At 42.9% G+C, this 288358-nt stretch overlaps 6 protein-coding genes across 10 annotated transcripts; 4 read left to right on the forward strand and 2 right to left on the reverse strand.

The window, feature by feature from the left end:
- The first annotated feature begins 43426 nt into the window (after positions 1-43426).
- RIC3 (RIC3 acetylcholine receptor chaperone) lies at positions 43427-126816 on the forward strand. Of its 3 annotated transcripts, XR_008374223.1 has the most exons (7): positions 43427-43612; positions 65347-65573; positions 72575-72650; positions 73425-73518; positions 78579-78724; positions 109677-113906; positions 126718-126816. XR_008374223.1 is itself a non-coding variant. In XM_053561526.1 (6 exons), the coding sequence occupies exons 1-6, from the start codon at positions 43489-43491 to the stop codon at positions 110114-110116; spliced, it is 1107 nt and encodes a 368-aa protein (XP_053417501.1). In that variant the 5' UTR covers positions 43427-43488; the 3' UTR covers positions 110117-114648. The 3 variants fall into 3 exon arrangements, 2 of the variants coding, with proteins under 2 accessions (XP_053417501.1, XP_053417502.1); XM_053561526.1 differs by lacking the exon at positions 126718-126816 and having other exon boundaries at positions 109677-114648; XM_053561527.1 differs by lacking the exons at positions 43427-43612; positions 126718-126816 and having other exon boundaries at positions 65466-65573; positions 72513-72650; positions 109677-114648.
- TUB (TUB bipartite transcription factor) lies at positions 114818-205338 on the reverse strand. Of its 3 annotated transcripts, none has more exons than XM_053561522.1 (12): positions 205101-205337; positions 131017-131068; positions 130425-130587; positions 126688-126831; positions 125315-125482; positions 124159-124280; positions 123539-123736; positions 123133-123245; positions 122193-122310; positions 120464-120562; positions 120098-120269; positions 114818-119606 (listed from the first exon to the last, which is right to left on the reverse strand). In XM_053561522.1, exons 1-12 carry the CDS (start codon positions 205154-205156, stop codon positions 119473-119475), a joined length of 1539 nt encoding a protein of 512 aa, XP_053417497.1. In that variant the 5' UTR covers positions 205157-205337; the 3' UTR covers positions 114818-119472. The 3 variants fall into 3 exon arrangements, with proteins under 3 accessions (XP_053417497.1, XP_053417499.1, XP_053417500.1); XM_053561524.1 differs by lacking the exon at positions 205101-205337 and adding an exon at positions 139356-139647; XM_053561525.1 differs by lacking the exon at positions 125315-125482 and having other exon boundaries at positions 205101-205338.
- Positions 205339-224334: 18996 nt separating this feature from the next.
- EIF3F (eukaryotic translation initiation factor 3 subunit F) lies at positions 224335-233375 on the reverse strand. The gene is made up of 8 exons (XM_053561157.1): positions 232992-233375; positions 228813-228883; positions 228495-228574; positions 227947-228084; positions 226209-226300; positions 225379-225515; positions 225139-225252; positions 224335-224561 (listed from the first exon to the last, which is right to left on the reverse strand). Exons 1-8 carry the CDS (start codon positions 233359-233361, stop codon positions 224484-224486), a joined length of 1080 nt encoding a protein of 359 aa, XP_053417132.1. The 5' UTR covers positions 233362-233375; the 3' UTR covers positions 224335-224483.
- A 9810-nt stretch (positions 233376-243185) lies between these two features.
- Positions 243186-246386, forward strand: NLRP10 (NLR family pyrin domain containing 10). The gene is made up of 2 exons (XM_053559884.1): positions 243186-243468; positions 244654-246386. The coding sequence occupies exons 1-2, from the start codon at positions 243186-243188 to the stop codon at positions 246384-246386; spliced, it is 2016 nt and encodes a 671-aa protein (XP_053415859.1).
- A 26696-nt stretch (positions 246387-273082) lies between these two features.
- LOC128565746 (olfactory receptor 10A3) lies at positions 273083-274122 on the forward strand. The gene has a single exon (XM_053562456.1). It carries the CDS (start codon positions 273150-273152, stop codon positions 274092-274094), a length of 945 nt encoding a protein of 314 aa, XP_053418431.1. The 5' UTR covers positions 273083-273149; the 3' UTR covers positions 274095-274122.
- A 5292-nt stretch (positions 274123-279414) lies between these two features.
- LOC128565905 (olfactory receptor 10A3-like) lies at positions 279415-280359 on the forward strand. The gene has a single exon (XM_053562696.1). It carries the CDS (start codon positions 279415-279417, stop codon positions 280357-280359), a length of 945 nt encoding a protein of 314 aa, XP_053418671.1.
- The last annotated feature ends 7999 nt before the right edge of the window (positions 280360-288358 follow it).

Genomic DNA, 288358 nt, shown 5'->3' on the forward strand with positions numbered 1-288358 from the left:
CACCTTTCAAGGTAGACATTTAGCTGAACCCAGATCTCCATTCCAAAGATAATAAGTCTAAAACAAAGAAATAATAAAAAAAAAAAGGTGCTCCTGGAACCTATTATTATTGGTCCTGCATGAGTAGGTATTCAAATTGTTCTGATCAAAGGACTAATATCCTATGGTCGGACAAGAGTTTTTCTGTCATTATGTATATGAATAAGGAAATAGGTAATTCTTTTTGCCACTGCCAGCCATCATATGACAATAAAGGACATGGTCTTAGGATGAAAATGACACCAAGGAAGGCAGAGTGGACGAATGGAAAAGCCCATGTCCTTGATGGGCTGAAGTTCCTGAAGTTGATGGTAGTATACACTTGGGCCCACCTGCCTCCAGATACTTTGGTTGTGTAAGTCCCTTTGAGACAGGAGTTTCCATTACTTGCAATTCAAAGAATTTTTCCTAGGCCAGGTGTGGCGGGTCACACCTATAATCCTAACACTCTGGGAGGCCAAGGTGGGTAGATTGCCTAAACTCAGGAGTTCAAGACCATCTTGAGCAAGAGTAAGACCCTATCTCTACTAAAACAAACAAACAAAAACTAGCCAAGCATTGTAGTGGGTGTGTAATCCCAGCTATTCAGAAGGCTAAGGCAGGAGAATCACTTGAACCCAGGAGTTTGCGGTTGCTGTGAGCTATGACACCACAGCACTCTACCTAGGGCAGGGGTCCTCAAACTGCAGCCCGTGGGCCACATGAGGCAGTGTGATTGTATTTGTTCCCGTTTTGTTTTTTTACTTCAAAATAAGATATCTTCAGTGTGCATAGGAATTTGTTCATAGTTGTTTGTTTTTTTTTTAAACTATAGTCCAGCCCTCCAATGGTCTGAGGGACAGTGAACTGGCCCCCTGTTTAAAAAGTTTGAGGACGCCTGACCTAGGGCAACAGAGGCTCTGTCTCAAAGAAAAGAAAACAAAAAAGAATTTGTATTAATATACTCTACAAGGGGTTTTGAGATATAGTCTTATATCCCTCCTTGTAGTATAAGGGAAATATTTGGCTGCACAAATTCTTATGCCCTGATCTTTTCATCTCATGTTGATTTGTAGACGCTTAGTTGAAGCTCTCAATAGAAAAACTGCTTATGCTCCATTCTCTGGAGCTGCACATCTGTGAGACCTGGGGAAGTTAAGTACGGTGGCACTCGGGAAAGGAGCAGGATCTTTCCTTTCATCTTCCAATGGAGCCCTGGCTCTACCTTTGGATATCACTGCCCCGGAAGGATTTCAGATTATCAGTCCAAGGGACAATTTTCTGATTTTCCTGTTAAGAGGGTATTAGCAGATGATGCACTTGCCTCACGTCAGGGCAAGAAAAGAGAGCCCTGCACTGCAGGGAACGAGGGGCTGTGTGTCCTCCCTGTGTAGCCCTGTATTCATTCCCATCCGTCCCTGCACTCTCACCCCTCCTCACCCTATGGCTTGAAGAGAGGAGCCACACACATGAAGGTGGTACCTGGGACCAAAGCCCAAATGAGACCCCAAGGGACCAAGTGGCAGGCAGGCAAAAACTAGAAGCCCCTTTCTCTGGGCATCAGCCAGGAGAGGCTCTCAGAAGCAGCCCTGAGGTAATGTGTGCCCTGCCTCTAAGGAGTAGCCTGGCTGGGACGGCTGAAACCATAAATCTGTCTCCTTCCCTGCCTTGGGCACATTGAAAGGGACTCTGGTGACCTATACTGGTTGTTTTGACATCTGGCCTTGCCCACTGAAAGGAAATCCTCCCTGGAAATCCTCCCTGTCTCTCCTCTGTGACCCTGACTCTTCCCCTCTGTGCCCTCCATCTCTCTCCCTCCCTCCCTTTTACCCTCTCCCCTGTCTCCTTCCATCTCTCCCGGCTTCTCAGGCTCTGTGTAGCTGAGATACATTTCCTCAAGTCAAACTGAGTTATCATGCGTAAGATGGTTGGGCTTAGTGAAGAGGCTACCTCAGGGCCTTTGCTGGCCCAAGCTTAAAGGTACTTACTCCACACGCTTCTTTCTTAGAAAGAATGTGAGTCTTCTGGTACTTGGACACTTGCAGGTTCTGTGATCTGGAGGGGGTGTCCCCAAGGCTCCAGAATAACTCCCAATCCATTTGCCTGAAGCCCAAATTCTGCCATTATTAGTCAAGCCTTTGAGAGTCCACTGCCCCCACGCACCAGCTGCTTCATATAGAAGTCTCTCAATTATCCTCCGAAGGACCATAATTATCAAAGATACCAGGGAACCTTAGAAGAGTGTGGCCTACCCTATACACAAGATTTTTTTTGGTAGGGCACAGAGTCTCACTATCTCACCCTCGGTAGAGTGCCATGGCATCACAGCTTGCAGCAACTTCAAACTCTTGGGCTCAAATGATCCTCTTGCTTCAGCCTCCCAAGTAGCTGAGACTATAGGCATCCGCCACAACTTGGCTATTTTTAGAGACAGGGTCTCACTCTGGCTCAGGCTGGTCTCAAACTTGTGAGGTCAGGCAATCTACCCTTCTCGGCCTCCCAGAGTGCTAGGATTACAGGTGTGAGCCTCACAAGATTTTTTTTTTTAATTTCATGTTTTATCTTAAAAGTTCACATACATCTTTGCATTCCAGTTTATATCTTTTTAAAAGTATGTTTTTTATTGAAGTGTAACATAAAAGTGCTCCAGTCGTAAATGTTCGACTCCGTGAATTTTCACAATATGCATACCTATGTCACCAGCACCAGGCAAGGAAAGGGCGCATTGTCAGCACTCCAGAATTCCTCAGTGCACCCTTCTAGGCACCACTTTTAGCCTGCCAGTCCATAATACATGCTTATCAAAATACATGTTTTAAATTCCTTTCTATTTAGTTGAACTATTGTTCAAAGAAACCCAAGTTTATCCTGTGGCACTGATTCACTCCAGTGTAGCACTGAGCACCCTGGTTGAGGAAACACAGTCCATCTTCTTGCTTAATCTTCCCAACAAACTTATGGGATAAGGACTATTATTATTATTGCCACTTTGTAGTTAAAAAACTGAGGTTCATAGAGATGGGACTTGCCCAAGGCTACTGAGCCTGTGAGTGGTGACTCATGGATTCGAGCCCCAGGCCTGGTCCTCTGAAGCCCTGCTAGTGGTTGCATTCCCAGGGGTGGAGATTTGCTTGCTACAGCCTGAGTTGTCTTTGTCTGATGAAAGGACTCCTGCTGACAGACTTGAAAACATCCGGTTAAGGGTGTAGGGGGCAGAAGGATGGGACTTAAGTAACACTGACTCATAGAACTTGGCCATGGAAATAAGGGCAAGACTCTAGGCAGCCTGACTGGGGTGGTCAGTGGGCTAGGGGGTGAGAAGGATGACCATAGTCCTCTGAGCCAAGTATGAATATTGGCTTCCCAGATCCATGACCAAAAACTCATCTGGCTCTTCCCTGGGAGCAGAGGAGAACAACAAGGCATGGCCTGGCCACCTTGGTGTGGCTGGCTGACCTTGGGCAGGTCTCTTCCCCACTGTTCTTTGCAAAATAATAATCAGTGTGATTTAAGCATTCCACATCGTATATCAAATCATTACATTGTACCCTATAAATGTATATATATAAAAGTGTGAGGAATGAACCCAGAGAACCCAAGGCATGGGTTGTAGAGTCCAGGATAGCCATCAGGAGGCACTCTGTCTGCACTGGAGGGCCCTGAGTGGGTTGTGTTACTAGAAGGGTAGAGCCAGGTCTGTGCAGCCTCACTGGCCTCTTGGCTTTAGGCCTCCCTCCCTTACTAATTCCCAGAGGAGGTCTCTCATTGTCATCTCACTGGGATCAGGGAAGGGAGTTCCTGCACAGATTCTGGGGATGTTGGAAAACCTGTTTGAGGAGAATCAGGCTAAATTCTTCTAACATCCTGAGGATTGGAGAAGATGACCTTTTGGCTCCTTTTCAAAACAGTGAGTCTGAACTTGGGAGGGTAAGGAGTCTTGTGGAGGGGCGTGACTCCTCACTAAGAACCATAACCCCAACCCAGGTTGCATTGGCAGAGCTTAATGTCTAAAACACAGAAGGTTCAGGCTCCTCTGCTCTCTCCAGGCCAGACCACCTCTGGGCTTTGGACTTTAGGAGGAAGGTCCAGGATGACAAAGAAGAAGGAGACCTTGTCAGATGAAGACCAACTCCAGCTGCTTATTTTCCCTGCAGAAGAGCAACCTTGGGGCCAAGGTCTCCCAGAGTGTGGAGCAGAGTGGTCAGAAGCAGGGCCGCGGGTATTTGGCAAAGTTGGGTTTGGTGTCCAGTGCTGTTACTTTCGTCAGTGACCTTGTGTAAGTTACTTCATGTGTCTGTGCCTCAGAATCCCACCTACTCACTGGGATATTAGGAAAATCAAGTGAGCTGGTGCACGAAAGGATCTAGTACAGTGCATGGAGCATAGTAGTTCCTTAGTTAATATTTAATACTGTTATGGATATTACTGTTTTTAGCTGAATGGCTGCCACAGGGAGAGGGAGACTCTGGGGGGATGGGAGGAGCATGCAGACTCTGTGTAAGGAGAGTCTCAAAATTAAAGTCACTTTGGTGCTCATGAGCTTCCCAGCCCTAGAGGTGTTCAAACAGAGCTTGAATGACCCTTTCCCAATACTAAGTTCCAACTCTCATTCTTAGCTAGACTTAGGGTTCTTACACAACTTTTTTTTTTAAATCAACAATGAAATTGTATGTATTTACCATGGGCAACATGATGGTTTGAAGTATACGTACATTGTAAAATGACTAAATCTGGCTAATTAATATTTTTATTACCTCACATAGTTCCTTCCACAACTTCTGCAGCTGGAGGAGATGCCCATGGCAGTCTGTCTATCTGCTGGACTTTATTCCAGGCCAGAGGAAAGGAAACAGGTGGTCCCAGCCAGTGTCTGCAGAAACAGACTCAAAAACTCCTTTAAAACTCATCTCCCTGTTCAGAAAAGCCCTCAGAATTCTTTCAGAACACAAGCAGCAGAATAGGGACAGAGATGAGGGCAGGAAGAGGTGGCTTAATAAAAAATCCTAATAATGCTTTGCAGCCCCTGGTGGCCAGGGCCAGGTCCTAGGCAGCAGCCTTCCTTAGACCCACCCATTGGTGGGTCCTGGCTAATATTCCAGGAGCCTCTGCCTGCCCCTACCTTCATTAATGATGCCGAAGGGGCTGAGAGGTCTAACAGGGCTCCCCAGTGTTGCCTGACGATATTGCTGAGCTGCCCACGCCAACCCTACCCCAACACCTCCCACCCCCATTCCAGACCCTCTGCAGAGGAATGGGTCTCATTCAATCAGCCATTTGCCTGCAGGACCGTCTGGTTCAAGTTATTATGGGAAGATACCAGTTCCAGGGAGTTGGGCAATCCTGAGGTGGCATTTGAAACAAAGACTTATTAAAGAGCAGTGGAGAGGTGCTAGGATGGGGGTTCTGTTCCCCCAGAACAGCCAGACCCAGGGTAGGCTGTAGCCAGGGAAGGCCAGGGTGGGGTAAAAGGGGATGGGAACTTGGACAGAGCCCTGAGAGAGCCTCCCAGCTGCCAGAGCTCCTTCCAGTGGGTGCACTGGGCCCAACAAGCTCAGGCCTGTTCCCTCTATCTGTTCTCTAACATAAAGGACAATGCTTTCAGGATTTGGGCTGAGAAAAGCTGTGTCTGGGCAGTTTGAAGACGGCTAGACAAAGGGCTGGTGGGGACCACATGGAGGCCTCGGCCTGCAGCTGCCCACAGAAGGAAGGAAAAAGGAGTGTGCACGTTGCAGTTCAGCTTAAAAAACAAACCCATGAAACAGAGACAGCACCCCCCCCCCATTCCCCCTCGCTCCAGCATTAGCAGGAGGGGCTGGAAACATTTGTTCAGAGCGAGGGTGGGGGTAAAAAACCCTAAGTGCTTCTGCTTCCTTTTTTTTGCCAAATCATGCAGAAGATGCTGGCAGCTGCAAAGATTCAATTATGCACAATGCGAAAAAATCATTTACAAAAATAATGGCACTCAAAAAAAAATGGCCTCTCCAGAAATGGCGTGGAACAATAAATCTGTTAATTAGCTAATTAATATTCAATTGGGGTCAGTGGGCTTAATAGAACCTTTCTTGGAGACCCAAGAAATTCTAAACTGCCTCGAGGCGCCTGCCCACTGCCATTATCTCCAGCAAGCAGGCCCTTATCGGGCTGCCAGCTGTCCCCGAACAATACAGGCCCTTATCAGCTGGGGCAGCAGCCCTGGCCGCTCACTCTGGCTCCCTCCGCCCAGAGGAGCACGCAGCCTCTTGGTAATTGATATATGGCGCAGCTTTGTCTGAGGCTGTTTGCTCTGCTGGTATTTAAGGCAGTGCAGGCCCCCTGATTGATTGCCATTGGCCAAGTTTCTGCCGTCAATGACAACCTGTCAATGAGGGACCAGCCAATGGCAGCGGCTAACACTCTTGTTGCCCCAGACATCTGGGCCAGGCCAGAGGCCCCACATGGAGCAACCTGGCCCACTGGGGTTTGATTTGAGTCTTGTCCTCAGAGACTTGGGCATTTGGATGGATGGCCCAGCGTCACCTGCCCTGCTTTGCTCTCAGTTCTATCTTTCAGGAAAATGAGAGGTTGGGCCTGACCCTTGCTACTCAAAGTGTGATCCATGGACTTGCTTCCAGCATCTGGGAGCTTGTTAGAAATACAAATTCTCGGGCGGCGCCTGTGGCTCAGTGAGTAGGGCGCCAGCCCCATATGCCGAGAGTGGCGGGTTCAAACCCAGCCCCGGCCAAACTGCAACCAAAAAAATAGCCGGGCGTTGTGGCGGGCGCCTGTAGTCCCAGCTGCTCGGGAGGCTGAGGCAAGAGAATCGCGTAAGCCCAGGAGTTAAGAGGTTGCTGTGAGCCGTGTGACGCCACGGCACTCTACCCGAGGGCGGTACAGTGAGACTCTGTCTCTACAAAAAAAAAAAAGAAATACAAATTCTCAGGCCCACTTCAGACCTGAATCTGAATCTCTAGGGAGGGGGCCCAGGAGTCTGTGTTTTTATCAGGTTCTCTAGATGACCCTGATGCACGTGAAGTTGGGAGATGCAATTAACAAGATCAGGGTTCCCAGCCCTGGCTGGGTCTTAGAATCACCTGGGGGAAGGGATTAAGTAAATAAATGCCCTGGTCTGGCCATGTGGGATCACTTTTCCTTTGGCCACTGAAGTGAGTGCCCTGGGCACAAGGCTGTCTGGGAATATTAGGACTGGCCAGCAAAGAGGCATGGACACGGGCTGCCCTGATGATGCCCACAGGAGTCTTGTCCAGTGTGGAAGAAGGCTGTGCATGTCCAACAGTGTAGACAAACCCTGGCTGTAGAAGGGTTTGGCTTTGGGAGTCCATTGAGAGCCAGAACACATTTTCAGTAGAAACACTGTTCCATATGGGAGGTGGCTTCCCAGGTTAGCACCCCAGATACTATGAGACCTATAGCAAAGCTGAGTCTTAGCACATGTCCTCAGGCGATGTCAAGGATGGAAGGGCCATGGATAGAGAAAGGAGGAGAAGGAAGTAGAGAAAATCTGGAGAAAAGAAGAAGAGAGGACTCATCTATTCTCTTCCCAGGGCTCAAAGCATGGGGTCAGGATTTGGCTGCTTTCTGAGAGGGCAGTTCTATGGTACCCTCCATTCCCATCCTACCCCATCTTCCCTTTACCTGGCTGGCCTACTCTCTATCATAGTTCCCACCAGACCTTTGAGGTAGAACCCAGAGTCCCACAGCTCTGCTTCTCTCTACCTTCCCCATCCCAGTCTCACATGTTCAGAGCTTCAAGAGCTTAGAGACCAGCTTGGTTGTGTGTCTACATTTGAACAAATAAGCCTGCTTCTCTGGAGCAGGAGGGCTTTAGTGGGATGTAGACTTGGAGTTAACCTAGGATGGGATGGGTAGGAAGAGCCCTCCCATCCTGACTGAACCCCACCTTCCCTTGGGCACTGTGCGGGAGCTTGTCAAGCAGTGAGAATAAGGAGGCCAGAAGGAGAGAGGCAAACACAAGGTAAATCCAGGTCAGACTCAGGACCCCTGATCCAACATGGTGAGGAAGGACCCTTTTTTTTTTTTTTTGTAGAGACAGAGTCTCACTTTACTGCCCTTGGTAGAGTGCCATGGCATCACACTGCTCATAGCAACCTCCAGCTCTTGGGCTTACATGATTCTCTTGCTTCAGCCTCCCGAGTAGCTGGGACTACAGGCGCCCATCACAACGCCCGGCTATTTTTTTGTTGCAGTTTGGCCGGGGCTGGGTTTGAACCCGCCACCCTCGGCATATGGGGCCGGCGCCCTACTCACTGAGCCATAGGTGCCGCCCTAGGAAGGACCTTGTTGATCACAGAGCTTGGTGAGAAGGATTCAGGGCTGTGCTCTAGAGCCAGGGCCAGATACAAGAAGCTCTGGGTATCAGCAGTGACAGGACCTCAGCCACAGCGTCCATGGAGGGCTGGCAGAGAAAAGCTGGTTTAAGCAAAGGGCAGCTCTAAGCTTAGGACAATGCTATTGTGGGCAGGTGACCTGGCAGAGCCTTGAACCCTAAAACTAGTTAGAATGAAGTTGTCATCCTTGGGGAGCTAGGTAAGGACCAGATATTCTGAATGAGAACAAGCGAGGGGCTGGAGCTACCAAAGTTCTTCCTGCCTTCCAGGCTGCACCCCAAAGGTGGCCAGCTAATCTGATTAGTGTCTTTGTATCCACTGTGAGCCAGCAGCAGAGGCTCAATGTGCTCTTCCTCCTAGGTCATCTGCTTCTTTAGCAACAGGGGTCTTAAGTGCTCATCCCCTGCACAGGAGGTTTAACAACTCTAGAAAGAGCTGCCTGGGTCTCAGGGGAAGCTTGGCTGTGTGCTCTGGCTGGTGGGGCTGTCAGAGTCACTGGGCGATCAGCCTGGGAAGGAGCATAGTTGATGCTCGGCGTCCCAATCAGATGATCCTGTCATCTGTGCCCTCCCTGGGGCTCTCGGTGTATCAAAAGACTATCAAAGAAAATCAAAAGCAAGCATCTATTATCTGTCACTCTGCTGGGTTAAATAACTGCCATATTGATGTGTTAACAAATTCTAATGAGGAGAATAGCCTGTGTTAAGAAAAGGAACTGTTTCCTTGAAAAGCCTAGGTTAGCCCAGGCCCTAACCTAACAAGTGAGCAGTTAGCTCCTAGCTTCTCAGACACCAAGAACATGACCATCCTATCCTGCGTATCTTCACACAAGTGACTTCAGCCCTCATGGGGCTCCCTGGTCCCCCACTGAGCAAGTCTGCTCCACTGGATGACTTGGGTTTGGCCATCTCACTGAATCTTGGAATTGGAGGTCAAAGGGCTCTTGTTTGGGTTAGAGTCTTAACTCCAATCCTCTGGGAGAGAGTGTGTGATCCAGATTGTGGGTACTGCCTTGCGCAAGCTGGTACAAGAGCAACATACCCAGCCTTCCCTTCCCAGACAAGATCTGCTCCGGTCCTGTTTTAGGAGGCCGTTAGATGTGACCCCCCCACTTTGGAGAGGCTGCCATAGCCAGTTATTAGTGGGAGAAAGGGGGAGTCAATGACAGAACATGGACATGCGGAGAAAGAGACACTGAGCAACTCTGAGATGTACTTCAAAGAGAGGCAGAGAAAGACCTCAAGGGAGCTGTGTGTGAGTGAGGGAGAACCCTAACCCTGATCATTGGTTCACTTATCAGGGACTCTCCTTTGACTGCCACAGAGACTGCCTTCCTACTGCCTATGATGACAGTTGCCAGGATAGGAGTATTGGTGGGCTGGGACCCTACAGGTTTTTCTGACTCCAAATCCCTATCCTGACCTTGAGACTGTTTTCCCGGGAGCCCTACTTGGGTTCTTCCTTGAGCCGGGAAACAGCTGAGCTTGCTCCCAATTCCCTTTGCCACTTGTCCTCCAAACACAATGCTATTGGGACCCTCAGACCAGAGTGCATTTCAGTTTTATAGATGCACTCAGATGGGGAAACTGAGGCTCAGGGTGCCATATCTGCCAAGTGCATACTATATACCTTGAGTCATATGCCAGGCCACGATAGCACAGGACAACCTCTACCCTTTCATCTTTAGCTATCTACCTGCTGCCCACCCCCTCACTCCCCTCACCTGACTGTCGCCATGGCAGGGCATCCAGCCCTACCACCAGAGGAAAGAAAGTTTCTGCTAACCTGAAAATAAGCCATAGGAGCAGGAGGCCCTGAGTGCAGCCTGCAGAGTTTGGAGCTCTTTCAACTTCAGACTAATTGCAGAGAGGCAGTGGGCGGGCTCTTGGCAAGCGATTAGCTGTCCCACTGCATGAATAATTTGCATAGAAAATGCTTTATTTTGGCAATCTATTAAAGGGCCCACAGTGCTGTGGCTTATCTCAGTCTCACAGCAAGGAGAAGGCTTGGCTATCTCGTTAAGTTCTGTTGATGCATAACAATTTGAAATGGGCACAAGCTAGTATGACATTTAAAGATGCCTTCACTTAATTATATTACACAAACATGGCGTTGTTTATCCTTGGGAATAAAGTCTTTTTGAAGTCAAAGTTGGCATGTGCATAAAGGAGGGCATTTAAACTGATTTTTCAAGAGGGGGCCTCCTCACTTCAAACTTGGGGGGTTGCATTTCCCTAGGGCCTTGTAACACAGAGGCTTCTGCTGCTGAGATGCACACTTTGAGATTGGTTCTCTAGTTCTTCTTCTTTGGGGGTGGCCAACAGTTTGGCACTTAATACAATATTGTGGAAAGAAAAGCTTATTAGAGCAAGGAAAAGAGACTTGCTGGGTGACCTTGGCGGCCCCTCCCCTTCTGAGTCTCCATCGCCTCCTGTGCAACATGTGGGGTGGGGCTTTCCTGCTCTCATATATGACTTGCAAACCACATATTTTTGCTTTCTCTTTGCTACTCATCACATTGACTCTGCAAATAAAATACAGTCTCTTTGTTAAAAGCCAAGGGGAATTCAGGCACCCCGTTAGACCTTTTCTAAGGACTGGAAATAGGCTGGAGGAAGGAGATGAGGAAATATGGGAAGGGGCTTGCAGCCACAGCAGGTGTTGGTACATTTTTGCTCTGCCAAGTTGGAAGGCCCCAGGAGACTGCAGAGCTAGCAACCTTGCCTCACTCCTTTGAAAGCTAGAAATTAGGTCCTGGCTAGAGAAAATGCAAGCACAATGCTAGGGACATTGAGAAAGCCATAAATCCCTGAGGAGCCTGCCTTGCTCACAGGTGCCCAGGGATAGCTGGCTGATGCTAGCTAGCTCTTTACCTCTGGGCACTGGAGCAGAGACCAGTACTGCCCTGGAAGGAGCGCTGGACACAGGATCAGGTGGGCTTGTTTCTGGCAGGGCAGAGCTCTTGGCGCTTCAGGTGAAGGTGCTGCCGGAGGAGGGCTTTGTTCAGGGTCCTGGATCCAGACACTGTTTCTTTTGGAGTCAAGCCTTCTGGAAAACAGACTCTCATCCTATCTCTCACTCCCTTCTTGTCCCTCTAGGACTGAGGATTGCACTGTCCTCAGCTGAGAGGCAACATCCTCCTGCACCTTCTGGTTTCTGGCACTTCAAAATTTGTATTTTTTTATTATATGCTATAAGGACAGAGATAATTCCTCCTTCATTGTGATTTCCAATAAATGAAGCTCTCTGTTAAAACAACTGAGAGACCACAAATTACCATTAATAGTCAGATTTATATTTAAATAATGTGAATAAGACCTCTTTGAACACAATCTAAAAAATCCCAACTCCTAGACACAATTAGGCGCTTGGCTAGTGTTTAACCACTGACAATCACTGCCTGCTCTAAAACGATTGTGCCCCAGTCTTGAATAAAACTAATCCATCAAGTATGTTAACCTATAGTCAAAATCTTTCTGGTGGTGCTAGAAAGCTTCCTATCCAACTGTTAACACGAGACAGTCAAGGTTAAAGAACTCACCGTCGGGCTTGTACAATCTAAATAAAAACAAAGTTACAGAGCAGTTTGTTCTGTGCTAAGCACTTTGGCAGGTTAAATCATATGACATTGGTGGTTCTGTGGTTCAAAAAGAGCCAAATTCTGGCAATTTCACATTGTTCAACCTAATATTATCTCATTTAATTTTTACCATCCCCTTTCCATTGTTATTATTCTTTCCATATTAAAAATCAGGAAAATGAGGCACAGAAAAATGAAATAACTTACCCAAATGACAGAGCAGGTGAGTGGAGCCAGGTGCCATCTTTTGAAGACCAAGAGCTCTGAGTCCATCATTATCCAGCCTACCACTACTTTTTACCAAAATGTTCCCACAAGCATTTCACATGTTTCGGTCAGCATACTTAAACTGAAACTGGTATATTGCGTGTGCTCAATTGATATTTATTAAGTAAATGGACAAACGCAGGATTGATTCCAGGGCTTCCTGAGGCTCCAGTACCAGAACTGTGCACAGCAGTGATTTTTAAACCTGTGTGCTGTGGAACACTGGGGTGCTGTCAGAGGATCTTAGATGCCCTGTGAAAATTATTAAAGTCATTAATTAGATTATTTTTGAAAGAAGTTCAAAGCACAGTAAGTACAGTAAGTGTATTCCTTTTTTACTCTTTTTTTTGATCAACATAATTTAAGGGTGCCATGAAATTTAACTATCAGTTCAGGTGTGTCGTGAGATAAAAAAAGTTGAAAAACACTGCCGTAGAGGAAGAGGCTGGCTGGATATTGGAACACTTGGTCTGAGACTCCTCATGTTCTCTTCCAATTGGACCCCCTTACACCGGGTTCATTCCCAGAGACCAATGTGGGGGCCATATGTGGATGGAGGAGTGCAGGGGTAAGACACATAGATGCCGGAGCTACATGGCTGTCAAGACAGAGAACTGGACGGGGTGTCATCTGGAGGAGCACAGCAAGGGAGAAAAGGAAGAGCAGACCCACATGCTCAAGCCACTGCTGTTAGGTTGGGAGAGGTAGAGACTTCCTGCATCTGGATTCCCACCCCACCCCCATGCAAGCCAGCTGCAAATAGACTGTAAAATGACCACTAGCATCAGAGAGTCCTCGTGACACATCCATCACTTCCTGTGCTTTTGGAACCCTTCCTCTCTGAGGCCCAGGTCTGGTTTCTCATAGCCACCTAAACATGCAGCTGCTTCTCTTCCCTCAGCATTGCTCTATATGTGTACCAGTGCCCGGGGCTGAGGTTGGGCACCCTCAGTGGCCAGCTATACAGTGATACAGGGCCAGCTATATGTGGGTACTGGTGGACACTCTGGAGGACATCCCATAATCCCACTTCCAGTATGAATCAATGGGCTGGACTGTAATTTGTGTATTTATCCATTTGTGGTCAAATATAACTAAGAAATTGAGAATTATAAAATGACCCAGAGATGCATGATAATTACAGCTACCCTACTGAATAGCTTCTAGATGTAGTTAGCATAATCGCTGCTTTCAGTTTTGCATTAAATGGTGTTTCCAAAAGGGAGTGATTGACGTGCAGATGCAGACACTGTGCATCTGCCTTCCACTGGGTAGCCAGCTATACTGAACATGGTGATGACGTGAATAGTCCACGGTGACAGGAGCACAGAGGAGGCACTTGGTGAAGTTGAAGACTTTAGATTTCAGGCTTTCTCCTTGAGGTCCAGAGGATGGGTGGGTGGGTGCAAAAGGAGAAACAGCTGATCCTGGGGAATAACAGGAGATGGAGAGTTTTACCTTCCTTGGGCCTAAAACCTCCAGATCCAGGTCACTACTAAGGGTGTCTGAGGAAAGAAATTCAGTTCTATTCAATGCCTTATGCAGCATCTATGTGATGCCCTGCAAGCCTAAGAGGAGAATCCCCTACCTGCTCTGCCCTTGAAGAGCTTGTGTATTTTGACTGGTTAAGATCTTGTTTTATCTCAGATTCCACACTCAGTATCATTATCATCATAGTCCTATCACCATGCGCCATGTTTTATGATGTGCAAAACTCCTTCAATTCATTAGCTCATTTAATTTTGCAGAAATAGCTATTCTCTGTAAGGGCAGAAATAGCTATTCTCAGGACAAACTGAAGTCCCAAGAGTGGGGGACCTTCCCAAGCTTGTTTAACATGTCAGTGATCATGAAGGGACCAGGACACCGGTGTTTAATTCCTGGTCCAGAATTCTTCCCACAAAAGCACACCACCTCCTGGGATGGATAGGGAGAGGAGAACTCTCCCAAGCTCTGCCATAATTGATCTGGTGTGGTAACAACAGGGTAGAACTCATTTGGCCTTCAGGATCTGCTCATGAAACCAGGGTACAACAGCCTCAAAAAGATGAAAGAAAGCAACAAATGGAAAAATTATTTTCCAGACATGCCTAGAGTATCCCGTCATTTTTCATTCATTCAACAAATATCTACTGAGATCATACTGTGTGCCAAGAAGTATCCTGAAGGACATCCTAGATAGACATCCTGTCACAAGATCTTCCTTCCTCTTACCCTCAACCTAAATGCCACAACCCAGGAAGGGAAGGCAGAACCTTGATACTATGAACAACTCAGTACAGGTATTAAAGAGAGGGATAGGCCGTGAAGGAAGGTAGAAGGCCCTATTCACCCCCTCTTTTCCCAGGAACATCCTCATTTCCTCTAGGAGAATCCATGGGAAACCTAGACTCATCCTATCCACAAAGGCAGCTGGTGGCCTCCATGTCCTGCACATTTAAGTTAATCTAGTTCCCTTATCCCTTTGGCACATAGGGTTAACCTTAACCCTAAACCTACTCAAAGGCCAAGAAAGATTCTGGATGCTCTCAGGCTGCTCAGAGAAATAATCTAGATCCACCCTTCCCTTTTCCTCACCTGCTTCTCCTGTGATACCATCTCATATGACCCAACTCTTGCTCTGATTCTGACTTCATAATGCAAACTCTGATTCTGCCATTATCCTGGTGGACTTGGAGTTTGTCCTGAGTGTTTCCAGTGAATGAACTTTGACTTTTCCTAAAATGGGATATGATTTAGCTTGCTTCTGTCTAGCCTTGGATAGGGGACTCCACATGGCACCTAGACCCCCATATCAGCCATGCAGCTTTGTCCCCTTCTAGGCTAAACCTAAAAAGACAATTGGTGTAGGCATAACTTTGAAGCAGCTCAAAGAGGAGAAAGGAAAGCAGTAGTTTGAGGACTATTTACAGTCAGATCCAGCAGTGAGAGAGAGATCACAATTTGGTATTGATAGAGAAGGGCATCAAAGGAGTTTCCATGTGAAGGTTTCTATTCCTTAGGGCTTTCCTGTAATGAGTGAAGTGGCAGGCAGTTCAGCAGGAGGTTACAGAGGAGGGAATAAATTTTGAAATAGTTTCTGTGGAAAGCAGGAGACAGAGATGCTGGGGATGAACAGAGGGAGGGCTGGGAAGAGTTGAGGGCTTGGCAGAAGGAGACCACAGTTTGTAGGATTCTAGCTCTTGCTTTTTGGTGATTGTTCCCAGTGGCACTCAGCCTGTGTGCCCAGACAAGAAAGAAGAGTACTTGGATTTGATCCAGGGTTGAAAATTCACTAACAATAGCACAGAGGTTAATGGATTTGAGTGTGTTCACAAGACTAGTAAATGTAATGGACTGATGAAAGGATTGAGAGGAACCAAAGTTAGGAGAAGGCTGAATGGCTTCTAGAAAAAGGAAGACTTGAAAAGCTGCCCCAGTGAGGACAAAAACAGAAGAAGCAGGGGTAAGGAAGTGTGAATACCTAAAAATTATGAGGCTATGGTCAGAGGAAATATTAGAGAGTGAGGATTCCTCGGTGAGGACAAGGTCAAGCCTTTATGGACGCTAAGTAGCACAAAGGTAAGGAATGAAGCCATGTGCAGATGTGGAGGAGGGAGGTAGAGACTGGGAGGTCAGGGTGGTGAGTGGGCCATCCTCATAGACATCAGAGTCTCCACCTTTCCATCCGTGATGGCTATGAGTGTGTTGTTGGGAGCATAAGTTTTAGGGAGGCATTGGCAAATACAAGAATTTCATGTTATATACATTGTGAGAGCAAAGACAAAGGGCACTTAGTGAAAAAGAAGCTCTGTATTTTCTTTCCCCAACTCCAGAGTCAGCAGAGCCTATATCTAAGAATCCTAGATCTGTATACAGGTTTAGGAGCAGCCCTGGGTGAGTCTGCTCTCAAGTGCCCCTGGGGCTATGTTTAGGTCCTCTCTGCTCTGTCTTCCATGGCAGATGGAGCATCATGGCAGAGGTGTTGGCATGTGGGAGATTGCAAAAATGGTTGCAAGTTATTCTTCCTCTACTTTCCCTTTTACAATGTGCCTTGGAACATATTCCATCAAAAGCCTTTTCCCTGTCCTTGGATCTGGGGAAGTTTTTGTGTCTTGACTAAAAGAATATGGCAGAAGAGACATTGTGCAAATTATGAACCTGGACCAAAAGAGGCCTTGTATACTTCCACTTGCTTTCTTTGAATCTTGAACTTCCAAGTGAATGAGTCTAGGCTAGCTTACTAATTGATGAGAGACATATAGATCAGTTGCCCCTGTCAGCCAACTTCCAGAAGCAGAACTGTCAGTTTAGTGAGTGATGCCATCCTGGATCATAAAGCCCCCAGCAGAGCCTCCAGCTGAAGGCAGATACATGAAGAAGCTTAGCCCAGATCAAAGAAATCAGACTTGAATTAGCAGAACCACCCAACCAACTCAGAGCAATAATAAATGTTATTTTAAGTCACTAATTTATGGAAGGGTTGTTTTGTTATGCAGCAAAAGCTAGCAGATAATAGGATGGAAAGGAGAAGAGATAAAAGATACAGTGCCCTAATAAGATTATATGCTAATCATAGTATCTGACACATCACAGGGCTACTTCTTTTCTGCCAAAGGCACATCTTTCTTTCTCTCTTCCCCTGGGCTCATGCAGTCCTATACAAAGGTGCGTAACTTGCCAAGGAAGTAGATGGGACACAAAACTCATTCACCTGCTCCGTCAGTCAAAGCAGCCTCCTTGAACGCCTTCAGAGAGTCAGTTGAATATCATCCTCTCAGGCAGCAGGTGTTGCACTATGCTACCTCCCAACACAGCTAACTGGACAAGAACTTGATACCTGACTAGAAGATGGCAAATAATATTCTTGCTTTTGGAAATATGGATTTTAAAATGTGGAGAAAATCCGTTAGTAACAAAATTAAAAGATGCATCTAGAAAGGTCTTAGAGTGTGGGATCATGAGACCTGAAGGGTCATGGAGGGTTACAGCAAGCTGGAATTGAGCAATCATGAGTAAACAGGAGCTGTAAACACAAAGCATACAGAGGGTCGGAGAGGACAAGCAGACACACAGGGCATGGCTCAGTGGGGTTAATGATAGAAATATGCAGCATGGAGTGTGGACACCTGCCACAGAGGTCCTCCAGCCACTAGGGATCTAGAAGCAGCTTCCACTCCGGCTCTTGAGATGCTGCACCATTAGGGTCCTGCTTTGGAACCCTGCTTATTTCCTCCTTTACTTGAGTTAACCTGAGTAATGTTCTGTTCCTTGTACACCAATGACCCCCAAGTGAAATAGAGAAGCTTATCTCTCAAGACATGAGGCCTCACAGATCCAAAGGCAGGAAAACCCCAGGACTGCCCGTTTATGAACCTTCTTCCTGATAGCCCCCACCTCCACCCCTGGTCTTGGAAGGATAGATCCAGGAGAAATGACTAAAGTCAGCAAATTGTGGGGCTGCAGGGAAAAGGAAATTGTGCCATCAGGAAGCAGCTACAGCACCAACACCCAGATCCCACTGTCACTACTGATCCTGCCCATAATGTCTCTTTCCCCTAACCCTAGAAAATACTCTTCTAACACCCAGAGTATACACCACACCTGGGAGCCACTGCCACCCACAAAGTCTTCTGTCCCACCTCAGGAAGGAATCTCTATGCTCTCAGCCCCCACCAATCTCTCCCTTTAGGACCCAGTTGTCCCAGAGCTGGAAGGCCTTGATGTTCCTCATCCCACTTGTAAATGAGGAAACAGAGGCTCAGAAAGTTAAGTACCTCAAGTTACAGAGGCTGGACCATGAGAGGAGCAGGAAGTATAAGAATTTGAACCCTTATCTCCTATTTGAAGAGGGTCCCCACCAGCAGAGAGTTCTATCAGGAGACTGCAGTCAGGGAAATAGAGCCTGCACTCACATGGTTCATTACGTCTCGATCACTGTGTGCCAAGCCCTGCACTTAACAGGACTTAACCATGATTCCCCCAAATAATATCATGTTCAACATTCTAGATCACTGGTTATCAATGATCTAGATGCCATGATGTATTTTCATTGTTACAAAGGGGTTGTGACCCACAGGTTGAGAACCTCTATAATCAACCCTGCCCAAGCTCAGAGCCTAGAGCCCCGAGGCCAGCTCAGAGCCAATGTCAAAGCCAAAATCCAATTATCACATGATGCAAGTGTCCTGAGGGGTCTCCAGGTGATGGTCACTATGAGACACCTGTCATGACCAGCCTCTGCTTCCCACCCTGGCAGCACAGGTGGAAGGCTGTCATTTTTCCTCAGCTATAGTCCCAGAGGCTTGGCCTGGACAGGCCTGTGCAGACTTGCACTGAAATAAGTAGTCTGAGTCCAGCTAAGCCTTGAACCCAGCCCTCTACTGTGCTACCCTTTCCTCTTTCATCAAAACCACAATGGTTCCCATCTTCTGTGGCTCCTCCAGCCACAGAAGCTTGGGCAGGGTTGATTACAGCGGTTCTCAACCTGTGGGTCATGACCCCTTTGTAACAATAATCCCCCACAGAATTATGAGATAGGTATTAGTAACATTCTCATTTCACAGAAGAGGAAACTGGAGCTCAGAGAAGAAACCATTTGGCCCAAGCCACAGAGATGGTAACTGGTGAAGACTGGAAGCTGTGTCTGACACCACAGCCCAGGCCCATTCTAATGTGGTGCTAAAGGAGATTGGGCATCTGGAGGCTTCCAGATGAGCAGTACCCTGTGACTATGCTGTGGGCAAGCAGAGGCTAGAACATCTATCCTTGGGATAGGCTTGCTGTGGGTCTGGGGTCCTGTCTGCTGCTCCCTCCATTTAAATAGAACTGGTGACTTAACCCAAACCAGGATGCCTGAATCCCAGACAGAGATGGGGCAGGTGGCATCTTTGGAAGTTCACCGGGAGAGTGGCCAAAAAGAGCTGGACTCCTGCTGCTGAGCCCCCATTCCTCAGGGCCCTGTGGGGTGGGGGTCTATGGAGCGCTTCCTGTGGGGTCTATGGAGCTCTTCCTGGGGAAGGGGTTCAGGTCAGTGTGGCCGACCTGTAGGGGCTCAGAGCCCAGACGAGTCACCCTTGCAGCAGACGAATCACCTTTGTTGGGAGAGCTACCCAGAAGCAGCTTCAACCTGAGAGTTGGCGACAACGCTGCAGCCACAGAGCTGGCTACGCAGGGGTGGGATTCCTTGGTGTAGGGGTGCCCTGAGGAGATGTGGCCAATCCTGACCTTCATCAGGCCCACAGGGAGCCTATGCACTAAGCAGGGCAAGGTGGACAGGGAAAGAGAGGATGGACTCGCCACCATCAGCCCCAGCACTCTTGGATAAGCCTCCCCTGAGCAGCTCACGAAGTGGACACATTCTTTGGCAGGATAGACGACCCTTTATTTGACCATCTAGCTCTTTGACAAGAAGGAAAGTGATTCCCATCCTGCTCTCTTGCCTGCAAGTCGGTGGCATGATCCCAGGAGCTGCGCCTTGGTTGCCATACGCACACTGCCATCTGCTGGAAGGACGGAGGAGCCATCCAGCGGCTGCAACATGTCTGGGCCCAAGCCAGAAGTCCAGTCCCTGGGAAATCCCCTTTCTCCTGCTAGTCGCAGCCAGAAGGTGTCCCAGCCTCTCTCCCTGCCTGCTGACTTCCTCTAACCTTCCACGCTCTCTCTCACACCCCCTCAGGGCACCAATCCCAGCTCTCCAGTTTAGGCAGTTTCTTCGTGAGGGCAGATTCAATCCTGAGCATAGAGATACAGCTGCTTTCTGGTGAGGGGGATCACTGAGGCAGCAGCCACCAGCTGCCCTGTCCTGCTGTGATGCTTCCACTTTTTCTCTAGCTGTTCACTGCAGGGCCAAGGCAGGAGGCTTATTTATTCCTATGCTTTTATTTATTCATCTTTTATTCATTCACATGCTGTCAGTGTATATTGTTTACTTTATAAATCATATGTAATCCCATACTCCCTCCTAAGGAAAAGGTCCAAGAATACAGATCGTCTTAAAGCTGTGAAAACGGCTGCAGCATTATGTCTTCATCTTCCCTCCAGCCCCCCAGTGGGCTGCAGAAAGCCCTCATTGTGCCAAGCTGAGAGCTGGGACCACCGAGACCCCCAGCACCCACTCAGTGCAGCATGTGTATGGCACCTTCAGTAGAGGGAGCATGAGAAGGAGGAATGAGAGAGGGTGGGAGTCTGCAGAAAAGCCCCAGGATGAAATTTTCCCCATGTGATCTTCCTGAGCTGGCTAGAAAGGGCTGGGCTGGAGCACCAGCCCCCTGAAACTCTCTGAAGGGGGCAAACCCAAACCAAGCTAATCTATAGGAAAGCCTCAATCCAGGAACCAAAGAGATGGATTGCAAATAGTGAGACCCCAGGAGGAAAAGCGGATTTGTGAAGGAAAGATGGAATTAAGAATTGGTAACTTGGTGGGACACTGCATTTGAGTAGAAGCGAGTCAAGAATAAATGCAGTGGGCCTAGGAAGGGCCTGACAGACAGTCACAGTTTGCATTATAGAGTGACTTTAGTGGAGTGGGGGGGCCTGGAGTTTTGGTCAGGCTGAGACGTCAAGATTTGGGTTGAGCAGGTGTATCCTGCAGCTATACGAAGGAACCAAAGGGAACTGGCACATATATCATGGAGGGAAAAAACCCCAAACACCATTTCAAGTGCGTATATAAACCTTTGGCTATATTGAGGAATAGTCATAGCCTCAAATGTATTATTAGGCAAGATAAGTTACTAATAGTTGACACCACAGGCAAACTCCAAAATCACAATGGCTTAACACAGTAAAAGTTATTTCTTGTTCATGTCCCATGCCTGTTGCAAACAGTCAGTAGGGATGCAGGCTGATGGAGGAGCTTCCACTTTGTAGGAAGACATGGCCTATAAGACTGTTAAAAGGAGAAAGAAGAGGAGGGAGAAAGATACTCTTTTTTTTTTTTTTTGAGAGACACTGTGAAACTTTTATATTACAATTAGTTAAAGTCTTAAAGAAACCTGGAAGTATTTTAAACTTTCCCATTTATACCAGTAAACCAGAAGAAATCAAATACCAGGGTCATTTTCATTGCCTTTCTTCATTTCAAGAGACTGAACTATAGCCGATGGTTTAGGGCCATTCTTGCCTTGGGGAGTTGCCCAGGGCTTCCCTTCACAGGCCTCCAGTTGCCCAGAGAAACTGTGTAAGGCAGTGTTTTCTCTCTTTTTTTTTTTTATTCTTTAAAATCTTTTATTTTATTTTTTTTAATTAAATCATAGCTGTGTACATTAAGGCGATCATGGGGCACCATACACTGGTTTTATAGACCGTTTGACACATTTTCATCACGCTGGTTAACATAGCCTTCCTGGCATTTTCTTAGTTATTGTGTTAAGACATTTACATTCTACATTTACTAAGTTTCACATGTACCCTTATAAGATGCACCACAGGTGTAATCCCACCAATCACCCTCCCTCTGCCCAGAGAAAGATATTCTTAATGACGTCAGCCCAGACAAAACATACATCCCTTCTTTTCACAATCTGTTGGGTAGGACCAGCAATACAGCCAAAATAAAACTTGAAGAGACCCTGTGATATGAAGGAGAGTAGCATGTGTATATCCACTGAGCCTATCTTAGCTTCACTTGGAACATTAGACAAGAAATAATTAAAATAATTGACTCAAGAATCCAACTAAAGAAATTAGAAAAATAACATCATCCTAAGAAAAGCAATAAAAAGAAATTAATAAAAATAGAATGTAGATCTACCATGTGATATAGCAATCTCACTGCTGGATATGTACCCAAAGGAAAAAAGATCATTTTATAAAAAAGACACCTTCACTTGAATATTTACAGCAACACAATTCACAATTGCAAGGACATGGGAATAACCCAAGTGCCCACCAATGGATTAATAAAATGTGGTGTATGCATACTATGGAGTACTACTCAGCCATAAAAAAGGCAATCTAGTATTTTTTGGGGTATGCTGGAGGGAATTGGAAATCATTTTTCTAACAGAAACATCACAGGAATAGAGAAATAAACACGTGTACTCAATACCAAATGGGAAGTAATTGATCGAGACTTAAGTGAACATATGGAAGTAAATCTCAATGAAAATCAGGTTGGGGGAGAGAAGAGGAGGGGATAAAGAAATTCACACCTATAGGGGGAAGTGGGAAAGGGGGGGGTGGGTAGAGGGAGGGGAATCGGTGGGATCACACCTGTGGTGCATATTACAGGGGTATTTGCGAAACTTGGTAAATGTAGAATATAAATGTTTTGGCACAGTAACTGAGATAACGCCGGAAAGGCTATGTTAACCACTGGGATAAAAATGTGTCAAATGGTTTATGAAGTGAGTGTATGATGCCCCATAATCATATCATTGTATACACTTATGATTTAATAAAAAAATTAAAAAAAAAAAAAAGAAGGAGGGAGGAGTGGGGAAAAGGAAGAGCAGAGAGAGGGAAGGATGGAGGGGGGTGAGGTCTTGGTATGTGACACACCTTTTGGGGTCAAGAACAATTGTAAGAGGGACTTTACCTAACAAATGCAAACAGTATAACCTGGTTTCTTGTATCTTCAGTGAATCCCCAACATTAAAAGTAAAAAAGAGGGATAAAAAAAAAAAAAAAAAAAAAAAAAGAAATTCACACCTATTGGGTACAGTGCACACTATGTGGGTGAAGGGCACACTTATGTGTATTACTTTGACTCACTTTGTACAAAAACAAAGTATATAAACAAAGTATATGTACTCCCTAACATTTTGAAATTTTGAAAAATGTTTAAAAAAAGATAAAGCAAAGAACAATGTATTAATTGTCCAATTGATGAAAAGGTTAAAACAAAATAGATAAATTACTATATTTGAATATTCCTTATCTGAAATGCTTGACCAGAAGTGCTTTAGATTCAGAATATGAAACAAAGTTTGTGTACATTGAACCATCTGAAAATGAAAGTGTCACTATCTCAGCCCCCATGTGGATAATCTGTGTTTGTTTGGTGTCACCGTCATTCCTGACTCTGAATTTATATGCTACTGGTAAGCAATCATTTTCTTACACTTTTTCACATAGTGCTTAACAGTAAAAATAAATGACGTACCATTGATACAGTAAAAAATTAACACGTCTAGTATAATTGAGTGGTGCAACAGCATCACCAGATAAGAGCAGGCACTCAGTCTCCCCCCATGATGTGACATCATTGGGTTGTCAGTGCTCAAAAAGTTTCGGATTTCAGAGCATTTTGGATTTCAAATTTTCAGATTAGGGATGCTCAATTTAGAGTCACTTTGATCAAAATGAAACAAAGAAGCACAGATACACACAGCAAGGAAATATCCCAAATATGTAGGAAATTTAAATAACATAAGTTTAAAATTTCCATAATGTTATGCTAATGTATTTTAAAACTGTGTGTAATTATCTTTAGAAAAATGTTATCAAAACTGACTAAAGACATGTTAATGATTGTGGACGAGATTGAGAAAGTTATAAAAGAAATGATTCTCATGTATACACACACACACAGATGGAGCTTCTCGTGTAAATTCTTTCAGGCCTTTGAGGAACAAATAATTCCAACTATTCCATGCATAAAAAGGAAAGAAAATCTCAGAATTCTTTGTAACAAAGCAAGTAAACCATTGATGGTAAAACTTGACAAGATTCAAAAACTACTAAAGATTAATTTCACTTTTGAATCTTAAATCTTAAATGAAATATTAGCAAATAAAACTTAGCTGTACAGTTTTAATAGTATATAATTACCAATTGAAATTCATAACAGATGCAAAGTGATTTAAAATTAGGAAATATGTTCGTATAATTTAATACACTTAGATGTTCTCAGACTAAAAGCATTACGCTGAATGTTAAAACTTTAGAATTGTTTGTACCAATATCGGGACTAGAATCAGGGTATGCTCTAACACTACTCTTACTTAACACTGTTGTGCCATTATTGACCAATATAAATAGCCAAGAGAAATAAATGTAAAAGATAAAATTGGAGAGGAAGAAAAATTATAATTATTTGTAATTGATATGAAAACTCTAAATAATTCAATGAAAATGACAAATGATAAATGACAATTAGAAAACTGATACAGAAAATCAGAATTTTCCTGTATGAAAAATGAGTTTAAAAATAACATAGGAAAAAGTTCACATTCACAACAGCAACACAAACAGAAATACATTTGAGAAAAAGTCTCCAGAATCTGAACACTTTTATATCTATCTATAAAAACTATAAAACCCCCCAATATCCTTCCAAAGTTAAAACCTTCTCTGAAGAACTAAACGACTAGAATAAATGAAAATACAACTAATGTTTGGCTATAAACAAAATAATCTCAATTTTATAAAGAGGTGTTTTAACGAACACAATTTGTTTTGTGTTTTACCTCTCAATAAATTGATGTGGTAAAATGCAAAACAAAATAAACTCAAAATTATAAAGAGGATAATTACCACCACAATGATGCATTAATTGTGGTATAATTGGTATACCAATTATATCAATCAGCCTAGAAAGTGATTCTAAAGTTAACCTGGAAAATAATGTTTGTTAAGGGTAGCCAGTATTTAGGGTAAGAAGAGAAATGATAATGAATTAGCTCTTCTGGATAATAAAACATATTATAAAGCTATAATGAATAAAACAGTATACTACTGACATGGCAGACTGATCTTTGGCACAAAATGGAGAGTCCAGAGAGAAAATAAAACATATACGAATTTATTGTAAGGGTAGCATTTTGAATCAACAGTTGAAAGACTGGTTATTCAACAAGTCACACTGATTCATGAGTCTTTTGGGGCAGGGACCAGGTGAGAAGAAGCAGTACTCCTGCCTCACTCGGCAAAGTAAATTCCAGGTTGATCTGAAATGATAGATTCACGGAGAGCAGAATCTCAAAAGCATGAAAAGAAAATACTGATTGATGCTTTCAAATTCTTAAGGGATGGAAAGCCTTCCTAAGCATAGAACAAAACCCTAAAGCCTTAAAATAAAAGACTAATAAATAAGGCTACAGGTGCAGCACAATCTCCTCTTTGGCAAAATCCACAATAATTGAAGGCAAAGGAGAGAGAAATGGAGAAAAAGTATTTGCTACACATTTGACAGACATATAGGGCACACCATACTCAGTTCCAGGTAGGAAGAAAACCAGAACAGGAAAAAGGATGAGAGGAGAAAGAGCAAGAGAAAGAGAAGAAGGTGGAAGGAATCAAGGAGAGAAAAAATAGGAAGAGAAAAAGCCTTTTCCTCTGCTGGGCAGTAATTTCTGTGGGGTGAATCCCCTCTTTCCAGTCCATTTCTGGAAGACACTGTGGTCCACTGTCCCCTGCACACAGGGGTTATTCTATCACCTGGTGACAGCAGAGACCATGGTGGTCACATGAAGACTTGGTTGACCACTCAGGAAAGGCTGCCAACTCCTGCCCTGGAGCAGCAGCCTTAGACATAGGACAGTTATATCTCATGGTCATGAAGCACTTAGGCCCCCATATGGCAGAGGTGACTGCCTTTCAGCAAACTAGGTGGCTTCTCACAGGTGCTAGGATAGCTCTTGACTGCACCTTAGAGCTAATCCAGTGTTTTTTGAAGTTTTTCAGAGCAGAATCATTTGGCTTTTCAAATGAAATCTATTAAAAAAAAAAACAAAACACTGCAATATACGTATGAGCAGATTGGAGTAATACGAGTAGTCTAACACAAGTAAGTACATTTATCTTTAAGGTTAAAACACTTGCTCCTTCTAAAGATAAAAAAGAATCTAGTTAAAGTTGGTAATATAAAGGTATTTTACATTTTACTTTTCTTGTTTAAAACACACTACAGATAGGTGACAGAGTAGCCTATCTGAAAAATAGAGTCAGGAAATACCAGCTTCACTGAAAAAAAGAAACAGCCATCATCCCAACCCACCAGCTGTGATGCACACCTGCCAAAGGACTATGGAAACCAGCACACACTGAAACTCACAGCAGAATACCATTTCTGATATCCATACCAGGTATCAGTGTGGGTATCCAATCCCACATTCCTTTGATTAGCAATGGTCTTGACCTTGGATAGACATTAGAATTCCTTCGGGCATATCTTAATTAATATCAATACTTAAGTCCTATTGTAGGCCAGTTAATTCAGAATTTCAAGGAGTAGGGTCCAGGCATCAGCATTTTTTAAAGCTTCCAGGTGATTCTAATGCCCAGCCAGGGTATGAGAGCAACCATATCTCAGGGCATATATAGAAAGGACTACCCTTGGTAATACTAGTTTGATAGGGAAGAGAAGGGCAGGTTGATGGAGAGATGATGCCAACACACCATTATTACCATCTGTTATCCAGACTCCTAGCCAGAGGGGAAACGGTTACAGAGGAGGAACTTAAAGGAAGGTCATGAGATCATACTGTAGAGAACCCTGATGTTAGGATCCCTGCCATGAACTTCATAAATCTTTTGAAAGTTGAAGAGGGATGGAAGACAAGCCCCCTGGGCAGGTAAAATAACAGATTTGCTGAAAGCCTGTTTGTCTGAATGGAAGCTGTGAACTATCTTAGCTCCCTCTTCTCTCTCCTCTCCCCAAACTATTATGCAACCAACAGTCCAGTTGACTTAAAAATGAAATCCAATCCCCTGGAAATCACACAGGACCTTAGCAAAGCAGAGTGGGTGGGGAACATAAGGAACATAAACAAAAAAACAAACAACAACAACAAAAAAAAACAAATGAAGAACACACATTTCAAGAGGAATCATCCAAGCAAACAAAAGAAGGATTCAGACAAATAATTTCCACAGCTTTCATTAAATTGTCAATCACATGATTCCTCTTTCTAAAGAAACATTTAGAGAATAGACACAAAGGTTCGGAAAAGAGCTAATACATGATATAACAAAGTAAATAATAATCTGGCAAAGGTCAAGTGAATAAATGAAAGCAAAGACCCCCCAAATATTATCAAGATCCACTTCACATTAGAAACAGCAAATAACAGGAAAAAAAAAGACAATATAGTCAGAGTCCTCAGGGTCAGAACTGAGACAATCATATATGACAAAATGTAATAAAAATAAAAGTGAAGATATTATTTTGAAGAGGTTGACAGATAAAGAAAACTAAGGAAATCTAATATAATGGGTGTTTCTTGAGAATATTTCCAATGAAATAAAAACTATATATCTTTCACTTACTTCTTTTTTCTGGCTTTATTGGTACACATATAGAGAGATTTTTGAAATGATGTTCATCAAGAGTTACAGATAGTTGTTTCTGGATTGTATACTTTAGTTTTCTTATTTGTATCCTGCATAATAAACATAATTAATTTTATAAAAACAAAATCATTATCTTTAAAAAAGAAAGTCAAACAATCAAAATAATAATTTTTTTGGGGGGGGGTTGAATATTTGTCTCTTTCTTTTTTTTTGAAAAGTTAAAAATTAAAAACATTTTTTAGGCTGGGCATGGTTGCTCACACCTGTAATCTTAGCACTCTAGGAAGCCAAGGAAAGAGGATTGCTTGAGGTTGGGAACCAATTTTGAGACCCACCTGAGCTGGTTCAGTTTGAGAACAGCCTGCATTGAAGATCCTGTCTCTAATAAAAATAGGAAAATAGGCATCATGGCGCACACCTGTTGTTCCAGCTATTCAGAAGGCTGAGGCAAGATGATTGCTTGAACCCAGGAGTTTGAGGGTTTGAGGTTGTAGAATGCTATTATGATGCTTCTGCACTCTACCCAGGGTGACAGAGAGAGACTCTGTCTCAAGAAAAGAAAAAACAAAGCTGTGTTTATGCAAAAATTAACTCAAAATGGAGAATAGACTGACATGTAAAATATAAAACCATAAAACTCACAAAAGAAAACAAAGGAAAAGTTTTCTTTACCTCAAATTAGGCGGAGTTCTAGATATGACACCAGAAACACAATACATGAAAAAAAATTAATAAATTGGACTTCATCAAAATTAAAAACCTTTGCTCAGTGAAAGATGCTGTTAAGAGAATAAACAGACCTGCCACATATTGGGAAAAATATTTTCAAATCATATTCTGAAAGACTTGCATCCAGAATATTAAAAAAATCTCAAAACACATCAATAAGAAAAATTCAGCTTTTTAAATGGCAAAGGGCCTCAGTAGACACTTTACCAGAGAAAGTATACTGATAAATAACCACACAAAAATATGCCCAACATCATTAGTCATTAGATAAATCCAAACTAAAACCACAGTGACATGCCAGCATATATACCTTAGAATAGCTAAAATTAAAAAACCAAAACCTGAAAATACCAAGTGCTGGTAAGGATGTGGACCGACTAGAACTCCCATATGTTCCTAGTAGAAATGCAAAATGATGCAGCCACTCTGGAAAATACAAGCAGTTCCTTAAAAAGTGAAACATACATTCACCTATGTCCTAGCAATCCCATTTCTTCGTATTTATCCTAGATAAATGAAAACTTGTTTGTTCACATAAAAATCTGTACTCAAGTGTTTATAGCAACATTTCATGGTTACCAAAAACTGGAAACAGCCAAATGTGCTTCTATAGGAATAGATAAACAAACGATAGATACTCACTCAATAGACTAGCACTTAGCAATAAAAAGCAATGCGCTACTGATACACACAACAGCTTGGATGAATCTCCACTGCATCATGCTAAGTCAAAGAACTCATACTCAAAGATTATATACTTTATGATTTCATTTATAAGACATTCTAGAAAAGGCAAATATATAGGAACAACAACAAAAAAAAGATCTTGCCAAGGGTGGGTGTAGGTGTCAGGTCTGAATACAAAGAGACAGTTTGGGATGTTAGAATTATTCTAAATGTGTGTGGCAATGGTTACAAGAATTTACATATGGGTAAAAACATATAGAAAAAGCGAATTTGACAGCTTGTCAATTAAAAAACTTTAACATCCTCCTCCCCACATTTAGTTTTCCACATTCAAAACCTATTTGCTGTAAATGAAAAGTTCTGTTAACCCAGAAAGTGGAGGAGAGGGTGGAAGTACAGAGCGCCACTTGGCCAAGACTTAGGAAGACTTGAGACTGTATCCTTGGGGTGACGCTAGCTCTTTTATTTACACGGCTGCACTGGTTTCATAGGAAAAAAAAATTAAAACCACCCAAAGTGAAACAAATGTAAAATAATTACCATTCATAAAAAACTATTGAAAGCAAGGCTATCAAGGGGAGTTTCTTCTGTTTATTAGTTTGGCATCCAACTTATCTTTGCCTTTTATCTTGGTCACATAGCCTTGAGAAAATCCTAATACCCAGAGAAATGGAGTGAAAACAGCAATGTATTCAAAGGTCACCTTGAAAACCTCAAGATAATCTTCAATTAACCTATTTCAGAAGCTTGAAAGACAATTGTAGAGAAATGGATTTTTTCCCAACAGAAAAATCACCAAAGTTATCTAACTGCTTGCATTCCTTGTTAGTAATAAAGTGCCACAAATAAAGAATTCTGAACTTACAATAACCTTTTATGGACACACTTAGAAGAAATCTAAATAAATTCATAGAAATGACAGAATAATCTTTATTTCTAGGCTCTATTTTTGGAAATAGTGCGTTAACCTGTCAGTACTAGTTAACACATCCGGAATTGTCACTATATTAAATTTAATACATTTGAGCATATCTTTTACTCACAAAATATTTCTAAATATGTTTGAAAATAAAATTAGGATCAAGTTTTGAAGGAAGCCTTACAATACTTATGTTTCTATAAAACACCATTTAGAAAACACCCACCTACTGCTTGATAAACTGCTTCGAAGCCAAACATGAGATTATGGACTATCAGTCATTCAATGCAAATCTGCTCCCACTTTATTTACACAATTGTTGTTTACATACATATAAACTTACATGCCGTCAGTTTGGGAGCTTTTTCAAAACACTCTATCTGTGGACATTGTCATCTTCGTTCATTCACCCAGTGAATATTTATTGAGGCCTACCATGTGTCAGGCACTGTTCTGGGCACTGAGGATGCAGAAATGAGCAAAATAGAAAAAACTCCCTGCCTTTATGCAGCCTCTACTGCAGAGGGGAGAGACATGCCATGGAGGAAAATAATAAGCCTCAGGAGGTGACCAGTGCCACAGAGGAAAGTAAAAATAAAGAGCGTTGTATTTTAAATAGGTTGGTCTGGAAAGGTTTACTGAGAAAGGTGACCCTTGAGCAAAGACTCAAGGAGGTGGGTGAGTGAGCCGTGGAGATATATGGAGTCAGAGCATCCCAGGGAGAGGGCACACATGCCCAAAGTCTCAGGGTGGGTGCTGCCCAAGCATGTTTGACTGAGCATAGAGAGGCCATTGTGGCTGAAGCTGGAAGCAGAGATACTATAACAAGAGATGAGCTTGGGGAGGTGAAGTATTTATAAACTTCAGCTGCTTGGAGATCCCTAATCACCTAAAGAACAGGATCTAATCCCTGTCTCTTTCCATTCAAGGCCTGCTGTCTTCTAGCGTACTGGGGAGAAACAGCTTTACTCTCTAGGGCCTTCTTGAACTGCTCCTCCGATGCACCTGGCAGCTCTACAGCCCCACTGCTCACACTGAGCAGTCAGGACTAGCATGACCCACTCACTCTATCCTGCTGCCTCTCCTTAGCCTTATAAAGAAAGAGTTCCTTACTCCAAACAGGGAACAGTCCCCTCCGGTATTTCTATGGACCACTGACACACCCTGGTTTGAGGAAACCGTCAGAGGAAGACAGCACAGGAAGAAAACCTGGATGCCCCTACTGAAACCATAGCCCATCTGCCAGCTCCCACCACAGGCAGTTATTTCCTGGCTGACTCACCATCAGGCTCAGCTCCTCCACAAATCCCAGGTCTTCAAACTCTGCCCTCTCTTCCCCAGTCAAATTCCTGTCTCTTCCTTACCAGAGAGGAAGTCCCAAATTTTACCACGTAACAAACTCTTGTTGAAGGAAATTGTCATTTTAATTTATTCTGAAAATCTCCTTTCTTCTCTCAACCCCTACTCAGTTTAGAGGTGGTCCTGGGCCTTGTCTCTGCATAATCAGAAGATTCATGGAAGCATTTTCCCTCTGCCAAGACAAAGTCTTCCACCAGCTCTAGAATGCAGAATCATCTGTTAGCAGCTTTTCTAAAAATAGCAACATTTCACTCCTGTGATGCTTGATACAATTAAAAACTATTATGTGTTATGGAAAACATAAACCAAGAGAAACATTGCTTCTTTAATGCATCCCAACTTCCCACAGCCAGGCAGAGCCTGTTGAACCATTAGGCACAGTGCGCACTAAAATATTTTATTAAAGATTTCTTTTAAAATCAGAAGAAACAAATGAATTTTGGGGTTGAAGAACATGTCTTTTTTTTTTCTTTTTTATTAAATCATAGCTGTGTACATTGATATGATCATGGGCATCATTCACTAGCTTCACAGACCGTTTACCAAGTTTCACATATACCCTTGTAAGATGCACCGCTGGTGCATCAATCCCACCAATCCCCTTCCCTCTACCCCCCTCCCCCTCCCTCCCCTCCCTTTCCCCCTTCTCCCTATTCTTAGGTTGTAACTGGGTTATAGCTTTCATGTGAAAACCCTAAATTAGTTTCATAGTAGGGCTGAGTACATTGGGTACTTTTCCTTCCATTCTTGAGATACTTTACTAAGAAGAATATGTTCCAGCTCCATCCATGTAAACATGAAAGAGGTAAAGTATCCATCTTTCTTTAAGGCTGCATAATATTCCATGGTGTACATACACCACAATTTATTAATCCATTCGTGGATTGATGGGCACTTGGGCTTCTTCCATGACTTAGCAATTATGAATTGGGCTGCAATAAACATTCTGGTACAAATATCTTTGTTATGATGTGATTTTTGGTCTTCTGGGTATATGCCCAGCAGAGGGATTATAGGATTGAATGGCAGATCTATTTTTAGATCTCTGAGTGTTCTCCATATCTCTTTTCAAAAGGAATGTATTAATTTGCATTCCCACCAGCAGTGCAAAAGTGTTCCCTTTTCTCCACATCCACGCCAACATCTCTGGTCTTGGGATTTTGTGATATAGGCTAGTCTCACTGGAGTTAGATGATATCTCAAAGTAGTTTTGATTTGCATTTCTCTGATGATTAAAGATAATGAGCATTTTTTCATATGTCTGAAGGCCTCGCGCCTGTCTTCTTCAGAGAAGTTTCTCTTCAAATCCCTTGCCCAGCCTGCAATGGGATCCCTTGTTCTATTCTTGCGAATGCGTTTGAGTTCTCTGTGGATTCTGGTTATTAAACCTTTGTCAGAGACATAACCTGAAAATATCTTCTCCCATGCTGAGGGCTGTTTGCTTGCTTTACTTACTGTGTTCTTGGCTGTGCAGAAGCTTTTTAGTTTGATCAAGTCCCAATAGTGTATTTTTGAAGCTGCTTCAATTGCCCGGGAGGTCCTCCTCATAAAATACTCGCCCAGACCAATTTTTTCAAGGGTTTTCCCTGCACTCTCCTCTAGTATTTTTATAGTTTCGTGTCTTAAGTTTAAATCTTTGATCCAGTGAGAGTCTATTTTAATTAATGGTGAGAGGTGTGGGTCCAGTTTCAGTCTTCTACAGGTTGCCAACCAGTTCACCCAGCACCATTTGTGAAATAGGGAATCTTTTCCCCACTGAATGTTTTTAATTGGCTTGTCAAAGATTAAATAATAGTAAGTAGCTGGATTCATCTCTTGGTTCTCTATTCTGTTCCAGACATCTACTTCTCTGCTTTTGTGCCAGTACCATGCTGTTTTGATCACTGTCGATTTGTAGTATAGTCTGAGGTCTGGTAGCGTAATTCCTCCCGCTTTGTTTTTATTTCTGAGTAATGTCTTGGCTATTCGAGGTTTTTCCTGATTCCATATAAAATGAAGTATTATTTTTTCAAGATCTTTAAAGTGTGACAGTGGAGCTTTAATAGGAATTGCATTGAAATTATATATTGCTTTGGGTAGTATGGACATTTTAACTATGTTGATTCTTCCCAGCCATGAGCATGGTATGTTTTTCCATTTGTTAATATTTTCAGCTATTTCTTTTCTTAGAGTTTCATAGTACTCTTTATAGAGATCTTTCACATCCTTTGTTAGATAAATTCCCAAATATTTCATCTTCTTCGGCACTACTGTGAATGGGATGGAGTCCTTAACTGTTTTTTCAACTTGACTGTTGTTGGTATATATAAAGGCTACCGATTTATGAATGTTGATTTTGTAACCTGAGATGCTGCTGTATTCCTTGATCACTTCTGAGAGTTTTGTAGTAGAGTCCCTACTGTTTTCCAGATATACTATCATATCATCTGCGAAGAGCGAAAGTTTGATCTCTTCTGATCCTATATGGATACCCTTGATCGCCTTTTCTTCCCTAATTGCAGTGGCTAAAACTTCCATTACAATGTTAAAAAGCAATGGAGACAATGGGCAGCCTTGTCTGGTTCCTGATTGGAGTGGAAATGATTCCAATTTAACTCCATTCAATATGATATTGGCTGTGGGTTTGCTGTAGATGGTCTCTATCAGTTTAAGAAATGTTCCTTCTATACCAATTTTCTTAAGTGTTCTGATCATGAAGGGATGCTGGATATTATCAAAAAAGAACATGTCTTAATATATAATGTTAACATATTTGTCTTATACCAGTGCAGTCATAAAATATAATTTTAAATATTAATGGAGATGGGACCCATGACGGCAAAAATGCTGAGGACCCTAACAAGAGGCCCTGGAGCCAAGCACAGATTGCCATACTTGAACCTGACTGGGTCATTAATGCTGAGTGGTTTGTCTTTCTGATCTAGGAAACACAATTGTAGCAAAACCATGTGATCCTTAAGCAAAAGAATAATATTTAACTGCCTGTTGTTAGTGATGAGTAAGAAGATAGTAAAGCTATAGTTATTGCTTGAGTATCTCCCCAAGGGAGTGAGAAGGTAGACTTGAACAAAATCAAGTTATGAAAAAGGCAAAAGGGGGTGGCGCCTGTGGCTCAAGGAGTAGGGCGCTGGCCCAATATGCCAGAGGTGGAGGGTTCAAACCCAGCCCCGGCCAAAAAAAATGCAAAAAAAAAAAAAAGAAGAAATAAAAAAGGCAAAGGAAGGACTTAGCAGAACAAACCAACTTCTTTTGTGACTCCTTTCTAGGCTCTAGGTCTTTGACCTATCGTCCCTCCTGGAAGCAAGTCAGACATTAAATAATAATAATATCAGTAATATCTGAAGCAGGCCTGGTGCTTTGGATGTACAGTTGCAAGAAATAGAAATCCAATTCAAGCAAGCTTAACACACTTAAAGGATAGGAGGAAAGTATTGAGTCACATGGCTGGGAAGCATTCAGGGTAGCTTAGAGAATTAACCAATGAGCAGGAGGAAGGAGAGTCTTTGGGGTAGAACCAGGACTCAGCACCACCAAGCTCACTGGCTGCTTCATTTCTGCTAGTTTTCTGTTGGCTTCACCCTGTCCTTCAGACAGACCTACTCCAATTGTGGAAAAAATAGTTGCTTGGAAACCCCAACTCTATATCTGGCTTAGTTTGGGCTCACCACAAAGAAGATTCCAAGGCAAAGGTTTGGGTGTTGGAAGATGAGCCCAAGAATCATGATGAGGGAGTGGGGAAGTGAGACAAAGAAAGGAAGAAGCCCTAAAAGTGTGTGTCAATGAGTGGGTTGCTGGGATGTCTTGAAAAGAATATGTGGAGCACCCCTCAGAATTGTCCCCCTGAAGAGCAAGGAAACACAAGTATTTATCCATCACTTCTCTGCTCCATTGAGAGTTGCTCTGAGAGTGAGAACTCATGAGCAGGCCTAGCTCGCTCCCCAGGCCAGAGCATGGCCTTATGTAGAGAGATGATAGGACCTCAGCGTGTGTACAGGAACTGTCTGGGCAAGTGATCTCAAGAGTGGACCAACAGGATATGGGTGAGTCAACTGTAACATTCACTGCAACTCCTTCCAGTGCCCTGGCCCACAAAGCAGCCCCTTCTCCTCCAGCTCAAGAAACCCAGCAATGGACCTGATCTACCAGGTTATGTCACATGCCCATCATGGGCCAATTACAGGTGGAGGGCACAAATAGCTGCTTCCTAGGAGGAGAGGCAGAGTGATCTGCTGGAATAAAAAAGGTTCCCCTTGTCTTTTCCTCCACTACTTTTAGAAACTAAAACCCCTTTTCACAGGGCAGTGCCTGTGGCTCAAAGGGTAGGGCGCTGGCCCCATATGCTGGAGGTGGTGGGTTCAAACCCAGCCCCAGCCAAAACCTGCAACAAACAAACAAACAAACAAACAAAAAACCCCTTTTCATTGCTTAAGCACTGAGTCATAAGAAGGAGAAAGACCAGCCTTGTTCTGCCCAGCAACCAAGGCGCTGGCAGACACAAACCTGCCCGGTTTTCCAGTTTTCACCAACTGTGATCCCCTGCAGAAAGAAAACAGTCATTATCAAAAAGCCAATTGTCATTCTGCCTCTTTAGAAAAATTCCCATTAAAGATGAAGCAAATTTTAATTAGATTAAGTATCCAATTACTGTAATTACATTTTTAAAAAATTCACATCATGAAGATGACTCTTTTTAAAAGGGTTACAGGAATAATTAGTGTATTCATATTAACCAAAATGTATTGGATAATATTTATACCCAGAAGACAAAGTACATTACACACATTTCACCTTTGGGGAAAGCTTGCAAATGTTTTGGAAGTGGCATGAATATTTATAGGAAAGAGTGTGCTTTAGCAAGATTATGTGAGGAAGCATTTAAATGCTCACCAATTTTTACCCAGGGGTAAAGTATACAGAAAATGTAGTGCAGAGATTATGGATATGCAAAGTGTGACTTAAGTGGGGAATTTCTATCAGTTTGCTTAATTAATTGGTGCCAAAGACTATTTCTCCTTACTCAAGGCAAAAGGCCTAAGGTATCCAACTGTGACTTCTCTCTGCTCTGCATCCTCCAGGGACAGGAGCCAGTAAGGAGAGATGGTAGGAAACAGTAGGGACATTCTCACCTTGACCACTTACCATCAGGAAGTCTCTGTCCTTACACCCTTAACATTTGCCTACCCATCTCCAGTTGGGTAGAACTTTAGGATAAGGAATATGAACCTTCTAGAAGCTTCCTTCCAAAAGGTTTTCCTCTGAGATTGTCTTCCCTTTTCTGATTCCAATTTTCTTCCTTCAGCTGCAGCTACTGCGGCTGTTTCTGTCTCACACATGATTGCCGTTTGGGCTCCATCACGTTTGCTGGCTCAGTGGGAGGGAGGCAGAACAGTTTCCATTTCACAGATGAGAAAACTAGGGCACAGAGCTTGGAATAACTCCCAGAACCAGACCACAGAGCTGGTGTAATAAAGAAGCTCCACTGCCACTGATCCCAGACCTGCATGGCCCCTGCTCTGCCTGCCAGGAAGCTGCATTGTGGCCATGCCCAACCTCAGGAGCATCCCACCTCTGCTATCATCTAACCCATCAAAATAGGCAACCCAGGCACTGTTGTTTACTCCCATAGATAACTTCCAAATTAAAGTTGGGCATGGGTATGTCTGATTGGGGAAACAGTTATGTAGCTGCCAGTGGCAAGAGAGGCCAGGAAATACAGTTTGTTGGATTCTACACTGGGAACATGAGATTTTCACTGTGGATAACATCAAATGAAGAAATAATATTCAAAATATTTTGGACATCCATAAATGGCAGATGTTTATCATATCTCCCATCCCTGATTACAATGCTACTCACTTTTTAAAGCTCAGGTTCAATGTTCCCTTGTCTGTTCATCTAATCTCCTCTCCTGCCTTCGTTCCCTACCTCGTTCATTCTGGACTTTGGAGTTACAGGCCTAAGGTATCCCTTCTCTCAATATTCTGTGCACTTGGGTCCCCTTTCCCTGCTAACCACCTTGACTTCCTGCCTGTAGTAACATCTCTGATTTTCCACAATGTGTTCTTCTTTAACATTGTTTTCAGAGCCCATCTCTTTTCAGAGATGGAAAAGACTCAGTCACAGGAGGGATTAACTTTTTGAAAATATCCAAGGTCATTGTGTATTGGTCAGTGTTTTCTAGAGAAATAGAATCAATAGGTTTATATGGAAAGGTTTATTTGAAAGAATTGGCTTGTGTGATTTGGGAGGCTGCAAGGAAAACCAAAGGGCTGGAGACCCAGGAAGAGCTAATGTTGCCATTCAAATCCAAAGTTCAGTCTGCTGCAGAATTCCCTCTTGCTCAAGGGAGATTGGTCTTTTTGATCTAGTCAGGCCTTCAACAGATTAGATGAGGCCCACCCATGTTATCGAGGGCAATCTGCTTTACTCCAATTCAACTTATTTAAATGTTCATCTCATCCAGAAACACCCTCACAGAAACATTCAGAACAATATATGGCCATATTTCTGTGCCATATATTTGACCTACTCAAATTCATACATAAAATTAACCATCACAGTCACTTATGGGATATTTGGTGTATAAGTGGGAGTTATTTTAGTGGACAAAGTCAGTGGCTTTTCGATCAGAGACTCTTTAATGTGACTCTTCAAGGAAACTGATTATTGACTCTTGGAGCCACATCAAGTTGCTTGGAGCAGTGGCAGAATCAGTGTGTATTTGTGAAACTAACAACTTCATATCTTAATACCCACTGTGAACAAGTTTTGTGCTCAGCCACACCATAGGAAAAGTACCCTATCTTCCTAAGATTCCCATTTAGTTGAGAAGGCCCAAGAAACCCATGAGAAACAGAATCCACAGGAATTCAGTGAAAGGCAAAGTCACCATGGGAGACCTTCCTGCAAGAGACTCGCATTTGTGTGGGTGTTATATTTTAGGGAAGATTGGCTCTGAAAGGGGAGAAAAGAAGGAAATTGGGTAAAAGGAAATTGGCATCCTGAGAGAGAAAAACATGGAGTTCATGCCGGCCCAGACAAGAAGGGTGATTTGTGGCAAAAGGCTGAATTCACATTCAATATATATATTCAGTACAGGGGTTTGATGAGCTGGAACTAAATATAGCAGCTGACAGGTTTCATCAAAGGCTTTTGAGCAGAGAAGGATTCAGAGCACAGACTGGTCTGAAGGGTGGAGCACACTGCATAGGATTTGGGAGCCTGTGGACAGGGAGTTTATGAGAAACCTACTGTTTTATGTCTATTTTCTTCCTCTTTCCTCTATTTTCTCTCCACCCCTCGCCTGCTTCTCTTCTATCTTATTTTTATTTCCATTTTGAAACTCTTCCTCCTCCAAATACGTTGTGTGAGTTCTCTTCTACCAACCTGATTCTTTCTTTAGTTCCTCATATGCCTGTCTAGCAGGGAGGCTTCATAATTAGGAAATAAAGGAACAAGTGGCAAATTAATCTCAGAAGAAGTTTATTTCGTAATTTTTTATAAGTTACTGTCTGGGAATTATATTTCACTCAACTTCCCTTTCCCCCTGTAAGAACTCAACAAGTGGCCTGATAAGGAAATTTTGACTTTAAATTTTGGTTGATTTCATAGACCAAATCTTCCAACTCAAAATGATAAACATTCTGGGGGCACTGTCCCCTACAAGCTGTCAGAGAGAAAGAGGAGACAAGAAAACAATAACATTTCTTTCTTTTTTTTTTTTTTTTGTAGAGACAGAGTCTCACTTTATCACCCTCGGTAGAGTGCCAGGGCCTCACACAGCTCACAGCAACCTCCAACTCCTGGGCCCAAGCGTTTCTCTTGCCTCAGCCTCCCGATTAGCTTGGACTATAGGCACCCGCCACAACGCCCGGCTATTTTTTGGTTGCAGTTTGGCTGGGGCTGGGTTTGAACCTGCCACCCTTGGTATATGGGGCCGGCGCCTTACCGACTGAGCCACAGGCGCCACCCCAACAATAACATTTCTTAAACTCAGCAAATGAAGGGGCTAGCTGTTACTTTTCTTTTTTTTTCTTTTTTTTTTTATTGTTAAATCATAGCTGTGTACATTAGTGCAATCGCCTGTACCCATTTAACTGTTACTTTTAAAGACCATTTCCTCTTTGCTGGCCAAAAGAGCTGGCAGGTACCGAAGAAACGGAGTGAGATGATGGAAAGAATCCTGGTCTGAGAGTTGGAAGAACTGTGTTTCAATCCTCCTACAGCCACAAATGATCAGGGTGATCCATAGCAGATCTATCCCCCTTTGAAGACCTCAGTTTTCCCTTCTTGCCAATAACAAGATAATTGAGGTAACTGATCCGTATAGAACTCTCAGTTTCCCCTCTCCTGCCCACCCTTACCATTTTAGAATGGGTCCCTTAGAGACTGCCAGTCTCAGGGGATACTTTGGGGTTGCCAGGTCAAGCCCAGAATGTGCTGGTTGGAAGATGCCATTAGTCTCCAGGGAGAGAAGAGGCAATCCCTTGTTCTCTTTAAGCTCCAAAGGGAGTCCCTTTGGCAAACTGGAGTGATTTCCTCTTTGTTCATTTCCAAACCTTCACTACATTCAAAATGTCCTCTCCACCAAACTCATTCTCAGATAACAGCCTGAACACATCCTTTACCAAGAAGACTGAGGCAATGAGAAATGAGCCTCCTTGATCTGCGGTCACTGCACCACTTCTTGGATATGTGCTTGAATTCAACTCCCACCTCCTCTCCTCTGAGCTGCTCCCTACTGCTGGGTTCTCAATGTCTGGCTCCAACATTTGCTCTAGAATCTGGGCCTTGCTCCAACACTGGTTCCCTCTTGCTCCTATATTTTTCATCTTCCCCTTTTGGATATTTTCCCCCTAAATGTATAAACATGCTGTGTCTTCCCTTACAAAAGAAAAACCCTTCCTCAATCCTTGGACACTCAAGTTATCAGTAGGTTTTTAATTCTTTCTTTTCATGCAAGTGCTATACAGAAGGAGCTATACCTGCCATCTCTACTTCCTTGTCATTCACCCCTTCTTTCGCCTCTAGCCCTAAGACTTCTGATCTCAGTTCTCCACCAATATTTCATTAAAAAAAAAAAGAAACCTTTAATTTGAGGGTTAGACCTACATTTTTCAAGAGGTCTTGAATTATAGTGCATTCCTGACTGCACAATGCTCCCAGCCACAAGACCCAGCAGCCTTCCCAGGTCCCAGCCCAAGCTGCCCCAGCTCCTTGCCCCACTACTCAGTACACATTTTACTCTGACTCCACCTTCTACCTCTCTTTGACTTCTCAAACTTTCCATTCACTATGCCTACGGGCTAAAGGTATGACATCAGAAAAATTTCTATTTCCTCTACTTCATTGAAGTTTCTGTTAATTTTCCTGTTCTAATGAAAACTGGACTATTCCCTCTGTTTCTCCTGCAGTTCTCTGTAAGTAAGAGCTACTTTTCTTCCCACAGTTTAAACCTTGGGACTAGAATATATGTTCAACTTGTTCCTCTTTGCTGCTTCCACATTGCTTCTTTCCCTTTCTCCTTTAAAAACTACAGCCACATAGAAGAGTATGTCTTCTGGCTGCTCATTACATCCTGTGTTCCTGTCACCTTCCAACCTTCCAGTAACTCCATATTCATTCAAGATTTTAACACCTGGATCACTATCTTCATTTCCACCCCATTTCTATCCTTATACAAGGAAACTTCAATTTAATTGTGTAAGCTAGGTTTCCATTGTGGCCTCTTATTACTTTACATGAGCTACTCTTGCTAATCTTCTCCCAGACTTCATTTACTGTTAATGGACTAATGACTTCAACATTGCTTCTGAAATACCTCTTCTGAACTTCAGATCCATATATTCAACTGGATATCTCTATATGGATATTTCACGCAACTTCAAATTCAACTAGTCAAAATCTGTACTTACCATCTTTCTCACAAATCTGATTCTTTTGTTCTCAAAATCTTATTATACAGAATAAATGTCTACCCCAGCCACCCACGCCAGAATTTTAGGGGTTATTCTAGACTCCTTTGCACCTCTTAAAGGCCATGTCTCCTCAGTCACCTTCTCCCTAAGCTCACTTGTTGTTCAGGAATTCAGAGCTCCCTGATTCAACTTCTTCAGAGGGTAAAATTGATAGCTCAGAGGGCAAGTGCTGGAATAAGTATGCCTAGGTTCAAATTACAGCCTCCAACTTATACTGTGTAATTGCTGGCAAAGTCACTTAAACGTTCTGTTTGTAAAAAGGCTATATAATAATACTGCTTACTTTGTAAAATTGTTGAGAGAATCAGTTGAGTTATGATATGTAAGATCCCTGGAACATAGTGAGTACTCAGTTACTTTTAGTGATGCTGATGACATCAATGATAATAATGTCTGAGTAAAGCCAGTAGTGGCAACCACATGAATTGAGGAAAGAGATTTAGGAAAGAGATATCAACTTAACCAGACTTGCCACCAATCCTTCTTTATTTAGCTCCACTCCACACCCCTGCCTTTAAGGAAACCCTGTGCCTCCAATTCCTAAGACTTCATAGGCTCCAAGGGGCATATGAATTTGTCTCTTATAAGCTTTCCCTCTGTCAGGTGCTCTACACCTGCATTATCCAATATGGTAGCCAAATTGCCACAATATTGGGCTGTTGAAATGTGACTGATTAGTGCTACACATTTTGAAATGATGATATTTTAAATATATTGGTTAAAATAAAAATATTATTAAATTAATTTTACCTATTTTTACTTCTAAAATGTGGCTACTAGAAATTTTTAAATTATATACATGGCTGGCTTTGTATTTCCATCAGACAGTGCTGTTGTGCATCTTACACAATTTTTTTTTTTGAGACAAAGTCTCACTTTGTCACTCTCCATAGAGTGTAATCTCTTGGGCTCAGAAGATCATTTGTCCTCAGCCTCTTGAGTAGCTGGGACACCAGTCGCTTGCAACAAAGCCTGGCTATTTTTAGGAAAGGGATCTCTCTTGCTGAGGCTAGTCTCCAACTCCTGAGCTCAGGTAATCCGCCTGCCCTGGCCTCCCAGAGCACTAGGATTACAGGTGTGAGCCACCGCAGCCAGCCTTGTCTTACACAATTTTGACATTTCTCATCTATTTTCATCTTTCTACCATTCTCTTTAGTCTTGTAGTTTATATATTTTATCTCTTTATTTTTTCATTTTTGGTATGTGTCTGGGGAAAGCAAAGATAAATGCATCACATATACCATGTTTGATGGAAGTTTTATCTAAGCTTTTGGCAATCTAGCTTCTTCTTATATTTGCAGGCTCATGGCTTCATGTCCAGGCACCTAGCCAACATGAATTGCTGACAGTTTTCTGAACACATTAGGAAGCTTCAAGCTTTTATGCCTTTGCTTTTTTGCACCCCTTTCAGGAATACCCTTCTAACCCTTCCCTCTTGTCTGCCTAGTAAGTTACTCATCCTTTGAAAACTAACTTAAAGTTTACCTTTTCTAAGGAGCTTTCCCTGATTCTTCCTCCTTCCAGTTCAGCTAACAGAACTTGTCCAGCAAGTTTAGATGTCTTCTTTCTTTAGATGTTTTCTTGTTTAGATGTCTATCTTTCCCACAAGGGAACCCATTTTGTTCATCAGACTCTACTTGGGGTTTGACACATTGTGAAAACTAAAAAAAATGTTAAACGATTGAATAAAGACAGCAACAAAGAATGGTGAAATGGTAAAGGAAGAAGAGTGAGGATGGTGTCTTTGAGCTGTTCTTCAGAGAAGTTTTTGACAGGTGGAGATGGCATCAGGGATTTTCCAGGCAGAAGGAACAAGATGAGCAAAGGTCTTCTGAGAAGACCAGAGAAATAGCAAATCATCTAGCTTGGAAAGAGCATTAGTAAGACAAGACTGTGCAGGGCCTTCAGGTCATAGAAAAGAGTTTGACTGTTGTTCTGAAGATAACGGGGAGTTACTAAAAACTTTTAAGCGAGAGAATAAATGGCGTTTTAGGGCATGAGTGGAAGCTGGAACACTAAGGAGGAAATCAATGGAGTGCTCTAGGGGCGGTGAGGCACAGTGGTATTAGTGCGGATGGAAGGAAGAGCACCGACAGCCAAATGTGCAGGCGGTAGAATGCTCAGGCCTCTGGGGCAGATGGACGTGGGGAGTAAGGCAGCAGGAGTTCTTGGTTAGTATGGGATGGCGCGGGTCCTTTTACAGCGAACGGTAACCATGCGGGAAGAGCAGATCACCTCTGAACGGTGGAGGTGGGGGCCCGGGCGCTTCGCGCACCTTGTCCCTCGCGCCACGCCGTCCGCGCAGCCCGCGGTTCGCTTGGGAGCGGCCGCACGCACTGCGGTTCCGGTTCCGGTTCCCGCGAGAATCTGGACCTGCACCTCTGAACAACTATGGCGTATTCCACCGTACAGAGAGTGGCCTTGGCCTCGGGGCTTGTCCTGGCTGTGTCGCTGCTACTGCCTAAGGCCTTCCTGTCCCGCGGGAAGCGGCAGGAGCCGCCGCCCGCACCCGAAGGTAAGCGCGGGCAGGCTGAGCCTCCCGATGCAGACGAGTGTCGAGAACGCTGCTCGAGGGCGGGTGACCCTGGGAGTCCCAGTCCCCACCGAGATACCCGCTAAACGGGTCAGAGAGTACCCAGGAGAAAACGTTTTGGGCGGGGCAATCCCGACGGTTCCGATGGCCGCGGGTGGCGGCCCAGCCGGGTTCTGCTGCAGAATGGGCCGGGAATGTGCGCATACTTGGTGGGCATCCTCTAGGCGGCCTCGCACACACCCGTTTGTTCTTTGTCGCTTCCCTCATCCCCTTGCTGGCCCAACTCATCTTGTCACCATCTGTTCACGTGCTTTGAGTCAGTAGGGTTGCCGGTTGGGTTTCCTTCTTTGGAGTTTCTGTGTACTTTCTGCCTTTTGTATGAACTAAAGTGGAAGGAGTATTGTTAAGCTTCATTGGTTATGTACTTTCAACTTGGGGTTGGGCACTCACTGCTTCAGGCTCTTCGTGATATCACTTGAAGATTTTAATAATCTACGTTTCAGTTACTAAAATGGAGTTGAAAAAAATTATTACCTTCCCTTTACTTAAACGTTGTTTGTTAATCCTTTGTAATCGGCACGATGTATGTGGTATTTAAAAATCCACCTCCTTGGCTGTATTCAGAGGCTTTTGCAGAAGAATGAGTGTAAGGCATGGTGCTGAAGTCTGGGAAAAGGCACCAGAACACAATTCTCCGTAGGTCGTGAAGCTCTCCTGCTAACTTTCTTCTGTAAATTATCTCTGTAAATTTCTTGAGACTTGGTCTTACAGTCTGCAGATTTTCCAGTAGTGTTCAACTATTGAATGCTGGACAGCTCCTTCTGAACTCTAATACACTTCTGTCTAATGTGCCCATTGATTGTAGTTCCATTCTCTTGAGCGTCATAGATATCAGTACTATAAACTTAAAGCACCAAGTTCTAGGGGTGCAGAGCAGACTGAACACATAATTCTGTTTACAGAATTGCTTAATAATCTTTATGCTTGTAAGACTATATACTTGGAAAAGACTTCTAAATATCTTTGCATATTTGGTCTTTTTTTTGTTTTGTCTTGTTGCAAAATCCCACAGTTTTTACTTACTTTGTCTAATGATATTGTCTGCCTTGAAGGAGAGTAAATTCTTGATGATCCCAAACAGCGAAGATCTTCTAAAGCAGTTTTTTTTTACTGAGCTGAATTCCCATCATGGTGAATTATCTTGAGGAAGTACTATTGAGTATGCATGGGGGACACTCTTCTGGCTGTTGTAGAACATATAGAATGGAGATTAGACATGACTCCTTCCATGGAGAGCTCAAGTGCTGGTAATCAGTATTCTTATCTTAAAATCTTTGTACTTTCAGTTTTCTTTGTTCCTGAAGTGCTCTTCTCTCGGCTTCCTTCTTACTTTCAAGTTTCTGCTCAAATATAACCTCCAAGAGACTTTCCCTGATGACCTACCTAAAATAACTTTCTACTGCCATCATTCCCTATTCCATTATGTTGTTTTATTTTGTTCCTTGTGGGCATCACTTTATGATATAAAAATTTTTTTTTACCTGTTTGGTTATTTCTCCATCTTCTAGAATGTAAGCTCCACAAGGGCAAGGACTTGGTTTTGCTTGCCACTATTTCTGTCTTTTTTCTTTTTTTTGAGACAGTCTCAAGCTGTCACCCTGTCACTCTACCCACCTAAGTGGCATCATAACGCACAGCAGTCTCCAACTCTTGGGCTCAAGTGATCCTCTTCCCTCAGTTTTCTATTTTTAGTAGAAATGGGGTCTCACTTTTTTTTTTTTTTACTCAGGCTGGTCTTGAACTCATGAGCTCAAGCAATCAACCTTGGCCTCCCAGACTGCTAGGATTACAGGCGTGAGCCAGGTCACCTGGCCATGAATTTCCTTTTTTTGTATTACAAGTTACTAAAGTAATATAAACTAGGTGGAAACATACTTTGAATGATAAATTCCAGTAAATGAAATTTTCCAACTAAAATCCTTTCCCTGGTACACTGACATTTTTAAAGCAATGATTCCTAAGAATTTTTGGGTTATGTACCCCTTTGAGAATCTGTTACAAACTATGCATTTCTCTCTAGGAAGGTACACATATTATTTGTACATATGCCCCCAATTTGAGTGTCAATAAAGAGAATTCACCAGAGACCCCAGCTTTGAAGAAAGGAAAAACCCTGTTTTTATTGAAATTTCTTAAAGTTTATGTTAATAATACCTTCCATTTTTGCCCATTGGTGTGTATTAATCAAGTTTTATTGGGATTTAAGAAAGGTCTCATTAGAGGAGGCAGATTTTTTTTTTTTAAACTGGGAACAGCTTTCTTGGGATCTAGTTATACTGTATAAATCACCCACTTTAGAGTGTACAATTCATTGGTATTTAATAGACTTACAGATTGTGCAGCCATCACCACAATCAATTTGAGAACATTTTATCATCCCCAAAATACCTTTTCTTTTTTCTTTTTTTATTAAATCATAACTTGTGTACATTGATGCATTTATGGGGTTCAGTGTACTGATTTGATATACAATGTGAAATGCTTACATCGAAATGATTAACACATCCATCACCTCGCTTACTTATTTGTATGGTAAGACAGTTATACCCTTTTCTTAAGATTTTTGAAATGTACCATTGCATTATGCACATTAGGTGAGATTCCCCACAAATACCCTCCCGCCTCCTGGCCTCTCCCCTCCCCTCACTCTCCTTTTCCCTTCTACTTTCTGGACTATAGTTATGTTTTACCCTTCATATGAATGTGTAGGTGATTATATATTGATTTCATAGTAGTATTGACAACATTGGATACATTTATTTCCATTCTTGAGATACTTTATTAAGAAGAATATGTTCCAGCTCCATCCAGGTAAACATAAAAGATGTGAAGTCTTCATTTAATTTTATGGCTGCATAGTATTTTATGGTGTACATATACCACAATTTTTTAATCCATTCATGGGTCATGGGCCCTTGAGCTGTTTCCATGTCTTCGCAATTATGAATTGGGCTGCAATAAACATTCTGGTGCAAATGTCTTTGTTGTAAAATTGTTTTTGATCATCTGGGTATATACATAGTAGAGGAATTGCAGGATTGAATGGTAGGTCTACTTTTAGTTCCTTGAGTATTCTCCAAACTTCTTTCCAAAAAGGTCATATTAGCTTGCATTCCCACCAGCAGTGTAGAAGCATTCCCTTCTCTCTGCATCCATGCCAACATTTGTAGTTTTGGGATTTTGTTTTGTGGGCTAATCTTAGTGGAGTTAGATGATATCTGAAAGTGGTTTTGATTTGCGTTTCTCTGATGATTAAAGATGATGAGCATTTTTTCATGTGTTTGTGGGCCATGCTCCTGTCTTCTTCAGAGAAGTTTCTGTTCAAGTCTCTTGCCCACGTAGAAATGGTGTTATTTGTTCTTTTCTTGTTGATTAGTTTGAGTTCTCTGTGGATTCTGGTTATCAGATGTTCGTTGGAAGCATAACCTGCAAAAACCTCCTCCCATTCTGAAGGTTGTCTGTTTGCTTTACTTACTGTGCTCTTGGCTGCGCAGAAGTGTTTTAGTTTGATCAGATCCCAGTTAATTATTTTTGGTGTTGCTTCAATTGTTCAGGGGGTCCTCCTCTTAAAATATTCTCCCAGGCCAATTTCTTCAAGTATTTTCCCTGCACTCTATTCTAGTATTTTTATAGTTTCATGTCTTAAGTTTAAATCTTTTATCCAGTGAGAATCAATTTTTTGTTAATGGAGAAATGTGAGGCATCATTTGTTAAATAGGGAGTCTTTCCCCCACTGAATGTTTTTGATAGGCTTATCAAAGAGCAAATGACAATTAGTAGCTGAGTTCATTTCTTGGATCTCTATTCTGTTCCGTAAATCTACCTCTCTGTTTTTTGTACCAATACCATGCTGTTTTGATCAGTATAGATTAATAGTATAGCCTGAAGTCTGGTTATGTGATACCTCCTGATTTGTTTTTATTTCTGAGTAATGTATTGGTTATTCGAGGCTTTTTCTGATTCCGTATAAAACAAAGCACTATTTTTTCAAGCTCTTTAAAGTATGACAATGGTGCTTTAATAGGGATTGCATTAAATCTGTAGATTGCTTTGGGTAATATAGACATTTTAATAATGTTGATTATTAATAATGGTATGTTTTAACAGTGGTATGTTTTTCCATTTGTTAACATCTTCAGCTATGTCTTTTCTCAGAGTTTCATAATTGTCTTTATAGAGATCTTTCACATCCTTTGTTAGGTAAATTCCCAGATATTTCATCTTCTTTGGCACTACTGTAAAAGGAATAGTCCTTGACTATATTTGCAGCTTGACTCTTGTTGGCATATATAAAAGCTACTGATTTGTAAGTATTGATTTTGTATCCTGAGATGCTACTGTATTACCTGATCACTTCTAAGAGTTTCTTAGTTGAGTCCAGTTGCTTTCTGTGTGTCCCAATAGGACCAGAAGAAATTCTTGGAACAGCCTCCTTCCTGGGGTTTCTAAACACACTGAGGAAGGCACGAGAGAAGTAGATGTCGGGTTTGAACTAGGTGGTGATGGGGTCTCTCTCAGGAATCCCTGGCCATTTGGGGAAGTTACTACGGCCAGGAGAGTTGGATCTGTCTGAAAGGTTTTACACCGTTGGGGTTGTCTCACAGATCTTCAATCCCGCTTACCACAGATCTTTAATCCTGGACGATGGCTCCCAAATATGATATTGGATTTTCTTCTTCAGTAGGTCCTTGGTCTCGGGGATTCGAAGATGAAGTCATTTCTCAATGAATTTTTTTTTTTTTTGCATCCTTGTCAAAAATTAGTTAACTGTAGCACATAATTATGACAGTTTATTTCTTTATAATTCTATCTTACCACTGATCTGTGAACCCACAGACCACAGATCAGTGGTAAGATAGGATTTTATTAGACGGAAAGGAATACAGAAGCAGTAAAAAAGGCACCAGAGTCTCTGGCAAAAGGGAAAGACCCAAGTCGGAAATCTCCCAAAAAACCTTTTAGTCCTATAAATCCTCCACCCAACCCTCCAGCCCTAGGTAACCGTGATCTACTTTCTGTCTCTGCAGATTTGCCTGTTATGGACATTGCATATGAATGGAATCATCTAATATGTTATCTTATGCTTCATTCACCTAGAATAATGTTTCCATGTTGTAACTTATATCAATACTTCATTCCTTTTAATGGATGAATAATCACATATTCTATTATGTGAATATCCCATATTTTATTTATCTTTTCATCAGTTGATGGGTTGTTTTTCCTTTTCGCCATTATGAATAATGTTACTATTAATGTTTTTGTACAGATTTTTGTGCGGACTTAATATTTTAATTTCTTTTTTGATATATATATATATGTGGAAAACATGAGCATTCCATTGTGGCTGGAAATAAGAGTAGAATTTCTGGGTCATATGTTTATTGTATGTTTAACCTTTTGAGGAACTGCCAGTCCAAAATGTACCATTTTACATTCCCTACAGCAGTGTGTAAGAGTTCTAATTTCTCTATATCTTGTCAACACTGAATTGATTATAGTGGATGTTATGTGATATCTCATTGTAATATTATTTGCATTTCCCTGATGACTAAGGACATTGAACATCTTCTCGTGTGTTTGTTCACTGTTTATATATCTTTTTTTGACAAATGTCTATTCAGGTCCTTAATCCATTTTTTTTTTTTTTTTTTTTTTTGTAGAGACAGAGTCTTACTTTATGGCCCTCGGTAGAGTGCCGTGGCCTCACACTGCTCACAGCAACCTCCAACTCCTGGGCTTAAGTGATTCTCTTGCCTCAGCCTCCCGAGTAGCTGGGACTATGGGTGCCTGCCACAACGCCCGGCTATTTTTTGGTTGCAGTTCGGCCGGGGCCGGGTTTGAACCCGCCACCCTCACCTTACCGACTGAGCCACAGGCGCCGCCCCCTTAATCCATTTTTAAATTTGGGTTGCTTGTCTTTATACTGTTGAGTTGTAAGAGTTCTTTGTATATTCTAGATACAAATATATATTATCTATTATCAAATATATAATTTGCAAATATATTCTCCCATTGGGTGGGTTGTCTTCACTTTCTTGATGGTGTCCTATGAAGAAGAAAAGTTTTAAATTTTGATGAAGTCCTATTTACTATCTTTTTGTTGCTTCTGCTTTTGGTGTCATATCTAAGACAAATTATTGCCAAAGCCAATATAATCAAGATTTATGCATGTTTTCAAGTTTTATAGTTTTAATGCTGCAGTTAAATCTTTGATCCTTCTGAGTTAATTTGTTTGTATTGTGTAAGGTAGGGGTTTAACTTAAAGTGGATATGCAGTTGTCCCAGCGCCATAGTTGAAAAGACTAGTCATTTCTCAATGAATTTTTTTTTTGCATTCTTGTCAAAAATCAGTTAACTGTACACATATTTGTATTGTGTACACATAAATATGACAGTTTATTTCTGGACTCGAGTTCTGTTCCATTGATCTACATACATGTCGTTAATGCCAGTATCGTACTGTTTGATTACAGTAGATTTATAAGTTTTTTTTTTTTTTATTGTTGGGGATTCATTGAGGGTACAATAAGCCAGGTTACACTGATTGCATTTGTTAGGTAAAGTCCCTCTTGCAATCATGTCTTGCCCCTAGAAGGTGTGGCACACACCAAGGCCCCACCCCTTTCCCTCCTTCCCTCTCTCTGCTTTTCCTTCCCCCCCACCCCCGACCTTAATCGTCATTAATTGTCCTCATATCAAAATTGAGTACATAGAATTCATGCTTCTCCATTCTTATGATGCTTTACTAAGAATAATGTCTTCCACTTCCATCCAGGTTAATACGAAGGATGTAAAGTCTCCATTTTTTTTGATAGGTGAATAGTATTCCATGGTATATATGTACCACAGCTTGTTAATCCATTCAGGTTTGTAAGTTTTGAAACTACGAAGTATGAATCCTTCAACTTTGTTTTTCTTTTTCAAGATTGTTTTGGCCATTCTGGATCTTGTAACCCAGCATTTTCATATGAAGTTTATTTAGGATCACCTTGTCAATTTCTGAAGGAAAAAAAAAAAGCCAGTTCGATTTTGATAGAAATGTGTTGAATCAGCTCGGCGCCTGTGGCTCAAACAGCTAAGGCACCAGCCACATACATCTGAGCTGGCGGGTTCGAATCCAGCCCGGGCCCGCCAAACAACAATGACGGCTGCAACCAAAAAATAGCCAGGCGTTATGATGGGCGCCTGTAGTCCCAGCTACTTGGGAGGTGGAGACAGGAGACTCACTTGAGTCCAGGAGTTTGAGGTTGCTGTGAGCTATGATGCTATGGCACTCTACCCAGGGCAACAGCTTGAGGCTCTGTCTCAAAAAAAAAAAAACTGTAGCTCAGGGCGGCGCCTGTGGCTCAAGGAGTAGGGCGCCGGTCCCATATGCCGGAGGTGGCGGGTTCAAACCTAGCCCCGGCCAAAAAAAAAAAAAAAACTGTAGCTCAGTGAGTAGGGCGCTGACCCCATATACCGAGGGTGGCAGGTTCAAACCCAGCCCCAGCTGAACTGCAACCAAAAAAAAAAAAAAATAGCCAGGCCTTGGGGTGGGTGCCTGTGGTCCCGGCTGCTCTGGAGGCTGAGGCAGGAGAATCGCTGAAGCCCAAGAGCTAGAGGTTGCTGTGAGTCCTGTGACATCATGGCACTCTACTGAGGGCTGTAAAGTGAGACTCTGTCTCTACAAAAAAAAAAAGAAATGTGTTGAATCAATTTGGGGAGTACTGCCATTTACCAATTCTTTTCTTTTAATTCTTTTTTTTTTTTTTTTTTTTTTTTGACAGAGTCTCACTTGTCACCCTTGGTAGAGTGCTGTGGCATCATAGCTCACAGCAACCTCAACCTCCTGGGCTTAAGTGATTCTCTTGCCTCATTCTCCCAAGTAACTGGGACTACAGGCACCTTCTGCAACGCCTGGCTATTTTTAGAGACAGTGTCTTGCTGTGACACAGGCTGGTCTCAAACCTGTGAGCTCAGGCAATCCACCCGTCTTGTCCTCCCAAGTGCTGGGATTACAGGTGTGAGCCATCACATCCAGCTTAGTTCTTTTAATCTGTGAACTGGCTGCCTTCTCTCACTGTTCCTTGAATGTGCCAGGCATGTTTCCACTGCAGGACCTTTGCATATCCATGTGCCTTTTTCTTCGTCTTCTGCATGTCTTCACTCAAGTGACATCTCCTGATGCCTTCTCTAGCCACTGTAGCTAAAATCTTAATGTACCCACAACAAGTCCTGTCCTTTCTCCCTGCTTTATTTTTTTTCCTTAGTATTTATCATTAGCTTGTTTATTGTCTTTTTTTCCACTTAGAAAAGAGGCTCCAGGAGGTTGAGGATGTTTGTTTATTTTTAGTGGCTGTATGTTCAGCTTTAGATCAGGCACATTCAATAATTGTTTATTGAAAAAATTAAAGAATGACTAAATTGAGTGAATTAATGAATGCTGGCTCTGAGGGATCATGACTTCCTCTATTAGCATTTGTAAGCTGCTGCCATATTATTATTGCATTAATTATAGTTACAAAAATTGTCATGCATATATATGATAGATTATTTTGATGGATCCAGTAAATGATATTCATGAAGAGTTTTAAGTGACATGGGGACTTTGTATGATACAAGTAAAAAGTAAAAATACATATTTACTAGAAAGAAATATGTAAACATTTCAACAATCGTTATTTCTGGATCATGGAATTATGGGTGAGTATTATTCTTTATGTCTTTCTGTACTTTCTCAATTTTCCATAGGGATGCATTTCTTTTATGATTGGAAAAAATATATACAATCCATCAAGAAGAAAGGAAGAATCTTTCTTAGAATTTAACCCCAAGAGCTATAACATGCTTACTTCTCTATAGTTGATAGAATGCACCATCCACTTTCTACTTTCTGCACTGCAATAATAGTTATCTCTATCTTTGAAGACTTCTCTTTATACTAACATAGTTTCTTTTATAATTTTCTTTAATTCAGTTAACTTATTTGCAAAATTTCCCAGGCCACTTTTGAGAAATTATTTAGTGACTTGACCTAAACTTATCCTTCTCTGGGACTTTACTTTTTTTCTCTCAGGATTGTTAATTCTCCTCCATTTAATAATTCATTCCCTTCGATAGAGAATATTGAAATAAAATGGAGGTTGAGAAGTTCTGTTTTCTTAGAATTACATTTATCATCAGAAAAATTGCCTTTTTCCTCTAAACATCACCAAAAATACCCTTTTGCTTTGGTTAGCCTTTGTAGAACTTAATTTATTTTGATCTTGGCTTCCTCATGGGGCTTTTCTCAGTCTTGCCACTCTTGGTGTTCATCTTTTATGTCCTTTAAGAAGAGCTACCCATACATCTGTTTTGTTTTTTTTTCTGCATTTCCTACTTGCCTGACACTTTTTTTTTTTGAGACAGAGTTTCACTATGTCGCCCTTGGTAGAGTGCCATGACGTCACAGCTCACAGCAACCTCAAATTCTTAGGCTTAAGTGATTCTCTTGCCTCAGCCTCCCAAGTAGTTGGAACTACAGGTGCCTGCCACAATGCCCAGCTTTTTTTTGTTGTTGTAGTTTTCATTGTTGTTTAGCAGGCCTGGGCCCGGTTCAAACCCACCAGCCCCAGTGTATGTGGCCGGTGCCCTAATTGCTGAGCTACAGACACCAAGCCTTGCCTGAGAATTTTTGAAATACCCAAACAGAAATGCATTTAAGAGGTTTTTTTTTTTCTTAGAGTGGGTCTCATGCCATGGAATTGTGTATCTCTGTTTAGAATTTCCTAAGACTGGCTTCCTGGAGCCTGTGTCAGATAGCTTCTACTTTGTTGTTACAAACAGTAATGTAGTGTGATGTCATTCTCCTAGTGTTCTCCTTTCATTTCACCAACCAGTTACTTCTTTGGTCAGAGTAGTAGTTCCCCTGATCACCTTATGTATCTGTGGAACATAAAAGTGCCAGCACACTAGCTCAAGAACTTGTTCATTGTTCCATTGTTAGATAAATGAAACTTTGAACAGGTGCCAGGGTCGGTGAAGTCTTCCAAGATGACAAGGTGCTGCTTCTGTGTGTTAGTTTTGGGGATGAAGGTTTCTATCCACCACCCCGACTTGTCTGGGAACCATTAGTGCTCCCACAAGAGTGTTGTATCTGGGTATGTCTCCTGCTCACCCTACCTAAATAGCTTATAAATAAGGTTCCTTATGAGCCCCCTCCTCAGGGGCCTGTTACTCTGGAATAGCTCAGACTCTGTCACCATGTTCTCCTCAAGCAAGTCCCATCCCACTGAGTCTTGATTGATCTCCCCGAGATGCGAAAATACATGCACACACATATGTGTGTACATACATTGTGACGCATACCACACATTTATTTTTTATCTTAAATTGGCTTCTTATGTGTTGGTATACAGGTGCCTGAAGACAAACGTGTTATTTTGGTTGCTTACCATAGACTTGTATTTGCTTCTAATAAAACTCAAGACATCTACTCTAAGGAGCGTTTAAAGGAGGGAGAGATTAGAAAATTATTTTTATTTCAGAGGATAATTTTTCTGTTCATATGTGGTGGAAATGAAAACAATGGGAGACAACTTGAGAACCTGTGAATGCATGTAAATTAGACATTTTTTCAAGTTCAGAAACTTATATATAAGTGAGTGGGAGTGGAACACCTTGATCAGTCATGCTAATTGCCATATTCTATTTCAGAAACTGTGAAATTGAAAACTGGCAGGATTATGAAGTAAAAATCTATTTTTGGCCCTGTGAGTGACTAGGCTGGTTTTTGAGATAACAGTAAAGGCCAGCAGATACAGTGTATTTCATCCAGAGGAGTTCAACAAAGAGTACAGCATGCAAGGTCCAGAGCGTGTGTGCCCTGAGGGGGCCCCAAACATAAATAAAATTCTAGACCTTTATTCAAGAAATTCTTAGTTTGTTCTCCAGCCAAGGACTACCAGGAACATTCCTACTTGCCCGAGAATTTATTTTGTTTTTTGAGAAAAAAAAAAGAAAAAAAGAATATATATATATATATATATATATATATATATATATATATATATATATATATATATATCCATAGTTGAACAAGTTGGTTTTAGTACTTGTTGCAGCAAGGGAAGATGCATACCATGAGGAATCATTGAGTATCTCAGTAAGACAGTGTGACAATGTTAGAAAAGGCCTTTTTATAGAATTAGAGTTTGTGTTAAGAGACTTTGAGGAAGGTTTAAGGATGTGGGGCTTTGTTCTGGATTGAATGCTGTCAGAAAGTAGAGCAAATTCTATGACTGGGTACCTTATTATCTAAAGGGAGGGCATACTAGTAAAAGACTGATGTTGTCATTGATAATTAAGCAGTAGTCCCTCATACTGTCCAAATACCAATATTTGGTATTTTGTGGCTTGCAGAGTATTCATGTTTTGTCTATGTTTAGACAGATTACAGACTGGTCTTATGTCTGTTTTGATCCATCATGGTCACAGAATGGCCTTGTCTGATGTTGATGTTATGAAATTGTAACAGGAGAACACGAAGACTTAGGTGTGGGTCCCAAGCCAGCCAGCTTACAGCAATACCAACACCTAACTGATAGTACCAGACCAACTTCAGAGGCTGCTTTCTTTTTTCTCAGATATGATTTATAAGTTTCAGTCAGCACCAAATAAAATTAAGTCTAAATGGTACTTAGTGCCAGATATTACCTGTCCTGTTCCCCCAGTTCATCCCAGAAGAGCCTGTAAGATACATAGATGCAGCTTTTTAATAAGGCCAAGTGTGTTAAGTGTAATTAACGAGGTTCAAGCAGAGTGTTTTAAGGGCATGGGGGTGGCATGAGAAAATGCTTTGGGGGTGGGGGCAGTATTTAGCCTGAGCTTTGAAGGATTGGCTGAATTTAGATAGATGTGGAGTTGGGAAGAAAGTAAAACCACTGGAAGGCAAGAAGGGAGAAGTCAGGCTTAAAACATGGTGAGAAGCCTAGTTTGGCTGAATCGGTGGTATGTAATGGGAAAGTAGTTTGAGGAGGTACTTTTTGGGTTAGATCGTGGAATTCAGTTGTTTGGGAATTCATTCGGTTTGTGGGGAGATAAATCAGAATTTGTTAAGTATATACTGTATGTAAAGAGTGCTTTGTATATATGATCTTATTTTATCTGTAATTCTTATAACAACTCTGAAAAGTAGATATCATTATACCCATTTTACATATGATGAACATGAGCTCTAGAAAGGTTATAGTTGGAGGAACAGCCATCATCTTCATCAGTTAACTGGCTGAAAAGATGGTACTCATTCTGCTTCACTCTGCTGCCTACCTTCTGCTGTAATATAGCCTCTTGTCAGTAGAAAACATTAAAAGATTTTGATGAGAGAAATGGCAAGACCAGTTAGAATAATGCTGTAGGAAGATAACTGGTAACACACAGTGACAATTGATGTGTATTGAGTGTATGGATCAGGCTTTGTGTTAAGCAATTGAGACACATAATTATCTCTTTTAGTACTATATAGGTTAGATTAGGAATGAAGAGGATGATTAAAGATGAAGAAAAGATCTGGATAAAATAGCAGAAAACATGAAAGCAGTAAGCAGCAGAGTTGAGTTAGGTAGAAGGGGGATGTAACAAGATGGGGCCCTTGAAAGAAACTGGTGAGGAAGAAACTGTCACAGCTTTTGTCTTGGCTCCCACTTTAAGTAACGCTGAATTTAATAATGGCCTCTACAGCTTCTTCAGTGTTTAGGGACAGGCTTACATATATGAAGGAACTGGCCCCGTTAAGACCTTTCTTGAACTGTTGTAATAAAAAACAAAAACACATCTAGTTCCATATTGATTTATTTGCCCCTAGAATGAAATGCTGCAGATTTCATTTAATGTTGCTTTCAGAAGGCTCTTTTGTTAACAGCACTAGAGTTTTTAGCAATAGGTATGGTTATTAATAAGGGAAAGTAGAGACTCACTCTATAAATTCCATTAATGTTAAGTTTTTAGTCAAGCTGAAATGATATGGGAAGTGAAATTTGAATAATTAGGGGAACCTAAATTTGGGGAAAGATTTCAATAAACAATTAAGATTCAGTTAAATTCCTTTTAATATTTAAGTACTTATAGAGATAGTCATGCAGCACTTTTTACATCGGAAAACCTGCAGTTTTAATGTTCTAATATCTTTATTCTGATCTTAGTTATTTTTTTAAGCTAAATTAAAAAAAACCCACAAATCGGGCGGCGCCTGTGGCTCAGTGAGTGGGGCGCCAGACCCATATGCCGAGGGTGGCGGGTTCAAACCCAGCCCCGGCCAAACTGCAACAAAAAAATAGCCGGGCGTTGTGGCGGGCGCCTGTAGTCCTGGCTGCTCGGGAGGCTAAGGCAGGAGAATCGAGTAGGCCCAGGAGTTAAGAGGTTGCTGTGAGCCGTGTGACACCATGGCACTCTACCCAAGGGCGGGACGGTGAGACTCTGTCTCTACAAAAAAAAAAAAAAAAACCCACAAATCCTGTTTGTAAAGTAGAACATTTGTAATAGTGAAAAATTGAAAATAACATAAATTGTGATATGGTCATATAACGAGAAGCTATATAGCAGTCTAAATGAATAACTAGAGCTCTACTTACCAACATGAATACATTTCTTTGCCAAAATATTGATCCCTACCTAGAAAAAAAGGCAGAAAGAGAAGTTGCAAAAGCATGAATACAGTATAATCCCATAATACAAAGGATTTTTTATTGTGATAAAATATATATAACAAAATTTACTATTTTAACTACTTTTATGTATACATTCAGTGACATTAAATACATTAACATTGTTGTGCAGCTATCACCACCATCTATCCATAATGTAAAGCTTTAAAACATTTGAAACAATATTGTTTATGGATGCAAACTTACATAGTAAAGTCTAAAAGTATACATTTAAAAAATAACCAAACTTAGCATTACGTCTGTCTCCGAGAGTGTTTAAGAGGAAGTATACACAAGAGATTTCTGTTATATTTGGGTGGTAGATATACACGTGTCCATATATTATCATTTATACTTTTGTACACCTGGCATATTTCATAATTAAAATTTTTTCTTTTGTAAAAAATCACTTTCACTAGAAATTTACAAATGTTTTACAGTCACTTACTTTTTAAACATTCTGTGCTATTCAGTTCTAAGAAGCATGGTGATAGATCAAAGAGGTGAGGTTGTTTCCCATTGAGGCCAGTGAAGTTTATTAAGAGAAAAATCTCTTTCAAATTCAGTGTTCTGACCCCAGCCTACCATTTCAGGTATACCCTTCGTCACAAGTGGCTGAAGTTGTCTTACTCCTAAAGGTCTAAAAAAATGAATCTACAGGGGAAAGAAATACAGGAAGAGAACAGGTTTTAGAAGGTGGAAATGAGTTTCATTTTTAGGTTTGAGATGTTAGCCACATGAGAAGATATACACATATACTAATTGAATTTAGGGATAAGAGACACAAATGCAGGGCCAGGTGCAGTGGCTCATGCCTGTAATCTAGTGCTCTGGGAGGCTGAGGTGGGTGGATTGCTTGAGTTAAAGAGTTTGAGACTAGCCTGAGCAACAGCCAGACCCCATTTCTGAAAAAATAAAAGAATAGCCTGGCATTGTGGCAGGTGCCAGTAGTCCTAGGTACTAGGGAGGCTGAGGCAGGAGAATCACTTAAGCTCAGGAGTTTGAGGTTGCTGTGAGCTGTGATGCCATGACCCTCCACTGAGGGTGACAAAGTGAGACTCTGTCTCCAAAAAAAAAAAAAGAGACACATATGCTTATGGGAAAAGTCACTTTTGGAAATTATAATGGGCTCATTGGGAATAAGTGAGTTTGTCAAAGGAAAAAGAATAAACAAAGAAAAAGTTGAGACAAAATCTTGGGAGAATGGATTAAAGAAGAACCAGGAAAGGGACTGAGAAGGAATAGATTGAAGGACAGTGGGAAAAGAAAAGCTAAGAAAGTAATGTGTCATAGAGATTAAGGCAGGAAAGTATGGCAAAGATTTATTCAGACTAATCCAATTTTTATTGAATGATCAGTATGTGATAATAACATTCATGTGTTGTAGGAAAGTCTTAAAAGTGAGCACTGAGGAAATGCCATTGGAGTTAATGGTTAAGGTAGAGTTACCATGTCATTGAAACTATATTCTTTGTCTATAAAACTCTTTAAAGATAAGGACTCTGTTTTATTTGTCATTTTAGCCTGTGTCTGACACAGTGCCTGGCAAATTGTTAAGTGTTCACTCCTCCCCCCACTTTCCACCCCTCTAAATCACTAAGTCTATTTTCTGTCCCTGTAGACTTGCCTGTGTGTGTATTTCGTATTAATTGAATCTTATGCAGTATTTCATGAGCAGCATTCTTTACTTAACATAATGTTTTCAAAGTTCGCCCATGGTGTAGTGTGTATCAGTATTTCATTCCTTTTTATGGCTGGATAATATTCTTTTTTAATTAAATCATAACTGTGTACTTTAATGCATTCATAGGGTACAATGTGCTGATTTTATATACAATTTGGAATGCTTTCATCAAACTGGTTAACATAGCCTTCACCTCACTTACTTAATTGTTGTGTTAAGACATTTATACTCTATGGGATAATATTCTGTTATATGGATATACCGCATTTTGTTTACCTATTCATTCATCAGTTGAATAGCATTAGCTATTATGAACAATGCTACTATGAACATTTGCATGAGCATGTTCATTTCTCAAGAAAACATTGTGCCTTAAAACAAGGACTTTCATTAGTCTTTTTTTTTTTTTTTTTTTAAGAGAAGGGTCTCGTTTTGTCAGGCTTGAGTGCAGTGATGGTGTCATCATAGCTCACTGCTGCCTCGAACTTCTGCGCTCAAGAAATCCTCCCACCTTAGCCTCCTGAGTAGCTAGGACTACAGACACGCACCAGGCCCAGCTAATTTTTTTTTTTTTTTTTAATTCTTTGTAGAGATGGAGTCTCACTGTGTTGCTCAGGCTTATCTTGAACTCTTGGCCTCAAGGGATCCTCATGTCTTGTCTTCCTGAGGTGCTGGGTTTACAAACATGAACCACAGCACTCTGCCTGCCATTAGTCTTTGTCATTTTCTAGGTTTCTCAGTTGCTTTCAGTTTTGTCTTCTGACTTTTGGTAGTTTAGGGTTTCTTAAGCCTAACTACAATCTAATAAAATTTTTCTCTATATTCTATGAACACCCAGAATAACATATGAAAAATGTGTATGTACACAGTTGTTCCCTAATCATAAATCCTCTGAGTTTCTTCATAATATTCTCTTGGTAGCTTAAACTTTTGGTGTTGGACTTTACTGACTCTTTCTCTCATTAGCTTTATGTTTTCTTCACTGTTAAATACTGCTGATTGCATGGTATTAGCCCTTGGACCCATCCTTTCCTTTTTATAGCTATAGCTAACAACTTAGGCACTTCCATCTCAGACATAAATTAATGTTAACATCCTTTTTGCTGTTTTCCCAGACCCTGGTTGCTCTCTGTATGAGGCCCTACTCAATTGCTGGATTAATCTCCTTCAAACACCTTTCTCATTGAGTCATTTTCACTAATTCAGGGTCCACTATATCAAATTCATATATCACACAAGTTAGCATTTTAACTCCACCCCATTTGCTTATCTCTTGTTACTTCCCTAAGTGGAGTCAAACTATAATAATTAGGTAGTTAAGTCTAGTTAATGCTTCTTTATTCTCAAGTCACTTTTTTATGCACACACTCTTTCTGATGAGCTTTTGTTTCTCTGAGTGTTTCATTGCCTTCAATGGTTGAACCCATTTGACTCCTTTCATCTTTTTGAAAAAAAAAATTTCTTACAGCCTTTCAATACTAAAACATTTATAGTAGAACCTCCATAGTGGACCACCTCCCAACATTGGCCACCTTCTTAAGTCAATCTAGTTTTTGTAGATCAGACATACGCTACGTGTACTCAGTGGAAGCTCCTGATGTTGACCACCTCTGCATGTTGATCAGTTTGTTACTGTCCCTTTACAGAGGAACTTGCAGAGGTTCCACTGTAGTTTGTCTACTATTATAAGGTCCTTGATACCCTTTTGTTGCTTGTGTCTTTATTTTATGTATACTGCTTTTAAGAGCATTGTTCCACGTGGGAATTATTATTTTCTATTTTGTTTATGGCTGTCATCCTTTCTTACATATGGCAGAATCCTGAACATATAGTTCATTCTGGCTGAGAGATCTATAAAAGTTTTTGGAGTACTTGTTACCAAACCAAACTTAGGTCCATGTGCCTAGTGTGTAAAAAAGCCAAATACTGACAACAGGATTTGTGGCAAGAGAAAGTGAGATGTTTATTGCATGGTACTAAGCAAGGAGAACAGACGGCGAGCACTTAAAACTTGAACTTTCTGATAACCTACATATAAGGCTTTCTAAGGCAGGGAGGCAGAAGTTATAGGCAAAGTCATAAATCAATTGATGGTGGTATCCAAAAGACAGGGGCTTTAGGATATCTTGAAGTGGGGGTGGATTTAGAGATTTTTAAATTTGCATTTGGTGAGAAGAGTCTAAAAAGTTGGAATCAGCAAAGAGGAATGTTACGGTTTAGCTTTGACATAGATTCAAGTAAGGAAGTCTGATAGTCATTGTGTGATGTTATGTCTGAATCAGATTGTGAGAGCAAACCAAGATATATTGGGTCAGAATGACCAGTTTAGCAAGGTTGATGATGTATAGCAATGATTTTCAATCTGTGTACCTCAGCACACTGGTGTTCTGTGGGAGGATCTTTAGGTGTGCCATGAAAAATTTTAAAGATTATTAATTAAATTATTTTTGAAACTTCAATGCCCAGTAAGTATATTCCTTTTTTTCTTCTTTTTTTGATCAACATAATTTAAGTGTGTCATGGAAGTTTAACTGTAGGTTCAAGTATGCTGTGAGATATAAAAGGTTGAAAAACACTGGTCTACAGACATGACTTTCTCCTGGCCCCTCAGGAATGAATTTTAAACAAAAAACAGTGGTCAAAATTCTTTAATCTTTGGCTCCCCTTATTTGAGGTCTTTGTGACAGTATTTTTCATCTGGTGGGCATCTTGACTTCTGAAAAACAACTCAAGGACATGTCAAGATAGTACCTTTAGTTTCTTTAAGGGAACTTGTGACTCTTACCCAGGGAGACTATTGTTTAAGCTATTATCTTCTTGCTAGTGTTTATTTACTTACCTAATAATTGGTTACAGGCTCACTAGGTACCTGGAATTCTCTTGGAGGGACTCACAATTTCTCTTTATTTCCATGTTCAGGGGGCCAGACAGACCCCTAAGAAAGATCTCTGCTGCATCTTAATGTGTACCATTTAGGATCATCATCATACTTCAATTTTAAAAATGTAAAATAATGCCTTTTATGTCATTAGCTGGTTTCAATTTTTTATTTGTTTTTGTTTTATACTGGTGTTGAAGGCAGTTTTCTCAGCATGGTAAAAAGAAGTTTCAATAACATATTACTACAATATTAAATCTAGTTTATTGAACACTATTCTCTCAAGAGAAAAGTTAACTTCCTGGATGCTGGCTAGGCATTTTTTTGAAAGTACATAATAGCCTTAAAGCAAGTACTCATTTAATATATTTATATTAAGATCCTTGTCAATTTAAAAGAGAGATAGGCACCAGCACCCAGAATAAGGGATAGTGAGCCTTCTTTTCACTGTCTAAAGCTGTGCTTCTGTTGTTGACCCACTCTTAAAAAAGAAGCGTTTTTTCCCATAATTTCCATGTCATCCAAAGTCAATATTGGGAAGGAAAGGAGGATTATTGAAATGGAGCCTGGCTAAGAAACGGTACCAGGCAGAAGGCAGCTTGCAAGCCTATCTGCCTACCTTCTTTCTTACCTCAGGAGCAGAGAGTTGACTTAAAGATAGTCATCAGTTCATAGCCCTTTATTAACTTATCAGTGCAAGGTTCCTGTCTTATTTTGCTCTTTTAGCCCTTTATCCTCAATCTACCTGCCACTTCCCTTGCCTACTCATATGCACCTACTGAACTGTGTTTTTTTGTACCTACATATTTGCTTGAAAGATATGTGAAGTATAATATGGTTATATGTGGGTCTTCAACTTACATAATGGCATTTGCTTATTTTTTTTTTATCTAATCCTGTTACCAAACGCTCAGCACTTATCCTCTGAGGCCGAATCAATGAGAATGAAGAACAAGGATAAGTGGTTTGAGGAACAGGAAAGAGAAGGATACTAATTTGCTGGCAGATGAGAAGGGCAGCAGGCTAGTGTCTCAAAGACTACCATCTTGCCTTTAAATACAAAAACAGGGCTTTTCAAAGGCGATTTGGCTGTTGGTCTTAGGTCTATGTAACAAGTATCTCATGACATGGCTTCAAACTATTGTTGTTCAACTGTAGTTGGTGGTTTTGGTCTTGGGTTGTCTTGACCTGACCTGATCTCCCATCAGCAACAATCTGACCTTATCTTCCATCAACGATCAGACTTTATCTCCCATTGACAGAGATCTCGTGACTGGTTTTCAGACAGTTCTGTTGAGCTGTCTCCTATAGTTTAAAATAATAAAAAATAGCAAAGAACATTTTTTTGCCCCTTTGATCACTGGCCTTGAAAAGGAAGGCAAATTTTAATTCCCCAAAAGGGAGAGATTTTAAAGAGACAATTCATAATACATTTCATTGCCCTTTTTCAGACCTTCACCTCTGTTACGATGCGATGCTTTTAAAGATACAGTCATGTTGCTGTACATATCTCAGAACTATATGGAATTCCGTGTTTGTATTCATTCCACTTTGATTTTTCTAATTCTTCACTTAAGGAAATCAGAGTTACATCAGCATCCTGCTACAACATCATCATAGTGAATGTTCTCACACAGATCTAGAAAGTCTGTATTTACATGTCTATCTAACCTTACTTGGGATGTTTCTCTGGATTTATCCACCAGAGTGGGATGACTGGATCGTAGGGCCTATATATACTTAATACCACTAAGTATTAAGGTCACTTAGGCCAGGTCACGTGGCAGAGTGACTCTATCAGCTTACACTCTTATCCACAGTGTGTGAGAATTCTTGCCTCCTCACATCTTTTTCCAATTTTGTTGAAGTCAAATCCATCAAAGTTTTTACTTTATAGTTTGTATTGATATTTTTAGAATCTTATTTATGAAGTCTTTCTGTTCTCTTGTGTTTTCTGTTCTCTAGTGTCATTTCCCAGTAGTTTTTCTACGGACCTGTTTATATGGTCTTTTGTAGAGATTTCTTTCCATTGTTTCTCACTTTCTCCTGGGGTTTAGCAGTTGTTGTTAACTTTTGGCTACTCTTAATGGAAAAAAAAAATGCAAGAAAATAGATGGATTTCGCCCACCAACCCACACACAGTAACTACTCTAAGCCTGATCTTCCACTCACAAGATTGGGCCCCTTTGACCCTATTTGTGCTACATGTGTGAACCCCTTCTGCTCAGTTACGGCTGATTGGAAAGGGATGCACACCTACCCTTTTGCATCCCTGAGTACTCACAATCTTCCTCCAAGGAATTTGAAATTAGGATGTCTCAGCTAGCCTGTGGAAGGACATGCATATTGAGGAGTTTGAGGGTGACCATCTTCCACCATGTGCACAAAGAAGCTAGAGAAATGGTCTGCAGAGAGAGGAGAATAAAGAAAATTGCACAGAGGAACCAAGAAAAATGCCTTATGGCCCCTTCGGAAGGGGAGAGAGATTGAGCTAGAATGTGAAAGTATTAATAGCTGTCCTGGATCCTAAGTGGCTTTCCAGTTTCTGGTTCTAGTCTCTCCTGAGACCACATTGCATTTCCTTATCTGTATGTATTAGTTAAGGGTGGATAACTGCTGTAACAGATAGTCTCCAAAGTATATAATGACCAAAACACAATAGAAGTTTATGTCTTACTCATATAAAGAGGTCCAGATAACTTAAAGTTAGTGGAGGATTCTGCAGCACTTATTAAATGGTTATTCGGGAAGTTAGGTTGATGGAGGCTCTACCATTGTAACACATGGCTTGCAAGGTCTCTCTGCTTGTCAGTACCCATCCCATAGAAGAGAAATGATCATGGAGTTGAATAACATGGGAGGTTTTAAGGCCAGACCTTGAACTAGCAGGATCATTCACATTCCTTTGGCTGGAACTCATCACAAGGCCACATTAAGCTGCTGTTCTTCTTCTTTTTTTTTAATCATTAAATCATAAAGAGGTAGATCATATATACATTAATGCATTTATGGGGTACAATGTGCTGATTTCATATGGTGCATATTGCAAGGGTACATGTCAGATATTTTAAGTATAGAGTATAAATGTCTTAAGCTGCTGTTCTTAAATGAGATTAATGGGAAGTATATCAGTAAAATAATTTTTAATATGTATGGCCTCTTTAAAGGGTTTAGGGAGTTGTGAATGATAGCATGTATGGGAGTCTGAAAAGTGTGGTCTCGCTATGGACCCAGAGGAAGAGAATATGGTAAATAGCCAGAGATTATCACTTCATTTTTAGTTTCTGTGTGATACCTCAATAACTTTTTAATTACCTGTTTTTCTTCTTGTTTGAGTTAGCCTCTGTTATTTGTATCTTAAATATGAAGTATTTTCATGACAGCCATATTTAAAAAGCAGAAGAGATAAAAACTGATTAATTCATTTTCTCAGGAAAGTTGGGCCGGTTTCCACCTATGATGCACCATCACCAGGCACCCTCAGACGGCCAGATCCCTGGGGCTCGTTTCCAGAGATCCCACCTTGCAGAGGCATTTGCCAAGGCCAAAGGATCAGGTGGAGGTTCTGGAGGAGGAGGTGGTGGAAGAAGCCTGATGGGGCAGATTATTCCCATCTATGGATTTGGAATCTTTTTATATATACTGTACATTCTGTTTAAGGTAAGTGGAATCATCTCACTCGAATCAATGAAAATCTGATATCATTGTAATAAAAATTATTGTCTACATCAAAATCCTTTACAGTTCATGAATCTCTTTCAAATTCATCATTCTTTAAACCTTGTATCTTTCTTGTGAGATACTTAGGATAGTTATCATCTGTTTTACAGATGAGAAATCTTTGCTTAGTGTGCCCTAGAATTACATCTAAAAAGTCAGAACCAGGATTTGAACCTGGATGTTCTGGTTCCTAATGCAGTCAGTGATATAATTCAAAACTCTCCCCTCTCTCAAAGAATTGAGCATTTTTACAAGCTGAAAAGGTATTAAATATTTTCTAAGAAGAGTTTTGTTATTAGGATTGGTACAGTGAATTCCAGGTAGCTACTATATGGCCAAACAATGACTGTGTCAGCAGCACCTTGTCCTCCTTCTTCAGCAGCACCTTGTCCTCCTTCTTTCCCCATAGGAATATGAGACGCTGTTTTTATTTTTTTTATTTTTTTTTAATTGTTGGGGATTCATTGAGGGTACAATAAGCCAGGTTACTCTGATTGCAATTGTTAGGTAAAGTCCCTCTTGCAATCATGTCTTGCCCCCATAAAGTGTGACACACACCAAGGCCCCACCCCCTCCCTCCATCCCTCTTTCTGCTCCCCCACCATAACCTTAATTGTCATTAATTGTCCTCATATCAAAATAGAGTACATAGGATTCATGCTTCTCCATTCTTGTGATGCTTTACTAAGAATAATGTCTTCCACGTCCATCCAGGTTAATATGAAGGATGTAAAGTCTCCATTTTTTTAATGGCTGAATAGTATTCCATGGTGTACATATACCACAGCTTGTTAATCCATTCCTGGGTTGGTGGGCATTTAGGCTGTTTCCACATTTTGGTGATTGTAAATTGAGCTGCAATAAACAGTCTAGTACAAGTGTCCTTATGATAAAAGGATTTTTTTCCTTCTGGGTAGATGCCCAGTAATGGGATTGCAGGATCAAATGGGAGGTCTAGGTTGAGTGCTTTGAGGTTTCTCCAGACTTCCTTCCAAAAAGGTTGTACTAGTTTGCAGTCCCACCAGCAGTGTAAAAGTGTTCCCTTCTCTCCACATCCACGCCAGCATCTGCAGTTTTGAGATTTTGAGATGTGGGCCATTCTCACTGGGGTTAGATGATATCTCAGGGTTGTTTTGATTTGCATTTCTCTAATATATAGGGATGATGAACATTTTTTCATTTGTTTGTTAGCCATTCATCTGTCATCTTTAGAGCAGGTTCTATTCATGTCTCTTGCCCATTGATATATGGGATTGTTGGCTTTTTTCATGTGGATTAATTTGAGTTCTCTATAGATCCTAGTTATCAAGCTTTTGTCTGATTGAAAATATGCAAATATCCTTTCCCATTGTGTGGGTTGTCTCTTTGCTTTGGTTATTGTCTCCTTGGCTGTACAGAAGCTTTTCAGTTTAATGAAGTCCCATTTGTCTATTTATTTATTTTTATTTATTTTTTTTTTCGTAGAGACAGGGTCTCACTTTATGGCCCTCGGTAGAGTGCCGTGGCCTCACACAGCTCACAGCAACCTCCAACTCCTGGGCTTAAGCGATTCTCTTGCCTCAGCCTCCCGAGTAGCTGGGACTACAGGCGCCTGCCACAACGCCCGGCTATTTTTTGGTTGCAGTTTGGCCGGGGCTGGGTTTGAACCCACCACCCTCGGTATATGGGGCCGGCGCCTTAACGACTGAGCCACAGGCGCTGCCCAACCCATTTGTTTATTTTTGTTGTTGTTGCAATTGCCATGGCAGTCTTCTTCATGAAGTCTTTCCCCAGGCCAATATCTTCCAGTGTTTTTCCTATGCTTTCTTGGAGGATTTTTATTGTTTCATGCCTTAAGTTTAAGTCCTTTATCCATCTCGAATCAATTTTTGTGAGTGGGGAAAGGTGTGGGTCCAGTTTCAGTCTTTTACATGTAGACATCCAGTTCTCCCAACACCATTTATTGAATAGGGAGTCTTTCCCCCAAGGTATGTTCTTGTTTGGTTTATCGAAGATTAGGTGGTTGTAAGATGTTAGTTTCATTTCTTGGTTTTCAATTCGATTCCAAATGTCTATGTCTCTGTTTTTGTGCCTGTACCATGCTGTCTTGAGCACTATGGCTTTGTAGTACAGACTAAAATCTGGTATGCTGATGCCCCCAGCTTTATATTTGTTACAAAGAACTTCCTTAGCTATACGGGTTTTTTTCCGGTTCCATACAAAACGCAGAATGATTTTTTCCAAATCTTGAAAGTACGATGTTGGTATTTTGATAGGAATTGCATTGAATAGGTAGATTGCTTTGGGAAGTATAGACATTTTAACAATGCTGATTCTTCCCATCCATGAGCATGGTATGTTCTTCCATTTATTAATATCCTCTGCTATTTCCTTTCTGAGGATTTCAGTAGTTTTCTTTATAGAGGTCCTTCACCTCCTTCGTTAGGTATATTCCGAGGTATTTCATTTTCTTTGAAACTATGGTGAAGGGAGTTGTGTCCTTAATTAGCTTCTCAGCTTGACTGTTATTGGTGTACACAAAGGCTACTGACTTGTGGACATTGATTTTATATCCTGAAACATTACTGTATTTTTTGATGACTTCTAGGAGTCTTGTGGTTGAGTCTTTGGGGTTCTCTAAGTATAAGATCATGTCGTCAGCAAAGAGGGAGAGTTTGACCTCCTCTGCTCCCATTTGGATTCCCTTTATTTCCTTGTCTTGCCTAATTGTATTGGCTAGAACTTCCAGCACTACGTTGAATAGTAAAGGTGACAGAGGACAACCTTGTCTGGTTCCAGTTCTAAGAGGAAAAGCTTTGAGTTTTACTCCATTCAGTAAAATATTAGCTGTGGGTTTGTCATAGATAGCTTCAATCAGTTTTAGAAATGTGCCACCTATGCCTATACTCTTCGGTGTTCTAATTAGAAAAGGATGCTGGATTTTATCAAATGCTTTTTCTGCATCTATTGAGAGGATCATGTGATCTTTATTTTTGCCTCTGTTAATATGGTGGATAACGTTTATGGACTTGCGTATGTTAAACCAGCCTTGCATCCCTGGGATGAAGCCTACTTGATCATGATGAATGACTTTTTTGATGATAAGCTGTAATCTATTGGCTAGCATTTTGTTGAGAATTTTTGCATCTATATTCATGAGTGAGATTGGTCTGAAATTCTCCTTTTTGTTTGGGTCTTTTCCTGGTTTTGGTATCAGGTTGATGTTTGCTTCATAGAATGTGTTGGGGAAGATTCCTTCTTTCTCAATTTTTTGGAATAATTTCTGCAGTAGAGGAATAAGCTCTTCCTTGAAGGTTTGATAGAATTCTGAGTGAAGCCATCTGGACCAGGGCATTTTTTGGTTGGAAGCTTTTTTATTGTTTCTTTGATCTCAGTGTTTGAAATTGGTCTGTTCAGGAGCTCTATTTCTTCCTGGCTAAGTCTAGGGAGAGGGTGTGATTCCAAATATTGATCCATTTCCTTCACATTGTCAAATTTCTGGGCACAGAGTTTCTGGTAGTATTCAGAGATGATCTCTTGTATCTCTGTGGGATCAGTTGTTATTTCCCCTTTATCATTTCCGATTGAGGTTACTAGAGATTTTACTTTTCTATTCCTCGTTAGTCTGGCCAATGGTTTATCTATTTTATTTATTTTTTCAAAAAACCAACTTCTTGTTTCATTAATTTTCTGAATGATTCTTTTGTTTTCAATTTCATTGATCTCTGATTTGATTTTGGATATTTCTTTTCTTCTACTGAGTTTAGGCTTAGATTTTTCTTCTTTTTCCAATTCCTTAAGATCTCTTGTGAGATTGTTGATGTGCTCTCTTTCTGTTTTTCGAATGTAGGCGTCTAAAGCGATGAATTTTCCTCTCAAAACTGCTTTTGCAGTATCCCACAGGTTTTGGTAGCTTGTGTCTTCATTGTTGTTATGCTCCAGGAAGTTAATGATTTCCTGTTTTATTTCTTCCTGCACCCATCTGTTATTCAAGAGAAGATTGTTTCATTTCCATGCCTTTGGGTGGGGTCGAGCATTTTTGTTAGAGTTGAGTTCCACCTTTAGTGCCTTATGGTCTGAGAAGATACAAGGTAAAATTTCAATTCTTTTGATTCTGTTGATATTTGTTTTGTGTCCCAAGATATGATCAATTTTGGAGAATGTTCCATGGGGTGATGAGAAGAATGTATATTCTTTATCTTTGGGGTGGAGTGTTCTATATGTGTCTATCAAGCACAGTTGTTCTAGGGTCTCATTTAAATCTCTTATATCTGTGTTTAATTTCTGTTTAGAGGATATGTCCAGCTCTGTAAGAGGAGTGTTAAAGTCCCGTGTTATGATGGTATTATCAGATATCATATTGCTCAGACTGAGTAAGGTCTGTTTCAAGAATCTGGGAGCATTTAAATTGGGTGCATAGATATTTAGAATTGAAATGTCTTCTTGTTGTATTTTTCCCTTGACCAATATAAAGTGACCATCTTTGTCTTTTTTGACTTTAGTTGCTTTAAATCCACATGTATCTGAAAATAAGATTGCAACTCCTCTTTTCTTCTGAATTCCATTTGCCTGAAAAATTGTCTTCCAACCCTTGACTCGGAGCTTTAATTTGTCTTTTGAAGCCAGGTGTGTTTCTTGCAGACAGCAAATGGATGGCTTGTGTTTTTTAATCCAGTCAGCCAATCTATTTGTCTTCAGTGGGGAATTCAAGCCATTAACATTTATTGAGATAATTGATAAGTGTGGTGTATTCTATTCGTCTTATTTGGTGAGAGTCCATTTCTTAGTTTTATCTTTTGCATCAGTGTGGAGGTTAGGTTCTGTCCTTTGATTTCTGAGTTCTTACTTTGCTGCTGATCCATTGTGGTGGTCAGTGTGCAGAACAGGTTGAAGTATTTCCTGTAGAGCTGGTCTTGTTGTGGCGAATTTCCTCAATGTTTGTGTATCCATAAATGATTTGATTTCTCCTTCAATTTTTAAGCTTAGCTTAGCAGGGTACAGAATTCTGGGCTGGAAATTGTTCTGTTTAAGTAGATTAAAGGTAGATGACCATTGTCTTCTTGCTTGGAAAGTTTCATTAGAGAAGTCTGCGGTCACTCTGATGGATTTGCCCCTGTAGGTCAACTGGCGCTTACTCCTGGCAACTTGCAGAATCTTTTCTTTTGTCTTGACTTTGGACAGGTTCATCACAATGTGTCTTGGAGAAGCTCTGTTAGAGTTGAGGCGACCTGGGGTCCGATATCCCTCTGAAAGCAGTGTGTCAGAATCTTTGGTGATATGTGGGAAATTTTCTTTTATAATATTCTCTAGTATGGCTTCCATTCCTCTGGGGCATTCTTCTTCCCCTTCTGGAATTCCTATAACTCTTATGTTGGAACGCTTCATAAAGTCCTATACTTCTGACAGTGAACATTCTGCTTTCTCTCTTTTCTTTTCTGCCTCTTTTACTATCTGAGTTATCTCAAGAACTTTGTCTTCTACCTCTGAAATTCTTTCTTCTGCATGGTCTAACCTATTGCTGATACTTTTCATTGCATCTTTAAGTTCCCTAATTGACTGTTTCATTTCCTTCAGCTCTGCTATATCCTTTTTATATTCTTCATATCGTTCATCTCTTATTTGATTCTGTTTTTGGATTTCCTTTTGGTTATTTTCCACTTTATTAGCAGTTTCCTTCATTGTTTCCATCATTTCTTTCATTGTTTTCAACATGTGTATTCTAAATTCCCTTTCTGTCGTTCCTAACGTTTCTTTATAGGTGGAATCATCTGCAGTATCTACCTCATGGTCCCTTGGTGGGGTTGTTCTGGACTGGTTCTTCATGTTGCCTGGAGTTTTCTGCTGATTCTTCCTCATGAGTGATTTCTTTTATTTGTTTCCTTGCCCTAATTTTCCTTTCACCTCCTCTTGCTCTTTAAGCTCTCGTGCCTGTGGACTGTAAAAGCAATGCGTTCCTAATGCAAATCTCTGGAAGAATTTCACTAGAACATGACAAAATTCACACAGAAGAGGACAGTCCCGGGGGGAGACAGCAGCACCCTTGTTCAGAGTGGATGCGCATGCGCCATTCGTGATGCTGTTTTTAATTTCATCTCCTATAATTCTCCTGAGACAGAACTGTCATGTCCTGACATTAAGCCTGATATGTCCTAGCTGAGGAAGACATAGTTTTGGTCCTTTATTTATTTATTTATTTATTTATTATTATTTTTGGGGGGCATAGACTGATTCCACTTTATTCTTCTCTTTCTTTTTTTTTTCCTTTTATTAAGTCATTTACTCATAGATCATGAATACATTTATGCATTTGTGGGGTACAATGTGTTGATTTTTGTACAATTTGGAGTGCTTACATCAAATAATCAACATAGCTTTCACCTCATTTACTTTGTGTTTTGGTCCTTTAAAAGCAGAACTCCCAATTAAATTCTACCTCCAGCTAGGCTTTTGTAGACTGTAGGCCTATGTACTATGAAGTAGAGGCAGAAGCTTCTCTTTGCCCTCCTAACTAGAGAAACCTTAGGTGAGATAAGTTCCTTCTTCTCCAGGAATTCTGCAGGCAGCTTGACTTGAGTCTACAAAAAAGCACATAGGGCAGCGGCTCAACCTGTGGGTCGTGACCCGTCTGTAACAATGAAAATACATCCTGGCATTAGGAAGGTTGAGAACCACTGATGTAGGGTGATGTACATGCCTTTTAGATGAGCACAAGTGAGGCAAATGACCTATAGGGAGATTTTTTTCCTCATGCCTTGATAATTTTTTACTTGGAGATCTCATCTTTCAGTGTGTGGATGGGTTTTTTTTTTTTAAAGATATTTCTCTAATGTTGCTATTTGATTTGATTTATGACTTAATTTTTGTTTCCCAACCTTTTTTTTTTTTTTCATTTAATATGAGGGGTTCCGTGACTTTGAGGTTCTGAGCTGCTGTTGATGTGCTATACCTCCTTAAATTCTCAGCTCTCAAAGGGGAAAACAACTGCAGAGGATCGGAAATGCTCTACTGCCATACCAGGGAACACCCACAGGAAAATTAGTAAGTATCCCCTCTTAGTATATTCACAAGTGTTATTGAGTCAGACAGCTATAATACAGCCAGATGGACCATCTGTGGGTATGTCTTAAAAGCTTTTCTCAAAAGTTGCTCCAAAATTAATCTGATACCATTTTTGCCTTAGCTCTGGGAATTCTCAAAAATTTCCATATTGATGTTGGGCTTTTAAGGGAAGGATGGCTATAAAAAGTACAGAATTACCAGTTTACTTTTTTATGTATTAGCAAATTCAGTATTTCACATGGAATTAATGTGCCAGCATGCCCAGACAGCACTTCTGACTCTTGAAACATGGTCGTCAAATATTTATTCCCCAACTAGAATATTCTGTGTTCATAGAGGAAATGACATTTATGTATATATATGTATATCTCATAGCTCTTACCTCTAAGAATTTATAGACTAGAATGAACGTCAGGAAAAATAACCTCTGAAAAGTTTGCCACCTAAAAAGAAAAGACTTGGCAAGCATTGTGGGAAATCATGTCTATCTAGGTCATAATTGTTTTTTGCATTTACTCCTGGATTCTCTATGGAACTAGATATTCCCAGTCATATTTTGCATCCCCACTGGAAATCTTCAAGAAATCCTTTAAGAAAGCTGCTGTTCTTAAATGTGATATTAATGGGAAGTATATCAGTAAAATAATTTTTTAAATTTATGGCCTCTTTAAAAAGAAAAAAAAATTTTATGGCCTCTTTAAAGGGTTTAGGGAGTTGTGTATGATAGTTCTTAGAGCGATGCTTATTTTTCAGCCAATTTTGAGCTTGCTCAACTGCAAGAAAAACTAAAGGAGACAGAGGAAGCCATGGAAAAATTAATCAGCAGAGTGGGACCGAATGGGGAGAGGTAGGTTTTCATCTAACAGGATTCAGATTACTTCCCATTTAGAGAATCAATTCAAAATATTGCATTTCTTTGCTAAATGGAGCATTTATTTTCATTTTATGTAATTGCCAACTCATTTATCATTTACATATTCTTTTTCACATAATAGTAACATTTGCATACTATCAAACCTCAATTTTTAAGAGTTTACTGCTGTGTAAATTATTATGATAATGAATAAATTTGTGACTAAATCATGCAGGGTGAAATAACTAGATTTTAAGAAAGATAATTTTCTAGCTGTCTATAAAAAGATATAATTTTAAGTAAAACCAGATTATTGAATATTGTGCTTTCTATTTGAGACAACATGAAAGAGGAGAGTAAATGTGCTCAGATTTGGTATTTTTGTTTTGTGTTTACTATGTCAGCACAGAGGCAGACATGTAAGGTAGATGTCCAGAGCCAAACCAGCCCTTTAGGGTGCTCCACAGGGAGACTTACAGTTTTCTTGCTGCCAGGCTTACTGAGAACCTTAAAAGGTGATGGAATCTTAAAAGGAAGTTGATGGAAGTGGGCAACAACTAAGAAAATAGGAAGGTGAGTGTTTGTGGGGAGGAACAGCCAGAAGGTGAGGTTAAGAACAAACAGGGGTTTAGTTTCAGTTATGCCTCTCACAGGAATGGAGGAAGAATGGCAGGGTGAGCAGCAAAATCCCAAGCAGGAGCAAGTGTTGAAAGGTTCCCCCCCGACACACGCACACCTTTGGGAGCACATTATGGAATCTTTGCCCCAGGAAATGCTGTTCCAGCTTGCCTTCTTCTTTTTGCCATCTTTGATGGTACTAGTGCCCCATTCCCTTCTCTGCTTACTGGCTCCAGCCTTGCCCATCTTTGGCTAGTTAGGAGAAGAGTGGGTATTGTCAAATTGCAGCCTCCTGGCATTTATCTGCAATGCACATTAAGCTATTGAAATGATAAGTGGGTGACCCAGACCCCTGTCTGGGCCCTAGAGCCTTGACTTTCTTTTAGTATGGAAAGCATGGTTACTATCTAGATTCTAGGATGATCCCCAAAGTGATATAGATATGCGAATATATCTGTGTGAGTATATGGTAATAGTTGATATTTGTTGAACACTTACTAAGGACCATGTCCTGAGATAAATGCTTTATATACATTATCTAACACATGGCTATTTGCATGAGGGTGACTAAAATCACTTTATGTGATTATGCTTTTCTGGCCTTTTCTGCCCCTATTCTCTAGCTGCCATTTACAGTTTGGGGGGAGAACTATCTAGGATTTTTTAGACTCTCATGCCTCAAAAAATGTCTGTACTTTAACCTGAGCCATTGGAAGCCGCAGGGCACACCTAAGGGTCATGAAAAGCATACATGAATACCTGTGGGCAGGGCTTTTCACTTGGGAGACCCAACCTCTGAGCCTTGGGGTGAGAAACCACGTGAAGATATTTTCTCATTATTCGTCATTGTTGAATAAAAGACTCCCTTAATTCAAATCAAATTGCCCACCATTCAACCCATGTATACCATCTGTCTATTTCCCAAGCTGGGATCCAATACTATATCCCTTCACTACTATCTGTCCACTCTGTGCCACATTTACTTCTCCATGGTTTATGTGCCAAGGCAGAGGACTTGTCCCTAGGCTGCTGCTGGAGTTGCACTTTGTCCTTGTTTCTGGTACCACAGGTCCTAGCCCAGAATGTTTACTTTTTATGTAGTATAAGGTGCTGAGGTTTGGACTCCTTGAAAACATATTGATTCAAACCTGAAACATGGCAAAGGTTATGTAAAACATTTTTCACAGTACTTCTCAGGATCTTGGGAGCAGCTCTCCTTCCACTCAAGAGAGCATAGCTCCTAATTCTTTTCCAGTCTTTAACTTCCAGTCCATAGATGGACTTTCTGACACACCTTAATCCAATACACTTTATCCTTACAGGTGAGTCCTATAAGACACTGGGTCCTCAAAACTGTAATGGCTAAGCAGTGTATGTGTCTTAATCTGTTTTCTGTTGTTTTAACTGAATACCACAGACTGGGTAATTTATAAAGAATAGATGTTTATTTAGCTCATAGTTCTGGAGACTAAGAATTCCAAGGTTGAGGGGCAGGTAGCTGGTTAGGCCTTCTTGCTGCATCACCCAGTGCTGGAAAGGTGGAAGGGCAAGCATGCATGTGCAAAAGAGTGAAGCAGGAGGGGCCAGACTTGCTTTGTAACAATCTGCTCTTGGAATAACTTACCGACTCCTTTGGTAATGACACTCATTCCTTCCTGAGGGCTCTGTTCTTATGACCTAATCACTTCTTAAAGGCTCCACCTTTTAATACTGTTACAATGGCATTTACCTTTCAACCAAAGTTTCAAAAGGAACTAATATTCAAACCATAGCACATGTTTCTACATTGTTTTACTTTTTATACTTATAGTGTATATCCTTTTTTTTTGAACAGACAGAGTCTCACTTTATGGCCCTCGGTAGAGTGCCGTGGCCTCACACAGCTCACAGCAACCTCCAACTCCTGGGCTTAAGCGATTCTCTTGCCTCAGCCTCCCGAGTAGCTGGGACTACAGGCGCCTGCCACAACGCCCGGCTATTTATAGTGTATATCCTTTAATCTCAGTTTCTGTGGTATTGGTTCTTTGACAAGTTTGTGCTTCTATAATTATTATAAGAGCCCCAAATACTCCAGTTTTTGTTCTGTCAAATCAAAATTGTATCACATCTCTAGGCTTCTGGGGATCAAGCAGAGGATTTAAGATGAAGAAGACACTTCCTAAGTCTTTATATAATATTCATCCCACAGCTACAAGATGTTGGCTTAAAATTCAAGAACTACAGTTTTTGAAACTTTTTATCTTAATGCTATGTAAGAATAGAAATATGGGGAAAGTTTTTGATTTAATCTAATAAAATTTCTCAGACAGCTTTTACATGTTTAAATAATGAAACCTCCTAGAAGTTCATTATTTTGCCATATTAGTTCTGTATAAAGCACAATATCCAGCCCCAGGACACAAAGACTAAGAAAAGGATCTAGGAATCAGAAGTAAGATATCATCCTTTCTGTTTTTATAGTCAGCACAATTTCCTTCCTGGAGTAGCATGCCAGTTGTAATGATGTATCTGTGAGAAGCATGGCACAGCTCAAGATGTTGCATAGAGCCCTGGAAGGCATGTTGAATGTGTTTGTGGGACTACAGATTTCTGGCATGGATTGCTGCAATGTAAAGTCTTTGAGGATGGATTTAGTCTGTTTTGTTTGCTGTGTTCATATAGTAGGTACTAAGTAAATAGTTGTTAGAGGTGTTCACTTTTGATATAAGCATTTTCCATATTTCCATGGTAGAAGAGTAACTCATGACCATTCCCTGTTGAAATCTTTTTTGAGTTCCTGACCTCTGTATTCAAGAGCCCTACTGCATATATCTCATAGGTGCCTACTCTTAGCCTCATCAATTGATAAATGTCTCTTGAATGAATGTCCAAAATGTAACTCATCATCTATTCCCAACTGAACCTACTCTATCTTTAATATTACCAACTCAGCAAATGGCTCCACCATCTACTTAGTTACCTGAAGCAGAACTTAGACATCATTCTTGGTTTACCTTTTTTTATTTCACTTTCTGTGTCTCACCAATCACCATGGTCTTGTCATTTACACCCAATTAATAGATCAGTATTCCTAGAAAAAACTAAGCTCCATGAGGGCAGGGATTATTCTTCTTAGGTTTTTCCTTCCTAAGTGTAATATGAACTTAGAATGCTTTGGGGTTTTGAGAGGAGGACAAATAGTTTCTGTTAAATTCTGCCACTCGAAAAAACCGAACTCAAAGCAGATAGTTCTCAGTCTTCTAAGTAGGATCTTGTTTGCCTATCAGTATGATGCAGTTCTTCCCTCTCAAAGAAAATCATCACTATTATAATCCTTGAGGCTGGTGTTATTTTTGCAGATGTTGTCCTGGATCCACAGAGCTAAATTGGGACTCAAACCAGGATTTCTAAACTGTAGAACTTGGACATTGTGCTTAAGAATTGTATAGAATATGGGGCACCTGTAGCTCAGTGGTTAGGGCACCAGCCACATGCTCCAGGGTTTGAACCTGGCCCAGGCCTGCTAAACAAACAAACACACAAATAAACAAACAAAAAAATAGCCGGGCATTGTGGCGGGCATCTGTAGTCCCAGCTAGTAGGGAGGCTGAGGCAAGAGAATCATTTGAGCCCGAGTTTGAAATTGCTGTGAGCTATGACACCACGGCACGCTACTGAGGGTGATGAAGTGAGACTTTGTCTCAATAAAAAAAAAAAAAAATTGTATAAAATGCTGTCAGAAGTCAAGGTAGTTTTGATTATCATGCTGCTATTAACTGGCAGTCTAAATGCGTTTATAACCCAATTTCTGTCTAGATGACTGAATTTTCAGAATTACTGAGCTGTAAAATTTTAGAATGTATCATTGTTCCTACGCAAGTAAATTAAGTTTGGTGATTCTAGTAGCATATTTGTCCCTGGTTGAGGCTAATGGCCCAGAGTATTTTCCTTTAATGACCTTGCTTCAGAGAAAAGTGGCTTTGTAGTAGAGGGAGTAATGTCAAAAACAGCGGGATTGCTAGGAGATTAGAGATTAGGGCAGTGAAATATACTGAAGGAACACTGAACTGAAAGCTGAGATACCAGGGTCTGGTCCAATTATTGATACTAACCATTGTGGGACCTTGGGCAATTACTTGATCTATTCTGGGCCTTAGTTTTCCCATTTTAAAAATAAAAACAGGGTGGTGCCTGTGGCTCAAGGAGTAGGGCGCCGGTCCCATATGCTGGAGGTGGTGGGTTCAAACCTAACCCCGGCCAAAAACCATAAAAATAAAAACATTAAACTAACATATCTAGTTTCCCAGTTATGCAGTTTCAGGATCAGTTCTTAGAATAATTATCTGCTGCTGTTGGACTTTCTATTCTAGGATCTAGACAGATTATAGTGATGTTTATGTCCATTGCCTAGGAGTATTGATTGATAAATGCCTGGATTGTCTGATATTTCTAAGCAGAGCACAGACTGTGACTTCTGACCAAGAGAAACGTTTGCTACATCAGCTTCGAGAAATCACCAGAGTCATGAAAGAAGGAAAATTCATTGACAGGACCTCTCCAGAGAAAGAAGCTGAGGAGGCACCTTACATGGAAGACTGGGAAGGTAGACAGTGTCTTTTTATTTCTGTATTAGCTGTCTGCCCAGAAAAGAAATATTATAATTATAATTTTTAAAAATTCAGCTTTATTACTGAAATATAACATGTGTACCATAATACTCACCAATTTTAAACATACTGATGAGTTTTGACAAATGTATAGAGTTTATGTAATCACACCATAGACTTGATATAGAACCTTTTCCTCACTCCAGAATGTTCCCTCCTCCTTGGAGCTAATCCCTTTTCCTGCCCCTGTAATATAGAATATTTTCTGCCCCTATAGTTTTGCCTTTTCTATATAAGTGGTTCATATTGCATATGCTTTTTGGTTTCTGGCTTCTTTGATTAACATAATGCTTTTGAGATTCATGTGTGTTGTTGTGTGTATCACTATACAAGTCTTTGTTTGGACATATATTTGTGTTTTCTTTTGAGTATATATCCAGGAGTGAGATTTCTGGTGGCAAGTGTATGTTTATCTTTATTAGAACTGTCAACCTGGTTTCCAAAGTGACTCTGCCATTTTGCCTTTTCACTAAAAATGTATGAGAATTGCATCACTCCATATCCTTGGTAATACTTGGTATTATCAGTCTTCTTTTTTTTTTTTTATTGTTGGGGATTCATTGAGGGTACAATAAGCCAGGTTACACTGATTGCAATTGTTAGGTAAAGTCCTCTTGCAATCATGTCTTGCCCCCATAAAGTGTGACACACACCAAGGCCCCACCCCCCTCCCTCCTTCCCTTTTTCTGCTTCCCCCCCATAACCATAATTGTCATTAATTGTCCTCATATCAAAATTGAGTACATAGGATTCATGCTTCTCCATTTTTGTGATGCTTTACTAAGAATAATGTCTTCCACGTCCATCCAGGTTAATACGAAGGATGTAAAGTCTCCATTTTTTTAATGGCTGAATAGTATTCCATGGTATACATATACCACAGCTTGTTAATCCATTCCTGGGTTGGTGGGCATTTAGGCTGTTTCCACATTTTGGTGATTGTAAATTGAGCTGCAATAAACAGTCTAGTACAAGTGTCCTTATAATAAAAGGATTTTTTTCCTTCTGGGTAGATGCCCAGTAATGGGATTGCAGGACCAAATGGGAGGTCTAGGTTGAGTGCTTTGAGGTTTCTCCATACTTCCTTCCAGAAAGGTTGTACTAGTTTGCAGTCCCACCAGCAGTATAAAAGTGTTCCCTTCTCTCCACATCCACGCCAGCATCTGCAGTTTTGAGATTTTGTGATGTGGGCCATTCTCACTGGGGTTAGATGATATCTCAGGGTTGTTTTGATTTGCATTTCTCTAATATATAGAGATGATGAACATTTTTTCATTTGTTTGTTAGCCATTCGTCTGTCATCTTTAGAGAAAGTTCTATTCATGTCTCTTGCCCATTGATATATGGGATTGTTGGGTGGTGTCTGTGGCTCAAGGAGTAGGGCGCCGGTCCCATATGCCAGAGGTGGCGGGTTCAAACCCAGCCCTGGCCAATAACCAAAAAAAAAAAAAAAAAAAAAGATATATGGGATTGTTGGCTTTTTTCATGTGGATTAATTTGAGTTCTCTATAGATCCTAGTTATCAAGCTTTTGTCTGATTGAAAATATGCAAATATCCTTTCCCATTGTGTAGGTTGTCTCTTTGCTTTGGTTATTGTCTCCTTAGCTGTACAGAAGCTTTTCAGTTTACTGAAGTCCCATTTGTTTATTTTTGTTGTTGCAATTGCCATGGCAGTCTTCTTCATGAAGTCTTTCCCCAGGCCAATATCTTCCAGTGTTTTTCCTATGCTTTCTTGGAGGATTTTTATTGTTTCATGCCTTAAATTTAAGTCCTTTATCCATCTTGAATCAATTTTTGTGAGTGGGGAAAGGTGTGGGTCCAGTTTCAGTCTTTTACATGTAGACATCCAGTTCTCCCAACACCATTTATTGAATAGGGAGTCTTTCCCGCAAGGTATGTTCTTGTTTGGTTTATCAAAGATTAGGTGGTTGTAAAATGTTAGTTTCATTTCTTGGTTTTCAATTCGATTCCAAGTGTCTATGTCTCTGTTTTTGTGCCAGTACCATGCTGTCTTGAGCACTATGGCATTGTAGTACAGACTAAAATCTGGTATGCTGATGCCCCCAGCTTTATTTTTGTTACAAAGAACTTCCTTAGCTATACGGGTTTTTTTCCGGTTCCATACAAAACGCAGAATGATTTTTTCCAAATCTTGAAAGTACGATGTTGTTATTTTGATAGGAATTGCATTGAATAGGTAGATTGCTTTGGGAAGTATAGACATTTTAACAATGTTGATTCTTCCCATCCATGAGCATGGTATGTTCTTCCATTTATTAATATCCTCTGCTATTTCCTTTCTGAGGATTTCAGTAGTTTTCTTTATAGAGGTCCTTCACCTCCTTCGTTAGGTATATTCCTAGGTATTTCATTTTCTTTGAAACTATGGTGAAGGGAGTTGTGTCCTTAATTAGCTTCTCATCTTGACTGTTATTGGTGTACACAAGGGCTACTGACTTGTGGACATTGATTTTATATCCTGAAACATTACTGTATTTTTCGATGACTTCTAGGAGTCTTGTGGTTGAGTCTTTGGGGTTCTCTAAGTATAAGATCATGTCGTCAGCAAAGAGGGAGAGTTTGACCTCCTCTGCTCCCATTTGGATTCCCTTTATTTCCTTGTCTTGCCTAATTGTATTGGCTAGAACTTCCAGCACTACGTTGAATAGTAAAGGTGACAGAGGACAACCTTGTCTGGTTCCAGTTCTAAGAGGAAAAGCTTTGAGTTTTACTCCATTCAGTAAAATATTATCTGTGGGTTTGTCATAGATAGCTTCAATCAGTTTTAGAAATGTGCCACCTATGCCTGTACTCTTCAGTGTTCTAATTAGAAAAGGATGCTGGATTTTATCAAATGCTTTTTCTGCATCTATTGAGAGGATCATGTGATCTTTATTTTTGCCTCTGTTAATATGGTGGATAACGTTTATGGACTTGCGTATGTTAAACCAGCCTTGCATCCCTGGGATGAAGCCTACTTGATCATGATGAATGACTTCTTTGATGATAAGCTGTAATCTATTGGCTAGCATTTTGTTGAGAATTTTTGCATCTATATTCATGAGTGAGATTGGTCTGAAATTCTCCTTTTTGTTTGGGTCTTTTCCTGGTTTTGGCATCAGGTTGATGTTTGCTTCATAGAATGTTTTGGGGAAGATTCCTTCTTCCTCAATTTTTTGGAATAATTTCTGCAGTACAGGAATAAGCTCTTCCTTGAAGGTTTGATAGAATTCTGGAGTGAAGCCATCTGGACCAGGGCATTTTTTGGTTGGAAGCTTTTTTATTGTTTCTTTGATCTCAGTGTTTGAAATTGGTCTGTTCAGGAGCTCTATTTCTTCCTGGCTAAGTCTAGGGAGAGGGTGTGATTCCAAATATTGATCCATTTCTTTCACATTGTCAAATTTCTGGGCATAGAGTTTCTGGTAGTATTCAGAGATGATCTCTTGTATCTCTGTGGGATCAGTTGTTATTTCCCCTTGATCATTTCTGATTGAGGTTACTAGAGATTTTATTTTTCTATTTCTCGTTAGGCCAATGGTTTATCTATTTTATTCATTTTTTCAAAAAACCAACTCCTTGTTTCATTAATTTTCTGAACGATTCTTTTGTTTTCAATTTCATTGATCTCTGATTTGATTTTGGATATTTCTTTTCTTCTACTGAGTTTAGGCTTAGATTGTTCTTCTTTTTCCAATTCCATAAGATCTCTTGTGAGATTGTTGATGTGCTCTCTTTCTGTTTTTCGAATGTAGGCATCTAAAGCGATGATTTTCCTCTCAAAACTGCTTTTGCAGTATCCCACAGGTTTTGGTAGCTTGTGTCTACATTGTTGTTATGCTCAAGGAAGTTAATGATTTCCTGTTTTATTTCTTCCTGCACCCATCTGTTATTCAAGAGAAGATGTTTAATTTCCATGCCTTTGGGTGGGGTCGAGCGTTTTTGTTAGAGTTGAGTTCCACCTTTAGTGCCTTATGGTCTGAGAAGATACAAGGTAAAATTTCAATTCTTTTGATTCTGTTGATATTTGTTTTGTGTCCCAAGATATGATCAATTTTGGAGAATGTTCCATGGGGTGATGAGAAGAATGTATGTTCTTTATCTTTGGGGTGGAGTGTTCTATATGCGTCTATCAAGCACAGTTGTTCTAGGGTGTCATTTAAATGTCTTATATCCTTGTTTAATTTCTGTTTAGAGGATCTGTCCAGCTCTGTAAGAGGAGTGTTAAGGTCCCGTGTTATGATGGTATTATCAGATATCATATTGCTCAGACTGAGTAAGGTCTGTTTCAAGAATCTGGGAGCATTTAAATTGGGTGCATAAATATTTAGAATTGAAATGTCTTCTTGTTGTATTTTTCCCTTGACCAATATAAAGTGACCATCTTTGTCGTTTTTGACTTTAGTTGCTTTAAATCCACATCTATCTGAAAATAAGATCACAGCTCCTCTTTTCTTCTGAGTTCCATTTGCCTGAAAAATTGTCTTCCAACCCTTGACTCGGAGCTTTAATTTGTCTTTTGAAGCCAGGTGTGTTTCTTGCAGACAGCAAATGGATGGCTTGTGTTTTGTAATCCAGTCAACCAATCTATGTCTCTTCAGTGGGGAATTCAAGCCATTAACATTTATTGAGATAATTGATAAGTGTGGTAGTATTCTATTCGTCTTATTTTGTGAGAGTCCATTTCTTAGTTTTATCTTTTGCATCAGTGTGGAGGTTAGGTTCTGTCCTTTAATTTCTGAGTTCTTACTTTGCTGCTGATCCATTGTGGTGGTCAGTGTGCAGAACAGGTTGAAGTATTTCCTGTAGAACTGGTCTTGTTGTGGCGAATTTCCTCAATGTTTGTATATCCGTAAGTGATTTGATTTCTCCGTCAATTTTGAAGCTTAGCTTAGCAGGGTACAGAATTCTGGGCTGGAAATTGTTCTGTTTAAGTAGATTAAAGGTAGATGACCATTGTCTTCTTGCTTGGAAAGTTTCATTAGAGAAGTCTGCGGTCACTCTGATGGATTTTCCCCTGTAGGTCAACTGGCGCTTACTCCTGGCAGCTTGCAGAATCTGATGAACTTTGGACAGGTTCATCACAATGTGTCTTGGAGAAGCTTGGTTAGAGTTGAGGCGACCTGGGGTCCGATATCCCTCTGAAAGCAATGTGTCAGACTCTTTGGTGATATTTGGGAAATTTTCTTTTATAATATTCTCTAGTATGGCTTCCATTCCTTCTTCCCCTTCTTGAATTCCTATAACTCGTATGTTGGAACGCTTCATAAAGTACTATAATTCTGACAGTGAACGTTCTGCTTTCTCTCTCTTCTTTTCTGCGTCTTTTACTATCTGAGTTATCTCAAGAACTTTGTCTTCTACCTCTGCAATTCTTTGTTCTGCATGGTCGAACCTGTTGCTGATACTTTCCATTGCATCTTTAAGTTCCCTAATTGACTGTTTCAGTTCCTTCAGCTGTGCTATATCCTTTTTATATTCTTCATATTTTTAATCTCTTATTTGATTCTGTTTTTGAATTTCCTTTTGGTTATTTTCCACTTTATTAGTAGTTTCCTTCATTGTTTCCATCATTTCTTTCATTGTTTTCAACATGTGTATTCTAAATTCCCTTTCTGTCATTCCTAACATTTCTTTATAGTTGGAATCCTCTGCAGTAGCTACCTCATGGTCCCTTGGTGGGGTTGTTCTGGACTGGTTCTTCATGTTGCCTGGAGTTTTCTGCTGATTCTTCCTCATGAGTGATTTCTTTTATCTGTTTCCTTGCCCTAATTTTCCTTTCACTTCCTCTTGCTCTTTAAGTTCTTGTGCCTGTGGACTAAGGGTTACACAGGACCAGAAGGGTGAGAAGGTTGAAGAGCAAAAAAGGGATGAAAGAAAGGAGGACCGAGTGATAAGAAAAAAAAAAGAAAAATAAAGAAAGGAGAGGGGGTGGGTAAAAGGAATATTGACAAAAAGAAGAGAGGCACAGAAAGAGGGAGACAGAGCAATATAGGTGTACAGTAGGGTACTTTGATACAACCTTAAAAAAAAAAACCCACCTTCTGGGGGTGCCAAGTTGGGTGGTTCCCTTGAGGTCAGCAGGTCTTTGCTAACCTGATGAGACACAGTACCCCACCTCCACCAACTAGAGAGGAAAGACAATAATGGTATAAATCAAACCAAAACAAGCAAACAGAAAACTTTATGGGATAAAATTGGGTGGAAAACCAAATAATAGCGGTAGAAAGAGTAACAAAAATGAAGATCTAATTATTGAAATAGGCAGCAATGGGAAATTATAATTAAACTAGAAAAATTGAGAAAGAAGAAGGATCTGTATGGAAAAGGTTGTACTTAAAAAACAAAACAACATCAACAACATCAAAATAAACAAAAAAAACAACCAAACCAAAAAAAAAAACAAAAAAAAAAACCCCAAAAAACACAACCAAAAACAAAGCAGTATGTATATGTTATTGAATATTGTCTGGGCAACTCGTGGTCTTCTGGGGTATGAGATGTTAATCACAGTTCTTATATGACTGGAGGCTGCTGATTTCTCAAACCCCAGCAGGTAGACACCCTAAATCTCTCCTCAGCCCACTTAAAAGGCACTTTGAACTTGTTCACTTGCTGAGCAGAAGCTTTCCCAGGGAAGTGCTTGTTGCTGGAATCACTGCTGAAGTGGCTATCCACTTACCCTGTGTGCCAAAACTGGTCTCCCTCTGCCCTTGAGTGTTAGGGCTGCAAGGCGGCTCAGACCCCACCCTTAGGCTACTTGGTCGCTGGCTTACCAGCTCCCACCCAATTGTAGCTCTGCGACCCTGAGGGCGGAGCTTGCTGGGGCAGATCGCTCACAATGGCTCCCTGTGACCCAGAGCCAAACACTATTAGCTCCATCTGGCTCAGCGGCTCAGACTGGGGCTCTAGACAAAGGCCAAAATTCTCCGCACTCCCCCTCAGGCTCTCCCCAAGGCAGTTCAGCTGAGTGCCAAGTCCAAAGACACCAAAACAGTTGACAGGTAAGGCCTTTCTGGTTTGCAGTCTTGCTGCTACTGAACTTACAGCTGCCGGCGGGTTTAGATGGATTGAACACACACGACCACTTGCCGGTTTTCCACTGTTTTAGTCCTCCTCTTGGGGTGCAGAAGGCTCTTGCTGACTCCCTGTATCCTCACAGGGGTGATGATAGGCAGATCCCACCAGCCAGAGATGCCTGAAGTCTTATCTCCCCAGACTCACGGTGCCCAGATGCAAGGAAGCTGTTACTCGGCCGCCATCTTGCTCCGCCTCTCCTATCAGTCTTCTTAAAACTTCCTTTTTTTTTGAGACAGTCTCAAGCTGTTGCCCTGAGTAGAGTGCCATGGCATCATAGCTCACAGCAACTTCCAACTCTTGGGCTCAAGAGATCCTCTTGCCTCTATTTAGTTTTAGTTCTAATAGTTTTTCTATTTTTAGTAGATATGGGGGTCTCATTATTTGCTCAGGTTGGTCTTGAACAGGAGCTCAAGCAATCCACCCACCTCGGCCTCCCAGAGTGCTAGGATTATAGACATGAGCCACTGCTCCTGATGATGTTGAACATTTTTTCATGTGCTTATTTACCATCCGCATATCTTTGAAGTGTCTGTTCAAACCGTTTGCCAATGTTTAAATTGAGTTGATGATGTTCTTACTTAATTACAGGAGTTCTTTCTATATTTTCGATACAAGTTCCTTATCAGTTATGTATTTTGAAAATATTTTCTCTTAACCTATAGCTTGCTCTTTTATTTTGTAATAGCATCTTTCAAAGAAGAGAAGTTTTAAATTTTGATGAAGTAAAATTTATCATTTTTTCATTTTATGATTAACATTTTTGTGTTCTGTTTAAGAAATCTTTGCCTAACCCCAGGTTTGCCTACCTCCTAAGTTTTCTTCTAGAATTTATGGTTTCAGCTCTTAAAAGTAGGCTTGTGATTTTAATTGTTATAGATGGTGTAAGGTATCAGGAATGAGGTTTATTTTTTTCCATATCAAATGCTCAATTGTTCTGGCTCCTTGTCTTACATTAATTTTACCTTGGCACATTGGTTGAAAATCTGTTGACCACGTATGTGTGTGTCTAGTCTAGAGCCTATTCTGTTCCATTGATCTGTGTGTCTATAATATTACCAATATCACTGTCTTTATTACTGTGTGTTTACAGTAAGTCTTGAAATTGGGTAGTGTAAGTTTTTTTTTTTTTTTTCAAAACGTATTCACAATTTTGCGTAAGTTTACAGTGTGTTAGTTTATGTGAAAAAGACTGATGGGATTTTGGTTGACATTACATTGAATCTTTAGTTTGGAAGAATTGATATAATAATAATAATGAATCTTTGAATTCATAAACCTGTTGTCCTTCTCCATTTATTTAGGTCTTTAAAATTTCTCTCATCAATGTTTTATAATTTTCAGTGTATAGGTCTTGCACATATTTTATAAATTTATCCATAAGTAGTAGTTTATATTTCTTATGATATAGTGGTGTTCAAAAATTTTTGTTTGCTACTATGTAGAAATATAATTGAATTTTATATTCTGACCAGGTATTTTGTGATCTTAACAAAATGCTCTTAGTTCTAGTAGCTTTTTTAAAATGTAGATTTCTTAGAATTTTTTTTTATATAGACTATGAGATTGTAAATAGACAGTTTTACTTCTTCCTTTCTAACGTGTCTCCCTTTTTATAATTTTTCTTGCCTCATTATATTGACTAGATCCTCTCCTAAGTGCTGATAAGAAGTGGTGAGGGCAAACATCCTTCTTTCCTGCTATGGGGGAGAGAGAGAATACACATTCTTTCCTCGTATGATGCAAGCTGATGGTTTTTCTTGGATGTTCACTTTCAGGTTGAGGAAGCTACCTTCTATTTGTATTTTTCTGGGAGTTTTTAATCATGAGTGGGTATTGAATTTTTGTGAATATCCTTTTAAATCAACTGAGATGATCATATTATTTTTCTGTTTTAGTTGGTTAATATAGTGAATTACATTAATTTTTGAATGTTGAAACAACTTTACATTCCTAGGATAAACCCTACTTTGTTATGATGATATATATGGCTAGATTCAATTTGCTAAGAATTTTTTTTTTTTATGTTTATGAGAGATACTGGTTTGTGGTTTCCTGTAATGTCTTTGGTTTTGATTTCAGAGAAATACAGGGCCTCATAAAATGTATTGGAGTATGTTTTTTCTTCTATTTCTGGAAAAGTTTGTATAGAATTTGCTGTCATTTCTTCCATAAATATTAGGTAGAATTCCATGGATACTGTGACCTGGAGTTTTTTTTGTGGGAAGACTTCTAACTATAAATTTAATTTCTTTTAATAGATATAGTGCTATTCAGGTATCTATTTCTTGAATGAACTAAAATGGTTTGTATCTTTCAAGGAACTTACATATTTCACCCAAATTGTCAAACCTATTATTGGTATAAAGTTGTTTTTAATGCTTCCTCATTATCCATTTTATGTATGTAAGATCTGTAGGAGTGTGCCCTGTTCTTTTCCTGATACTGACAGTTTGTTCTTTCTCACATTTCTTTTTCTGATTAGACTTGCCAGGGGTTTATCAACTTTCTTGATCTTTTCAAAGAACTATATTTTTTATTTCATTTGTTTTTTCTGTTTTTTTTTCCTTTTTCCTATTTCTCTGATTTTTGTATTCCCTTCTTTCTGTTTAATTTGGCTTTCTTTTGCCATTTCTTTTCTAATTTCTAAACATGGAAGCTTAGATTCATAATCTATTTTCTTCAGCCATTGTTTCATTAATGGTCTTTTTTTCCATCTCCTTCTGGCTCTCCAATTGCACATAGGTTTGATATTGCCCCCTAAGTCATGTATGGTCTATGCATTTTTTTTTCAGTCATTTCTCTTACATGGTTAAATTTTGAACAGTTTTTTTTTTGAGGTGTTTTCAAATTTATTGATTTTTTTCTTCTACAGTATCTAATCTGCTCTTAATTCTATTCAGTATATTTTTAATTTTAGATACTGTATCTAAAATTATTGTATTATATCTTCTTAAACATGTAAGGCATATTTAGAATAGCTTTCCTGACAGTGGTGGCTACTAATTTCATCATTTGTGTCATTTCTGGATCCATTTCTAGTGATTGACTTTTCTCCTGGTTATGGGTTTTATTTTCCTTCCTTTTTTTGCATGCCTAGTAGGTTTTGACTAGATGATGGATATTTCAGATTTTACATTGTGAGATGCTGGATTTTGTTTTAGAACTTTAAATAATGTTGAACTTCATTCTGACCAGAAATTAGTTAAATCTCTTAAAGGTTTGTTTCTAAGATTTGTTAGACTAGGTCTAGAGCAGTCTTTATCTAAGGCGAATTTAGCCCCACTGGTAAACCTGATGCCCCACAAAATCTTTCCACTGCAGCTAATGAGAACATGAACTGTTCCCCAGTGTGTGAGAACTCCAGAAACGTTTAAACCTACTGCTTTTAGCAGTTATTTTCCAGGCCTTGGATAGTTCTTTCCCATTTTGTACAGATCCGTACTCATCTAAAAACATGAAGAGGTCCCTCTGCAGATCTCCAGAGGTCTTTCTCACAAAGTTTCATACTTCCTACTATTCTTTCCTGTAAATTCTAGCTGTCCTGGCCTCCCTGAACTCTGAACTTTGTCTTCCCAACTGAGTGAGACCACTGAGCTTTCTTTTCAACTTCTCTGAGGAATTATGCATTTTTGCATTATGCCTATTTTTTGAAAATTGGTGCTTCATTATGTTTTATTTAGTGTTCTAGTCATTTAATGTAGGGATAGGGAGTCCCCATGCCTCCATTACTGCCAGAAGCAGAAGTGAGACCCTGCACATCTAACACCAAGATAATTCCAGATATCCTTACAGGGTGCATGAGAGGAACCTTAAAAAGATGGTTGTATGTCCTGGCTATTTAGCTGGTAAAAACTTTTTCAGCATTAATGAACTTTGAGTTGATTTTTGTATTTAGTATGAGATGAGGGTCTAATTTCATTCTTATGCATGTAGATTTCCAATTTCCCCCGCACTATTATTATTTTTTTTATTAAATCAAAGCTGTGTACATTAGTATGATCATGAGGCACCATAAACTTGGTTCATAGACCGTTTGACACATTTTCATCAGACTAGTTAATATAGCCTTCCTGGCATTTTCTTGTTATTTTGCTAAGACCTTTACATTCCACATTTACTAAGATTCACATATACCCTTGTAAGATGCACCGCAGGTGTAATCCCATTAATCCCCCTCCCTCTACCTCCCTCCTGCCTCCCTCCCCTCCCTTTCCTTCTCCCTATTCTTAGGTTGTAACTGGGTTATAGCTTTCATGTGAAGGTCCTAGATTAGTTTCATAATAAGGGTGAGTACATTGGGTACTTTTTCTTCCATTCTTGAGACACTTTACTAAGAAGAATATGTTCCAGAGGCGGAGCAAGATGGCGGCAGAGTAACAGCTTCCTTGCATCTGGGCACCGTGAGTCTGGGGAGATAGGACTCCAGGCATCTCTGGCTGGTGGGATCTGCCTATCACCACCCCTGTAAGGATACAGGGAGTCAGTGAGAGACTTCTGGACCCCAAGAGGAGGACTAAAACAGTGGAAAAAACGGCAAGTGGTCACGTGTGTTCAATCCGTCTAAACCTGCCCGCAACTGTAAGTTTAGTAGCAGCAAGACTACAAACCGGAAAGGCCTTACCTGTGAACTGTTTTGGTGTCTTTTGACTTGGCACTTAGTTGAACTGCCTTGGGGAGAGCCTGAGCTGGAGTGCAGAGAACTTTGGCCATTGTCTAGGGCCCCAGTCTGTGATGCTGAGCCAGACGGAGCTAATAGTGTTTGGCTCTGGGTCACAGGGAGCCATTGTGAGCCATCTGCCCCGGCAAGCTCTGCCCTCAGGGTCGCAGAGCTAGAATTGGGAGGGAGCTGGTAACCCAGCGACCAAGTAGCCTAAGGGTGGGGTCTGAGCCGCCTTGCAGCCCTAACCCTCAGGGGCAGAGTGAAACTGGTTTTGGCACACTGGGTAAGTGGATAGCCACTTCAGCAGTGATTCCAGCGACAAGCACGTTCCTGGGAAAGCTTCTGCTCAGAAAGTTTACAAGTTCAAAGTGCCTTTTAAGTGGGCTGAAGAGAGATTTAGGGTGTCTACCTGCTGGGGTTTGAGAAATAAGCAGCCTCCAGTCGTATCAGAACTGTGATTAAGGGGAGGCGGAGCATGATGGCGGACAGGACAGACGTGTAGCCCACCTCTCCCAAGCCACCAGGTGAGAGGAAAGGTGGTCTGGACCTTCCCTGTGTGTGGATTATTGGAGTGGACAGACAGCTGGAGACGCCCAGCGAACTGGCTGTTTGCTATATATGAGGGGTAATTTAAAATCACAGACTCTGTTGTAGAGATTCTTCCCTGCTCGGCCATGCCAGCCAGCAGGCCTCTCCCCTACGGAGGTCAGCAGCTTGTAAATGCTGACAAAACCCAATTGACAAATAATCCTGAACTGAGGGAGGCATCCGAAAGGAGAGCCACTCAAAACCACGGGGAGCTGGGCAAACTGTTGGACAATTGAAGGGAAGGTATCCTGCCCGGGAAACAGATAATTTGAACTCTCCAAAAGGGCGGGCATCTTTCCCGCAGATGTTGGAGGGGGCTGGCAGTTCAGGCTGCACGGCGAACTGGCGGGCGCCCATCCAAAAGGGAAACTCTGAACCATAAAACTCAGAATAAGTCCCCGAGCGCTCTAACCACGGGAACTAGGACCCGGCTTTGGCTTCTGGAGCCGTGAAGCTACTGAAGCCGCCGGAACCAGCTACAGGAGATAGAGCCAGGAGCCCTCCATCCACTGCGCGAACTCAGCACCACTCCCCTTATGGCCGATTGCAGTCGCCAGTTTGCGGGGGAACCTGGGAACAGACTGGAGGGACTTAGGAAGCGTGGACACCTGCACTGAGTGGGAAGGTCGGTCGCAAGTGCTGTCTGGAAAAGAACAGCCGAGGTTGCACAATTCTTAGGCTACAAACTTTTACGGAAACTCCAAAATGGCAATTGGCCATTGAAGGTGGTTACCACGGTAACGGTATAAACTGTAAATCAGGTATAAGTCTCGGAACCACTCACAGCGCCAGCTGGTGTCCAGAAGGTATATTGCAGTATGAATATATTCCTACAAAAGTTGATCCCTACAGCAGACATATAGATATTTATAGGTATATTTCTACACACAAGAATATTTTTGTAGTTGGTGCCTTTTTTTTGTTTTGTTTTGTTTTGTTTTTTTTTTGGGTTTTGTGAGTTTTTTTGTTGTTGTTTTGTTTTTGTCTGTTTTTTCCTCACCATTTTCTTAGAGGAGATTTTGTATTATTACTTTTTATATAGATATATTTTTTATTTCTATGTCTTCTAATTTTAATTTCTTTCTTCTCATTTAACATTCCTTCTAACACCACTTTTTTCTCTTTTTTTCCTTTCTTTCAATTATTTTATGATTATCACTATTTTTATTGCAGTTGTTCTTATATTGCTGTTGTCATGGCTGTGGCCTGTATGTTTATGTGTTTCCGTCTGTCTCTGTATCTATGGGCCCATGTGCCTGGTAACCTTTGTATCTGTTTATTTGTTCATTTGGTCTCAATGAGCATGGTGTTACAACCTGCAGCTCTGAGCTCCTAACACTCCCCTCCACTCTCACTCCGTGATCTGGAGATCTGCCTGCCCAGGAGTCCAGATTCTTGGGTGAACTCTCAAGAGGTGTAGACAGGACCTGGACTGCAGCTGGCCAGTGCTGACTCTGTAGCAAAGGAGTGAGAAGACGACGGTCGGCTGAGAGGGAATTACACTGGAGTGGTGGTGCCCGAGGTGCAGAGCAACAGCCGTCTTCAGCAATAACAAGGCCCACCCCCAGATATCCCATAGTCTCTACTCCTGTCGTTCTGGGCAACCAGATGAGGCCGAGCATATTCTCAGATGGCAACCACCATGGAACAGACCTGGGACTGAAACACAGTCCCCGTGAGTAAAGGGTTTTCCTGAGACGGTACCGACCTGGGTGGAACACGGGGACTAGAAAACACACCCGCAGAGCCGGGAAACTCCCAGGGTGGGGCTGATCCAGAGGACCGCTCTACTGAGCCTAAGACACACCTGGCCCTTAGGGGATCACCAGCCTATAGACAAAGGAGGCCAAGAGGCTACAGCCAACAACTGATCGTGCTGCGAATACAAACCCACGGGACTAAAGACAGGGCTTGAGGCACAGGTTCTGGGAACTCAAATCAGCCTCTCCTCTGCAGAGTAATCTGGCAAGGTCAGAAACGAACTCCCACAGGGTTGTTCCATTCACCCAGTAACATAAACTAAGGGTGGGGCTGGAACTGAGTGAACACCTCCAACCTCCATCAAGTGCCCGAGGTTGACAGGCCACACCACTCCCTGCTGGATAAAGACAGGGAATAGCGGCCTAGTCAAGCAGACACAGACTACCCTGTGACTTAGGCAGGTGCAAAACCCTGGAGTATCTCCTTACTGCAGACAACTGACTGGGTCACAGCCCTGTGGGGCTAGCAGCGACTGGGTGTGACAGAGCTGCAAGGTGGGGAAGGAGGGATCAGTCTTCCCAGACTGATCTATTTACTGGTGGCTCTTCCTGACTCAACGCAGCACTGGACCAAGCCATTTTAGAGCAGTCACCAGACCCCTGTGATCCAGTTCCCAGGGACCGCTTGAACACTCCCACCCGAGACAGCTGCTGACTGAGACAATTGACTTGGACCTTTTGAACTGAGTCACTCACCTGGGGACTATCCAGGTGGTGCCCTGGGTGTGTGGTTGTAGGAAGGTTTGATTTTCCTTTTCCATTTGTTGCCTGTGGTGGGTGGGGTGACTTAATTGCTGGTGTTTCTCCACAGCTGAGACTTCAACCCAGAGTAACTGTTTCACTAGGGTCACATAGAAACCAGCTGAAAAAAAGACAGAACCACTTAGGCCCTCTACACCAAACAGGGCCCCAGTTTCTCAGGCCACAGGACTGTACGGGTCCTCGACAAAACACCAGAGGAAAATTAAAGGGAGTAAAACAATCATGGAGTGGAATCAGCGGAAAAACTCTGGTAACATGAATAACTTGAAAAGATCAACCCCCCCTGAGGAAAGATACAGCAGATGTAATTGAAGATCCCATTCACAAACAACTGGCTGAGATGTCAGAAATCGAATTCAGAATTTGGATGGCAAACAAGATTAACAAAATGGAATTAGGAATTTGTGGAGAAATTCAGAAGCTGTCTCAAGAATTTAACGAATTTAAAGACAAAACCACCAAGGACTTAGACACACTGAAACAAGAATTTGCAGCCCTCAAAGATATGAAAAATATAGTAGAATCCCTTAGCAACAGAATGGACCAAGCAGAAGAAAGGATCTCTGACATCGAAGATAAAGCCTTTGAACGCTCCCAAACTCTCAAAGAGGAAGAGAAATGGAGAGCAAAAATGGATCACTCACTCAGAGAGCTCTGAGATAACTTAAAGAAGGCAAATATCCGACTCATAGGAATTCCTGAAACAGATGAAGTGGCCTCACTGGGCTCAGAGGCCCTTCTGCATGAAATTATGAAAGAGAATTTTCTTGACAATGCCTAGAGAACCTGAAATTCAGATAGCAGATAGCTTCAGAACCCCAGCACGACTCAAGCCCAGGCATATCATAATTAACTTCACTAAAGTTAATATGAAGGAGAAAATTCTCAAAGTGGCCAGGCGAAAGAAATATATTACCTTCAAAGGGAAGAACATTAGAATGACTGCAGATCTCTCTGCTGAAACTTTTCAAGCCAGAAGAGGGTGGTCATCAACGTTTAATCTCCTCAAGCAAAATAACTTTAACCCCGGATCTTGTACCCAGCTAAACTGAGTTTCATTTACGACGGAGAAATTAAATACTTTAATGACATACATATGCTAAAGAAATTTGCCATAACCAAACCAGCTCTTCAGGATATTCTCAGACCTATCCTCCATAATAACCAACCCAATCCTCTACTACAAAAGTAAACTCACTCAGAAACTTCCGATCAAACTCCAACTTCCACAATGGCAAAAGGATTGAAAATGCCCACTGGACTTTCAAAAAACTCAATACCCCAAATTTCACCAAACTTATCAATACTCTCCATTAATGTGAATGGCTTAAACTGCCCTCCTGTCTAAAGAGACATAGGTTAGCTGACTGGATACAAAAACTCAGGCCAGACATTTATTGCATACAAGAGTCACATCTTAACTTAAAAGACAAATACAGACTCAGGATGAAAGGATGGTCATCCAAATTTCAGGCAAATGGTAATCAGAAAAAAGCAGGCGTTGCAATTTTTTTGAAGCAGCTTCAAAAATACACTATTGGGACTTGATCAAACTAAAAAGCTTCTGCACAGCCAAGAACACAGTAAGTAAAGCAAGCAAACAGCCCTCAGAATGGGAGAAGATATTTGCATGTTATGTCTCCGACAAAGGTTTAATAACCAGAATCCACAGAGAACTCAAACACATTAGCAAGAAAAGAACAAGGGATCGCATCGCAGGCTGGGCAAGGGACTTGAAGAGAAACTTCTCTGAAGAAGACAGGCGCACGGCCTTCAGACATATGAAAAAATGCTCATCATCTTTAATCATCAGAGAAATGCATATCAAAACTACTTTGAGATATCATCTAACTCCAGTGAGACTAGCCTATATCACAAAATCCCAATACCAGAGATATTGGCGTGGATGTGGAGAAAAGGGAACACTTTTGCACTGCTGGTGGGAATGTAAATTAATACATTCCTTTTGGAAAGAGATATGGAGAACACTTAGAGATCTAAAAATAGATCTGCCATTCAATCCTGTAATCCCTCTACTGGGCATATACCCAGAAGACCAAAAATCACACCATAACAAAGTTATTTGTATCAGAATCTTTATTGCAGCCCTATTCATAATTTCTAAGTCATGGAAAAAGCCCAAATGCCCCTCGATCTACGAATGGATTAATAAATTGTGGTATATGTACACCATGGAATATTATGCAGCCTTAAAAAAAGATGGAGACTTTACCTCTTTCATATTTACATGGATGGAGCTGGAACATATTCTTCTTAGTAAAGTGTCTCAAGAATGGAAAAAAAATTTCCCAATGTACTCACCCTTATTATGAAACTAATGGAGGACCTTCACATGAAAGCTATAACCCAGTTACAACCTAAGAATAGGGAGAAGGGGGAAAGGGAGGGGAGGGAGATGGGAGGGAGGTTGAGGGAGGGGGATTAATGGGATTACACCTGCGGTGCATCTTACAAGGGTATATGTGAATGCTAGTAAATGTGGAATGTAAAGGTCTTAGCAAAATAAGAAAATGCTACAAAAGCTATGTTAACTAGTGTGATGAAAATGTGTCAAACGATCTATGAACCAAGTGTATGTTGCCCCATGATCATACTAATGTACACAGCTATGATTTAATAAAAATAAATTAAAAAAAATTAAAAAGAACTGTGATTAACATCTCATACCCCAGAAGACCACGTGTTGCCCAGACAATATTCAATAACATATACATACTGCTTTGTTTTTGGTTGTGTTTTTTTTTTGGGTGGTGGTTTTTTTTTTCATTTTGATGTTGTTGATGTTGTTTTGTTCTTTAATTTCAACCTTTTCCATACAGATCCTTTTTCTTTCTCAATTTTTCTAGTTTAATTATAATTTCCCATTGCTGCCTTTTTCAATAACTAGAACGTAATTTTTGCTAATGTTTCTACTGCTATTATTTGGTTTTTCACCCAATTTTATCCCGTAAAGTTTTCTGTTTGCTTGTTTTGGTTTGATTTATAGCATTATTGTCTTTCCTCTCTACTTGGTGGAGGTGGGGTACTGTGTCTCATCAGGTTAGCAAAGACCTGCTGACCTCAAAGGAACCACCCAACTTGGCACCCCCAGAAGGTGGGTTTTTTTTTTTTAAGGTTGTATCAAATTACCCTACTGTACACCTATATTGCTCTGTCTCCCTCTTTCTGTGCCTCTCTTCTTTTTGTCAATATTCCTTTTACCCACCCCCTCTCCTTTCTTTATTTTTCTTTTTTTTTTCTTATCACTCGGTCCTCCTTTCATTCATCCCTTTTTTGCTCTTCAACCTTCTCACCCTTCTGGTCCTGTAACCCTTAGTCCACAGGCACAAGAACTTAAAGAGCAAGAGGAAGTGAAAGGAAAATTAGGGCAAGGAAACAGATAAAAGAAATCACTCATGAGGAAGAATCAGCAGAAAACTCCAGGCAACATGAAGAACCAGTCCAGAACAACCCCGCCAAGGGACCATGAGGTAGCTACTGCAGAGGATTCCACCTATTAAAGAAATGTTAGGAATGACAGAAAGGGAATTTAGAATACACATGTTGAAAACAATGAAAGAAATGATGGAAACAATGAAGGAAACTGCTAATAAAGTGGAAAATAACCAAAAGGAAATCCAAAAACAGAATCAAATAAGAGATGAACGATATGAAGTATATAAAAAGGATATAGCAGAGCTGAAGGAAATGAAACAGTCAATCAGGGAACTTAAAGATGCAATGGAAAGTATCAGCAACAGGTTAGACCATGCAGAACAAAGAATTTCAGAGGTAGAAGACAAAGTTCTTGAGATAACTCAGTAAAAGACGCAGAAAAGAAGACAGAGAAAGCAGAACGTTCACTGTCAGAATTATGGGACTTTATTAAGCATTCCAACATACGAGTTATAGGAATTCCAGAAGGGGAAGAAGGAATGGAAGCCATACTAGAGAATATTATAAAAGAAAATTTCCCAAATATCACCAAAGAGTCTGACACATTGCTTTCAGAGGGATATCGGACCCCAGGTCGCCTCAACTCTAACCGAGCTTCTCCAAGACACATTGTGATGAACCTGTCCAAAGTTCATCAGATTCTGCAAGCTGCCAGGAGTAAGCGCCAGTTGACCTACAGGGGAAAATCCATCAGAGTGACCGCAGACTTCTCTAATGAAACTTTCCAAGCAAGAAGACAATGGTCATCTACCTTTAATCTACTTAAACAGAACAATTTCCAGCCCAGAATTCTGTACCCTGCTAAGCTAAGCTTCAAAATTGACGGAGAAATCAAATCACTTACGGATATACAAACATTGAGGAAATTCGCCACAACAAGACCAGCTCTACAGGAAATACTTCAACCTGTTCTGCACACTGACCACCACAATGGATCAGCAGCAAAGTAAGAACTCAGAAATCAAAGGACAGAACCTAACCTCCACACTGATGCAAAAGATAAAACTAAGCAATGGACTCTCACAAAATGAGACGAATAGAATACTACCACACTTATCAATTATCTCAATAAATGTTAATGGCTTGAATTCCCCACTGAAGAGACATAGATTGGCTGACTGGATTAAAAAACACAAGCCATCCATTTGCTGTCTGCAAGAAACACACCGGGCTTCAAAAGACAAATTAAAGCTCCGAATCAAGGGTTGGAAGACAATTTTTCAGGCAAATGGAATTCAGAAGAAAAGAGGAGTTGCCATCTTATTTTCAGATACATGTGGAGTGAAATCAACTAAAGTCAAAAAGAGGCAAAGATGGTCACTTTATATTGGTCAAGGGAAAAATACAACAAGAAGACATTTTAATTCTAAATATTTATGCACCCAATTTAAATGCTCCCAGATTCTTGAAACAGACCTTACTCAGTCTGAGCAATGTGATATCTGATAATACCATAATAACAGGGGACCTTAACACTCCTCTTACAGAGCTGGACAGATCCTCTAAACAGAAATTAAACAAGGATATAAGAGATTTAAATGAGACCCTAGAACAACTGTGCTTGATAGACGCATATAGAACACTCCACCCCAAAGATAAAGAATATGCATTCTCCAAAATTGATCATATCTTGGGACACAAATATCAACAGAATCAAAAGAATTGAAATTTTACCTTGTATCTTCTCAGACCATAAGGCACTAAAGGTGGAACTCAACTCTAACAAAAACGCTCGACCCCACCCAAAGGCATGGAAATGAAACAATCTTCTGTTGAATAACAGATGGGTGCAGGAAGAAATAAAACAGGAAATCATTAACTTCCTTGAGCATAACTACAATGAAGACACAAGCTACCAAAACCTGTGGGATACTGCAAAAGCAGTTTTGAGAGGAAAATTCATCGCTTTAGATGCCTACATTCGAAAAATAGAAAGAGAGCGCATCAACAATCTCACAAGTGATCTTATGGAATTGGAAAAAGAAGAACAATCTAAGCCTAAACTCAGTAGAAGAAAAGAAATATCCAAAATCAAATCAGAGATCAATGAAATTGAAAACAAAAGAATCATTGAGAAAATTAATGAAACAAAGAGTTGGTTTTTTGAAAAAATAATTAAATAAATAAAGCATTGGCCAGACTTACGAGGAACAGAAAAGTAAAATCTCTAGTAACCTCAATCAGAAATGATAAAGGGGAAATAACAACTGATCCCACAGAGATACAAGAGATCATCTCTGAATACTACCAGAAACTCTATGCCCAGAAATTTGACAATGTGAAGGAAATGGATCAATATTTGGAATCACACCCTCTCCCTAGACTCAGCCAGGAGGAAATAGACCTCCTGAACAGACCAATTTCAAGCACTAAGATCAAAGAAACAATAAAAAATCTTCCAACCAAAAAATGCCCTGGTCCAGATGGCTTCACACTAGAATTCTATCAAACCTTCAAGGAAGAGCTTATTCCTGTACTGCAGAAATTATTCCAAAAAATTGAGGAAGAAGTAATCTTCCCCAACACATTCTATGAAGCAAACATCAACCTGATACCAAAACCAGGAAAAGACCCAAACAAAAAAGAGAATTTCAGACTAATCTCACTCATGAATATAGATTCAAAAATTCTCAACAAAATCCTAGCCAATAGATTACAGCTTATCATCAAAAAAGTCATTCATCATGATCAAGTAGGCTTCATCCCAGGGATGCAAGGCTGGTTTAACATACGCAAGTCCATAAACGTTATCCACCATATTAACAGAGGCAAAAATAAAGATCACATGATCCTCTCAATAGATGCAGAAAAAGCATTTGATAAAATCCAGCATCCTTTTCGAATTAGAACACTGAAGAGTATAGGCATAGGTGGCACATTTCTAAAACTGATTGAAGCTATCTATGACAAACCCACAGCTAATATTTTACTGAATGGAGTAAAACTCAAAGCTTTTCCTCTTAGAACCAGAACCAGACACGGTTGTCCTCTGTCACCTTTTGTATTCAACATAGTGCTGGAAGTTCTAGCCAATACAATTAGGCTGGAGAAGGAAATAAAGGGAATCCCAATGGGAGAAGAGGTGGTCAAACTCTCCCTCTTTGCTGACAACATGATCTTATACTTAGAGAACCCCAAAGACTCAACCACAAGACTCCTAGAAGTCATCAAAAAATACAGTAATGTTTCAGGGTATAAAATCAATGTCCACAAGTCAGTAGCCTTTGTATACTCCAATAACAGTCAAGATGAGAAGTAATTAAGGACACAACTCCCTTCACGATAGTTTCAAAGAAAATGAAATACCTAGGAATATACCTAACGAAGGAGGTGAAGGACCTCTATAAAGAAAACTATGAAATCCTCAGAAAGGAAATAGCAGAGGATATTAACAAATGGAAGAACATACCATACTCATGGACGGGAAGAATCAACATTGTTAAAATGTCTATACTTCCCAAAGCAATCTACCTATTCAATGCCATTCCTATCACAATACCAACATCGTACTTTCAAGATTTGGAAAAAATGATTCTGCATTTTTTATGGAACCGGAAAACACCCGTATAGCTAAGGCAGTTCTTAGTAATAAAAATAAAGCTGGGGGCATTAGCATACCAGATTTTAGTCTGTACTACAAAGCCATAGTGCTCAAGACAGCTTGGTACTGGCACAAAAACAGAGACATAGACACTTGGAATCGAATTGAAAACCAAGAAATGAAACTAACATCTTACAACCACCTAATCTTCGATAAACCAAACAAGCACATACCTTGGGGGAAAGACTCCCTATTCAATAAATGGTGTTGGGAGAACTGGATGTCTACATGTAAAAGACTGAAACTGGACCCACACCTTTCCCCACTCACAAAAATTGATTCAAGATGGATAAAGGACTTAAATTTAAGGCATGAAACAATAAAAATCCTCAAAGAATGCATAGGAAAAACACTGGAAGATTGGCCTGGGGAAAGACTTCATGAAGAAGACTGCCCTGGCAATTGCAACAAGAACAAAAACAGACAAATGGGACTTCATTAAACTGTAAAGCTTCTGTACAGCTAAGGAGATAGTAACCAAAGCAAAGAGACGACCTACACAATGGGAAAGGACGTTTGCATATTTTGAAACAGAGAAAAGCTTGATAACTCGGATCTATAGAGAACTCAAATTAATCCACATGAAAAAAGCCAACAATCCCATATATCAATGGGCAAGAGACATGTATAGAACTTTCTTGAAAGATGACAGACGAATGGCTAACAAACACATGAAAAAATGTTCATCATCTCTATGTTAGTGAAATGCAAATCAAAACAACCCTGAGATATCATTTAACCCCAGTGAGAATGGCCCACATCACAAAATCTCAAAAGTGCAGATGCTGGCGTGGATGTGGAGAGAAGGGAACACTTTTACACTGCTGGTAGGACTGCAAACTAGTACAACCTTTCTGGAAGGAAGTATGGAGAAACCTCAAAGCACTCAAGCTAGACCTCCCATTTGATCCTGCAATCCCATTACTGGGCATCTACCCAGAAGGAAAGAAATCCTTTTATCATAAGGACACTTGTACTAGACTGTTTATTGCAGCTCAATTTAAAATCGCCAAAATGTGGAAACAGCCTAAATGCCCACCAATCCAGGAATGGATTAACAAGCTGTGGTATATGTATACCATGGAATACTATTCAGCTATTAAAAAAATGGCGACTTTACATCCTTCATATTAACCTGGATGGACGTGGAAGACATTATTCTTAGTAAAGCATCACAAGAATGGAGAAGCATGAATCCTATGTACTCGATTTTGATATGAGGACAATTAATGGCTATTAAGGTTATGGAGGGGGGAAAGCAGAAAGAGGGACGGAGGGAGGGGGGTGGGGCCTTGGTGTGTGTCACACTTTATGGGGACAAGACATGATTACAAGAGGGACTTTACCTAACAATTGCAATCAGTGTAACCTGGCTTATTGTACCCTCAATGAATCCCCAACAATAAAAAAAAAAAGAAGAATATGTTCCAGCTCCATGCATGTAAACATGAAAGAGGTGTGGTCTCCATCTTTCTTTAAGGCTGCATAGTATTCCATGGTGTACATATACTACAATTGTATTATTAAAGAGACTATCCTTTGCCTTTGTCTGTTTTAGGCATGTTTGTTGAACATCAACTGACCATAATGTGTGGATTTATTTCTGTTATGTTTTGTGTGCTTGTTTTTAAATCAGTACCATGCTGTTTTGATCACTCTAGCCTTGTAGTACATTTGGAAATCAGGTAGTGTGATGCCTCTGGCTTTTCTTTTTGTTCAAGATTGCTTTGACTATGTAGAGTTTTTTGTGGTTCTCTATGAATTTAAAGATTGTGTTTTCTCTTCCTGTGAAAATTGTCATTAGAATCTTGATAGGGATTGCATTGAATCTCTAGATTGTTTTTGGTAGTGTGAAATTTTAGCAATATTCATTTTTCCAATCCATTAACATGGGGTATCTTTCCATTTACTTATGTTGTCTTTGTTTCTGTCATCGGTGTTTTATAGCTTTCAGTGGGTCTTTCACCTCTTTGGTTAAGTTTATTCCTAAGATTGTTTGTTTGTTTATTTATTTTTTGAGGCAGAGTCTCAAGGTGTTGCCCTGGGTAGAGTGCTATGGCATCATGGCTCACAGTAACCTCAAACTCCTGGGCTTAAGTGATTCTTCTGTCTTAGCCTTCCAAATAGCTGGGACTACAGGCGCCTACCATAATGCCCAGCAATTATTTTTGTTGTTGTTGTTGTTGCAGTTGTTTTTGTTGTTTTAGCTGGTCTGGGCCAGGTTTGAACCTACCAGCCTAGGTGTATGTGGCTGGCACCCTACCCACTGAGGTACGGATGTTGTCCGTTTTTTTGATTTTTTTTGATAATTCATTGTTAATATATAAAAACAATTTTGTATTTTGTATGCTGATTTTGTATCCTGAAATTTTATTGAATTTATTTACTAGTTCTAGAATTTTGTGGGGAGATTCTTTAGGGTTTTCTATATATAAAACATGTGGGTCGCTGCAAAGGTTTTGAGACAGACTGTTATGGGCCATTGCTTTATTCCAGGAAGCATGGTCCACAGCATCCTTTCTGCTCCACTCAGTGAGCATCCAGCTTCTTGGCTTATTGGTGTTACTGGGAGGGCTTTGTTTCTATCCATGCAGATTTTATGTTTTTTGATTTTTATGTATCTCAAAACTTTCATAATGACCCAGATATCCTTTTGTCAGCAGATAGAGACAGTTAATTTCACTTCTTCCTTTCCTATTAGGATGCTTTTTATTTCTTTTTCATGCCTAATCATCCTGACTAGGACTTTCATACATGTCAAATAGAAGTGGCAAGATTGAGCATCCTTGTCTTGTTCCTGATCTTAGAAGAAAAGCTTTCATCTTTTCATTGTTAACTAATATATTAGCTAAGACTTATACATGGCTTTTAGTTTGTTGAGGCATATTCCTTAACATGATAACAACAACAGTTTTTATGAAAAGGTATTACATTTTATCAAGTGCGTTTTCTGCATATATTGAGGTGATCTATGGCTTTTATTTTTGATTCTGTTAATGTAGTGTGTCATATTTATGATTTGCATATGTTGGTTTGCATTTGTATCCAAGAGATGAATGAATGATCCTTTTAATGCATTGTTGAATATGAGTTGGTGGTAGCTTGTTGAGGATTTTTGCATCTGTATTATCAGGGATATTGGCCTATAATTTCTTTTCTTGTGTCATTATCTTTGGTATCAGGGTAATGCTGGCCTTGTAAATTTAGTTTGTATGTTTCCCCTCATTTTCAATTTTTTGAGTTTGAGGATTGGTATGGTATTAGTTCTTCTTTCAGTATTTGGTAGAATTCAACCATGAAGCCATCAAGTTTTGGACTTTTTGATGGGAGACTTTGTTACTGAGTTTCCTTAGTCGTTATTAGTATGTTCAGATTTTCTTTTTTTTTTCTTTTTTCTTTTTATTTTTTTATGTTCAGATTTTCTATTTCTTTGTGATTAAATCTTGCTAAGTTGTATGTGTCTAATAATTTATTCATTTTTTTCTGGGTTATCCAATTTATTGGCATTCACTATTCATAATAGTCTCAGATGATCCTTTGTATTTCTGTGCTATCAGTTGTAGTGTTTCCTCTTTGATTTCATTTCCAATTATATTCGAGTCTTCTCTTATTTTTTCTTAGTTTAGTAGCCAAAGTCAATTTTATATCTTCAAAAAAACAAAAAAAACAAAGCTGTTAGTTTCATTGATCTTTTCCATTGTTTTTCTAGTCTCTGTTTATTTCTGTTCTAATCTTTATTATTTCCTCTCTTGTACTAACTTGAGGCTTAGTTTGTTCTTTTTCTAGTTCTTTGAGGTGTAACATTAGGTTATTTGCAATATTTCTTCTTTTTTGATGTAGGCATTTATTACTATAAACTTTTCCCTTAGAACTGCTTTTGCTGCAGCCTGTAAATTTTGGTGTATTGTGTATATATATTCATTTCAAAACATCATGTCCTAAGATGTTTTAATTTCCCTTTAAATTTCTTCTTTGACTCATTGATTGTTTGGGAAATGTTTAATTTCCACATATTTGTGAATTTTCTAAACTTCTTCCTATTACTAATTTCCAGTTTTATACCATTGTGGTCAAAAATATATTTGATATGATTGCAGTCTTCTTAAATTTGGAAGACTTGTTTTATGACCTATATGATCTTCCAGGAAGTACGTTCTGTGTATGTGCATTTGAGAAGAACATGTATTCTGCTGCTGTTGGATGGAATATTCTATATATCTCTGTTAGGTACATTTGTTCTAAAGTGAAGTTCAAGTTCAGTGTTTCTTTATTGATTTTCTGTTTTATGAACTGTCCATTGTTGAAAGTGGGGTATTGAAGTCCCCTACCATTACTGTGTTGTAGTCTGTCACTCCCTTAATATCTACTAATATTTACTCTATGTATTTAGGTGCTCTGATATTTGGGGCATATATATATTTACAATTGTTATGTCTTCTTGATTAATTGATCCCTTTATCATTATGTAATGACCTTTTTGTCTTGTTTTACAGTTCTATACTTAAAGTCTATTTTATTTAATTGTAGCTATCATTATTTTGTTTTGGTTTTTATATTCTTCATGAAATATCTTTTTCCTTCCTTTCACTTTCAACCTTTGTATATCCTTAAAGGTACAGTGTCTTATAGGCAGCATATAGTTGGGTCTTAATTTTTTATGTATTCAGCCACTCTGTCTTTTAATTGGAGAATTTAATCCTTTTATATTCCCAGGTAATTATTAAGAAGTAGGGACTCACTGCTACCATTTTATTATTTTTTGTTGTTGTTGTTTTATAGATCCTGTGTTCCTTTCTTCCTCTCTTGCTGTCTTCCTTTGTGATTAAATGTTTTTCTCTAGTAATATGATTTGATTCCTTACTTGTTACCATTTATGTATCTACTATAGGTTTTTGCATTGTGATTACCATTTGGCTTACATAACACATTTTACAGTTCTAACAGGCTATTTTAAGCTAATAACAAGTTGACTTTTTTTTTTTTTTTTTTTAGATAGTATCACTCTGTTGCCTAGGTTAGAGTGCAGTGGCCTCAGCCTAGCTCATAGCAACCTCAAACTTCTGGGTTCAAGTGATCCTCCTATCTCAGCCTCCTGAGTAGCTGGGACTACCAGGGCCCACCACAATGCCTGGCTAATTTTTCTATTTTTAATAGAGATGGGGTCTTTCTCTTGCTCAGGCTGGTCTCAAATTCTTCAGCCCTGCCTCCCAAAGTGCTAGGAGTACAGGTGTGACCCACCGCATCTGGCCAAGAATTCTCCTTCACTTTTGACAATTTGATAGTATGTTTTGATGTAGTTTTACTCAGGTCAAGTCTGATTGAAGACTTTTGGTGTTCCTATACCTGGATATGTATATCTTAACCTAGAATTGGAAAGTATTCTTTCTTTGAACTTTCTGCCCTGTTGCCTCTCTCATCTCCTTCTTGAACTCTTACACCTCAAACATTTGTTCTCTTTTTTTTTTTTTTTTGAAGTTATTTTTGGCTGGGGCTGGGTTTGAACCCACCACCTCCAGCATATGGGGCCGGCGCCCTACTCCTTTGAGCCACAGGCGCCACCCAAACATTTGTTCTTTTGATGCTGTCCCATAAATCCTGCAAGATTTCTTTATTCCTTTCCTTTCTTTTTTCTTTTTCTTACCTGACTGTATATTTTCAAATAATCTCTCATTGAGCTCACAGTTCATTCTTCTGCTTGATCATTTCTTCTATTAATACTCTCTATTGCATTTTTAAAATTTCATTGATTATGTTTTTAGCACTAGATGTTTTTATATACATACTTCAATCTCTGTTGAATTTCTCATTTTATTTATTGTTTTCCTGATTTAAGTGAATTGTTTCTCCGTATTTTCTTATTTCGTTTTTTTTTTTTTTTTTTTTTGAGACAGAGTCCCATTATGTCGCCCTCAGTAGAATGCGTGGCGTCACAGCTCACAGCAACCTCCAACTCTTGGGCTTAAGCAATTCTCTTGCCTCAGCCTCCCAAGTAGCTGGGACTACAGGCACCCACCACAACGCCTGGCTGTTTTTTGGTTGTAGTTGTCATTGTTGTTTGGCAGGCCTGGGCTGGATTCGAACCCACCAGCCCTGGTGTATGTGGCTGGTGCCCTAGCCGCTGAGCTACAGGCACCAAGCCTATTTCTCTGTATTTCCTTTATATTCACTGAACTTGAAAATTATTATTTTGAATTCTTTGTGAGGCAGTTCATGTATCTCTATTTCTTTAGGGTCTGTTTGTGGTGATTTTTGTTCATTTGTGTTATCATGCTTCCTTGATTTTTCTTGGCTGTGCATTGGTATCTGCACATTTGAATAAGCAAGAACTTATAACAGTCTTTGTAGATGGCTTTATCTGGAAATACTATTCACCAGTCAGCCTATTGTAGAGTTGGCATGATCTGCAGGAAGTCTTGTTATTGACGTGTTCAGGCTGGCTGGCCTGGTGCTAAGTCCATTGTGTTAGGCCTGAAGTCTGGATCCAATGGGGTGGACCTATTGATTGCATAGTTGAGGGTAGTCCTGGAACATTAATTCATGTACGTGGGATTAGGCCTGGGGCCTGTATCTTGAGGGAGGGGCTGGTCTGAAGTGTAGGTATACAGGGCTGACTTGGAGTTAGAGTAAACCTTGAGTTTGAGTCTGCAGAAGCCAAATAGGCACTAGGATGGTCATGGTGGCTGGCTACACTGGGACAGGCCTGAGCCTGAGTCCATAGGGACTTGCTTGGGGCTAAGGCAGTCCTGGTGCCTGAGTCTGCATGGGTATGCCTAGATGTAGTGTCCATGAGACCTGATTTGGGTCCTGAGGTCGTGGGGCCCAACCTGGACCCACGTTCCCAGGGGTAGTCCTGGAGCCTGGAGTTGTTTGGACTAGCCCAACATTAGGGTCTACAGGACCAACCTGATACTGAGCAGGCCCATGTCCATGGGTGGTACCTGGTACCTAAAGGTACCTCAGCCTGGTACCTGAAGCTACTAGGGATGCCTACCTGGTGCTGGGGTAGGCCTAGAGCCTGCGGCCACAGTTGTTGACCTTGCACTCAAGTGGCCACCTGGAGTCTATCTGCAGGGGCTAGTCTCAAGGCTGGGGCAGGTACAGGTATGATGATGAAGGTTTTCAGGGTGGATCTGGTACCTGGGGCTGAAGTAGGCCTGGAACCTGAGTCTTTGTGGCCTTTCCTCTTAAACTAAAGCAGATAATCAATGAAAATCCAAAGGTAAGCTTTGTTGCTGGTGTGAGGAGAAGATAGGGAGAAGAGAATTTGCCAGCAAATGGACTTCTCTTAAGCATTCAGTGGTCAGCATCTAACAAGCACACAGCATCCCCGGTCCCTGTCCTTGACCAAGTAGCCTATGAGTCCCTTGGGTAGCTTAGCATTCCATCCACAGCAAGTTAAGCCTCAGAATAAAGACTGCCATTGGCAAGATTCTTAGTATACTATTGTCAGAGCTGGTGAGGATGTTATAAGATGGACTGTTTTTACATCACTGGTAGGACCAAAAATTTATACCACTCTTCTGGAAAGTAATTTGGCAGAGTATAAAAAGGGCTTTTAAAATGTCAATTCCTTTTGGTCTAGTTTTCATATTATAGAATTCTCTCTTAAAAAATTATGGAAGTGGATGTGGATTTACACTCAGATAATATAACTGCTATAATACTTATAATAGGGGAGGAGAATTAGAAAGAATCTGATTTACAGAAGAGGAATGGTAAATCATGTCAATTATGTAGCTATATGGTGAGATATAATATTTTGCAGCCAACTTTCAAATGCTTAATGACATGGAAAAATGCTCACGATATAATGTTGAATAAGAAAAATGAGGGTACAACATTTTAGGCATAGTATGGTCCTCCTTTATTTATTAAAAAGGAGGAAAATATATGTTTATGTATGGTAAAAAGCCTAAAATACAGCAAATTATTATTACCAGTGGTGGGATTTTTTAAACCTGTCCATATTTTTTCAAATTTTCTACAAATAAGTCTATATGACTTTTATAGTCAGGAAAAAACAGTAACTGTAGAAATATCTCTGTACACCTTACACTGCACCAAAAAAGGAACTCTATTTTTCACAATTTGTAGGCAAAAAATAGTTTATGTTAGGGTCGAATCTGCCAATTATCATAATCTGCAAATGGTTCTGAATCTTCCAGCTTTTTGCATTGTGTTGTGAGCATGGCCACTATTGCCAGTGCTGGCATGTGATCTCAGCATGGCCCATCTGCTGCTCAGGCTCGCTTGACTGACACAGATTTATTTCATTTCATTCCTTAATTTGGCAACATTTTCTCTTTTCTCATTATCATAGCTTGGATTCAGTACCAGTGTTACTCATTTTGTTTACCAGTTTGTTGTTCCATTTTGTGAAGATGAAGAAGCCAACAATGGCTCTAATGTCTTCTGAAAATGCAGTGCTTGTCCTTTGGGATCTTGGGCATGTCTTACTAAATCACTTCCTATTTCTGACACTTCCAAGCCATTTCAGTTGTTACGATAAAAAGAAAGCTGCATAGTGTTATTTTTCAAAGAGCTTAGCATTTCTTTCCTCTCTTCCCCTCCCCCAAGAAAGATTTGGAAATGGTTCCAAAAAGAAATAATATAAACATTAGCTTTGAGCTGTGCTCTCTCCATCTGATATTTGGTGCATTTTTTAAAACTAAAGGGTCGTGTTGTTTGTTTAATCTCCATCAGTACTGCAGAAGCACAGGGCATGAGATTTATTCTGCCCGAGCATCCTACACTTAAGAAAGGATTTTATCTCAATTGGTTTATATTTTAAAGAGCCCTGGGATTGTCAGCCAGATTGCTAAGAATTTGCTCAAATGAAACTTTAAACTATTGGAATCGTTTTAGAGATTTCTTGAATGGATTTGGTAGGATAAGATGGCTGCTGCCTGAGAATCCTCTTTAAGACTGACACTCTTTTTTTGAAGAGACATTCTTTGTAAGATTGTGCTGCTTTTCTCTCTAGGTTACCCTGAAGAAACTTATCCAATTTATGACCTTTCAAACTGTATCAAGCATAGGCAAGAAACAATCCTGGTGGATTATCCTGACCCAAAAGAGCCTTCTGCTGAAGAAATAGCTGAAAGAATGGGAGTGAGAGAAGAGGAAGAATCAGGCCATTTGGGTTGGGGAAGTCTGCCCACTGACCCCAGAATCCAGGAAGAAAATTCTGTTACCTCAAGTGACCCTAACCGAGAAACACATTCCTGCTGTTTTCATGAAGAAGAGGATCCTGCTGTCTTGGCAGAGAATGCTGGATTTAATGCAGATAGCTACCATGAGCAAGAGGAAACCACCAAAGAAGAGTGGTCCCAAGACTTTAGAGAGGAAAGGCTAGGTTTCAATGCTAATAAACTATTTACAGGTAGCATGTTGAGAAGGCGTAACCCCCAAGGTTTAGAGTGAAAACAGTGAGTCTGGGGAAGTATCCCTTACTCTAGTCCTCAAGGTGACCTTTCTCTCCTCAGATTTCTTCCTTGGCCCTATACCCTATACTTCTCTGTGTTCGGATGTCATCACTATCAGGCCACTACTATGGATATCGTGTGTCTTTCCTGGTACTCACACACCGGTCACTGCGTAAAACATGGACATTAGTGTCATCACATGACAGCTTCACTCTTTCTCTTCCTACTTTCCCCCATCAGAGAAGTTGATCCATTGACTAATTATATTTGGTCTGTAGTAATTTCAGATGGGACTGTTGGGGCAAAGGTCCAACTTTTCCTGCTAGGTGGACAGATGGTTTACTTGTGAACAAACTCAGCTTGCAGACAATGAGGACTTAAGGTTGCAAGAGTGAAGATTTCAGTTGTTATTCTTTGGGCTTTAAGCAGGTTAGTGATCCCCTGGGGAGAAGAGGACATTTTATTTGTGGGGATGATGGGCCCAGTGCAGGGTAAGACTGAGCTGAGCTAGAGATTCTTTCTTGCAGTGAAGGTCTTCCTAGGAGCACTGATGGCTGTCTGAGACATCCTCTTTCTCCAGAGTCCAGAGGCCTGTATGGGGGCTATTTGGCTCTGATACTGCCTAGATCTCTAATTTTCTTTACCTTGTCCTGCTTAACAGAACTGTTGAACCTAGAAGTACCTTTGCATCTCTGTCTTTAGTGGCCAGAGGGAGTTTTAGATACAGCCTTTAGTCCCTGTCCTGCAAAGCCAAGATTTGAAGCTATTGAAACTAGACGAAGGTGTGCCCAAGGTTGTCTTGCCCCAAGGGGCACAGAGGGCCAGGGAGCCAGCAGTAGGGGTAAGAACCTATATACTTATGGACAGTCCTTGCCTAGAAGCTGTTTCTGAACGTTGTGCCCTTTGGGAAATTTGTTGTAAAAGCCATATGAATTGAAACAGAAATAACTGAACTTCTATACAACAGGAAAGAACCAATATGTCAATGCCAGGAGAAAAGACCATACGTTCTATATTCAGGTATCTGGGTCCTTTGAGAGAGCTTGAGAAAGTAGCAAATAGATTAGGACTAGGAAGATTTTGACCAAACTATGGGCCTCTTCTCCAAAATTGTCATCTGCCATGCATCTTCTTAAGACAAGATGGTATTCATAATTCTAACCTGAAGGATGTGTGAGTTCAGAGTTTACACTTAAGACCTGAGTGTTTGAAGAGAGCACATTCTTAAGGACATTCTCTGTCATGAAATGTGAAAAACTGAAAAATTAAGAAATCATGTTAAAGGTAGATAGGGCTGTTAGAGTTCCATTGTGTGTGCCATGAGTAAGATGCCAGGAAAATAGTTAAAATCTGCTATTCAGATCATAGTGAGATAATCTGTTAGCTACTACCAGGCACTTCTTTTTTTTTTTTTTTTTTGTAGAGACAGAGTCTCACTGTACCGCCCTAGGGTAGAGTGCTGTGGCGTCACACGGCTCACAGCAACCTCTAACTCCTGGGCTTACGCTATTCTCTTGCCTCAGCCTCCCGAGCAGCTGGGACTACAGGCGCACACCACAACGCCCGGCTATTTTTTTGTTGCAGTTTGGCCAGGGCTGGGTTTGAACCCACCACCCTCGGCATATGGGGCCGGTGCCCTACTCACTGAGCCACAGGCGCTGCCCATACCAGGCACTTCTTAAGTGAACTACAGAGAAAAGTTGCTGAAGATTGAGTTTATAGAAAGTAAATTATCTCTTTGTAGAATATTTTGATTTACATTGTAAAGAATGCAGTTTAAAATGTACTGAAGACAATCTAGATATAATATACACTAAAGGTAAATAATAATATAGGTGCTTTTTATTGTTTCCATAAGTTGTTTATTGTGTATGGTTTATTATTTCCATAGGTTGTTTTCTGTGTTATTTCCCTTCATTTACAATGAGGGATTGATTTCTAAGGAAGCCCTGAGTCCCTGGCTTAAATTTCTTTTTTGCCTTAGGATACAGTACCATTATTAGAGATAAGTCCTTCGGTTTCCATCTAGCTTATTTGTTTGTTTGTTCATTTAGCAGACAGCTACAATATGCTAGGTGCTAGAAACACAAATCCTAATTTCTACACTTACAAAACTCAGTTTCACATGAGAGCCTGATAGATAAATGAACTATGAAGAGGGTTGAGGATCGTGAATTCTGCAGGCAGAGAAATGTGGATAATGCCCTGTCCCAGTGTATTCTAGCTTTAGGATCTTGGGTTAGTTCCTTAACTGGTCTTGAGCCTTGGCTTCCTCAATCACTTATAAAATATGGGTAACCAAAGTCCAGGTCTCACAGGTTGTTATAAGGATTAAATAAGGGTATGTGAAATGGCATAGGTTCTAGCTCGTATGTGATAAGCACTCAAGTGCTACTTTTATGAGACGAGGGTCTATCCTGTAATTGAGATATGAACCCAGGAACATGAAGGAAAGAAAAATTATTTTTGCCAGACTACTTCCAAGAGAAGGTGGGCCATGAGGGGTGCTAAGAACTTCTCCAGGTGGACAAGGAAGAAAAAGAATATTTTTGGCAGGAAGAATGGTGATGGAGGCTTGATCCCTATAGCACAGTGGTTATGACACCAGCCACGTACATCAAGGTTGGTGGGTTCACACCCAGCCTTGGCCAGTTAAACAATGACAACTGCAACAAAAAAAATAGCTGGGTGTTGTGGCAGGCGCCTGTAGTTCCAGATACTTAGGAGGTTGAGGCAAGAGAATTGCTTAAGCCCAAGAGTTTGAGGTTGCTGTGAGCTGTGATGTCACAGCATTCTACCCAGGGCGACAGCTTGGGACTTTGTCTCAAAAAAAAAAAAAAAAAGAATGGTAATGGAAAAAGCAGTAGGTTGTGAAAGTATACAGATGTTCCCGTATTTTGATGAGAATGGTATGTAAAGTGTTACATAATTAGCTCTTTATTTTGAATGTTAGTCTTTGGGAAAAATTGAGTTATGAAAATAGTTCGTGCCATAAGTACTAAGCCCTTCATGATGGCTCTTCTGCCCTAGTCCTTGGTTCGACTGTATATTAGGAATATAGCTGTATGAGAAATTTTGATATACCTTCAGTCATTTAGGATTTAGACAGTCCTTTCCAAAATCATTTATCTTTCAGGGATGACATTATGTATGTATATGCAACCCAGGGTGACCAAAATCATAAACTGGTTTTTGTTGCTATGGCTGCTCTTTTCTCACAGTCTTCATTTCTCAGAACTAAGGGGCTGTGAACTTGACCAGTCCCTTGGTCTTTGGGCACTGTGGCAGAGGACACATGGACAGTTAGCTTAGGAAACAAGCGCTTCTTCTGGGACCATGCTTGGTAAATCAGGTGGATAATCCAGCCAGGAGATCCTTTTTCCTGGTCACAAAGGAACACAAAGTACCTCATTTTAGCTGTATGATGAGGGACATGTAACTTCCACAAGGTAGGTCCGGGGAGGTGTGTTGAGGAGCAGAGATATATTTGGCCTGTAGAAACAGTAGCCTGTGAGAACCACACTCTCTACACCTCTATGGCTTGGGTGATTAAATAACTTATGGTCCAAACCTGAACACTTTGGAAAAAGGGAGATTTAATAATGATTATGCTAAGATAATAGGCGTAAACAAAGACTGTCCTACACATATGGTTACCCTGTCTATGGTCATTTAAGATTTTTCTTCAGGCTAATGACTAAACAAACAAAACCCTCTTTCCTTTTTAGAATATCCTGCGTATGTATGCTATTTCCTGCACAGGCCATAAGAGATAGGCCATGGTTCAGGTAAGAAATGCTCTGGGTCACAGAATTCTAAATCTGGAAGAATAAATGACAAATCCTCCCAATTACCATAACCATTAACGTTTCTACAATATACTTGTCCTCCATTTTCTTTTCTTTCCCATTTTTTAATACAAAGAAAAATAGGACTCCTCTTTCTTAGGTCATTCCATATTTAAAAAGCATGTATCCCAGGGTGAAGCGTAGGACATGTGCTTGATGACAGCATCATCAGTAGCACTTTGTTGTCAACCCCTGTGCTAGTGACTATCACACTGACTGCCAAGAATGGCTCAAGAGCCATTTTGCAGTCTCTAGGTGACTTCATGAAATTGTAACCTCTTCCCTCTGGATAGGACCATTAGCTTTCATGTCTGCTTCCAGGTACCACTGTATCCTTTCTTCCTCTTGGCTGTAAATCTGCCACAAGCTGAAAAGATTCTCAAGCATGTTCAAGTCCTACTTAAATTGATTAGGCTCTAAGCAAGGCCAGAGGAACCAAGTGGCTGGGTCTTCGTGCTATAATCTGCCAATTGAGTCTTTTCTACCTTTTTTTTTTTTTTTATTTTTTTAGCTCTATAGCCCCATTGTGTTCCTAAAGACCAGGCCCATATGGGATAACTCAGAACCACCAGCCCATTCCTATAAGCACAGCAGACCCTGTTAGCTACCTTTTAACCTCACCATTTTCCCAGCCCTTCCTTGCCTCTCAGTGTGATTCTGATGATCTTTAAACTTGAATGGGTTGGCAGAAGGAGAGCTTTTACCTACAAATACTTGGTTCTAAACAAACTATGGTCTCTTTGTTACTACCACCCAGCCCAGGCTTCTAGGAAACACTGAATGGTGTAGAAAAAGACCTTTGGAAAAAGAGACATGTCTTTCTTATTTTATGAAAAAAGTATACAGAAATGTTGAAACAATTCAAGTTTAATTTGTTGATATATGTCTGTACTTAGACAAACACTAAAATTCTACAACATACATAATGTCAACATGGGAAAATACCGTTTGTCATTGCACATACCAATAAATAAATACATTTGCTTCAGAATACCAAAGAGTTTATTCAAAAAGTCACTTAATAAAAGCACAGTTTTGCAAATTTGTCTAAAACTCCAGATAATGTTGAACAAAAATAAAATGACCACTCCAAAATAGGAAAAGACAATCTTGTGCAAATAGACATAATTTTCTAGGCATTATGAAAAGTGGCTAAATGTGTATTCCCAGCAAGAGAAATGTCACCCATTCTGACCAAGTCCCCTTTGTCACCAAATGCAGGATTAAAGAGACCAGAGTTGGGCTTCCCTTTCTAATGGATTCTAAGTTGCCCTCTAGGAAACACTGTATCTCAGCCTCAACTCCAGCTATGCCTGGACTTTGATATGGGAGGGAGGGACAAGAGCACAGAGGAGGAGAGGGTTGTGATGTCTTTCTTAAGAAAGAAAAAAGGCACAGTGATGAGCTAGAAAAGGTAGTGATGAAAGCAAGGAGTACCTTTCATTCACCCTGAATCCTACAGCAAGCTTTGACAGGTCAACATCTGCGTCTTGCAGTTAAGGAAATGGACCTGGAGATGTTAATGCAGTTTGCTCAACATCACATAGCTATAAAGCACAGTGGCGCTTTCTGTAAAACTAACTTGCTTCTTCATTTGGTTGGAAAATTTAAAAACCAAATTGGTTCCAATACTCCTGCCCCTCCCCCCATATGCTGAGATGACAGAAAATTGCAAACTAGAGGCATGTAAGGAAAGGCAGCTATAAACTCAAACAAGAGCCCATCCCTTGGCCTGTTCCTAGGGGCTGCTACAGGCTTACAAGCCAGGGCCCAGGGCAGTGTACAGTCCCAATTCTGGGTCCTAACTAAAGAACAGTCAGGCCTCAGTCACAGTGCAGGGCACTGCATGAAAGCCAAATCACTCAGCTATCTGGAAAACATGTGCTCTGGGGGCCACCTAACATCCTGAGGTCACACAGGGATGTCACAGCTGTGGCAAGGATTATAGAAAAGGGAAGGCCAGTGTTACAGCAGTAAGGGAACACCTGGAGACCCATCTAGGAGACAGAATTTGTGCTTGCATAACAGAGCTATGGACACAGCTTTCTGGCATCTCCCCTCACTGTAGACTCCATTCTGAACAAAGCCTGGACCTTTTCCTTTGAAATCACCTCTCTTGCTTGTTAAATATAGAGCTACCTCTAAATAAATGCTAGGTTTATTTAGAGAGAAGTGCCCTGCTACTCTCAGAATGAAGAAAAACTCCTGCTTCTGCAGTTGTGTTCTACTTGTTACTGGAGGCGGCCTCCGAAACTTCTCCTACCCTGTGATTATCGCACTCCCTGGCTTCCAACACCCGTCCTCATCATGGGTCTGGACTTCACGTGTCCTTTGAACTAGTGTCGTGATTTTTAAGGCACATTCACTAGATTATGTTCAAATTCATCCAAAAACATACATGTAACATACCAGTTTCTTCAGGGAATGCAGAGTGGGAAGTGAAAAACTTAACTTTCTTGGATGGTATTATCCTCTTGCTCAGAACCCTGGGAGAAAGAGCTGGTAATTTCCCAGATAAGCTTCTGTTCCAAAAGCATGACACAGACAGACAAAATCCACAAGTGATCATGACTACATGCTTATTCTTTTCCTGCTCATCCTTAGAAATGTGATAATAAACCTCAGTTGATTATTTGCTGATTGCCCTTTTCCCCAAATACACACAGACACTCAGACAGACACAGATAGACACAGAGCACCTTGAAGCCGGAAGGAAAGAAAAGCTAGACTTGGAGTAGGGGAATTGAACTTCTCTGCTCTGCAAGAGAAGGTATAGAGTTTGGGGTGTGGCTCCAGGAGGAGTCACAGAGCCAGGAGCAGTTACAGAAAAGCTGCCTAAGACCCCAGCTACCCAACACCTTTAGGGACTGCTCATTCCATATTCAATACACCTGCTCATTCAAGGACCATCTGGGGTAGAGTGCAAAGGGAAATAATTCTTACTATGGGAGAGGCTCACCCAGGTGGTTTCCAGGAGCCTTGGCAGCTTTATGAGTTCTTGAGCCCATGGCCAGGGGTCATGGAAAACCAGCATCACTTGGAGTGGAGTCTTAAGAGCAGACCTTATAAAGCTGGGTTGCAAGCAGGTAATTAAACTGCTTTTGCTTGTCATTCAATACCCAGCAGAGGTTTTTGTTGCTGAGATTACCCTTCTCCATACCCAGGCTAGAAAGCTGGGCCCACATTTCCTGATCCTACCAAAGTATCCAGCCAGTGCCTTTCTATGTACTAAAGGAGAAAGCAGAAGCCAGGAGTTTTTCCATTGTGCTTCTGATTTTTCTACTCTGCTACCAGCAGCCCCTTACCAGCCACACACACTAGAATCCAGAATCAGCTTGTGCTACCTTCAAATCATAGATTCAGAGAATTAGCCTGACCAAACTTTAGAGATCACCTAGTTTCTATCATCTCTAATGTCACTAAGTTGTTCTCTTTTCCTTAATGTCAGGGAAGAAGGGGCCAAACTAGAACTATAGAAATGAGGATGGCACCACAGTATTTCACTAGTCCTGGCAAAGGAAATTCCACTGCCCTCTAGAACTTGACCATATTAACAAAAGCTAATTATTGGAGGGGCCTCTCCCACATGTGTGGCTAAAGCATGGGCAATCCTGCTATAAAACAGGTATGCCTTGCTTTAAGCATTCAACATAGGAAAATTGTGATTGCAAAGAAATGAGAGCACACTACTTCCATTTAAGTCAAAACTCCTTCACCTGTAGAGCTTCACTAACATGTTTAAAGTATGACCTTTATTTTTTCAAAAAATTAATTTCTACTTGGCCTTTCCAAGCATATCTACTCTAAAGCAAGGTACAAACCCTACTGCTTTCCACTGATTTCAGCTCTGTCTGGACAAGAAGCCTCTGGCAGGGTAAATGATAAATGGGCAGGAGCTTGGGCTTAGAGTTCCCAAGCCTGAAGGGAAGACAGTGCCATCCACGGAGAAGTAGCAGTGGCAGTAGAAGGAGCAATCAGGCCCAGCCCCGGAACATTCACACTTGCGCTATCACCCCCAGACAGAGAAATGTGCAGCAGCCTTGCTGACACCTGCTCAAGGTGGAGCAGCCCTTGCGGAGGGGCCAGCCATGGCCAATCCTGTTCAGATGGACATGCAAAAAGCCAGACAACTTTCAACAGGAAACTGCCTGATTTCCTTCTGGAATGGTTTCAGTCTTACACATCAACTCTGACATTTCTAAGTCTCTAAGATCCAGAATCAGAGGAAGTGGGGAGGGCATGCATAAGGCTAGAGAGCCAGAGATGCTAGTGTCTCAGGGGACAGTGGGAACAAAGAAATCAGGGAATTTGATATTCTGAACTCTGCCATTAACCAGTGAGGTGATCCAGGGAAAATCCCATTTTCCGGTGTGATTGACGTAAAGTGACATGGTTATACTAATTGATCCCTAAGGGTCCTACCACCTCTCTCTAATCTCTCGTGGTTCTAAAATATTCCCTCCCAAGAAGAATCACACATAGAGGCCCTAACCAACCACAGTTTGGCTGACAGCAGTGGGAAGTGGGTCTCTCCAGAGAGAGAGGAGATTGTTCTGGAGCATACCATGGTTTGGGAATGGTGCTTTGCCTGTAAGAACCCTAGGCATGCCTAGCTGTGTGCATTTGGGCTGGTGAACTGGACCCCATCTACGTTTTCTAGGGGTTGTGCTGGGGCTGCTCAGCAGAGAGCTCCTGGGGCAGTTGACAGGGCTGCCAAGACAACCCCAATCCAGGGAGCCTGTTCATGCACCTCCTTTGTGCTGATCCTGTATCCTGCAGGCCTCATGCTAAGACATTTGGCCTTGAGAGCTAGGTTCCCACCGCTTCTGCGAGCACAGAGAAAACCTGGAGAAATCGAATGTGCTAGAACAATAGGCCCTAGCTGATTCCCATAGCCACAGATAGCCAGGCCTCACAATCTGGCAAGGTCCTGCCACTCACCTGTCCCTACCATCCTCCTAACTTCTTTTAAGCCTGGTCGTGGCCTTTTGAAGTTAGGGGGCTTTCTGCAGCTGTTATGGGTCAGACTCAGCCACCGCCCCCTTTGCTATGTAAAGTTAGTATGTCCTACACACACACTGTGCCCCTACCTGTTGTGGTGCCTGTCGTCATCTGACTCCTGGGCCCCAGCAGCCCTGTATTGTGCTTCCTTCTACCCATACCTCTCTCAGCCTTCCCAGCTGAAGAGGTTGCTCAGCTTGGCAAACACGACTCCAGCACAATACTAACCCAAGAGCAGGGTGGGCAGTTTCATCTTGGGGCACAGACAGAATTACTTTTGTCCCTTCATACCCACCCAGCCACTCGCTGCTACTCCCCTGCCTCAGCAACAGAGACAGAGGAGCCAGTTCCTGGCTGGCTGGACCAAGGAGCCCACAGAGGGCCACAGCTTCATCTGGCAGAAGGCCTATGTACAGAGGGTAGGCAGGGCTGTCTCCGCAGACAGGCAGGCAGGCAGGCGAGCTCCGCTCCAGGCTGGGCAACCCCAAAGGGCACGAGGAGGCCTCTACTCACAGGCCAGCTTGCTGTCAAAGCTGGATAGGGCAATGGCAAAGGCCTGCAGCGCACACAGCGGGTAGTTGTAATCCATGGTGAATACGTCCTCTGCTACCCGGCCAAACTGCATCACGATGTAGTCCGCTGGGACCAGGCACAGGCATGGACGGAGAAGGAAACAGAAGGACAGAGCGGGAACGGTCGGGATAGGGAAGGACAGACAGACAGCCAGACCACAAGAGGGAAGAAAAAGCAATAAGCATAGATGCCAAGGGAATCCCCAAGGAGGTAAAACCAAGGTCAGTTGGGAAAAGTGGCAGGAGAGAGGCAGCAAAGGAGAAAGTGAGATGCGTACAAACATCAGGAGACAGAGAAGAGGAGGAAAAGTCCATTTAAAGGCTATTCCCAATCCTGAGACTCTGCTGAGTTTACAGAATCTAGAACCAGGGCTCCAAACAAGGTTCTTCCAGGGCCTCCCAGTCATTATGTTTAGAAAGTTCTTTACAGCTAATCTAAGCCATACAGCTCATGTCCCTGAACTCTACACACCGTAGGCAGGGCTAGGTGAGCTGAACTCTAAGCTAAGGGCCCCAGATATCATGTGGACAGTAATAAGCAGGGGAAGAAGCACTCACGGTCATTGCCATGGATGATTTGGAAGTTCTTCACAGAGGCTTGTGTGACGCGCCCATGGAAGTTGAGTACGTAGGACTGGGTGTCGTCATTCCACACAGGTGTCTTGTTTTGCAGTTCGATGATACTCTCGGTGTTCTTATTCTGCCAGCGTGCTAGCAGTGTCTCATGCTCCTGGGAGGGCAGCCTCACTGAGCCTGGTCCAGGCCTTACCACCATGACCACCCCAAAGAACATATGTCCCAGGAATGGGGGTCCTTAGATTTCCCTAGATCTCCACATAAACACACCAGCTGCAGTTCTGGCCTTAGGCGCTCACACACAGGCTACAATGATGGGGAAGGGGCAGGGATGAGACAAAGACTCACGTTGCGGGGGCGGATAGACACTCTCTCGTGAACCATGTTCATGCCTGGGACAATCACACTCATCTTCCGAGGCCCCTTGAAGCCTAAGACATTTGTCTCCTGGGAAACAGAGAGAGAACTCAACACTGCACAGCTGAGGAGTCCACTTATCTACTGGAGAGACTAGGGAAGGGAGTACCTAGGAAGAGCTGGTCTCACCATCTCCACTTGGAAGTCTAATAGGCATCTCTAAACTTAATGTGTCCAGAATTGAGCTCTGGAATCTCTACTTTGCCAAACTAGTTCTTCTTACAGTTTTCCTTGCTTCTGTTAACAGCAACTCAGTTCTTCCATTTGTTTGAGCAAACTACTTGGAGCCGTACTTGACTCTTCTCTTTTATACCCTACTTCTCATCCCTCAGCTATTTCTGTCAGCTCTACCTTTTAATTATGCCTAGAATTCCAGCACTTCCACCACTCTCTCAATGGGAACACTATAGCAGCCTTTAACTGGACTGACTCCTTGTTTCTGTCCTTTGTCCCCCTACCCCCTTTCCATCATCTGTCCTCAACAGCAGCAGGTGGTCCTCCCCCTGCTCAAAACTAAAACTAAAACTAAATCAGATTGTCCTCCCCCTGCTCAAAACCCCCACGGACCCCCAGCTTGCTCAGGGTGAAAGGTAGAGATGCGACTCTCCCTGCCAGGCCTCACATAATATGACCCCATCGTCTCACTCCATTCCCCCTGTATTCTCATGCATTCACTCATTCCTCCTTCATGCCAGGCTTGCTGTGTCCCCCAGACATGTCCATGGCTGGCTTTAACTTCTTTCTGGACTTTACTCAAGAGCTACCTCAGTGAGGCCCTTCCTGACATCTTTCCTATCGTCTCATGTACACTGTGACATTTCATATCTCACCTTCCCTACTTTTTCTTCTTGGCATTTATCAAGAACATATTTATTTCACTTAAACAGGGTGGACCACCCTCGATAGCTATTTTATAGCTTGTCTGTTCTACTACAGTTTTAAGTCCCATAAAGGTATAAATTTATGTCTGTTCACTCCATTCTTAGTTCCCCAAACTACTCCTGGAAAATAGTTGGGCTCATTAAGTACTTAAAAGACAAGATTCAGGCTACCTCCCCCAACTGACCAGCAGGTGGCACCATCGGAACATACAAAAATAGCCGTGGCGTCCCAAAAGCCTCCAAGTGCCACTGCCAAGGTTGATGGGGGCAACCATCCTTCATTTTAAACATGAGGAAACTGCTGTTCAAAGAAGTAGAGTTAGCCCCTATATTTAGATTACATTGTATTCGGTTATGAACTGCATGATGTTACCAAGTGACTCAACCTCTATGCTTCAGTTTTGTCATCTGTAAGAAAATAGGATCTACCTTTTAGGTTGAGCATTTGGTGAGATGATTATGCAGAGGGCCTATAACTCATGTAGGACCTGCCATTCTGGATTTGGAAAATGCACAAAAAAGACCTAAGCCTCCTGCCTCCTCCTGGCCAGGAGATTCCTGGGCAGACCCAGATGGCCAGTGGTGGTATGAGCTCTGAAAACAGAAGAAGTAGAGGGCCCGAGCCCCTGTCCCAGGCAGGGGTCACTCTACAGAAGACAGGCCCTCTCTACACATTCTTTTCTGCCCACCAAGATGGATGGGATGACCCAGATCAAGCAACAAGTCCTGGGTTTCATGCCTAACTTGGAAGACCAGAGACCCAGGAACCCAGTACTCACATAGCACACAGCTGCCAACTCCTGACGCAATGTCCCACTTTCTAGAGTAGAAGATGATGCCTTCTGAGGGTTGACTCCATTGTCATAAATGGTGAACTTGGTGCCCATCAGGTTGGACCTGAAGGGAAGGTACAATCAATATGGGGCCATGCACCATCTAGATGCCCCAGGGCAGGGAACATAGTTTGCCCTATGAGGCACCTGCAAAGCATTCTGGGCTGGGGCAGGAGCCAACCCAGGGGCTCGCTGTTCACTGAATCCACATTTTTGAAGGTACTTTGTGGGCAGAAGGCCCAGACTTGCTCTGAGAAGACTCACAGGGCATCTCAGTTCAGTGAGGGCAATTCAGGGAGGTAAACTAGGAAGGAGGTTTCCCTGGAGGAATCAGGGTGTTCCCTTCATGGAGAGCAAGCAGAATAGTGTCTGTGAAGACTGTAGCACAACCTGTCCCATCCAGCCTCATTCCCAGCTTTAGCTCCTTACCTCACCTCTAGTGATGTTTCCCAAGGCTGGTGCTCTGTTCTTCAGCCCCTCCCTGCTAAGACTTAGCTTAGAGCCTTCCTCCCTCTCCCTCCGAACCCCAAAATTGCTGCCATTCTTCCTCAAGGGCTTACTCAGCCCTGTCTCTTGGCACTGCCAAGGTAGTGAGGCAGCGCTTCCATGGTGGCCTGCATTATCCGTGACATCCTGGAGGTTGATCCATCATGCCTAGCGGACCTGTACCCACCTACCTGGGAGTAACTTACAGTTGGGACCCTTCTCTAAGTCTGGCTCTAGGCTGGGCAAAGACCTGGGCCTAAGGTTGGATCTGGTGAAGAGAGTGGATCCTGGTACAGGATCCAATCCTAGCCTAGATCTACTTCAGGGACACAAGGTGCCCTCTACAAACAGGCTGCCTGTGCTCCTCCCCACACCCTGCTTCCTGGGGGAGCCCTGGTACCGCAGTTTCCCGATGTAGCTGTCCCCTCCTCGAGACAAGTCTGTTGGGTCCACAGAGATGAGGTAATTAGAAGTTTTACTCTTCTTTCTCTTCCTTCCCGCCAGAAGGAACACCTTGGAGAGTGGAGCAATGTCACAATCCAGAGCTGGTCTCTGGTCAGCACACAATCACAGGGGCCACTCACACACCACACTCACACGAGTGACTCTCCCTGGTGTCAACTCCCAAACACACATGTGCACACACACAAATGCACTGGTACACACACAGAGGTACGCAATGGCCAGGCACAGAGCCTGTTTCTTGGGGAACTGAGAAGTGTTGGATCTGAGGTCTGCAGTCACATTCTAGACTGCAGTACCTCCAGCCTGTCCCAGATAGAAACACATGCCCACACCAACTTCACCTTCTTCCCATCCTCACGGTCCAAGTGCAGGAAGTAGGTGGGGTACATGCCCCGGTCCATCCCCTTCTTGTCCCTTGTGATGCGGCATTTGATGGTGATACCCTGGGGGGCTGGCCTCAGTGCAAACTCCTCGAGATCCTGGACCTCAACATCCAATGGTTGCTCTGGGGCTGTTGGGCTGGGGGCTGAGGCTGCCTCCTATGGGGAGAGAGTGGAAGCCTGAGCCCCAGAGACCCTAAGGAGACAAAACTGGTGATCTGGGGTCCAAACCTACTTCCTGATGTGGTGGTAGTGGTGGGAGATATGGCAGGATCCCTGAGCAGTGGGCCTGAACATCCTGGCCTGAGTCAGGAGCTGTCTTCCTAGCCTGTCCCTCTCCTCAGTCCCAGAGGTCATCCTGCCCAACTCCAGCTCTCCTCAGCCCCCTGGCCTGGCTGAAGACATTAGGAGGGAGGGTAGAAGGGTCCAGCCACAGTCTTGACAGGCATCTAGGTCTAGCCCTGGCCCCAGAAGAGCCAGCTCCCCATCATTTCTTCACACATTCTCCACCTCCAATTTGGACGAGCAGCCTCTGCACACTGCCATCTCGCTCCTGCTACCAATAAAAGCTCCTTACTCACCCGGGTGGACTTCCTGCTAGTAGCAGAGCTGGGGCGAGTGTTGCTATTTAGCTGGGAGGAGCTGGAGCTGTTCTCATCCTCGTCCTCTTCTTCCTCTTCAAAGCTCATGCTGCTGGAGATGCCTGGGCCCAGGAAAGAGAACAGGAAAGGGTGAGTGAGTGGAAAGTCTGTCCTGAAACACACGTAGACACTCACATTCACAGACCCACACTTACACACACATATTCACGTTCACAAATATATTCCTACATGTGTACAGACATACACAAAGACACACATTCTCTTGGGTGCACACATTAGCTGGGGCTGGTCATAATCCTCAGGATACGGTCCCACCACCCAGTCTCAGCTCAGTCACTGCATCAGCCCCTCCTAACAGTCAAACTGGCACTGTCTTCCACATATCAAGGCCCGTACTGAGCTGACCCTGCACTGGGAAGCTCTGTTTCTGACTCTGGGCCTGCTAGAAGCCCTGACTGGCACAGGCCATAGAATCTGCCAGGAAACAGTCCTCACCTCCTTACTTAGCCCACCTCTTCCCCCCAGCCTGCCTTGAGCTCTGTCTCAGCTGTTCTGCCCCTACCCTCCCCCACCTAGAGTGCCACCCCTATCCCTGAGTTGTCTCAGTAGCCCTTTCTCCAAGAAGCCATCCTTGATTAGATTCCCAGAATGTGTGTGGCACTGCTAGGCTTCTTCCTCTGCCACCATGCACCAGGGTCCCCCTACAGCAGGGCTCCTGGTGGGGACACTGGGCAGCTTATTTCCAGGGAGGTTCTGCCCTGCCTGGCATCCTGGTTTTGCTCCCCTAGTGTAGCAGACACATGGAGTACTTTTTATAAAAGGAGTTTTTCTAAGGAGCAGAAGGGAAAGCAAATCTGCCCCCAAATTAGCCTCCCTGGGCGTAGGAGATAAAGGTGGGGCAGGGGTAGGGAGACAGGGCTGGGCTATGGGTTGGTTACCTCAGTTGACACTTCCTTCAATTTGGCCTTATCAGGGGCCCCTGCCCATAAGTTTCTCATTTGTCTCCAAGTGTGCCCCCTATCCCGCATGGCCAGGGAGGGCTGGAACACAGGGAGGCCATGCTCCCAGAGAAAGATGCATCTGAGAACCTGGGGATGAGCTTTGAAGGGTGTCATTGGGCCCCCACAGGGCTCACCCTTCCTTTGCATCGTGGCACGGAGATCCTGCCCGCTGGGCTGAGTGCCCCCACCAGCTGCCGTCTCCCCTGCGTCCTGGGCGTGGTCTGACTGGCCCACAGTCAGGATCTGCACCGCACCTTGGGCCTCAGACTTGTCTTCTGCCAGTGCTGCTGGCTGGCTGGTGCCTGCAGGCCATGGACACTCCTGAGTTACATCCAGGAGGAGAAGGGAAGGGCCTGGATTCTTAGACATCCATGAAGAGGGTGAAGGATGAATGGGAAGACCCTCTGCAAAACTTTACTTGCAAAATTGATTTTTAAAAGACTAATGATTGCTGTTAGCCTGTTAGCAACTAATAAGCTGTTAAGGGATGTGGGCTTCGTTTCTTCTGCTCTTCCCCCATATTAATCGCTGAGTGTTGGTTTGAAACACCCACATCCTTAAGGCAGACAGTAGCCATCTGCAAAACCAACTGCACAGTGGAAAAAACATGACAGAGAACAAGAATTGATCCAGACCGTAGCCGAGGTCAACAGTGGTCTCAGACATGGCCAGCTACAAGTTATCCACGCTGTTGTTCTCTCTCTCTCTCTCTCACACACACACACAGTAACACACATATCATTAAAAACACATGGGGACCCTTGCAAAAGACTGTGGTTGGCACACACTCTCCTTCTTAAGTAAACGATCTCCTATCCCACATTGACTTTCCTGCCCAAGTCAATGCTGAGCTATGCCCAGAGGGCTGGGCCAGATCCAGAAGCCCATGGACTCTGCCACATCACTGTCCAACCACGACCCAGTGGCTTGGACTGTGGAAATTACTACCCATGAATAAGGTTTGAGGAAACTGGGGATCTAGCCAGGAGACAGGACTCAGGGCAAGGGCCACCATCATTGTCACTGATCTCTAAGGATCCCTTTTGGAGAGAGAGGAGCAGAGGGAACAGACTGATCTGTGGCCCAAAGGGTGCAATCAGGACTAAAGTAGGTTGTTGCAGGAAGCCCATATCACGAGAAGGAGCTGTTATTGCTGCACAAGGATGGGGCAGGCTGCCTGGGAGGCACAGAGCCTCCACTGAAAGGAATGTCTTCACCCTGGCTGAGTGACATCCTGGAGGGGTCAGGATAGAAGGTACTCAGGCCAAGGTAGGGTGGACCTTGACTTCACTTGACTTCGTGAAGTTGACTTGACTTCACTTCCTGGGCGCCCACAGGCAAGCCCAGGCACACCATGACCTAGATGAAGCCTGTTAGCCAGCTGAATGCCAGTCCTTGTCTTCCCCGAGGCTACTCATCCCATCCCTCACCTCCAACTCAGGAGAGGCCAGGCCTACTGGGGGCGGTGGGGGTGGGGTGCTGCAGAGGAGGCAAGAAGGCAGCTAACCTTTGTGCTTTCCCTTCTTCTCCTTTCTAGAGGCCCCACCCTGGCCCCCTGCTGTGGTTGCTGCCTTGGTTCTCTTGGCTGAGGCTGGTGCTGTGGGATGGGCGGCTCCCAGCTGCACAATGGTGAGTGAGTCGGCCTCTTGAACTGCTCAGGAGAGGAGAGAGAGAGAACAGAATTGGACACCGGGTGAGACCAGAGCTCCCATTTGAACAGTTGCCAGCAGAGCATTTCTCAACCCCTGCCCCCTTGACACCTAACCCCCAAGCCCTACTGGGGCTCCTGTACCCCCTTCCAGGCCCACTTGCATTTCTACCAAGTAAAGATCCTAGGGCAGGCCCAGCCAGGAGATGGCACCCCAGCCTACTATAATCAGGTCAACAGCCAGGCCAAAACTGATCAGCCAAGAAGCAGAGCAATCACAGTTCTGGGGCAGCAAACTGTTCTGAGCCTGGACAGGGAGGGGGCCCCTGATCTCTGAGCATGTGGGTCATGGAAGACAGGGGAGGAAGAGAACAAAGGCTGCATCTTACAGAAGAGACTACAACTGGGGCAAGTGTTCCAGGGAGCTACATGGGAGGATGGCCCAGGGTCCCTGGCTGTAGGGGCACTCTGAGGAAGGACAACTCTGAGATACAAGGAACTACACACGCCAACACTGAGCACTCAGAAGGGTCACAGCCAGTGGCCTCCAAAGCCTCCTGTAGAATTGCTCAAAATCCTTGAGTGGTTTCTTAATGTTCTCAAGATGAAGACCAACATTCCCTCCCTTCCCCTTGGTCTAATCACACACACCAGGCTCTTTCAGCGCCTTGCACATACTGGACCCCTCTTGCCACAGGGCCCTTGCTCTAGCTGTTCCTGTTGCCTGCACCACCCTCCTCTATGTGACTAACTCCTACTCACCCTGCAGAGTTCAGCTCAGGCATCACTTCCTGAGAGAAGCCATCTCTGATTCCCTTGAGTGGGCGTTTTGTCATCTACTCACAGAGCCTGGCTTCTTTCCATAAAGTGCACCTATGACCATCTGTCAAACACTGTAAAGTCCATGAAAGCAGAGACCACACACCCATTTGTGCTCACCTGGGACCACCGCACTATGTTAGTCCCTGATCCACAGCCTAACACAAAATAGGCCCTCCATAAATATTTGAGAAAGGAATGAATCTGTAACATAAATGAGCACAGCCAACAACAGGCCAGAAGCTTTACCAGGATAAACCGCCATCTCGAATGTATTTAAACTCCCTCATTTTCCTCACAGAATAATCTCTCTGTATTTAACACCAATGGCCAGCAGAGGGCAGAGCAGGAGGCAGTGGCCTTAGGACACCAGTTCCCAGGCTTGCCAGGTATGTGTGTGCAGCAGCCTCCCCAGGGCTCTGTCCACCACTGGGAGCTGGATGAAGACTGGGCCCCTAGAGAAGCAGCATGCACCTCCAGAAGTCAAATATCACATGTTCAAATGTCCTTTGTGGGCAAGGCCCAGGCTGGTTGGGAATCTCAGCAGGAAACAGCCATCAGTTGATTTTGGACTCTGGAACACACCATGGCTCCTTCACTTTCCAAAGCCCTCAGACAGAGACCTTCCCTCATTTTATAGTAGATGAAATGACCCAGAGTGGGTGAGTGGCTTGCCCACAGTCATAAGTGAGCAGGTAAAGCTGGCAGTGGCACAACCAGAGATTATCTTCTGACTTCAGCCCTACACTCTCCCCAGAGGCGCTTCTTCTCTCCCTGCCTGGCCGCACCTGCCACTCACAAAACACCTGCCAAAATGACTGCACATCAATGATGTCTCAGGATGTTGGCCTCTGGCACAAACTGGCAGGGCCCAGAGTGCTGGGCACAGGCTCTCCCTATGCACAGCCTTGAATGGTCAGGTGCCAGGGGTAGTGAGGCCAGGCTCCTGGGGACCCCCAAACAGGCTGCCTTCCCTGCAGGGCACACTACTATCCCCAGACAGTTCTCAGAGGAAGTGGGGGAGGTGGCTGCCAGGAAAGGGGGAACAGGGCCCGTTCTATGCGGAATAGCTGGGATGAGGTCCTTGTCCCCTTTTCTAAAGGGCCTCTGGAGTAGAGTATAGATACACTGGGTATGGCCTAGGGAGGAACTGACATACATGCAGGGGAATTCAATGAAAGAGCTTCTTATCAAGAAGACAACGTACTACGGTGGAAGGACCATTTGGAGTCTGACAGGCCTGAGCACAAAGACTAGCCCCATTGTCCACTAGCAGTGTACCGTGAGCAAGTCACTGAACCTCTCAGAGCCCATGTCCTTATGGAGCATGTGAAAACACTGGGTTACTATTCGGAGGAAAGGAGATAACGCAGGTAAAGCATCTCAAGCTGTGCTGAGCCGCTGGCAATGCCCAAAGATAGCTTTTACTGTAGGAACTAAGTGGGTTCCTCAGAGGGCAGGAGCACACACAGGGACTGGGCTCACACAGTGTGCCAAGCGGGGCACCAGGTGAATGAGACTCAATCACTACCTTCTGAGGCACAGAAGAGGGAGCCTGGAGAGCTCAGGGCTGTGTTAGAGGAACACGGAAAACAACCAGGAACACTAGGGCAGGGGCTAGGCCAGCAGTTAGAACAAGGGCAGCCCCAGAGGTGCAGCCACTCTCCACAGTTCAGAGTGGCTGTTGGTTCCAGGTCACAGATGGGCTACTGAAGAGGGGAGGTGCCATGGTTGCTTAGGTTCTTCCCAACTGCAAGGGCCAGATGCGAAAACCTCTTTGGAGGTATTCCTTGATGACGGGGCTGCCTAGTTTACTGACACCAGCAGGGGGCAGTGGTGAGTGAATCTAAGTACCTCTTTTTTTTTTTTTTTAATTAAGTCTTTTGTACATAGATCACAAATACATTTATGCCAATTTCAGTGTGTTGGTTATTTGTACAAATTGGAGTGCTTACATCACACTAATCAACATACCTTTCACCTCATTTACCCAATTACAGCATTAGGACATTTGTGTTCTACACATGATAGATAGAACTTGTACTTGCAATGTGCTTCATAGCTACCCACGTCTTTCAAGCTGAAAGACCAACCCTCAGTCTGGCCTAGGGTACTCTCACCCTAACCTAAGCAGAAGGAAGCCTCCGAGAGCAGGGATACAACAAAGCCACCCTCACCCCCAGGACAAGCTGCAGAAACCCCTCCAAGTGGGCTCTGCTGAGAACTGGAGTAAGGACGGGAGCTGGAGGCTGTAGATCACTACAGCTCTAAGCAATTGTGAGCAGGGGTCAGGGACCTGCAGGTCAGACTGAGGGTGCAGGGAGCTCAGGGAAGGAAAGAAATGGGTGTCCCCAGAGGCACTAGCTGGTGTGACGCAGGCTGGTGAGAGAGAGATTTCTCTTAGGAGGTGGCATCCTGGCAGGGCTCCTGCCCTCAGTAAAATGCTCCAGATCAGAAACTGGATTTTTGAACTCCTGGATCCATAAGATTTTGTATCTTTTGGACTGAAGCACCTGACTCAGATGACAGCTTGTACACATGGCTAGAGCCCGAGGCTATAGGTCCCAGCTTCCCTCCACCCACCCAACTCATGGTCGCAGCTGGGCTGGAAGCCACACTCAGCCTGGGGATGGGCACACGCTGACAGAGCCAGCCCCTCACCTGCCCAAGTTGGCAGCAAGTCCCTGAGGGGTTCCCCAAAGCAGTGCCGGGATGTGGAGCCACAGTGCAGGGGTCTCCCCGGGTTGGCTGTCCCTGGAGCGGCAGGCAGGGTGTACCTTGGTAGCTGGTGGTGCTGCTGCTGCTGAGGTAGGACTCCACCAAGGGGGCGTGCTCCTCCGACTGCCGGGCCCGCCGGCTCCTGGGCCTCCCATCTGCGTTGGCCTGCACCATCAGGGGCTCCTGACGCTTCTTCTTCTGCTTCTGCTCCAACAGGGCTCGCTGTGGGGACATAGGGCAGGTACAGAGACTGGCTGACTCACTGCATCCACCAGGACAGATAGGTTCCCAAGCTTGGACCAGAGATACAGCCTTGCTTGTTTGGTTGGGTTACAGTGGGATCCACCGGGCACTCCAGGCCAAGGCTCTATGTCCTTGGAGCCTTGAGACCTGGGGTCCATGAAAGGGAGGCAAAACTCGGCCCATGTGGAAGGATCACAGCATAGACATTCAGCCCTTCAACTGTGGTCACCCTGGCTGCCTGCCTGGCAGGAGCCCCCTGTATCATGCCAGAATTAATACTGAGCTGGTAAAGGAGAGGACACACCTCTTCCTCCAGGTAGATCTCCTTTCTCTGTCAGACAGGATCACCTAGGGAAGAGGGATAGCCCAACCCAGACTGCCCTTCCACCCAGCCCCAACCTCACTCACCTGCCGATCAAGCTTCTGCTGTCTCAAGTTGCTGCCCTCATCATCTAAGACACTGCAGAGGGAGAAAGAATTGTTCAGGGCCTGCCCACCAGGTGCCAGGATGTAGCCTAGAGCCCACCCCAACCACATCTGGGTCCTTTAAACCCCTCCCCCATCATGGCTCCTGGGACTCAGTGAGCTCAAATGGCAATGGAGGAAGGGTAAGGGCTGCCCTCTGGGAACCAGCTTGAGTTGCCACTTTGGGACTTATCTCCTGCTAGGATCCCTGTTGCCCAAGGACTTCCCTGCTGGCCTGGCTGCAGTAACTGCAGGACAAGACCCTTCCATCAGATCCCTGTATAGGGCCGGGCTTGACTGAAATCCAGGACAACCCACAAGCTAGACCCAAGGCCAGACTTCAACCCAGGGGCCTGCTCCTATGGGGATCTCTGCTTTTCATGCCTTTTCACCATTTCTGGAGGAGGCTGGGTCCTCTGGGGTAGATCCTGTCCCTATCCATTCAGAAAAAACTTCTATCTATCTAGGTGGGCAGAATGGAGGTGTTAACACTGTGTATCCTGCTTCCCCACTTAAAGAGGACAGAGGGTCCCTCCTTCTCATTTGGGAGAGTGAAGCTAAAAAACCACCGAGTCCCTCATTGCAGGGCTTGAGCTAGGTAGGTATGTCTGCATTGTGGACATAATCCATCAACACACAACCCCGGAACCAGACATCAGGTCTTCCTTGGGCACAGACATGGCACAGGCAGCACAGGGGACATCAAATACTTAAACCCACAAGTCTTGAGATAGACAGCCTCATCTAACTCAGTCTGGGCCTGTCTCATAGGAAGGCAAAGCACAAGCAGGGAGCTAGTAACTCAAAACTGCTTAGCGTTCTTGCTAGTCCAAGACATATACACAAGACCTAGGCCCAAATTCTGTAAAAGCCAAGGTCAGGACAGCTGTATGGGGTGAAGTTGGAGCCTGAGGATCTAAGCTCTGGGAAGCCCCAAGCAGCCCTGGCCCAGTGATGCCAAAGCCTACTCCTGAGCCAGACCTGTGTGTGGATGCTTGCACAGACATGCCTGGGTATGTCAAATTTGCTAAGGCAGTAAGGAAGCACGTGAGTGTATCTCGTGTGCTTACACACACATGAAGATGCCTGTGTAAGAAGTGGATGTGCCTGGGTGAAGGTGAATACAGTCTGTGTGCCAGGTGGAGAGATGAGATTGAACCACCCAAGGACAAGATGAAGCCATTTCCGCCCTCTCCTGACAGTGCTTTCCAGCTGGAACAGTCATTGACCTACATGTCTCTTAAACTACCCGTGTCTCTGAGGGAGCCAACCTGAGGATGGAAGGACATGTCCACATTGCAGACTGCCCATCTCCTTTGCCACAACCTATGAGGATTATGCATATATTTTATAGGCAGCTGTCCCGCCTACTTGACATCTGGGAAAACCTTTCCTGGTACCCACAGCCTAATTCTCCCATCAGGGGAGCCCCAACTGTCATCTGGGGTTGTGTGCAAAACAGCCTCATTCACCAAACCCTCAGCTGCTGGGCACATGAGAAAACACTGCTCAGCAAACATACTTGTTCCTAAAATAGCTCATGTACCAAAAGGGCATGGCCTCTTTGGGGCCTGAGGGCACTGCCAGGAGAGGATGGAACCAGCTCCCTAAAAATTTGAGCAGGCTGAGATGGTAAGCATCCCATCGTGGAAGGCACAGAGCGTAGTCTGGAGGGCTGCAGGCAAGGACTTCTGAGAAGGGAATTTTTTTTTTTTTTTTTTTTTTTTGAGACAGTCTCACTATGTCACCTTCAGTAGAGTGCAGTGGCATCACAGCTCACAGCAACCTCCAACTCTTGGGCTTAATCGATTCTCTTGCCTCAGCCTCCCAAGTAGCTGGGACTATAGGCACCCGCCACAATACCTGGGTATTTTTTTGTTGTTGTTGTCATTGTTGTTTAGCAGTTCTGGGATGATGTGCCAGCTGATGGGCACCAAGGCCAGGAAGGACTCCTGAAAAAAGGGTTCAGGTGCCAGGGCAAGCAAGATGCCTGAGGGCCCTGCCAGGCCTGAGAGGCTGCAACTTTCCACCGTCTCTGCAGCTACTCACTGACCTGACTAAATAACCAAGGGCAAAGCATTAGCTCTAACTTCAAAGAATCAAACCGAAACGCCACTGTCCACCATGAGACAGTGGTGGACACGTTTGAAAGACACAATTTGGGTTTTATACTGTGGCACCCGGCGGCTGACAGGAACAGGGGTCTAAGATCCAACTGCGGTCTGCTTGCTGAGCTCTGTGCCTGCACAAGGCTGCCTGCAAACCTCACAGCCTTATGCCAGTGGCCTGGCCACAGGACCCTCTGTGCAACCTCTACTGCGACATCACTGGCTTCTCTTTGTGTCGGTGGGAGAGGCTGCTTCACAACCTACTAGATGTCACAAGAGTAACAGGGTTGGGGCAGTCATCTGGGCCATTCCAGGCACTGGGCTTGGCTAAGCAGGACAAAGAAGATGCCTTCCAAGGTGCTGCTTGGTGCTGATGCTAATATCTACAGTAATTTAGAAAAGCTGACATCCAGTTGAGAGGTCAGGCTCATGTTAGCAAAGCCACCTTCTGAAATGTGGGGTCACAGTAGCTGTTCAACTGCCAAAGGAAGCTTCCTGCCATGGCAGCCTCACTGAATGCGGCTCAGAACTGCTAAACAACAATGACAGTGTCCCCTGATGACCTTAGCCAGGAAGGGGGTCGTTTTCCTACCACTGGCCTCTATCCCACGGCCACTGACCTTCCACAGTTATGCTACTGGCAAAGAGGCTGCTTTCCATGAAAAAACACCACCTTTTCCTGTCTCCACCTCCATGTCCTGATGGGGGAGTATGATAAAACACCACAGGCTTTAGTAACACTTATTACCAGGTAAGATTACAGGTAAGAAGGACTTAACCACCCATCTTCAGAGAAAGATGGATGAACATAGGCCAGACTTCTAAAAACAAATTCCAGAAACCTCCAACATCCTGGAAGTACCTGCAGAGCCACTACCTAACTCAGCAGCTGCATGCTCTAGTATACAGAGGAAAGGTGGGCGCGGGTGGGGGGTGCAGCTGGGGGAAGCAATGTGTGCCTGGCCCAGCAAGAGCATCCAGGAGGGCCTACAATAAATTCACAGTAATAAGGCAGCTCCCAGAGCGGATCCAACATGTGGGCCTCCTCCCGTAAGGCACAGTGTCTGTAGGAGAGCTGTGAGGGTACAAGGCAGACACCATTGCCCTGCAGTGAAGCTTGTACTAGGTGGGTGTTGCTGGCCCATGTGTCTGAGTATGCAACAACGCTCCCTGGCGAATAACAAAGAAGCCCCAGCAAACAGCAGCTGTTGTGGAAAACAGTGACAATGAGGATGGCTGTCTCCAGGGAGAGCAGAACCAAAGCTCCCCTCCCTTCCTCAGGAGGCCCAGCCCCCTCACCACTCCCACCCAGATGGCCCTGCCTCCCCAGCTCCACTGCTCTACTCTTACACCATTCCTAGGGCATCTTCCTTTCCACCAACACTTCCTCAGTCTGTCTCTTTCTGATGGGCATCTTCTAGGCTGCATTAAATGATAACCATGCGAGGAGACACTAATGGCTTTTTAATGACTCCTGCTCCAATTATGGAACAACTGCCAAGCCCAGGCTGCCAGCTGCAGCCCCGCCAGGAGACTCAGATAGGAGACAGGGCACTGATGGATGGGTCTTCCTGATGACCCTGGCTGCTCTTTCATCACAGTCACCTCCGGCCAGGGCCAGACCAGGAAGGCCCAGGAAAGCACCAGCCACTGGCTCATGAGATCAAAGAAACCCTATCTGCAGTGTCCACCAATCCATCCTTCCTGCCCAGAGCCAACAAGGGGGCAGTCACCTCCCAGGTAGCCAGTCCCCCTGAGGCATCTGGCAGACATCTGGGCAGTGACTCATGACTGACAAAGGCTCTAGGGCACAGAAGCACTATTCCTATGTACTGGAAACGTGCAGACACATCTAACATATTAAAAAAAGCCTGTTTCCCTGCCTCTCTTCTCAGCCTCTACTTTATATGCTCTAGCTAATCCACTGGTGCTAACTAGAGGAGCACCGGCCAGGGCAACCTAGGAGCAGACCCAACTATCTGGACACACTCGATACCCACTTCACCCTCTCTTCTTTCTGCCCTCAGTCACAGTGGCAGCTGCCCCAGCTGAACCCTGGAAATCAGAGAAATGGGCTGTCAGGAGAAGAAAGGCCACCCAGAGTGTCTGGCTGAAACCCTGTGCCCAATGTCAGACCACCAGCAAGTCCAGTCCAGTTCTGTGGCCTCTGTGGCCTAGCAGCTTATTGGAACATAGTGGGAAGAGGGCAGCTCCAGAAGGAAGTGAAGCCCACTGCTCACAGGAGTTCTGGCTCCCAGGATGGGCCAGTGCAGCCAGTGGTGCCCAAACTCACCAGGTGCAATGAAAACTGCTATGGGCACTAAAACCCTGACATAGTGATTCAGAACTACTGGCGAATCTGCCCCAGGATCAACCCCTACCTCCCTCTCTCTTCTTTAAAGCAAGTGCCAAGATGACTAATGTTCAGCCACGTACATGGGACCATAGCCATAGCTGGTGATCTCTAACAAACAAAAAGGAAATTGGGGAGTTGTTACACGGCAACTTTTTCCTGTGAGGCTAGGAAAGCCGTGTTGCCATGAGGTCAAGTGGTAGGTAGGCCCAGGGCACCTCTGAGGCTAAACCTAGCAGCAGAACATAAGAGTCAAGAGTCTTGCTTAACCAGTAGTCATGCTGCTCTCCAGAAAGCAAAGTGAGGAGGTCGTGGGAAGCCTAACTAGAGCCAAGAGGAGAGAGAACCCACATATTTAGGAAAAACTTTCTAACGGTCACAGCCGTCTGACAGGGCCATTTGGTAGGGATGCTGCAGGAGACATTAGCACAGAGAACTAGGTAGCCTGTAGGGCCCTTCTGGCCTGAGATTCTCCTCCTGTGACCTAAAGGCATGCTTTGCAAGCAGTGCTCTGGAGTCCCCAGTGTGATAAGAGAGTACTACATCCCTCAGCTGTAAGGGGAATCCAGTTGTGGGGCCTGGAAAGCCAAGGAACCCCGAGGAAAGGCTACCTGCAGATGGCACTTGTATTCAAAGAGGTGGACATCTTGTCTATGTCTGGGTCATGTGGGGATACAGCCAGGAACCAGGTAAGGTCCCCACTCTCAAGGAGTCATGACCTAGTGAGGGAGATGCTCCAACAGCTTCAGGACCATGCAGACAAGGGCAGTGAGGACAGGGCCAGGATAAGACCCACCCAGCACGGCGCTCCAATATGCCTGGGGGCTTTCCTGACTCTGAAAGGTCTACCTACAACTATGAAAGGTAAAGTCATGCATTGAAGGCATTTAATATTTCTCAAGAATGCAGGTAAAGTGAAACTGGCAGAAATGGACATTAGTAGTAGAAAACAATGAAAGGTAAAAAATGATCCCAGTTGTTAAACTTCACAAACTAAATGACTCCCTTCTAATCAGAATGTGAGATTAATCCATCATTATAAACTGAGCCACAATTACCCATAAGAAGATTATCACCAACTATCACTGCTTCAAAGAAAATGAGTTGAGCCCAGGGAATACATGGTGTAACCATCTCATAGGGGTCAAAATCTCTATCAGCAGAGCTAGAGAAAAGCCAGCCAACCCCTTTCCCCCAAACCAAATGCTACATTTCAGTTCTGGCATGCTGAGACAGTAGCGAAACCTCATGCCAGTCAGAGCACGTGCACGCGTGCAGCCCCCACCCCCATCTGCAAGTAAAATGCCTTGTCTGTCTTCTGCCCCAGTTTTCTCTATGATCAGACAGGCATGTGGCTTTGACTGCAATCAGCAGCCCAGTTAATGCTAGGAGCAATTTGAATCTCTTTATCTCAACCCAGGTCTCCCATTTTAAAAATCTGCACCCAAGTCCAGTGCTTTCCCAGGTTCAATGCATGCTCAGAAAGGCCCTGGCAGGGCAGGACAGGAGGGATCGATGCAACTTCTGACTACAGTCCACCTCCAGCTAGACACCTACCCTCCCTACAATAGAATAAGAAGAAAGGGTGACAGAGGGATGGGGACAGCAAACAGAACAGGGCCACAAGGGTGCCAGGATGCTTCTCTGGGCTGAGTGTGTGTGCCCAGGAAAGAAATCAGGGGAGGGGTACGGCATATGGTAGCTGGGCCTGGGCTGGGGCAAATTCCAAATCACTCCATACAGGATGCCAGTGCCCTGGCCACTTGCTGAAACACAGTCATTTCCCAGAGACAATTCTACCTCCTTGAGGCCCCCTTTCTCAGGAACAGGCTTAAGCCATCCCAGTTTGAGGCAGATGTTCTCTAAGACCCATGCACTTAATTCTACAAGTTGCTTTTGTCCTTAGCTCCTTGGGAGAAGCTTCCTTGAACCATGACCTGGCCTGGCCCAACCTCCAGTAAGTCAGATCCTAAAAACAAATGATCTCCACAGCCATAGTGGTGCCCTCCCATCCTCCTGAGATAGTCTATGGCCTCCATCCTGCCATCTGGATTCCACACAGGTACTTCCACAGCACTGGAGTCCACTCAGCCCACAGGCACTGCTCAGGCACCTCTGCTAGGTGGCTAGACAAAGTTACTGACAGTCTACAGGGCTGCAGTGTCTTCTAGAAGGTCTTTAGCCCACATGTACCAAGAAAATCCAAGATAACCCAGAAACTACCTGTGCCCCCAGCCAGCATGGCTGTCTGGAGTGACAATCTTTTGAGTCAGCACAGCCCCTGATCCCAGACCTCTGATGGGAATATCCCCCTGATTCATGTGAGACTCTGAGGTGTGAATGCATGTGTGGGCAGAAGACCCTATGGGGGACATGTGTGTGCACACGTGTGGGTGGGGTGATGAGGAGGGACACAAAATAATCTGGGAAGCCCCGCAGCCCCAATAGGAGCTTAGAGGCAACAATGATTCTCAAGGGAAATCCTGAATTTCCCAGACCAGAGACAGGTGCCTATCCACAGAAAGATCTGCTTTTAACGAAGCTTTTAACGAGCTTCAGGCAGTTTCAGCTGGTTTCCATTTGGGATGCGTGTCTGGACTCATAAAAGCTCTGTCAGAATATTTTCTGTCAGTGACTGATATGCTCTGAGAAGAGGCTGTGTTACAAGGCAGATGTGGAGGGTCTAATCCTGCCACTCACCAGCACTTGCACCTTGGCTGATGATAACACAGTGGGCCTTAGCAGTCCATCACCCTTTTTACTCACATGCCTCTCAGGGAGGCCTAGAGACAGCCGTAGCCCATGGCAACCAAGGAACCAATGGGTGGCCCAGGATCTGGTGCTGCCAGGGCAATGAGCTCTTTTCCCTGGAAATAGACATAATGAAGTAGGATGGATAGGGAAAAGGCCTGCACCTGTGTGAGATCCCGAGCCCACCTCCCTGGCTCCATGCAGCTGGGGAAAACCCCACCATCTTTGGGACAGATGACAGTTCTGGGAACAGAAGGTAGTGGGCTTCCCTGAGTGTGCCAGGGTTCTTGAGGCCTTTTGTATGTATGAAGGCAGTTCTATGTGTTGTGAGCTGGTGGTGTCCAGGTGTAGACCTCCTAGCAAGGAGATTACTGAGTCTCTGAAAGACACTGGGTAGCACTTGTGAGTGAGTAGGAGGAGTCAGGTATTTTCAAAATAAAGGATGTGTATGTGCGCTGATATGTAGGAATGTGTCTCTGTATAAGGGCAAGAATTCATGTGTGCAGGGTGCATGTGTATATGAGCAGCTGTGAACTCCTGCTTCAGAGTAACTGTCTTCACACTTTGAGGTTTGAACCGACCAGCAGGAGCATCTTCAACCAGTGTGCCGATGTCCTGTGGGTGCATGCGTGCAGATGTTCGGGTGTGTGCGCGTGCACGCTATACCGACGTGTGACTAGGGTGCCGGACCTAGGAGGGGCTCAAGCCTCCCCGGGAGCCTACATGGTGCTGCTGGACCCAGCAAGGCCCACACAGACCCCATCCAAATACCCAGGCCGGTAAGGGGATGGAGCTGGGCAGAAGGGTTCAGTCCGCAAGGGGCCCTCAAAGTTGAAGTAGGAAAGACCAGCGCCTCCCACCCGCTCCCCCAATGCTGAGATACGTGCAAAGGGGATAAATACCCTGAGCCCGCACAGGGTTCTCCCGCTAGCCCTATGGCCCGAGTTGCGGGTAGTGGGAGCCCCTGGCCCGGCGCCTTCTACCCTGCCCCATGCCCTTGGCGTTGGAGGGAGGTGTTCTGGGCCTGCACTCCCGAGTTGAAAAGAAGGTAAGAGCCGGTGCCCGCGTACCTGTAGGGAATCCAGTCGGAATGCGGCTTGGAAGTCATGTCTTTCGGGGGCGGGGCGGCGGCTGCGGCTCTGGAGGCCACAGCCCGTGGGGACCGGCGCGGGGGCCCTGCTCAGCTCCCAGGCCGCCCCGGGCCGCATCCTCCCGGGCCGGGGCGCTGGGCCCCGCCGAGGCCCGCGCTGACCGCCAGGGCCCCAGCAGCGAGCTCGGCGAGAGGCTGCCTGAGATACGCGGGGCGACGGGCAAAGCGGCGGGAGTGCGCGGGGCCGCGGCGGGCAGGCGGGCGGGCGTGCGCGCGCGTGGAGGCGGAGAGGGCCGGCCCGCACCGCCGGGCGCCCCCTCGCGCGCAGAGGGCGGGAGCGAGGCGAGGCAACGGCCGCCCGCCCCAATCCATCGCCCCGCCCCTCACGGCGGAGACCCCACCCCCAGGCCCGGACTGGGTCCCCCGGGTACCCTCTCCTCCTTCCCCGAAATCGCTGGGGTCTGCGCTACAGGAGCGCTGCGGTGCCAGCGCCCACCTTCGGCTAATAGCAGCGTTGCCCAGACTTCCGAGCCTCAGTTACTTTCTCTGTGAAACGGGGATAATTTTAACATCTACCTACTTACCTGGCCTACTAATCTCGGCTAAGGGATGGAAAACGGCTGCTTGGATTGGGCGAGGGTTGGGCAGAGGGCGTGGTTATGCAAAAGAAGGTCCCGGGGAACCTCCAGGCAGAGGCTCTGAGGCTGCCCTTCCCGCTCTACCCTAGCCCAGCCCAGAACCTTCTGTCTTTGATTTTAATAAAGGAGGTGTTTCCTTAGCAGGGGGTCCTTCTCATCTAAGCTGTGGCAATTACTGAAATAGTAACTTTTACTGTCTATTATATTACAAGCTTACAAATTTCTAGTATTTAATGTCTACGATAGCCTTGAGAGGCAAATATTTCATCCCTATTTTCCAGAGAACAAAGTCTCAAGAATGGTAAGATGCCCAAGGACATAAAGCTAGGAAGCCATGGAGCTAAAACTGTTAGGTCTCTCTGTCCTCCAAAGCAAAGCCCTTTCTAGGGGCTGCAATTAACCGGAGGCAAAAGCCTCTCAACAAAGATCACCGAAGGTCTCTGTGCACTGATGAGGTCCTGGCAGTGACTAGGACCTACCGTAAAGCAAGGCATGGACAGCTGGGGTGAAGGCTGAGAACCCACAGAGGGTTGTGCTGAGCAGCAGGCTGAGAGGTGGCCAGGGGCCTGTGAGTGTGGAGCTGGTGGCAGGGCAGGGTCTGCTGAGGGGCACAGTCCCCACACTACTCACAGAGGTCCTCATGTGCCCTCTGGATCTCCCAGTGCCAACCATGCCAGTCAGATAGCCACGTGGGCATCCTCTGGTAGGCTGGCATGACTGTGGACTGGGCGGGAGGGAGTGTGAGAACTGAAGGAAGTCGTGTCCTGCTGCTCTGGGGCCACAGTCACAACCCCCACTCCAGGACTCTCCTGATGTTTTGGCCTGGCCTGGCCTTGCCCATTAGCTGTTTAACACAATAAGCAAACTATCCGGAGCACTTTCTGAACATCAAGAGGTATGTTAGGTGCTATAACTTGTTTGTCCTCATAACCATCCTAGGAGACAGGTGCCTTTATCATACCCATTTTACAGAAAAGGAAACTGAGACACAAGAAAAGGATCTTGCCCAGGTCACATAGCTGGTCAATGGTGAAGCTAGTATTCACACACAAGGAGTCCTCGTCCACAGCCCAGGTGGCGGGGAGGGGTCAGCCTCCTTCCTGCCTATGACAGTTAATGCAGTGATACACACACACGAGGCTTCTGGAGCACAGGACAGATCAGATCCATCTCTGCCTGGCACAGCATCAATGCTCTATGAATACTGCAACCTCTGATTAGTCAACCTCTAAGAGCTATCACAGTCACTGAGAACAGGGAACAAACAAAATAAATCACCTGGGAGTAGAGTGCATGGGGCAGAAGGCAGGGCTGGTTTCTTTGCCTGCTGGGTTGTTTAGCCTGAGATTGTTTTTACCCATGTCAGGCTCCCAGGAAGGGCAGCAGAAGAGATTAGTCACAAAGCACTGCCCCATGGCCTCTTTCCTAGCTTGCCTAGAAACAAGTGGTCAGAAGCTTTGGACTCCTGGGGGCCCTGCCCTTCACATTACCTCTCCCAGAGTTGCAGTTAATACCCACCAAAGCAGAGGTGTCTAGAGCCTAGAAGACCTTTCCTTCAAGAATATAAGGCCATTTCCCCCCCCCCTTTATTCCCAAATTATCTGACACCTTAAAGCAATCAGAATTAAGTTGGAAGGTCTCAGGAGCCTGGAGTAATTGAATCTATTAAATAGACACTTTAGACTGTGTCCTAAGAGAACAAAATCTGGAGGTAGAGCAATGTGCAGGAATAAGATGGTTTTCCATGTCTCCTCCTGCAGAGGCAGGTGTGTGCATGGGGTAGGAAGAACCCATGAAACTGTGTGCCAGTGTCCACATGAATGTGTGAGTGCACATGGGTGTGTGTTCACACAGGATGAGAAGGAGGAGACTGAGTGCCAGTGTAAACCTGAGTGTGTGCGTATATGTGTCAGAGATAGCCCTGTTGTCTGAATAGGTATGTACAAGAACATGTGCTGGATGGTGTGTTTATATGTGTGCAAAGGGAGGACATGTGTGTTTCTAGGAGTTCTATGGTATGTGTGAGTGTTCACACAACTCAGAGCTCGTAATGGGTTTTTCTGCTCAGATGGTTTCCTTGGTTGACTTTTATGTCCCTGACTTCCATCAAAAAGTGACTCTTGAAAGCCATATGGCATACATTATACTAGGCCAAGGTTAAAAGTTATATTTTTACAACTGCATTATACAGTGACCATTGAAACAGGGTATAAGCTTCTCAAATTTAGCCCCTGGAATAAGGTTATCTCAACACTACCACATAGCAATCTCAACATGCCTTCCTCACCACCTGCCCAAATCCTACGAGGATAAGTTATTTGCTCTAAATTTAAATCCTCCTCACTGCATGTTAGAGATTTTCAAACATGGTGTTGGTTTGTGAGGGGGAGTGAAGGGATGTGTGGGGACTGAAGTGGCTTAAAGGAGACCCTCACATCTGCCATCTGAGGATAGGGGCCCCAGGGAAAGCCCCCTCAGTAGGACCAGTCCACCCAGGAAAGGAGGTCAGCATTTTGCCACCGTGCCACTTCCAATATGGAGTCTTAACATTTTCTATATCTAAGTAATGGTTTTATTGAGTGGAGACCACCTCTAATCAATTTTGGAAGCAAAAGAATAAAATATTATAAATTAGTATTCAGATTGTGTCCTGCCTAGTGGCTGGGCATTGTGACCTTGTAGCTTGAGGGCAGCAATTCAAGTCAGTGAAACATCAACTCAAACCCACTGAACTTGGGCAGAGTTGCTTTCAGGGAGCTTTCAGTCTGGCAGAGGAGGAAGAAAAAGTAGCCATCCGTAGCACTAAGATGTTGGTTGCAGTCCAGGTGGACAAAGTGTGGGTAATGAGGGGATGCAGAGGAGGGCAGTCAGGAGGGCTGAAGGAGGAAGATCAGGTTAGGACAAAAGTGCCCTGAGAGGGGAAAAGGGTAACACTTGGGGTAGGACTTGAAGGATGAATAGGATTTTGATAGGCTGATAAGAAAGCAAGGGAACAGTTACCTATACTCTACAATTGACCAGGCCCTGTGCTAGCATTTTTTTTTTTTTTTTTTTTTTTTGCAGTTTTTGGCCAGGGCTGGGTTTGAACCCACCACCTCTGGCCTCCGGCATATGGGGCTGCCACCCTACTTCTTTGAGCCAAAGGCGCCGCCCCCTGTGCTAGCATCTTTTACCAAAGGACATTCCAGGTAGGGAAGATGACATGAGCAAAGTCATAGAGACATGAGAGTATGTGACCAATGTACTTGAAACCTGAGGTGTGAACCAGTATTGTGAGTGGTTTGGTGTGGCAGGAGATGGACCTAGAAAACTAAGGTAGGGCCAGATCATGTCACTCTGAACATCAGCCTAGGGAGTTCGGATTTTATCCTATAGCCAATGAGAAACTACTAAAGCAGCGGTTCTCAACCTGTGGGCTGCGACCCACAGGAACTGTATTAAAGGGCCGTGGCATTACAAAGGTTGAGAACCGCTGCACTAAAGGTTTTAAGCCAAGAATAACCTTCCCAGGTGTAACCTTTTAGAAAAATATAATTGGGAGCAAAAGGGAGGATGGAAGGAGACAAGACTAGCAGCATTGAAAACTGCTAGATGTCTATTGGGAAAGTCTGGACAGAGATGAAAAGACCCTAAAACAGAGTCTGGTGGCTTTTCAAAGCTGTCAAGTGGACATGATGACAAGATAGAAGCATATAAGTGTAGGTGGCCATATTGCACCTTTTGTAATTCTCATTTAAATCATTGCAGAATATACAAAGACCATTGCTCCACTGTCAATGATTAAAATGAGATAAATAGGCTTATAATGTCTTTGAAAAAAATGTAGTATAACCACCAGTAAAATTAAAAACAATGTGTCTATTTTCCAAATCACTGCTGAAGATAATAGTAAATACTCTACATACACACACAGATGCATAGTCTATAGGAAACAAAACTCATAAGGCATAAAACAAGGTAATAGGAATAAAACCAGATCTAATGGTCCTGAAGTGAGTGTAAATAAGCTTGGATCATATACAACTACCATTTACTCAGTGTGTGCTCTATGCCAGTCACTCCTCTGTGTTTCATAAAAACAAACATGGACAGCGGGATGATGGAAGGGAGCTCTTCCTGTCTATGCTTAGGGCTCTGAATGAATAGATGTCACATTCCAAAGGGAAGTGGGATACACCTCTTGGGACAGAGGTGGTGAAAACTTAGGTCTGTACCATTAACCAACACCCATCTCTAGTACATACAAAATATGAGAGAGCTGAAAAGGGGATTTTAGAGGTTTAAGAAAATTTTATAGGAAGACCTTGGGGTCCAGTGAGCCCTGATAAGTGGGAAGGGTGAAGAGTGCTATTACCTTCACCCCAAATCTGCAGAGTGAGGCTTTAGAAAAATCTCTAGAGGAGCATAATATGTGGCCACAATGGTCTCAGGGCCTCGGTGGACAAAACCACAGAGACAAATCCAGAGAGAGTGCTGCTGTTCCCAGGTTAGCAGGGTAAAGGGCACATGAGTGTTTCCTGTGGACAGATGTGGGTCCCAACATGAAAGCCAGATGTGATTATCTTAGATCCAGGCCATTAGGGTTTCCTTGTGAAAGGAGGAGACACTGAGTGAGGGGGTGGGCCCAGGTCTTCCCCGGCCTGAGAAAGGAACCTGGGACTAGCTATGGGGAGAAAGCATCACCCACATTGCGAGAGGCACAGGAAGAGACCTCAGAGATGGGTGGTCTCCACAAACCCATAAAAACACCCCAGTGAAAAAGAAGGCCCAGAGACTATGGCACCAGCTCATCAGATCACAGCCATTGAAGAACTTTCTATCCCTCTCTTTCCCCTTTTCCCTCACTCCCTCCTTCCTCCTTGGACCCTGGACAGGGTCAGAATTGTGATTTACAAGCTGGACCCCTTCCCCATAGGCAGCTGGCCTACAGAGGACTGTGCTGGGCCAGAGTGATAGAGTTCAAATTCAAACTCAGGAAGCTGAGAGTTCTAGAGAACAAAGAATTATCTTCCTCTAGAGCAGTGGTTCTCAAACTTCCTAATGCCGTGACTCTTTAATATAGTTCTTCATGTGTGGTGACCCCCAACGATAAACTTATTTTCATTGCTACTTCATAACTGTAATTTTGCTACTGTTATGAATCGTAATGTAAATATCTGATATTCAGGATGTATTTAGGCAACCCCTGTGAAGGGGTTGCGACCCACAGGTTGAGAACCGTTGCTCTAGAGAAAACCAAATGATAAGAGCCTTAGGCCTTTGACTCACTAATTCCTCTCCTAGAAATCTAGCCAAAGGAAATAGGAAGAGAAGTCAAAAGTTTATGCACAAAGGTATTCATTGAAGTTTTACTGCTAATAGGGGAGATTGGCTGGGGGAAGGGAAACAAAAGGCTTATCCTTCAGGACTTGGTTAAGTAAATAAGTCCAAAGAAAATAATTCCATGTTCATAGGATGGATCACTAAGCATCCTTTACAGGGAATTTTAAAGGATAGGTAACAGGTTTGTGAGATGAGATACAATATTTTAGGGAAGTAGGGCTGGGCGGCGGCTCATGCCTATAATCCTAGCACTCTGGGAGGCTGAACTGGGTGGATTACTTGAGCTCAGGAGTTCAAGACCAGCCTGAGCAAGAGACCCTGTCTCTACTAAAAATAGAAAAAACTGGCCAGGCACTGTGGTGGATGCCTGTAGTCCCAGCTTCTAGGGAGGGCGACACAGGAGGGTCGATTGAGCCTGAGAGTTTGAGGTTGCTGTGAGCTGTGATGATGCCATAGTACTCCACCAAGGGTGATAGAGTGAGACTCCATCTCAAAAAAAAAAGGAAAAAAGAAACAACAACAACAACAACAAAACTAATATTTTAGGGAAGTAAAATGCCCTACAAAAACGCAGCACCAGTGGATGGCACATGGTCTCACAAAAAGTTGCTCAGGGTGAAAGAGACACCACCTGGTGTCATCAGCTATGCCACCCTAGGGACATATCTTCCTTTCCAGGTCCTCCCCCTGTTCCAGGTGCCCAAGCTTCCTCTTAGCTCCAGCTTTGGTTCCTGTGACCTCCTAGTGACCCCTGGACAGCACAGATAACATGCCCATCTCCATGGCTGGGGGAGACAGACGATAAACCCACACTGTCTGCACAACAGATTTGGTAAATAAATAAATAATATTTTTGACACCATGCAGACTGGCATATCCTTAGTTACCTAGTGTAATATGGTGTGTTACTAAGATGACACCCAAGTGAGCACACGCTAATGCTTGCTGTGCAAGAAATGTCTGTAACTCTTAGCCTGGTTATTTATCTTGGAGGGGAGTAGAGGAACTGTGGGAAGGATGCTGAGCCTTAACACCTGCTCTTTACCCATTAGAGGCATTTGCTGTGAGATCCAACGCTGAAGGACAATGTCCCTGACCTAGGAAGCTTCTGTTCCCACTAAGTCCTCCTGCACACTTCCCAGCAGGGCACCTAAGCCCAGCTCTCCCTGGAGCAGAAGTTAAGGTTATAAATAGAAAGAGGGCTTCTGAGGCTGAGCACTCAGGCCCCTGTGCTCAGCCTCCAGGAGGGGTTTGTTTTACCAGCATTATTGGATTTGTAGATAAGCAACAAGGAATTAAGTTGATCAACAAGTGAGGGAGAGAGTGCCCATTTGTTCATAATGCAAGATTTATCTAGCAGAGCCCTCTTCTTTGACAGAGAGCCATTTCCTTTATATCCTCCAGCAAAGAACATTTTATTTTGTAACCTTTCAGAAAAGCCTGTGAGTTTGTGTTTTTGATCTGTTTTTCCCCCAGCCTAAGAAAACCATAGTTATTCAAACTGTGAAATGTGTTTTAAACAATCCTACTCTGAATTCGCAAACCAGTTTGGCTAGCAAGAGGAATCAGTCCCTAACATGCAATTTAAACTATTTGAAAAGTTTATTTCCCCCAACACGCCTTCTTTTTACTCTATGGCCCTTCTCTTTTGTTGCTATTGATTCATAAATATCAGACTCTAAAGCCACCAGGTTGTTGAAGAAGCAGAGTCCTGAAAAGAGGTCTTATGGGATTGGAGCCAAGCTGTGTTACCTCTCCAGCTGAGTTTGCCTGACTCTGAAATTGGCCATAAAAATTCCAAGATCTATAAAAGCAGAGGGTATAGAGTAAAGAGCACCAGTGCCAGGTTTCAGTCCTGGATCTGTTGCTAAAGTGCTGCGTGACCTTGAATGAGTATGTCTCCTCTCTGTGCCTCCTGAAAATCAGGGAGTGGGACCACATCTAAGGCTCATTCTAGCACTCATTTTCTCTGATATTTTGACTATTTAGAGTGGGGATATTAGGAGATAAAAGATGATTACAATTTGTTCAACTCTGAAATAAGGTGAGATTTTTTTTTTGATTATAGAATTCTTGTGTTTTATAAAAAGAAATACACAGCAATGAAAACACAGAAGACACAGTCAAGAGAGCAAAATTCTTGTCCTCTCTGTGCCACTTGCTAACTCCCTGGGTGACCATGGACCACTCTCCCAGTTTCTTGCTTCAGTTTTCTCATCTGTTAAAAGTAGAGAAAATATATACACACCTTGTCTACTGCAGATACATACACACCTACAGGGGGTGTGAGCCTGTGAACACTGTCAAAAATACAAACCATCACTTAGTAATTAGAGCTCCCACTCAGTGAGCCCTTACCTTTAGGGCCCACTGTGCTAAGCTGCTAAGCATTAACTTGCATTATCTCATTGATTGCTCACAGCAACCCTGAGGAGCTATTATACAGAAGGGAGCATAAGCGCTGTGGGTGGCCACAGCAGCAAGGATTTACTCAGCCTCACCAAGGTCTATGCCACTGGGCTTCCGGCCACCACAGGTGGAGATGAGAACAGGTGGTCCTAGTTACTGCTGCCTGGCTTGGGCTCTAGAAGGGAGGATGGCTTCACCCTCAGCATCTTCATCTGAGCTGAGCTCAGGCATCTGGAGGAGGCAAAGTGCAGCTCCCTCCTAGACTTCCTTGATGAGATCATGCCCAGGGCTGGTGGGCTGGGTGCTTCGGGACCTACCTCTGCCTCCATCTACCTCCAGGCTCCTTTGGATCTCTCTTGGTGCCTCTCCCCGACTCCCAACCCTATCACAGCCTACCTGCTCTTCATGTCATTGTCTGCTCTGCTCTCATCACCCTCCCTGCTGCCGTAGTGCCCACCTGTCCCTTCCCGCCTCTCCACTCTGAAGCCAGCAGGAAGTGGGTGCCCAGAGGATAAGGGCTCAGCTTAGCAGATCAAGCTCTCAGATTCTGACCTTGACACCTCATGCCCATTGGTCCTGTCCTGGCCCTCACACTCTGTGGCCTTCCCAGAGATGGGCAAATTGGGCAGCCCTCAGAATGGCCGTCAGAAGTCTCTCTTCCCAACAGGAGGGGCCTTGCAGCCACTCACTGTGTGTTCCTCTAGCTCAGGTCACCCTGCCCTGCCCAGTCTCCTGACCAGTTCTCTGAACACTCCCCAGGTCTCTACATTGTGTCCCATCTCCTCATCTCACATCTCAGCCTGTCTGGTTCCCTAAAGCTATGGTATCCACTTTTCTGGCTCAACCTATTCTGAACTGTGTCCCACCCCACACCCCACCCACTTGGCTTTGACAGAATTTGTGATTCTCCCTTGCCCCTTGTGATTAACCAGACATTTGTTGATGGTGTTGGCTTATGTCCTCACTTGATCTGAAGATTCTGTTAGTGTCTTGGATGTCAGGAGTTTTAGGTCTAAGTCCCTGGCCTACTATGTGACCACAGATAAGTTCCTTCTCAGTTGTCTTGGCCTCAATATAGCAATCTGTACAATAAAGGGCATGGATTAGATAATGTCAAAACCCCCTGAAATCATTAAGTGTCTATTACAAGAGCCCCATCTGAGAGTTCACATTAAAACCCTGGGGGAGCAGAGACTCCGAAGACCAGAAAAAAAAACGATGAATAGAATTCGACTCTCACCTAGTCATACACCCATAAAATAGGCAGAAAATGTAGAATGCATCCTGGCATGTGGGTCTTAAGTCCCTCCCTTCCTCTCCAAGAAAAAGTACAGCTGATAAGCACTTAGGAACAATCCAATGGAAAAGTTAAAATGTCCTAGAAAATTCCAAAAGGCCAATAAATGTGTAAAAATCACTAACTCCTTTTCCCTCCCCCTCCCACAATATCTTATCCATCCCCATGTCCTGTTAATATTAAATCCCTAGTATCGTCTCAGTAGGACCCCTTCTCACCACCTCCAATGCCACCATGCTCTTCCATATGACCTACATCTGCAATAACTTGTAGGGCTTCAGGGTGGGCTCTGGAGCCAGATTTGCTGGTTTCAAACCAGGCTCTGCCATGAACTACGTAAGTACACCTTGGGTTGGTCCTGGGGACTTAATAGTTAATATATGTAAACCACTAAAAACAGGCAGTATGAGTTAGCTGTTGTTATATAATGATCTGCACCCCCTTTCCCTCCAGCCCCCCTGCAGTCTGTTCTCACATGGCAGTGAGAGTGATCTTTTCAGAATGCAAATCTATCCTTGCATCTGCTGCTTAAAATCCTTCACTGATTTCCTTTGCTCACAGACCAAATAATTTTAAATTCCTACAAAAAAATCAATTTTCAGTTCTGCAGCCATACTGGTCTGCTTTGAGACAAGCCAAGCTCTGTCCCCCACTGCAGATTCCTGGGTCTGGAATGCACCTCACGTCCCCACTCTTCCAGGCCCAGGCCCTAGGGCTGAGCCCCAGGTTCAGTGAGGATGGAGGACCCCAGCTGCCTATATTTCTTCAAAGTTCCTGAGGGGCACATCCATGATTCTTGCAGCCACTCATTGCCATCACTATTCTACTGTATTAGAAAGGAGGACCTGTCAGTGGCGTTCACTGTCCCACTCCTGATACCACTTGTTAGGGCCCAGGACTGGCCAGGTCTCAGGCCTGGCTTAACTAGGTTCCAGATGCGTACTGCTAAGCTACCTTGCTCAGGAACAATTTCTCTTAGGTGCCTGAGGGCTATCTACTTCAGCTGGAGAGAGAGAGAGAATAAAGCAGTCTTGGAATAGATAGATCTTAGTCTTTAGTAGAGCTCGGTCATCTTCAGCAGAGAGACAGCATGCTGGTATTCCGCAGGCAGGAGAGGAGACAGAGTCAGAGTAAGCCGGTCCATGATAGAATGCGCATGCTCTTGACGGCCTGCTCCTCCAGCCTAATAAAAGGCTGATCTCATTCCTCTCAACACCACAGGTATAGAGACTGCCAATTCACCAATGCTCTCATCTTGCAAGTTCTCATGCTTGTTAGGAGAGCTGAATCCCTCTCTCCGTGCCCTTTTCACCAAGGTGTTCCATTGTTGAGCTATACAGGTATTTCTTATAACTCTCAATCCTCCTAGCCATAGGCTATACGGACTGCTACAAGGACCCATGATTTGTATTATTGTAAGTGAAATACTGTGCTAGAAACAGAGCAAGCTATAGGGGAGCAACGAGAAAACCACCAGAATCAGAAAGTTCAGTAAAATTGCCTGATAAAAAGGAGAAAAGAAAATAGTCAATAACATTTCTATATAAAATAACTACAAAAGGAAAATGAAAAAGATACCTCATAAGGGCAAGAGTATGTGTGAAAAGTTTTAAAATAATATTAAGGAGATGTACTTGTGATTCATATGAAATTATAAGATGTAATTAAGATTTATACAAAGAACTTGAAACAGAAGATTCCTAATACATTTCTGCATGATGAAAAGACTATTCTATAGATAGTAATTCTCCCTAAGTGCAACTTTAGCTCAAAGGAAAATTCCAAGGAGATTCTGAAACTTGATAAAATACAGGGATTTCTTCAGATTCCCTTTGGTGATGATTTAGGGGAGGGAGGGAAAACTCCGAAACTGTTTGTGAACGTGGGTCCTGTGACAAGAAGGCCAAAGTGGCCACGGTGATTTGCTGGCGATCACCAACACCAGCTGGATCCGTCCTGCAGGACAGCACGCCCACCCTGTAGGCATCCTGCCCTACTCTCCAGAACAGTGGGTTCCTAAATTTTGACTCCCAAAGCAGTTGGTGCTATAATTATGTGTCTACTCTGTACCTCCAGTGAGTGTTTTTAGGAGTAAAGAAGCTTGTAAGAGGTAAGTTGTTGCTTTTAAGGTGACATCTTTGGGAGAGTAAGCAGCGAGGAACAGCAAAGCAAAAGAAGCAATGACAGACTCTACAGCAAGCTTGGGCCTCTGTCCCTGTGATGGCAGTGCCACAGGGCAAGTCAGTGCTTGTTAGAGAACACAGGGACCCAGACCTCTCCCACCCAAGGTTTCCCACCCTAGACAGGAAGCTGTTGAGGGACTCCCAGTCTCAGGCAGAGCCATGGTTCCTGAGTGATCACCAACATCATGTCAGCCTGTCTTGCAAAGCATGGCAACACTGGCAGGCATCCTGCCCTCCCCAGGAGAGGCCAGGGAGTTGGTATAACTACTTCCTTTTCTGTCTGTTTCACTCAGTCAATGGGCCTTGTTTCCATTTTCAGAGTCATGAGTCAAGAGTGCCCAATTCCACTGACCTGTGTAGATGCCCTGGGTTAGGGTAGCTTGTGATAAACTATTCCACTACCCCCAAGTCCTCTAGAAAACCCTGGTGTACATTACCTGGAAGGAAAAAACAAAAACAAACAAACAATGAAGTAAGAAAAGCAAAGAAAATTCAGATCATGATGTTTAATGAGAGGACCAGTCCTATTAGGTCAGTGGTTTTCAACAGGTGTGCCATGGCTTATTGGTATACCGTGAGGGGATCAATTTTAGGTGTGCTGTGAAAATTTTTAAAGGTCATTAATGAAATTATTTTTGAAAGAAGTTCAAAGCACAGTAAGCGTATTCTTTTTTATGCTCTTTTCTTTTTGATCAACATAATTTAAGTGGCCCATGGAAGTTTAACTATAGGTTCAAGTGTGCTGTGTGATAAAAAGGTTCGAAAAACACTGCACTAGGTATTAAAATACATAGCTGCAGCAATTAGAACAGTTTGGTGATGGACAAGAATCTCACATGAAACTTCAATGAAGAAAATAAGCAACCCAGAAATATACTAAGACCTTAATTTCTCCATAAGAACTTAAACATTAATTATCCCTCCCGAAAAAACTTTTAAAAAGAGAGCGCAAAATTGTTATGACAAAAGTATAAAATAAAGTGTTATGTGGTTATCTAGAAGAAGAGAGTTTCCTGAGCTATGAGATAATGGGCTGATTTCCAGGGCAAACAGTTATTATTATAGTAGGTAGTTTATGCAGAGAAAGAGCAAAGAAAAGACAGCTGGTTCAGCAAAGTAGTAAGTACACTGGGCTAGAAGCCAGGGGTCTGAATTCTAGCCACGACTTCTCCCTGCTGAGTGATTTTAGGCTAGGTCTTTTTCCTTTCTGGGCCTCAATCCAACATTTCAAAGACTAAGGATTAGTACAGATCAACCTTCTAAGATTCCACAATTCAGAAATCATTCCCCATTTCTGGTTTCTACAATAGGACTAGATGGGAGCACAGATAAAACCCCAGACCTTTCTCCAAGCCACACTGTAAGGCAGCTCTTTCCGCATTGAGCAGCACTGAGGCTACTTTGCACCCAACCCTGTTAGTCACCTGGACCCAGAGATGAGTAAGACCCAGCACCACCTGTGAAGATCACCCTCTGAGGGTGCAGAGGGACCGCAGACATAACAAATGACAATCCCAGGCAGGGTAAAGTCAGCCCAAGTTGGAGGTGATGGTCCCCTGGGGGCACAGCAGAGAGTACATAGGAGTCCGTGGCTCTGCAGCACAAGCAGCATTCCAGGCTGGGTATTGAAGAACGCAGTTCACAAAGATAGATGGGGTGGGGAGCCACCAGAGTCAGCTTTGCACAAGGATAGGTAAGGAGATGGAAATTCAGGGAGTCCAGAGTATGGGAGGAAGTTAAGGCTGTGGCTTAGGGGATGGTGCAGACTAGGGGAGGGGAGGGCTGACAACAAAGATGTGAGTGTGTGGCTGTGGAAACAAGCAGAATGGAAGCTCCTCCAGGACAGTTTTCACTGTATTATGGCCTGCTGTATCCCTAGTGCCTAGGACAGTGCCTGGAACAAAGCAGTTGAGTGAATAAATGTGGCTAACTCTTCCTGTCATCTGCTCTAAATACTTTCTTACTCAGGGCATAATAATGGTAGTCAACATTTATTAAATGCTTACCATGTGCCAGGCATTGTGCTAAAAGCTGCACATATAGTTTGTAAGCCAGGGCTGTAGGGCCCCCTGCAGGTGTTCTCTGTGATACTGTCTGCACAAGACAGGAAATGGAAACAGCTCCGCCATCCCTTGTGCTGGCTCCTGAGTGCTCAGTAATGAATGGCTGTTATTAAATCTTGTTGGAGAAAGGGGAAGCCAGAAGCATGGGCTGGAGAAGCAGGACCTAGTTAGTTTCAGATTCAGGGGGTGAGGCCAGAGGCTGGAAGAATGGAGCAGTTTGGGAGAAGGAGGAAAGCCGGCTGGACTGGGAGGTCAGAGTGGACATCACAAAGGGAGAGAGTGGAACCTATCTTTTTACACCATGACAACTGCATGTGTGCACACATGTGTGAGTTTATAGGAGGAGGCGGGTTGCACTGGTTGCCCAGAGGACCTAGACAGGTCCAGATAGATCCAGAGTTGTTCCAGAGTGACAGGCACTAGAAGCCACTTGCAAAGTGCTGGGGGCTGCACACATTTGCAGGGCTGAGCTTGTGCAGGTGGCCTTACACGGCCTCAGGTCCTCTGAAACCAACAGTTGTTACATGTCTCCCAGATCCAAGCTCCTGGCCCCAGGGTCTGATCCTGACCCCTGCTGCGTTCCCAGCACGGTACAGTGTCTGACATAGGAAGGTGTTCTAGAGATGGGGTAGACAGGCCAGGCTTGCCCCAGGTATCCAGTTTGCAGGTGACAGATTGGGATTCAGAACCCAGGACTCCTCTAGCTCCTGAGCAGTGGTGCCCCAAGCCGGCTGGCTGCCAGTTGGGGGAAATCTGCAGCAGCTTCAGCCTGTCTCTCCCCAGGCTATATGGACCTTCTTCACAGCCCTCTTGCCCCTAGAGAAGAACAAGGGCCATTACCTGGTCCCCTAAGCACAGTAACTGGCTGGGCCTGGGATCCAAGTCAGCACACAGGCAGCTGAGCTGTCTGGGGGCTGAACCCAGGGCTGCTCCCCATGAACTGCACGGAGTTGCTTCCACCCTCGCCCTCATCTGCTCCCCACCCATGGTAGGCCCTCGAGTCTCCTTTTCAGTGTTGCCTGCTTCTGGTTATGCTCCCAGACAGGAAGAGGCTGACCGGGCCTGTGCCAAGCAGGACCTCTCACGCCCAGCACCTGTGCAGACATGCTGGCTTTTGACCCTTAGAAAACCCTGGGCTGGAGAAGAGAACTGCTGAGTGCCCATTCTCCACCTGGCGGTGCTCCCCCAGAGCCCCCACAGTTCTAGGGGCCCTCAGGGCAGCCTCTTCCTAGGTCTCCCCTTCAGCCAACTCTAGGATGCCACAATTAGCCATAGACTGAGCCAGCCCAACACTGACTACCCTGAACACACCCCGTTCCTTGCCTGCCAAACCCCAAGCTGGACCTTAGGGCCACAGAGAGAAACCCTTCACAGTGATGTGATTCTGACGGCAGTACAGGTGTCCACAGCCACAGAAACTGCTTCAACACACAGGCATGGCCCTCCTCCTACGTGTGTGGGTGGAGCTAGGGGCTTCTGTGCGTCATCACTAGCCTGCAAACAGCTCCTTCTTCAGATAAGGAAAGCAAAGCTCAGAAACTTGCCAGGCTTTATTTAACCCATCCACTTGCTGCTTCCCCTGCTGTATATCTCCTGGCTAAATTGCTCATTAGCAGTGATCAGATTAACCTAGAAGCTGAGCTGCTATACCAGCTCTGCTCCTGGGCTCACCAGAAAGCATGTTTCCTCTTCCTTCACCTCCTCCCCTGCTTCTGCACTCCTCAGCCCAAGGCCCTCCCTGGGCCTACAGATAAATTCCACCCTGTTTCAGGTATTAGAAGAGGTGAAGGAAGGACACTGAGCACTTTCACGTCTTCTCATTTAATCTTCTCAACATCCCCCCAAGGTAGGTAAGACTATCCCATTTTACAGAAGAGAAAGCTGAGGCCAGAGAGAACTGAGGCCATGCAGTAAGTCAGAGTGCCAGGATCAGACCAGGTCTAGCTCAATCTGTGGTCCATACTTCTGCTGCACCAAACCACTTCTTAGTTCTGTCTAGCTGCCATTTGGCCTGGGCACCCACCATGTCTTCTCTGTCTATTACCACCTGCCCTAGCTTCCCCACCCAGGAATGAGATGGAAAGACGATTTGCTTCCTTTCCAAAGCCTAGAGAACATTGGTGGGCTAAAGACACTTGCTACCCAGCAATAAGCATGCTTCACCCTTAGCCCAGTGGCCATGATCCTGGCTTGTGATTCTGATGGCTTGCTCTCTGGGGACAGGAGCTCTGCCCAAGTCCAGGTGGTAGTCTAGAATGCTGACTCCCTGGCCAGCTACTGCCAATTCTCTAAGAAGCTAGGCCCTGTTTTTTCTGTATCACACATTGGCCCTGTGTCCTTCTTCTCCCTAGCATCCTGACTCTAAGAGCTTGATCACACAAGTCACTCTATTGCTCTGTCCTACTGAAATATCCTTGAGTATCCATACCTGTCTATTTATTCTCAAGTGTGCTGAGTCCTTTGATACTGTGATTGAAGATGCTGACTTCGCATTCTATGCTAGTCCCTCCTGCCCCAACAACCTGCCCTGATTTACTCTCCTCCCTTATCTGCCTTGTTGTTTCTGAGATCCCAGGAGGCCCTGTGGCCCTGCCTGACACAGCCTTGGCACCTATTTCCAACACTGAATTTTGTGCCCATGAACCTCACCATCTCTATCTTGAGTCCCTGATATCACTGATGAGCACCCCATGTCATCATCTACAGGCCACAGTCTTGCACCTGACCCAGGTCAATGTTCCCTATGACCCTCCTTGTCCACAGTCAAGGCAGGAGGGCTCAGACCTTCACAAACATTACTGACTTTACCCAGGCCAGCCTCTCTAGCCACCATCAGAGCCCTGGTCTGACAGGCCCTGAATAAACTCAGTGCAGCTCTCTAATGGTCATTAGGACCAGCAGGCAGGTGTACTACAAGCCCCAAATCTTGTTTATCCCCATGGCCACCACCACAGCACACATGGTAATTTCTGCACCTGGAAGGCCACAGCAGAGGAAGGTGACTATGTGATCCCCTAGTGAGCTCAGGCACAGCCCATCAAGCCAGGGACAAGCATGGGTCCATGACTTTTCTCTCTCCCCTTCATCTCAGTCTTCTCTTGCGGACAAGTGATGCTTTTTTAAAACCACATGCATCACTCTGCCTCAGAACATTGGAACTAAGGCCCTGGGGTGTATGCTAGCCTACTGCTGGGATACTCAGAACTAAGTAAATCTACAAACTCAGAGCTGTTCTTTTCCCAGCCCTGATTCAGCTTTTTGACTCAGGACTGACCCCACCATAATCCCTACTGGACAAATGATGCCCATCATTTTCCCAAGGCTCTTCAGAGAATATCTGGCAACACACCTGAAAACACCTTGACAGCACCACTCCTGATCAACATGGCAAGATGAGAAAAAAGAAAACAAAACTGCTACAGACAAATAAAAATGATGAACCTTGATACTGGAGGGTTGTATATAATTGCCATCCATAATTGGTGTCATGGTCAAGGGACTCAGTATTTCTGGAGAACTGTAGTAACATGTGACAAGAACTATAAAATCGTTCATGCCCTTTGACCTAGTAATTCCACTTGGGGAAAGCTTCCCAGTAAAATACTAAGAAAGTAATTTGTACAGAGATATTCATAGCCATGATATTTATAATAGCAAGAAATTGGAAGGAACTCAAAGGTTTAGCACTTGGGGATTGACTAAGCAAATTGGGTCGAGTGAACACTTGGGGATGCTCTGCGGGCAGGAGGTGTGGACAAGTGCAGTCTCAGGCAAAATGAATGTGTGTTCCTAGGCCGGGGAGACAGGAAACAATCCAACTCAGATGGCCTCTGGCTCCAGCTTCAGCCGTGGAAATGAACATCCTGGCAGTTACTTCATGTTGCCTTCGTGTTAATTCAGTTAAGTCGGTAAATTCCAGGTCAATTATGAGGACTTTAAAGGTCATTTATTTTATTTATTATTTATTCATTTCTAAAGGTCATGTTGAATTAACTAGAGTCTTTTTTCAGAAGACATTTAAAATGCACACAAGGAACTCCATCGGCAATTTCTTAACTCCCCCTGGGCGAGCTCATCTTCTAGGAGTCCCGTCTAACATCTCTCTTTCCTCATGTCTGTGCCAGAGGAGCTGGGGTCACCCTGTGGCTGGACATGGGCAGTGAGGGGCTAAGACAGCCTCAGTAGGTCCAGACACCATGACATAGCAGTCCCCTGTTCTGATGCTCTGTCCCTCCCCCTCCTGAGGCACCAGGCTTTCTCTTACTGAGGAGCGTGTCCAGTCTCTCTCTCATGTTCCCACCTGAACATCTTGCAGAGCCAAAGTGTGAGCATCTAATGGTGGCCCGGCAGGCAGAGGCCTGGGCTTCCACGACCCCAGTAGTCAGACTAGCCCAGGGTGAATGAACCTCCAGAGCAATGGTTTCTTCACTCAGCTACAGCTCATCAGAACCACCTAGGGAACTTTAAAACACTGATTTCTGGGCCCCGAGACTCTTGGGGGTGGGCCTGGGAAGGTGTATGTATAAAATACCCCCAGGAATTCTCATAATTTGAACCACTGTTCTAGAGCCTTTGATGCCCAAGAAAGAAGTGGTGAGCTTGCCTTTCTGGGTTCCTGAGTTCAGAGGGCTCTTAATTTTGGGCCAAAGGCCAGCTTGTGGCCAGCAATCATGGCAGAGACCACATCTGCTCATGTGTACACTCACTCACACACAACCTGCAAGGGAAAGCCCCACCTCCAGGCCCTTGAGAGTGCCTGGGCTGCTGAGTTCCCTAGAGGCTGACGGCCGGCCTCTGCCTCAGCCCCAGCATGTGTGTCACCCTGGGACCGGAGCCCCCCCGAAGCTGTCTGGGCTCCCCTGCTGCTACCCTGCAGCAGTTGCCTCTTAGTCCACACCCACCATCCCAGGTGGAGCAGGTGGGGCCTGTGGCCCCACCTGCCCAGACCATACTTACGGAGTCATTTTATAAAGCTGCGTCCTCCTTTCAAACAGCGACCCTCCCCAGGCCCAGGGCCATACCCCAGCCACTGGTGTGGCCTGGGCAGACTTGGTCTCACCGCCCCCTGTCTCCACGACACTCTTCAGCTTCACATTGGCGCTTGAGTCCCCCAGCCTGTTGTCAGGAAACACCGAGAGTCGACAGTCGTCACCCTGCCCCAGCTAACCCCCAGCGAAGTGAGAACTGGTTGGAGCCTGCATGGTCCTGAAGAACCAAGAGAGCAGAGGGAGGGGGAGCCGGGAGGGACTCCAGGGGTAGGGGCTCTTCCCAGGGGGTTCACAGCACCACTACCTGAGGTAAGAGGAGGTGACAGGGAGGAGGCCACGTCTGCTGAGAGTCCCCAAAACTGTTCCTAAGGCAGTAAGGGCTCTGGAGCTCACCAAAAGCCCTATCTTTAAGCCTGGACTACTGGGGCCCAGTGTGGCTTTCTTTGGGGATCTGGATCCCTCATAGGGTCAGGGTAGGGACTGGACAACTCCTGGGCAATGGGAGGCTCTAGTGTATCTGAGATGTGAGCTTGGCTGAAAGGTCATAGAGAAACAAGCGTGACTTGTGTGTACCCTGAGCTGACTGCCCTCACCCTGTTCCCATACCCCAGGATCCTGGGCAGCTGCCCCTCCCAACTCAGAGGCCCTGCCCTGCAGGAGGGGAGCCAATCATCGGCCTCTCTGGGATTGAAAGTCACACAAACTTGAGGGGCCCTTGTTGTCCCTGTACAGGCACTGGCAGGGCATTGTGGCTGCCATCCTATGACCTCCACTTACATCCTCCCTCCCCACAGCACATGCCCTTACCCACTGGGCTTGGCCCAGGCGTCAGTCTACTGACAGTGCCCAGCTAGCAGGGAGGTTTGCAGGAAGCTCTGTGGGGCTAGAGGGGAAGCCAGGGGCCTCATGCCAAGTCCTCCCACACATGGGTGGTATCCATATTGTCCCCAATGCCAAGCCTAAGAAATAACAAAGGGTCTTGTGTCCTGTTAAGTACATCTTTGCTTTGCATTTGTAGAGACAATGGACAGGACATCAAGAGACCAGGAGACTGACTTGCTGCTTCGCAGCCAACCTCACGCTGCACTTGCCCTGGGAGTGGTGGAGAAAGGCCCATCCTGGGGCACACTGACAGCTGCAGTTGCTGGGCCACCAGCCAGGAGGGGCAAACTGCACTGCACCAACTGCTGAAAGCACCTTCAAGCAGGCAGTGCTGAATCCTACCCGCTGTGGACATAGCCACAACTGTGCCATGTTAGAAATGGGCTTGGAGGTTCACATGGAACCTGTAATGATAATACTTGGTTTTTTCATTGGGTTTTATAATATTATCTTAAGTCTCCATTAGCGTCTATGTTGACAAGAATTCACAGACCCCAAATATGTACCACAGTAAGGGATCCCTTGACCAAGTGGTTCTAATTTGGAATATATCCTTTCATGGGGAGGACAACCAAAAAATATCAAAGCAAGGGGTTCTGGGAGAAGCTGGGGATGAGAACCTGGAGTTCTACACCCTCAGCCTCTCCCTTTCCCCCACCGTGTCCCTGGAAATACTTCTGGGTGACCCTGAGGCTCTCAATGCCATTTGAAAATCACTGGTATGAATCCCCAACAATAAAAAAAAAAAAAAGAAAGAAAGAAAATCACTGGTATGGTCCAACCTTATTTTCAGATGAAAAAGCTGAGGCCCAGAGTAGGTAGTGATTTGCCAAAGGTCACACAGCAAGTTGTTAACAGAGCACAGGATTAGAGCTAGAACTGATGCCCCATGACTCCTAAGCAGTATGGGCTCCACTCCTAGCCAAAGGTGACCAAGCAACCCCACCTAGGGTTCTGAACTCCTCCAGCCTTCTGTCCACTCTCTGGCCTTCCCTCAGGTCGGGATCCAGCATCTGGGTCATCCCTTGATGAAATGGGGTGAAGACAGGGCTGACCTGGCTCTTCACAGCTGAATCTGGACACTTGTTATGTGGCTTTTCTCATTCTGTGTTCTCCCTTGGCCCTTCTGCCTTATCTGCAGGGGTTCCCAGGACACCCAGGAGGTATCCTGATGACTGCCCTGAGCTCCAAACCCTCTGGGCCCCTCCAGGGGAACCTCTAACTCACCGGGTCCCAAACTGAACTTACCTCTCTCCAGACCTGCACTCTTTCCTGTTTTCTGGCAATGTGAATGGCCCTGCCATCCACTCAGTCATCACCCCAGGAACCCAGGCGCCACCCTAACCCTCTGCTTCATATAGCCAGTGGTTGTACCTGCAAAGCATGCCCATCGGTTTCCTCCTGTCTGTCCCCAATACCTCTGCCTGGGATGAGGCCTCATGGGTCTCCAGTCTCCTTCCCCATCTCCCTACCTCCAGCTCTGCCTGCTCCAGGAACATCACACTTTTAAAAGTGAATCTGAGCACATCACTTGTCTGCTAGCAAGGCTCCTTCCACAAACACTGGCTCCACAGGACGTGGTCCAAGACGTCCAGGAGGTTTGCAAAGCTACAGGATCTGCCACCTCCGTCTCCTGCTTCGCTCTGCCCTCTCCCCTCTCCAGCCCTTGCACCTTGGCTTTGGTCCAGCCTCCCCAAACTCTCCTTGTAGAGCACCCCATGCAAGTTCATCTTTCTTACCTCCCACCTCTGCACCTTCTTGTCTCTCCAGATCAATGTTTCTCCAAATGTACCTTGGGACACCTGCTTCACAATCCTCTAGAGAACTGTAGATTCCTGGGCACTGCCTGCCTAGACCTACCAAAAGAAAATCTCTGCATTTTTAACATGGATCCCACGAGTGCTGTACACGCATGTCAAGAAGCCCTGTTCATCAGGCCAGCTCTCTTATCCTGGCCTCCTTCCTGCTTCAGCTGGGCGAGGACCTCCTTTCTGTCCCCACACCTTCCAGGGTATGTCTGACTGACTGACTGGGTGTCTGTATGTCACTGTCAGCTCCATGAAGGCAGTGACCATGTCTCCCCTCGATCTGTAAATCCCTGAGCCTCGCCCAGAAAAGGGGCTTAGTTACAAGTACTGATGTGTGGGATCCCTAGTTGAGTCCTGGAGCCCATGACCCAGAAGAGGTCACAGTTGATCTAATGAGAAGCCACAGCTTGTCTTTATTTCCACCCAAGAAGCTGTTCCTGGTGCCTCTGTAGCTCACACCCGTCCTCCTCCACCTCACCCCTGAACAATAATCAAGACATGTTAGGGCCTACTGGGTGACGAAGGCCAGCTTTAAACAGTGACATTTAACAACCAGCTCTCCAAAAAATGTTGGCATATATACACTGATATTATTATAACTTTTACTAACATAAAGGATGTACATATAGCATACAATTTATAAATACTAATAAAATGTCCACTACTCTTTACCATAAGTAAAATTCCACATACACCCAAATGATTGTCCCAGAAATCAACACATTCACTGATTTTTGCCTAACTGTACAGCTGAAGCAACTCTACGATTGCAAAAATGAACAAGTTTAGTTCCAGTAAATGTTGCTAGACATTTTCATGAAGAAAGTGAAACAATGAAGATAAGTCAGAACTTCACTCATTCACTGCTGATCGGAGTGACTTCTTTGATGAATCATTTAATAGTCTCTGAATACTGGAAAAATATTTCTTCGGTGTTTTATGTTATTCACCAGGTAGCAGCTACAAACACGACAAACTTTAGAATGCAGTCCACATTGCTAAAATTTTTTTCTTCATCACTTTCTTAGGTCTAACAAGCCATAAAACAATAAATGGACTCAATTTGTAGCACTTGCTGACCTCCCTGGTTATAAACACTTCCTCCAGGACCATTTTCATGACATGACTGAGTTGGGAAGAGAGGCTTGGTGGCCACCATCAGGTGGCATTGCCACACACAGACACAACAGGCATAAACAGCCTCAAGAGCACAGATATAGTGAGAGGTAGTAAAAAATTAGAAGGGGTGAGCTTTGGGTATTTAGTACCTTTTAAATATAGCTTATTTAATATTATGTTTGTATAATTTAATCCTTAATAATGGCTATGTTTAACAACTGGCTTAAACATTTTTCTCCCTTTATTGTGCAATTGATTCTGGTGAACTGTTGTGAACAGTGACCCTGAAGAGCTGAGGATGACACAGACTTGCCACTGTGACCCACCCTGCCACTGAGGGGCAAGTCCCTCCCCCACCCTCTAGAGTCCAGGTTGTGAGCACCAGAAGTGGGATCTGAGGGTCTAACAGACTCTGCCATATGGCCTAGGCAGCTTGTCTCCACTAAGTGAGCTTAGGTTCCTCACTTTTGAGGGGGAAGATGATGTCCACCAACACTCGAGGAGTGAGGAGGCAGAGATACCCACTGTCCCCTCCCCTCCCATTCTGCACACTCATAATCAATTTCTGTCACTGCCCACCCCCAGACACACATCCCCTTACTTCACACAGCTTGCACTGATTGGGGGCACATGTAGCCCCCCATCCACCCATAACACACCCACACGGTAACATGTCACCTCCACACACCAGGCAGAGACAGGCTGACCTGCAGAGACCTCCATTCCCTCAGATCTGACTTTGCTTCTGACACCCTTCATCCACATAAGCAAACCACATGCAAACACTCACCCAAGCACGTGTGCCCGAAATGCTTTCATCTGCTCCATGTACAGGTGTCCCCAACCCCCATACCCTCCCCCAGGCATCACACATAAACAGTGCCTCATGCTGCCTGCTACACCCCACATTCCAGACGCTGCATGCACATATGGCCCATCAACCACTCACATTTCTCTCCACACTCACATCACGGGCGCTTACATGTGACACACACAGATCACACACTCCAGGTGTTCCCATATGGCCCCCATGTCCTAGGAGAAGACCAACCCCTCACCAGCCCTCTGAGCCTCTGCTCTCGGTCAAGGAGTAGCATCTCTGCAGGATGAGGAAGGAAAGCTGGGTGCACTTGCCTGGGATGACAGCTTACTTCACTGGAGGTCAAACCCCGGCCTGTAGCACAGGGAAGATTACAGAGGACTGGTTGAGCACCTCTGTTCCCACCAGCACCAGCCTCGGGCACCTCATGCAGCTCCAGCAGTCAGCTCCCTCCTGCTCTCCCCAGCACCCCCACCCCAAGCAAAGATGCTCACCTGCTTCCAGAAGCTCCTCCCCCACCCTGTGGGAGCACCTTGCTCAGGCTCCCATGGTCCTGGGGAGGGATCAAAGGCCAGAGGCACGGGCTCCTCCAGGGAGGAGCTAGAGGGAAAGTGGCCAAGAAGCTCAGGGCTCCCAGCTTCAAACTCCACAGATGCGCTCAGGATTCCACAGGGCATCCCTTTCCTACATCTTGCCAGATGGAGTCTGTGGCAGAGTCACTCCCTGCCCTTGGCTGCCCTAACCCTTGGCTCCCCCTGAAGGTTGGGCCCTGTCTTATTCCCAAACATCACCTCATACTCTTGCACTGTCTTCACCCCCCACCCCTTGTCCATCAGCAGCAGAGATAAATCCTGGGGTGAGGGGTTTGTCTCTGCTCCCAACAACCAATGTCTGTGTGGCCTGGGCAAGGACCTCCCTCCTGGGCTGCCCCATCACCCTGCAAGGAGGGGCCAGCGTGCAGCAGAGCTGGCTGGGTCCTGGGGCCCATGATGGGCAGATGCCAGTATGTCTACCTAGGTGGTCCCAGCCCACTTTGAGAACAGCCTCAGACTGGGTCTTGGTAGACACAGAGAAGCCTTACAGTGCCACCCAGCAATAATCTACAATAGCAGCTGAGGCCTTAGAGGACAGTGGTAAGGTGTAGACCTCCCTCTCCAGAAAGCTTACTCACTTTCTTTCACAACTCTCATGAATACACACACACACACACACACACGCATACACCCCACACTAGTGCAGACTGTTCTTTCTGGACTGCACATCCAGGACCTCCCAGAAGATGCAGCCTTCAGATTTCCATGGCAACAGCAGTTAGCTTCCCTGATGGATGAGTTATAACAAGCCCTTATCCTTTCTGTCTAGCTTACGGGGTTCCAGCAGACATAGGCTGGGCATCTAGGCCTGGAGTCTATACTTGGCTTGGTTGTGACTTACCATTAGCCTGGGAGATGCCCCAACCCTCTTGTGTCACTCAGTGAAGACAAGGCTACACCTTGACCCTTGCAGCTCTGCCACACAGACTCTAGGCCAGGCCAGCCTTTCTATGGAAGGTTTAGAAATGGAACTATGATCAGCAGGAAGACTACCCCCTTCCCTCTCCACACTCCATTCTGTCCAAGCTCATCTTCTCTTTCTCTTCTGGCCCTTTGAGAGCTTATCTAAAATGACAGAAAATAAGTCACATCCACACCCAGGCCTGCTGAACAACTCTGCCCTTCCCTTGGCTAGATGTGCACCTGGCGTGATTCCCAAGTACATTGACATGGGCACATTCAGCCATGCACATGCATGAACATGGGGACAGTGCACACAGGAACAAGTACACAGTGTTCACACAAAGTGGAAATATACATGTCTATAGAGACCACACATGTGTGTATCCTGGCACATATATGGAGGGATACATACATGCACACATACACACACATATGCCAGGGCATGACACTTATAGGTTCGGACACGACCACATAGCATATAGGTGAGGACATGTCTACAGGCTCATACATGGGCATCCCAATTTGTAGGGATGGACATGGGGTGGTTAGTCCCCACAGCTATGGCCTACTCAATACACACACCCATCATGCACTCACATACATGAATACACCCTGGCCCCTGCCTCTGCTCAGGCCCAAGGAGGGACATGGGAATGTTGGAAGATGGTAAAACAGACAAACCCTTAAAAAGGGGCTGTCACCACACTTACTGGGGGAGGCTACACAATTCTGAGCCTTACTACACTTCTAGATTAAAAAATTTAAAGCATCAACAAATGGACTTTCTATGAAAATATCAATCTCTAAACTTAAAATTAAAAAGAAGTAGTGGCTCAGTGCCTGTAGCTCAGTGATTAGGGCGCTGGCCACATACACCAAGGCAGGTGGGTTCAATCCCGTCCCAGGCCTGCTGAAGAACAATGACAAGTGCAACAACAACAGCAACAACAACAAATAGCCAGGCACTGTGGCAGGTGCCTGTAGTCCCAGCTACTTAGGAGGCTGAGGCAACAGAATTGCTTAAGCCAAAGGGTTTGAGGTTGCTGTGAGCTGTGACGCCACAGCACTCTACCGAGGGCAACATAGTGAGACTCTGTTTCAAAAAAAAAAAAAAAAAGTTAATTCAATTAATAGCCATGGAAGAAACTCAAGGTGTCAGACCAAGATGAATTTTGGGGAAAGTTCCTTCAAAGTTTTAAAAATAGATAATTATAGAATTAGAGGAATCACTCAGTAACACACAAAAAGGGGGAATGAAACTAATTTTGCAAAGTTAATCAAACCGTGATATAAAATAATGCTGGCTTTTCCAAAACCTGAAACTCTGCTGCATAATAGCCTCACTTCTTAAAAATATGTTTAAAATCCTAAATAAAATATTAACAATCAAATCTAGAAGTGGAATTAAAAATATAACATGTATCATATAGGATTCATTCTAGAAATGAAAAGATGGCTTACTATTAGTAACTCTATTTATACATATTGTAATATATATTTATAAATATAGCTATCATATATAAGTGCCTTGTGTTTTTAACAGATACCAAAAGATAGATAAAAATCAGCTTTCATTTCTGATTAAACAAAATTTCTTAGTAAACTAGGAAGAGAAGTATTTAATTAACAGGATATAGACTATCTTAGCTGTAACTAAACATTGTTTTAGCCAATGTAATAATTTATTTTTTTCATGTAATTATTAGGAAAAGATAAACCAATTATTTGGCTATAACTATTATATCCAACTGTCCACTTAACAAAATCTGAGAAAATTAATTGTAAAACTATTAGAATAAATAAGAGAATGGACTTAATTAATACAGAATAACTGTCCGTAAATAAATGGTTCTACTACATATCAGAAACATTCAGTTAAAATATATTAAAAAATCCTATTCACAAAAGTAACATAAAAAAATAACATATCTAGGGAAACTTTGTAAGAAATGTCTTGGACATACACAAAAACAAACAAAAATTGTAATAAAACAAACTACAAATTTTTACCTGTACAAACACCCTTGATAAAAGGAGATTGATCCTCTTTCCTATATGGTATTGTAAATTTGTCACATAAATTGTTAGATTTGATCCTATTCTAATCACAAGTGCAGTAGGATTTTTTTTTCTGAGCTGTACAAATTTATCCCAAAATTCGTCTGGAAAAAGAAGCCAATTTTCTAAGATAGCCAAGACAATTTTGTAACAGAAAAAGAATGAGGAGGCGCTTTCTGTGCCAGCTATGAAACTGTGCTGTGAATCTGCAACAATCTTCACTAGGACTCTGTACCCAAACAGTGGTATTGACGTGAAAATGACCAAACACACCAACTGCAGAACAGAAAGAGACCCGTGTATACAGAGGAAATTGGTTTCCAATAAAGATGGCCTTTCAAAACATTGAAGAAATGTTGGGTTATTAAGTAAATGGTTTGAATCAAGTTGCTATACATTTAGGGGAAAAAATTATATCCCTATTTCACATCTGATACAAAAATAGTGGATAGATTAAAAATTTATTGTAAACAAGAAAACTACAAGCAGAAATGTTAGAGAATATTATAACCATGTGTAGGGAGCTGGGGAGATTTATTAAGTATGCTGCTAAATCTAGAAGCCATAAAGATTTTATAATATTGGGTGAAAATTACAGTCTCCTATGTGGCAAGAGATGCTGTTAATTAAACTGAGTGCAAAGTCAGCAAATTGGCAGTCAGTGAGGCATTTCATGTGTTGGTGAAGAGAAAGCTGATTGATAGCCTTTCTGGAATGAAATGTGATAATAGGAATATACCATAGAATTGAAAGAGATTCATTGTTTTTGAGCCATTAATTTTACTTCTCTGAAACAATTCTAAGAAAGTAATCATAAGAGCATGGAGATTTGTATACAAGATGTATAAAAATCACTGAGAATTGAGAAATGAAAATAACCAAAACAAGAGATTGGTTAAATCAATTTCAATAAAATCCATAAAAAAACTTTTATACAGCCATTAAAAACTTGCCCAACAGGGCAGCGCCTGTGGCTCAGTGAGTAGGGTGCTGTCCCCATATGCCGAGGGTGGCGGGTTCAAACCCAGCCCCGGCCAAACTGCAATAAAAAAAAAAAAAATAGCCGGGTGTTGTGGCGGGCGCCTGTAGTCCCAGCTGCTCGGGAGGCTGAGGCAAGAGAATCGCGGAAGCCCAAGAGTTAGAGGTTGCTGTGAGCCGTGTGACGCCACGGCACTCTACCCGAGGGCGGTACAGTGAGACTCTGTCTCTACAAAAAAAAAAAAAAAAAAAAACTTGCCCAACAATATTTAACCATAGGGGAAAATATGTTACCTGAAAAATTTGGATGACAAAACAGTTCACACAAATTTGTGAGGACACACACACACACACACACACACACACACACGCATTGCCACTTGCGAACCAACTCATAGTGCATATTTTTTCAGGTTAACACCCAAGATTTTTTTAAAAATAGCACCCAGGAAGAATTTAAACCCATTTTTTTTTTCAATTAGCAATCTTCTGCAGTAACAAAGCACACCACCACAAAACAAATCAAAACCAAGGTATTTTTAGAATCCCCTCTGCAATGCTCACGACTCTACTCTCAGGCTCCCCATCCAATGGTTCCCAGTGGAACAATAACTGTTCCTGGATATCAACTACAAAGGCTTCCTTCCCCACCCTCAGTTTAAGCTGATCTTTCTTTGATCTTTCTTTGAGGAGTATGTATGCAACGTCTCACAAAATTGCATGCCCCAAAAGATACAAATGCTGTTGGTGGAATAAGTAAAAATCAAGTGGTTGGAGAATGCACAGGAAGAAAGAGTCGACAGACAGAACAACAGCTAAATACGTATTTTCTTTAAGGTCACAAATTAGACACAATTTTAAGATGACAGATTTCACTAAAGGGAAAAATAAAATAGTACTTTAACAGAATGTTTCTGCTTTATGGAAACAGTTTTTTGGCCTTACTCACTTCCTTTTCTTTTTAATAAACTAAGTGTTACCAGGAGTGGGCACATAAGTAAAACACAAAAAAGAAATGCATAAATGAAAATGTGCTCCATTTTTGTTCACCAGGGAGATGCAAAGTAAAACCACAATACCATGCACTACACACTCACCAGAATGAGTGTGTAAAAAGACAGGACAGGTGGGGATGTGTGGCAAACAGGATTCATCCATACCCTGGTAGAACCCACTAGAGCTGAGCCAGTCCTGGGTACACACCCCATGGAAATACACACATGTGTGCACCGAAAGATATGTACAAGAATGTTCATAGCAGCACTGTTCATAAAATTGCCAAAAACTTTAAATTTTCCAAATGCTCATCACAGTAGATTGGACATCTAAATTGGGCAATAGTCACACAATTCACTACTGCACAATGACAACAAATGAGCTACTATATAACTAAATGCCTAACACAGATGAATTCACAAATAATGAACACAATAAACCAGACTCAAAGAGAAGGTCAAAAAATGACTCCGTTTACATAAATGTCAAACAGGCAAAATTAATCTCTGATATTAGGATTCAAGATAACTATTGCAGGGTAGTGCAGTTACCAGAATGGTGCTCTATTCTGTTTCTTGGTCTGGGTGGTGTTGATACGACTGTGTTCAGCTGTGGAAATTCATCATAAGCTATCCATTTATAATTCATGTATTTTTATTTATACTTCAATAAAAAGTTAAAAAATGAAAATTAATCAAAATGTCAACAGAAGTCACCTCTGGGTGTTGGGATAGTAATCTTATTTTTCTTCCTGATATTGGTATATATGTTCCAAATTTACTACAATGAGCATGTGTTTTTTTTTTAAAAAAATGCTTAACATAATTTTATAATGTATAAACATTCCACATGGTACAGTATGGTTCTAAAAGGTGTTTCGAAGTTGGTCTGCACAGGGGCCATCACTTCTTTTTCTGAGGAGTATCCATTATCTCTTACTTGGGTGTTGGCCAGTAGTGCCCAAATCTGTCTGGACTTCAGAATCACCCGGGGAGCTACTTAAAAATTCAGATTCTTGGGTCTGTGACTGACTTAGTTGGTTTTGGATGGGCTCCAATGCAGCATCCCTCAAGTTCTGAAATACCAGGACTACACACCACAAGGTCTGAAATGTGGAAGCCTCAGTTCTCCCTGTTGGACAGTGGCTGGGAAAACCTGCCATAGATGCTAAAAGTCCCCCTTGGGTGGGGTTGTGAATTGAAGACCAAGTCCTAGGGTTGGTAGCTTCCTAGGAGAACAAGAGCAACCCAGGCTTTGGGCAGACTCCAGGAAAGGGCATTCAGCAAAGCCCGAAAGAGCACAGATAGACTTGGAGTCAAATAGACTTGGGCTCCAATCCCATTCTGCAGTAAGCTCTTTGACCTTGAAGTTAACCTCTCTGACCTCAGCTATACCATGGGAATTCACAGGGATTCTCACACCTCTTCCACATAATTATGAAAATTAAATAAGTTAGTGCATGTGAAACACCTAATACAGAGCCTGGCCTGCAGTAAGATCACAAAGATATACACTATATATAAGAATTATACCGTTTAATTGCATGTTTTATTTGATCCTATATATATTACATAAACATTACATAGAGAAATAGATTAATTAATACTGAGTACAAATAGTCCTAATTATGGAAAGTCTCACGTTCTGATGATCATTTTAGAAAATACACCTTTATCTATAATGTCCCCTTTGTAGACAGTGTAAGTTAAAATATTCATTCCTTTATTCCTACTATGGAGGTTAAGTGTTCAAGTCTTTGAAAGTTTGACTTACCACTTATTAACTATGTGACCTTGGGCAATTTACTTAATCACTCTGTGTCTGTTTCTTCATCTGAAAGTGAGAATAGTACTACAGAGTACCTACCTCATAAGGTTATTGTACCATTAAAAGAGTTCATGTGTGTAAATGGCTTAGAACCACGTGTGGTATATTGTAAGTCCTCAACTAATGCTGGCTATTCATCATCATTATTATTATTGTCACTAATTTAACAATTATTGAATGCTTACTATATACATGCACTGTAGGCCGAGGATACAGCAGTGAGAAAGACAGACATGGCCCTGCACTCAAGAGCTTGTAATCAAATACAGTAAAGTAAGTAAATAATTTTTTAAATGGCTCAGCAAATACCTTTTCTAGCAGAGTTACACTGCATGGTGGCACATCACAGTCATCAATGACCTTCATCATATCTTATTCCAAAATCTCTTTTCAAGAATTTCCTCCACTGCATCAGACGCTGTGGCACCATTTCTTACCCACATGCAGGAGAAGCCCAAAGCCCAGCCACCCCAAAAAGCCTCCCTGGGCCTCAGGCTCCATGCAGGCCTGGGTGACTCAATAGGATTCCCTATGAAGCAAAAGGAGTAAATGCAGCAACACGAGGGCTCATGTAAGTCCAGCCCATGTGGTAGAGCGGGGAGGCAGCACCAACACTCCTGCCCAGTACTGCCCACTTCTGGGGAGGAAGGCCTTGCTGTATGAGACCCTTCTGCTATGTGCTTAACAGCCCTGGGGACTCCCAGGCTATTGGAGGGCACCTACCTTGGGTCTCCTTGCTTCTAGCAGCCATGCCTCCATACCTAGCCTTTATTTAGTCCATGCACTAATGCTAAGCACCTACTCTGCCCCGGGCGCTCCACTGAGAGCACAGAGCTGAGCAAGAATGGTCTTACCTTCGGAGAGGTCATAGCCCAGCAATAGATTTAGATATAATCCACAATTACAGTAAATTTACTTACGACTTGTGCTAGGGTTTAGCACTGTATGTGACCGAGGACATCTGAGTAGGCTTTTTGGAGGAGGTGATACCAAGTCCTGAAGGATGATGAGAACTTTACCAGGTGAAGACAGGGAGAAACACGACATATGAAATGGAACCACAGGTTCCATTAGAAATGGAAGAGTTAGCTTTGAAATGGAAGAGTGCACATGAGTTTGGGGAACTGGTGCAGATGGTAGTGGGAAAGGCAGGCGTGGACAGCATGCTGGGGACTGTCACAGAAACTGGACAGTAAAGAGCATTTTGTCACTACTAAGAATGCTGGGCTCTATGCTAGCAAGTGGGGGATGATATAATACTTGTGCTTTGGAAAAATAACTCTGGCTTCATTGTGGCCAATGGATGGGAGTAAGACGGGCTGGAGGCAAAGAGACAGTTTGCATGCTGCTACATAACAACTCACTTAGAAAATGGTGTGGGCCTAACCTGAGCTGATGGACAGTGAGAAAGAGATGCACAGATTTGAGAATAACCTAAGAATGTGAAACTGAAAGAATTTAAATTAGATATCAGAGATGGGTGAAGACAAAGTTGTCGTGGCCTTTAAGGTTTGGGGCTGGGGTCATGAAGTAGTAAATAGAGGATAAACAGGTTAGAGAGTGGAGACGTGGGTATGGACCCATTGAGTTTGAGGAGTTGGTGTAATATCCACTTCGGCACCTAGGGTACACACTTGAAACTGTGAACCTAAAACCAAGGGGAAACTCCTGCTTCCAGCCACAATGGAGTAACAAGGAGTAGATTTACCCTTCTGCCTTAGCAATTAAAACCCAAGTGAAATAGATGAAGGAACAGTTTTCAGACACTGGACCAAAGGTAGTGTTGGACTGAGGACAGAGAGCAAACAAGGCGAGGCCGATGACTGCCCCAGTTACTGCCTGGAAAGAGTTCCAGGAGAGTGAGCTAGAGAGTAAGAGAGTGAGAGAATAAGAAAGAGAGAGAGAGAGAACGCTCAAGTGTGCTTCAGAGATCTGTAGAGGGCTTCCCTCAGATCTTCAGCTGAATACTGATCTGCACACTCCTGTGAGAAAACTACTCGAGGCTGGAGAACCGGACACCAACCAGAGAGAAGCAGGCAGAGCAACCCCAGGAACTCACAGAGGCTGGGAGTAGTTTCTGTTCCTACAGTCAGCGTGCAAAGACTCCTAGTACACAGGACATCGGATGGGCCCTCAGAAGAGTCCTGCTTTAGTAGTGAGGGCAAGTTAGCCCTTGGTTAAAGGCTGCTCTGGACCTGCCCTAAGAAAGCTTACAAGAAAACCCCAGAAGATCCAACTGATTTCAAGGACAGGTTGAGCATCCTTTATCCAAAATGCTTGGGACAAGAAGTGTTTCTGATTCTTTTTTGAATTTTGAAATATTTGCTTTATACGTACCAGTTTAATATCCCTAATCTGAAACTCCAAAATCTGAAATGCCTCAATGAGTGTTTTCTTTGTGCATCATGTTAGCATTCAAAAGACTGTGGACTTTGGAGCATTTTGGATTTCAGATTTCTGAATTGTGTGTCAGAACAAAGCCCAATATGAACTATTTAAAGAAATAAAGCCCAACAATAAAAATTTCACCATCTATCATCTAATCAAAAATTACCCATGCATGCAAAAAAGAATAGGAAATATAACAGAAGAAAAATCAATCACTAGTGTTATACAATAATAAACATGTATGTATTTGGTCTTTGTCCCTTGTTCCTGATTCAGAGCTTCTAAAACAGGTGGAATTTCCAGAGTAATAGGAGAATCTTTATCAATTCATAACAAACCCTTTCCATACTGGGGTGCATACTAATGAGATTCTTGGTGAGCCCATAGGTAGCATCAGGATACAGACTGGCTGCCGGAACCAACTGCATGATTAGAGGCTAAGAACTTTCAGCCCTATCCCCAGACCACTGGGAAGAGGTAAAGGGCTGGAGATTGAATTCAAACACCAATGACCATGATTTAATTAAGCATGCCTATGCAATAGACCCTCCATAAAACCTCTGAATGGCAGGGTTTGGAGAGCTTCCAGGAAAATGAACGCATCGAGGTGCTGGCAGGGTGGCACCACTGGAGAATGGAAGCTCCACCCCCCTCCGTATCTTGCCCCACACATCTATTTGGCTGTTCCTGAGTTGTACCCTTTATAATAAAGCAGTACAGTTTTTTTTTTTTGTTTTTTTTTGAGACAGAGTCTCACTATGTTGCTCCCGGTAGAGTGCTGTGGTGTTACAGCTCACAGCAACCTCAAACTCTTTGGGCTTAAATGATTCTTTTGCCTCAGTCTCCCTAGTAGCTGGGAGTACAGGTGTCCAATACAACACCCGGCTATTTTTTTGTTGCAGTTGTCACTGATGTTTAGTAGCCCCAGGCCAGGTTCGAACCCACCACTCTTGTGCATGTGGTCGGTGTCATAACCACTGTGCTGTGGGTGCCCCCCAAAGCAGTTTAGTTAAAAAAAAGAAAATCGCTTTCCAGAGTTCCATAAGCCATCATAGAAAACCCCCACTTTACAGCCAGTTGGCCAGAAATATAGGTGAGAACCTGGGACTTATGACTGACATCTAAAGTAGGGGCAGTCTTGTGAGACTGAGCTCTTCACCTGTGAGTTCTGTACTCCCATTAGTTAGTACCAGAATTGGACTGAATTGAGGGACACTCAGTTATTATCCAGAGAGTGGCCAAATTCGTTGTTGGTGTAGAAAAAAATCCACTCATTTAGTGTTCTAAATGTTATGGGTAAAAACAGAACAAGCAGGAACACACCTAGAAATGACATGGATGATAGAATTAGCAGATAAGAATGTTAAAAGAGCTACTATAGCTTTATCCCATGTAAAGAAAATAGAGGAAAATATGACTGAGATGAGAAGAGAAATGGAAGATAAAATTAAGACTGAAATCAAGCTTCTGGAGATGAAAAACACAATACCTAAAACAAAAAATGTACTTCCTGGAATTAGACACTGAAATAATTAGTGAATTCAAAGACATAGACATGCTAAATGTTTCCAAATAAAACAGAAAAACATACTGAAAAACAACATCCTGAAGTACAGGTTCACAGTGAACTGTGAAGCAATATCAAGCAAGCTAACACACATGAAAATGGAGTTCTAGGAAAAAAGGCAGAAAGTATTAGAAGAAATAATGCCCCCAATTTTCTTCGAATATGATGAAAACTCTAAACTCACAGATCTAACAACCTCAAAAGACCTCAAGTGGAAGAAACATGAAGAGAACTATACCTACAACTCACAAGCAAATCGCTGAAAACCAACGATAAAGAGAAAGTCTTTTAAGGGGCCAGAAAATGGGGCAGAAAATCTGCATTGCAAACAGAATATGTGTAACAAAGAAAACGGCAGCATACTGTTTACTAGAAACAATACAAATCCGAAGACAGTAAAGCAACACCTTTAAAGTACCGAAAGAAAAAAATAACTTTGCCAATTTTAACGCTACTTCTACCCAAAATATTTTTCTTTTTTATTTTATTTATTTATTTTTTAATTATTAAATCTGTGTACATTAATGCGATCCTGGGGCACCATACACTGGTTTTATAGACCATTTGACATATTTTCATCACACTGGTTAACATAGCCTTCCTGGCATTTTCTTAGTTATTGTGTTAAGACATTTATATTCTACATTTACGAAGTTTCGCATGTACCCTTGTAAGATGCACCATAGGTGTAGTCCCACCAATCACCCTCCCTCCGCCCATCCTCCCACCTCCTTCCCTTCCCTCTCCCGCTTCCCCATAGTCTTAGGTTATAACTGGGTTATAGCTTTCATATGAAAGCCATAAACTAGTTTCATATTCTTCTTAGTAAAGTATCTCAAGAATAGAGAAAAAAGTATCCAATGTACAAAATATTTTTCAAAAATAAAGACAAACTAAAGATAATTTCATTCAAGTTGTCTTCAACATATGAAAAAAAAAGTCCCATTTCATACAAACAAAACTAAGAGAATTCATCACCAGCAGATCAGCACTATAAGAAATATTGAAGTAAGTCCTTCAGGGAAAAGGAAAAATGACACTAGACAATAACTTGAATATACATATGAAGAACACTGAATATAGTAAATACATATATGTAAATAAGTAGGTATATACACATATAAGACATTTTTTCTTATTTAAAAAAACTTAGCAAATTGAATCCAGCAACATCAAGATAATATATCTTGACAAAGTATGATTTATCTCAGGAATATAAAGTTGACTTATCATCCCCAAATTAATTACTATAAAGCACAATATGAATAGAATAAAGACCAAAACTCACATGATAATCGCAATGTAGAAAATCATTTGGCAAAGTTCAATGTCTTGTCATGATAAAATCACTTAACAAATTAGGAATAGAAGAGAATTCCCTTCTCTTTTATTTCCCTTGATAATGGGAAATCTGTGGAAAAAACCCTCAATTAACATCATACTAAAAGGTGAAAGATGTATGCATTCCTTAAGATGAAGACAAAGATGCTCACTCTCAATAAATGTATTCAACATTGTACTGGAGACTCTAGCAAAGATGATTATGCAAAAAAGGAAACAAAAGGTATCTGAATTAGAAAGGAAGAAGCAAAACTATCTCTAGTTATAGATGACGTGATCTTTTGTAAAGAAAATCTAAAGTATTCACTAAAAAATTATTAGAACTAACAAACAAGTTCAGCAAGTTTTCAGGATACAAGATCAACATACAAAATCAGTTATATATATTTCTATATACTTGCAATAAACAATCCAAAAATGAAATTGTGAAAATAATTTAATTTATAAGAACATTAGAAGAATAAATTATTGGTGAATAAACCTTTAAAACTTAGTGCAAGACTGTACACTGAAAACTACAGACTTATTTGAAAGCCACTGAAGATCTAAATAAATAAAATCATATCTTGTTTTTATGAATCAGAAGACTATCTATTGTTAAGTTGGCAATAATGAAATGGCAAGAAGATCCTACGATTTATAAGGAAAAATCTAGGGGTCCAGCATACCCAAAACAATTTTGAAAGAGAACTAAATTACAGAACTTATATTTTCTGATTTCAAAACTTAGTAAAATGGTACGTAATCAAGACAGTGTGGTGTCTGTATAAACATAGAGATATAGATCAATACAGCAAAACTGAGAGTCCAAAAATAAACTCAAATTTATAGTCAATTGATTTTTCAATGGGATGCCAAAACTATTCAATAGGAGAGATAATTGCTTTTTTTCTTCAAATGGTATTGGGAAAACTGAATATTCACCTACATGTAAGAGAATGAATTGGATCTTTATCTCACACCAATACTAAAATACATCAAAATGAATCAAATAACTAAATGTGGGAGTTGAAACTACAAAATTCTTAGAATAAAACACAGGATAAATCTTTGTGACCTTGGATTAGGTAATAGTTTCTTACTTATGACACCAAAAGCATAAGCAATAAAAGGAAAAAAACAGATCAATCAGATGTCAGAAAAACTTAAAACTTTTGTGTTACAAAGGACATCATCAGCAAGGTAAAGGCTATCTACAGAATGGAATAAAATATTTGCAAAGCATATATCTGGCAAGGATCTTGTACCTAGCATATATAAAGAATGCTTACAAGTCAGTAATAAAAAGACCAATAACCCAATTAAGGATTTGAATAGACATTTTTCCAAAGGAGATATACCAATGGCTTATAAGGACATCATTAGTTATAATTAGTCATCAAGGAAATATAAGTCAAAACACAATGAGAAACTACTTCCCAGTCACCAGATACCTATAATTAAAACTAAAGATGGTAAGATGTATTGGCAAGGATGTGAAAAAATGGGAATCCTTGTATACTTCTGGTGTAAAATGGTGCAGCCACTTTGGAAAACAGTTTGATAGTTTCTCAAAAGGTTGAAGTAGATCCTACCCAAGAGAAATGACAACACATGTTCATGCAAAAACTTGAACATAAATCTTCATAGCAATATTATTTGTAATAGCAAAAAAGCAGAAGCACTCAAATGTTTATCAACTGATAAACAGATAAATAAAATGTGTATCTGTATAATGGAATATTATTAGGCAACGAAAAGGAATGAAGTATTGATACATACTACAACATGAATAAGCCTCAAAAATATCATGCTAAGGAAAAAAATCCAGTTACAAAATACCACATATATGTGATTCCATTTATATAGAATGTTCAGAATAGACAAATCTATAAGGACAGAAAATAGATTAGTGGTTTCCTAGGGCTGAGGTGGGTAGATAAAAGGGGAGACTGCTAATGGCATAGACTTAGGGTGTTAACAAAAAGGTTTTAAAATTGATTGTAATCATGGTCACACAATATTAAAACCATTAAATTGTGACTTGTAATTAGGAAAATTGTACAGTGTATGAATTATATCCCCCAAAGTGTTTTTTTTTATTTTGAGACAAAGTCTCACTTTGTTGCCCTCGGTAGAGTGCTCTGGCATCATAGCTCACAGCAACCTCAAATTCCTGGGCTCAAGTGATCCTCTTATCTCAGCCTCCCACGTAGCTGGGACTACAGGTGCCCGCCACAATGCCTGGCTATTTTTTTGGTTGCTGTTGTCATTGTTGTTTAGCAGGCCTGGGCTGGGTTTGAATCTGCCAGCTACGATATATGTGGCTGCTGCCCCACTCACTGAGCTATGGGCACCAAGCCCAAAGTGTTATCTTTTGATAATGGGAAATATTTAAACCGTTATTTTTACAAAAGAGATAACTGTTTCAAGCAAAAATAATAACAATGGGTTGTTGGATTTATAACATAGAAGCAAACATAGAAGCACAAAGGGGAAGTAGAATTATATTGTTATAAAGTTCTTACAATACTCACGATCATATCTAAACAGTAGACTATGGTTAAGTTAACAATATGTATTATAAACTTTAGAGAAACCACAAAACATGAATGAAGATATAAAAAAGAGTTATAGCTAATATAAATAAAGATAAAATCAATTCATAAAAGTACTAATCCCAAAGAAAGAAAAGAGGAAAAAAAGAACAAAGAACAGGTACAACATATAGAACACTAACAGCAAGAGGTAGATGTAAACTCAGCCATATGTTAATAATCTTAAATGTAAATGGTCTAAACACACCAATTAAAAAGCCAAATATGTCAGATTGGATAAATGACACAATTATACGCTGTCTATAAGAAACCCACTCCAAATATAAAGTCAGTAAGGTGAAAAATAAAGGATAGAAAAAAACATTCCATGCAAACACTAACAAAAAAAGTAGAGTGATTGATTATATTTATATCAGACCAATTAGACTTCAAAATAAGGAATATTGTCAAAGATAATGAAGGATATTTCATGTTGATGAAGGGTTAACTCCTTGAAAGGGCACAGCAACCCTAAACTTACACACTTAAGCATAGAACTTCAATATACAAGAAGCACAGACTGAAAGAACTGGGGGCAGAGGATTAAGAAACTAAGGAGAAAGGTCTGGGGAGCAGCTCTAGTCTACAGCTTAGAGATGGAACTTGAAGCCATGGTAATAATGAGATCACTAGAAGCAGATATAAGAGAGAAAAGAGATCAGGACATAAGAAATTCTGACAAAGAAGACAGAGAAATAATCATCAGACAATAATCGCACAATGGTAGAGGGAAAACAAGGATAGTTATGGGGTCATGGAGTGCAAGGGAACAGTTTTCCAAAAGGCAGAGCATGCTCTGTTATGTCAAACACTGCTGAGAGGTAAAATGGGAACTGAAAGGCTTCAGCTGGATTTACACTAAGAATCACTGGCATGAGAAGCAAGGGTAGGGAAGGAGGGGTGTGCACAAAAGCCAAGCTGTAGTGGATTGAGGACTCAGCGGGAAGTGGAGATAATGAACAGCGATTTTGATTGCAGTAGGCTTGGCAGAAAAGGGCAGGAGACAAGGGAGGTTGTAAAGTCAAGGTATTTTGTTGTATTTTTAAACTAGGTTACAGTGGAAGGAGCCAGGCAAATGAGGGCAGGAAGATACAGAGAGGGAAAGGAATAAGCAATGGTACTTGGGGGCCAGGGGAGGTGGGACGGGGTATTGGATCTCTGATGGAGAAGGTAATGGAAAGAGGGACACCTGTCGCCCAACACCATGGGGGCCAGGGGCACAGACAGGTATGGATCGCAGGTAAGTTTAGAGCTCAGGACAAAGGTTAAAGGAATTTCCTCCTGAAGAGTTTTCTTTTCTCTGTGAAGACACAGTCTAGGTTGACTGCTGAGAATAAGTATGGAAACTGTGGTGTAGAAAAGTACAGTACGTCCTCACTAACATTGTCAGTAGGTTCTTGGAACTTGTGACTTTAAACAAATGACATATAGCAGGTCATTGAATAATTATCCTTTCATTCAACATTGTTTGGTTATAACATTGATGTGAAAAAAATTGGTTTCATTATAATGTCATTTCACTTAAAGGTACAATTTCCAAGAACATATAGATAATGTTGAGGATTTACTATAGAGGGTAACGTGAGAGCCTTGAAATAGTTGTGAAGCCCCGCACCTGAGTGATGGGATGTTTGATGTACATGTTGTCCTTAGCCTCTTGCCTGCCTTATCCCATGGGTGTTTAGCTCTGAATCTCCTTCCTACAAAATATGTCATTTTCATTTGTCCCCAGAAATAAAACCTTTTTACCTGTCAAAAAAAAAAAAAGAAATAGTTGTGAAGAAAATGGAGTAGGCCTAGGCTGCAGAGCTGCTGGGCATTGCTGGGGGCTCAGTGGAGGCTGTGGACCATGAATTTGGACTGATGTTAATCCACGAAGGAACCCTCTCCCCCACCCCCAAACCAGGACTAGAGAAGGTGTGCAGGTGCCATTTGTAAGGTTGGGGTGGGAGGCTAAGGAGCCAGGTGGTTAATGCTATTAGCTGAAGTGACAGGCTGCAGGATCCACATAGGAGCGGAACAAAAGTCAATTCAGAATGAGGACAAAAATTAGGACTCAGAGGCCTGAAGGTCTCCAAGAATAGACACAACACATAGGACATACAAGGAGATTACAATTTCAGAGGTGGAATAGTTTCAGATAACAAGATGCCAGTAATGGGTGGAGGAAATAGAGATGATGTTCAACAAGTTGAAGACAACAGGAAACTTAGAGGTCAAAATATGGAGACACTGTCCTCATGGACTTGGAAGCTCTCTTTGTTGGGATGAACATAGATGAAACGCTGTGAGCCATGAGTCAAGCTTCTCTTGCTGTATCCCTAAGTAGCTAGACCATCTAACTTTGTCACCAATTATGATTCTTTCCAACCTGAAGTGGTAAGTCAGACCTCAACCCTGAGACCACCTGGCTCCTCACTTATCTTGTCCGTCCATATGCAGCTCTGTGTGCCCATACAGGACTGGTGAACATCTTGAATTGTGCAGTTTTGCCTGACAGTAAGGGACACTGGCTGAGTGTGGAAGAGCCAGAGTGCTGCTGGGGACCCCCGGTGAAGTAGAGAGGCACCACAAACCAGAAACAAGCCAGCCTAGAAATTCATCAAGGCTGGAAGTCCCTGCCAGCCAGCCATTGATTGTCAATACATAGACCACACTGTGCTCAGAGCCTCCATTCATGTCAGGCAAGGTCATAGTCAAAGGACCACTTGCTCCTACATGGCAAGGCTTGGCCCCCTCACCTTCAGTACAGGGAGTGAGCCCTGGGCAGGGGGCCTGGGTTCTAGTTCTGACTCTACCATGAACTTGCAGTGTGACCTTGGATCAAAACTGGAGGCCTTAGTTTTGCCTGCCAAGCAATGTGCTGGGTGTGGGATCTCAAAGATTCTTGCAGCCTTGACAGTAGGTATAGGAAGGAGACTCTCATCAGCTCACATCACTCAAAATGCACCAGCTGCAACAGATAAATGAGCTGAAGCCTTCAAGCCTCATTAGTGTCACCACAGCGGAGTTGTCCCTCTGGAGTTCGCTTCTTGCACGCCTTTTCCTCCTTCCTAAGAGCCTCTGAGGCTGGCTCAGGTGATACACCTGCTCCCATCTATCTCTTCATGATATTTTCTTTAGATTGAAAAGCAAGTTGGCCTGAGCCATGTGTAAAAAGGAGAGGCCCAGGGATCCCCTGCCATGGGGCCACACCTGAGACCTTCAGCACTCCACAGAGCTTCCCTTTTCAGGTGCTATGGTGACAAATCCCCTGAGAAACCCAGGACCAATGCCCTATGAGTAGGCAGACCAGAGCCCCAGATGTTTCCCTATTTCTCTGGCCCAGGCCTTGGAAGGACAGGCATATTTCCCAGTGCTGGGGACCCTCAGCAGCCACTTTGTAGCTGGGGATGGGATCCCCTTATCTTGCTATATCTGTATACAGGGCTGAGTCCCCTCCTTTATAGCTGTTGCTGACCATCCCCCCTGGCCAAGAAATCCATCCTCGGGACCCCAACATCTATAAACAACAAATGAGGTCCTAGTCAGGATCCCTGGGCAAGACCCACCTCCTGAGTGCAGAAGATGAACCTGGGTACCCAGCCTGGGGCTGGGGGTCTTCACATCTGAAAGTCTGGGCATACAAGGCATGGGGGGGGTACTGTAATAACACAGTTCCCTCAGTGGTTCTGGGCCATAGTGTGACTACATGGAGAGGACACCTGCTCTTTGGGAAGGCCTGGATGAGAATCCCAGGTCAAGCTGGTGAACAGAGCCCAGAACTCTGGGCCCTCTTATCAGTACCACATGGCTAGAGTCAGGGCCAAGGGACCACAGGAGGCTCCGGGGGAATAGACCAAGGCCACAGTAGGTGCAGTAACTGCAATCATTAAGGTGACACCCTCCTCCAAACCCCACTTCACATCGCCACCTGAGCAGATAGATGTAGGATCCATGGCCACAGGGTCACACACGCCCTCCCACCACTACCCTGTACAGCCTGCCATGGAAGGCCTTTCTGGGGTCAGCACTCCCTTCTCCCCTGCCAGCTCACCGAGCGATCTCCCTTCCTTCCTTCCAGTATTTCCTTCTGCTTGTTCTCCTGAGGAGGGAAAGAAGGAGTGACTCTCCGCATCCTTGCTGCCTTACCTCATTATCCCTGCCCACTGCCTGGCCAGACTGTGGTCACTCAGGGCCTCCTTCACTGCCCTTGTCCCAGCCACCTAGTAGGTGAGTTAAGGGATAGGTTAGGTGGAAAGGATGCCACAGGGTCTTGTTCTGTGGGCCCAGGACAGCAGGCAGTCAGCCCAGAATGAGGGCAGTGATGGCCAGATGTACTAGAAGTGGGGACGGGCAGAAGCTGGGAGGAGGAGGCCACCAGAAGAGGCAGAGAAGGCAGGAGCACGGAGCCCCTAGAGGACTGGAGATGAGGGAGGAGACGGGCGTGCTTTTGTGGTGGAGCATCCCCTGAGATCCCAGGAAGATCCTGGAGTAATGAAGCCTCCCTGGTCACTTGTCTAGAGCCTGAGGGGTTTGGGATGGAGGGCTGCGGGACCCCATGTGGAGATGGGGAGCAGTACTGGGGGAATGGAGGCCTTGGAACTGCAAGGAGTGAGTCAGTGAGGGTGGGTGGGTGTAGGTGAGGCAAGGACAGGGTTCATGAGCTAAAGGCAGGGGTGTTGAGTGCTTACCCATCTCTTCGGTGGCCCCGTTTCAGGGGCCCAGGCTTCCTGTGCTGCTTTGAATGCTGAGATCCCATGGGCCGGGGAGTGCCTCCTGGGAACAAAATCCCTGTTTTGGCAAAAGAAAGAAACCCCAAAAGAAGACAAAGGTGTCCTGGCCTCCATGGTAGCCAGAAGATGGGGTAAAGTTGAGGGATGGTGCTGCATCAGGCTGCCCAGGAAGGCCTTGAGCCTGTTGAAATTCCCATATTTAGCTCAGTATTGAAGCAGCACATGCCCACTTGGGTGTCTTCCTTCATCACTGTGGCAACAGCCAGACTAACAACCACCATCACTGATTAATTAGGACATGGAAACCCTTCTGCTGGGCAGCCTCCCTCTCAAACCCTCAGGACCAGACTGAATCCTCCAGGTCTCAGTGGCCATGCCACACAGGGACACCCAATTGCTGGTCTCCATGGTAATACAGACACCAAGTATCCCTGCGTCTGTGTTACTATAACAACCCAGGCAGGGCCAAGGGCACTGAGAACAAACGTCCCATCTGAGGAACCACCGCCAGAGGACACATTCACTGCTGCCCTCTCTGTGGCAGCCCTAGGAAGCCACAGACACTGTGTCTTCTGGGGACTGACGGCAGATCTAGGCTTTGCTTGTCTGCATCCCCAGCCTTTTGTCCTCTTGTTCCACCTAAAGGGCACCTGGGTGATCTCATCGCCTCCCAGTGCTTCACCTCCATAGCCCTCACACTAAGAATGTTTGGGCCTGCACTGTGGCCCAGCCCTGCCTAAACTCTAAACCCTCTGTCTACCTGCTGTCTGGATGGACCTCCTGTAAGTCTGACTGTTCATTCTACACATTCTGTCTCTGTCCCCAAGGCATCATTGTAGCTTCCTGCTTCCCCTGCCCACCTTCCCTTGCCAGTCCAAACAACCATCCAAGCATTTCTGGTGCTATCTACTGAGCACCACTGGAATCTACCCACCTCTTTCCCTTTTTTCACTTCTGAGTCAGGGCCTCCTTGTCTATAGCTCAGAGCTTGGATAAGGATGGTGTCTATGTCCAACTTGCTCCTCTCAAATCCACCCTCCAACTGGCATCAGAATGAACTTTCTAAGATCATGCCCCTTTGACCTGCTTAACCCCTTCAGAAGCTCCCCACTGCCTCAGGACATAACCTAAACTGCCTTATTCTGTCTGAGTTTCCTGCCAGCTTGTCCAGCCTCACCCCCAGGCCCTCCCTAACTCCCAGATGACATCATCTGCTGTCTCTCCCTTCCCTCCCTCTAGTCCCACTTCTCCTTCCTTGTCTACCCTTGGTCACATTCTTATAAAAACTACACCCAGATTTTCAATGAGGGCTTGGAACAATAATTAGGAGTTGTCAGGATCCAATTTCAAATATCTTGGGAGAAAGTAATGCAAATCCAGACACTGCCTGTCCCACCCTGACTGGATCCTGACACCCTGACTGGATCCTAGTCTGCCAAGCAGAGACTGCAGTGGCTGGGGAAGGAGGGTGCAAAAGTGAGCTCATTCTCTCAACTCTCATGGCCTGCAAGGAATAGAAGAACCACAGACTGCATCTCAGCTCTCTCATATTGCAGACAAGAAAATCAGGCTCAAAGGGAGGAAGGTCAGAGCCAAGGCTAAAACCAGGTCTCCCAATATGTAGTCTGCTGTTCTCGCTCTACTTGCATACATGCCTCAAAGATCCAAATCCAGCCTCAGGGAAATCTGGACATGCAAAGACCCGCTGTATGTGGGCAGCTTCCAGGTGGGGGAAGCGTACATGTGCACGCACCTGCCTTTGGAGACCTCATCCATTGCTCTCCCATGAACCCTCCTTCCGTTGTTTCTGTCCTGCTGCAGGTAGAATGGAACCTTCCAGTCATAGGTAAAGGGCATCTCAAAGCCTATTATACTCAGGCCAGAACTTTCCCAAGTGCATTGTTCTCCCTGGCCTCCTTCCTGTTGAAGCTCTCAGGTTTATACGTTGGTACATAGGGTTAAACCAGGGAAAGTGGACAGGAAAGGTGGACTTATCGATTGTAGGTGAAGCCAGCTTCCTCCAAAGAGGCTCATCATTAGCTTTAATCTGGCCTACGGGGCCCAGCTGCTACTGAGGCTTTGCCCATGACACCCTGAGGAAGGCCAGGGAAGGATGGTCAAAAAGATGTTTAAACAGAGCCTCAAGGCTGCATAAGCTGTATCCCTCCAGGGTCATGGCTTCCTGGGGCAGGCAGCCCATTTGAAGTGAAACTGATGTGTTAAGTGATTATGAAACCTCTTCATGTACAGTTTGAGCATCAGGGTACTTGCTTCTCCCAGAGTGGTCCATCCACCTCTGCAGTGGCTATTTCTTCTTTACTTCAAGCCCAAACACATCTTTCTTTGGTTCTAGTTCTTTTTTTCAGGGCCTTACAGAAAGTGACTCTTCAATCTGTCACAGTGCCTTGCATTAGAAGTGTATTTAATGGTGAGCATAGCCTTCTAAGGACAGTGATATTATTGCTATTTCACAGAAGGGGAAATGAAGGCTCAGAGAGATGAAGTGACTTGCCCAATAAGTGGATGAGTGCATAGGAGGAACAGGAATGACCTTCTTGCTAGGCTGGGGGACTGCACAGCTCTGTGTGCACTGGGGGCTCAGAAGGGAGATTGTAGAGTAGAACAGGCAGGGCACAGGTGCTTCTAATGCGTGACACCTGAGACCCTCAGACCCCCCACTGTGACAGACATGTGGACACAGAGTGGCTGAGTGACCTAGGCCTGGACCTTGACATGACAGTGCCTCAAATCCTGGATACAATTTGGCATCTTGGGCACCCCTTCAACATTGATCCTTCTGAAATGTTTGTTTACCTCTTAGATTAGCTGAGCACAGCTGGGGACAGGGAGAGGCCATTCTCTGGTGCCAGACCCTGCTCAACAGAACAGAAGTCCTTTAGTGAGTGAGACCTACCCTCTGCAGAAGGCTGGTCAGCAAGCATCCATGTCACTTCAGCGTCTCACCTCCCTGTCACACACAGATCATCACAGTCTTCCTTCAGCCACATGCTGTCCTCTCCCTGGGAGGAATTCAGGCACATGTAATTTTCTCCACCTCTGTATATGTTCAGTGACTTCCTCTTAGATCAGTGTGTCATGGATGCTGTCAAGCATGTCTGCTTACCCAGCCCTGGCTAGATGTGATTACAGGAGTAGCGCAAGACCAGCATGTTCTTCCCTCCAATTACTGCAGCAGTTACCATGGCAACCCACAGCCCTCTTTGAGGTGCCTGAAGGCTGCAGCAGGTCCAGAGGGATGGAGTGGAGGATGGGCATTCAGAAAGGACAGCCTATGGAGGGGTATCCTGGGTCTTCTGCTACTCTAGCCACCTGCTCAGAGGGGCCCAGAGGGTGCAGGTCCAATGGGGAGTGGAGGCAACAGGCCAGGCCAGTACCGGGTGAGCTGAACAAAGCACTCACCTGGGGTAGAGAACTTAGGGATATGCCAAAAAACTCAGTGGTCAAGAGATACAATGCTTAAATCAAAATTAATGCAAAAATGTCTGTGATAAACAGGGACATGATCAAGGTAAGGCGTGCGAGGCCAAGTCCAAGGTTGGATCTTGTCTTTATTGAGATTTTGACTTTGTTTGTTATGCAAATTTTTGCATTTATTTTCATTTTCACAAATACTGTATAAAATATAATCCATCTTGAGCTTTTTTGGAGGTCCCTTAAATTTTGCACTTGAGGTAAATGCCTCCCTAGCTTCACTCTAAGCTCTGCCCTGGAGGGGAGGGACAAACTGAGTAGGGGCAGGAAGGACCTGATGCAATTAAAATTACATCATACCACAAGCAGAGAGGCGTGGGATGACGTCTGTCAACTGGAGGTCTTCCTCTCAGTTCTGACAGAATCTGACTCTGATTTCACAAGACTCTGCAACATGAAGATGGCTATTGGGCAGCACAGGTTCCTAATGTACATAGGGGCCCCTTATAAACTGGGGTGACAGTGACTTATGAAGCAGCTTCCATCTCTTGCCCTCCGTCAGTTGGCTGCCATGGAGAAGAAGGGGAAAGGGGAAAGGAGGGGGCGAGCAGGGAAGAGGCTGGCAGTTTTGCAAGACTGGGAGCAAGAACGGCAGATTAGCTGTAATTGCCTGAAGCTGAGCGAGGCTGTTGATAAATGTTACTAATAGTCAACCTTCAGATCTGACACCCAGCTCAGGCTGGGATTACTGTTTTGAATGGAAATTGAACCCAAACCAGCAATTATCCCTGTGAGCGATGCCAGTCTTACTCTGGAGCCTGTTCTAGGTAGGGAAATGGCACCTGCATGTCAGTACCAGCCCATCAGAGAAAGGACTCAGCAAAGGATTCCTTCCTGGGGTCATGCCAAGAGCACAAACTGGCCTGGACCCTGCCACTGCAGTGGGACACATTCAACAGAAATAAATCAGGTCCTTCTTCCTAAGACCTGCAGTGGAAGAGGAACCCCTGCCTGTCATCTGCAGTCTCTAAGCAGAGTCCAGACCTCAGGCCTCACTCCCTCTGTCCTTTTTCCCAGATATCCAAACCAGTTGATTGGGGAGGGTGGCTGTCCCCCTAACAAAGGTATAGCCCTCCAAGCCTACCTTCAGGACCCTTAGGCAGCCACACATTGTTCCTTGTTAGACTGGAGGCCTCCTGGAATGACCTGACCTCAGCCCTAGTCTCTGTTTCCTGCTTGCTATTAATGTCAGAAAAAGACCAAAGTGCCAATGGCCAGATCTTCCTAGAAGACCTGAAAACAAGCAACACTCTCTGGTTCTCCTTATGTCTGCTTGGTGCTTCTCATCCTATCCAGAAACCCCTGGAGTGCTGGCACCATTTGGAACCAGGCCAGAAGGGAAAACACTGTTCCTCTCTCTGTACTGACCTCCCCCTTCCTAGGGTATGTTCTGTGCTTGAGTCCTTCTTCCGGGCTTCCCATTAGGGTAAGCTGGGTAATAAAAAAACATTCACTAGACAAGCTATGGTGGTATGAATGGTGATGGCACTCTCTCCTGGTTACACAGCACTCACCACCAGACACCTTCTGCCCGCTCTGCTGTGCCAGGCCCTGTGCCAGGGCAAGTGGCTCAGAGGAGAATAGGACAGCCTTGCTCTCAGGAGAGCCCTGTGGGGAGGAGGATGAGCAGGCAGGTGATTACAATTGCAGGTGGTTCCTGATGGCCCCTTCCAATGGGGAAAACACGTCCTCAGCTATGGAGTATGAACAAGTTGAGCTGCCTCAGGGGGAAGACAGAGTTGGTCAGGCCTGTGGGACTCAGAGTGCGTGTAACCACCACCCTTCAGGCTGCAAATGGACTTGTGACAGGCCAGCAAGTGTCAGAAGAGCCCAGAGGATTCCAGAGCAGAAGCTGCCACCTCGCAAGTGCCACCTAGTGACAGCACATCAGGTATGCAGCTGTCTTCAGGGTGGGGAGTTCACCTCCTCTCCTGTCCTGCCACTGAAATGGACCCTTGAACTCAGACATGCAAAAGGGAATGAAGAAAATGATTCTTCAATTTGTTTTAAAAGCCTGGGGCTTGCAGGAAAAGAGGTACCACAGGCTCCAGGGTCTGGAAGTGGCAGGGAATTGAGCAGGGGAGGGATGGTGCTTCTGGAGCTCCCTGGCTCCCAGGCTCCCCTCCTTGGCACAGTGGCACCCTATAATTATCTTCTCACTCAGCAGTGTCTCCCAACTACTCCACTGGGACCTCAGCTCTGTCACCAGTGCCCAGGGGGAGTGACAGGAAGCTTGTGCTCAGAGCTGGCCTGCTTGGCCTCTCAGGGGCCAAGATAGATCTGAAGGTCCCAGAGAAGCTGTGCTCATCATCAGCTAACTCACCTTGCTCCTGGGACTTGAAACTTAAAGTCGGGCCTCAGGCCTCAGCTATCCTGTTGGATTCTGAAATGCTTTTGCCCCAACCATTTTTCTCTCTGGCTAAACTGAGTAGAAACCAGATGTGAGGTGAGCATCCCCAAAGTAATGTTCTGGGTGTGGAGAGCAAAGATGGGGTGAACCAGATGTGGGGGACACAGAGAGAGGAAAGAGTTGGGGGAGAGGAGAAGAATAGACACAGTAGGGTGAAGGGGTGCATGTGTTGGGAAATATCTCGGAGGGGTCAGCAAACTTTTTCTTAAAGGGCCAGATCTGTAACATCAAAGCAGCCATAGATAATATTTAAACGAACAGATGTTCCTGTGTTCCAATAAACTATTTTTTCCAATAAATTATTTTTTTTAAATCAGACTGCCAGACCACTGGCCGTACTTCACCAATCCAATCCAAACTTACTTCCCACCAGAATGGGGGTCCACTCTGACCGCAAAGGCCACAGCGCAGTAATAATCTCACGCCAACCACTGCCAAAACTACCAGCTTACTTCACTGCTGCCTCTTTGGGCAAGGCTGGGGGTGGGGTGCTGATGGATGGTGTCACAAGGCATAAGGCCAGGGGCAGGAGTAGGAAGGGTCCGAGTGGCAAGAAGCTTGGCCATTCCGAACCCCGGATCTCACTCCTGCCCTCCTCACCTTCCCCCAAGCACTCAGGTCGGGGGACACTCACCTACAACGGGAGGCTCTGTGCAGTCGCTGCTACTCCCCTTCCTTCCCCTAAGGGGTCCTTCTCGGTCCAGTGGCCTGAAACCCCCCGGTCAGGCTGGAGGACCGGGCTGAACTGCCCCGAGGACAAGCCGCCAGATAGATGACACCCGGGGGAAGGCAAGGTGGCTCGAGGAGGGAGGAGGTGTAACCCGGCACCCGGACCCAGGGGCTGTGAAGAGGCCAGGCTGGAGCCGACCCCTGCCCCGCGAGGCCGGGCCCAGCCGGCCCCCACCCCGTCCCGGGACACACTGCGGGCCTGCGCCAGGCTCCTGGCCGAAGCCCCTTTGCCCCCGCAGGTGGCGCCGCAGCGAGAGAAGATCTCGAGTCGCCGACTCTTGCTGGTCGCTGAGCTCTCCAGTTACACTAAAAGTGAGACCGGGGAAGATGGTATCGAGGCCGCGCGGAGGCAACGCGGGCTCATCCAACATTGATGCGGCCCCGGATTGCCCCAGATCCCCTCGTGTCAGAAGCGGGGTCCCTGCTCCCAACTCCTAAAGGGTGGCCCTGGAGGTCAGGGAAGGGTCCTCTGCCCGCAGCTCACTGACTAAGGTCACACAGGGAAGGTTCAATCATTGGGCCCACTGGCACCATGGGGCCCTGCTTAAACAGCAGCGAGGGCTTTCAAACCTCCAGCCTCATAGAAACCGCCCAGGCGAAGGTGGCTGTGGAATCAGGCCATGGTCCCCATCATGCTTAGTCTTGGTCCCATGGAAGGGCAGCATACCTGTCCTCCCCCATTTCCTAATTCCATTCCCCACCACCATCAAATGCAGGGGCAAAATAGGGAGGGAGGGAGTTGGCCAGTCTCCTCAGCCTGTCCCCACCACACAGTCAATTCTCCTCCCACACCACCTTCTACTCAGACACACACCACTCACACACGTTCACATGGCCCAGGGTCGCACACACCTCCTCCCCTCAAAGGTGCATAAAGTCATTAATAGACATTCAATAGACAGACCCCAGATACACACTAGTGCACACACACAGATGCATGCGTTCATGAAAGCCTCCTCCCCCTGGGAGGAGCCTGCCCAGTCACTGGGTCAGCTCTCAGACCCTTGGAGATTGAGAGGAGAGAATAACATCCAGAATGTCAGACTGTGGAGGGAGTCTTGGTACATTGTATTCCTGACATGGTGTTGAGATGGTTTGCAGTGCCTGGCAGGGGTGCAGGCATGGGGTGGGGGTGGGGTGGTGGTGGAGGCAGAGCCAGGTTGGGATTAAGTCTTTGCAGAGGAACATGACCTTGTAAAGAGATAATCCTGGGCCAGCCCAACTCTAAAGCTCCTCAGATATGGGGACCTCATTCCCCTGACCTGAGTTGTGAGACTAGGCTCCAGCCTGCTGGCACAGTTCCCAGCATTGTTCACCTGTAGAAATCTGCCTCTCCCTGGGCAACGGCATGGATGGGCTGTTCTCTAAAGCCTGTTTACTTCCACAGAAACCCAACAGAGAGAGAGAGAGAGAGAGTGAGTGAGCTGGATTTTCTTGTCCATCTTCAGGTCAGAAGACCGAACACATACCTAAGGCTGTGGAAGGATGGCGAGGAACACATATCTGAGCCTAGAGATCCAGCTGTTGCACCTTCAGAACAGCCCACGCTTCTCAGGGTAGAGAGAAAAGGTGTGTCTCTCCCCCGGCCATGCCAGGCCAGACTCTCCCCGCTGAGGCACTGGCTCAGGTGGCATCTAACATGAAATCACAGGATTTTCCAGAGGGAAGGCATTAGGTGTCAGCAGATACCCATGAGCCCCTGCTTGGCAACTGTTCTGCGGACTGTGGGTAGAACTGGTGTTTCCCTCCACCTTTGGTCACAGATATAGTGTCCCTGTTCCAGGGTCATTTGCTTTTGCTTGAATGCATGTGATGAACCTATCTGGGAAACCACAGTGGCTGATGACTTCAAGGCTCAGTGTGGGCAAGTCCAAAGGATTTGAGAAGGCCTTGCCTCATCTCCATAACTGACTCCTATCTGCACCACCCCCAGCCCAGTCATCCTGAGCACAGTCACCTGAAATGCAAGGGAGATAAGCCACCACCCCTCATTGTCCTCTGGAGTCTCTCTCATTGATCCCTGTACACCACTGCTCCCACTTGTCCCACCCAGCCCAGTCATTTTGGTCCTGTCCTGCTATAAATCCATCAAAAGAGAAGTAGCTGTATTCCAAAAGCTCTGGAACAAAGCAGGGGCCAGCCACCTGCCTCTGGTGGCCACTCTAGACTCCCCTGCCCAATACCCCCTAAGCTAATGCTGTCAAGGCCAGGATCTCCACTCCCAGCTATCTGGTTTTCATCCCTCTACCATGTCCTTTCCAATCACAGAGCACACACTGTGGCCATAGGTCATGCACGTGCAGAATGTTGGAACTAACTAGAAAGGTGCTTAGTAAACCAATTTAGTCCCTTCAGCATCAGGGACCACAGGCCCTGGGAGCCAAATAACTTGCCCAGAGGCAGAAAGGAAATTAATGGAGAAGTAAATCCTGGACTCCTGACTCTCTTCTTGCTTCATAAAATCAAGTGTGCAACCCCAGGTACTCTGACTTTATTAATCCACATTGTACATTGTATCAAAACATCACATGTACTCTACAAAGATATGCAACCATTATGTACCCATAATTAAAAATTAAAAAAAAATTTTTTTTTAAAGTGTACCGCTAATGCCTGTATCACTTACTTACCATGGAATAAGCTTTGGTGAGCCTAAATGCCACAAGCTCAGCCTGGCTGCTGCTCCTAAGCCTGCTCCGCTCTGCTACTGCTCAGTCTCTGCAATTGCTCTGCTGATTCTCAGCAGTGGTGACTGGAGTTAGCTGGGCTCATACCTACAGGTTCTTCTGTGGTGGTCTGTCAATAGCTGTGACACAGGTCCAAGTCCTAAGAGTGGAGGTCTATTTCAGCATCCTTATACACTTGTGAATTCTCCACTGGGCTGAAAGGCTCAGTCACACTTGAGGGAGCTGAACCTTGTCACCCAATCCGCAGGCACCACTGAATAAGGTCCCCCAGCTTCCTAGTCCCCATCTGACCCTGCTTCTCAGCCCTGACCTGGGATGCTCTGCAACTGTGCCACTCTCACCCAAATGATCCCATTTGGTACCCACTGTGCCTTCTTTAGCTATATATCTTCAGGGCCTCAACTGCCTCCCTAAATGAGGTCCTGACCCATCTCAGCCTCCTCCCTCTCTTGCCCACTCTCCTCGTAGAGTTCCTGAGGACAGGGCCTGCCTGGGTCACCACTCTTATCCTAGCATCTAGGAGCTGCCTGATTTTCAGATTCACCTGGGCAGAAAAGTCCTGATGTTAGTGGAGGTCCCCTGCTATATGCCAGGTAATAATAACAATAGCTAATAATCAAATAGCACTTAATATGTGCCAGGCACTGTCCCAACCACTCTACATTTACTAAGCTTTATGCATAGTTATTCATCTAATCCTCACAACAACCTTTTGAGATAGGTGCTATTATTATTTTCTGCATTTTAAATAAAGAAGTAGAGGCTCACAACAGTTCAGTAGCTTTCCCATGGCCACATGTATCCTATGCAAGTGATTTGAATACTGTGAAGAAACAAGACCTTTCTGGAATACTAGAAAGCAGAAGCCCAAGCCATTGTTCAGAAATTTCTCTGAATTCTGAACCCCTTCCACCCCAACCCCATCCCTGGCCAAAAATATGTAGCTGGAAAAGTCTGGATGGAGTGGCACCAACCTATGATCTCACCCACTCAGTAGGCTGAGCTGGGAGGATTACTTGAGCCCAGAAGGTTGAATCCAGCCTGGGCAACACAGCAAGACCATGCCTTATGTCCCAAATTAAAAACATACGTTTTGTTAGTATTTAGTTCTCCTGGAATGGTTAAGTAAAGCTTTAGTGGAAAAGGGCACTTTTATGATAAGAATTTGACTGCTTCCTCTACTTAACAGAAACCTACATGTATAGAATATCACCAGGAACTCTGCATACTCTGGGAACCAATGGGAGAAGAAAACCACACTGAGATATGTTGAAGAGGAGACCAGTGTAGTTCCCTGGTTCCATTGTAAAAATAAGCTCTAGGCCAATTAAATCATGAACTTAACTTCACCTGTGATCTGTTGTCCATGCTGGAGTACAGTGGCATGATCAGAACTCAAGGCAGTCTTGAAGCTCTGAACTCCTGGGCTCAAGTGATTCTCAGAGTAACTGGGATTGTAGACCCATACCCACATGCCTGAATTTCATCTACTCCCGTAGTGTATGTGTGTGGTCTCTTTCTGCCAATCCAAAGACCATCTGAAAAGGTACACAAATAGTATCTCATACAATGGCCCTCCAGTGTAAGTGGAAACATCACCCCCATTTTAACAGATGGGGAAACTGAGGCTGAAGAAGACTAATTATCTACTTGATGCACTTCTAAATTATTTCAGATTTGTTTCTTTCCTTTTTCTCAGTGGTAAATTTTTTTTTTTGAGACAGAGTGTCTTTTTGTCAGCCCAGTTAGAATGCAGTGGGGACATCAGAGCTCATCGTAACCTCAAATTTCTGGGCTTAAGTGATCGTCCTGCCTCAGCCTCATGAATAGCTGGGATTATAGGCATGGGTCACCACCCTCAGCTGATTTTCCATTTTTTGTGTGTGTGTATGGAAATGGCAATCTTGCTCTTGCTCAGGTTAATCAGATATGATTTTTATAATTACCAAAGCAATAAGGATTTCCTCTTACTGTGTTATATTTACACATCTATTAGGAGGTGGAGCTGAGTTTTGAACCCAGGTCTGCTTAATACCAATATTCAAGTTTTACTGTCCCTTTCGTGCCATCTTTGTAACCCAGCCTCTTGGGAGTCCAAGCCTTCCCTACACACGTTACAGGACATGCCATGTTCACTTGCCCTTCTTTCTTACTCAAAACTCTATACAAACTGCAGTAATCAAACAGTATGGTAGTGGCTTAAGAATAGATATACAGACCAGTGGAATAGAATTGAGAGTACAGAAATAAACCCATATAACTACAGTTAATTGATTTTTGATCAGGGTGCCAAGTTCATTCAATGAGGGAAAGAATAGTCTGTTTAACAACTGGTGTCAAGACAATGGGTTTTCATATGCAAAAGAATGAAGGTTGGACCACCACCTCATACCATATAAAAAATGAACTCAAAATGGATCATTGACCACAAAACACTTAGAAGAAAACAGATGAATCTTCATAACCTTGAATTTGGAAATGGATTCTTAGATATGATATTAAAAACATAACAAAAGAAAAACAGATAAACTTGATTTCTTAAAAATTAAAATTGTTATGCTTTATAGGACCTTATCAAGAAGGTGAGAAGATAATCTACAGTATGGGAGAAGATATTTGCAAATCATACATCTGATAAGAGTTTAAAATACAGAATACCAGGCATTTATGTTCATCCTGTATACGAATAACTTCGATAACAGCAACAAAAAGACTACCAAATTAAAAAATGGGCAAAGGACTTGAATAGACATTGTTCCAAGATATAAGTCATCAATGAACATGCAAAAAGATGCTCATTTGTCATCAGAGAAATGCAAATCAAAACCTCAATAAATGCCACTTCCTAGTTTATAGTAGGATGACTACAATAATAAGAATAATAACCTAGAAATTAACAAATATTGGTGAGGAGGGGGAGAAATGAGAACCCACATACATTGCTGGTAGGAATATAAAATGGTGCAGCCTCTGGAGAAAAGAGTGTCGTGTTTTTCCAAAATACTAAACATAAAATTATCATCTGATCTAGCAACTCCACTCTAGGTATATAGTGCTCAAAAGAATTAAAACAGAGTCAAACAGATACTTTCACACCAATCTTCACAATAGCATTTTCAAAATAATCAAAAGGTGGAAATGATTTAAGTGTTCTTAATAGGATGCAAAAATAAAATGTGGTACATTCATACAATGAAATAGTATTCAGTCATAAAAAGAATTAACTTCTCATCCATGCTACAATATGGATGAATCTTGAAAATGTCATGCTAAGTAAAATAAGCCGGAACAAGAGTAAAAATGTGATTCCATTTATATGAAATATCTAAAACAGGCAAGTGAATCAGAAGTTGCTAGAGGCTGAGGAAAGAGACAGCAAGTAGATTAGAAGTTACTAGGTGCTGAGGAAAGGGATGAATGAGAAGTTCTTTCTTTTTTTCCATTAGCAACTCATTTATTAGAAAAATATACACTGACTTTTAACAATTGGGCTTTTGGGGGGTTGTTGTTTGTCCAAAGAAGGAAAATTTCTATATTAGGCGGTCTAAAGAGTGTGAGACCCTCTCTAACCAAATACACAATCAGGGAAAAATTCTCTGTTTCTTAATGAGTACAGATTTTCTGTTTGGGGTGATACAAAGGTTTTTGAAATAAATAGTGGTGATAGTTGCACAACATTGTGAATGTAATTGATGCCACTGAAATTACTGAAATGGGTCATTTTATATATATATTTTATTACAATTAAAAAAAACTCCAGCTGTATTGGTATACATTAGCCATGAGCAACTGGTCATTAGAATTAAAAAAAATCATTTATAATATCATTAATACATGTAATACTTAGAGATAAATCTTAAAAAAGAGGTGAAAGACCTATATGTTGAAAACTATAAAATATTCCTGAGAGAAATTAATATCATCTAAATAAATATATATATCATATATACCGGGTTCATGAATTAGAAGGCCTAGTATAACTAAGATGTCAGCTCTTTCCAGATTGATCTAACAAAATCCCAATTAAAATCTCAGCAGGTTTTTTTTATTGAGAGGTGGGGGATAGAACTTGAAACATTCATTGACAAATGAGTGTTGAAAAGTGAAAAATGAGTGTTAAAGTGTTGAAAAATGAGTGAAATTGAAAAGACCTAGAATAGTCAAAGCAACTTTGTAAAAGAAGAACAAACTTGAAAGTCCTAAATTACCTGATTTTAAGACTTATTGTGCAGCTGCAGTAATCAAGACAGTGTGTATTGGCATCCATAAAGACAAACAGATCAATGGACCATAACAGAAAGTACAGACATAAACTTACAATAAGAATAACTTGCTCTCTATGAAGGTGCAAAAGTGATTCAGCAGAAAAAGGAAAGTCTTTTTCAACAAATAGTGTTGGAACAATTAGATATTCAGATTTTTAATGAACCTTATACCTAATACAAATTTTAACTCAAAATGAAACACAGACCTAATTTAAAATGTAAAGTTAGAAAATTCCTATGAGAAAAATCTTTGTTACCTCAAGGTAGGCCATGATTTCTTAGCTAGGCCACCAGAAGCACAATCCATAAAAGAACAAATTGATAAACTGTAGTTAATCAAAAGTAAAAACCGCTACTCTTTTTTTTTGAGACAGAGTCACACTTTCTTGCCCCTGGTAGAGAGCTGTGGCGTCACAGCTCACAGCAACCTCAAACTCTTGGGCTCAAGAGATCCTCTTGCCTCAGCCTCCCAAGTAGTTGGGATTATAGGCACCAGCCACAACTCCTGGCTATGTTTTAGAGCTGGGATCTTGCTCTTGCTCAGGCTGGTCTCCAGCTTTTTAGTTCAACCCAAGAACTACCCTCCTTGGCCTCCAAGAGTGCTGGAATTACAGGCATGAACCACTGCGCCCAGCCCCAAAGCCACTACTCTTGAAAATACATAAGAGAGTAAAAGGAAAGCTACAGACTGGGAGAAATATTGCAAGTCATATATCAGATAAAGAATATGTATCTAGAATATACAAAGAACTTTCAAAACTTAGTAATAAGGAAACAAACCAATTTTAATATGGGGGAAATATTTTAACACACACTTCTGCAAAGAAGATATATCGATGGCAAAAAAGGGTACATAAAAAGGTGCTTGACATTGTTAGTTATTAGGGAAATGCAAAATAAAATCAAAATGAGGTACTACTACTTGCCTAATAGAGTGGCTAAAGTTGAAAGACTGACTATATAACTGCCACTGTACCAAGGATGTGGATGAACCAGAACTCTCACACACCGCTCATGAGAATGTAAAATGGTCAAACTACTTTGGAAAAGCTGGACAGTTTCTCAAAAAGGTAATAATTTAATGTATGCCTACTGCATAATTCGACCACTTTACTGCTAAGTATTTTTCCAAGAGAAATAAAAATAAATGTCCACACAAAGATTTGTACAGGAAGATTCATAAAAGCTTTATTTGTAATAGCCAAAAGTGGAAACAACCCAACAGGTGACGGGTAAACAAACTGTGGTATATCCATGAATACTACTTGGCAATAAAAAGAAATGATCTATTGATTCATGAAACAAATGGAAGAATATCAAAACAATTATGAGGGGTGAAAGAAGTCAGAGCAAAACAAGGGGTTCATACTGGAGGATTCCATTTACATAAAATTCGAAGAAACACATTAGATTAGTGGTTCACGGAGGATGTGGGGTTTGGGAGGGGAGCGGGAAGAAAGCATTACAGAGAGGCACCATGACACATTGGCTTCCTTGCTGTTCCCAGACACACCAGAAACACTCCCATCTCTTGTTTCTGCCTGTCTACTTGCTGCTGCCTGCCCTCGCACATTCTTCCCATTAGCCACGTGATTTTTTTCCCTTGATTTTTTTCATATCTCTCCTGAAATATCACCTCATCATAAAGAATTTCCTGGACCATTTTATACGACACAGTACCACCATGTAGTCAGACTCTCTCCGCGTTGCTTTCTCTTCTTTGCTCTTATCATATTATGGAAGTGACTTAGCACTGACACTTTATATATTTTGTCTACATCTATTTCCCCTACTAGACAGTAAGAACTACAAGACCAGGAACTTTGTTTTTTGTTGTTGTTTTTGTTGTTGGTTTGCTTTTTTTTTTTTCACCATTCTGTTCCTAGTGCTCCAACATTGCCTGGAATTTGAGAGGTGCTTAGTGAATTCAATTCATATTGAATGAATGGACTGCCTTCAGAGGTAGGTACTATTATTATTATTTTGTAGATGGGGTTAAGTCACTTGTCTAAAATCGCATGACCACTATTGAAGGAACTGGGCTTCAAAGCCAGGTCACTTCTGAGTAGTTATGTTATTCTGTTGCAAAGTCTGAGAGGCCAAGCTCACAGACAAACATAATTATAAAGCAATGCCATTAAAGCAACTGCCTGTGGGCACAGAAATCAATTCACTCCTAGAGGACAATCTGATGATAGCCCAAACTGGACACTAATAAGCTTTCTCCCAGGAGTTTGTTCTGATCAAATAATCAAATGTGAAAAAAGAATGTTAAGTATACAAGGATGTTTATCATAGAATTGCTTGTAACAGCAAAGAATTAGAAAAAAACAAAAAATGCCCCCACCAGGGAGTGACGGAAGTGGAGTCAGAAAGTGACAGGAGATAATATCTGATGTGATTAATGTGTCCCAAAGGAGCAGGAAGTGTCGGATCTGTTTGCTTAGACTATGGGGGTGTGAATGAGGGGTCCTGACAGTGAGGCAGGGTTGGAAGAACACTGTAGGGATGGGAATGAAGCTAACCAGGGAGATGCAGAAAGACTAAGAGAGTGTGTAGGTGGCCTGGCTGAAGATGAAGCCATGTGGTGGCATTCCGCACAGCTGTGTCGTTTTTGTGGTAGTGTTCTGGTGCCACAAGGAGAAAGGGGATGGAGGTTCTAACCAGTACTAGAATCCTTGCAGGGCTGGAGTGCTGCCAAGCATATGTGAGGGAACAGAAAGTGCTGGAGTGAGTGATTGAAGTAATCTACCAGGTGGTACAAGCTGGGAAGGGAAGAAGAGAGGCCAGGAAAATGCTGGCAGGCCAAGAGAAAATGAAGAGATGAGGCACTAGACAGCTCAATGGCGTGGCAGGAGCAATGTCTGAGGGAGGTACCTGAGGGCCATGAGTAGAATGTTAGAGTGCGTGAGAGCACAAGCAAGCAATTCCAGGTGTCAGCATCTAGGAATTTAGCCTGTGAATACTGAAGAGAAGTGTCCTGAACAGGTAAATCTGGAAATAGTTAGTGAAGAGTGCTACTTTCATCATTGACATGGGCACTGAAGCCTTTTAGGAAAATGTCTGGAGCTTGAGTTGAGACAAAATGGTTACTGAGGTGCCAAGCTGCTGAAAAAAAAAGTAGTATATGGAATTATACTACATGGTATATGGATTAATAAAATGTAGTATATGGAATCCTCCTACTCAGCCATAAAAAAAGATGGTGACGTAGTATCTTTCATAACAATCTGGATGGAACTGGAGACCATTCCCCTAGGTGAAGTCCCTAAGAACGGAAAAGCAAACACCACGTGCACTCAGTCCTAAATTAGGACTAGTTGATCAATACCTATGTGCTCACGGGGAAGCAAAACTCAACAAAATATGGTTAGGGGAGGGGAAGATGGAGAAGAATAAATTCCCACTCAACAAGTACCTTGCCCGGGTACACTGCACACTTTCTGGGTGAGGGGCACACCTATAACTTTGACTTAGAATTTCCAAAACAAAACTAAGTAACCCTGCAGGTTATGTCTCCGACAAAGGTTTAATAACCAGAATCCACAGAGAACTCAAACGTATAAGTAAGAAAAGAACAAGTGATCCCATCGCAGGCTGGGCAAGGGACTTGAAGAGAAGCTTCTCTGAAGAAGACGGTGCATGGCCTACAGACATATGAAAAAATGCTCATCATCCTTAATCATCAAAGAAATGCAAATCAAAACCACTTTGAGATACCATCTAACTCCAGTAAGATTAGCCCATATCACAAAATCCCAAGATCAGAGATGTTGGCGTGGATGTGGAGAAAAGGGAACACTTCTACACTGCTGGTGGGAATGCAAATTAATACATTCCTTTTGGAAAGATGTTTGGAGGACACTTAAAGATCTAAAAATAGACCTGCCATTCAATCCTATAATTCCTCTACTAGGTATATACCCAGAAGACCAAAAATCACATTATAACAAAGATATTTGTACCAGAATGTTTATTTGTACCAGAATTCATAATTGCAAGTCATGGAAAAAGCCCAAGTGCCCATTGATCCACGAATGGATTAATAAATTGTGGTATATGTACACCATGGAATATTATCCAGCCTTAAAGAAAGATGGAGACTACCTCTTTCATGTTTACATGGATGGAGCTGGAACATATTCTTCTTAGTAAAGTATCTCAAGAATGGAGGAAAAAGTATCCAATGTACTCAGTCCTACTATGAAACTAATGTATGGCTTTCATATGAAAGCTATAACCCAGTTATAACCTAAGAATATGGGGAAAGGGGAAAGGGAGGGGAAGGAGGGAGAGGATGGGCGAAGGGAGGGTGATTGGTGGGATTACAATTACACCTATGGTGCATCTTACAAGGGTACATGTGAAACTTAGTAAATGTAGAATATAAATGTCTTAACACAATAACTAAGAAAATGCCAGGAAGGCTATGTTAACCAGTGTGATGAAAATATGTCAAATGGTCTATAAAACCAGTGTATGGTGCCCCGTGATCGCATTAATGTACACAGCTATGATTTAATAATAACAATAAAACTATGTAACCCAAATGTACATACACCTATAATATTCTGAAATAAACTTTCTTGAAGAAAAAAATGGACCAACACCTGCTTTGTGTCATTTTACACATGTCATTTCATATTATGTTCATAACAATCACTGGTACAGATAAGAAGATACAGACAAAATGAGTAGATTCGAAGAGCTCAGGGTCAACGTCAAGGTTTTGAGGAGTTCATTTGGTTGGCAGGATGCTGAATAAAGAATATAGAATTATCAGTGAAGGGTCTGATTTTGAATATGTTGAGTTAAGGGTTTGGGTGGAATATCTATGGACATGCCCACAGGCATTTAGAGAAGTAGGGCTAAGGCTTGGCAAAAAGGTTGAGGTTGAAGATATGGATTTCTATGTTAATTCAGTTTCTCAGTTGATAACTGAGACCAGGGTGTAGCCTGAGAATAGAATGAAATAGAATGGAATGGAATAGAGGAGGAGTGCTTTGGAATGTGTTCACATTTGGACAGTAGGGATCAAGAGGAGTCAGAAATTTAAAATATGTAGGCAGCATATTGTGGTAGATTGCAAAAGTGGCCATAAATTGTATGCAGCTCTTCCCATCAAGAGGTACAGTTAATTTCCCCACCCTTGAGTGTGGGCTGGCATATTTTACTTACTTTACTAATACAGTGTGGCAGAGTGATGTTGTACAAGTTCCAAACCTAGGTCTCAAGAGACCTTGTGGCTTCTGCCCTCTCACTCATCACCATGTGAACAAACCTGAGCTAGCCTGGAGGAAGACGAGAGAGCATGTGTAGAGAGGCGCAGTTGTTCCATCCTTCCCAGCCCAGGCACCAGATATGAGAGCAAGCCCAGTCTGGCGCAGACCACAAAAACTGCCTAGCTGAGCCCAGCCCAAATTGGGGATCCACAGAATCTTATGCAAATTAACAGTTGTTATTTTAAGGTACTAAGGTTATAAGTGATTTATTATATAACAATAGATAACTGAACATAAAACATCTTGTCTTTTAAGTTTATTTTTATTTCAAATTAATATGAGGGTACAAATTTTTAGGTTACATTGTTCTGACTTCCAGGGTAAAGTTCCATTTGTAAAAGAGCCTCTCACCCAGGCGGGTGTTATACACCCTCACAGTGTGCACATTAGGTGAGATCCCACCTCATGCCCTCCCTCCTTCTGCCAATCATCCTCCCTCATCCTCTCCCCCTCAAGCTTCCCTCTACCAGGAACTAGAGTGATTTGTTGTTTTTATGAGCAACAAATTAGTGATTTGTTGTTTTTATGAGCATGTAATAGTTTATATATTTATTTCATACTAGTATGGAGTACATTGGATATTTATTTTTCCATTCCTGGGATGGATACTTTACTAAGAAGAATGTATTTCAACTCCATCCAGGTAAATGTAAAACTGTAAAGTCTCCCTCTTTTTTAATGGCTGAATAGTATTCTATGGTATAAATATATCAACAGTTTGTTGATCCATTCATGGGTTGATGGGCACTTAGGTTGCTTCCACGACTTATAAACACATGAAAAAAATGCTCATTATCTTTAATCATCAGAGAAATCAAAACCACTCTAAGATATCACCTGACCCCAGCAGGATTAGCCCACATCACAAAGTAACTGAACATAAAACATCTTAAATGCACTTGAGGAGAGGTCAGCTTGGATGCTGTTTCCCAGGTTCAAAAATGTGTTGGGGACAGAATCCAAGAACAGGGTTGGAAAGTGAGGGTTAGCGACTGGTGGTGGTTATTATAAAGTGGGTTGTGTGTGTGTGTGTGGATGCAGTAGAATAACAGAATTTCACTTTTAAATACCTGTGTACCCAATGAATATGCTGCTGGTATAATATTTTTAACAACTTTATGGAGGATTGTATAATTTTTCAAATAATTCAATGTGTGTCTTAAAAACCAAGCACTCATTAGAAATAGAGGTGGGTGGTATGAACCGGTGATTTCAGAGAGTAGCCAAATCAACTGCATCACAGTCAACTGGAAAGTTTTATACAAATATTGAGTTTAGGGTCCTACCTCTGAATATTCTGATTCAGTTAGTTTGGACAAAGGTAAGCCCTGTGTGAAGGGCTGTATGTGAAGGGTTGCTACAGAGTGAGAAGAAAAGAGTTCTAAATATAGAATTTCAGGATATGTCTTTATTTAAGAGTCTAAAAAGGAGAACAATAATTTTCAAACTGAGCTTCTAACATTTACAATATTTATTAATAAAACAGTAGAAGGTACCACTTCTGCATTATTACTATGTCCCAGGCAGTATGCTAAGCCCTATTTATTATCTCATTCAATATGCATAACACTTTCCCCTTTTACAGATGAAGAAACCGAGGCCCAGAGAGGTGAAATAGATTGTCCAAGGATGGGTAGGTGGAATCAGAATTTGAATCCAGATTGTCCAATTCAAAAATCTTTCTGATTTGTTTGTTTTTGCAGGAAAAAATTAGTTATTATATAGTTCAATTTAAATATTTTCTCTCATATGTGTATCAGACCTTTGGAATATGCTACAACTTATCTCCAGCAGACTGTGAGCTCATCTGGGGGAAGGAATTATGTCTTTCTATCTCCTTAACTCCAGGGCCTACATGGTTTCCATCGGCTACATGTTTGCTGAATAAGTGCAAGAATGTGTGATTTTGAAGGAATCTGAACACAAACTTGTAGGCTTTGTTATTTTAAGTTTAATATTTCAATAATGTTAGAGTTCTCCCTAGAGAGCACCATTTGTTCAAAGGGACAAATTTGCTGGAATTGTGAAGTGGACAGCAGATTGATAGGGTTGTACACGGAAGAGGTGATGAGGAAACAGAAAATCAATTCAGACGGTATTTCCCAAAAGAAGGCAAGTAAGCTAAGAAAAGATAGACTAGTTGCACCCCTCTTGAGGAAGGCGACACGGTAAACTTGAATAGGTTTACAGGCAGAGCAGAGATCCTTAGGAGGGGAAGGTGAAAACAAGACAGGTGGCGGCCACAGGGACCCAGCCACGGTGAGGGGCGCTAAGGGAACCAGCTCAGGAAGGAGGGACACCTGTTCCTCTGAATGTAAGAAACAAGGGCTGTCAAAGAAGCGAGAGGGTTCTTGGCAGAGTGAAGAGAAGGCAGGCCGCAGGAGCAGGGCTTCAGGGAGGTGAGCACAGCGTTGTCCAAGTTTCTCCTCCGGCCCTCACGGTTTAGGGCCGTGGATCAGAAAATTTAATTCCAGAATTCTAGAGATCGATATGGGGTTAAGGAATTAAAAAAGAAAAAAAAAAACCCTCATCTTCATGGTTTCATTTTAAATAGAGGAATGACATTCAACATACTAAAAAAGGTAGGATGGACATCATCTCAGAATCAATTTCCTTGGCTTTATGACCAACTCATTCCGTTGTCCTTATTTTTCTCATTTCGCCAGGGAGAATGATTCCTTCCTGCAGTACGAGTGCGGGGGAGCGCCGCTCCAAACCGCCCACGCCGCAGTAGCTTTCTATCCCCGCGGGGCGGGCGCGGAGCCTGCAACCCGGCGGGCGCTCAGTACCTCTCTCGCGCGGCTCCTGCGCCCCTGCAGCCGGCCTCAGGCTGCCATCCCGCCCCGCTCAGCAGGCACTGACGGGAAGGTCCGGGGCAGCGAGCTGGGCACTCCACCCCAGGCCAGCCTTCGTCCCCGCCGCGGGCCCGCGGGGAGCAGACCCGGGCAGCAGCAGTGCAGTGCGGGCGCATCCTGGAGCCCAGGGACGCCCCTGCGCGCTCCACCTGGCCGGGCCCACCCCGGCGCCTGCCCCGCCCCGCAGCCCCAGCGAGGTTCCAGCGCTCACGGTCCACGGCTGGGTAACCCGAGTAGGGTGTAAGGGGGGTGCGGGTAGAGGTGACAGCTCACAGGTCTCACGCAAGCATGCCCTCCCCCGACAGTTCTGCGCGGTAAATGTGAGGACACCCTCGCTGGGCTCCGGCTCAGATATCTGAGGCTTCAGGTCCCAGGTGCCTGACAGTCCAGGACCACCCTAGGGTCTGGGTGCTCAGGCCCGCTCTCATCCCCAGAGACTGGCTTCTCCCGCAGGAGAGCAAAAAGTCTGCGGACGCCCACGCAGGGCCACCTGGAGGGGACCCGCGAAGCCCATCCTTCCGGCGGGCGCCCTACCTGTCGTAGCTCCAGCGGCTGTAGGACAGGGTCCGCTGGCTGCTGACTCCCTCCATCGCCGCCTCCCGGCTCCGCTCCGGGCTCGGAGGGCGGCGGCGGCGGCTGCGCTGGGCTCCTAGCTAGCTTGCTCGCTCGCCGCGGGCCTGGCCGGCGCGCGGGCGGAGGACTGTACCATTCGCCCCCCCGGGGGTGACCCCCCGTCCGGCTCTGCCAATGGCGGAGATGAGCGGGCTGCTGGGACCCGGGCCCACGGGGCCCCCTCCCCCGCGTTCGGGTCTCGCGGGGGCGCGGCTGCTGCAGCCTGGACGGCTTATTTATTTATTTCCGTTGTGTGCTCCGGGTCGCCATGACAACCGCTCGATCTTTTCCCAGCGTCACTAGAGCACCGCTGCTTTCAAACCTTCCCGGGACAGGGACTGCTAAGAGGCTGTTCCTTCCTCGAGTGGCCTACGAGTCTAGGATACGCTCTCCTTCGGCGGCCCATTCTGCAGAGCTGCCTCCTCCCTTCTATCGTGGGAGTCTTCATCTTATCAGCGACCACCCCCCCCCCCCCCGGCCCACTGCTAAGTTCCTCCCCTTCTCAGGAATGGCAATACCCATCCCCTAATTTACTAGATTCCCACCGTCTCTTCCCCCTTCTTCCCCCACCAGCTTGGCTCGCTTCCTTACTGGGAATGGAAAACCACTCCTCCCTTCCTCCCCCTCTGGATTCCCTCAGCCCTGCTATCTGGCATGTTGTAGCTCTCTTGAGCTCCAAAAACCAAGCTCTGTAAACATTCCATTTCTAGGCCATCTTGTTCTGTTTATGTCCCTTTGTGCTTTCTCTTCATTATTACTAAAAATCCTCTGGAAAAAATCCAGCTGTCTTGTCTCAGGCAGGGGAGAGTGAGTGACAGTGACCTGACTGTGATGGAGGGAAGGCCATGGACAGAGGGATTCCCCTGGTAGGAAGAGCCAGCTGGTGCCTTCCTGCCTGCCCAGCCCCTCTGTCCCTCCTCTTCCCTCACCTTGGCTGCTAGCTTGGGGATTTGCAGGTATAATCTTCTTGCAGAGGTCACCGGAGCCTAAGAAGGACCTTCCAGTGCAGCTGTTGTGGGGCGGCCAGCCAACTTCAAGCCAGGGTCAGGGTGGGGTAGAGATGCCAAGGTTCCTGGGGGGAATGGTTTGAGCTGCACTAATCCAGGGCTCCTGTGGACTCCTGAGGGCTAGAACTAACTCTGTGGTTTACAGAGGTTGCAACTGGCAGGGCACCTGTTGCCTCCAGCCTACAAATGTGTTTTGTCTATCCTGCATAGCTTTTTTTTTCATTGAATAAATTGATGCCACTTAAAATTGGGAGATTAGAAAGATCTAGCTTTCCATTTTCTCTTGAAAACTAAGAAAATCCAGCAACTCTGGGCCTGCCTTCAGCAAGGCAGGCATAGGGCAGAGAAGTGGCTATTCTCTGCTGAGGGAGCAGGGAGCCTATTGTTTTCCTGCACGCCTCAGGCCCTGGCCAATCAGCTTTTCTTACTTACATAACATACCTGCTCTCTATAGGTTTTAAGTTTGCCTTCCCTGTGAGATACAGTCATCTCTGTAATCACTGAAGAGACACCCAAATGCATCATGAACCAGTATTTATCAAAGGCCAGGTACTTAACAAAATGCTACATGTACCAAGAAGTCACTGTTAATGTTTCTTGTGGAGTTTACAGACTGACCTGCAAGGACTGACCCCCAAACAGAACTACTGTTTCTGAACCACATCTTGATAGTGAGACTCTTGGCAGACCCATGACCTCAGGAGTAGTGAATTGGTATTCCAAAATCAACTTGTCTCCACTGTGTGAAGTCTTATTTCATTGTTTACAGGTAGGGGTCAGGGCTGAGCTTTCTTATGTGGAGAATGTGCAGGAGTTTGTGGGTCTCCCACAGCAACTGTAGGCCCAGAAGCTATCACTCCTGACCTGTATAAGACAAGACCCAAGGATGTCCTTTCTCCAAAGGGATGATAGTAAAGTAATAGGACATGAGAAGGCCCTGCTCCATCCAGCAGCATCACCTCACCCCAATCTGCTGCTAACTCAGAACCAGCAGTCACAAGGCCTTCCCAGACTGACCTTGGGCACAGCTGCCAGGCTCCACTAGTCTGTTTTAGTGAGGCTACTGGATGTGGTAGTAATAAAGGTTCTGTTTCCCCAAGGAAGCATTTAGTTGACAAAAGATCAGAGTCTGTAGCTATAAGATTGCATAGCAGATATACAGGGCTCCTAGGCCTTATCTTCAAATCCTGTTACCTGCTAGAAGTTCAAACAAGAAGTCCAAGGCCAGCTGACCTGAGCAGGGCTGAAAGCTATAGAGCAGCTGTACCCCAGACATCTCTAGAGCAACTCTGGGCTAAGCAGATGGAAGAGCCTAATGAAACCCCAGAGATAGGACCCTTGACCACTATCAATGTTGGGAATGTTCTGTAGGAGGGAGACATATGACAGTTTGAAAGCATGGCCACAGAATCTTTGCCATTCCTCTTATTGAGAAGTAAGGTATATGTTACCTCCCCTTTAATCTGAGGTAACCTCAGCTATGTAACTTCTGAGGTTAAGTACTAAAAGGCCCTATAGCATCCCCTTGTTCACCGCAGCCCTGAGCCACCATGTTAGAAGTCTGACTACTGTGAAGCTGCCTTGCTGCGAGAAAGCCCAAGCTAGAAGAAAAGGTCATATGTAGGTGCTTCAATCGACAGTTCCAGCTGAACCCACTTTTCAAGTCACCACAGTCAGACATACGAGTGAAGAAGCCTTCAGATGATTATAGCCCCTGGCCCTTCAAGTTGTCCCCAGCTGCTTGAGTCTTCCAGCTGAGCCCCAGATATCACAGAGAAGAGACAAGCCATCCTGGCTTGCTGTGCCCTGCCTTGACTCAGAGAATCTGTGAGCATTAACCAGTCAAACAGAATTCATCTCAAAAGAGCTGGTTCTTTTTCCTTGAAAGTTGATTAGTGGGCCTTTTGCTTATGACGGAAAGGCCCCAGGTAGTCTGCAGAGAAGAGCTGAAATCTGCTTAGTTACAGCAATGGGAATTTAGGGGTTGGCCTCTGGCAGCTAAATGATGCCTGGCTGGAAGTGGGAGAAGAGGTAATACAGGAGAAAGGCTTGCATAGGAAGAGAAGGTGAAATGGCAGAAGGCTAGAGTCTAAGAAGGAAAGTAGCTGGTGAGAAATTCCTGGGGCAGGGATGGCCAAGGAACTTGAAGAATGAAAACGTCTAACATTTTATTTGAAGTTGGTTCCTGCCCTGTGTTGCTGCTCTACTATCCCCAGATCTTCAGTAAAAGTCTGACACGGATACGCTATCAGCGCCTCTGAATGATATTTTGGCGAATGCAGAAGGTGGAGGTACTGCTCACATGTGGGATGAAGTGGAGTAGGAGGACAGCAATCTTAGCAGCCTGCTGGAGACTGAGGGGTAAGTTGGGGCAGGAATGCAAGGCAAAGCTCACCAGGAGAGCGTACCCACTCCAGGATATCTTGGGCATATCAGCGAGGGTACTCAACTTCTCAAAATGAAAAGACAGAGGCTAGAGATAGTTTATTTGGATTATAAAGGAAAGTATAACCTTAGAAGGCTGGAGGCTTCAGTCAGTCTGTGAAGATATTGGACCACTGGTCCTGGAATGAGGGGCCTGGCTAGTCTACAGCAAGGTGGAATCCCTCAGCCATGTCAAGGCCAACCTTTCCAGCATGTTTCCGAGACAGCAAATAAGCAATGGAGAAACCCAAAACTAGGATATAGGACTAAGGGTCCACCATGGCAAAATGATGAACAGGAACTTGGGAGTCTATGTCCCCAAAGAATAAAACCCAGAAGGAAAAATCCTCTGGTTCAGCACAGTTGGAGAACTACAGAGAGAAACCATCACCTATATTAAAATAAGGTCTATAGTCTCAGAGTTATGGACAAAGGCGCTGCTAGCTAGAGCCAAGTGCACACCACACTGTGCCCCTAATGCCACCTTTCCCCTTTAGTTTCCATTTCCACTGCTACATGGACACAATGCTTCCCTTAAATGCTCTGGCTGTTCCCTTGGTGCTGCTGTCAAGGGCTAGATATTAAATATTTCATTAAGTTTAGAGGAAATACAGGAAAACAAACAGAGCCATCACATGAAATTCATAAATGCAGTGTCTAGGACCCTGCACCCTTCCCTGGGCCATCGGCAGATACCTGTACTCTGATTGCAAAAGATGGACTCACTTACATCTCTTCCCTCAACATCCTGATAGCTGCATGCCCTAAGTCAAGAGGTGAACAGAAATGGTTCTGTTATGAGATACGAGCTTTGTGTGCAGATGACCAGCACTTTGAAGACCTCACCAATTGAACCATCCTTACTCCCACACTCATGGGAGTGGCGGTGGCTTATCCATTAGAAGCCAACTGAATAAACACTTTGCCATCTTACCTACTCTTCCTTGCTATGGACTGAATATACATGCACACACACCCCAAATTCATATGTTGAAACCTAACTCCCTCAAGTGATGTTATTAGGAGCAGGAGGCCTTTGGGAGTTATCAGTCGTAGGAATAGAACCCTCATGAATAGGATTAATACCATTATAAAAAAGGCCCAAGAAAGCCCTTTCCACCATGTGAGGACACAGCAAGAAGACAGACATCTATGGTCCAGGGAGCAAGCCCTCGCCAGACACTGAGTCTGCTTGCATCTTGATCTTGGACTTCTCAGACTCCAGGCTGTGAGAAATAAATGTCTCTTGTTTATAAGCCACCCAGTCCATAGTATTTGTATTACAGCAGCCTGGGCAGACTAAGATAACCCCCAATCCCATCCTCTATACCCCAGACACACACAGTGGTAGGAGGTTCTCATGCAGAGCACTCTTTCAGCTCTTCTCTGAGTCTTTAGGTCTTTCTGCAAGTGAAGAAATGTGGGGGTGGAAGGTGGGAGGTAAGGATGTGAGAGGCAGTTTTCTTAACCTCTCTAGCTCTGTGGTCTGAGGCAGGAGCAGGCCTTCATATCTTCCCAGGTAGGCAGCCCCATACTAGATAGTTCTAGCTCTTAGTGAGAGGAAGGTGCCCACCCTGGGCTACTTGGAAATCTAAGCAAGGGCAGGGCAGGGGTGAAGGGGAAGAGATAGTCATGAAGGTAAATGTTCAGCCATTAGTTCCCAAGTTGGGAGGGGGGCACTTAAAATTCATGGTAGAGTCAATAAGTGTGAGAGCCATAGATTTTAAGGGCAACTGTGACAGGACTGTTACGCAATGAAAACGTTTATCAAGTATCACGAGTTAAGGTTCTGGCATTAAGAAAAAGATATTGGTGAAATGCTTGCCTATATGCTCTTTTATTGTTGCTTAGTTCTTTTTATAGCAGGTTTTTCCTGATATAGAGAACAGAGAGACAGAAACTCTGCAAACTTTAGCATGTGGAAGTTCAGGTCACTAAATACGATTTCTGGCATCCCTGAGGTTGTGGGTGGGTTACCATCACCCCGAACCTTCGTATAGCAGCCACAGCATGAAGGGGTGATGTTATTTGGATTTATTATTAATATTTGAATAGTTGCCTTCAAATATAGGCAATTCCAGGTAGAACCCCCAATCCCATCCTCTACACCCCAAACATGCGCAGTGGTAGGAGGTTCTAATGGAACGTCCTGGAGGTTTTCTCTCTCATCCAGGAGTTGGGCTCATGGATGTGGTTTGTTATGGTGAAAAGATTGTGTCAGCGTCTCCAAGGCCAATCTCGGGCTCCATGATTCACTGGAAGGACTCACACGTCTCAGAAAAAGCTTTTATATTTGCAGTCTGGTTTATGACAGTGAAATGACACAGATTAAAGTCATCACAGGGAAAAATGCTTTGGGGAAAAGCCAGGAGAAACCACACACAATCTGCCAGGTGATGCGTCCCGGTGGAGTTGTGTGAGGACTCACGTCATTCTCCCGGCAACTATGTGTGATAACACATATGTCGTGTTGCCAGTCAAGAAAGCTCACCCAAGCCTTATATCTAAAGTTCTTAATGCAGCATCAGTTTTGATACAAGCAATGCCTTTATGACTGATCTCAGCTGCCACCCCGCTCCCCGAACAAAACTGAGAGTTCATCATAAGTCATTTTGTTAGGATAAATTTATCTGTTTAAACTGGACCTGTTTAAACAAGGTCTCAGGCATACAGAAGCATTCTTATCAGACAGAATATTCCAAGGGCCCAGAAGATCCAGCACCTCTTCTCCAGAGAATTGCCTTCCTGCTGCTAGAGCCACTTTGCTCACCTATGCAAAAAGCTTATAGGTACCAAGGAATCAACTTCCACCAGGGCCTGGCCATGGCCTAGGACCTGACAGGTGCAGGAGCAAGAAAGTGCAGCATCCTTGCCTTTCATGAAGACGAGCTGAGGTATAACTTGTATCTGGAGTTTCCCTGTAGGATCGGGTTGATTCTGGCCTCTGTGGGACTTTGTCTTACATCACCCTCTTGCTTGACTTCCTCCTATTTCTTGTCCTCCTGCACCCACTCTTTTACTTGTCTCCCCAGCAGCATTTCAGTGGTGTCCTGACACTGGCAGACCCTAAGAGCCAATTGTTAGCAACTCTTCTCCACTCCATGTCCAGAGACATCATGTTGGCAACTTTAAATTAGCCATGGTGGGGGTATTCACCATGGAGTATTTATGGAAATTGGAAAGTGTTGTAAATCGAGGCTCACTTATTTTCTTTCCAGAGAGCCAGTTGTTTGTCATTTACCATTACACCACTAGGATGCTTAATAAATCACTTGTATATCGTATGTGAGTATTGATTTTAGGGTCTGCTTCTGGAGACCCCGGTCTAAGAAAGGGGCTACCTTGGCAGTTTATTGGGGGTCGGGAAGCTCAGGCAGATAGGATGGAATCAATTTATTATATGAGACCAGAGGACCCACTACTTGTTTCAGCTTTAAATGTGACTTAAGCAAAAAGGCAGCATCCACAGGCTCAAACGAAGTGCCAGCTTCCCTGACTCTTAAGTTCTATGAGCTGACAGTCCCATGTGCCAGTGTCTTTGTTAGATAAGGACACTGTGGGGTCTCTGGAATCTGAGTAGAGTTTGTAGGTTTGAGAGCTAGGCCACGCTTTGGGCAGCATGGAACTCCTCAGATTTGAAAAGGGAGCCTATGGGGTCCTCTTAGGCCCCCATGGAGCTTGTATTCTGGGACACCAGTCTTAAGTTCACCTAGCCATGAACTAGCTTATGTTTACCAGTTCCTCAGTCACAAACTAGCAATGCATTGTATGATGACAGTGGAACATTTGGGATTGGATCCAGAAGTACCGAGGGCACAAGTAAACTACATGAAGACACAATCCGAACTCCATGTTATATACTGCTGTTGCACCATCCTGATTCCTTAGCTCATACTTAAGGCTTCATGCATGTGGGAGTGTTCCCTATGACCACTGCTGTAGGAGGAACAAATCTGAGCCCAATACATGGATGGTTGGCTTGCTACAGTCATGTAAACCAAAAACGAATTGCAGCTGAACTGCACACCCACTCAGGAGAGGCCCTTAAGTTGAGTGGCAAGGGACATCTCTTGGGGAAAAGGCTTGGATGATACACTTGGCCATCCACTTTGCATGTAGGGAAGTGTGGCCTGAGGCAAGAATACACATGACTTCTGGACCATGGAGAACAACTTGACTGGCTGGGCAGAGGCTTGGAGGAAGCGAAGTTGGAATATTGAAGGAAGACTGGGGAAGAGGCATGTGGAGGGACAAATGGGAGTGGACCCAGGCTGTGCAGTTCTGCATGCCTCATGTCAACACCCATCAGGAAGCATCTGCTGTGGAGGTGGCACTCGATGACCAGGGTAAAGGTGACTTGCCTGGTGGCTATCAGTCACTTTCTACCCTGTCAACCAGCTGAGTGCATGGGCCCACACATGGAGTGGGACTGCGGTGGAGGCGAAGGCGAAGGCTTCACACAGACCCAAACACAGGGATGTGCTGTCACCATGACTTACTTACGTGCTGCCGCTGCTCAGTGCCCAGCCTGCGGTAGCAGAGACTGGGTCCTCGTGATGGAGTCATTTCTTGAGGGCACTGTCCCAGCACTCCGTGGTAAATTAATTACTTCAGATTCCTTCCACCCAAGAGGGCAGCAGTTTGTCCTCTGGGAACTGACACCTCTTCTGGTTTGTCCTCCAGGCCTGCAGTGCTTTACCAGTGGTTTACAAAGCATCGAATGTATCAGTTTGGGATCCAGTGTAATGAAATCTTAGCTCAAGGATCTATTTTATGATAAAGGATTGTTACAATGGTCTTGTAAAACAGTGGGTCTTCCTGCATGCCACATTATTTGGGAGTAAAGAGTAGAAAGCAGGAAAGGCCTGTTACAGCTCAGCTGAGGAGCCAGCTTTAGGACGGCACCATGTAGATTCGGTCACTGTCCTCCAGATTGTGGTAGGAGCATTAAACTATCAGATGATACACAGTGCTGTGTCCCCAGTAGTTAGAACACACAGGGTCAGAGGAACCATGGGTGGAAGGACGATTGGCCCCTTTCGTCATTACTCTAGCCAGCTCCTTGCAGAAACCTTGCTTCCTATTTCTGCATCTGGCCCTGGTGGACTAGAGGTCCTGGTTTGGGGGAAGAAATTCTGCCACTGCTCTACTTTTTCATGGGAAGTTTTCCACTGAATATACTTCTGGGGCACTTTGGGCTCCTCTTGCCAGTGGATCATCAGATGAAAAGAGAGTTACCATATTGGAGGGACAATCAACCTCCATTGTCCTGAGACATTAAGGTTGCGGTCGCATAATGGGGCAGGGAGAATTAATCTGAAACTTGGGTGCTGTCACCTGTCTCCTGCAGCTTTTAGGCTCAGTGATGACAGTGAATAGGCAATCACAGCCAACAAAGCAGGGTAGTGGTGAGACAATCAAGGTCTCAGGACTCCCAGACCAGCTTTAGTGCTGACCAGGGGTGAGAGAAATCTAGAAGGGGTGGTGGTGGGGGTGGGGGATGATGAATATTGATTGTGGCTGAGGACCAGCTGCCAAAGAGGACTGTAGTGTCTTCTGTGACTTCCTGTTGAAAGTCCTTTTTGTCTTTAAGAGCCTTTAGTTAGGGCGGCGCCTGTGGCTCAGTCGGTAAGGCGCCGGCCCCATATACCAAGGGTGGCGGGTTCAAGCCCGGCCCCGGCTGAACTGCAAACCAAAAAATGGCTGGGCATTGTGGCTGGCGCCTGTAGTCCCAGCTACTCGGGAGGCTGAGGCAGGAGAATCACTTGAGCCCAGGAGTTGGAGGTTGCTGTGAGCTGTGTGATGCCATGGCGCTCTACCGAGGGCGATAAAGTGAGACTCTGTCTCTACAAAAAAAAAAAAAAAGAGACTTTAGTTGACTACTACCTTAAAGAGTCAGTGACAGAGCAGACTTGTGTGGGACACGAGCAGATCAGAGGAGTGTGAGGAGTGCACCTCCCCAGGCAGCAGGGCCACTTCTTTGGCTTCAGCACAGTGGAGTGGACAGTTGCATGTGCATTGCTTCAAAGTCTCTTAATTGAGTAGGGAAGGATGCAGCCACCTGCATATGGAGCCTGTAAGTGTGAGGGAGTTCACTTCTTTTTTTTTTTTTTTGTAGAGACAGAGTCTCACTGTACCGCCCTCGGTAGAGTGCCGTGGCCTCACACGGCTCACAGCAACGTCCAACTCCTGGGCTTAAGCGATTCTCTTGCCTCAGCCTCCCGAATAGCTGGGACTACAGGCGCCCGCCACAACGCCCGGCTAGGGAGTTCACTTCTTAAGAGAAGTCTTCAACCATTGTGAAAGCTGCTCAGTGCCCCAGTCCTGTAATATGGCTCAGTGCCCCAGTCTCCCATGGGAGAATTTGGAAGTGTATACACATGGCTCCCCAATGGAACTGTTTCTGTTGTTGCCCTAATGACCAGCTTAGTACCTCAAGTTGTGTTAAGCCCCTATTTTCCTTGCCTCCATTTGTTTTTGCTTCTTTTGCTTCTTGGATCATGTTATGGGTTGTGTCCCCCAACAGTTATGTTGAAGTCTTACCTCCTACCTGTGAATGTGAACTTGTTTGGCAATAGGGTCTTTGCAAATATAATCAAGTTAAGATGGGCTCATTAGAGTGGGCCCTAATCCCATATGACTAGTGACCCTGTAAGAAGAGGAAAATCTGACAGACACATAGGAGATGGCCATGTGATGATGGAGGCAGAGACTGAAGTGAGCAGCTACCCAGAGCACCTGGGGCTATCAGGAGCTGGAAGAGGGCAAGGAAGGGAACTCTCCTAGAGGCTTTGGAGGCAGTGTGGCTCTGCAAACCATCCTGACTTCAAACTTCTAACCTTTAAGGCTGTGAGAAAATAAATTTCTGTTGTTTTAAGCCACCAAATTTGTGGCACAATAGTCTCTCTTTATCTCTGGGGGGTTTCTGCAATTTGTTGCCCAAGTTACAGTACAATAAGGTATCCTGGGGTGGATTCTCATAACTTTTATTCCAGTATATTTTTATAATTGTTTATTATTATTATTTATTATTAATATCTTACTGTGCCTACTTTATAAATTAACTTTATCATAGATGTGTATGCATAGGAAAGAGCATAGTACATACAGGGCTTTGTACTGTCCTCGTTTTTTTTCAGGCATTCCCGGGGGTCTTGGAGCACATTCTCAAAGGATAACGGTGAGTGTTGTTATGGTAGCCATAGGAATTGACTACAGATCATCTTACATATAAACTTCTTTCCCCAAGTACTTGTCACATGTTCTGCTTTCCATGGACCCAAATTCAACATGTTCTCTCTTCAGCCGAAATTTTAGATTAAAATCTAAAATCTGGGCCTTCTATTTTTGGCTGACTCTTATCTCAATCTATCCCTAAATCACAGCACTCTCAATTAATCAATTGTACTGGAACTTCTCCAAACTCCAGAATTTGGTAAAAGTTCCTCCCTTTCCTGTCAAAACTCTAGTACCATATGTAAAACCAGGTTCTCTTATAAAGGCCCTAGGACCACACACTAACTCTGATATCACCCTTTCCCTGGATGGAAAGCCTTGGAAACCCCATTTTTGGTAGTCGGGGCCTGAGCTAGAGTTTACCTTGGGAAGAAACAGTTCCATAATTTCTGTATAGACAGGTGTGTAGCTAATAATCTGGTTGCAAGGGGAATGGACCCTAGGGAATTTACTTGAAACTGTGTTTCTAAACCAAGTTTTGAAATAGATTGTGCTCATTTGGAATGATTTTGGGGTGGGGACGATGGATGATGTTTTGGTGTCATTACTCTGAGGCTCACAAGTGATCAAGGTAAGCATCTTCAGAAGCTTTGGTCACTTATTTTGCACCTTTCTGTCCTTTCCAAAGTTAGAGGTGCTTTTACTGGATAGGCCGATAGAAAACTGCTTAGGAACTAAGGGAAGGTAGTCCATAACCAGTGGCCTTTCAGTGGCGTCAGGGCTCCCTCTAGTGGCCATCACTCAGAACGCCTCAGGCATCGAACTGCGCTCCTTGCGAAGCTGGTGGCCCTTTGTCGTGGACAGAAGGACCAACACTGCAGGACAGAGAACCATTACAAAATTGACGACCATCAGGGGCAGAAAAGTAAGGAAGGGCTAGCAGAGCCCGATTAGACAGAAAACATCCTCACAGGACCGACAGACCAGGACGAATCAGACAAACCACCCCCAGGGACAAATTCACAGCTTATCTCATTACCGACAGTGGCTTTGCTTCTGAGAGACATGGGGGTGGAGTGGGGAAGGTGGCAACTGGAACGCTGTTAGTCTGCAAGGACTTGTCTCACTGAGCGAGTGTGGATTCCTAGACATGGCAATGAGAAGTAGGTCAGGTCCAACTGCCGGATTCCTATCTTAAACAACTTTGGACTCTGGTTGGACACTCCTGGACGTGCTGGCTATGGCTAGTATGAGAGGGAAGGGTTAATTTCTTCATCAGATATTCTTCCAACCTGCTGCCATAGTTACAGGCTGTGCTGAGTAAAACATGCATGAGAACTGATGTTTTGATGCTTCAAGGAGGCTGGAGGGAGGCTTGTTGTGTTGAGGCTGGCTGCTGTTAGCGGTTAGGCTGGTGTTGGACTCTCCATCTGGCGTGGAGGTGCTCTGCAAAAGCGCTCTGCAAAAGCCCTTGTCTCATTATACTCTATTGCCTCAGTTTACCCCTTCAATCCTTGGCCAGAACAAGAATCCAGAAAGACCCCCACAATTCCTTCCCCTCAAGGGTCCACAGAACCTGCTCTTCATGAGATGTATGGCTTCCTGGACCTTGCTAGAGATCTTTTACTGGCTTCCCTGGACTGTGCTGGCCCACTAGAGACAACCCCCTAAGCTCATTTCTCTCTCAGGATTCCAGTACAGCTTGGCCCCAAGCAACCCACAGGCTCAGGAGAGTAGACAGATTGGAGATAGGGAAAGGGAACTGCCTTAAGTTTTCCAAGTCCCTAGAATCTGCCTTACCTTTCAAAAATTAATTTGATTAATTTTCATAAGGCTCTGACTTGGCTGATGGAGGAGGGGGAGGCCAATTCCAGAATAATACCTCAGTGATAGATATAGGCTTGTATAAAATGCTTTCACAGCATTTTTCCTCATGCTGTGGAAATCTCACCTTGGGCATAACTTCCTGTTCCCAAGAGTCACTGCTTCCATCTCCCACTCAGCATGGAGTGGGGATATGTGCATAGATAGCACCCACAAGCAGGGTGGGTGGCAGGAGTGCCTGTCTCAGGAGTGCCAGGCCAGTGTTTTTGTGTATTTCTGCCACTCCATTTTCTGGACCTTTTCTGCCTTAATTCAGGATGTCTTTATTGCTAGCTTGGACCAGTCCAATCAATTTTTCAGATGGCCAGTGGTGAGACCATCCCGAAAGGCATCTTGTCCCTCTCTTCTGAAGCTTCTGGGGATCTTCTTCAGCTCTCCAGGCCTGACATGACTTCACAGCTATTCTCTGTCTCTTTGCTGTGTCCAGGCCACAGCCTCCCTCTGCCTTGCTCACTACTCTCGCCTCAGGTAGACTGCCTGGCTAGTCTGCTCTGTTCCAGTGTCTGATCTCACTTCCTCAGTGAAAATCTTCTGCAGTAACTCCTATGGGCTCCTGTGGCAGTTTACAATTCTAAAAAAGAGGTCCATCTTTTGGCTGCCTTGACATGAACGAGTTAAGCTTCCTAAGACACAGTCAGGGTCCCATTTCTTTTGTCCCTATCCTTTACGGAGGAAGGAGTGCATGAGGGGTCACCTCCATGATAGAGCATGAAGCACTCTGGAAACAGAGATGTGGGTGGCTCCTCCTTTTAGTTTGTTTATGAGCCATTTCACATACAAATGAAAACTCATGTGGTGACCTAATTTTCTGGGCACATGATAAATTAGTATGTACATCTTTCCAAGATATAGGTAAACCCTCTATTTTTAATGAAATACATGTATACACATACAGAAAATTATGGAAAATGACAAGTACTTATATACTCATTACCCAGCTTTATAAAGACAGTATTTATTGTGTCATATTTATCTCATACCTTAGTTTTTATTTATTTTTTCTTTAGAGACACTGTCTTGCTATGTTGCCCATGCTGGAGCATAGCTACTGTTCATAAGCACAATTATACCGCATTACAGCCTCAAACTCCTGGGCTCGGGTGATTCTCCCACCTCTGCTTCTCAGTAGTTGGGATTGCAGGCATGCGCCACCAGGTCCAACCATGTCTTTCTTTTTTTGCCATTAAAGATAGCGCTGAAAGCCCTTCTGTATCTGTTGCCCATGCCCTTCCCTCTCTTCCTCTTTCCCTCCCCGGTAGTCAATACCCGCAATTTGATTGTAACATTCTTTTTCACGTCTCCTACTTTTTTATTGTATATAAAAATAATGTATTGTTTTGTGTTTGTTTCTTCACATTTTTATATTTTTAGAAAAGGTATTACATAAACATGGCATAAAATCCAAAAGTTACACAGAATAAAAAGTACTTCTCTTCCTTCCTGTGCCCCACCCAGAATATTCTCCCAAGACAACCACCGACAACAATTACTTGGATATACTTTTTCAAATATCCTAGGTATTTACTATTCCCTTATTTCCTGCATCCAATTGGAGTATATTATAGACACCATTTTCTCCTGACTTTTAAAACTTGTATCTTGAGAACTATTTATATTCATACATAGAGACTTGTCTCATTCTTAACAATTGCATAGTAGTGCATTTTACAGACACAGAACTTTATTTAACCTGTCTTCTGGTAATAGTCCTTTGGGGTGATTAAAATCTTTATGCGTTACAACCAAGCATTGCAACAATGCTTGGTTCTTCTGTAGGATATATAACTAGGAGAATTCTTGTTACATTTGATAGTCACAGCGTGTCCATAGAGAAGGCTGTGCCAAATCACACCTCTATCAGCAAAGTATGCCTTTGTCTTGTTTCCCCTTACTCTGGCCATCAGTATCCAGTTTTAGAATTTGCTAATCTGACAAACAAAAATGGCATCTTAGTGTAGTTTTGATTTATATTTTTATCAGTGAGCTTAAGTATCTTTTTATGTGTGTTTGTGTATAAACTGGCCATATCTTTCACATACTTATTTAATAGATCATTGGACTTCAAAATCCTGATTGTAGGAATTCTATACGACAAGGATATTAACCCTTTGATATGAATTGCAAATATTTTCCCGGTTTTATATTTGTCTTGACTATTTGTTATATTGCCATCCAGATTTTAAAAATGTAGATGAATTTATCAGTTTTTTTTTTAAAACAACTGGATCCCCAGTTTTTAGAAAGTTCCTACTCATAAATCATTAAGACATTTTGTTGTTTCCTCCTTCACACATACATGGATTTTTCATAAGTTTTATTCCATCAATAACTTATTTTAATGCAAATCATAAAGTAGGAATCCGTCTTTAGTTTCCAAATGACCACTCACTTCTCCTCACTTAAGTAATCCATCTTTATTCATTTGCAAAACAATTTTATATTCTAGAACTCTTATATGTATTTTTGTCATTTTTAAATTGACAAAACATGTATTTATGGTATACAATGTGATGTTTCGATATTAACATGTTCATAACCTCACACACTTATGTTTTGTGGTAAGAACATTCAAGGTCTACTCTCTTAGCAATTTTCTCATATACATTATTAACTATAGTCACCCTGCTGCACAATAGGTCTCCAGCACTTATTCCTCCTGAAACTTTGTACCCTTTGCCCAAATCTCCCTGTCTGCCTCCTCTCACTAGCCATGGAACACCCTGCTACTCTCGGCTTCCATGAGTTCAACATTTTTTAGACGCTATATATCTGTGTGAGATCATGTGGTATTTTTCTCTGGCTTATTTCACCTACTGTAATGTCCCCCAGGTGCATCCATGTTGTTGCAAAGGATAGATTCATTTGCAATATTATTCACCTTCTTTATGGCTGAATAATATTCCATTGTGTGTATATATCTTATTTTCCTTGTCCACTCATCTGCCGATGAACACTGAGATTGACTCCTTATCTCGGCTATTGTAAATAACGCTGCAACAAACCCAGGAGTGCAAATACCTCTTCCACATACTGACTTCATTCCTTTTGGATATATAGTAGTAGCCAGTACTATCTAGTAGTAGGATTGTTGGATCATATCAGTAGTTCTATTTTTAATTTGTTGAAGACTCTCCACTGTTTGCCATAAGGGCTGTATTAATTTACATTCCCACCAACAGTGTACAAGGGTTCCCAGTTCTCCATATCCTAACACTTGTTTCTTATATGCATTTGGGTCTATTGATCTATCTAATTTCATTATTTGTCTTTTTATGAACCAATACCGTATTCCCTTAATTATGTAGTTCTATAATGTTTTAATATCTGGTAGGACTAGTTTCTCTCTCCTTGCAGGAATTTTTGGGACACATTTTTATTTTTCCACATCAACAGAAATAGCTTGCCCAGTTCTAAAAAGGCATCTTTGTATTTTACTGGAATTATGACAAATTTGTAGATTAATTTAGGGAAAACTTGCTTTTAAAAATACTGTGATTTTTCTTATCCAATAACATTGATATGTCTTCAAGTAATTACATCTTATGTTTCTCATGGGGATTTTAAAAGTTTTCTTCACTATCAACTGATAATAAAAAAACCCTCCTCCTTTTCACTTTATTTTCAATATTTCTGTTTTTTTCTCTTGTGGTCACTAGTTCATGCTGGACTATTTGTTAATGAAGCCACTACCCAACTTCAAACTAGATCACTGTCAATAACTTATATTCTACTTGCCTGCTTCTTCTCACCCAGATGAACATGACTGTGAATTCTTAGTTCTTTTGCTTTTTGCTTTTTTTTGTAGAGACAGAGTCTCACTGTACCGCCCTTGGTAGAGTGCTGTGGTGTCACACGGCTCACAGCAACCTCTAACTCTTGGGCTTACGTGATTCTCTTGCCTCAGCCTCCTGAGCAGCTGGGACTACAGGCGCCCACCACAACGCGCAGCTATTTTTTAGTTGCAGTTTGGCCAGGGCTGGGTTTGAACCCGCCACCCTCGGCATATGGGGCGGGTGCCCTACTCACTGAGTGTTATATACATATGTACAGTCAATTCTCATTATTCAGATTCTGTTTGTGAATTCATTTCTGTATTTATTTCTAATTCCACTATCAATGCAGAGCTCTTGGATATGCAGTGTTACATTCTTAGCTGTAGTTTAACAGGCCTTGTTTCAGCTTTCATAAACAAGTATTCTTTTTAGTCTATATAGTGCTATGATTTTTACATTTTTGTGCTTTTGCTTATTTTGCTGCTTAAAATGGCAACCAAACTGAGCATTCCTAAGTATAAGGTGGCTGTGATGTGCCTTACGAAGAAAGTACATGTGTTATCAGCAGAGTCTAGTTAATGAATCAAGCCTATGTGTTAATAAGGTATCGTTAAACAGAAACACACATACAACAAAGATTATGTATTTACAAGCTGATGAAAATATGACCAGTGGCTTGTAGGAACCTAACCCTGTATTTCTGCTAGGAGTAAGGTTTCATAATGACTTTATAGAACATAATTACCGTGGATAACGACTGTATACACACACACACTTTTACATACACTTGTTCTTCAGTATCTGTGGGGAACTGGTGCTAGGGCTCTCCTGCCAAAATCCTTGGGATTCTCAAGTCCCTGATACAAAATGGTGTAGTATGTGCATATAGCCTGTGTACAACCTCTCATTTACTTTAAATTCTCTAGATGACTTAAAATACCTAACACAATGCAAATCCTATTCTGTTTAGGGAATAATGACAAGAAGTTTGTACATGTTGAATACAGATGCAATCTTTTTTCCCCAAGTATTTTTTACAGTTGATTGAATCCATGAATGTGGAACCCATATATAGAGGACCAGCTGTATGTCTAAATTTTAGTTTCATTCGTTTTTGACTTTATCATAATATATATTGTCTTCTGAGACTGTTTTTCTTTCAACATTGTTACTCCTTGTTTTGGATGTGACTCCTGTGAACAGTGTATGGCTGGGGTTTGTTTTGCTTTAATATTCAATCCCACCCCCCACCTTTGGCTAGTTTAATACTTTTTTATTATGAGTACTGGTGTATTTGGACTTATTTTTGTTATCTTATTGTTTTACCCACCTTTTCTATGCTTCTCAAATTAAAAAAGAACTGTTCTTCATGATTTCATATCACTACTCAGAGATTATATGTTTCCATTAATTAATCTTGGAATTTTATCACGTACACTTCAAAGACTAAAGTTGATATTAACTGCCCACTGGAAAAAAAAAGAACGGAACATTTTAACTCTGATCAACCCTTTTCCTATCATGCATTCTATTTATAATCTCCTAATTTGGCCAATCATCATTTTGCAGATAACACCTGCTTCTATTTCCCTATATGTAAGATAATTATCATTACTATCCACACTTTATGACCCTCTGAACTTGTATTTCCCAAGGTTACATATCTCAGAACCAGAGTTGAGATTCAGGCTGGGACACAAGATGCTTATTATTTTCAAACTGCATTCAGTTTTAGACATAGTGCGTATCACCTCTTTATGCCTACTGTATACTGTATACCAGGTGTAAGTGTTAACCCGACATTCATTAGTTCATCAAATCCTCACAACCACCCTCATGGACTAAGTATTATCATGATTCACATCTTAAGATGCCTAGACTTTGTCTTTTGTAAGGCTGCATGTATCAGAACCAACATTAGGATTCAGGCCTTTTTGATTCCCAATTGCCTTCCTTCATCTTTCACTCCATATGGGATATGCCCCTCAGTTCCTGAATACTTATTTTTTTCTCAGTCTAAGACGTCACAGTGGCCAGATGAAACTTCAGGGTATAAGATGAAAGGCATGTTTGAGGTTACCTAGGCAAGCACTCTATCCTATGAGGTCTCTGGGAAGTGTCATTTACTCTCAGCCATTGGCAGACCTCAATGTAACCCAGGGTGCTCTCAAGTTACAAATACTACCTGACAATTTGGGGAAAATTTCTTTAAACTTTAACTCATAAATTCTAATTTTGCTTCCCTGAACCAAAGTGGTAAATAGCTACATCCTACTATTAATATATTTTAAGATACCAACTACACATTTTACTCTTTTAGTTCAGATTAAGCATAAAATTCTCCTAATTTTTCTCCATGGATTTTCATTTTTATTTCCTGCGGAAGCCACAGGAACCATCACAGTTTTGTCAATGAACCCTTTCTATAATGAAAACAAAAAGAAAATTTGGTAAAGCATTTAATCCTCGCTATGGAGCAGGCTGTTTTTCTACCAGCCTGGACTCATGGGTCCCAGGACTGAGATCTGTATCCATCCTCTTCTCACTCACCAGAATGTTTCCAGGTATATTAACACTGTGCACAAAATAACCCTTTTTATACTGCCATCCCCTTAAGAGGCTATGGTGAAGTGACATGAATTGTTTTTTTTTTTTTTTCCCTGATCACAGGCAGAAGAGTGGGGAGAAAGTGCCATGGCAAAACTAGCATGCAAGAAATGTATCTGGTGTTGGGTAAGGTGATGCTAAAGTGGTTTGGGCTGTGGGTGCAGCTTGATGAGTCACACCAAACACGTAACCAGCTTCTACCTACAGTATGCACTGGTTTCTTCATGAGCTCTAAAACATTTTCCTCCTTTCCAATAAGCAATAAACTCATATTAGATGGAATTCATTTACAAATGGTAGGATATGTTTATTAGAGTCACAAACACTTGACTGACTCAGTGTGACTCAAGACCACAAAGAAACCATTTCTCCTTTACTTCATTCTGAGTCCTAGGGTGAGACCCAGACTGGTAGGAGTGCTGCCTGGGGCCCATTCACAGGTTTACAAGTTTCTCATTGAGGGCAATCTGTGACTGTGTGAGATTGGCCAGATAGGTCACCATCAGCAGGTCCTAAAAGACAAAGAATAAACAATAAATGAGGAGCCGGGTGAGGTGAAGAGAGAGATGAAAGGCCAACTGAGGCAACCTCCATAGTGGACGCTAGGTATGAGGACAGTCTTGGCATAAATGATAGCTGTGAGAGACCGAGAAAGAGGCCAAGGTGGAACACAAGAAGGACATGCTTGAGAACACTTTCTCATCTCTATGGATACACATATAGACTAAGGGTGCTGTAGCTGAGATCCATGGAGGGAATATAGGGGGTCTGTGAACTCAGATGGGAAAAATAAGAAATTGCATTTTCCCAGACCTCTAAATTTTAACATTCCTTTCCATCATGAACCCAGACAACATGTCACAGGAGTATCAATAACTGAGACAACGGAATCAAGGAAAGAGAAAAAAGGGAAATCTCCAAGCACATTTACCACCTCTTCCTTCCTCCCAAGCTGGACTGCAAGGGGGCTAGAGAGGAAGCCCTGCCTCCTTTTTCCTCCTCCAGGACACCTCACACAAATCCCTTCACATGTGTATGTATTGAGGTGAGGGAAGAACCAGGCTCCCAGAGATTGGGAAGAGCACTCACATTGATGTTGCTGTTGAGCATGGTCTCAAAGTCATCAGGAGCAATTTTGGGTACTTGGTTAACCAGGCTCATTAAGAAGCGACCCACAGTATTGTCAGCTGACACCTTTCCAGACTGAGTATCAAAACAAAGATTCAATGAAGCACAGTTAATTCTAGCCACTGGACACTATCAATTCATCAGCACGTCCCCAGCAAGAGTGGAGATCTACGTCCTCCCCTTTGTTGGTGCCCCTCTCACCAGTACATCCTCTGCATACTGCAACACTGTGCTTAAGGCATCCTGGATACGAGCTGATGCCCCTCCTACTTGCTGCAAGTCACTTGAGAGTCCAATCACTCGGTTGGGGCTAAAACAGGTCTTCATGATCAGGTCAACTGTGAGAGTTGGTTGCCAGGGATGGGGGTAGTGGTAGGTAACAAGAGACAAGAGAATTCAGTCATCCCACCAGAAACGACATGGCCTCTAACTGTCCTTTCTCTCCTTCCTACCCCACTTTGGATTCCAATATCTCACCCAAACTCCCAGCACTGCCCTTACTAGCTTTTCTTCCTCCTGAAAGAGCTCAAACCCTTCACCTAGTATGCTAACTGCTGGTTTTGGTCTCATATAAAATGGTTATGTGGCCTCTGATACTGATAATTTCCCACCTCTAACGATTTCTCAAATAATTCCTAAATCCCATTTATAGAGGAGAATGACTGTGACTTCCAGCTATCATAAACCTTATATCACTATTTCCCTTTTTTTGAGACATAGTCTCACTATGTCACCCTCAGTAGTGCTATGGTGTCACAGCTCACAGCAACCTCAAACTCCTGGGCTTAAGCGATTCTCTTGCCTCATAAGTAGCTGTGACTACAGGCGCCTGCCACAACACCCAGCTATTCTCTGGTTGCAGTTGTCACTGTTGTTTAGCTGGCCTGGGCTGGGCTTGAACCTGCCAGCCTTGGTGCATGTGGCCGGCACCGAGCCCACTGTTTCCTTTTTAAACCAACCAAGGCCCATTAGCAGCTCTTTTCCCTAAAAATGCCTCAGACCCATAAGGAGTGCATGGGAAGGCTACTCACCTCCAATGCGTTCAGTGTCGTAATATGCGTATTTCACTGTCAGAGGTGTGAACATTACTCCCATGGTCCTCCCAGGGACACCCATTAAAGTGCTGGGGAAGGAAAAGTCAAGGTAAACAGCCAGCCTTGGGAGAGGGCTTCCAGAACTAATTTGGGCTATGAAAGCCGTCACAACAGGGGTATGGCTTCCAAGGTTCAAGATAAGGCTGGGATCACTTGAACCCCCAAAGTTACAAGGGGGCAAAGGTCACCTTTTCTTCTTAGCCCATGCCACACTCCAAACTCTTGACCTATAAGAAGGGCTTTAGGATCTGCCTTGGTCCTTTTAGAAGACTGTGCAATACCACTGATGAGAAGACAAGACTCTGAATTTCTCTGTGGAGGTGGCTGCCTAGACATCCACCCCCAGGAAAAAAAGAGACAGAGACAGGTCTTTTCTGGGACTGAGCCCTTCATTAGCACTGAAAAATCAAATTGACTCTGGAACACCAAGACTAGACTAAGTGCTGCAGGTAAACTCCTTCCATTAGTGTTTGCGTATTTAATGTGTGGCCCAAGACAACTCTACTTCTTGTAGTGTGTGGCAAAGAAGAATAAAGGCTGGGTACCCCCTATGTTAACTATATATACCTTTGGTGTCCCAAAGGTAACCATAAATAGGAAACATTTACAGAGTCATATTTTACAGTTTTATATTTTGTATTTTTGATATTTACATATCAACATGTAGAGAAATATTATATATTGTGAAATACCGGGTAGATAAATATAATGTAATGAATATTTGTAAATAAAGGTACATTTAAGTAGTTTCCTATTTTCCCTATGTATGTATGTATGTATGTATGGTGACCTTTAGGACACCCTGTATACACACACACACACAAATACACATGGGATCTTGAGGCAACCGAAATACTTGGAATGGCTAGACCTCAGTGGTATGCCAATTGGCTCACAAGGCCTTGGCATTTACCATCTTTGTCTTTTGCTTATTGTACAATGGTCAACTCACTGCAGTGTCAGACACAGAACCAGCACAAAGTTAAATAGGGCAAGGTATGTACCAACAAATGCCCCCAACTCTCACCAGAGGATAAAATCCTTTCAACTCCCACAGCAGCTCTCCTTCAGAATTCCACTAGGGCCTTCCCCCTTACTCTAATCAATCTGCATTTTAACCACCTGCAAGCTCAGTGTGTCACTGTAATGTCACTGTCACGAAAGCTGCACTCAACCTTGGGTTAATAAATGTGCTCAAAGGAAAGATGGACATCCTTTAATCTGTACTACTGTGAGTACTGTGCTGAGTTCTAGACATAATGACAAACTAAAGGGTAACTCAAAAATTAATGAATATGGTGAAAGGTCATGACAAGAATACCTTGTGAGGACCGGCTGTAGGAATTGTGGGTAGTTAGGTTCCAGAAAAGATGACTTCAAGGGAACATAACAGCTTGCTCAAATACCCCAAAGGGCTGCAATTTGAAATTGGTTAAGAGCAATGAGTAGAGAAACCTGGAGTAAAAGGAGGATTAGTTACTGTAAATTACAGGGACAGATTTTGTTTCAGGGTAAAACTTTCAAATAACTGCTGAGAAAGAGAAATAGGCTTCCTGATGAGGCAGCAAGTTATACACCGAGGAATTAAACTTGCTTGGGGTGGGGGTGGGGTGTCACCTAAGCATGGTCTGAAACAGACTGCCTTTTAGGTCCTTATGCTCAAGACTGTAGTTACCTGACATAGGCTTTGATGCTCATGCGGCCATTCTGGAGACTTGTGTCCACGGTGAGGTGAATGGGGTTGGGGGCCTCCCGGCTATAGTACTCATGGATCAGCACAGAGTGTTCTGTGATATCATGGCCTGTAGCATACCTGGAAAATAGAACATAGTTGCACGCTCGTGTCCACCTATGAAATCAACAACAAACACAAGAGTGATGCATGTGTCTCTAGGGTACCTGACATCCCTATGCAGTGACACCTAGTAATACCAATGCTGAAAGCCATACATACACTGAAAACTAAGTTATATCAAATCAAAGGCTGACTTAGTGCTCTTGAAAAATTCCAAGTCACCAGCATGTCAAAAAAAGACTTGCATAGTAAAAGCCACAGTTCAAAATATTTTTGGCCTCAAGGTTCAGGACCTCCAGCAAACAGACTGAATTCATAAATTACCAAGGTAGTATGTTACAATACCCTGTTCTCAAAAGGAGGTCAAAATCTAGTCTGGTGGCAAAGAACCTTGGCAATCACTGAGAGACTTTCCATCCCCAACTTACCAGCCCAGGATGAGCTCATTTGGAGAGACTTTTTTGTGCAATTCATACATGTTCTTAGCAAATTCCATGTCAACAGCTACCTATGAGGAAAGGAAGGAAAGGAAGCTAAGAAGTGAGAAGTCCACAGAAAAACTCGATAAAAAGGACAAGAGGCCACCCCACCACAGAAGAGGCCCAGGAAGTATAAACAAATGAAATGAAGCTCCTTGGCTGGAGCTCTAGTTATGAGCACAACATACTGTGCAGAAGGGGCCTTAAAGGGAGCCTAGCAAATGAACAGGTATAAACTGCAGAGAGGCAGCTCAAATTTCCACTCACTTCATCTTCTGACTCATTGTGCGGCACTGAAAAGCAATTGGTGACCTCCACTGAGTGCTTGTCAACAGTTCCTGTGAAAAAGAGAATCGTCCATGTGTCATATAATCCCAAGGCTCCCAACAGTCTGACTACTTTTGAAATGCATTTGGTGGTTTCTTCCAAGTCAATGAACACCAAACTGAACTCATTAGCTCCAAGTTTAGCCATGTGAATCCATATGATTAGGATTCTCCAAAGAACTGGTGTGATCTCCAACTCCTCCCTCTAACTATCACCAAAGAGGGTTTTCTTCCCCCACCAGATGTCCTTTTGCCTATCTACTACTTCCTACTAACAGCCCTCTTTCAGACTTCACTCTCCCTATAATGTAATCTGCAGAGCTATGCGGAAGACTTCAACGTTTATACGGAATGTCAAATACAGTAGCCTTGTCTCAGACTCAGCACAACTCCAGGGAGCTTTGCCTCTATCTCCCTTTAGCTATCTGGTCCCCAAGGTCATATCTTCAATGCAATTATCATCTGGAAGTCCTCTACCTATGAGCCTTAATGTCTACAGTTCATTTTCCACCACAAACTTTTGTTCTAGTTCTGAAATCTCTAGTCCCACTACATTTTTTCCCGACCCTATGAAGACTGCTAATTCCTTGACTTCTCCAATCTCTTCCAATCTCTTGCACCTCCTACGCCAGGCTTCAAGTGCTTCTCTCTCTACCACAGAGCACAATGTTGCCTATATCTACTAGTATTTGTCTAATTCCAGTTCTCTATAGTTTTTGCTCCTACGTCCTTAAGCCAAATGGATATAGCATTACAAATACATTCTTTATTTTGTCTGACCTCTCACCAGCGTTCAATAGACTTGACCACTTATCCATCCTAAAACTGTCTTTTCCTGGGCTTCCATGACACCAGTCTCTTCTACTCTTCCCTCTGACTTCTCAAGTTTTCAGGGTTTTGTTGTCTTCTCTCTTTTCATTCCTTGCTCCTTTTCTAGGTCAGGTTCAGACCTAGAAATATTTCTGTCAATAAAAGTTTACACTCCAATTTTTTATGGCTGCTTTCTTGTTGTGATAGAAACTGTACACAAAGCCTACAATATTTACTGTCTGACCTCTTATAGGAAGTTTGCCAATCTCTGCTAAGTGATCTCATCTATTTTTATAGTTTTAATTAACTTATATATTCCAATGACATAATTCCTAAATTGATGTACATGGCCACATCTCTTTTGAACTCCAGACTTTTATATTCAATTTTCTACTTGACAACTCTACCAGAATGCTAAATGAGCATCTCAAAAGGAATATATATCCAAAACAGAAGTCAACTGCTACATTTCCTTTCTTCCTCCAAAATAACCAAAGATGTAGGTGTTATCCTTGATCCTTCCTTCTCTCTAATCCCTCACTTTTGATCAGATCACATCAAATCCTATCAACTCTATTTCCTATCTCTCAACTCATCCATTACACTCCACTCTCACTTCTGTAGTGTTTCCCTACTCTAACAGCTTCTCTCTGTTATCTATGCACAGCTCATGCCTGTGTCTTACTTACTCTCTACAAAGCAGCCAGGGTGATCTTTTCATTCCTATCCAGTCATACCTGAAATGTCTATTGGTCAAGATCTTCCCCTAATAACCCCAAACTAGGTTAGTCTCTCATTTTGTCTTCTCATAGCTCTTGGTAATTGTCTTTCATAGCACTTTAGACCTGTAATTACTTAATACCTTTTATGGCTCCTTACTTTGCTAGCTTCACTTCCATCTACATTTCTTCTCTCTCCTACATTCATGAACTCTTCAGATGGTGGAATTACCAGGCTCTTTTATACTTCTTGTAAAAGCTGCTTTAAAGCCTAGTTCAAATGTCATCTTTTCTGTGAAGTCTTCCCCAATCTTCTGAAATAGTTAAGTCTTCCATATTTCCCTGCCACTATGACACCCCTCTATTAAATCATTTATCACATTATATTCTAATTATTTGCATATAAGAGCATACTTCTATCTTGAGTTTAAGGTTACAGCAGAGCTCACATAATCAAACTTAGAATTCTGAGTATTTAACAATTTTATGGTATATAAAAGGCACTTTTAACCAAATGAAATGCTTTATGAATGAGTATCTTACAATTTTAACTTCCTAGGTTTCATTCTTCTGTAACCACTGCCTCTATAAAACCTACAGCATGTAGAATCATGTGCTATGATTTCACTCTGCAAGAGGATCTGAGGATCTAGCCTATAGTTAGTCTAAGGGTCACTGTAATATTTGGAGTATTATGTATAAATCTTGGGTAGAGAATATTTATTTATTTATATTTTTGAGACAGAGTCTCACTTTGTCTACTCCAGTAGAGTGGCATGGCGTCATAGCTCACAGCAACGTCAAACTCTTGGGCTCAAGCAATGCTCTTTCGTCAGACTCCCAAGTAGGTGGGACTACAGGTATCCGCCATAATGCCCAGCTACTTTTTTTAGAGACAGGGTCTCGCTCTAGCTCAGGCTGGTCTCGAACTCATGAGCTTAGGCTATTCACCCGCCTCGGCCTCCCAGAGTGCTGGGATTATGGGCGTGAGACACTGTGCCCAACTTGTTATTATTATTGTTTTTTTTTTAGTTAAATATCTCCACTGAGTTTGGAAAATTTGATAGTGCAGCTAAAAGAGTATTTGTCTAGCGCTGTGATGCAAAAATTATTTGTTATAGAAGCTAAGCACAGTGCACAATTACAGAATGTTATCGTACTGTGAAAAGTTAAAGAATGAGGTGAGGGTCAGGGAACACTGACTCTGGGAACCAGGAAGGTAGGTGTTACTTATAGAAACAAATGAAGGAGAGCAGTGAAGATGCTTGCATCAAAGAGAATAAAAAGGTTTGGTTTGAGAAAAGACATGGCAATGTTTGGAAGATATAAATTTAAGCTATAAAAGATTGTACTGTCAAAGATAGATCGTGTGTGTGCATGTGTTAGGGGTAGTATAGGCCTGATGTGGTGATGGCAACGAACAGCTGTACCTAGTTAAGTGCCAGCACAGTTAAAAGCTTTTTGTAACAATTTGGTTCTCACAAACACTAAGTGTAAATTAGTTTCTAAACTAGATTTCAGGTAATTTGCCCCAAGGCACAGGGTTAGTATTAGTGGAGTTTACCTATAAACCTTACTCTTTGCAATACACCAATTGTCTTCCATGGTATAAGGACTATTACATGTTGAACAGTATGAAAGAGAAAGGATGCATGTACGTCAAGTGGGTTCACAAAGGTTTAAAACCTGTGATCAGGTTTTAAACGGAATGGAAATGAATTTCATGGGATCAGCAGGGCCCCCCAAAATAATTTATTATCAACAATCCCTCTTTAGGGGTTTTCAATTTTACAAACTACTTTAACATAAAATATCAACTTCCCAAATTTGGAGCACTGGCATGGTAAAGTGGTAAAGATTATTCTTCAATTTGAAGGTTCAGCATAAAATTATAAGCAGATAATACAACTGTGTCTGAGTGGAAAATCAGAGACAATACAGTGAGAACAGGGTTTATCACCTTCAGTATTAATACAAGGGACGCTGAGAGACACAGGATCAGTCTCAGAAGTTTATAAAAGCATATTATAAAATCCTTAATGGGTTCTAGCCAAACTCGTTTACATTTTGGGAGGGACATCTTTTTTATAAATGTTCCTGCTCTTTTGTCAGCTGGCTAAAAAATTATTTGTCAACTCCTGGAAAACAAAGACATTTAGTCAATAGATAAGAGAGGAAGGAGTGGCTATTAGGCTTAAGGAGCTAAGGGTTCTTGACTTCCTAGTTGGTGGTTGAGCTCATTTTTGGCAGACTGGGGCCAACCACATTTGATGTAAAATGTTGGGAACATTAAAAACACAATGTAAACTACTAGCATGTAACATTTAGTTAATAAATAATAAAACCCTTGATTTTTTTATGTCGCTTAAAATGACAGAAACCAGGCAGGAAAAAGCTCAGGAGAGGTTCGAGTCGCTTGGAAAGGTAAGTCGCAGCTATAAGACGGGATGGAGAAATGGATTAAAGATTAATGGAGACGCAAGGAGAGGGCAATAGAATGCCAGGGATGAAAGAGTTAATGAAAAAAGGGAGAGTGGGATAAAAGTGAGGTGGCAGGAAGAGAAAGAAGTTAACTTTCCCCGACTACGCACCCAGCAGGGTTCCGATAACACGGGCAGCTCCCTCATTTCGTCGCTCGTAGCTGTCCACGATGGAGGCCAAAATGACTGGGTGAAGTTTGACCACACGGCCGCCAGGGAAGGGCCCTGGGAGGGCCGGACCAGTCAATGAGAGCGCCGGGGTCTGCGCTGGGGCTTGCGCTGATGCCGGGGTCTGACCCGGAGCTGTAGTTGCAGCCGCTGCCGCTGCCGGGTCTGAAGATGAGGCCGGAGCCGCAGCCGGCGCTGGAGCTGGCGTGGGCGCCGGGTCCGGGGTTGAGGCTGGGGTCAACGCTGGAGCCGCCACCGGGGCTGGGCCGGGATTGGCGGGAGGATCACTTGCTGTTACTGCCGGTGCGGCCATCTTGGAAAGAAAGAGGCAAGAGCAGATGGGGAGTGAATTAGCGACTATTAGGAGCTTGATAGGCTAACTATGTACCACGTGAGCTAAATCTTTACCTATTGGTTACTGATGAGATTGCTCAGAACGTTAAAACATACCTCTTTGGTAATTTCTTCCGGGTTTTGTGCTCTTTACCTTTGGTCCGATATGCGCTCAGCAAACAGTAGGCTAAATAGTTCCGAGCAAACTTGGGCCTACGTCAGAAGAGAAACAACTCAGTCTGTGAAGATGCCGCCAGGTGGAGCCAAAGAGCGGCGCAAAGGTTGCAATTTGTGTTTTGACTTAAATGGGTACAATGGATGTCAAAGCATCTTTAAAAAGGGCTTTGTTTTAATTGTTGTGTCCTTAGCTGTGCAGAAGCTTTTAAACTTGATTAGGTACAATTTATTAATTTGTTTTGTTGCTGCAATTGCCAGTGGAGATTTTTTCATAAAATCTTCCCCCAGGCTGATATCAAGAGTTTTCCTCACACTTTGTTCTGGAGTTTTTATTGTTTCATGTCTTAAATTTAAATCCTTTATTCAGCATGAGTCAATTTTTGTAAGTGTGAGAGGTGCTGGTCCAGTTTTAGACTTTTACATATGGCTAACCAGTTCTTCCAGCAACATTTATTCAATATGGATTTTTTTCTCTGGTGTTTGGTTTGGTTTATTTAAAATCAGATGGCAATATAGGGCTGGTTTCATCTCTATGTTTGCTATTTTGTTCCATAGACCTATGTGTTTATTTTTGTGCCAGGACTGTGCTGTTTTGATCACTACAGAATTGTAGTGTAACCTGAAGTTTGACAAAGTCCCTTCAGAATGGGAGAAAATACTTACATTATGAAACTGACAAAGGGTTGATAACCAGAATTTACAGAGAACTCAAGCTAATCAACAGAAAAAGAGCAAACAGTCCCATTTATCAGTGGGCAAGAGACAAGAACCAAACCTTCTCTAAAGCAGATAGATGAATGGCCAACAAACACATGAAAAAAATGCCCATCTTCCCTAATCACCAGAGAAATGAAAATGTAACCTAATTGTATGTACCCTTGTATTAATCTGAAATAAAAAATAACAAGTAAAAGGAGTTTGTTCTTGACAGCAATGTGTCAATAGAGAGCTCTGTGTATTCAACAATTCAAATGTTTAATATATGCCACACTCTTTTTTAGGTGCTTGAAATATACCTGTGGACAAAAACAGACAAAATTATTTGTCCTTGAAAAGTCTACATTATAGCAGAAGGAGACAAATCAAATAATAAATGAACTGCATAATATATTAGAAGACGATAAGTTTTGTGAAAAAGGGAACACTGGAGGGGAATCAGGAGTTGTTAGGGGTTAGGGTGGGTTACAATGAGAATGTGAAGTTTTATTTAGCAAAGAGTTGAGGGAGGTGAGGCAGGCATCTCCTTCATTTAGTCTGACTGAGATGGGAAACTTTTGCAGAGTTTTGAGTAGAGGAGAGCCATGATCTGTTTGAGTTTTAAAAGGATGGCTCTAGCTGCTTCAGAAAAATAGTCTGGGGGAGGGTAGTGGGGAGAAGGAGCTAAGTGAGGAAGAGCAGAAAGGCCTTCTGGGAGGCCATGGGAGTAATCTTAAGTGAGAGGTGGTGGAAGCCAGGCTAGGCTGGTGGTAGTGGGAGTGGTGAGAAGTGGGAAGACTGAATGGTTGAGGATGGAGACCATATGGTTTACTGAGAAATTGTATGTGAGGTGTGAAAGAGGAATCAAGGATGATTCCTTTTTCTTGTGCTGAGTGGCTAGTAGGGTGGAGCTGCTATTAATTGAGATAGTGAACACTACATTTGTTGCAGGTTTTTGGAACAAGATCCTGATTTTATTTCTGGGTGTCACCTTTGAGACGTCCATTAGACATCCAAGTGGAGTTGTACACAGTAGTCTCTACTTCGGTAGGGGATTAAATGAGGTAATGGTTTGTAAAGGTATAAACCTGATATACAGTAGTTTTTATTATTAAGTCATAGCTATTGTCATTGCTATGTGATGGAAGGCATTCTGATCTTAACTCACTGTGTAACAGAGCAATCAACATGTTTTTGTCTGAGCTTTAATTTCCTTCGGTATAATGGTCAGTGATAATATCTACCTGTTAAAAAACCCTGCCAATTCCCTTAAGGCAAACTCCCAGCATCCAGCCGGCAAAGTGGATGAGCAAGCTTGGACTTGTTAGCCCTGACTCTTAAACCTGAGCACTGATTTCTCTTTGGAGCTAATTTCCATAATTAGAATTCACATAATCCTGCTCCCTTATAAGTGTTCTGGATATATTCATATTTTTTTTCTCTTAAGTCCCCACAACAGAGGTGGGTATCCTATCAGAAGAGGATTGAAAAGTGACTCTTGGATTTGATGATCTGGGGTCTTCAGCAACCCTAGTAGAGCAATGTCAGTGGAATTGAGGGCAGGGTGGACTAGAATTCAGGTGTGAAAGAATGGCTAGTCTGAACTGAAAGCAGTGAGTGCTGGCCACTCTTTCAATGAATTATCTGGTTAGAAAGAAGACATTTAAGGCAGTAACCAGAGGAACAGCAGGATCAAGAGGCAGACAATTTAGGATAGAACAGTTTCAAGTATATTTTAAGCTGAGGGTAAGTATACAGAGGAAAGAGGAAGACACAAGTGAGAATGTGAGAAAATATCTATCAGGTATTAGGTGGGTAGGAAGGTGGATCTAAACTGAGAAGCCTACAGGAGAGGGATGGTCTTTTACAGGATGAAGGGACATGCTGGAGAGACTGCTCTTGATATGGCCAGTCCTCTGAGATCATCCTCTGGGAAGAAGGCCAGAGGAGAGAACCCAGATGAAGAGGTTTTGCTGCCTCAAGCTGACCATACACTCTTGGGACTTCCCATTTGTATGTTGATCTGAGTTAGGTGTGGAAATTTAAGAGCTTTGCCTTTATATTACTAACCTAAAGAGCGTTCTCTCTAGGAGGAAAGAAGAAAGGGATGGATGAAGAATCAGAGATGTATTGAATTGGGGTGAGAGGAAAGTTGCAGGAACTCTTGTCAAATGATGTTTTTCTCAACTAAGTTGAGGCAAGGTAATCAGCTGAGAATGGCAGTGCAAGGGCAGGATTCAGCCTTAGGGGAATGGACAGTATTTGGATGAAGGTCTGAGAGTGAGCCATCAAAGGCATTGACCAATTATGGGAAGGGCTGATGAGGCTGGAGAGCTCAAGGATCTGGCCAGCTTTTGTGAATTTTCTCCAGCCACAAAGCTGAGAAGCAGGAGGAGAAAGATAGTTGGCATGGTCTTTCCAGGGATGCTGACTGGCTGGGATGTGAGAGTGTATATATCCTGGATATGGGATTTTTAGTGGCTGTCTGAGAGATTACTGTGGCCTAGGTTCATCAGGGGAAGGGAAATGTCATGGGAATAGAGAGAATAAGCTGCTGTCCCCAGGTATAGGGGAAATGTGTTGTACAAATGTATTAGTCAGGGTTCTATAGAAGAACAGAACAAATAGGATATTTATTTATTTATTTTTTTCAGTTTCATTATGGTTTTTGTTGTTAACTTGGTGTCTCTTTTTTATTTTTTAACTTAATTTTCTTTTTTCTTTAGAGACAGAGTCTTATTTTGTCACCCTCGGTAGAGTGCTGTGGCATCACAGCTCACAGCAACCTCCAGCTCTTGGGCTTAGGCGATTCTCTTGCCTCAGCCTCCTGAGTAGCTGGGATTATAGGTGCCCATCACAATACCTGGTTATTTATTTTATTTTATTTTTTTTGCAGTTTTTGGCCGGGGCTGGGTTTGAACCCATGACCTCTGGCATATGGGGCCAGACTACTCCTTTGAGCCACAGGTGCCGCCAATTTAACTCATTTTTTATTAAATCATAACTGTATACATTTATGGGGTACGATATGATGATTTGATATATAATGTGGAATGCTTAAATCAAACTAACATAACCATCACCTTGCTTACTTATTTTTGTGTGGTAAGACATTTATAATATACTCTTAGTTGTTTTGAAATGTACCCTTGCATTGTGTACATTAGGTGAGATCCCACAAAATACCCTCCCTCAACTGGCCCTCCCTCTCCCCTCCCGTCTTCCCCCTCTCCCTTCTTTCTTTCTGGACTATCTTTGTGTTTTATCATTCATGAGTGTGTGTTTATATATTGGTTTCATAATAATATTGAGTCCATTGGATACTTTCCCCCCCATTCTTGAGATACTTTACTGAGAAGAATATGTTCCAGCTCCATCCAGGTAAACATAAAAGATGTAAAGTCTCCCTCTTTTTTATGGCTGCATAGTATTCCATGGTATACCTACATCACAATTTGTTTATCCATTCATGGGTTGATGGGCATTTAGGCTGCTTCCACAACTTGACTATTGTGAATTGAGCTGCAATAAACATTTGGGTGCAAATGTCTTTGTTGTAAAATGATTTTTGTTCATTTGGGTAGATATCTGGTAATGATATTGTGGGATCAAACAGTAGGTCAACTTTTAGTTCCTTGAGAATTCTCTGTACTTCTTTCCAAAAAGGCTGCATTAGTTTGCAGTCCCACCAGCAGTGCAGAAATGTTCCTTTCTGACCACATCCATGCCAACATCTGCAGTTGTGGGATTTTGTAATATGAGCCAATCTTACTGGGATTAGGTGATAGCTCAAAGTGGTTTTGATTTGCATTTCTCTGATGATTAAAGATGATGAGCATTTTTTGCCCACAAAGAAATGGGATCATTTGTTTGGAAAGAGACTTATTATAAGGAATTGGCTTTTATAATTATGGAAGCTAAAGAAGTCTCAAGAGCTTCAATTGACAATTGGATGACTGAGGAGAGCCAATGGTATAAGTTCCAGTATGAGAGCTGGGAGGCTTGAGACCCAGGTAGAGTTGATGTTTCAGTTCAAGTCAAAAGGCTAGAAAAGGCCTATGTCCTAACTCAAAGCAATTAGGCAAGAGGAGGTCATTCTTATTGACAGGAGGGTCAGCCTTCTATTCTGGTCTTTAACTGATTGGATGAGCTCACCCAATCAGTTGGAAGAGCACTCTGCTGTACCCAGTCTACTTGTTAATATGTTAATCTCATCCCCAGATACTCTCACAGACACTCTCAGAATAATGTGTGACCAAATATCTGGGAACCGTGATGCCCAGTCAAATTGATCCACAAAATTAACCATTACACATGGGTTCCTGGTGGTGCTAGGGAACATATTTGATGTTCCTGACTGAAAAGACCAGGGTCATATCTGCCAGAGTCATATAAAAGATGGGACCTGTAGTTTGATGTACCCACCAACTCTCAATGAGTGGCTGGAGTGAAAGGAGCTCCAGCTGTGGGAGGACCACGAGGGGAGCCCAGGCTATCTCAACTGTGCTGTAAGTGTGACCTGAGACTTCTCTTATGGGGGGAACTTAGTGGCCAGCCACTCCACCCTTCTACAGGTGGCCAGTCACTCCACCCTTCTACAGGTGGCCAGCCACTCCACCCTTCTACAGGTGGCCTGGCCCAGGCAGGCTGTTGGGCTGCCTCCTACAGTTCCCATTCCTGCCTGTTGCTCTGGGCTCTGCGAGTTCTCGCTGAGCAATGGGCATGAGCTCCTTGGAGGAGAAGGGAGGTGCCTAGAAACAAGGCTTGTTAGCAACCACCTCCAGCTGGCTTCCCCCTCTTCAGGCATCATGCCCTGAAGATGCTGTTACCCATACTGCACGGAGAACACAGGGGCGCCGGACATGAATGCACTCATCTTCTGACAACAAACCCCACACACCTGCCTTTCTCTGCCAAACAACCTGTCTCATTCTCCTCATATGGATGGGGAGGATTCCCTCCAGCCTCCTGTTATTGCTCTGAATCCTGTCCCAATCCCCGTGCTGTCTTCCTTCCTCCAGTACTTTCTCCTGTCACCTCATTGCTAACCAGACCCCTTTACCAGATGCTTTCTGTTGGGGTTTAGGTACATGCCATCCCTCCCATGTTAACTCCTCATTTTCCACTTTACCTCGGGACCTTTCTAATTCCTTTTGTTTTTGAGCTTCCTGAAAGATTTACCTATACAGGTTAACTCTATTTCTTTACTTCCTATCCTTTCTTTGCTAGATTAATTTTTATTTTATTAAAGTAAAATATGCTCTTGGTTTAAAAAGTCAATTAGCATTAAAAAGCTTATTACATTTCTTCTCATATCTCTGTGCTTTATTCTAAATAATATGTGTACTGCATATTGCTACCTTTTGATTCATCTATTTTAGGCATTATCTATTGACTTCTTATTCTAGTACATTCTACCACTATTCTTTCAATTTGGTTATATTATACATTTTAGTTAGATAAATGTTCAGTGGTAATACTATTATTTCTTTTTTAGTCTATTTTTCTAGAGATGGTCTGGCTCTGTTGCCCAGGCTGATGTGCAGTGGTGCTGTCATAGCTCACTACAACCTCAAACTCTTTGGCTCAAGCCATCTTCCTGCCTCAAGCTCTCAAGTAGCTGGGACTATAGGCACACACCACTGAGCCTTGCTTGTTTCTTAAAAATTTTTTTAGAATTGGGGGAGGGAGAAATGTTGCCCAGGCTGGTCTTGATGTCCTAGCCTTAAGTAATCATCCTGCCTTGGCCTTCCAGAGTGCTAGGATTATAGGTGTGATAATACCTCAGCCTGGCCACATTATTATTTTTATGCAACTATTATTCATACCTGATTGTTAAAGTTTACTATTTATGTTTCCTGTCTTATTTTTTTGTTCTTCCTATGTTAGTAATTTCCTCATTACACTTTCTTTTTATTTTCGTTTTTTAAGAGACAGTTTCACTTTGCTGCCCTCGGTAGAGTGCTGTGGCATCGCAGCTCGCAGCAACCTCCAACTCCTGGGCTTAGGTGATTCTCTTGCCTCAGCCTCCCAAATAACTGGGACTACAGGTGCCTGCCACAGTTCCCGGCTATTTTTTTGTTGCAGTTTGGCTGGGGCTGGGTTTGAACTTGCACCATCGGTATATGGGGTCAGCGCCCTACTCACTGAGCCACAGGCACCACCCTCCTCATTATACTTTCATTTATCTTGTTTTCTTAGAACTTACTGCTAGTTTTCTCATCCTATAATATCCTCTCAGTAGACTCTTCCAGAAGGCCAATATGTTAGTTAACCTATTAATCCTCTTTTCTTTTCTTTCAAGGACATTTTTTCTGGAGAAACCCACTCTCTTGTCAGGGCTTTCGGGGACTCTGAGCTCTCCAGGCCGGATGACCAGCTGCCTTCTTAGAATCTGGTTTTCTCTTGGTTTGGCTTCTTATTTCATAGAACTCATGCCTTCTTCCTTTTTCTTTTTGGTGGAGCACATTCTGCAGTCGTTTCAACAACTTAAAGAAATGGTGCCGTGGCTGAGGATGATGGTGACAGTTCTCCAATTTGTTTGTCTCTCTAGTCAAACTGTTCAGCCTGGACTGGAACAGATTGTAGAAGAGGCCTGGGGCCTTCAGGGAGTGAAAAGCTGCTGGGCTCTTTTTCTCTTGGGGACAGAAGAGTTCATCCTTCATCCCCTCCCTTGTTTCTCAACTTTAATATATGGAGGAATGAGGTCAGGTCCCAGCTGGTGAGCAGTTGCTCACTCCACCGACAGATGGAGTGTTTGGATGTTTTTGCTCTGCAGAGGCTTGGGGGATCCTTCTTCTGTTCCAGCCCCATGTGTGCACGTACTGTACAGTAGGTGTCTGCTGATCACACCTGGATTTTTGATACCAGTACCACCGAACATAAGCAAATTTGTGTGTTGGGCTAAGAGGACCCAGGCATGGCCTGAAGAGTCATTGGAGCAGAGAAGGGACTGCTTCATCTCATTCCCCAGGGCCTTGCTCTCTGGGCTCCTATATGGGGAGCCTCCCTTTCTGCCTCACCTCCAGCTTTGCGGGTCTGAGCTGGGGTGAGCAGCCTGGATTGGACATCTACTTGGCAGGTTCCAGTGTTGTCTTCTCTTCTTTCCTGAATTAGCTTTACCAACATCAGAGAGTTGCTGAGGATCCCAGAGTCCTCTCATGCAGGCTGAAACTCCTCTTTACCAGTCCTGCTTTTCCAAACTGGCCTGTGACTTGTGGCCAAGGTCTCATGTATCCTGACACACTCCAGACAGCTCTCTTTCTCCTGTCAGTGTGTGGTCAGAATGCTTATATTTAAATCACAGAAACTCTCTCTATTCTCAAATCCTCTTTTGGGAACTCCCAGTGGCAAATATCACATTGTACCACCAAGATGAATTCCCCATTGGCCTTAGATCAGAGACATAGTTCTGGTTTCTGAGAGCTTTCTATTAATTGTTGTTTATGTTTTTCCAATGACTGCTACCCTGTCTGCATGTTAGTTCCACATTTTATTTTATTTTTTCTACAGGCATTATTTATGTATTTATTTTTAAAGTAAATTTATTTCAGGTTGATGTGAGGATACAAACAACCAGGTCAAAGTATTTGATTTTGTTAGGTGGAGTTTGACTTGTGGTTATGTCTCACACACAAAAGGTGTGCCATCCCCCACCCTGTGTCCATTCCGTGAGCGCACCCAACCCCTTCCCTCTCCCTTGTTACCCCTCCCCCCAACTGGAATTGAAATGAGTTTTTCTCCTATTTGGGCATGCACTGGATCATGCTGGCTTCGTATTAGTATTGAGTACATTGGATATTTGCTTTTTAGTTTCACATTTTAAAAATAGCTCAAAATCTGGGTGGCACCTGTGACTCAAGGAGTAGGGCGTCGGCCCCATATACGGGGGTGGAGGACAAAAGCCTGGCTCCAGGTCAAAACTGAAAAAAAAAAAAACACCCCTCACAATCCTGCTCTCCTTTCTCTGCCACTTTAGTATCTGTAAATGTCTCCAGTTTCTGGTTGCACTTAGCCGGGCTTCCTGGGTTCTGAGTCTGTTGTCGGTGTCCTTATCTTTTGATTCTTTCTGTCTCTCTCCATCCCCCACCCCAGGTCACAGATTGCGGTTGAAATCTCACCTCTTTGTCCAGTGGCCTAACTCTTGAATACTTTGGAAAACCATTTTTCCCTGACTACCGAATTTCACATCTGGAGTAGTACCTGAAATAGTTTTGGGAATAATCAAAAAGGCTAAGATATGTAAATCACAGGACACAAACGAGGCACTCAATGGGGGCTGTTCCTCTTCTGATCATTGCTTATGCTTGTCACTTTATCTGAATTAGAAGACTTCCAGCTTTCAAATAGGGTGAGACTGAGTCCATGAGGCCCACATATGAGGCCAGTGGGCTGATGAGTGTGGAGTTTTACCTTCTTGCCATTCCTCAGCAGTCCCAGCAAATGTGCACCAGCTCTGGATAGGTTCACGTGGCCAGGGATAGGTTCACTTTTAAAACTAAACACTGAAACTTTAAAATAATATTTTTCATAACCTGTTTGTCTAAGGAGCATGCCGGGCCTGGAAAGAAATGTGTGTGAGAGAGAGGGAGGAAAAGAGGGAGCAAAGAGAGAGACAGAGCCAGAGATGGAGGGTGGAGAGAGAGAGGCCAACACACCAACACACCTTGTTATTGGCTGACAAGAAATGCCACTTAACACGTGGTACACAATTCACATGATAAAAAGGCAGGGAAATTCCTCTGCTGTCTCCACCTGCTCACCTTTCTTGAAGCTTTGCGTGCCTCTCATTTCTCCCTGGACGCCGCCCTGCAGCTTGCCAAGCACCCAGCAAGGAGGGTGGGCAAAGGCGCCTCAGCTGCTCTCCTGTCCTCACAGACCTCTGCTCTCACCTCCTGCTTCAAGTCACTGGTCTGAATTTGATCCTTCACCATGTTCCAGGCCCATGACCCCCAGGAGGCATTGATCTGGGCCCTGAATGACCTTGAGGAGAATGAATTTAAGACATTAAAATTCCATTTACGGGGTACAACCCCGGCTGAAGGCCATCCGTACCTGGCCAGAGGGCAGCTGGAGGGTCTGAGTCGGGTGGAGCTGGCATCTAAACTGATTTCAATGTATGGAGCACAGGAGGCCGTGAGAGTGGTACTCAAGGGCTTGAAGGTCATGAACCTGTTGCAACTTGTGGACCAGCTCAGCCACATTTGTCTGAATGGTGAGTGTGGAGGGGGAAAAGAGGAAGGTGCGGTGGCTCCAGGGCCCCCTGTCCCCATGGCATTTTCATACTCCCAGGGCCTGTAGTTTGTGCCTTCTGCCATCCTGCCCTTGCCCTTGCCTGGGAGTCCCCAGTGCCCCAGGGTCCTGGGTGGTCTCCAGCTGAGAATTCTGACAACTGTCAGGTTGGGGCCTGAACCAAAGGTAGGGCTTATTTATAAAAAGACTATAGTATCTCATGGCCATAAAATCCCACATCTTACCTCCAGAAAGGGAGCGTGTGAAGAGAGGGGCTTAGAGATCCAGATGGTGCTGGCGATGATATTTCCACCAACCAGGAGAAATGGCATCAGGTTGGGGGGTTGGCCCTGCCCTTGCTGCTTACTGGCAGGCAGCTCAGGGTGCTTCTCACAATCTTCTGTAACCCAGACCTCTGAAGGAACCACCCTAGAGAGTGGGGTGGGCATGGACCCTAAATAGCCTCCTGTTCCTTCTCCTGGGATGCTGGGGAGGAGGGAGGATCTGCTGGTGTCTGTGATCCCTTCACAGGCTCATTTCAAGCCTAACAGCTCCTCAGCTATACAAAAAGTTGGGTGGAGGTGGGGCGGAGTGTCACAGACTGCAAGTTGTAGCTCTTGCTCAGAAGCCAGTTTATCTTTAGCATCTGGCCCATTCTTTCCTGAGAATAGGCTCCTATCACCTCACCATGCTCTGGCATCCCTTTCTTTCCTCCTCTCTCTGCCCCTACCTCTTCACATGGCGACATTTTATGGACACTCAGACATTTATGCATTCTCTCATATAGAGACTTCTTCACTTATGCATAATTCTTACAAACATGCTTGCTCCTGCACGCTGACAGGCCTTCCCAGCACAGCAGGCAAACTTCCACAAGCCCACGCCTAAGGGCACATGTGGATACACGCATCCACTCACATCCCACAAAAACACCCTCACACACTCACACAGATGGGCACACGCATACTGCACACGCATGCACACACACTCATATGCACATACAAGGGACTGTCCTTAGGAAGCCAGAACTGTAATCTTCAGGGAGTTACAAATTAGGGACCATAGAAAAAGATGAGGCCAAAGACCAGAGTCAAAGTTCAGAAGGTCTGTTTTGCCTGTTTAAATTCCCATTGAACCCCTGCCTAATGCTTCATTTTTTCTGGCTCAGATTACAGAGAAATATACCGAGAGCACGTGCGCAAAGTAGAGGAGAGGAAAGAAGGGGGAGTTGATAGCAGTTACAGACAGCTGCTCCTGGTGGCTAAGCCCAGTTTGGGGAGCCCCGAATCACCTGCTTGCCCCATCCTGGAGGAGGAGCTGGACTCTGTCACGGTGGAAACTCTATTTGATTCGGGAAAAAAGCCCTACCCAGACCCATCCTTTGTAGTGCTACAGGGATCTGCTGGCACTGGGAAGACAACTCTGGCCAAAAAAATTTTGCTGGATTGGGCCTCTGGTACCCTGTACCCAGGCCGGTTTGATTATGTCTTTTATGTGAGCTGCAAAGAAGTGCTCCTGCTGCCCAAGGGCAAACTGGACGAGCTCCTCTACTGGTGTTGTGAGGACAATCAAGCCCCTGTCACAGAGATTGTGCGGCAGCCAGAGCGGCTCCTGTTCATTCTGGATGGCTTTGATGAGCTGCAGAGGCCCTTTGCAGAACAGTTGAAGAGGAAGAGCTCAAGCCCCAAGGAGGATGTGCTGCAGATTCTGATTAGGAGAAGGAAACTTCCCACATGCTCCTTGCTCATCACCACCCGGTCCCTGGCTTTGCAGAATCTGGAGCCCTTGCCAAAAAATGCATGCCATGTCCATATCCTAGGCTTCTCTGAGGAGGAGAGGAGGGCATATTTTAGCTCCTATTTCATGGAAGAGGAGCAAGCCAAGAATGCCTTTGCATTTGTCCAAGGAAATGCCATTCTGTATAAAGCATGCCAGGTTCCAGGCCTTTGCTGGGTGGTCTGCTCCTGGCTGAAGAGGCAGATGGAGAGAGGCCAGGAAGTCTCAGAGACACCCAGAAACAGCACTGACATCTTCATGGCCTATGTGTCCACCTTCCTGCCATCTGATGACGAGGGCTGCTCCGAGCTTTCCCGGCACAGGGTCCTGAGGAGTCTGTGCGCCTTGGCAGCTGAGGGGATCCACCACCAGAGGTTTTTGTTTGAAGAAGCTGAGCTCAGGAAACACAATTTAGATGGTCCCAGCCTTGCTGCTTTCCTGAGCAGCGATGATTACCAAGAGGGGCTTGATGTGAAGAAGTTCTACAGCTTCCGCCACATCAGCTTCCAGGAATTTTTTCATGCCATGTCCTACCTGATGAAAGAGGACCAGAGCCAGCTGGGGGAAGAGTCCCGCAGAGAAGTTCAAAGACTGCTGCAGGTCAATGAGCTAGAAGGGAACAAGGAGATGATCCTCAGTATGCAGTTTTTGTTGGATATAGCAAAAAAAGAGAGCTTGTTGAGCTTGGAGCTAAATTTCAACCTCAACATTTCTCCCTGTTTAAAGCAGGATCTGAGGAATTTTAAAGAACAGATGGAATCTCTGAAGTGCAACAGGATGTGGGATTTGGAATTCAGACTGCATGATTTTAAAATAAAGAAACTGGTAAGACATATTCAGTTGAGTGACCCGTCATTCAAGATAAAACATTCAAATAAAAGGAGCTCCCAAAGCAGCACGTCATTTTCTGTCAAAAGCAGCTTGAATAACGGACAGAGAGAGGAGTCAAAATGTCCTCTTGTGGGCAAAGGAGGTGGAGCAGAAACACAAAAGGAGGCTTCTCATGGAAAAGGCAGAGGGGCAGAGGAGCTGGACGAGCAAGTTAAGAACCATGGGATGGGATGCAGAGAAATGGGCATGACAGCATTGAAGAGGACGGAGGGACGGGGGGATGGGGAAGACTGATAGCAAGTAAAACAGGATGGAGAAATGATAGGTCAGACTAAGGGGGTCTAGAAGGAGTGAAGAACAACTAGAAAAGAATGTTAGATTACAGAGGATCAGAAGACTTGGAACATAGCATATGAGCAGATGCCATGTGGAAAGAGTCCTTAGCAACACTCCAATTTACCATGAAGGGCCTAAGTTAAGTTATTTAGCACCCCTTGTCCTGAGGCTGTTTATAACCTCCTGTGTGTATATAGAGTCTCATTTCAGTAGGTCCTCATTTGTGAATGTCAATAACCAACCATTTAGTTTTGACTTTCACTCTTCACTATAAACTGTTTGATGTAATAAAGTGTGGATTGTGTGTATTCTATAACGTATGGCATATAGAAAAATGTGGTGCATATCAATGTCAGCAAATAAAGGAAATATACCGTGGGATAATGGACTCTGTGATCAATTTCTGCTTAAATAAAGATTGCCTTCCCATTCTTTCTAGAGACTTCTAGAATTTCTATGTGTTGAAAATGAGTCATAGCTTAATCACAACCCTGTCCTTTAGTCTTGGAAGATGTACTGTGAGTTGACTCAGTTCTATACCAATATGTCCCTGTTATCACCATCTGTGCCATTAACTGACTTTTCTTTTTGGAAAGATCAGTCAGTTTCAAGGCATAATCTCTTTTTCTGCTGCGGTTCACTCTGTATAGAAAAGAAGCAGAGGAAGAAATAAAGAATTCCAGTCATAGATATGGTTAGTCCCCAACCCTCATTTCCTATATTAGGAAATTTAGAATCAGATAGGAGTCTGTTGATTTCCAGGATTTCTCAGAGAGATCTCTTTGTTCTCACCAGTCAGCTGACAGTGTAGAGACTCTCCACAGGTACCTCAAACCCACCTCATTTCAGTGGTTGTTGCCAACTCCCATGCAGCTCAGAGTGGAACCCTCAGTGCCCACAGAAAGGCTGTAGACACTCTTCATTTTGTTCTTCACACACTTTTATGGCTGTCCTGACTCCCTACAAGTTGATTCCACATGTACCAATTTTGCCAAACACATTCAAGTGTCTGAATCCAAGGGAACTTATCCTTGAGTGGTCAACTTGGGACCCCATGACACTAATTATCTATTTTTTCACACAGGAAATTCAGTGGCTTAAAATTTGATAATCATATGCCAGCATGTTGAACACATGGATTGTGTACATATATATAGTATGAGTAAAGAAACAGTATATGTGCACATATATTTATTAAAAGAGCAGTTTGGCCAAGTGAGGTGGATTAATCTTAGCAATCTGGGAGGCCAAGGTGGGTGGATTGCTTGAGTCAGGAATTTGAAACCAGCCTGAGAGAGAGCGAGATCCTGTCTCCACAAAAAAATACAAAAATCAGCTGGGCCTGGTGGTGCGTGTCTGTAGTCCCAGCTGATCGGGAGGCTGAGGCAGGAGGATAACTTGAGCCCAGGAGTTGCCTGCCCCAATTAATTTCTCTGAAGCTCATTCATTGCTCATCTGGTTCACTGTGACAGCCTTCTCAATATGTTCTCCACATGTTCCCACACTTATACTTCTAAAAGGCAAACCAGAGGAAAGCATGGAGGAACCTCTGCCCTATGGATGAGGTTCTGCAAGCAAGACCAGCTGGCACTAAGGGATTGCTGGGGATTGGCTCTCCAGGGGGAGGCCCTGAGGGCCTTTATTGTTTTAGGGCTGTTACCTCAGGGATCCTCAACTGCAGATGTTCCTGGAGGACTTTATAATGGAAATTTACATCCTTCTTGGGTGTGATACATTTGCATTTTTATACAAATGAAAGGGAAAGAGGTGTTCTTTCTAAGAATATATAGTATAAGCTTCTTCCTTAACTCTGAGGTGTTATGCCCAGGAGTTCCACAAAGACCACACTGTCAAACAAGACAAATTACAGCAGTCCTTTTATTGAAGAGCCGGCTGGTGACTCCCTACAAGTCCCAACATGGGGTTTCTGAGAGCAGCTCCAGGTGCTTAAGGGGTCAGGTTTTTAAGGCTTGGTCTGCATCCTGGTTGGCACACAGGCTGTCCAGGTGCATCCGGGCAGGTAGCAAGCAAGTATTGTACAGAAGCAGAATTTTGCGGTTATTTAGTTACACACCATACATCTTTGTTTTAATATTTTCCCCCTGTACATCTTAGTTTCAGTATTTTCCCCACCTGGTATTGTTTATAAGTCAGTCCAGGAACCGTTGGTACTTTCCAGTTTGCTTTCCAGGGAGTTAGCCAAGTAAGAAACTGGGAATGAACCAGAAGCAAGAAATCAATTAGTACTTTCTCATTTATCTTGGGAGTGAGCTAGACTTATTTCATTTCATTTGAAAGCTTAAAGTCTGGAAATTTGCCAGGAGTTAACTGGTATTTTTCCATTATAACCTTGGCCTGACACCTTTCTGTCTTAGCCTAGGCCCCCTAGGCCTATTAGAGGGATGGGAATAATTTGAGGACATACAATACTATTGAGACTTTTCATGTCTGAAGTGTTAACTGTCCATCATAGCCCTCCTGTGCTGACTTCTACTGTCTCATTAGTGTAAATGAGATTACAGTGTTCAAAGGGAATCCTAAGAGGCAAGACCATTGGCTCTTCCTCTCCCTGGTAGAATAGTTCTTCTTCCATTGCTGCTTTAGAGACAGCTGACTAGAAGTCCCTAGCACTTGTCCCCCACATCTGCAAAGACAGCCAAAACAACAAATAAATCACTACAGTTTGACAAAAATAATTAAAGGAGAGGACCAGAGTACATGAAAGGAACCACAGGAACCCTGGAGAGCACAGAAACTCAGGATAGCCACATAGAGAATGTAAGATAACACCAGGCTTCCATCACCCCATTCCCCACTTGGGATCAGCTCAGAAAACCAGTGGGGACTTCTTGCAAGGAAAAGGTAAGTGAGACTACTTTAGCAGCTCTCAACACCTCAGGCACATATAGTCCTCATTATGGGGGACCTCAACAGTTCTGACAGGCACTGAGCCCAGCTGAGGGAACTCCCCCCCAACCCAGATGTTCTCGACACTGTGCCCTGGCATGTTTCATTCCCACAGACCCTTTCCACACTCCCCTTACCTCCCCTGTGGCGGGAGAAGCTACTGCATTATGTCAGCTTGTACCTGGAAATTCCTCTGGAGTGTTTTGATCTGGGGGTGAGTGGCCAGGGCTCCCTTTCATCCCTGAGGCTATGCCATCACCAAACCACTCCCCCTTGTGGTCCAAGATCCTAAGGCCTAGCTGTGAACCGCTCTACCTATCTGTTCCATTTGTTGCTGCTCCAGGCAGCTTCAGGCCAGAGAAGAAGCTGTGCACTCCTTCCAGGGAGTTGGTACCTTGACAGAGCCACTCTGATTTTTATTTATTTTTTTATTAAATCATAGCTGTGTACATTAGTATGATCATGGGGCACCTACACTTGGTTCATAGACCGTTTGACGCATTTCCACCACACTAGTTAACATAGCTTTCATGGCATTTTCTTAGTTATTTTGCTAAGACCTTTACATTCCACTTTTTCTAGGATTCACATATTCCCTTGTAAGATGCACTGCAGGTGTAATCCCATTAATCCCCCTCCCTCCAACTTCCTCCCCCCTCCCTCCCCTTCCTTTCCTCCTTCTCCCTATTCTTAGGTTGTAACTGGGTTATAGCTTTCATGTGAAGGTCCTAGATTAGTTTCATAATAAGGGTGAGTACATTGGGTACTTTTTCTTCCATTCTTGAGACACTTTACTAAGAAGAATATGTTCCAGCTCCATCAATTAAACATGAAAGAGGTAAAGTCTCCATCTTTTTTTAAGGCTGCATAATATTCCATGGTGTACATATACCACAATTTATTAATCCATTCGTGGATCGATGGGCACTTGGGCTTTTTCCATGACTTAGCAATTATGAATTGGGCTGCAATAAATATTCAATACAAATATCTTTGTTATGATGTGATTTTTGATCTTCTGGGTATATGCCCAGTAGAGGGATTACAGGATTGAATGGCAGATCTATTTTCAGATCTCTAAGTGTTCTCCATATCTCTTTCCAAAAGGAATGTATTAATTTGCATTCCCACAGTGCAAAAGTGTTCCCTTTTCTCCACATCCACATCAACATCTCTGGTCTTGGGATTTTGTGATGTAGGCTAGTCTCACTGGAATTAGATGATATCTCAAAGTAGTTTTGATTTGCATTTCTCTGATGATTAAAGATGATGAGCATTTTTTCACATGTCTGAAGGCCGTGCGCCTGTCTTCTTCAGAGAAGTTTCTCTTCAAGTCCCTTGCCCAGCCTGCGATGGGATTCCTTGTTCTTTTCTTGCTAATGCATTTGAGTTCTCTGTGGATTCTGGTTATTAAACCTTTGTCGGAGACATAACCTGCAAATATCTGCTCCCATTCTGAGGGCTGTTTGCTTGCTTTACTTACTGTGTTCTTGGCTGTGCAGAAGCTTTTTAGTTTGATCAAGTCCCAGTAGTGTATTTTTGAAGCAGCTTCAATTGCCCGGGGGGTCCTTCTCATGAAAAACTCGCCCAACCCAATTTCTTCAAGGGTTATCCCTGCACTCTCTTCTAGTATTTTTATAGTTTCATGTCTTAGGTTTAAATCTTTAATCCAGTGAGAGTCTATCTTGGTTAATGGTGAGAGGTGTGGGTCCAGTTTCAGTCTTCTACAGGTTGACAGCCAGTTCACCCAGCACCACTTGTTAAATAGGGAATCTTTTCCCCATTGATTATCTTTAATTGGCTTGTCAAAGATTAAATAGCGGTAATTAGCTGGATTCATCTCTTGGTTCTCTGTTCTGTTCCAGACGTCTACTTCTCTGTTTTTGTGCCAGTACCATGCTGTTTTGATCACTATCGATTTGTAGTATAGTCTGAGGTCTGGTAGCATGATTCCTCCTGCTTTGTTTTTATTTTTGAGTAATGTCTTGGCTATTTGAGGTTTTTTCTCATTCCATATAAAACGAAGTATTGTTTTTTCAAGATCTTTAAAGTATGACAGTGGAGCTTTAATGGGGATTGTGTTGAAATTATATATTGCTTTGGGTAGTATGGACATTTTAACAATGTTTATTCTTTCTAACCTTGAGCATGGTATATTTTTCCATTTGTTAACATTCTCAGCTATCTCTTTTCTTAGAGTTTCATAGTTCTCTTTATATAGAACTTTCACATCCTTTGTTAGATAAAATCCCAAGTATTTCATCTTCTTTGGCACTACTGTGAATGGGATAGAGTCCTTAATTGTTTTTTCAACTTGACTATTGTTGGTATATATAAAGCCTACTGATTTATGAACGTTGATTTTGTAATCTGAGATGCTGCTGTATTCCTTGATCACTTCTAAGAGTTTTGTAGTAGAGTCCATAGTATTTTCCAGATATACAATTATATCATCTGCGAAGAGCAAAAGTTTGATCTCTTCTGACCCTATGTGGATACCCTTGATCGCCTGTTCTTCCCTAATTACAGTGGCTAAAACTTCCATTGCAATGTTAAAGAGCAATGGAGACAATGGGCAGCCTTGTCTGGTTCCAGATCTGAGTGGAAATGATTCCAATTTAACTCCATTCAGTATGATATTGGCTGTGGGTTTTCTGTAGATGGCCTCTATCAGTTTAAGAAATGTCCCTTCTATACCAATTTACTTAAGTGTTCTGATCATGAAGGTATGTTGGATGTTATCAAAAGCTTTTTCTGCATCGATTGAGAGAATCATATGGTCTTTGTTTTTTAATTTGTTTATGTGCTGAATTACATTTATAGATTTATGTATATTGAACCAGCCTTGAGACCCTGGGATAAAACCGACTTGGTCATGATGTATGATTTGTTTGATATGTTGCTGGATTCTGTTTGTTAGAATCTTGTTGAATATTTTTGCATCTATATTCATTAGTGATATTGGTCTATAATTTTCTTTTCTTGTTGGGTCTTTTCCTGGTTTGGGGATCAGGGTGATATTTGCTTCATAGAACGTGTTGGGTAGTCTTCCTTCTTTTTCTACCTTTTGGAACAGGTTGAGTAATATAGGTACTAATTCCTCTTTAAAGGTTTGGTAGAATTCTGACGTAAAACCATCTGGTCCCGGGCTTTTCTTTTTGGGGAGATTTTGTATGGTTGATGCTATTTCCGAACTTGATATGAGCCCATTCAACATTTCCACTTGATTTTGGTTAAGTCTTGGAAGGTGACGTGCTTCCAAGTAATGGTCAATTTCCTTCAGATTTTCGTATTTCTGAGAATAAAGTTTCTTATAATATTCATTAAGTATTTTTTGGATTTCTGAGGAGTCTGTTGTTATTTTGTCTTTGTTATTTCTGATTGATGAGATTAGAGATTTTACTCTTTTTTTCCTGATTAGGTTGGCCAAAGGTTTATCTATTTTGTTGACCTTTTCAAAAAACCAGCTTTTTGATTTTGATCTGTTGTATTATTCTTTTATTTTCAATTTCATTTAGTTCTGCTCTGATTTTGGTTATTTCTTTTCTTCTACTGGATTTGGGTTTGGAGTGTTCTTCCATTTCCAGTCTCTTGCAGTATCCCATTAAGTTGCTTACTTCTTCTCTTTCCATTCTCCTGAGGAAGGCTTGCAGTGCTATAAATTTACCTCTTAGAACTGCCTTTGCAGTGTCCCAGAGGTTCTGATAGTTCGTGTCTTCATTGTTGTTTTGTTCCAGAAATTTGGCAATTTCCTTCTTGATCTCATCTCTGACCCAGCTATCATTCAGCATAAGGTTATTTAACTTCCATGTTTTTGTATGAGTTTGCAGATTCCTGTTGTTCCTCATCTCAAGTTTTATTCCATGATGGTCTGAGAAGATGCATGGAATAATTTCTATTCCTTTAAATTTCCTGAGGTTAGAATTGTGACCTAAGATGTGATCGATTTTGGAGTAAGATCCGTGGGCTGATGAGAAGTATGCGTATTCAGTTTTGTTGGGATGAAATGTTCTGTAGATGTCTGCTAAATCTAAATGCTGGATGGTTAGATTTAAATCTAGAATTTCTTTACTAAGCTTTTTGTTGGAGGATCGATCCATCACTGCCAAAGGAGTATTAAAATCTCCGACTATTATAGAGTTGGAGGAAATCATGTTGCTCATGTCTGTTAGAGTTTCTCTTATAAATTGAGGTGCATTATGGTTGGATGCATAGATATTAATAATTGAAATCTCATCATATTGAGTCTTACCCTTAACAAATATGAAGTGACCATTTTTGTCCTTCCTTACTTTTGTTGGTTTAAAGCCTATTGTATTCGCAAATAAAATTGCAACACCTGCTTTTTTCTGGTTACCATTTGCCTGAAATATGGATGACCATCCTTTCACCCTGAGTCTGTATTTGTCTTTTAAGTTAAGATGTGACTCTTGTATGCAACAAATGTCTGGCCTGAGTTTTTGTATCCAGTCAGCTAACCTATGTCTCTTTAGAGGGAAGTTTAAGCCATTCACATTAATGGAGAGTATTGATAAGTTTGGTGAAATTTTGGGTATTGAGTTTTTCAAAAGTCCAATGGGCATTTTTAATCCTTTTGCTATTGTGGAAGTTGGAGTTTTATCAGAAGTTTCTGAGTGAGTTTACTTTTGTGGTAGAGGATTGGGTTGTTTATTATGGAGGATAGGTCTGAGAATATCCTGAAGAGCTGGTTTGGTTATGGCAAATTCTTTAGCATATGTATGTCATTAAAGTATTTAATTTCTCCATCATAAATGAAACTCAGTTTAGCTGGGTATAAGATCCGGGTTTGAAAGTTATTTTGCTTGAGGAGATTAAACGTTGATGACCACACTCTTCTGGCTTGAAAAGTTTCAGCAGAGAGACCTGCAGTCATTCTAATGTTTTTCCCTTTGAAGGTAATAGTTTTCTTTTGCCTGGCCGCTTTGAGAATTTTCTCCTTCATATTAACTTTAGTGAAGTTAATTATGATATGCCTGGGGGATGTCTTATTGGGGTTGAGTCATGCTGGGGTTCTGAAACTATCTGCTATCTGAATTTCAGGTTCTCTAGGCACGTCTGGAAAATTCTCTTTCATAATTTCATGCAGAAGGGCCTCTGTGCCATTGAGGCCACTTCATCTGTTTCAGGAATTCCTATGAATCGGATATTTGCCTTCCTTAAGTTATCCCAGAGCTCTCTGAGAGAATGATCCATTTTTGCTCTCCATTTCTCTTCCTCTTTGAGAGCTTGGGAGCATTCAAAGGCTTTATCTTCGATGTCAGAGATCCTTTCTTCTGCTTGGTCCATTCTGTTGCTAAGGGATTTTTCATATCTTTGAGGGCTGCAAATTCTTGCTTCAGTGTGTCTAAGTCTTTGGTGGTTTTGTCTTTAAATTCGTTAAATTCTTGAGACAGCTTTTGAATTTCTCCATGAATTCCTAATTCCATTTTGTTAATCTTGTTTGCCATCCAAATTCTGAATTCGATTTCTGACATCTCAGCCAGTTGTTCGTGAATGGGATCTTCAATTACATCTGCTGTATCTTTCCTTGGGGGGGGGGGTTGATCTATTCTGGTTATTCATGTCACCAGAGTTTGTCTGCTGATTCTGCCCCATGATTGTTTTACTCCCTTTGATTTCTCCCCTGGTGTTTTGTCGAGGACCCGTAGAGTGCTGTGGCCTGGAAACTGGGGCCATGTTTGGTGTAGAGGGGCTAAGTGGTGCTGTCTTGTTTTCAGCTGGTTTCTATGTGACCCTAGTGAAACAGTTACTAGGGTTGAAGTCTCAGCTGTGGAGAAATACCAGCAATTAAGTCACCCCACCCACCACAGGCAACAAATGGAAAAGGAAAATCAAACCTTCCTACAACCACTTACCCAGGGCACCACCTGGATAGTCTCCAGGTGAGTGGCTCAGTTCAAAAGGTCCAAATCAATATTCTCAGTCAGCAGCTGCCTTGGGTGGGAGAGTTCAAGAGGTCCCTGGGAACTGGATTACAGGGGTCTGGTGACTGCTCTAATATGGCTTGCTCCAGTGCTGTGTGCCGTCAGGAAGAGCCACCCAGTAAATAGATCAGTCTGGGAAGATTGATGTCTCCTTCCCCACCTTGCAGCTCTGTCACACCCAGTCGCTGCTAGCCCCAGTCAGTTGTCTGCAGTAAGCAGATACTCCAGGGGTTTGCACCTGCCTAAGTCACAGGGTAGTCTGTGTCTGCTTGTCTAGGCCACTACTCTCTGTCTTTATCCAGCAGGGGGTGGTGTGGCCTGTCAACCTCGGGCACTTGATGGAGGCTGGAGGTGTTCACTCAGTTCCAGCCCCACCCTTAATTTATGTTACTGGGTGAACGGCACAACCCTGTGGGAGTTTGTTTCTGACCCTGGTAGATTCTTCTGCAGAGGAGGGGATGATTTGAGTTCCCAGAACCTGTGCCTCAGGCCCTGTCTTTAGTCCTGTGGGTTTGTATTCGCAGCACCATCAGTTGTCGGCTGTAGCCTCTTGGCCTCCTTTGTCTATAGGCTGGTGATCCCCTGAGGGCCAGGTGTGTCTTAGGCTCAGTCAAGTGGTCCTCTGGATCAGCCCCACTTTGGGAGTTTCCCGGCTCTGCAGGTGTGTTTTCTAGTCCCCGTGTTCCACCCAGGTCAGTGCCGCCTCAAGCAAACCCTTTACTCACGGGGCCTGTGTTTCAGTCCCAGGTCTGTTCCATGGTGGTTGCCATCTGAGAAGATGCTCGGCCTCATCTGGTTGCCCAGGAAGATAGGAGGAGAGGCCATGGGATATCTGGGGGTGGGCCTTGTTATTGCTGAAGACAGCTGTTGCTCTGCACCTCGGGGCACCACCGCTCCAGTGTAATTCCCTCTTAACCGACCATCATCTTCTCGCTCCTTTGCTACAGAGTCAGCACTGGCCAGCTGCAGTCCAGGTCCTGTCTGCACCTCTTGAGAGTCTCCCAAGAATCTGGACTCCTGGGGGTGCAGGTCTCCAGATCACAGAGTGAGAGTGGAGGGGAGTGTTAGGAGCTCAGAGTTGCAGGTCATAACACCAAGCTCTTTGAGACCAAGTGAACAAATAAACAGATACTAGGTTACCAGGCACACGGGCCCATAGATACAGAGACAGACGGAAACGCATAGACATACAGGTAATTGCCACGACAACAGCAATATAAGAACAACTGCAATAAAAATAGTGATAATCATAAAATAATTGAAAGAAAGGAAAAAAAGAGAGAAAAAGTGGTGTTATTAGGAATGTTAAATGAGAAGAAAGAGGAAATTAAAATTAGAAAACATAGAAATAAAAAATATATTTATATAAAAAGTAAGAATAAAAATTATCGAATTCTCCTCTAAGAAAATGGTGAGGAAAAAACAGACAAAAACAAAACTAACAAAAAAAAGCACAAAAACCAAAAAAAAGAAAAAAAAGGCACCAACTAGAAAAATATTCTTGCGTGTAGAAATATACCTATATTTATCTATATGTCTGCTGTAGGGATCAACTTTCGTAGGAATATATTCATACTGCAATATACTTTCTGGACACCAGGTGGTGCTGTGAGTGGTTCCGAGGCTTATACCTGATTTACAGTTTATACTGTTACCATGGTAACCACCTTCCATGGCCGATCGTCATTTTGGAATTTCTGCAAAAGTTTGCCGCCTAAGAATTGTGTAACCTCGGCTGTTCTTTTCCAGACAGCACTTGCGACCGACCTTCCCACTCAGTGCAGGTGTCCATGCTTCTCAAGTCTTTCCACTCTGTTCCCAGGTTCTCCTGCAAACTGGCAACTGCAATCGGCTGTAGGGGGAGTGGTGCTGAGTTCACGTGGTCGTTGGCGGGCTTGCGGTTTTATCTGTTGTAGCTGGCTCCTGGGGCTGAAGCCAAGTTCTCGGCCTCAGCAGCCAAAGCTGGGTCCGCGGCTTCCAGCCAGGTCCCAGGGTTGGAGCATTCGGGGGACTTATTCTGGGTTTTATGGTTCAGAGTTTCTCTTTTGGATTGGCGCCCGCCAGTTCGCCGCGCAGCCTAAACCGCCAGCCCCCACCAACACCTGGGGGAAAGGTGCCCGCCCTTTTGGGTAGTTCAAAATGTCTGTTTCCAGGGCAGGATCCCTTCCCTTCAATTGTCCAACAGTTTGCTCAGCTCCCCGTGGTTTTGAGTGGCTCTCCTTTGATGCCTCCCTCAGTTCAGGAATAATTATTTGTCAATTGGGTTTTGTCAGCATTTACAAGCTGCTGACCTCCGTAGGGGAGGGGCCTACTGGCTGGCAGGCCAAGCAGGGAAGAATCTCTACAACAGAGTCTGTGATTTTAAATTACCCCTCATATATAGCAATCCGCCAGTTCGCTGGGCGTCTCCAGCTGTCTGTCCACTCCAATAATCCACACACAGGGAAGGTCCAGACTGCCTTTCCTCTTACCTGATGGCTTGGGAGAGGTGGGCTACATGTCTGTCCTGTCCGCCATCATGCTCTGCCCCCCCAGAGCCACTCTAAAAACCTCTTTTAGTTGCTTCTGCACTGTGCCCCACAGGACTCTGTCTGAAGCTGTGTACTGCCTCCCAGGAAATAGTGCTATGATGCTCTGGGACCTGCTATGATGGAGCTGAAATGGTGCCCTGCTACCCACTGTAGTCAGCCTCTCCAGGGCCATGTAAGCTGAAGCTATTCCCTGGACTCTAGGGAAATGTTGTCTAGGCTGCTGAGAGTAGTAATGCCCCCAGGTCGTAGCTGAAGTGACACATTGCCACTGGTACCTTGGCCAAGCTATACATCTCAGGGCTGAACTGACATAGTACCACATATCTCAAGGAAACAGAGCAGTGGCTAAACATAAGCACCCCACTCTACAGGCCAAAACACTATAGTTTTCTGCTTCCCGAGAGATGAACTAACTCCCTAGAGTCTGAGCTGCTGAGACACCCCCTTCCTCAGGGAGTAGAATCATTGTTGTGCACCCAGGGCCCAAACGACAGCTGTGCTACACTGTTCTACACCTGTTACACAGAGTCTGGTATAGTGCCAACTTACACTATTCCAGGGTTTAGCATCACTACTATATGATTCCCCATTCCCTGGGGCCTAGGTTGCCACTAAATCCTATTAGCTCTGGTTCCCAAATTCCTGCTGTATCCTGCTCCCTGGGCTCAAACTTTCATAGTACTCCTTTCCCAGAGCTGGACCAGTGCTGTGCCCTGTGTCCCAGGGTCAGAATCACAGCTACAATCTGGCTCCTTAGATCCAAGCTGTTAAGAGGTGTGTCAAAGTTGCAGATCCTGGCTTTGTGGGAAATCTACATCCAACCTGGTCACACAGAGTGAATCTGTACACAAAAACCTAGGTTCTGCAATAGGTTCATGAGACCCTGAGCCTAGGCCCACTGCTCTGTAGCTGCTCTGAGCACCTGCACTTGGAACCTAGCACTGCTACAGCTGCTTATAAGCCATGTCAGACTTGATAACAAGGTTAGACTCCTCATTTAGGGGAAGAAGAGAAAGGTGGATACTGAAAGCTCTTGCCACCAAGGACCTTAACAAATATGTCTCCGTTGCCTCTGCCACAAAATTCTATTGCCTATGTTACTGAGGCACTCAAAGTTATTACTGACATTGAGCACAACTGAATGGAGACTATACGACTGCATCTACTTGGAGCCAAAGGGTGACTGAACAGGGACACTAAAATCCAATTGTGAGTGAAAGAATTTCTCTGTGGAATTCACTCTATAAAATTTGGAAGATGCATTTGTTCCACCAGATGTTCAGACATCTACACAGGGACACAAAAACTGAAACAAAGGAAATATGACAGCACCATAGGAATATAAATCTCTAGTAATAGACCTCAAAGAAAAGGAGTGAATTGTCAGGAAAGGAGTGCAACATAATAATCATAGTAGTAGTAATAATAATAATAATACTAAGGAAACTCAGTGAGATACAAGAGAATACATATAGATAATGCAAAAAAATCAGAAAAACAATTCATGAGAGGAATGAGAAATTTAACAAACAGATAGATATCATACAAAAGAGTCAAATAAATCCTGCAGAGATCAATGAACAAAATGAAAAATATAACAGGGAGCATCAGTAGTAGACTTGATCAAGAAGAAGAGATAATATCCAAACTTTAAGATAGATTATTTGAAATTATCCAGTGAGAGGGGAAAAAAATAATTCGAAAGAAAGAAGAAAGCCTGAGAACTTATGAGACACCATGAAGCAAGCAAATATTTACATTATGGGAGCTCTAGAATGAGAAGAAATGCGAAAAAGTATAGAAAATCTATAAAATTCTTAACTCTAAAGCTAAAAAATTCTCAAGTCTTGAGAGAGATGTGGAGAACCAGATCAAGGAAGCTCCATGGTCCCCAAATATATTCAACCTTAAAGTTCCTCCCCAAGGTGCATCATAGTCAAATTGTTGAAAGTCAAAGGTAAAGAGAGAATTCTAAGAACAGCAAGAGAAAAGCATCAAGTCACATAGATGGGAAACCTCATTAGACTAACAGCAGATCTTTCAGCACAACCATTTCAGTTAAGGAGAGAAAGGGATGGTATTTTCAGAGTGCTGAGAGGAAAAAAAAATGCCACCCAAGAATATTGTACTGAAAAGCTATCCTACAGAATTAAAGGACAAATAAGTTTGTTTTTCAGACAAGCAAAAACAGAAGGAATTTATCATCACTAGATTGGCCTTACAAGAAATGCTCAAGGGAGTCCAATATCTAGGAGTGAAAGGACAATAACCACTATCATAACACCCTCCCCCCTCAGTTACGCTGATTCCACTGCCTGCTTAAGGGACTTAACCTGTAGCTTTTATTCTTTAGTTCATAAAAGACTCACAAGAAAGATGGTAATCTCTGTATGCCATATTTCCCATGCCCACTTCAAGGGTTTCAGTAGACCCATATTTTTATTTTATTTTTTACAGTGACAGAGAAGATTGGGGCATCTGTATGGGGCTCATGACAATGCATTTTTTTTTTTTTGTAGAGACAGAGTCTCACTTTATGGCCCTCGGTAGAGTGCCGTGGCGTCACACGGCTCACAGCAACCTCCAATTCCTGGGCTTAAGCAATTCTCTTGCCTCAGCCTCCCGAGCAGCTGGGACTACAGGCGCCCGCCACAATGCCCAGCTATTTTTTTTTTTTTTTTATTGTTGGGGATTCATTGAGGGTACAATAAGCCAGTTACACTGATTACAATTGTTAGGTAAAGTCCCTCTTGCAATCATGTCTTGCCCCGATAAAGTGTGACACACACTAAGGCCCCACCCCCTCCCTCCATCTATCTTTCTGCTTCCCCCCATAACCTTAATTGTCATTAATTGTCCTCATGTCAAGATTGAGTACATAGGATTCATGCTTCTCCATTCTTGTGATGCTTTAATAAGAATAATGTCTTCCACTTCCATCCAGGTTAATACGAAGGATGTAAAGTCTCCATTTTTTTTAATAGCTGAATAGTATTCCATGGTGTACATATACCACAGCTTGTTAATCCATTCCTGGGTTGGTGGGCATTTAGGCTCTTTCCACAATTTGGCGATTGTAAATTGAGCTGCAATAAACAGTCTAGTACAAGTGTCCTTATGATAAAAGGATTTTTTTCCTTCTGGGTAGATGCCCAGTAATGGGATTGCAGGATCGAATGGGAGGTCTAGGTTGAGTGCTTTGAGGTTTCTCCATACTTCCTTCCAGAAGGGTTGTACTAGTTTGCAGTCCCACCAGCAGTGTAAAAGTGTTCCCTTCTCTCCACATCCATGCCAGCATCTGCACTTTTGAGATTTTGTGATGTGGGCCATTCTCACTGGGGTTAGATGATATCTCAGGGATGTTTTGATTTGCATTTCTCTAATATATAGAGATGACGAAAATTTTTTCATGTGTTTGTTAGCCATTCGTCTGTCATCTTTAGAGAAAGTTCTATTCATGTCTCTTGCCCATTGATATAAGGGATTGTTGGCTTTTTTCATGTGGATTAATTTGAGTTCTCTATAGATCCTAGTTATCAAGCTTTTGTCTGATTGAAAATATGCAAATATCCTTTCCCATTGTGTGGGTTGTCTCTTTGCTTTGGTTATTGTCTCCTTAGCTGTACAGAAGCTTTTCAGTTTAATGAAGTCCCATTTGTTTATTTTTGTTGTTGTTGCAATTGCCATGGCAGTCTTCTTCATGAAGTCTTCCCCCAGGCCAATATCTTCCAGTGTTTTTCCTATGCTTTCTTTGAGGATTTTTATTGTTTCATGCCTTAAATTTAAGTCCTTTATCCATCTTGAGTCAATTTTTGTGAGTTGGGAAAGGCGTGGGTCCAGTTTCAGTCTTTTACATGTAGACATCCAGTTCTCCCAACACCATTTATTGAATAGGGAGTCTTTCCCCCAAGGTATGTTCTTGTTTGGTTTATCGAAGATTAGGTGGTTGTAAGATGTTAGTTTCATTTCTTGGTGTTCAATTCGATTCCAAGTTTCTATGTCTCTGTTTTTGTGCCAGTACCATGCTGTCTTGAGCACTATGGCTTTGTAGTACAGACTAAAATCTGGTATGCAGATGCCCCCAGCTTTATTTTTGTTACTAAGAACTGCCTCAGCTATACGGGGTTTTTTCCGGTTCCATACAAAACGCAGAATCATTTTTTCCAAATCTTGAAAGTACGATGTAGGTACTTTGATAGGAATGGCATTGAATAGGTAGATTGCTTTGGGAAGTATAGACATTTTAACAATGTTGATTCTTCCCATCCATGAGCATGGTATGTTCTTCCATTTGTTAATATCCTCTGCTATTTCCTCTCTGAGGAGTTCATAGTTTTCTTTATAGAGGTCCTTCACCTCCTTCGTTAGGTATATTCCTAGGTATTTCATTTTCTTTGAAACTATGGTGAAGGGAGTTGTGTCCTTAATTAGCTTCTCATCTTGACTGTTATTGGTGTACACAAAGGCTACTGACTTGTGGACATTGATTTTATATCCTGAAACATTACTGTATTTTTTGATGACTTCTAGGAGTCTTGTGGTTGAGTCTTTGGGGTTCTCTAAGTATAAGATCATGTCGTCAGCAAAGAGGGAGAGTTTGACCTCCTCTGCTCCCATTTGGATTCCCTTTATTTCCTTGTCTTGCCTAATTGTATTGGCTAGAACTTCCAGCACTATGTTGAATAGTAAAGGTGACAGAGGACAACCTTGTCTGGTTCCAGTTCTAAGAGGAAAAGCTTTCAGTTTTACTCCATTCAGTAAAATATTGGCAGTGGGTTTGTCATAGATAGCTTCAATCAGTTTTAGAAATGTGCCACCTATGCCTATACTCTTCAGTGTTCTAATTAGAAAAGGATGCTGGATTTTTTTTTTTTTTTTTTAATTTGGCTGGGGCTGGGTTTGAACCCACCACCTCCGGCATATGGGACCGGCGCCCTACCCGCTGAGCCACAGGCGCCGCCCAGGATGCTGGATTTTATCAAATGCTTTTTCTGCATCTATTGAGAGGATCATGTGATCTTTATTTTTGCCTCTGTTAATATGGTGGATGACGTTTATGGACTTGCGTATGTTAAACCAGCCTTGCATCCCTGGGATGAAGCCTACTTGATCATGATGAATGACTTTTTTGATGATAAGCTGTAATCTATTGGCTAGGATTTTGTTGAAAATTTTTCCATCTATATTCATGAGTGAGATTGGTCTGAAATTCTCGTTTTTGTTTGGGTCTTTTCCTGGTTTTGGTATCAGGGTGATGTTTGCTTCATAGAATGTGTTGGGGAAGATTCCTTCTTCCTCAGTTTTTTGGAATAATTTCTGCAGTACAGGAATAAGCTCTTCCTTGAAGGTTTGATAGAATTCTGGAGTGAAGCCATCTGGACCAGGGCATTTTTTAGTTGGAAGCTTTTTTATTGTTTCTTTGATCTCAGTGCTTGAAATTGGTCTGTTCAGGAGGTCTATTTCTTCCTGGCTAAGTCTAGGGAGAGGGTGTGATTCCAAATATTGATCCATTTCCTTCACATTGTCAAATTTCTGGGCATAGAGTTTCTGGTAGTATTCAGAGATGATCTCTTGTATCTCTGTGGGATCAGTTGTTATTTCCCCTTTATCGTTTCTGATTGAGGTTACTAGAGATTTTACTTTTCTATTTCTAGTTAGTCTGGCCAATGGTTTATCTATTTTATTTATTTTTTCAAAAAACCAACTCCTTGTTTCATTAATTTTCTGAATGATTCTTTTGTTTTCAATTTCATTGATCTCTGATTTGATTTTGGATATTTCTTTTCTTCTACTGAGTTTAGGCTTAGATTGTTCTTCTTTTTCCAATTCCATAAGATCTCTTGTGAGATTGTTGATGTGTTCTCTTTCTGTTTTTTGAATGTAGGCATCTAAAGCGATGAATTTTCCTCTCAAAACTGCTTTTGCAGTATCCCACAGGTTACGGTAGCTTGTGTCTTCATTGTTGTTATGCTCAAGGAAGTTAATGATTTCCTGTTTTATTTCTTCCTTCACCCATCTCTTATTCAACAGAAGATTGTTTAATTTCCATGCCTTTGGGTGGGGTCGAACATTTTTGTTAGAGTTGAGTTCCACCTTTAGTGCCTTATGGTCTGAAAAGATACAAGGTAAAATTTCAATTCTTTTGATTCTGTTGATATTTGTTTTGTGTCCCAGGATATGATCAATTTTGGAGAATGTTCCATGGGGTGATGAGAAGAATGTATATTCTTTGTCTTTGGGGTGGAGTGTTCTATATGCGTCTATCAAGCACAGTTGTTCTAGGGTCTCATTTAAATCTCTTATATCTTTGTTTAATTTCTGTTTAGAGGATCTGTCCAGCTCTGTAAGAGGAGTGTTAAAGTCCCCTGTTATGATGGTTTTATCAGATATCATATTGCTCAGACTGAGTAAGGTCTGCTTCAAGAATCTGGGAGCATTTAAATTGGGTGCATAAATATTTAGAATTGAAATGTCTTCTTGTTGTAGTTTTCCCTTGACCAATATAAAGTGACCATCTTTGTCTTTTTTGACTTTAGTTGCTTTAAATCCCCATGTATCTGAAAATAAGATTGCAACTCCTCTTTTCTTCTGAATTCCATTTGCCTGAAAAATTGTCTTCCAACCCTTGACTCGGAGCTTTAATTTGTCTTTTGAAGCCAGGTGTGTTTCTTGCAGACAGCAAATGGATGGCTTGTGTTTTTTAATCCAGTCAGCCAACCTATGTCTCTTCAGTGGGGAATTCAAGCCATTAACATTTATTGAGATAATTGATAAGTGTGGTAGTATTCTATTCATCTTATTTTGTGAGAGTCCATTGCTTAGTTTTATCTTTTGCATCAGTGTGGAGGTTAGGTTCTGTCCTTTGATTTCTGAGTTCTTACTTTGCTGCTGATCCATTGTGGTGGTCAGTGTGCAGAACAGGTTGAAGTATTTTCTGTAGAGCCGGTCTTGTTGTGGCGAATTTCCTCAATGTTTGTATATCCGTAAATGATTTGATTTCTCCGTCAATTTTTAAGCTTAGCTTAGCAGGGTACAGAATTCTGGGCTGGAAATTGTTCTGTTTAAGTAGATTAAAGGTAGATGACCATTGTCTTCTTGCTTGGAAAGTTTCATTAGAGAAGTCTGCGGTCACTCTGATGGATTTGCCCCTGTAGGTCAACTGGCGCTTACTCCTGGCAGCTTGCAGAATCTTTTCTTTTGTCTTGACTTTGGACAGGTTCATCACAATGTGTCTTGGAGAAGCTCGGTTAGAGTTGAGGCGACCTGGGGTTTGATATCCCTCTGAAAGCAGTGTGTCAGAATCTTTGGTGATGTTTGGGAAATTTTCTTTTATTATATTCTCTAGTATGGCTTCCATTCCTCTGGGGCATTCTTCTTCCCCTTCTGGAATTCCTATAACTCGTATGTTGGAACGCTTCATAAAGTCCCATAATTCTGACAGTGAACGTTCTGCTTTCTCTCTCTTCTTTTCTGCCTCTTTTACTATCTGAGTTATCTCAAGAACTTTGTCTTCTACCTCTGAAATTCTTTCTTCTGTATGGTCTAACCTGTTGCTGATACTTTCCATTGCATCTTTAAGTTCCCTGTTTGACTGTTTCATTTCCTTCAGCTCTGCTATATCCTTTTTATATTCTTCATATCGTTCGTCTCTGATTTGATTCTGTTTTTGGATTTCCTTTTGGTTATTTTCCACTTTATTAGCAATTTCCTTCATTGTTTCCATCATTTCTTTCATTGTTTTCAACATGTGTATTCTAAATTTCCTTTCTGTCATTCCTAACATTTCTGTATAGGTGGTATCCTCTGCAGTAGCTACCTCATGGTCCCTTGGCGGGGTTGTTCTGGACTGGTTCTTCATGTTGCCTGGAGTTTTCTGCTGATTCTTCCTCATGAGTGATTTCTTTTATCTGTTTCCTTGCCCTAATTTTCCTTTCACTTCCTCTTGCTCTTTAAGTTCTTGTGCCTGTGGACTAAGGGTTACAGGACCAGAAGGGTGAGAAGGTTGAGGAGCAAAAAAGGGATGAAAGAAAGGAGGACCGAGTGATAAGAAAAAAAAGAAAGATAGAGAAAGGAGAGGGGGTGGGGATAAGGAATATTGACAAAAAGAGGAGAGGTACAAAAGAGGGAGACAGGGCAATATAGGTGTACAGTAGGGTACTTTGACACAACCTTAAAAACCCCACCTTCTGGGGGTGCCCAGTTGGGTGGTTCCCTTGAGGTTAGCAGCTCTTTGCTAACCTGATCAGACACAGTACCCCACCTCCACCAAGTGGAGAGGAAAGACAAAAATGCTATAAATCAAACCAAAACAAGCAAACAGAAAACTTTACGGGGATACAATTGGGTGAAAAACCAAATGATAGGGGTAGAAACACCAGCAAAAATGAAGTTGTAGTTATTAAAAAAGGCAGCAATGGGAAATTATAATTAAACTAGAAAAATTGAGAAAGAAAAAGGGATCTGTATGGAAAAGATTGAAATTAAAAAACAAAAGAACGTCAACAACGTCAAAATAAACAAACAAACAAAAAAAACCAACCAAACAAAAAAAAAGAAAAAAATACACAACCAAAAACAAAGCAGTTTGTATATGTTATTGAACATTGTCTGGGCAACACGTGGTCTTCTGGGGTATGAGATGTTAGTCACAGTTCTGATACGACTGGAGGCTGCTGATTTCTCAACCCCCAGCAGGTAGACACCCTAAATCTCTCTTCAGCCCACTTAAAAGGCACTTTGAACTTGTAAACTTGCTGAGCAGAAGCTTTCTGTCTGGAATCACTGCTTTCTGGCTGGAATCACTGCTGAAGTGGCTATCCACTTACCCAGTGTGCCAAAACCGGTCTCACTCTGCCCCTGAGGGTTAGGGCTGCAAGGTGGCTCAGACCCCACCCTTAGGCTACTTGGTTGCTGGGTTACCAGCTCCCACCCGTTTCTAGCTCTGCGACCCTGAGGGCGGAGCTTGCCGGGGCAGATCACTGGGAATGGATCCGTGTGACCCACCGCCAAACACTATTAGCTCCGTCTGGCTCAGCGGCTCAGACTGGGGCCCTAGACAACGGCCAAAGTTCTCCGCACTCCCGCTCAGGCCTTCCCCAGGGCAGTTCAACTCAGTGCCAAGTCCAAGGACATCAAAACAGTTCACAGGTAAGGCCTTTCTGGTTTGCAGTCTCGCTGCTACTGAACTTACAGTTGTGGGCGGGTTTAGACGTATTGAACACACGCGACCACTTGCCGGTTTTCCACTGTTTTAGTCCTCCTCTTGGGGTCCAGAAGTCTCTCGCTGACTCCCTGTATCGTCATAGGAGTGATGCTAGGCAGTTCCCACCAGCCGGAGATGCCTGGAGTCCTATCTCCCCAGAGTCACGGTGCCCAGATGCAAGGAAGCTGTTACTTGGCTGCCATCTTGCTCCGCCCTCCCCCAGCTATTTTTTTTATTGCAGTTCGGCCGGGGCCGGGTTTGAACCTGCCACCCTCAGTATATGGGGCCGGCGCCTTACCGACTGAGCCACTGGCGCCGCCCATGACAATGCATTTTATAGTCAGACTCTCAGCATGATCAGTGAAGGGATGGTCAATTCCAAGAAGACTCTTTCATTAGACTTCTTTTAAGGGAGTAGGTATATCTCTTTCCCCCTCACTCCTGGACTTGGAAACAAGCCTCAAAGGTATGCAAGCCCTTAAAGTGATTTATTTATGGACTTCCCTATCCTATTTCCTATCCATGTTTCTGTTTATTCTTCATCCTTTCTTGTTTTCTGTTTTTAATCTTTACTTTTTTTTTTGAGACAGAGTCTCACTCTGTCACCTAGGGTTGAGTGCCATGGCACCTTTGCTCCTCACAGCAACCTCAAACTCTTGGGCTCAAGTGATCCTCATGCCTCAGCTTCCCAAGTAATTGGGACTACAATGCCCATCTAATTTTTCTTTTTTCTTTTCAGTAGAGATGGAGTCTCACTCTTGCTCAGGCTGGTCTTGAACTCCTAAGCTCAAGCAATATACTCACCTCAGACTCCCAGAGTGGTAGGATTACTGGTGTGAGCCACCTCACCTAGCCATATTCTCATCCTTTCTTTTGCCAACATTTTAAATTCTCTAGTCCTTACCTTCCAAATCTATATCCTTCATAAATTTATCTCCTGCAATATTTACTGTTTTTCTCATTCACTCCACCCTAATTCTACTTTGTCTAGTCTGTCCTGCAAAAATGACTCATGCAATTTTATTGGGTCTTAACTTTCATCTTATTTCTTTGTATTTACATAATAATTTAAAGTACACAACGCTTTATGTATAGGGAATTAATGTATGGACTTCTTTCCTCTATGAGCAGTAACTTCACTTCCCTTGGGGAATCTTTTCATTAAACATTTTCATGTATGCATAGTTGGGATTGATGCTGTATCCAGTTATGGAGCTGACACCATGAAAACTGAATATTTGGTAGAATTTTTCATCCTATTCATAGTCATAGTGTCTGGTTGTGGATAGACATGTAATCCTATCCTTGTAAGTAATATGGGAGGGATCCTTGGATTTGTTTTTGTAAAGAAAACTCCTTTTCCTCAGGATAACTGGTACACTTCTCAGACGATGTATCCTGAATTGTTGTTGGAAGCCTTGTTGCTACTAAAAGGGGAAGTATTTCTTGAGAAATACTTGAGAACAGAGCCTACTCAAGGAAAGCACAGATGAGATGTAGATAAAAAAAATAGTCACATCATCTGAGTTTTGGATAAAGCAAAATCTGTAGATTCATGCAACCCTCTACTTTGCTGGGACTGAACCATTGGTCTCATTGATTATTCGAGTTAACTGAATCCTGAGTTCTCTGATTCTTAATGACTACCCTGTGAGGTTAGTAACATTATTCTGATTGCACCAAAAAAGTAACAGCCAGAGAATTTGTATGATTTTCTCAAATTCATATAGCTAGTCCAGATGTTTTGACTTCAAAAAGTTCTGATCATGAAAATTATCTAAAAGACTTTCCCGTACCCAAATTTAGTGTTTCCATATTCTTATTAGAAAATAGAAAACATTTTGATACTGACATCCAGGCTTCCCCCAAAGTAACTTCAATTTGCTTGTTTTAATGCATTTCCTACAATTGTACAAGCTGTCTTTACTGTCCAATTAGGTCCTGTCTTCACTCATATCCACATTCTTTTCTCCCCTTCCCCACTATGCCTGTTGACTAACATTCATTCAGTCTCTGCTTTCTCTTCTCAGTGGGCAAGGTCATGGTGGAATTGACTCTGCTGTGTGAAGAGGTGTTTATTCCCTGTGGCAAGCTGAAGGGGTGGTGCTCCAAGTTGTGCGGTTGAGGTTCCTTTTCCCCATACAGGAAAGTCTGTATAAATTGAGCATAAGTCCCCAGGGAAGATTTATCTCAGGGCACATAATTCAATGCTATACAGTATTATAAAATCAATTCATTGCATCATAAGTTGTATTTACCGGAGTGTTTTTAATCAAAGAGGTCAAATAACTGATTAAATAGCATGAGAATTAGAGATAGTCAATAGATAAGGAACTGAAGATTTGGGTTTGGTACCTGCGTTGGCCATCTATAATTCTTCTCACTGTTTATTGGAGGTATTTATCAAGTAATAACTCAGTACTCAGGTAAGAAAGGCAATGGCTCTGCTTTTCATATTCACTTAAAAGTTTGGGCAATATTTAAGTAGTTTGCTTGCACAAATCATGAGTTCACAGAGGTATGTAGTTGAGGGGAAGAGGTTGAAGGTTGTCAGAAATAAGGGCAATCATGTAGAAAACTAAAACCAGAAGAGAAAGTCATTTGCTCAAAGTCATACAGAAAGTTAATGCTAAATCTAGTAGAACATGTCAGTGAATTAAGCAAATCAGCATGAGTTTGGACAATATGTTAAAGGGAAGAGATGAAGCATTTGAGTTCAGTTTTTTTAAATCTGTCATTAGAGCAGTAATTTCGATTCGTTCCACAACTTTGCTTTATCAGCTCCCTATAGTTTGTATACTTTTAATAAGATATTTTAACTTTTCTTATTTTACACACTTATTTGGTTTTATAAGTTTGGAGCTGAATATCCACTTTTGTCTATTAGAAATGGTATATAAACAATTTTTCCTGACAAGTCCATTCCATTAATTTTAGGAGAATTTTTTTTTGTTGCAGTTTTTGGCCTGGGCTGTGTTTGAACCTGCCACCTCCGGCATATGGGGTTGGTGCCCTACTCCTTTGAGCTACAGGCACCGCCCTTAATTTTAGGAGAATTTTTGACATCCAAAATATGTTATTTCAGTGAATACAGACATTTGGTTTTCATACATCACTATGGACATAGTAAATCAACTTGCCTTTTATGTCCTACTGATCTGAACTGAAGGTATTATGGGGAAGCGGTTTGGGGTCACAAGATGAGGGGGTCTTGGTGCCAGGAATGAAAAGAGTTGAAACAAAGTCTGTGTTGGGGGGACTGAGGAACTCTGGGAGGCACTCCCCCAACCAAGTAAACCTCAGGACCGTATTTATATCATAAAACAAGCAGAAGTAGACAAAAGCTGCTTGCCCGACATTAGTGCTGATTAGGGAGGACATGGGCAAGGACAGATAGAATGTCTCCACCTTTGTTTTTGCAAAACTGCAGACTTTCAGTACAACCTCTGCCTCTAGCATCAAGACCTTTGGAATCTGCAGGGGTCCTCAAACTACGGCCCGCGGGCCACATGAGGCAGTGTGATTATATTTGTTCCCATTTTGTTTTTTTACTTCAAAATAAGATATGTGCAGTGTGCATAGGAATTTGTTCATAGTTTTTTTTTAAACTATAGTCTGGCCCTCCAACGGTCTGAGGGACAGTGAACTGGCCCCCTGTTTAAAAATTTTGAGGACCCTTGATTGAGAATCTTTACTCTAATTATTATTGCCACACCTCACATACATTCTCCCTTGGAGGTCAGTTTTCTGCTCTGTGGCATACACACAACTCACATGCCATTCTTGTGATTCTCCAGATCTCTCAAGCAGCAAGTGAGTTTTATGGTAAGGATCAGGGCTCAGTTTCCCCTATATTACATGTCTTCAGCTTTCTGTGGCCTTTTGTCCCCCTGCTTCCTCATGTCCCACGATGAAATTCTGCTGGGTTTCAAGGGCCAGTAGGCCTCCAATCTAGTAGTAAAGCATTGAAATACTTTGGACTTCAGCATTCAGCCTTCCTCCTTTTGCTTTTGTCCTTCTGCCTAATAGCCCTCTCACCCATGAGGTCCTGTGATTATGATTTTTTTACCCTCACTGTCCATTCAGAAATAATATTTTCCTCATTTAAATTTCTAAAGCAGTTGTTACCACTAAGGTTCCCCTTAAATGACAGCCTGAGAGGCAAGTGTTTTATTCTACTCATAAGGGGGAGATCCTGAAGGTTCTGGAAGAGAGAACATTATTTTGACAGAGGTTTGAGGTGCAGATTGGAGGAGAAGTTATAAAACATGGAGAAACCAGTTATGTTTCCATTTACTGATGGGGCAGATGAAGGAGAGGAAAAGGGTCAATGGGCTGGGGCATTGTCAGTGGAGGTGGACTTGCTGAGGCCAGAGGGATTCCAGATTTTAAAGTCCTGTGGGCCTTGACAGTGAGTAGATTGCCGGGGATAGGGAGGATTGATCTGGGTGATAGTGGGGAGAACTGAGGTGCTTTACCCAAAGAAGGGCTTTGAAGAGCATTTAGTATGTGAAGAAAAATGGTCAGCTCCATGTAGGACTGGCAGTCTCCAAGTGACTAGGGCAGCATCTGTGCCTCCTAAGTATCTGCCCACCACCAATCCAACCTCCCCTTAGCTTGGCCCCCATGTGGATAGAGCCTTGTAGCCTGCAGTTTTCTATCAGCAAATTAGAGAAACATCCTTGTCAGAGGCAGAAGGGATATCTAGAATTAGAATTATTTTCTTGCTTCCAGCCATTCAGGTGGAGAACATGAGTGCAGTAAGTGGCAGAGATTTGTCTTAGAGTTAGTGGCAGAACCAGGAGTAGAGCCCCATTCTGGACTAGTTTCCAATCCAGTGGTATTTCCAGCCCCAGAAAGGGCCCCAAATACCTACAAAAGCCAGGGATGTGGTAGGTGCACAATCAGCATTTGCTGAGTGGCTAATCTATTAAAGAACTTCTTTGTGTGTGTGTGTGTAGACATGGTTTAAACCACAGCATCAAAAGGACTCTAAATGGCCTTTGTTTTACAGCTCTGAAAGCCACTTAATGTTCACAAGGATGGGCCATGCAGAACCAACATCTAAAGTTTCCCATTACAGCAAATTTCAATATAATTAGGTCTAGCCTGACCAGCAATCGATTTGCTTGAAAACAACTTACTTATTCATCTAAAATAAGTCCATTTGAAATTCAACTCTTTTTGAGTGTTTCTGTAATCATTTAGATGTATTATTTTTATTTTTCATTTTTAACAAGTAGTATAATGCATTTTCAACTTGAAACTTCTAATAAATATTTATTAAAATGTGCTTTATTGAATTATTAGTTTTAAAATTTCCTGCATATTTTTGGTATTTGTTTAATTTAAAAATTTTTATTTTAAAGTTAATTTATAAGTATATAATTGAAATAAACACAGAAATGGATTCATTAGTGTAATGTACATCGGATTCCAAATTATATAATATTTGTGTATGTTTTAAGAATAGGTTTAATTTTCAACCTACATAGCAAAAACATTTCCAGACAACACCTACTGTTATTTTGTACTTTTTAAAACAAGATTTCTTTCTTTTTTTCTTAATTGTTGGGGATTCATTGAGGGTACACAGAACCAGGTTACATTGATTGCTTTTGTTAGATAAGGAACCTCTTATATTGGTGTCCCACCCCCAGAAGTTATACCACACCCCTTGACCTCCCATCCACTCCCTCCTTCCCTTTCTCGGCTCTCTCCATCCCCCAACCCCTACTGTGTACTAAGACCTTAATTGTCCTCATATTAGAATTGAGTACATAGGATTCTTAGAACAAGATTTCTGAAACAAAATTCTTCAGTTCTTTATTTGCATTTTTAAGATTCACTATTACAACTTATCACCATTCTTCAAAATTGCCAACCTGTTTGTTTCTTTGATATATATCAATACATACAGGTATCAAGAGTAAAAATTTAGATTACCTTTTAGTAAATATTTAGTAAATATTTAAATGACTTTTTAGAAAGAAATTGCCAACTGAAGTTCCATTAAAATAAGCTTGCCATTAAATTGTCTGTCAAGAATTTCCAGACTTGAACTCAAAGTATTGAATTGTGATTTCATACTTTACATCCTTTGTCCATAAAAACAATATAAAACTGCACTATTAAAATGAAAAGGCAAAATCAGAGCTCTGTGGTTGAATTCATCCTCCTGGGCTTTTCCAACTTCCCTGAACTCCAAGTGCAGCTCTTTGGAATTTTCTTGGTTATTTACCTGGTGATCCTGATGGGAAATGCCATCATTATAGTCATCATCTCCCTGGAGAAGAGCCTCCACGTTCCCATGTACCTGTTCCTCCTGAACTTATCTGTGGTGGAAGTGAGTTTCAGTGCAGTTATCATGCCTGAAATGCTGGTGGTCTTCTCTACTGAGAAAACAGTGATGTCTTTTGCGAACTGTTTTGCACAGATGTATTTCATTCTTCTTTTTGGTGGGACGGAATGTTTTCTCCTGGGGGCGATGGCTTATGACCGATTTGCTGCAATTTGCCATCCTCTGAAGTACCCAGTGATTATGAACAGAAGAGTTTTCATGACATTAGTAATATTCTCATGGGTCTCAGGGATCATGGTGGCTACTGTGCAGACCACATGGGTATTTAGTTTTCCTTTCTGTGGCTCCAATGAAATTAATCATCTCTTTTGTGAGACTCCCCCAGTTCTAGACCTTGCATGTGCAGACACCTTCTTGTTTGAAATATATGCCTTCACAGGCACTATTTTGATTGTAATGATCCCTTTCTTGTTGATACTCTTGTCTTACATTAGAGTTCTTTTGACCATCTTGAAGATGTCATCAACCACTGGGAGGCAAAAGGCCTTTTCCACCTGTGCCTCTCATCTCACATCTGTGACCCTCTTCTATGGCACGGCCAACATGACTTATTTGCAGCCCAAATCTGGCTACTCACCAGAAACCAAGAAATTGATGTCATTAGCTTATACTTTGCTTACTCCTCTGTTGAATCCACTTATCTACAGTTTACGAAATAGTGAGATGAAAAGAGCATTGATGAAATTATGGAGAAAGAAAGTGTTTTTACATACAGTCTGATTGTGTTGAGAAGCTATGGGCTATTTGATCATTGATCAACTGAATTCTATTTACAATTAATAAATGGTGCAAACATCTTGCATTATTTGGTATGATAATTTTTTTGAGAGTTTTATATTTGAAAACATATCAGGGCATACTTATATTTATTTTTAAAAAATAAGTTTTTACAACGTGTCATATAACAGTTTTATCTATTCATCTATTTCTTTGTTATGAACATCTAGGTTGTTACTGGATTATTTTCATTAAGATGATGCTTCAATAAACACCATGTTCCATATGTTCATGTGTATTGATGTCTTTATACCTGTGTGATAGATTCATTAAAGTAGGACTGATGGGATAAAGAGTATGTACCTATACATTTTAGTAGCTATTGAAGAATTACTCTTGAAAGTGATCATAGCTGCTTCAGTCTGAGCTGAAGACCACTGTGCTTCATTGATAGAGTAGAGCATCAGGAACCAACAAGTGGAGTGATAACATTTTTATTTCTGGAGTGAAAATCTGTTCCATGATCATGTTTACATGGATGGAGCTGGAACATATTCTTCCTAGCAAAGTATCTCAGGAATGGAAGAAAAAGTATCCAGTGTACTCAGCCCTACTATGAAGCTAAATTATAGCTTTCACATGAAGACTATAACCCAACTATAGCACAAGACTATGAGGAAAGGGCCAAGGAAGGGGAAGGGAGGGGGGAGGTTTTGGTGGAGGGAGGGTAATGGGTGGGGCCACATCTATGGTGCATCTTAGAATGGGTACAGGCGATTGTACTAATGTACACAGCTATGATTTAACAATAAAAAAAAGAATAAAAAAGAAAAAGAAAATATGTTCCATGAATGAGCAAAAAAAAAAAAAAAAAGCATCTATTCTGGGGGCCCCAAAACTGGCTCTACTTTGTGAACTCACACAAATTATAATCCATAAGTATTTTACAAATGACCAGAGAACTACATGGGAAGCTTCCTACATTCTCACTTGCTAATATTAATTATTATTATTTTTTACTTATAGACCACTGTTTTAGAAAGTTTTGTTAAATTTCTACTGGTAGGCTAAATCCCCTCCCATACTTTGTTTATAAACAATAAATAATTCATTTCTTCTTTTGTTTTACTGTACAAAACCAATAAAATTAATTAATGGTGCCTATTTTCTATGGTCTTTGTGTTACATCGCTGTGTGGTCTTTCCCAGAATGAATAAAAGGAAAATGCAATCTCCACCTTACCACATAAAAGCCTGAATTTCAGTGTTTAGTTTTAGAAAACTTCTTTTTATTTATTACAAAAGTAATTCATATATTTAACTTCAAGTAAATGTGTAAAATAAAAACATATAAGTCTTTCAAAAATACCTCCACTCTCATGTCCAACCCCATCATTCCTAGAGTAAACCTGAAATATTTGATGTCCATTTATTCTTATTTTTCTCTTCATGCAAAAACACTGGCATATGTACATACAATTTATTTCATATAATGAAGAGTTTACATTTGTTTTTTAAATTTGTTTTTAGCTTGTTTCTAAAACTTTAGTTTTCCTTTTCTATTTTTGATTTTATTTTTAGCAGTTTTATTGTAAAGAATTTGGTGTGTATATGACAGCCAAGATTTTGGAATTTATTGAGATTTTCTTTCTGACAAAACACATCAGCAAATTTTGTAAATAAATTTGTAAAATCCAAAGATATTTTGAGATAAAATGTGTGGTTAATGAGATAAAAAATTGTTATCAAAATTTTATTATTTAAATTTTTCCACTGGTATTACTTGGTTGTCAATTTGGTCTCTCAAACTTTGAAGAAAGTGTATTAAAATCTCCACTTTTTGATTATTATTACATCAGTGATATAGTGGCTTTGAATTAGAGATTATGTTAATTATTCCTCTTCTTTAGCATATGTATGAAATGTTTCTTCATAGACTTTTTATTGACATGTGATATACATGTAGGAACATGTACAAGTCATGACCTACATCTTGATGTCTTCTCACAAATTGTACATCACCTGTGATGCAATTGCTGACATCAACATGAGGAACATGTCAGTATAAAAGAAGTCCCATAGGATGTTATGAGGTAGGACTCATAACAAATCCCTATTTAGGCAGTTTTCCCCCTCTGTGGGGTATGTGACTGGCTCATTCACGGACGTATGATCCCACCATGATGAATGATATGGGAGGGGTCCTTGGACTGGATTCTGTGAATGAGACCTCCTTTCTTCAGGATCACTGGTACATTTCCCATTGCACACAGATTAGGGAGAAAGTGTCCGTAAGTGTTCTTGGAAGCCTTGTTGTTTATTATATTATATTACTATATTATATATTATATTATTGCGAGAGAAGAGCTTTCTTAACATCAGGACCTGGTCCAGGAAAACAGAGATGAGAAGAGGAAAAGAAGAACCTTAGTCTGAGCACATTATCTGAACCTGGCCACTGACAAGCCTGCAATTCATTCACTTCTGCACTCCTCTGGGACAGAGCCTGTGGTCTCCTTCATTGCTCAAGCCAGTTTAGGCTGAGCCCCCAGTCTCTTGATTATCATTTATACCCTTTGAGATTAATATCATTACCTTTATTTACAGAGAAATTCCTGGAGCCAGAAATTTCAGTGATGTGCTCAAAGTCATACAAACACATCCAAATTTTTGATTTTAAATTTAAATTTCTTTTCTCCTTTCCCTCCATTGCACAAACTGTACCTTCTGTCCAATCAAATCCTAGGTCATCTATCTTTGCTCATACCCTCCCCACTCTTCCCTTCTCTCCCTATTGACAACATTCGTTCAGCCTGTGTCTTCACCTCCTATGGGAGATGTCATGGTGGAATTGAGTCTCTTGTGTGAATGGGAGTTCATTCCCCACAGACCTTGAATGGAGTGGGGCTTCAAGTGTGTGCTATTGAGCTTTCTCATCTGAGGGACCAAATTGAACCCTCTTTAGTTATGCAAAAAATACAGGAAGGTTTGTATGAAGTGATTCCATATTCTCCAGGGCATATGATTGTATGTGATATAATGTTATAGAAACAGTGCACTGAATCACTCAGCTCTATTAATGAATAGGTGGCTTTTGACTAGAGGTGAAACTTCTGATAAAGTAGCATGAAAATTAAAAAGACTGTATAAATAGGTAAGAAGTGCAGGTTCTGCTTGTGTGTATGTTGTTTTCCTATTTATAGTTCTCCACAGATAGTTGGAAATGCTGTTGAAGTGATGTCTCAGTGCTTAGGAATTGCTAAGAATGGCGGAAAGATTTTAATCAGTGGACATCGTGGTTTGATGTTAGTCAAATTCTCTTCATACAAAAGTTCAGGTGATAGAGGTATCAGTATTTTGACAACACTAACAAAAAATCCTAAATATCATGCATCAGTGAGTTGTCCAAGACATATTTGGGGTCTTCCAAGTTGTAGAGGAAAGATGAAGCATCCACGGTCAGTTGCTCATTATGACTTATGACAGTTTTATTTCATCACGTGCTCTCAACCAGTTCTGCAAAAGTTTTCTGCTTTTTTATATAGTACTGTAAATTTTCTGTTTTTCAAAATCTATCCACTTTTATGTATTTGGGACTAAATATACATCATTCTTTTTTCCCCCATTAGAAATGGCTTTGAAACAATTGATCTTGCAGAGCCTGCTTTACTAATTTTAGATTTCTTTGCTATCCAAAACATAATTATTGTGGTTAATATTGGCATCTGATTTTAGTACATGCCCATGGTTAAATTCAGGAGTACATGAACTTGTCTTTTACTATCTGCTACTGTCCTACAGATCTGCACTAAGACAACATTGTATATCTTCAGCTTGCTGTGTCTCTCTGTCCTCCTGGCTTCCTCATCTCCCACAGTGAAACATCCCACAAAGGCCAGTATGCTTTCATTCCAGTTCTATGTTGTCATCAAGAACCTTTCGAGTCAGGCAAGTGGGCCATCATCCTCATGCCTTCCTCTTCCCACCCAAGACATTCTGTGATTGTGGCTTTCCCATCTCCTCTCTTTCAGAATTTATCCTCCCATTTAAATTTCTAAAGCACATTTTGCGGCTTCTCAGTCCCAATTATGTTGTGCACTTAATTTACTTTTCTTTTAATTACTCTTTTATAGGTAGAATCTTGATTTTCTACCAGTTTTATTCATTTATTTAACTAATATTGATTTACATCTCTTAAGAGGCCTGAGATACTTGTAGCCATTGAGTATATAACAAAGAAGAAAATGAAATCTTTCCCCACCTGAGGTTTATATTTTAGTGAAATATTTAGAATTTTGTATATGTAAATATATATGTATACATTTAAGTAAAAACATATATTTAATTTCAGTGGTGATAATAGATAAAAGTATAGTAAGGCATAAAAAGTGGGACATACAGAGTACTGTTTATGGGGTCAGAATCTTTTTTATGCAGTGGCTAGTGCCCTGTTGAGGGCTGGGCAGAAATGTTTGCCTGAGCATACACAGGCTAGATAATTGTAGCTAGTCAATTAGTGATTATTGAGTAATTAATGAGAAAGAAAGTAAGGACAAAGACAGGAGAGAAATGAAGGGAGAGACAAAGTGTAAACTTTTAACTTATGGGGGTCACAGTGACCAAAAAATATTCTTTTCTCTATTTCATCATGGTCACTAGGATGAGGCATGGGGAAGTGACCCTAAAATTTTTTTGACTGGGCCAATCATAGTGTGATTTTCAATTTCCAGGGAAGGCTGAAATCAGCACATATGCCACAGATTGAGTAGGGTAGGTTCATCTAAACCACTTTCCCCTTAGGTGTTTCTACAGTGTCATCACATTTATTCATGGACAGGCATTGAATCTTAGGAATATTTGCTGAGACTTTGAATTTTTTAGTTATTATTAAAGTTATTGAGTTATCTTTTTCAATCTACTTTTACACACTTTTTTATGGTGTTAAACTTTATACTTATATAAAATTGAGAAAAATGGATGTGATGTATAACAGTGGTATGGGAATGGAACCTATGTTATTTTATTTGCTTTAAGACTGTGTTTTATTTTCAAATTACATAGTGTACAAGTTAGTAGAACTTTGATATTATTTAGTAATTATCAAGCAACATTTCTTAGCCAGAATGCTTCACTTAAACCTTTATATGAAAAAGATTCATTATTCCAAGAAATTGGCCATTTTCCAAAATTACCAAAATGAATTTCTGATTGGCTGAGCTCTGCTTCTGACCTCTGCCAAGAATTTCTAGAAATGGGACTATGACTCTGTTATAGACTTTGCATACTATGTTCATAAAATGAATGTAAGGCTCCACTAACTGAAAATGAAAAGGCAAAATCAAAGCTCTGTGGTTGAATTCACTCTCCTGGGCTTTTCTACTTTTCCTGAACTCCAAGAGCCACTCTTTGGGGTTTTCTTGATAATTTACCTGGTGACCCTGATGGGAAATGCCATCATTATAGTCATTATCTCCCTGGAGAAGAGCCTCCATGTTCCCATGTACCTGTTCCTCCTGAACTTATCTGTGGTGGAAGTGAGTTTCAGTGCGGTTATCATGCCTGAAATGCTGGTGGTCCTCTCTACTGAGAAAACTGTGATGTCTTTTGCGAGCTGTTTTGCACAGATGTATTTCATTCTTCTTTTTGGTGGGACAGAATGTTTTCTCCTGGGGGCAATGGCTTATGACCGATTTGCTGCAATTTGCCATCCTCTGAAGTACCCAGTGATTATGAACAGAAGAGTTTTCATGACATTAGTAATATTCTCATGGGTCTCAGGGATGATGGTGGCTACTGTGCAGACCACATGGGTATTTAGTTTTCCTTTCTGTGGCTCCAATGAAATTAATCATCTCTCCTGTGAAACGCCAGCAGTGCTAGATCTTACATGTGCAGACACATTTTTATTTGAAATATATGCCTTCACAGGCACCATTTTGATTGTTGTGATTCCTTTCTTGTTGATACTCTTGTCTTACATTAGAATACTTTTTGCCATCCTGAAGATGCCATCAACTACTGGGAGGCAAAAGGCCTTTTCCACCTGTGCCTCTCATCTCACATCTGTGACCCTCTTCTATGGCACAGCCAACATGACTTATTTGCAGCCCAAATCTGGCTACTCACCAGAAACCAAGAAACTGATGTCATTGGCCTACTCACTGCTTACACCTCTGCTGAATCCACTTATCTACAGTTTGCGAAATAGTGAGATGAAAAGAGCATTGATGAAATTATGGCAAAGAAAAGTATTTTTACTTATAGTCTGACTATCATTGAGAAGATATGATATTTGGCTACTATCCTATTGTACTTCAATTAAATTTAATAGATGGGAAAAGCATTTTATTTATGATGTGAATATGTTTATGTTGTCAAGTTCTCCAAGCCTGAGAGTACATCAAGGGATTCATCCCTTCCAATAACATACTGCTGTCACTTGTTTCCAGGAGATGTGTAAGTTTTCACAACATATCACACAACAGCATGTTCATCCTCTTCTCTGTTATGAACTTCCACATCATGATTGAATTACTGTCATTAAGTAATTAATGCTTCAATTTACCCTTTGTTCTAAGTGTTCATGTGTACTGATGTCTTTATATCTGTGTGATAGATTTTTCAAAGTGGAACTGATGAGTCAAAGAGTATGTGTGCTTATAAATCTTAACAGCTATTGCAGATTACTTTTCACAACGATTGTACCTTTTTGAAACTGATGTGAATGCCCCTGTGTTCTCATAACAAGGTAAATCTTTAAGAGACCAACAAATAAAGTGATGAAGTTTTTATTGCTCAAGTGAAAAATTGTTCCACAAATAATTTTAAAATATGTGTCTATTTTGGGGACTCACACTGGTTCTACTTCATGGACTCACACAGATTATAGTTCAAAAATGGGATTTTCTTGGTACTTTTCCAAATATTCACCCAATATTGGTGACCAGAAGACTACATGGAAATTTTCCTAAAGTCTAACTTCATAGTATTTTTTACAGTTATAGATCACTTTAGTGACTGGTTAAATTTCCATTTGTAGGCCAATGTGCCCCAGACCCTTTGTGTAGGAAGAAATGATGCATCTTGCTGTTATTTTATGTGATGAACAAATGTAATCAGTTATTTGTGTCTATTTGTATGCTCTTTGGATCAGGTCACTAACTTTGTGGCTTTTTCCAAAATGAATAACTTTATTTTATTTTATTTATATATTTATTTATTAAATCATGAACACATAGATCATGTATACATTAATGCATTTCTGGGGCACAATGTGCTGATTTCATATAGAATTAGGAATGCTCACATTATACTGGTTAATACATACCTCATCGTGTTTACTTATTGTGTTAAGACATTTATACTTTATACTAATAGATTCGATTTGTACCCTTGCATTTGCACCATAGGTGATCCCACCATTCACCCTCCCTCGATCTGACTTCCCCCCTCCTCTCCCCTCCCATCCTTCCTTCTCCTTCCTTCATCTTGGGCCATAGTTGCAATTTATTCTTCATATGAAAGTGTGAGTGATTGTAAATTGGTTTCGTAATAGTACTGAGTACATTGGATATTTTTTCTTCCATTCTTTTGGTAGCATACTTTATCAAGTAGGATATTTTCCAGCTCCATCCATGTAAGTAAAAGAGGTAAAGTCTCCATCTTTTTAAGGGCTGCATAATATTCTAAGGTATACATATACCACAATTTATTAATCCATTCATGGGTTGATGGGCACTTAGGCTTCTTCTATGGCTTGGCTATTATGAATTGAGCTGTAATTAACAATCTGGTGCAAATATATTTGTTATAAAGTGATTTTTGTTTTTTTGGATATACAACTAGTAGAGGTATTGCAGAATCAAAGGGCAGGCTTACTTTTAGATCCCTAACTATTCTCCATACTTCTTTCCAAAAAGAACATATTAGCTGCACTCCCACCAGCAGTGTGGAAGTGTTCCCTTTTCTCCACATCCATGCCAACATCTGTAGTTTTGAGATTTTGTTATGTGAGCCATTCTTACGGGAGTTAGATGATATCTCAAAGTGGTTTTGATTTGCATTTCTCTGATGATTAAAAATGATGAGCATTTTTTCATGTGTCTGTAGGCCATGCACCCACCATCTTTAGAGAATTTTTGCTTAAGTCCCTTGCCCACAATGAAATGGGATTACTTGTTCTTTTCTTACTAATAAGTTTGAGTTCTCTATGGATTCTGGTTATCAAACCTTTGTCAGAAGCATAACCTGCAAATATCCTCTCCCATTCTGAGGGCTGTCTGCTTGCTTTACTTACTGTGTTCTTGGCTGTGCAGAAGCTTTTTAGTTTGATCAGATCCCAGTAATGTATTTTTGGTGTTGCTTCAATTGCCCAGGCGGTCCTCCTCAGAAAGTATTTTCCCAGGCCAATTTCTTCAAGTGTTTCTCCTGCACTCTCTCTAAGAATCTTTATAGTGTCATGTCTTAAGTTTAAATCTTTTATCCAGTGAGAGTCAATTTTTTTAATGGTGAAAGGTTTGGTACAATTTCAGTCTTCTAAAGTCACCAGCCAATTCTCCCAGCACGATTTCTTGAATAGGGAATCTTTCCTGCAGTTTATATTTTTGATGGGCTTATCAAAGATCAAATTATGATAAGTGTCTGAGTTCATCTCTTGGTTCTGAATTCTGTTCCATACATCTACCTCTCTATTTTTGTGCCAATACCATGCTGTTTTGATTGCTACAGATTTATAGTATAGTTTGAAGTTTGGTAGCATGATTCCTTCTGATTTGTTTTTATTTCTGAGTAATGTCTTGGCTATTTGAGTTTTTTTATGGTTCCATATAAAACGAAGTAATATTTTTTTTCAAGATCTTTAAAGTATGACGGTGGTGCTTTGATAGGGATCGCATTAAATTTGTAAATTGTTTTGGGTAATATGGACATTTTAACAATGTTGATTCTTCCTAGCCATGAGCATGGTATGTTTTTCCATTGTTAACATCTTCAGCTATTTCTTCAGAGTTTCATAATTCTCTTTATAGAGATCTTTCATGTTCTTTGTTAGGTAAATTCCCAAATATTTGTCTTCTTTGGCACAACTGTAAAGGTAATAGAGTCCTTTACTGTTTTTTTGGCTTGACTGTTATTGGTATATATATATATATATATAACCTACTGATTAGTGAGTATTGATTTCGCAACCTGAGACACTACTGCATTCCTTGATCACTTCTCAGAGTTTTGTGGTTGAGTTTCTGGGGTTTTCCAGGTATAAAATCATATCATCTGCCAAGAGTGCAAGTTTTGATCTCCTCTGACCCTATTTGTATACTTTTGATCACCTTTTCTTGCCCGATTGTGATGGCTAAGACTTCCATTACAATGTTAAAAAGCAGTGGAGACAATGGGCAACTTTGCCTGGATCCTGATCTGAGTGGAAATGTTTTCAATTTTACTCCATTCAGTATTATATTGGCTGTTGGTTTGCTATAGATGGCCTCAATCAGTTTAAGAAAAGTCCCGGTTTGCTATAGATGGCCTCAATCAGTTTAAGAAAAGTCCCTTCTGTACCTATTTTCTGCATCTATTGAGAGAATCATATGGTCTTTGTTTTATTTGTTTATGTGATGAATTATATTTATAGATTTATGTATATTGAACCAGTCTCTGAGACCCTGGGATAAAACCCACTTGGTCATGGTGTATAATTCATTTGATGTGTTGCTGGATTCTGTTTGCTAGGATATTATTGAATATTTTTGCATCTATGTTCATTAAAGATATTGGTCTATAATTTTCTTTCCTTGTTGGGTCTTTTCCTGGTTTGGGGATCAGGGTGATATTTGCTTCATAGAACGTGTTAGGAAGTATTCCTTTTTTTTCGATGTTTTGGGAAATATTAAGTAATATAATTACTAGTTCCTCTTTAAAGGTTTGATAGAATTCTTATATGAAGCCATCTGGTCCTGGACTCTTCTTTTTTGGGAGATTTTGTATAATTGACTCCATTTCAGTACTTGATATAGGTCTGTTCAGCATTTCCAATTCTTTCTGATTAAGTCTAGGAAGTTGGCATGCTTCCAAGTATTGGTCAATTTCTTTCAGATTTTCATATTTCTGAGAATAAAGTTTTTTTGTAGTATTCATTAAGGATTTTTTGAATTTCTGAGGTGTCTGTTGTTATTTTGTCTTTGTCATTTCTGATTGATGATATTATGTATTGCATGAATGTCTCCCAATTGATCGATGACGTAGAGGAATGAATGAGTCTTGCAGTGAAATAGCCTGAGTAACAAGGAGGACCACTTGCACTCTGATGGCAAGTGGCAATCTTTATTTTTTCCACCAAAGCTTACATAGGCAGATAACTTAATAAATAAATACATGACTTAATCCTTGGCCCCAGGCCTTTCACTGCCTGGTACTTATGGGCCTAAGGATAAAGCAGATTAACTGATAACCTTTTTACTAACATTATCTAAAGCTATCCTTATGGGCTAAGGTTCAACCAGTTTAACTGATAACTACTTCACTAAAGTTATTCTTATGTTAAGTAATCAAAAACAAAATCACAAAACAAGATTCTGGGGAAATAAGCTGTTTGAATGCTTGACCATCTGAACTCTTTTAATCATCTTTAGGGAGTAGTCTGGAAAATCCTGAGATATACAGGTAACTGTCTGCAGGCTTGCCTCCATGAAGCTCCACCCTAAATCACTTTTACATGATTAGGTTCTAAGTCACATATGGAGGTTTAGCCAGGATTTTTTCCTTTCTAACTCACAAAAGACTTTAAACTTGCCTTCACAAAATGGAACCATTTTAAGGTTTACTTATAGGCTTTTCACCTATAATTATGGACTTTAATTTTCTATTTTTGGTTAGGGTGGCCAAAAGTTTATCAATTTTGTTGAATTTTTCAAAAAAACAACTTTTTGATTCATTGATCTTTTAAATAATTCTTTTGTTTTTGATTTCATTTAATTCTGCTCTAATTTTAGTTATTTCTTTTCTTCTGCTAGGTTTGGGGTTGGAATGTTCTTCCTTTTCCAGTTGCTTAAGATGTCTCATTAAGTTATTGACTTCCTCTCTTTCTGTTCTCTTGAGGAAGGCTTGCAACACTATAAATTTCAATGTTAAGACTGCCTTTGCAGTACACCACAGCTTCTGATAATTCATGTCTTCATTTCTGTTTTGTTCCAAAAATTTGGTAATTTCCTTCTTGATCTCATCTATGACCCAGCCATCATTCAGCATAAGTTTATTTTCCCCATCTTTGTATGAGTATGCAGATACCTGCTACTGGTGAGTTAAACTTTTATTGTGTGATGATCCAAGAAAACACGAGGAATAATTTCTATACTTTTACATTTGCTGAGGTTAGACTTATGATCTAAGATGTGATCACTTTTAGAGGATGTTCCATGGGCTGATGAGAGGGATGTGTATTCAGTTTTGTTAGGATGGAATGTTCTGTTGATGTCTGTTAAATTCAATTGTTGTATGGTGAAGTTTAAGTCCAAAATTTCTTTGCTTAATTTCTTTTTGAAGGATCTATCCAATACTACCAAAGGGGTGTTAAAATCTCCAACTATTATGGTGCTAGAAGATACGAAATTGCTCATGTCTGTTAGGATGTCCCTTATACATTGAGGAGCATTCTGGTTGAAGGCATAAATGTTAATAATCGACATCTCATCATTTGAATATTTCCCTGAACAAATATGAAGTGACTATCCTTGTCTTTCCTTACTTTTGTTGGTTTAAATCCTAGTGTATCTGCAAATAAAATTGCCACCCTTGCTTTTTTCTGATTTCCATTTGCCTGGGTTACACATTCCCATCCCTTCACCCTGAGTCTATATTTATCCTTAAGGTAAGATGAGATTCTTATATGCAGCAGATATCTGGCCTGAGTTTTTGTATCTAGTCAGCCAACTTGTGTCTCTTAAGAGGACAGTTTAAGCTATTCACATTAATTGAGAGTATTGATAAGCCTGGTAGTATTTTGGGTGTCATGTTTTTTGAAAGTCCAGTGGAAATTTTGAATCTTTTCACCACTTTGGAAATTGGGTTTTGGTCAAGAATTTTAGAGTGAGTTTACTTTGGTGGTAGAGAATTGTGCTGGTCATTATGAAGGATGGGTCTGAGGATATCCTGAAGAGCTGGTTTGGTGTGGCAAATTTCTTCAACGTCTGTATGTCATTAAAGTATTTAATTTCTCCATTATATATGAAGCTCAATTTAGCTGGATATAAGATCCTGGGTTGCAATTGTTTTGTTTTAGGAGATTGAATGTTGATGACCATCCTCTTCTGGTTTGAAAAGTTTCAGCAGAAAGATGTGCAGTTGTTCTAATTCTTCCCCTTGTAAGTTATGATTTTCTTACTTCTGGCTGCTTGCAGGATTTTGTCCTTCATATTAACTTTAGTGATGTTAATTACAAAGTATCTAAAAGATGCTTTATTTGGGTTGAGTCATGCTGGGTTCGGAAACTGCCTGCTATCTGAATTTCACTATCTTTTACCATGCTTGGGAAATTCTCCTCAATTATTTCTTGGAGTAGAGTATCTGTTCCTTTGGGGCCATACTCTTCTTCAGGGATTCCTATGAGGCAAATGTTTGCTTTTTGGAGTGGTCCTACAATTCTCTCAGGGAGTGATCCATTTTTGCTCCCCACTTACCTTCTCTTTGAGCGTTTGGGAGCATTTAAAACTTTGTCTTCAATGTCAGAAATCCTTTCTTCTGCCTGCTCCATTCTGTTACCGAGGAATTCTACTGTATTTCTCATATTTTTGAGAGCTGCAAGTTCTTGCCTCAATATGTCAACATCTTTGGTGGTTTTTGTTTTTGAAGTCATTGCATTCTTGAGACAACTTTTGAATTACTCCTTGAATTTCTAATTCCATCTTTACCTCCATTCTGTTAATTTTATTTGCAATCCAAATTCTGAATTCAATTTCTGACATCTCAGCCATTTGTTTATGAATGGGATCTTCTGTTGTGTCTCCTTTGTCATTTCTTGGGGGAGTCAATCTACTCTGATTATTCATGTTGCCAGAGTTTTTCTGCTGATTCTGCCCCATTTGGCTAGAGAAGCTGGCAAGGTGAAATTGAATTGAGGGCTCATGGAGTTGTAATTAACCAGCCCTTTATGAAAGAACTGGGACTAGTGATTGCAGTTTTTCCTTTAGAGCTTTACAAAGGTCCCATTCATAACTATTGCCTGAAATTCTGGGCACCTGCTTGGTGTGGTGGGGCTAGATGATGCTGACCAGTATTTAGCTAGTCTCTGTCTAATCCTAGTGTATCAGTGGCTTTGGGTTGAAATCTCAGCTGTGGAGATATATAAGCAACTAAGACACCACCCCACCAGGCGACAACTGGAAGGGGAGGACCCCACACTCTCACAACAACACAACCAGGCTACAATCTTGGTGAGTCCCCAGGTGATCGTCCCAGGTCAAGAGTTCCAAACCAATTGTCCTGGTGGACACAAACACCCATCAGGTAGGAGAGTTCAAAGGTCTTCAGCATCTAGGCAGCGGTGGTCCAGTGGCAGCTCAATTTGACCCCAGTGGGAGGAACTATGGAGCTGCCACCACTGTCAGGGGTGGTGCTGCCACTGTCAGGGGTGGTGCCGCTGGTCTGGGTACTGCTGAGTGCAGGTCACAGGAGCCAGAAGGGAGCTGGAGGGTGTTGCCACCCTGCTAGGGTCACAGGAGCCAGGTGGGGAGCCAGAGGGCCCAGCCACTGACCCCCAGTCCCATGCTGCAGGAGCTGGGTGGGAAGCTGGAGGGTGGAGTCACCAGCTTGGGGGGTCTCAGGGGTCACAGGAGCCAGGCAGGAGTCACTGGGTGCAGGAACTGGGTGGGCAGCTGAAGAGTGGAGTTGCCAGCCATAGCAGGATCTGAGTGGGAGTTGCTGGTGTGGGCTGAGGGTCGCAGGGGCCATGGGACGAGGGTGGTTGGGTGGGGTTTGCTTATTGTGGGCCACAGGTCTCAGCAGCTGGAGGGAGTTGCTGGCTGTGGGACACAGGTTGCAGGAGTGGAATGGTGTGGGAGTTGCCGCTGTGGCTGCCAGTTGCAGGAGCCCAAGCCGAGATGGGGAACCAGTGGGCTGCGGTCTCCACTGGTAGTGTGGGACGGAGCTATGCTCTTTCCAACATGGGATAAGTCTCTCTCCCCTTGTGTCTCCTTGCCTTTATTAAAGTTATAGTTTCAGCACAACTGTCCCACAGCTCATGGGGTGCCCCACCCTAGCAAAAATCTGAGAAATGCTCTG

The sequence above is a fragment of the Nycticebus coucang genome, chromosome 14 (genome assembly GCF_027406575.1).
Source record: "Nycticebus coucang isolate mNycCou1 chromosome 14, mNycCou1.pri, whole genome shotgun sequence".
Taxonomy (NCBI): domain Eukaryota; kingdom Metazoa; phylum Chordata; class Mammalia; order Primates; family Lorisidae; genus Nycticebus; species Nycticebus coucang.

Excerpts from the sequence above, each read along its gene's own strand:
- RIC3 (XM_053561526.1), top strand. The coding sequence starts at position 43,489 with ATGGCGTATTCCACCGTACAGAGAGTGGCCTTGGCCTCGGGGCTTGTC. Across the intron at positions 43,613-65,346 it reads GCCGCCGCCCGCACCCGAAG|GAAAGTTGGGCCGGTTTCCA; the intron begins GTAAGCGCGGGC and ends TCATTTTCTCAG. Across the intron at positions 78,725-109,676 it reads TTACATGGAAGACTGGGAAG|GTTACCCTGAAGAAACTTAT; the intron begins GTAGACAGTGTC and ends TTTTCTCTCTAG.
- TUB (XM_053561522.1), bottom strand. The coding sequence starts at position 205,156 with ATGGAGGGAGTCAGCAGCCAGCGGACCCTGTCCTACAGCCGCTGGAGC. Across the intron at positions 125,483-126,687 it reads GAAGAAGGGAAAGCACAAAG|GCACCAGCCAGCCAGCAGCA; the intron begins GTTAGCTGCCTT and ends CATGGCCTGCAG. Across the intron at positions 122,311-123,132 it reads AGCTACATCGGGAAACTGCG|GTCCAACCTGATGGGCACCA; the intron begins GTACCAGGGCTC and ends CCTTCCCTTCAG.
- EIF3F (XM_053561157.1), bottom strand. The coding sequence starts at position 233,361 with ATGGCCGCACCGGCAGTAACAGCAAGTGATCCTCCCGCCAATCCCGGC. Across the intron at positions 228,575-228,812 it reads ACAATGAGTCAGAAGATGAA|GTAGCTGTTGACATGGAATT; the intron begins GTGAGTGGAAAT and ends CTTTCCTCATAG. Across the intron at positions 224,562-225,138 it reads TGCTCAACAGCAACATCAAT|GACCTGCTGATGGTGACCTA; the intron begins GTGAGTGCTCTT and ends TTTGTCTTTTAG.
- NLRP10 (XM_053559884.1), top strand. The coding sequence starts at position 243,186 with ATGTTCCAGGCCCATGACCCCCAGGAGGCATTGATCTGGGCCCTGAAT. Across the intron at positions 243,469-244,653 it reads CAGCCACATTTGTCTGAATG|ATTACAGAGAAATATACCGA; the intron begins GTGAGTGTGGAG and ends TTTCTGGCTCAG.
- LOC128565746 (XM_053562456.1), top strand. The coding sequence starts at position 273,150 with ATGAAAAGGCAAAATCAGAGCTCTGTGGTTGAATTCATCCTCCTGGGC.
- LOC128565905 (XM_053562696.1), top strand. The coding sequence starts at position 279,415 with ATGAAAAGGCAAAATCAAAGCTCTGTGGTTGAATTCACTCTCCTGGGC.